The following is a 285,804-nucleotide window of genomic DNA, read 5'->3' on the forward strand; positions in this document are numbered from 1 at the left end:
CCAGCTTTCACAGGGGACACCAGGGGACTGCACTGACCAGAGAGGCAGCAAGAGGCGTGGGAGAGGAGGGCAAGGAGTTTGGTCCAGAGGATACATCAAGGGGCTGTTCAGCCTGGAGAAAATGAGTCTCAGGGGAGACCTTCACACTCTCTGCAACTCCCTGAGAGGAGGATGCAGCCAGGCCAGGGGCAGTCTCTGCTGCCAGGGAACAAGGGACAGGGCAAGAGGGAATGGTCTCAAGTTGCACCAGGTTAGGTTTAAATTGAATATTAGGAAAAATTTCATCCCTGACAGGGTGGTCAGGTACTGGCACAAGCTGCCCAGGGCAGTGGTGAGGTCACCATTCCTGAAATGTTCAAAAGGTGTGTGGGTGTGGCACGTTGGGACAAGGTTTGGTGATGAACATGCCAGTGCTGGGTTTTCAGCTGGACTTGATGGCCTTAGGGGTCTTTTCCAACCTTAAAAATTCCTTGATTCTATGAAAATGAACTTTCCTCTAAAGCAGCTCAGGGAATCCTGAGGATATTTCAAAAAACCCAATCTATATCCACCTTCTGCACAATGCAAAAATTCATTGAGGTTGATGCCCAAGAACACCTGGATTTTCTTGGCCCAGTAGGACTCTGCTGTCCATTCATTATCTCTTCCTTCCTTTGGTAGGTAGGATGAGCTGTAACCTGTACTTGATCTTCAGGAAACAGCTGCCTAACCTATACAAAATATTAAGAAACTGGATCCAAAAGCAAACCTGTGCTTGTGGGTTCCAGCAATAATTTTGCAAGTCTCTAATGCTGCAATTTCAAACAGCCATTTAGGCTAAAATCTCTTCCCCAGTCTTAATTATTTAACAAATACCATACAAAGACATGTAATATCTGCAATATTCATAGCCTTGGCAGCAAGCTGAAAACACTTGGATTTGCACGAGGTTATTCAAGGTTTTCCTTTGAAGACCAGTAGATTTCCGTTCTCTTCTGCCCCTGAACATTGCCATACAACATTAATAACACATAACTGATTATTCACAGGCCATTTGTGAGAAAATGATGGCTCAGAGGTGGTTGCAGTAAACAAAAGCATATCTTAAAAAGCTTACACAAGATGTGTGTGCAGGCTGACTTGTATGAGGCAGAGATTAACTGTGATTATTAGTAAATACAAGCCCCAAGCCAGGGAAGCACTTAAGCACAATCTTCTGCCCTGTTGGCTTCCCAGAGCAGCCTCTCAAAAAATGCCTGGGATACTTCAGGGTGTACCCAGGCTCAGTGCTGGCCCATGGTGTGCAGGATCTGGAATTGGGATGCCAGGGATGTAATGACCTTCTCACCTGAAAGCTGCTGTGCAGGTGGATGGCAGCAGTGTCTTCCTCGTGGGACAGGTATTGTCCTCCTCCATTGCTTGGAAAGCAAAGGAAGAGTTTGTCTGGCAATGTTCCTGGGAAATGTTGGGATAGAAAAGCTCACAGCCAGGCAGTTTTATCGCTGCTTGGCAGAGCCAGCTGCTTAGAGAGGCTTTGGGTCAGGCTATTTAAAGGTGCCATTGATCCCCAGCCTACTCCCTGCAGCTACCAATCTGTGGCTGGAGAGGAGTGAACCTCAGACCTGCTGAGGGTGGCAGGGACTAAAGAGGGCCAGGACACCCCCAGTCCAGGAAAGCATGAAGGTGTGGATGAAGATGGAAGATGTGTGTGGTGAGGGATGAGCATACTGTGTCGATGTCCCCACAGAGTATCAGGCTCAGGAGCTGTCTCGGTGTCAAGGCAGATTGCTGTCACCAATCATCTCTGCATGGATCAGCCACACAAACACTCCCCATGGCCATCTTGAGCTGCTCAAGGGCTGGGCCAGCTCAGGTGGGACAGGCAGCAGGAGCAGTGCATCCCTGTGCTCAGGGAGGGGAGCCCATGGCCATGGGGAGAGATGGAGAAGGAGATGGAACTGTCCGGATTTTTACAATTTATTTTTCCCTAGATAGTAATAGAATTATCATGGAAAGACAGATCAGTTTGGGTTGGAAAGTACCTTAAAGGTCATTCAGTTCCAGCCTCCCTGCCATGGGCAGGGACTCCTCCCAGTACCCCAGGTTGCTCCAAGACCTGTCCTGCCTGGCCTGGGACACTTCCAGGGATGGGACAACCACAGCTTCTCTGGGCAACCTGTGAAAGCACCTCACCACACTGTTAGTGAAGACTTCCTTCCTAATACCTAATCCAAATATCTTTTTGTTCTAATTCTCTTTTCATTTAAAACTGCTCCCCCTTGTCCTGCCACTATCTGCTTGTATAAAAAGTCATTCTCCCTCTTTATTATAAACTCCCTTTAGGTATCAGAAGGCTGCAAGGAGGTCCTTATTCCCTTCTCCAGGCTGAACATCCCAGCTCGCTCAGCCTGTCCCCACAGCAGAGCTGCTCCAGCCCTCTGAGCATCTTGGTGGCCTCTCTGGAGTCGCTCCAACAGCTCCAAGTAGACCAGAGGCAAAATTCTGGGTAAGGATCTGACCTCCAGTTCCCACCTCAGCCCCCCTCCGCCTGATTCAAGCCGCTCCCATTGACTCAGCCCCTGGGAACAAAAAACTTTAAATTTGGGTGGTGGTTTGGATGCACCCGTCCTTGCTGCCGTGCTGCACAGCCAAATCCATGTCTCTGAGAGAAAAGGAAGCTCTTGGCTGTCCGGCTGGGGGTCTGGCCGGGGCTCGGAGCTGCCGCGGAGCAAGAGCTCCACCGTGTGAGAGCCGAGCGCTGCTAGCCCTCGGAGCGGGGCAGCCACCAGCACCGACCGACAACTCCCACAGCCTCAGCTGTGCCGTTATTTAATGTTTCATTATCATTAGTAATTTTTTTTTGCAGCTTAAAAATATATTTAAAATATTTTAAAAATCAAACCCAGACCCCCTCCCCGGCTGATCCACTGGGCAGCTTCTTCCGGGCTCTCAGAGAAGGATGCACTGGTTATGGCAGTGTGGACAACATTTTGTTAAATATTGCCCGAAGTGCAGCCTGCTGCGCTGCATCTCAGAGCCTGCAGGAATCCCGCGTGGGCTCTGCTGTTTGCTTTACCCCGTGTCTGACCGACTGCCGTGGGACACAACCTCCCACTGATTCCCCTTCCCTGCCTCTGCCGACAGGAGGAGGTCACCAATTCGTCATTTTATTGGTTTGTCTTGTAATCTCTCAGAGGGCTGTGATGGTTTAATAGTCCCACTGGAGTTTGCCTCTTGCCGAAACAGTCCAAACACAGCAAACCACAGAGCCGTGCTTTGTGCTTACTCAAACACTCTTACTCAGGCTGATCCCGTCCTTCTGATGCGCTGCTCAGCCCAGTGCCAAGCCAAGCCAGGGCTCACCCAGGGCTGCCCCAGGGTGGGGTAGAACCGCGTGTCACATCCAAAATCCTTAGCCGGAGCTCGGGCACGCCCCAGGGATGATATCTGTGGGAGAAGGGCTGGCAAACCTCAGCTTCCAGCCTGGTGAATAACGCCATGGGGCTGTGCTAGAGCTGTGCAAAAACAAGGACATGTGGGGCCACGCAGGTTGTGTTTGGTGTTTCCTCCTCCCTGGGGTTTCTCTCTGACTTTGCTGCCCTGTAAAAACAAACCTGCCTAGTCTGGATGCACCAGTCCTGGCTCAAGCTAGGAGGTTATTCCTTTCCAGGGTTTTTGGTACTTGCTGCCATTCCCCATCGCTCACTACCTCTTTTCCCTCTCCCCAATCCCTTTGCTGCAGTTTTTTGCAGGGAGGGGAGGACGTGGCTTTCCTTAGTGATCCCCACAAGTGTTTGCTGTCTGTGCCTGCCCTGCCCTGGTGAGATTGGGTGTCAAACACCCCCGCAGCCCCAGGAAGGCAGTGATGTGGGTCAGAACCGGCTGACCCTTCCAGCACAAATCCCACAGCCTCCCCTATTCCCTCTCCCCAGAGAGACCGCAGCGGATGCCAAGCCATCCTACGAAAACCCTAAACCCTGTGGGATCCGAGCTCTGGGAGAGGAAGCCCAGGTCTTTTGATGCCACCTTGTGGAAACCTCGTTATCCTGCCGGCACCAGCGCCAGTGTCACCTCAGGGACAGCGCTGAGGGCGGCAGGGTGGAGTGCAGGTGGCTGGGGAATATTTTGGGGTGAGGCTGTGTGCAGATGATCTCACTGAGGTTCAGGTATGCCCACAAAAGATACTCTGGAGGGATGAGGATCCTCCCGCGTGAGGAGGGCAGCCCAGTCTGTCCCCTGGCCATCAGTGTCACTTGTGATGTCACCACAGCAGTGGCAAGAGGCGACACGAGGACCACGAGCCTTGTGTCACATCAATTTATACACAGAGAAAAACAGATCAGCTGGTGGCCATGTGAGTTCCTGCTCTGGCTTGTGCTCCTCGAACTCCTCCAGCCTCCCGTGGCAAGTGGTGCAGCAAGAAAAGCAGCTGCTCCCAGCAGGATGGAGAGAGCTGGAGCCAGCCTTGGATAAGGTTTAGGTGTGTAAATCCAAAATTGTGGGGAAAACTCGTGCCAGCTCAGCAGCCAGCCAGCCAGAATGGTCCAAATTCCTGCCCACACTGCCTGGAGCAGAAAATCCTCCATGCTTGCACTGCTGGCCAAGTCCTCTCCCATGAGAAGGGTAACCAGGCAATGCTCACATTTCCAGGTGTGCCCTCGGCATTTTCATATCTGGACAGGATCAAGGTCCTTATTAAATGCAATTACAAGTGTTTTGTGCTCATAAAAAAAACTTTTAAAAAGAGGATCTGTGCATACCCCATCCACCAGAGCTGTAAGAACTCCAAATACATCCCTCCCAGGAAAGCATCCTTGACAGCAGACTACAAACTGCAGGATAGAGGATTTGTTGGATGATAGCAGAGGAAACATCTCCCTTGTGTTGAATCTGGACAAAGTCAAGAATTTTCCTCTGTTCTTGGTTCATCAGGCTCATGTTTTACTGTCTCCAGCAGGAAAATCTTTTGGCTAATCTGACAGATAAATTAGTGCCTGAGTGGCACTTCTCTGAAAGACAGGCAGAGCTCTTCCCAGCCATCACACAGCACCAGTCATCCCACAGATTACAAGACTTGCACAATTCATGCCTTAAATCTTTCTGAATATCTTACTTTAAGCCTACATACCCTCATTTCAGCCCCATCAGTATTTTCTCATACCTGATCCAAGTACCTTTATGTTGTTTTTGATTTGGAAAGTGTGGACAATGAACAAGTATCTTTAAAATCTGAAAACAAATAGGAAGAGGATATATCTTAATGTGTTATTCTGTACTTAAATTTGTCTTCCCCTTGTGTTGGCATGGTCTGGCTTACAATTTAGAAATCACAGTAACTTCAGTTAGAGCAAAAGCTGCAATTTAAATGACCATAAATCAGGTACCCACATCAAACACAGTGAGTGGGACCTGGCTGATTTACATCCAAGCTTTATTTCAAGATATCAGCACTTTCAAGATGTTTTTGCAAACTTGTATTACCACCTGGGGTACTTTAGAGGAATAAAACTCACATAAGAGGTCAGCAGCAAAATAGAGCTTATTTTCCAGATGCAGAACTGGAAAACCCACAGCACCATTGCTGCTTTGGGAGAGGAGTCCTGGGGAGGCTGCTCTGCCATGTGTGTTGCTGGAAAAGGGATTTATTGAGAGGATGAGGAAATATTTGCCAAATTATATCCTGTACCATGAAACTGCTGTTTGGATACCAACAAGTGTGAAATCCCAGGCAAGAAGTCATAACCAACACTAAACCAAATGCTGTGAAAATGTGACCCTCTGAAAAATCAGGTTAGGAATTCTTTCCTAGCAGCAGTTTTCAGCTTGATAGAAACGCTGTCACTTGAACATTCCTTGGTTTGTACCATTGGGATTGCCTTAGAAAAGGCACTGCATGATCTCATGCTTTCCTTTCCTTTAAAAACCTTTAGGATTGAACCACAAATGGTGTTTTCCCGTGAAAATCCAGCTCCTCTGCCCAAGAGGCCACATAGATGGGCAGCAATACAACATTCCTTCCCAGGTCTGATGGAAACGTGTCTGCATTCATAAATTTAAACATCTGGCTCCACTGCAAAGTAGGTCAGAGCTCACCTGCCAGAGGAGGATTTGTCAGAGATACAGGGAATTGTGTTTTGTCCCTCCTGTGTCATTTATACAGCAGCAAAATCAGTGCAGCAGTTCCCTCCATAGGTGCTGGGAGGTGGTGGCTGTGCCTTGAGGGTGTAAACATTCCCCTGCAGGGGAGTTAAAGTGTGACTGATCCCTCTCCTCTGTGTCCTGCACGGGGGACATGTGGCAGATTGGTCTGTGATGCCACACCAGTCTGTCCCTGAGGCTCAGAATGCCAATGGGCAATGGGAAAGAGAAAATATGGGAGAAAGTCTGTATTTCAGCCATTGCTGTGGCTGCTGCTGGGTGTTTGCAAACGTGCTGCAGGCAAAGTTGTCACCCCAAGGTTTTGGTGCCACCAGGTATGAGTGTGGCCAGCTCTGTGCTGACCATCTGTGGGACTCCTTTCTCTTTAACTGGAGCATCATTCCAGCTAGGGGAAAAAAACTTTCCAAATATGTGTATATCTACAGAAAGGGACAAGAGCAGTTTTTTGAAACAACATCTGCTCTGCTGGAAAGTCTCTCTGTCAGCTGCTCTGAGGGCAAAACCCTCTGGTCTGGATGTCACCTCCACATCTCCTCGGTGTGGTCAGTGGCACCTGGTGAGCACTATGGCACCAGCCTGGCCACATCCAGCCCCACCAGCACCCACCCTGCCTCCTGCTGTCAGCAGAGCTCCTCTCCCCAAGCCACAGCCCTTGGGATTTCCTGCCAGAAAGCCTCAGAGGGAATGCTCCAGGCTGTGCCATGGGATGTTCCAGCCTCACTTTCACCTTCCAGCCGCTGCTCCTGCCCTGCACATCTGCACATCTGCACATCTTCACCCGTGCCCTGTGCTGGGAACAGCTCCCAGAAACCCTCCGGACACCTCCCAGCCTCGGGAAATGCCCGAAGCACATGCTCCAGCCCGGAGGTAGCACAGCAGGGCCGCTGTCGCCTCCCGGGCTTGCCAAAACCAGCGGTTATTAAAATCATTTTCCCGCAGTCAGCAAAGCACGCTGCGGTCCGGCAGCGGGAGCTGCTCCGGGGGAAGGCGAGAGCGCTGGGCTGAGCTGCTCGGGACAAAGCTGCTCACAAAGCACCGGGAAAGCAGCCCGGGCAGCCTCAGAGGTGACCCTGCTTCCCTCTGAACACAGCCAGCCGGGCTGGTCTCCGTCCCTGTCCGGGAAAAAGTCATCCCGCAAGAGCATCCAAGATAAAGCTATCAGCTCTGCACCCCCAGGCTGGAGCTGGGGCTGAGCTCGGGCAGGGCAGCAGGGGGGTTAGCAAGAATCTGAATCCAGAGTATGAGCCAGGAGTTTGGCCCTGGTTTGCTGGAGAGCTGAAGAAAATCGGCAGGAAACAGCCCCAGTCCCAGCTTTCCAGAAAGAGTTATCCAGGTAAAAGCAGAACAAGGTGTAAACAATCCCAGGATCTCAACAAAAAGTTAACGATGGAAGAAGAAATGAGGGAATGTTGAAAGGGGCAGGGAAAGCATAGGCTGTGAGATGGAAGAGACCGGCAAAGACTGATTTTATTTCTCTTTACAATTAAAAGGGGTCAAAAGCAAAACGTGGAGCTGAGCCTGGGCATAACACCATCCATCTCACCCGTATCACAAACAGGACGGGCTGCCAGGCCCATTCCCAGCACCATCACTCCTCTTAGAGACTTCATTTGCATTTTTTTGCAAGGATTCTGGCACTTCCTCCGTGCTCCTCGCCAGACCAGAGCCCTGCTGTGCCTGCAGGAAGAGACAGACCCTTCACTGCTGCTTCCCCAGCCTCCACAAACACGGCTGGCACAAGGCTCCAGGAATTGCTTCCTTGGGTTTATTTCCATTTAGTGAAACAGCCTGGGAGGAGAATGGCTGGCTCTGCCCTCAGCCCTGCCCTGGCTCTCTCTCTCCTGTGCAGCACAGAGCAGGCAGGACATGAAAACTCCACAGAACATCTATAGGCAAGTGTGGATCTTGCTCAAGGATGGGAAGCAGCCACGGAAGAGCCTGGGTTGGATCAAAGTGTCCATGCAGCCAGCATGCAGGGATGCCCTTTTAGGGGCTGAACCCCTTAGTGATGGGTTGGAAATCAGAGGAAGAAAATATTAGAATGAAAAACATAAGAAGAATTCAGAGAAATGCCCCTGTGCAGGTGTGGCCACATCTTTGCAGCCCTCAGCTGCTGTGAGTGATGGAAGTCAACGCTTTCCCACCCAGGGATAAGGGAAAAGTCCTGTCCCTGCTATGTACATCTGCATGTGTGCCCATATGCCATTGAATCAAAAAAGATGGCAGAGAAACCAGGGAATTAGAAAAATGAGCCTTGTTTTGTCCTGAGGAAGGGCAGGGAAGGATGTCTGCGAGCACGTTGTAGAAGGTGTCCTTGCACTGTGTGTGATTTCCTGGAGGAGTTTTTTTCTGAATGCAAAAACCCCAAATTTCCCCACACTAAAACATGAATGAACTGTTTCCCATGATTTTCCAACACTTGCTTTCACCCCAGGCAGCAAGCAAGCTACAAAGAGTCAGCTCTGCCTGTAGAATCCAAAATCCAGGAAAGAAACCCTGTGTATGCAGGGAGCTCAGATTTATTGCCAAGTTTTGATGCAGGAGGGACAGGACTCAGTGCCTGAGTAGTGAAACATTTCCACTTCTTCTGCTGAATCAAATTCAGACTGGATGTGACCCTTGGGAGCCTCAGCCCTTGGGGACAGACCCACTGGGAAGGACTCTGCCCTCTCCAGCCCTCAGATGAAGCTCCCATCCCCTTGCACAGTCCAAGGGCAGCTGCTCAGTGTGCAGAGATGGGATCTGGTGTTGGCTCCAACTCAAGCAAGGAGTTGATGTCCACAGCACCCAGACTCCACCTCTCCTTCAGCCCTGCATGCTTTGGCCTCGAGCTGATCAAAAATTGCCTTGTTTTGGTTCCTTTCAGCCAACTGAGTGCTTTTCATTTGGATTTCCTTCCCTCACTCCCCCTGCCACAAAGCTGAAAGATCCTGACAGCTTGGGTCATTGTGTCAGCTGACTTCTCCTTCCAAAAATAATACTATTTTTGATGCAAAATCCTCAGCCTGGTCTGCTTTAACTCTCCCCAGAGCCCTGTAAGTCTGTGTGTGCAGGGATGCCTGTGTGTCCTCTGGCATGCTTTTGCACATGGAAAGAAAGAACTTTTCCCTACCTGAATGCTCGTTCCCATTATTGAACCTCTTTGAAGTCGAGCAATAAAAAGTCCCTCTACCCATGTGCAGAGCTCCAGACCAGCCCTTTAATGTCTCAGATGCAAATTTCACTGTTACTGTACCAAAAATGTGGAAGGCTGCTCCAGATTATTGCATTGGGCTCATGACTGAGTCATTCTTCAAATAAATACCTGCAGATCAGAGAATGTCCTCATCCCATCCACGAGGTGTGAGCATCTCCTTGCTGGGAGATCCCTTGACCCATGGCCAGGTGGTTCTGGATGGGAAGAGGAACATGGATGATCACCAAAAGTGTAAAATATATAATAATCAGTGCCCTAGCATTGGAATAAATAATTTAATAAGGGAAGCCAGGATACTTCTGGCAGAAAATGCAGCATGTGTTGTGTTTATCTGCAATTCAGCAGCAGTGGTGGGGATGTGAGATGTGCATGGGTGCAATAAAACACCCAGAGCCACCATGGCTCTTTGATGTGAGATACTGCAGAACCTTTTTCACACTGCATCACTTTCCCTCCCAGTCAGACACAAAATAAAGCAAAAGCCAGAGGTGGAGGGACTATTGTAACCCTGCTGGCAGTTAGGTGAGAGCAAAGCCTCATTTCCTCAAGGAATGTGCAGTGAGCACCCATCTGTCTGCCCAAAAGCACCCTCCAGTCCATGCTCCCAAAATGGGGGGCAATGACAGACCTCAGTCATTGGTGTTAGCCTATAGGCCCATGAAGCAACAGCTCATCCCACCTGCCCCATGGGGATGTGTCTTAGCTGGAGCCCCAAAAATCTTGAAAAGCACTTCTGGATGAGCAGAGGGAAAACACACAGAAAAATCCAAACATGGGAGAGTGGTGAGCATGGAAGAAACAGAGCCAGATTTGGGTGTATTTATCCTCAAAAGGAAAACTTTTTGAGCTTAGTAGGCAGAAGCACTGAGTGCCCAGCCTGGTTTTCAAGGTACCCCAATGCCCAACCTCACTGGCAACCAGGTCCTGTGGGGATGTGGGTAAAGCAGCTCCCAGGGCTGCTGGGGATCCTCTGAGTGACCTTGGCTACATCACTATTGTCCCCTGGAGCTCCTTAGAGATGGGATAACTCCTTTTTCCCCCACTTTCTTCACTCTGCTTCCAATTCTTCTGTTAGAGGAGCTGCCAATTCCTATACCAGCCACAATCCTACTCAGAGCAAACACAGCAAGCCCAAGGCTTCTCCTCTCCTGGACCAAGTTGGTGTCCCCAAATGATGGTCTGGTCCCAGCCCAGCTATGTGAGAGCCCTTGCCCAGTCCAAACACAGACCTCTGCCCAGCTACAGCCAGGAGGCACCTTGGGAAAGAAGAAAAACAAGCAGTGAGAATAAACATCCGGATGAGGGCTGAGGAGGGAAACCAAAACACTGAGGGGAGCCAGGAATAATAAGAACCAAAAACAAATAGAAAAGAGCTAACAGAAGCAATGGATCTAAAAATAAAATGAAAGCACAGCAGCAGGGTGGAGGGATATTTTGGGGTCTGGCAAAGCCTGTAGGGTTTGTGGGGCTCAGTTTAGCAGCTGTGGGGCTCAGCCCTGGGGCAGAGCCAGGTTCTGCTCTCATTGCCTTCTCTCCCTGATGTGGGGGAGGATGGAGAGCATAGGTTGGGACTCCCAGGAGCTGTTTGGGTGGCAGTGATGACAGCAGGCTGCTCTTCAGCCCTACCACATCTCCCCTGGGGACAAAAGTGTTTGCTGCAGATGCCACCCCAGCAGCAAATGCTCAATCCAAAACCTTCTCAGCTCCCAGCAGAAGTTGTTCATCCCTCCAACCTGCCTCACTGCTGTCCCATGGATCTCTGTGAGGCAGGGGCAACATCTGCTCAACCAAGGACTGGGGGGAGAAGATGAATCTCCTGGACACCCCAAATCAGGGATGTCCTTCCTGACAGGAACCAAACCCTGGTTATCCTGAGAACTGCCCCAGCATGGCTCTGCAAATCCTGTCAATCCGGAGCCATTCACTTACTCGAAAATTTATATCCACAGGTGAAACCACTGAAAATCAAACTGCTAAAAACCCACTTGTTGGTTCACATCCCCTGAAGCCCCTCAGGCCCTTGGTCATACAAAATCATATGAAAGAGGAAAATCTTTTTTTTTTCTTTTTCTTCCCTAAGGAATTAGCTCGCAGAAGGAAGGTTGTACAGGACAGACTCTGCACCTGGCTGTCCCAGGTGGACAGGGAGCATGGGGTGCACAAACCCTGTGCAGCTGGGAGATAGGCAGGAGGCCATCAGAGGTGGGTCTAAATCTCCCCTTAGGAATACACAGCTGGGCAGGGACTGTCCTTCACTTTCTCCAAGCTGGCCACAAGGTTCCTCTGCCTAAGAACCTTCTTTCACATTTCAGACATTTATTTTTTCCTTTGTGGTTGCCACCATTTTTCCTGTTTCTCAGGACTGGGAAGTTGCTCCCCACTCGTTTCTCTGCCACCAATGTTGTCCTCACCATGTCACCAGCACTGGCTCCTCCAGGTGGCATTTCCAAGGTGTGACCCAGGAGCTGCAGAGAGTCTGGGAGCACCTTGGAATAAAGGAAAACCCTTTGGCCACCTCTTGGCCCCTGACTCAGAGCAGTTCCTCTCTCTCAAAAGCAAGGTGAGCTGGGTCATTCCAAGCTGGGTTGTGGCACTGCTGCCACCAGAGCCACCACGTCAGACCTTCCCTTCCCTGTACTTGGAAACCCATGGCCACCTAATCAAAACCAACGGTGAATATTAAAGGTGGGGAAAAATAAAACCATAACATTAAAAGAAATCAGTCTGGATGGAAAGCCAAAGAGGCCACGTGCCAGGAAAGTGAGCTGCCTGCCAGTTTGGCATGGAGTGAATGCTTGGCCTGTTGAGATGAAATGCTGGAGCTGGGCATGCTGAAGAGGCACTCACCATCTTCAGGGGGAAAGGAGAGTCAGGGAAGAGGACAGGGATGAGGACCAGACAGAGCCTAAATGACAAATGAGTCCCAAACACACATTTGAGCATTAGGATGGGTGTGGGGGAGGACAGAGGCATGTCCCCACTGGGGACTTGGCTGGTGTTTGTCAGCACAGCCTCATAAATGACAATAGTGCAGCTGCTGTGGACAGGATCCCACTGAAAGCAGAGCTGGAGATGCACAGAGCAAGGGACAGTCCCCAGCAGGAGTGTTGAGGGCACTGGAGCTGTGGAGCAGAAGGAAAGAGCTCCCAGAAAGCACACAGTAATGGGGCAAGGAAGAGAGAGCTGCAGCCAAGAGCAACATGTGATGCACCAACCCTGAGAGTCAGATGTTCAACGGGCAGTGAAGGATCCAAACCTCTTTCTCTGTGCAGCACCAAGACACCCAAACCATCCCTGAGTGCTGAAATGGGGGGTCAGGGCACACCCCAGCAGGGCAGCAACGCCCAGGCTCCTCCCAGGCCACCCCTCACCATCAGCACAGGAGGTGGGGAGCCCAAGCACGACTTTCCCTGCTTCCCACCTCCGGCAGCATGTGCTGGCAGAGGGCACGGGCTGCTTTCCAGGATCCAGTCTCTCCCTGGCTCCTTTCCCTGGCTCCCCAGGACACAGCACAGCAGACAGCAGAGCAGCCCCTCTCCGCAGCCTGGCTTCTTCAGCCCCAGGAGCTTGTGAAAGGAGAGGCTGCAGCCAAGTTTCCCCTTGTTTTTACTTTCCCCGTTTCATTTCGTCTGGGTCCAAGTGGTTTCCAGCCCAGCCTCTCCCTCTCGCGGCTCTCCCCCGCTGCTCCCAGCAGCGCTGTAAGGAAAAGCAGAGTCCGAGGCAGTCGGCACCTCCCTGGCTCTGAAAGCTGCACCAGGCAGATTCCCGCTTGGATCCCGGGATGGGATTGCAGAGCACTGGTGGAAATGCGCTGCTGCTTTGTGTATTTGCTGAGAAAACAAGAAATTGGATTATTTGAATGAGCCTAATCTTTCAAAGATGGGGGTTTTCCTCCTGAAAGTCTCCTGTTTCTGACCACACACTGCTGGATATGTGGCAACACCAAGGCTGGACCTGCTGAGCTTTTCCAACAGGTTTCTCCTAAAAACCCCAGCAGGCTCCTCCACTGGCCTTTGCACATCCCAATCCCTGCTGCAGCTGCTCCTTGCTCAGGATCAGCCCCTTGCAGCCCTCCTTCCCAAAACCCAGTTGTCCACAAGAAATTAATGCATTTCATGCACTAACCCACACAGGTAAAAGAATAAAAGGCAAACATGGGCTCAGTGCTCTCTCCCAGATCTGCTGGGTCCCCTGGGCATTGCCTGCCCAGCTGCACAGCATCCCAGCTCAGGAGCTGACAGGACAAGCGACGGGTAAACAGAGCTTTTCCATGGAAACGTTTGTTCAACAAAGAATTGCAAATTTTCATGGTGGGTATCTGGTTTCCTCCAAACTTAATTGTTGTTGTTTCTGAAAGCTGCCTGGCCGGTCTGGATCTGGCTTTCATGAGCATTTTTTTCCCCCTAATGCTTAATTTTCAGCAGCTAGGGTCTCCCTGCTCTTTTTTTGTTGTTGTTGTTGTTGGTTTTTTTTTCCTTTTTTCTTTAGCTTTCCATCCTATTTTTCAACACAAATGAAGGCAATGGCAGCTCTTTTGGGCTTTTCTGCAAACTCTCCTCCTGTCTTGGTTTGAAAACAAACCAATGGGAGATCACAAGTCAAGATTGAAATTAAAAATAAGTGAAATAATACAAGGAAAAGCACTGACAAAGTCAGATACAACCTAACACCCTGTTAGGGTGGTAGTAGCAGTCCAACTGAAGTAGTCCAGTTGAAGCGGTGATCCTGTGAAGGTCTAGTCTCCAGCTGAAAATCCAGTAGTAGCTCTGGTCCTCTGGGAACCCAGTAGACAGGGCTAGCTCAGGCAGTTCCAAGGCCAGGTTATATCCAGGTGGGAACACCTGGCTCCTCCCTCCTGGGCAGAGCATCTCACAATGGGATGAGATAAGTCCATGAGTCACACGGTGGGTCCCTGATGGCCCATTGCCTGTCATGCGGGGTGGGCCATTAGCAAGTGATAATAGCTAACGGATGGCCCATTGTCTGTCATCCGGAGTGGGTGATAGCAGCTAATGGCCCACAGCTGGTGGTAATAGAATACTTAACTACATCAATATTGCAACCTAGGACACCTCCTCTCTGAGAGGTTAATGGTAATGATCATAGAATCACAGAAGGGTTTGGTTCGGAAGACTTTAAAGCCCATCCAGTTCCAACCCCCTGACATGGTCAGGGACACCTTCCACTGTCTCAGGTTGCTCCAAGCCCCATCCAGCCTGACCCTGAACATTTCCAGGAGTGGAACATCCACAGCTTCTCTGTGCAGCCTGTGCCAGGGCCTCACCACCCTCACAGTAAAGAATTTCTTTCAGCTATCCAACCTAAATCTCCCCCTGTCTGATGATGGGTGACCCAGATTTTTAGGCTAAGAGCTTGAACTGGAGAGGTTGGACTGAGCAGCTGCTCTGGGCCACCTCAGCACATGGACATGGCAGAAAATCCAGGTTTTTCACAGAGCCAGCAAGGAGTGGTGATAATTTGGGATAAACCTCCTAAAGGAGGTTTCTCTTAAGCACAGAAGGAAGCAAGAAATCACGTCCAGCTATCCAGAAGGAGACAAGAGATGATTCCAGCAGGGTGCTTTGGTCCACCTGAGGTGCTGCGACAGCGGGATGTCCCTGTGTCCCCAGAGACCCGCCGGCTCATCTCTCCCCACCCCTGTGACCCAGCGCTGCATTTTTCTTGCTTAACTTCATTTTTCCAAGCGCTGGGGAGGCTGAGGCGCGGTGTGTCCCTGGCGTGTCGCTCCCGGGGATGTCCCTGGCGCAGGGCTGCGGTGACAGCAGGTGGCACTGCAGCCCCAGGAACGAGCTGCGCCCTCCCTGCACGGACACTCTCCCGCTCCCGTTCCTGCTCCTGCACTCCCAATCCCGCTCCCATTCCCACATTCCCACTTCCACACACACCCTCCCGCTTCCCTACTGCCACTCTCACCCTCCCATATCCATATCCATGTCCATATCCATATCCATATCCATATCCATATCCATATCCATATCCATGTCCATGTCCATGTCCATGTCCATGTCCACATCCACATCCACATCCATATCTAATCCATATCCATATCCATATCCACATCCACATCCACATCCACATCCATATCTAATCCATATCCATATCCATATCCACATCCACATCCACATCCACATCCACATCCACATCCACATCCACATCCATATCTAATCCATATCTAATCCATATCCATATCCACATCCACATCCATATCCATATCCATATCCACATCCGCATCCATATCCATATCCATATCCACATCCACATCCACATCCACATCCACATCCACATCCACATCCACATCCATATCTAATCCATATCTAATCCATATCCATATCCACATCCACATCCATATCCATATCCATATCCACATCCATATCCATATCCATATCCATATCCATATCCATATCCATATCCATATCCATATCCATATCCATATCCATATCCAATCCCCACTCCTCCACTCCCACTGCCACTGCCACACTCCCTGATCAGCCTCCCTGAGTTCCACAGCTCATTTCCCACCTGGGACCTCACCAACCCTCATGGCTTCGTGCACCACCAAGCTGCAGGTTTTGGGATATTATTCCTAACCCAGGCCAGATCAGGGTGTCTGGGAAAATCCTGTGCACAGGGAGGGTAGGATCTGGAGCAGAGAGCTTCATCCTTGCTCCTGCAGCAGTGGGATTTGCCGCTGCCTTTTTGGGGTGCAGGAGGCTGAACGTGCCTGTTGCTTGTGGACAGGGAAAGCAGGAGGAGTAAGCAGCCCATGAAATTGAGGTAGCCTGGACAAAATGCAATCACAAGCCTCTGCAACCCTGGGGGATTTAGGTTTGCTGTAAATCCGTGAATGTGAACACAGAAATTAAAGAAAACCCGACATCCTTCCATGAACTGTACTGATTTATGCCAGTAAATTTATACCCATCTCTCCAGTTGTGCCTGCTAAGAATAAAACCAGGGATGCACCATAGGCTCTGTTCCCATCCTATAACTCCTCTGTGAGCTCAGGCTTTATTTTTAGCCCGGCTTCCTCGGGGCTCTGTCTGATCTAATTTCTCCAGAGAGAAGATTTTTTTCTGCTAGATGCCACCCTCCTGCTGGAAGCCCCCACTCTCCCCAGCACTGCTGAAGGGCTTGACCTTTTCACACAAATTGGAAATATAATTGAGTCAAATTTGGAAAAAAAAAATTGGCAGCCAAATAGAGCAACACCTTAAAGAGCATCAGGGGTGAGAAAGACAAGTGGGACACACATCAGAGTAGCCAGTCAGTGGCTCTAGAAAAGCCAGGATTGCTGGAGGAGGAAGGAAAGTGGGATATTTTCCTCCTTTCTTGCACTGATTTGGCTGGTGTATCATTGCCAAGCTCTTGGTGACAGACTCTCAAGCAGTTCTCTGCGAGGGCTCAGCGCTGGTTGCTGGTGTTTGGTGCTGGGATGTTGTTTCTGGCCGGCAGTGGGTTGAGCTCATGTCTTGTAATTAGTGGGTGGGCTTGAGGAGACCACTGCGGCTTCCGATCTCTCGGGGAAAGAGAGAAAATAAGCAGGATTAAGGAATTTCAGAAAATTATAGGCATTTTCGTTTCACATGAGCTTTGCCAGGAACACCAAGCCCTGGGGAAGGATGGCCACTGCAGGACACACTGCCCATGGGCAGGACTAAAGGACTTCCTTTCTCTTCAGTCACCCTAAAAGCTCTGATTTTGTGTCTCTGTGTGTTTTTGCAGCCTTCCCTGGGCTGGCAGTGGCCCTGGGAATACAACACCTCTGCAAGATTAAAGGGATATATTCCATCTGCAAGCACAGTTTTACACAGATTTCTCTTTTATAGCAGATTGCTGTGACTGGAGGGACTTGGGGGATGAGGAGGGATAGCAGAGCAGGGGGAGCACTGGCTCTTGCTCATTCTTAGCCAAGTCTATCTGTTGAGGTGGTAATGCCACATGTGCAGCCCAGCCCACCCTGGCTGTTGAGCTAATCCCCTCCTAGCTCACATGGTTTTTCCTGCAGCAGGGAGATACAGAAAACCAGCCACAAATTCCCCAGGAAAGTGCCAGTTGTGAGGCTGCAGCAACTGAGCAGGAGTTGTAGGAGCACACACAGCACTTGGAAGTGCTTTTCACCAGGATCTGTCTTTGTCCTTGGTGTAGGAACCTGGCAATGGGTTGGAAGCCCAACTGTCTCATCCACCACCCCAGTGAACATTTCCACTATTTGTATTCACTCAGGAGCATTTAAAACTCATGAACAGTCAGTACTTGGTGCTAAATGCATAAAATAAACACAAATCTTGTTTCAGGTGGTCGTGTATTGTCCTGCTTCTGCTTCAGGGTACAGGATGAGAGCATCCCACTCCCATCTGAGTGAAAGGAGGTTCCATGTCCCGCATCACCGAGCAATCCCTTGCTGACATTTTTCCCAAAAAACAAGTTTTGTCTGGAGAAAAGGGCTGACATTCAGAGCAGATGGGATCTGATCAGCTTGGTGTAGAGGCACATGCCCCGAAATATGGTTTTTGGAGTTACAATAGAGACAAAAAAACCCCATTATCTACTTTATAACTGCAAACATGGATCTAATCCTGCACATCTTGCTCCTGGGAATGGCTTATCAGGTGAGTTGCTCTACACAGTGGCTCTATCAGGTGCATTTATCTCTCTGTGTACATGTATATGTACAGGATATGTTTATGTATTCTGTCTCCCACTCAGTGCAGACATTAATCATGTGCTGCTCCACCCAAAAAACCTTAAAAGTGGCAAGGACTGCTTCCACCGTCACTCATGTGACTCTTATTTGAGGGTTTATTGCACCAGAGCTGCCAATCGCGAGTCCCTGGACCCTAAAAAACCCCAAAACTGTTCTCACTAAAAACCAGCGAGGTTTGGACAAGAGCCCATTGCTTTTTCTACAGTTGCTTCAGGCAACAATTGTCATGCCATGGGGACATCTCTCCCCTGGGCTGGTGGCCTTTGCTGGCATCCCTGCCATGCTGCACACATCCAGCCCCAATCTCCAAACCAGCCAGGAGCCTCTCTCTCCCCCCTCTCCTTATTGCAGCCAAATAACCACGCGATTATTTTTCCACATGAAAGTGCCCCGGTGTTCAGGTGGACAATCTGACTCCGGCTGAGCCGCCTGGAATCCCTGCGGTTTTGATTTCCAGCAGGGAACAATCTTATCAGCCCAGATTGTACACAGAGATAGGGAGCCCTCGGGTAGGGTTGCATAAGCACAGATTGCCTCAGCTGCGATGGGGAAGGCTCCTCTCGCTGTATTTATTTGTTTTCCCCACCGCGGGTTTCAGGTTCTCCTGGTGACCATCATTTCAGCTTTCCTTCCCCGCTCATTGTTTGAGCGCCCGAGCCTTCCTCATGGATCACTGGGCAGGAGGCTCAATTTAAATCCTGCCTCAGCCCCCGGCCGCTTGCATGCTGCCTTGAGAGATTTCTTGCAAATAAGGCTTTTTTTCCCGATCTCACTAGGGTCCTTCTCTGTGCGAGGATGGGATGGGCGCCTGTTGGGATGGATGTGATTCCCCCCTCCCTCGGCACACCCATCTTGGCCTCTTCCCCTCCTGCCAGCTCCTCTTTCCAATCTGGCAGCTGCGTGGGCACCTGGTCTCCGACTGCAAAGGCAGGATATTCGGTTTCCGTGGAGCCACCAGCAAATAGCTGTGGCTACGTAACCCTGGCAGAGCAGAGGGATGAGGACAGAGAGGCATCCTGAGCAGAGAAAAGCCCCAAAAACGTCATCCAGAGGAGCACAGGGGGTGCAGGCTCAGATCTTGGGGCATCCAAGGACAGCACATCCTGCAGTGCCACCCCATGCCATCCCTGCTGCCAGGACAGTCCCCAAGTGTGCTGCCCAAGGGCACGGAGTGGCTCAGGCTGAATGCACCCATGAGACATCCGTGCTGGGTTTCTGGGATGTTGCTGGGACGTGGCATGAAAAGTCACCATGCAAGTCAGAGTTTGTTTTTTAGGAAATGTTTTAGGTTTGAAGTTAACCCTGCAGCTGCTGGGGAGTCATCGTGGTGACTCATGGAACCTTGAAATCCCCTTTGCTGGGGGAAAAGGTTATGTCTCAGTCCTATTCACAGCTTTGGTTCCTTTTGCCTCTTTTCCTTCTGGTTTGGAGGATTTTAATAAATCCCCCTTGTACTGGCACTTTCAGATCAATCAACATCACCTCTTTTTCTTATCTAGGGTAGATTACCAAATTTGACACTTACATAAACTAGCAGAGAGCACTGTGATGAGCTGGCTGGACATCTGTTGTGCCATGAGCCTGGATCAAGCCTGCTAAAACCTACCAGAAAGTCATCATGGTTCTCCTCCCTGCTGAAACTTCCCTGTCAGGGTTGAATTCAGCCATGAGTGGGTGCAGACTGCAGTGGGATGGTGGCAGTGAGCAGCTGCTGACCATCCTCACAATGGTCATCACAATCTTTGGCCACACCAGTGTCCCCCACCACCCCAGCACCAAGTTCCCATGGGGTGGTGAGAGGCACAGTCCAGAAGCAGAGCTCCAAATCCATTCTCTTGAAGGTCTCCAGCCCAGGCCTGCCTGCTGGGGAGCTCAGAGGCAGACCAGAGGTTGGGCTCTCTGAGCAAGCTGCCTGCAGCTCCCCATCCCCAAGCCCTGCTTTGCCTTTGCCCTCCTGAGGGATTTTGGAACCCAGTCCAATTCACCTGGGGGGTTCAGCAGCAGATCCTGAGCACAGAGGTGACAGATGGGGCTGGTTCAGCCCCAGGTGACATCAGCCTCTTGGCCAACTTGTTGCACTGGGTATGTCTGTCACTCCATCAGGCACCATGTCTCCTGGGGCAGCACAGCTCCAACATCCCCATGTCCTTTCCCTGTGCTGTTCCCTCCATGAAATAATCCCACCTCCCTGTCGAGCACCTCCTTGGCTTTTGGAGATGTTGCCTCGAGGGGCACTTCTGACAGCAGAAATTCATAGAAATTCATAGAATTACAGAATCATAGAATGGCTTGGGTTGGAAGGGACCTTGGAGACCATCCCATGAGCAGGGACACCTTCCCCTAGACCAGGTGGCTCAGAGCCCCATCCAGCCTGGCCCTGAACACTTCCAGGGATGGGGAATTCCTCCTGGCTCAAGCTTCAGCCTCTCCCCCTCCCACAGGGCAGCAGTGATGTGTGTCACAGCCTGAGCTGTCCCAGCAGTGTAAAACCATGTGTTTCCCCCACTGCTCACCCAGCAGACACCCGGGGGAGGTTGGAACAGGTCAGAGCATCCCCATCCCAGATCCACCGAGAAGGGAAGTGCTGGAAACCACCAGTGGTCCTGTGTGCCCATAAGGCTGGAAGCCACCACAGCAGGGGACAGAATTGTCCCCTGTAATGAGCATTGCTGAGCCTGCACAGCATTCCCAGCTCCTGCTCACCTTGGTGCTGCTCCTGCAGAGAAGGGATGCAGCAGAAGGGCAGCCACTGGCTGTGGAGAGCCAAGCAGCCCTGGCAGGGTTCTTGGGTAAGTTGAGCCATTGCTTCCTGCCAGTGCCTCTGCCCAGCCCCAGAGAGCTCCCAGGAAGGGAACAGCAGTTTATAAACTGGTGTTCCTTCCCTCTTGAACTCATTCTTTTCCTGTTTCCCTGCCAGCTCTGGGAGATCAGGCATTCGAAGGTCTTAATTCCCTAAATACATCTCTGATTTGCTCTAGGATGATGCTCTTCTGTTGAATGAAGCACAAGCCAAGGCTATGCCTGCCTACAGCCCTGGCACTGCTGCAAAATCCCTGCTGTGCCCTCATGGACAGGGCTGCAGGTCCCTGTGACACCCACCATCCCACACAGGGCAGTGGGAGCAGGGCTGAGGGAACACAAGCTCCCTTTAGGACTCAGGAGAAGTGCCCTGATGGTTTGCAGATGCAAATTCATTTTTCAATTGTTTCTAATTTGCTTGGGGTTTAGTTTTGGGTTCTTTTTTTTTTCAGTTCTAGAAAAGAGACAATTTCTTTGGGGAGTGTTAGCCACAAGCCTCATTTGGCATTGTTTTTTAGTCAATTGTTTTTGTCTCTTATTATTAGGAATATTGTGTTACATAATGATAAGCTGAGGTGACTTGTTAGGGGACTATAAAGGGAGGCAGCGTGGGAGTGCAGAGCACCAGCAGCTCTCTCTGCCTCATCACCTGCCCTTGCTGTGACCTTCAGCAGGTCTGTCATCTCCCCAGGTCTCAGTTTCCCCTCCTGTAAAGCAGGGCTGCTATATGCTCCAGCTATTAGCTTAAAAGCTTTTCCACCCTTAAGTCGGGAAAAAACATAGTTATTCCCCTTTTTTCCATCCTGAGATGCTGGCATGAGGATTTTCCATACCTTTTCTACCATGGCTGAAATTCATCTGAGTCTGAACATCTGTGACATCATATCAAATCATCTCCATCCCTGCTGAACCAAGCTGTGGATGAGAAGCTAAGACAGGGATGAGAAGGAGTTTCTCTACCCACAGAGGCATTTTGCAAAAGCACTGGACAAGTGGAAACAGGAAACCGTAATTGAACCAAATCTGCCTCTTTAACCTCATTATTAGGATTGGGATTATATGCTTCAGAGAAAGTTCAACCTCTGTGTAAAATCTGAGGAGATGTGGATGAATGCTGTAAACCACAGGGAGAGAGGGAATGTTCCTGCAGTTGGTGAAAAGTCCAGCTGGAAGGAAAGACAGGGTGGCACAGGGTGGGGGTTCAGCCTGGTGCTCTCCTTCCAGGCAGCATGAGGCTGCTGCTGGGTGAGCCCTAAATATCTCTGGGGAGCCTGGTGATTTGCTCTCTCTGCCTGAAGATTAAAGCAAATTTTCCTTCGTTTCCATATTTAAAATTGTGTCCACATCCAGTTGGGAAAGGAGGCAGAGTCTCAGGTTACTTTGTACTCTGCACCCAAGCTCTGTACATCCAGCCTCTGCCACCCCTGCTCTCCCCACACAGCACCTGGAGCCCTCAGGAAACCTGGCAGCTTCTATCCCAACAGGAATGGCAAAATTCATCCTTGGAGATGGATTGCCACTTCCAGGATGTCCAAGCACTGTGTTCTGCTGCTGGTCATGCTGTGGGGCAGGTTGCTGACAGCAAAGCTCATTGGGGAGACAGACAGAGATATTTTTCACCTGTGCAGCCTTCATTAGCTGCACTGCAGAGAAAAGTAGGAGCAAGGGAGAAGCTCAGAGGTGAAGAGTTATCTCAGGGCTTGTGCTGTTTCCTTTACAGAGTCTGCAGATCCTGAAGCACTTGAAGAATAGTTAAACAATTGTTAAACAGGACTTTATCTTCAGGCTGGATAACAGCACAAGCAGCCACTGGCTGCCTAGTGACAGGCAGCTCCATAAAACCACCTAGCCAGGAGAGAGGCAGCTGGGCTGGCTTGGCCCAATCCTGACACTACTGCACACCTGGACTCATTCCAGCTGCTGATGTTCCCAAACCTGTGTGCTTAAAATGAAACTCTGACTTGCTGGCTGTTCAGGCCTTGTTCACAAAGACACAGAGCACAGATGTGCCACGTCTTGGCTCTGGGCTCCTGGAATTGCAGCTGGGGATGTGTGAGCTTTCAGGAGCCAGGCCTGGAAATGTTGGACTTAAATCCATGTGCTGAGTGAGCATCCACTCCTCACCACCAGCTTCTGTGGAGGATTTGCCCAGGATTGTGGGGGCAGAGAGTGGGACTCTACCTGTCCCCTGATGGGGAAGGGGAGTGGGCAGGAGCTGGCAGCAGGACAGGAGCAGAGCAGGCATGTGGCTTGAGCAGGGGACACTGCTGGCTCAGCGTGACCCAGGAAATTAAATGAGGAGAGAGAAGGGAGCTGGCTGTTCCTGGCTGTTTGTTTTTACACACTGAGCTTCCTGCTTGGGGAATCTAAGTGTCCCCCACAGCCCTCCCCAGGCTGTCCCCGAGGTGGAGGTGGGCTGGGGAGCAGCAGGCTGCCCGTCTGACTCTGATGGAGGAAGAAACCCTTACGGTAGAGGTGACCTTTCTAAATCCCTGCTTTGGACAGACATTTCCAATAAGTGCTGAAGAAAAGCCTGCCAGTTCCAGCTTTCTCAGCCTGCTCTCCATTTTCCTTCCATCCTCTCCAGGCTGAATTTAATCCGAGAAGGTTCCTTTGAGCTTTTGTGTGTTGCTGGGGGAGATGTGGGCGCGCAAGGGATCGCGTTACAACTTTCATTTCCTGAAATGTTTGAGGGAACATCCAGGGTTTTATCCACACATCAGGCAAAGTTGAGGGCTCGGATTTCAGGTCTTGTCACTCAGCTGTCACCAAACAAATGAGCCTCTCAGAGCTGGAGACGGGGAGAGCTACCTGCTATTCATGACCCCGAAAGCAGGTGATCACTCATGGGAAAAGCAGGTAGAATTAATCATTCTGCTGTTCTCCATTTCCTCCCCTTTTTTGGCTGACCTGGACACAGTGTGAGATCTGTCCTGGGGGGTGAAAGGGAGTGGGGGGGGGGCGAATTAACTCCTTCCTGCCTGTGGAAATACAAAGCAGAGTTAGGTGAGAAAGAGCCCCAGGCTGCCTCCCCAGGCTGCCTCTGCTGTGAAAAGCTTGCTGCGAGGTCAAACCTAATCGAGGAGAGCTCAGCAACCTGTGCCTGGCTCAGCTCCAGGGCCTCCCTGTTCCTACCTGACTCCTGGCCAGGGAATTATTTCCAGGGGGATGTTCTCAGCACCCTCCATCCCTTCTTTCCACCACCCGCCTGTTGCCAACCTCTCCCTCTCCCTTTTGGGGAAATTGAGGGCTGAAGGGTGGGCAGAGCTCTGAGGCCAGGGAGGCTGAGACTACCCCCTGTGTGCAGGTGTGCACGGGAAAGGGAGATTTGGGGAAGGGGGCATCCCATGGCATCTTCCCCCAACACTTCAACAGCCAACCCTGCTGCTGCCTGCACGCAGGAAGCGCCTCCGCGCTGTTTGCTTTGCAAATAACTCCTGGTTTGCGAGTCCTTGCTTGGCTTTCCCGCCGCGCAGGGCTGGAGCCCCGGGCAATATTTATCCTTCCTCTTCACCGAGCCCGTGGTTTGGGAAAAAAACGGAGCTGGAGCTTATCCATCCTCGGGGCGTAGAGCCCGCAGCTGCTAACCCTAAAAACCTCCTTCATTTCCCCGGGGGTTCCCCATTTCTGCCCGCGGGGATGGGAGAAGCTGCGCTGCTTTGTGACGGATCGCGGCGGAGCCGGATGAGACCCCGGGAAGGATGATGAAGGTCCCAGGGAAGGGCAAAGAGGGTGAGCCTGGGCCGGGGGTACGGACCGACCCGACCCGACCCGACCCGTAAGGTCCCAGCGGGTCGCACAGCCGGACCTGCCTCCTGTCCCCTTCCCCAACCGGACAGCCGAGGTGGGGGTCGCTGCACACCGAGAGAGAGGGGTCCATGCTCCCCCCACAACGTCGGGTCTTGCCCCGGCTCCTTCCGCGGCCGCAGGAGAGCGCAATAAGCTGCGCGACCCCCGCGCGGTTTGCGCGTCCTTGCGCGGGATTTTCGCCCTCCGCCCTTGCTCCCACGGAGCCACGCGGTGTCCTGGCAGGACGGGAGGTCCCCACTGCCCCGGCTATGTCCCTCCAGTGTCGTGGGCTCAGGAAGCCCGGCGGAATCTGGGCAGGGTCCCCCGAGGGGGCAGCCGGGACCCGTCCGGAGGGAGGAGGGAAAGCGTCCCAGTTTCCCGGGCCCAGCATCCCTGCAGTGGCAGCCGAGGGGGGCGAGGGGTGGGAACGGATCCGCTGCCCCATCCGGCCTCGGGTGGGAGTTCCGCGAGGGTTCTGGAGCGGGGCAGGGCCAGCGAGCCCGCTGGGGATCGAGTGGGAGGGACGCGCAGCGCTCCGGCCGGGCAAGACCCTCCTGCAGAGGGTGACATTTCTCCATGGCCCAAGACCCCGAGCACAAACACGGCAGCGACTTAAATAAACACGCACTTAATGATGCAAAACGCTAACGGCGAGGACCGGCCCCAGCGAGGCCCCGACGGGGCGGGCGGCGGGGGCAGGCGCTCCCTCTGCCCGGCTCCCTCGGGGCCACCCCGGCCAAGGTGGGTCCCCTCGCCCCGTCCTTGCTCGGTTACGAAGTCACCGGAGCCCCGAACCTCCGCTGGAGCCCGTGGGGAGGGGGTGAGGGCAGGCAGAGGGGCATGGGCTCGCCCCTGCAAAGAAAAGCGCAGCCTGGGTGTTCTGCCATCAGCGTTGTTTAATTTAGACTGTTTAGGTACAATAGAAAATAAACCCGAAAGCACATGCGATTTTTGGTAACAAATGCTCGAGAGAGGCAGCGTCGTCCGCGGGCTCTCTGCAAGGCGGAGGAGGGAGGCGGCGAGCGGGCACAGACGGGAGAAGGCAACGGGGAACTGGCGGGGAAGTTGAGGAGGAAATGGCCGTCGACTTTTATTATTACTACTATTATCCTAATTTTTAGCCACATTGATGCGTTTCACCACCGAAGAGGAGAAAGCTGGGGGACGCGGGTCCACGGGAGCCCACTCAGTATCTACCTCGCACGGCCGCGGTCAGACACAGGCACTTGGTAAAACTCTAATACTGCAGCTTTGGATATTTTTTTTTTCACTCTTTTTTCCTTTTTTTTCCCTTTTTTTTTTTCTTTTTGTAAAATTTAAACTACATCGAAATCTTTTTGGTAAGGCTAAATATGAAAAATGTAAACGTAACTTCCCCTCCCTCCTCCCACTCCGACCCAGGGCTCGGTACAGCGGTTCTCTCCCTCTCTCCCCGTCCCAGCTCCTCGGGGACCCGGCCAGGCAGCAGCAGGGATGCGCCGACCGACCCTGCCCCACCGCGCCCGCGGCGCTGGGATTTGTTTGGGTGGAATCGGATCCAGCTGGGGTTGGGGTTTCATTTTCTTTTTTTTTTTCCCCTTTCCACCCCCCCTTTTTTTTTTCTTTTTTTTTTTTTTTTTTTTTGTAATTCCCGTTGGGACCAACTCGCTTGAACTCGAAGGGCTGATGCGGGTTACTGCCGCTCTCTGCGTTTGGCTACGTGGAAAAAAAATAATTAAAAAAAATCGTAGTGATAGTGGGAGACGCTGAGGGGGGAACTGGAGCAAGAGCCGATGTGGGGTTGTGTGAAAAGAGCCGAGAGTCCCGTTAAGAATCAGAGGGTGAGCTGTAAAACCTGGTGCTGTCCTCTATGTACAACCCAGAGCTTCTGTCCCCGAGCAGAACCTCCTCTCCCGATCCTCCGGCCGCCCGCCGAGGGCCTTTAGGATCCCAGATCCACCAGGCTGGACGTGAGGGGTCCCAGCAGCGAGTCCTGGAGCTGGTGGCCTTGCAGGCTGTGAGGGGTCTGGGATGCGGCTAAGCCGCTCAGCGAATAGCCGGAGCTCCTGGCGTGGCTGAGGTTCCCCTGCAAGAGCAGGACCGAGTTCTGATCCGGGCTTTGGGGAGGAGAAAACTCTTCCTCGGAGCTGGACATGAGGGGTTTGCTCCCATCCAGAGGCGAGAGTTGGTTCGGTTTGTTGGTGGCCGCGTTGTTGTTTTCTGTGTTCTCTCTGCGGAAAGGCAAAAAAAAGAGAAAAAAAATAAATCCCACAACGGGGATGTTAGGGCGGGCATGAGGCGGCGGGGATGGGCATTGTGCTAATGCCCACCGTAAATCCTTCCCGTTTAGTTCCAGAGTGGGGAAGATGCTTCTCAAAGGGGGAAAATAACCTTAATAATTTCATAACGGATCGTCCCTATTTCTTTTACCCCTCCTATAAAAATTACACTGCAAAGCCCCGTAATTTAGGTGAGGAGAAAAAATTGGAGGGAGAGATTTTTTGAGGGGCGATGTTTCTTTCTTTTTAGTTAAAAATGAAAGTGCGGCCCGGCGACGAGCAGGGTGCGGGATTTTCTCTAGGAAGCTCGGTGAGGAGGTTGCTGAAGGAGATGCCCTCCGTGGCTCTCTGCCTCGCCGGGCCGAGCGGCTGTCTCGCACCGAGGCCACCCTGTCGCTTGCCGGGGTGGCCTCGGTACGGGGCGGCGGCGCGGCCCGGCCAGCGAGTCCTCATCTCGGTCTCCCTCTGGTTCCCCCCACCTCTCCATCCCGGAGCTGCATCTCTCTCCTCCGGGCTTCAGAGCCGCCCGATCCCCGGCAACACACGGCCCGGCATCCCGGCCGCTTCCCCGGAGGCTCCGGGTCCGCATCGCTCCCGGTTTACTCGGGAAGGCAGGCAGCAAACAAAGGCGGCGGAGCGGCCTGGAAGAGGACGGTGAGGGGCTCGTTTTTCCCCCAGGGCAGGTGAGGTCGAGTGGATCTCGGGTGGAAAACCCATTTGGGTTTCCACGGAAGGAGAAAACACAACGCGGTTTATGGCGGGGGGAAAAAAATAGGATTTGGAGGGAACGGTGTGTTTTCGTCTCTCTCGTATCCCATCCGGCTCCTGGTACGCGCCGCGCTCCCGGAGCAGCTCCCGGGGTTCCCAGCCGCCCCCGGCACGGTGGAGCAGGGAGAAAAGCGGGGGACGGAGGGGATGGGGGGGTGGCACCTACCTTTCCTTCGCCTCCGCCGCTCGGTCCCGTTGCCTCCTGTTCTTGAACCAGTTGCTGACCTGGGTGGTGGTGAGACCGGTGGCTTCCGCCAACTCCCGCTTCTCCCGGGGGGACGGGTAGGGGTTGTGGGCGTACCATTCCCGCAGCACGCCCCGGGATTTCTCCTTGAAGCAGTAACTGGTTTCCTCGCCGTCCCAGATGGTGCGGGGCAAAGGGAATTTTCGGCGGACGCGGTATTTGCCGACGGCGCCCAAGGGTCTGCCCCGCAGCTTCTCGGCTTCCACGTAGTGCGCCTTCAGCCAGAGCTGCTGCAGCTTGGGGTGGTTGTGGGGGGAGAACTGGTGGCTCTCCAGGATCTTGTAGAGCTCGCGGAAGTTGCCGCGGTGGAAGGCCACCACCGCCTTGGCCTTGAGGACGCTCTCGTTCTTGTGCAGGTGGTCGCAGGCCGGCAGCGACCAGAGGAAGCGGCCCAGCCTCTCCAGGTTCCCCCCTTGCTGCAGCACCTCGCAGACGCAGGCGACCTGCTCCTGCGTGAAGCCAAACGACGGCAGCATCGACATGGCCGAGCGCGGCGGCGGCCGCAGGAGGACGAGGAGAAGGAGGAGGAGGAGGACGACGAGGAGGAGGAGGAGGCGACGGGCACCCCGCGGGAGCGCGGCGGCGGAGGGGCGCGGGGTAGGCGCCCGCCGGGCCCGGGCCCGCTGCTGATCCCGGTGCCGGTCCCGCTGCCGGCCCCAGAGCGGGGAGGCGCTGCGGCAGCCGGGGGCGGCGTGTCGGGCGAGCGGGGATGCTCGTCGCGGCGCCGGGGGGACTTTGTCCCCTCTCCGCCGCCGCCGCGCTTAAAGCGCCCGAGCCCCCGCGCCGCGCTGATTGGGCACCCCCGGCCCGGCCCGGCCCAGCCCGGACAGCCCAGCCCAGCCCAGCCCGGCCCGGCGGGCAGAGCCTCGGCACGGGCGGGCGGGGCCTGGCGGCGGGGACACGGCCCCGGACACGGCCCCGGCCGCGGCTGCGCGTCCCGCCGCCGCCTCTGCGCGGGTGCGGCCCCGGCGGCTGGGGGGGAGCTCCGCCGCCCGCGCCCCCGGGCGCATCTCCGGGGAAGCCGCTGCCGGCGGGGCTCTTGTCTTTCTTTCTTCCTTCCATCTTTTTTCCGCCCCAAAACTCCTGCCCCCCGCCCGCTCACCGTCCCCTGCCAAGGCGGCCCGTATTTAATTACCTTCGAGCTGGGGATGAATAAATAATGATTTAGGGAAGAGCTGAACAAGGCGCGGGGCCCGTGCGCCCCTTCCTGCCCCTCGCTCTGCCCCGTTCCCCGCTGGGGGGGCGGCGGGTCGGGACAGCCCCGTGCAGACCTCGGGCAGCAGCGCTGCACCCACCGGCGGCGCTTTAATTAGCCTAATCCTCATTTGCACAGCCCCGCTCAAAAGCAATTATTTAAAAAATTAGAAAACAATTAGGCTCCCTAAGCAAAGATAATCTATTGTCAGCAGGGAGGTGAGGACAATGCGCTGAGATAAGGGCAGGGCGCGGGGGGCAGGGGGTGTCTTTATGGCCCTATTTATCTTTGATTAGATAAGTCGAAGCCCGTATTTTAAGCACACTCCAGAACGCTTTGGATTCAGGAATGAGTGCGTTCCGCGGGTGCTAAGAGCCATCGCGGGGCTCTTTAAAACCTGTTTGTCCTCACTAAGACGGTCGGATTTATTTGACCTACCAAGTCGGATTTATTTGAGTTTGCTGCTCCAAGTGCAGCGGAGCTCGCTGCCGGCCGAGGAGCCGCAGGGCTCGGAGCTGCTGCCCGCAGCCCCTGCCCGCTCCACGACGTGGGAAAGGCCGATATTTTCCTAATTCCGGACTGTTTTTCCCACGTACTTCGCGTCTCGGGGCTGTTTAAATTAAGCCCCTGCCACCCAGTCTGTACAGCGACTGTACTATGTCCGCTGGAGTCAGGGCGCTTCCATATCCCATGACCATGTGTCTGGTAATTTTCCCTTGCCATTTTATTTTAGTACTTATGATGTTGCAGATGAAGTCTTAAAGAGCTGCAATGTCCTCCCAGAAGGAATGTCTACTTGGAACAGATCCTTATTGACAAGGCAGCTGTGTGGGGACCGGAACGAAGCCTTAAACCCGGCTCTAAAATCAACTAATACCCTAAAGTCTGGAGCAAGTGCGCAGAATTATAAGGCATGGGCTCGCCCGCGGCCGCGTCCTGGAGGAGCAGCGCCCTGCCCAGCCTGGGGGTGGGTTCCCCCATCCCTCATTTCTATTGTTATTCATTTTTAATTTTATTTTCTTGTTCCTAATGAGGGGCTCAGCTCGGGAAGAGGACGGACCTGAGGGTTTGTAACTTCTGGTTGAGGAGGAGAGAAACGCAACGCGGGACTGGAGAAGCCCCTGGGCATTGTAGCGAGAGCGGGCTTCTTTTGCCCTCACATTTCTCCTTTTTTTAATCCTCTTTTTCTTTTTCCTTTTTTTTTTTTTTTCTTTTTTCCCTCCTGTAAAAGGCCGACCAAAACAAACACCGCTCTTGCTGGGAATAAGCAAATTATCCCGATGCGGCCGGAGGAAGAGCTGACAGACACGGGCGAGGGCTGAGCCGAGGCTTCCTCGCGATTCCTGAGCGGGACTTCATTCTTCATCAGAATTCACATAAGGAGGGGACAGACCCGCCGGGGTCTACCTGGGAGTTACTGCAGGCAAGGACCGCTGAGCATCAGTGTTCGTTAAGGTTTCGGGATTGGTTTTCCTAAAACCTGGGAACCTTTCATTTTAAACCACGGAAATAGGCAAACGTATTTGCAGAACACCCCATCCCATTTAGCCCTTGAAAAAAAAAAATCACAACAACAAAAAAGAGAGTTTCGAGCCTCTCAAAAAATTACAGATATAAGCAAGGCGGATGCAAATAAGCAAAAAGCTGCCGAACAACACAACGGCGAGAAGCAGCCGCCGGCCCCTCTCGGTGCTTCCTTTGCCGGCGGAGCAGGAGCAGCCCGGCAGCATCACCCCGGCAGCATCCCCCTGCTCCCAACCCGGCCGGAGCTCCCCGGGGCTGCCCCCCGCCGCCGGGGCCTGGACCCTCCGCGCCCGCGGAGAGGCGGCGGCAGAACGAGGGGGCTTCCGCTCCTCGCCCCCCGTGCCCGGGCACCCATCGGCTCTGTTGGTGCGGGAAATTCATTTGTGCTCTTGTTTATTCGATGTGTTTGTACAACGCAGGGCGGGGATGAAGATGGAGCCCATGCAACACGCCGCGGGTTTTTCCTCGATTTCGCCAGAAAATCAAAACAAAGCAGGAAAAAATTAACCCAAATACATTCCCCATCTTCTCCTGAGCTTAGAAATAAAGCTCTTTCCCAAGCAAAAGTAAAATTTAATTTTTTTTCTTTAAATGTGAGGGTCTGGAGGAAACAAATAGCACAACAAAATAAAACCAGCAGCGGTTTTTTGGTAGCCGCTTCTAGTCGGGATGAGAACCGGGGCTGGAAGCTGGCAGCCGGCGGGGCAGAAACACAACGCTGCCGTTCGCCGAACCTTTCGAAGGCGAAATCCAAAACCGACCCATTAAGTCAATGAGGTTTGTGTTGTAGAGGCTCCTTTCCCATCCACTTGCTGTTCTGAAAAATAGATCGCATTTCGTTATCTCGAGTGAGGATCTGCAACGTGATACCGGATCCGCGCCGCCTTCCCTGCCGAATGCGAGGCGCAGGGAGACAGCCAGCTTCCCGGCTTATTCCCCAACAATAAAGGATTTGTATTTTCTTCCCCCCCCCTCTCTCGCCCCCATCCTTTATTATTCTATTTTTTAATGAGGAAGAACAAACCCCTCTCCAGATGCACCGCTCCTCTCTCGCAGGAGCCTCTGGCCCGGCTCGCCTGCAAACCGGTGCGACCTTTAATTACTTGTTAGTAAATTGCCCTCCCGACACCTGTAAAAACAAAGCGGCTGTCCGCGGGGCGGGGGCACTGTCCCCTCCCGGCCCCCGGGGGTGCCCGGCCAGGGGGTCCCCCGCACCCAGCGGGGTCAGGCCGGGCCGGGGCTGCCGGAGGAGGGCCGGGCCGGGATGGTGGGGCAGGAGAAGGATGAGGATAAGGCCTTCCCGATGTGGCCGATCCCCAGGGCACAAAGGGCTCTTTCTTCGCGCACTTACCGGGACATTTTTCAAAGGATTAGAGGTGATCACGCGTTGATTTTTTCTCTCTCCGAGGGCCGATACGTCTTGCTGTCCCTGTCCCCCCGCCTCCACCCTTATTTCCTCCGGCTTTTGCCACGGAACCCCCAGATCCCTCCCGTCCCCCCCCCCCTTTCCTCTTCGCTAATGTACCTCCTGGATGCTGATTCTTTTAAGCTACGAAGAATTTCCTTTTGGGAGGTGAAACCCTCCAGCTCCTCCTGTTCAGAGGAAAGTGCTAGTGATGGTAATACGGGGTGACACTAAATAAACAGTTAAAGCAGGGCTGGAAAGATGGAGTTAATTATCCAGTGAGCTACATTTAAACCGAGACCAGGAGGGGCTGATTTGTTTTGGCGCAGGGAACTGAGAAGGAGAGGAGCCACCGAGGTCTCCTTGCTCCTCTTTGGTGGCTCTTTAACTTGTCCTCGCTGTCGCCAGCCTGGGGACTGCCGTTCCTTTAGCCCGGATGGGGGAGCCCCCGGCTGGGACCCCCGAACAGCAGCCCGCCCGGCCCCGGGGCCGCAGCTCTGGGAATTTCTGTGCGAGCCGTGCAAGGGAGTGAGCGGTTTCAGGGGGTCCAGAGGTGATTTTTTTCCATGTTTGTTTGCTTTTTTTCCCCCCCCCCAGAAGTTAGATAAATTCTCGTCCATGCGGCTCGCCGGTGCCTGCGCTCTCAGGTAAGTCTGCATCCCAGCAGCAGCCCCGCGATACGTTTTTTGTTTTTTAAATTTTCCCTCCTGCTTCTTCCCTCCTTTCCTCCGTTTTTTCCTTCCCTCTCTCTCTTTTTTTCCCCTTTTTTTTCTTTTCTTTTTTTTTTTTTTCTTTGAGAAGTCTGATATTAATAATCCCCGTATGCCCCGCTTTCCGGGTCATTACGGTACTGCTGGTCTCTAATCAATCCTAATGCGATGGCAATTGGAGTCTCTGATGAATGCATCTCAGGTTTCTTGTAATGGCTCTACCACATTTTCCTGGACCTCCTTCTTTAACCTGAGATGCCAGGGGGACGTCTCCGTTCTCAGCTGCTGATTACTTCAAGATGTTTCGGCTGGTGTGGGGAGAGAGGGAGCGAGCGAGGCAGCCTGCCCCTGAATAATCTGGAACTGAATTGGATGAGCCATTTCCTAAATCAAAGGACAACGGCGGGGTTTAACTCCTTTTCTGCACGGAAGCCTGCCGGCTCGCCTTCCAGCCGGCACTGGCCGGGCTGTGTGTCCCCCGCGCGTTCGTATCCGTGACACGGCGCTCGGGTACCGCGGGTGCGCAGCTCCCCCCACTAGCTGCAGTCCCCCCCGCGCAAAGGGGAGACCCCCACCCCTCCATCCCCGGCTGCTCACACCTCCCCAAAGCCCCTCAGTGATGCCGGGCGGGTCTGCAGCCCCCCACGGAGGGTGGGATGCCCACGCCGAGGGGAGAAGAGGTGATGGCATCCCTCCGCGGGCGCGCAGTGGCAGCGCGGTAGTAGCGCGGCGATTCGCGTTTTCGCGACGTTGTTTTCCTCCCGTTTCTCGGCTTGATGGCTTTTGCCGTAACACGAGACAATGTTAACTGCAGCTTCTGCAGCTTTAAAAATTTTAAAACGTTTTTTAAATAAGATGCTGCAGCAGGAATTAGGCTGCGGCCAAACCAGGCGCGGATCTGCCGCGCGTTCGAGAGCTGCTTCCCCGCAACTCTCAGCATGTTCCCTCGAGATGCAGCTCCTCCGTGGGAGAAAAACACGCCCCAGCTGCCCCTCTGCAGCCACTCCTCGGCCGGCAGAGGGATATGCACAGCGCAGCACAACACGCGTGGGGAACTTCGTCTGAGCCCCAGTGAGATGAGGATGTACCGGGGGCGAGGGGCGGAATAAGTTTGTGAAACGAATAATTGAATTTCTCAGCGCCGGATGGAATGTAAAAATGAATCCCCGGCAGGAGAGCAGCGAGGGGTAAATCCAGCGCCTTCCCCGCGAGGTCTGGCCCTGCGTGGGGAGGCAGCAGCACGGTCGCGGGTGGGGTATTCGTGCTGAGTGCGTGGGTGGATCCTCGCTGCACCTCGGCGGTGCCACATCTGCCAGGAGTGAGTCACCCGCGGAACCGAAACAAACCACGGGCGCCTTTTCCGCGCCGTGCGCTCGGGGCGGCGGCTGCAGCCCGGCCGATCCCCGCGGGTGGCACGGCTGAATTTGGGGTGGGGGGCACCGCAGCCCCCCCTGCACCAGGCTGTGCCCGCGCTGTGACAGCCACCCGTGTGTCACCTCGCAGCCGCCTGAGCGCTGCCCACCGACCTGCACAGCCCGCCCACTTGTGCCCTCCGTGAGCCCACACCCCAAAACCCACCCGTGTGTGCGACACTCCAGCCCCCGAATGCACACCCCGTGCAGCTCCCCGTGTGGCACAGACACCCCTGACATCACTCCCGTGGGCACAGACCCACTCAGCCGTGGGCAGACCCCGTGTGTGCTCACACCGAGCCGTGTGAATGCTCCCGCAGCCCTGGGTGCACGCAGCCACCCTCGTGCCCACCCGGCACCCACACCTGTGACAGCCACCCGCACACATGGACTGTCCCCACGTGTGTCTGCGGCAGGGAATTCAGGAGTGCCGTGCGGGCGGGTCACATCTGTCCCTGCCTTAGGTGATGGCTGGGACAGGGGGGCGCTGGACACCGGGAAAACTGCAAAAAAACCAAAAACCAAAACCAAAAAACCAAGCCCCAAATCCCTTATTTAAAAAAAAAAAAGGGGGGGGGGAAGGCAGTGAAGGTGATGGTTGATTTTTTTTCTTTTTTGTGCAATGCCTCATCGTAACGATTTTCATCCAAATGCTTGGAAGAAAATATAAATTATATTTGGAGTCTTCCCTGGGTCAAGGCAGGCACTTCGGGGGTTCTCCTCCGGCTGTGCCATCCCAAAGCCCAAGTCCATCTTCCCACCCAGCCGATGCCCAGCCAGGATCCACGCTCAGAGCAAGGTGCTCCCCGGGGGCTGGGAGGGTGGCGGCTGGAGTGGGGACAGGATTTACATCCCAGGCGCTGTTTGCCTACGTGCTTTGCATTCGGGTGCTGAACAAATATTTCCATTGCTGGGAGACTGTGCCAGTTTCGGCTGGGCCAAGGGAAGAGGCACCATCACCCTTTTGGATGGGTGTGTGTCCCTGTGGCCATCAGTGGGTGCCAAGATGTGGGAATATGGGGTTGTGGGGCAGTGGGGTTCAGTGTTGGGGGACATCCCAGCCGTCCCGGTGGCTTTCCGAGCTGGCTGCAAGGAGGGGACCTTTCACCTCTCATTAGTGATGCCATCAGTGGCTTGGCAGAGCCGAGCCGAGGTCATGTTACATATGGCACACAGTCTGTTCAGCGCCGGCAACGCCAGCTTTGAAATTTTAGAGAGGGGAAAGGTCGCCTTGCGTAAGCCGAGGTCTGGGGGTCCTCCGCTCTGTCTGCGCCCTGGGTGGGTCTCCATATGCCTCTGTCGTCGCCAGCCTTGCTCTGTCTGGCCCGGAGAGATGCTCAGCCCGTCTTCTCTTCCACCTCCCGAATTTGCAGGGGATGCTTTCACAGCGCCTTTCCTTTTCCCTTACGGAAAGTGTCTCCCCGTGCTACTTTTTTCTCCTTTCTCTTTCCAGCATAAACCTGTCTCTAACAACTGATTATTTTTTTCGAACAACATATAATGCAGCTTTCCAGGAGAAAATGAGTTGTCTGTGTTTATCAGCAGATCTGCCCAGACGGATAAGTTTACCCTCCTCAGCCCTGGGTGTATAATTTCATAGACCTTCAAAAGTGTCGTGCTTCCATGGTGATTAAAACTCGCTCCTGAATCTTGCTGGGGCATTTCAGGTTTCATGCCACTGGATCTTAGAAAAGCACATCTGTACAGCCGTATTTCTTTCATCTGAAGAGCCAAAAAAAAAAAACCAAAAAAAAAAAAAAAAAAAGCAAAGCAACCCAAATATATTTCGTTTGGAAAAATATGACACATTGCAACAAATTAATTCCTGATATAATTCGCTATGTTGAATTTAGGTAGGATCCTGTTGGAGCTTCATCCAGGATGATTCCAGAGGTGCTGACTGCAGGGAAGAAGTTACAAGTTTCCCACGTATCACGACTGACAGGTAAGTTCATGCTCCTTCTCAGCCCTGCTGTAGAATCCTGTTTTGCTCTTTATTATTTTTTTTTTAATATTTGGGGCCTGATCCTTCAGCTCTTCAAGTAACTTGGCCGGGAGTCTCTGGCATGCAGCTGTTGCAGGGAGATCTTCAAAAGGACATTTGCTTCTTCACAGGTCATGACTAAAAAGGCTCTAAATGAAATAGATGCTTATCTCGAGAATCCGGGAGAAGCTGGAGCTGAACCAACAGGCGGTGTGGATTCGGGATACACCTTTCTGTCTGCTCCAGCAAGGCATCCCAACAGCCAAATTAAAGGGAGCTCAGTCTGATTTCCTCCAAATAGGGCTAATAGCGTAGATTTTAATTTTTAAGGAGGAATATTTTTCTGCTGCCTGTCAGAAAGGGAGTTTGGGAGCAGAGGTATGAGAAGGCTTATTTTCAGAAATGGAGATGCTGCAATTTGTTTATGTTTTTTGTCATAAATTGTGTTTTTCTAGCATGGGGCTAAACTGTGTCCTTGGTTATTGAATGCAAATCTGCTGATTTAAATGGAGTTTGTCACAAGTGGGAACAGGACTTAGCCATCATTTTCCTCTGCTGTCTAATCACTGTAGTCTGAAGGAAAGCAACATATGTATAATGGTAGCTGAGATGCAGGAGGGGTGGAAGCTTTCTACCAATGAGAACCACATTAAATAATTAATTCCCAATTGCCTTTCTACATTAGTGCTTTCAGCTATAAAAGCTGGTCAGCTTTGTGAGGCCTCAGGCAATGAAACATTTGGTGCATTGTCAGTCCAAAAGTGGAGGTAATAGATACCCAGCGTGGCTGGAAAAGTGCTACTCTCCCTCCTGCCATTTACATATTCCAGCTGCACAGCCTCATTCCTCATCCTCTCCTTTGCCTTCCTGAAGTTTGACAGAACAGCATCTCTTCTGAGGTGGCTGCTGAAGAAGCCAAAAGTGTATTTATTTTATAAAGAAAGAGAAGAACTTAACTTTTTTTGAGTCTCAAAATGGAGTGTACAAAGTTGGTCTCCCTTATCAGCAGACACATCTGACAGGTTAATGAGGAAAAGACTGAATTTCCCCCTCCTTTCCCATTTGCCCCCCTTGCCCCATCTGCTGGTCCCCCAAGCCCAGCCTGTCACCCCAGGTCACGATGGGATCTTTTTGGGCTCATACGTCATTCACAAGAGAGGTCTTGTCATAAGAAATGACTTCACAAAGCCTTTTGATGTGCAAGTCATTCACCTTCTGAGATGAAGATACCTGTGTGTGTGTGTATGAAGCTGGAGAAGAAAAGGAAGTGCTGGAATAAATTGCCTGGGGAGGTGGGAGATTCTCTGTTTAAAAGCAGGTCTAGACAAACATCTGTCAGAAAATACCGACGTCTATTTGATCTTGTCTTGGAGCTGGGGAGAAACTGAATGGTGTTGTCAAGTCCTTTTCAGCCCTGAGAGAGCAGTGATACACATATTTATATATGCTCACGTGTGTGTATATAAATGTATATATTTCCACACTTTCAGGGACAAGATTTTGGCCTCTGTGATACTTTGTGTCTGTAAATCTTGTAGGTTAATTACACCCGGGTTTGCTCTCTCTTGGCTTCATCACATTTGGGTTTCAGTTTCATTTAATGTCCTTTGTGCCCCGAGTGGATCAGATCATAGTGCCTAATCTACTGACTGTGTTTTTATCACATTCCCTTTTTTTCTCATGTTCAAGTGAAGTTCCTTCAGTTCTGGGAGATTTCCAGCAATTTCACAGACGCCCAAAGCACAGCTGTGAACACACGTGGGGTTGCACCTCTTGAGGTAAGGCTGTGGTAATAGAAACTTATCTTTGTTATCAGTTGTAATAGATGGGTGCTTGGAGAAGTTGTTAGGCTGAGCATGAGGAAGGCATGAAAAATTTGGGGGTTTTTACGATTATTTTTGTGCACAATCACTTTCCAAAGAACTCCTCTGCTTTCAAGACAACGTGGTCACGGCTGCTGCTGGCACCCCTATATTTATAATTTCTTCCCAAGCATGCAGACCTCAGTGGGACCACTGAGCTGCAGGATACAGCTTTGAGGAGTGTGTTGGCAGCTTTTGTGTGTTTGTGCCTGGAAGACAGGGAGACACCAAGGGCCAGGACTTGTGATCCTTTACGCAGCAGCCAATATTAATTATGAAGACTTCTATCAAAATCCATTTGAAAGCAAGTTTTATCACTGTGACACACGGAGGCTTCCCTAAAAATGGGGTCCTGTGCAACTCAGCATTGGAGATAAAGGAGAGTGACAGAAAACTTACATTCCATGTAGGTGGAAAAGGGTTTTGCAGGGCTGATGTGGAGGAAACTGCTTAGCAATTCTTCTATCACTGCCCCCAGAGCACAACTACACCAGGCAATGCCAGTATTCCCTTGGCATCCTGGCGAGTGCTGGGTGGAAGCAGGAGATGCTGCAGCAAGCTCCAGAGATCAGCACCAGACTTGGTAGCAGAAAAACTGAACCCTGAATTTCTGAAGCCAAAAGCTGGGATGAGCCAGGCTGCAAAGGCTGAACTAGGATTTTAGCCTTCATGAGTTTTCAGAGGTGATTTCTCTTGCTTATCCACCTTATCCTTCCAAGAGGTCTTTGTTCCCCACAGCAAAACTTTGTCCCACATCTGTAACCTGACATGCTGGCTGCAGTCACCTGCTCCTGCAGAATGCATTGGTGCAGCCTAAACCCCGCAATGACCATGGAGGGGACACAGCACTGTTTCTGCCAAGACCACAGAGAGGCAGGAACCTCCATCCTGGGGACAGGCAGGGGCAGAAAGCCCTGATAGTGCCTGAGAATAAGCAGCCAGAGCTCATGAGTCTGTCCTTGGGCAGGGTTTGATGAGCAGCTGTGAATTATATTCACCTTTTGGATGTACCTTCCTGGCAGAGCTGAACTCTCCTGCATGCTCCTTTAAGGACTGTGAGCAGCAGGGAGAAGAAGGTTAATTATGAGTTCCTCGGGTGCAGGAAACCAGAGAGGCTCTTCCAGGGCGTGCTGTGTCCCAGCTGCTGATGGGTGTGACACAGGTTTTGCCATCAGGACAAGGAACCCTTTGCAAGCCAACCTCGGGCAGAGCTTGGTCAGGCTGTGCTGTACAGGCAGGGTGAGAGAGGGACTGTGGCTGAACACATCCAGGAGGAAAGAGCTGTTTCAGGGTGGAAAACGAGCCCAGGCTGGCTGTGAGCACACGAGCTGGACGTTGGGACAAAGGTCTCCAGCCATGGGATGCTGGGCAGCAAGGGCGGTAGAAATCCCACTCATTTCACAGAGGAGCTCGGTGGATGCACAAAAGGCTGTTCTCCTGCTCTTATCTCACCCTTTAGTATCTTAAGCACCACTTTTCCTAAGGCCTGCCTGCCCAGGGTGGGGCAGGCAGGACACCAAAGGCAAAATTCCTGTCCAGCAAGTGCCTCTTTGCCCTTCCCAAGTGTCACATTTGCATGCACCTGGTGGCATCAGCCGTGTCAGATGGGCTTTTGGGGGTAAGGCAGGGGAGGAAGGGGGGATCTTCCCCCCATTTTGTTTTGTACATTCCTTTTGCTGGTGAACCCTTCCTGCTGTGGCTGGGGTGGTTTGTCTGATGCCTCTTGGGTTTGTTGTGCAGCCAGAGCTGCTGATTCTGTCTGGCCACATGTTGTGTTTGGCTGGTTGTCTCTCTCACTCTAAAAATTCCTCTATTTTTTTCTCTTTTTAGTTTTTTTTTTCTCTGTGGCATTTTAATATCTCACAACTGGCACCTTTACCAAGAGATTAAAGGTCTGTAAACAAACAGCTGTTTTACAGGCAAGCTTTAACACAAGTAACTAGTAATTACCCCTTGTAAAAGAGAATTTGGGGAAAATATCTTGAGCATGGGTAATGCTTTTAAAACATTTCTTCCACAAAACTAAGATATTAGAAGCAATTCCTGACCTAACACTCAAGTAAACCACCAGGAATTATTCAGGTAATTAAAACTTTAAAATCATTTTAGGGGAAACTAGGAGAGAATGAAGCTGTATTGACCTTGAAAAGTTTCTACAGCAATGAGAGAAAATCCATGTGCTTTTGAATGGGGAGTGGATGCTGTTCAGCTGTAGGGAATGAAAGAGAAGAGACACAAATCTTCTATGATCCTAACATTTTTCACACTCAGGTGGAAAAACCATTGGAAATATATCCAGGGTTGTGTTTGACCTATCTTGGCACTGTAGGTCTGACCTTTTTATTGAGGTTAGTGAAAATGCTTCAGAGCCTTGCTTGGCCTGGGAATTGAGGAGAGCTGGATGGTGGGGATCACACAGCCAAGAGGTTCATGCAAGGAGCAGGGATCCCTTGGCAGGGAGATCAGGAGTGGGTTTGTCCTCCTGTGGACTTGGGTAAATGCAGTTTTAACTCAAACCCCTTCCTTTCAATGATCTAGAGCAGATCTTTTCCCCTTCATCATCTAAGAGATTCCATGTTCTTCTGCTCTCCATTAAAACTTTCCATCTAATAAGTCTGTGGAGCTTCTTGGCAGGACATCTTCTTTTCCCACATCCAGCCTCTCCTGCCTGGCACACAGTGTGGGATGCATCAGCAGGTGCTGGAGGGCTGCAAGGGCACAGGTGGGCAGTGACAGCAGCTCAGAGCTCTTCCCAAGGGCTGGTTTTGGGAAATTCCAGCTGGCCCAAGGGCAAGGACTCCTCACACCAAGGGAACAGGGTGGCCCTGGCTCTGCATGGGGCTGGGGAGCTCTGGGATAGGCTGAGGCTGGAAGGTGCAAGGTGCTCGGTTACAAGGACTCCAGGAGGGTGAAATGAAGCACAAGGGACACCAGTGAGGAGGCGGATTAGCTCATTAACACACAGCTTGATTAGGAAGCTGGAGTCAGGCATGCAAGCCCTGCTCTCCTCCTCCCTTGTTCTGACCCCTGTCACTATCACTGTCACACAGGGAACCACTGGAGTCCACTTTGGGAAAAGTAAATGGTGTTTCAAACAGAGAATGGTTTATTCTCCAGCAGAACACAAGGTGCCTTCTCTTTGAGAGTCTGCACTGAGCTTGGGGGGATTGTAGCCCACTCAGCTGCCAGTGAGGCTACTCTCTCTGGCAGTGACAAGCCCAGGTGTCAGGTGTGCCACCCTAAACCCACGGGTGACAGGGGTGTGTGTGTGGGGTTGGTGTGAACTTATCCAGTGGCTCTAGGGATGCTTCATTACCTCCTTGCTGCAAGCAGGTCCTTTGCTGGTGTTTGGGCTCAGTTTTGGGCTGGTGCCCAGGTTAGGATGGAGGCACTGGGGTGCCAGAGGGGCTGTGAGGGGCAGGATGCAGCAGGAGCAGGCACAGAAGCCAGAGATGCTGGGGGAGAGGAGAGAGCAAGCTCTGCCCTTCCCCACTGGAGCTGAGTGATCCCTTGTTTAATCCCTTTAGCTTCGATGGCACCATGGTGATTTACAGCACTAATGCTTTGATCCACAACACGATGGACCATGGGACACGAATTAAAATATGAGCAAAGACTGCAAAGTGCAAGTTTCCATTTGTGGGCAGCTATTTTGTGAAGACGTGACTGCAGCCAGGTGTGAAGATCTTGCAGGAGATGAGGGGAAACCAAGCCAGTCTGAGCAGATTTGTTAGAATGTGAATGGGAGCACAGCAGCGTAAGTGCTATTAATAGGATTTACACAGATTAGTAAACTAATCTGTGCATTTCAGATTGGATTTCATATTATGGAAAAGAAAATTAAGCCACATACCATGCAGACTTTCCAGGCAGTGATTTGTGAGTGTGATCTATCTGCTGTAGAAGTGGCTGCTCAGAGGAGTTGTGGCAGCTCCTTTGGGTGGGCCAGTGACACCCACTGTGAGCCCAGGAGCAGGGACAGTGCTGTAGGATGTAGAGCTGTGCAGCTGGATTTGGGAGACAGGCAGTGAAAGGAGCAGCTTGTTTAAGGAATGGCTGTTAAAATGCATTACCAGGATGTAAAGTGGTGTTCATCCTTGGCTGCATCACCACTGGTGGAAAACTCACCTCCTGACTTGACTAAAATGAGAAGCTGTGGCTGCCTCATCTCTGGAATTGTTCCAGGCCAGGTTGGAGTGACCTGGGATAGTGGAAGGTGTCCCTGCCCATGGGATGAGATGAGTTTTAAGGTCCCTTCCAACCCAAACCACCCTATGCTGCCCTGAAAAATAACTTTCCCTTCTTTATACATGGACTGAAGAGGAGCAGAATTGGTCAAATGTCACCGAAGCTGGGAGGTAAAAGTCTCCTAAAAGGGAAGGACAGAGTCCTGTTGCTGTGCCCTGCTCACTCTGCTCCTGGTGCCAGTGTGCAGGAGGTGGTTGGAATGGGAGGTGAGAGGCATTAGCACAAATTTGGGAGAGATTGAGCACCCAGGCAATTCTGAGCAGTCATCTTTGTAAGGGGTAAGTTTCACAGCATCCAACAATCCATTCTATATATCTACTATATATATATAATATATATAATATATATAATATATATATTATATATTATATATTATATATTATATATTATATATTATATATTATATATTATATATTATTATATATTATATTATAAGCTTTAAAAGTTAGAGTAAGCTGAGCAGACTAGCAATTTTTCTTCTTGCAACAAAGAAAAATCTCAAAATTGATTTGGTTTTTCTGGGAGAACAAATATTTTGGATTTTTCCTGAGCCAGGGCTGAGGGTGGCAGCTAACACAAGGCACATCAGGAAGGTTTCTCTCCCTTTTCTGCCTCCTTTCCCACAGCCCTTGAAGGTTTGTCCTGTCCCTGCTATGGGTGATAACTCAGCTGAAAACCATTTGTTACAACTGGGAGCCATTTGCCTGTGATAACTGTGGATACACCAAAATGCAATTTGTATGCAGACATGTATTTAGGTGTGGTGTTGAGTGGGGGTCTAGAGTAATCCAGAATGGGATGGTCTGTACTGTCAGTCTTGAGAGCTGCCAGGAGCAGGATGCTCTGGAAATCCAGCCTGTGTCATAGAGGGATGCAGAATGAATTTGCTTCGATTCCTTAGAAACAGAACTGCTTTTGCAAGTGCTGATTCTAGGAAGTGCTAGTGATTCTAGTGAATTTTGCAAGTGCTGTAAGCTGTTTTTGGGGGGTGGTTTATAGGTCAGCAAAATGTTCCAGTGTTAAACTGAAGTTTAAAAAGAAATCAGCTACTACCTTTACTAATTATCCTGCAACAGTCTAGAAAATAAATTCAGAAGCCTAATTGTAAGTTTATGGAAATTTGGATCCAGAGGCAGCTTTGAAAAATATTCTCTTGAATTTGTCAACCATTTATTAATTTTCTTTCCAGAACGGCCCCTTTTTTATACCCTTGTTTATTTTCCTGAAGTGTCTTGTTCACACAGTGCTGTCAGACCCAAAGGCTTGGAGAGCATGAGGCAGGTTTGAGATAAAATGCTGATAGATAGATTAGATAGATAGATGTGATAAACCCAAATTTACATATATTCTGGCTTGGAGACCTTCAGTATCTCCAAATTCTTTCTGTATTTTGAAATCAGGAACTTAAGAATGAGGTTGAGCAGGAAGCTGTGGCCATAACCCCCATCTACTTCCCCTCTCTCACCATCTACTAAATATTGCAAAGGCCATAAATTGTGTAAGTTGACAAATCAGAGCATTGCTTAAGCACAAGACTGAGACTTGAGGCCAGGAGATTTCAATCCTGCATCACCTGGAATATATCATTACTGACAGACTTGTTGGGATTCGATTTCTACTGGCTATAAAGTGGGATTCTCAAATTATGTCATGCCAGCCTTGTTGCCTTTGATGACCTGATATGCTGCTTGGAAAGGGAAGAGCCATCAGATGTGACACAGCTTGGCATCTGTCAGCCTTTTGGTGCTGTTCCATGCCCTGGTGAACTGGGGAAATGTGATCTGGGAGAAGTCTCTCTAGGATGGGTGGGAAATTGTTCTGAAACAGTCATTATCTTGTGGTTCCAGGTCAAAATACCACGATCTCTTGATCCAGTGTTTCTACTCAGCACTGTGTTAAGCAGTGTTTTCAGGAACCTCTTGGAGGTTAGAAGAGGATGTGCTTATGAAATACAGATTAACTGATGATTCTGCACAAGTTTCACAGGGTGGAGACCTGGACCCTGAAACACAGGATCCTGTGGTGCTGTAATGGAAGTAGAGCTTGCAGGGCAGAAGGCACTTTTTCCACTGGACTTGGGTCTGGTAAAACATAAGCAGGAATGTTGTCTAATTTTGGGCTTGGCTATAGCTCTCCCACTGCCTTCCACTATTAGGAGTATGTTAAAAACAGCTGCTTGTTTCACATTCATTTATTATGGCTTCTAAAAAGATCCTAATCACTGAGAATAGTTAAGAAATGAACAGAAATAGGCTGTATTCTGTACTTTAATCTGAGGGGCTGGTCCTTCATTCCACCAGCACATGACTATTCCTGGTTTGCCATGAGCACCATTCACCTGAAACAAGTCTTGCTTTCGTAACCCAAACTGATCAAAATGTAAGTGAAAAAGATTGAGATCTTGGTGAAGAAACCTGGGAGGAGCAGGAGCACTTCTCACCATGCTTGGGTGAGCCACACTTGCTGCCATTACTGGGTAACAAAATAAACCACAGTCAAGGTGTCTCATTTGCTGGGACTGACTTCTCCAAAGGAATGGGATGAAGAACTCCTAGCTTGAGCCTCAGCTTTACTCTGCCTTTGGTTGCACAAGAGAAAAACCCCACAATAGCTACAAGAAACTGAGGCCAGAGGGGTTTATTGAGACCTGCTGAGTGTAGCAGGAGGTGCCAAATGTCCTCCTGGCACCTCTGTGCTGGGCCAGTGAGTTGTCCTGGAGCTGGGGAGGCTGGCTGGTGCTGTCTGATCTCTGCCCTGGGATCAGGCATCCTGCAGCACTGCTGGTCAGTGCAAGATGACTGTGCCTGGTATGTGCAGCATGCCCTGTGCTCCTGGGAGAGCTTCCAGGCTCTCCCTGATAAAGCCAGACCTCGAAATAGGCTGCTATCAACAGCCTGCTGCCAGGTACTGCTGTTTTTGGAAGTCCTGGGTCCCACCTCTCTCATATCACAGAGCTCTGCAGGGCTGAGGGCAAGATGGCAAATGAGGGCAGCCCCTAAATGCCCCCCTTGGAATTTATCTGGGGCATCCTGGAGAGGTCACAAGCAAAAAATAAATGTGGGGAAGATGCCATGGGGGCTCAGCTGAAACACCTCAGTGCTCACTGACCTGCTGTGGTTTTGCACCCAATCCTTATCCTTGTGGACAGATGTAGAAAAGTATATCTTACTTTTCTGGCCTGGAGTTCATTGCTGTGTTGGCAAATCTGGGGGACACCAAACCCTGAGGGTGATGTAAGAAGTAAAAACAGCTCAATGTTTTGCAGCTCTGGGAAGAACACCACTACATTTATAGGGAGGAGAAGGAGAAGGGCTACAGCAGCCTTCAGAAGCTGATGTGACTCCCCATACTGGGGTGTGATGTGCCTAAATCCCTCCACATGCAGTTGGTATCACTTCCCTAGAGTTTGCAGCAGTAAACAGCAAAATCCCCAGCATCTCCCTAGGACATGAGTAAGATCTAAATTGTCATTTGTTCTCAATTTATTCTTTTAAGAAACCACTGCCTTGGGACATGCAAGAGCATGCACAGCTCAGGCTCTGGACTAACTCTTCCTCATTCCCCTGAGCATTTCTCCCCCTCAGCTCCTTGGACTTGGTGGGAGATGAGTCAAACCTCTCAGATTGCCTTGATCTGGAAGTGGGTGGCTTTGGACTCCTCCAGGGCCTGCATGTGTATCACCTTGGTGTGATGCTCCTGGCAGGAGCAGTTTTCTGCAGGCTGAGTGCTTGGAGGCTCAGGGATGCTGGTCCAGGGCCAGTCTAGCTATCAACAGGGCTGCTGGTCAGCATCAGAAGGTGGCTGTAAGCACAGCAAATAAATGAGAGAAGCAAGCTCAGCCTCGGTGTCAGCAGCAGGAGGATTTGGGGTACAAGGGACATTACACCCAAGCGGTTTGGGCTCCCGAGGAGGTGGCGTGAGCCAGTGGGCAAAGCAACAGGGGGAGGCAGAGACCTGGCTTTGCAACCTGCCTGTGCCACCCACTGCCTGCATCGCCCCGGGCACACCACCTCCTTCTCCCTCCCCTTCTCTCCTCCCAGCCTGCTATTCTTTCTGTGCTGTAAGCGCCTCAGGGGAGGGGCTGCATTTCCAGCTGCAGGCAATGTGAGGAATACCACGAGCACTGACATCTCTGGCTGTCAGCTTGCAGAGCGGGAGAGAAAATGATGCTGTGTAACATTCTGGGAGTCCTTTCATAACACAAGGTCTATCACAAAGCACTTTGGCTGCCACAACAAAGCTTATTGATCAGCCTCAAGTGTTCCAAACGGTGTCTTTCTGCCCGAGAAGTAGCAGGATGAAGAATTAAAGCACTTACACAGGAGAATATGGTGCATGAGTTATTGAGTAACCACCAGCACTGCTGCAGGGCTGCTCCATTCCTCTGGACTGCGTGCAACTTCTGAACATTTTATCTCTTTGCTCAGCTTTTGCAGGCCTGTGCCAGCTTCTGTAGCATATAAACTAGGTGCTATTTTTATTGAATCTGGCTTTAAGGCTGTAGATTTTTTCACACGTGTGTTGGTTTTTTATTGTTGGTCTCATTCCTGAACTTTCTGGCACCTCTAAGTGTGAAGTTGGTTATATGCACGTTGCTTGGCAAATGAATTCCTATTTCTGGGAATCATTTTCCTTCTAAAATGTATTTTTATATTAAAAATGTGATCTGTATCCATACACTGGCCTGAGATTCCAGCCCAGAGATTTCTGCAGCCACAGATCACCACAACAGGGGATGCAGCCTGGAAGGAGACCTCTGCTTTCCAAGCTGTGAGTATTCACATTAAAATCTTGTTTTACTGACCCAACCTCTGCCTCTTGGAGCAGCAAAATCCCCTTCTGATCTGGCACCAGGGAAAAATCAAGACAAATATAGAGGATAGTAAGTGGTGCATTCCAACACTGTCTCCCTTCCCAGTTTGTCTTCCTGCTAGATCAAGAGAAAACCACCCATCTCCCCGAGCCTTCCTACAATCAGCTCCATCGCAGCTACTGCCTTGGCAGCCCCCCATCCTCCCTCCAGCATCCCCAGGCCGTGTGAAAGGCAGCACCTCGGGGAGCCAGCTGCCCACCCTTCCAAAGGTGCTGTCCTCCTTTCCTCCATCTGTGCTCAGGCTGCCAGGGAAGAAGGAACCGTGGCTGTGTGTGGTTTTTCTCGCCCAGGGTGACCTGGAACACATCTGCAAAGCCCTCCAAAGAAGCAGGAATGCGCTCCGTTAGGACATGATTCATCCTGCATACCGCATGGGTGGCTGCTCAGGGAGAATTTGGGCATTTGCATACGCTGCTGAGACTTTCCGCTTCTCGGCGCTCTCAAAGCCCTGCACTTTGGAGTGTGGGGTCTGCACAGCCAGAAATCCCTTCCCAGGGGGCTGGCTGGAGCCAGCCAGCAGTGGTGGTCCTGGTGCTCCTTCCCCTGGCTGTGCTGCGAGGCAGAAAGGAGACAAGCTACTCCCAGCCAGGTTGAAGGATGGCTGTAGATCCTCAGCTCCTGCCGCAAGCCAAGCTGGGACAGAGCTGCTGCCTGGGGATCAATCAGGAATTTGGCATCTGCAGGGCAGGAAATCACCATCACAGACCTGCTGCTCAGGCAGAACCAAAGCATGGCAAAGGGAAGCACCATGAACTGAGTCACACGCTCTGCTGCTGGGAAGGAAGCAGGAATTGGGCACCGAGGCAGTTGGCTCTACCTTAGGGCTTCTCCTGGGTAAGTGGATTTTCTTTGGCAGCTGCAGAGTGGGATCAGCCTCAGGAGGAGAGGGGAGATGCTCCCTGGGCTGGGAGGTGACTCCCAGTGCTTTCCCAGTGGAGCTGTGTGGAGCAACTGGGATGCAGCTGTGATGAATGGGAAAGGTGGAGGAATGGTGAATAACACCCAGGAAAGGTAATGTTTTAGTGAATAAGAACAGCATGTATTTTATGTTTTTACCTATATCTATTAAAAAAAAAAAAAGTCTCTCATACTTCACCTTACTTCCCGTGGCCTAAACACAATTTAATGGGTGGAAGGGTGTTTTCCTGCTGGCATGTGCAGGCTGCTAATTATCTCTAATGTATATATAGCTTCAGTGAGGGAAACTATTTCACCTGCACAGATTAGTCTATTTGGATTTACTGTCGTTCATTTTGGCATCAAAATCGTAACCAGGCAATCCTGGTGCTTGGAACGCAGATCTGAAGTAATATGGTAATGTGTTTAAATCCTTTAATATCAGGGGAACATAACATTTCAAGCTGTTCTCAAAAGGCTGCCAAAACCAAGCCCGACACTATGTGAAACATTTTAAAGAAAAATTTCAACAAACACGAATTTAGCAAATAGGAATTTACCTACCCCAAAAAAGCCCCTGACACAGAAAGCATGCCAGTGTCATGGGAGCCCCAAGTAAATACTGACTAGTCCTAACTAGCAGGTGGAAGCAGATTTTAATAGTATCCAACTAATTATGGTATAAATTTGGTTTGAGACACAAATAAGTTCAATATGAGGTATAAGATTTATGTTTTTTAATTTAGTATTTTAGAATTGCGACAAAACCCCCTCAAGTCAACAGAAAGTCTCATTCTTGCTTAAATAGGGTTTAGATCAAATCCCTGGCAAGCACAGGCGTTCCTAGTTGCCATCACCTTCATGATGCGTCATTAGAAGCCAAGTTTCTACTTCAGATGGCTTTTCTGACTCAAAATTCAAAGGCCTCACACCACATCCAAACAGAAATATTTACACAAGATGTGTATAAATATAAAGTTTATTCAGTATAGTGTTTAGAAAAATAAGTTCACATCATCTCAGAATACAAATAAAACACTTAATTGTCCAGGCACAAACCCCTATTACAGTACAACAAACATACATACTTTAGATCTCTTTGGTTGGGTAATTAAGCACAGATATGTTTGATGATACACTCTGGGGCAGCATCACCTAACAGTGCAGTAAAGTCTTCTTGATTATTCCCTCCTCTAATGCTTACATTCCGCTTAAATTTCATATTTGTTGTAAGGCACAATAAAACCCATATTGGAGAAATAACTGGTTAGTTCTGGACAAACAGTACATGCAGCAAAAGAACAAACATCCTCTGAATGTGAATCCTGAAAGCCAGAAGATTCACCCCCTCCTTGAGTTCAGAAATTTAAGAAGCAAGTTTTAAATTAAATGAAACATACAACTAAGGTATAAAATATCCTTCAAGATAATCACTACTAGGAGATACAGGAAGACTTCAGGTATCCTTGCTTTAAAAAATACCATTATTTTTGTTTTCAGAATTATAAAATCAGTATTCATTTTCATGATTTGACATTCTTCTGGAGCACAAGCACTGGGCAGCTCATGCCCCCAGAGCCCTGCACACATATTTCACATGATTCTGGAGGGATGCACCCTCTTGTTCATCTGCCCTTGCTAAGGAAAGTGCACAGACACTGGAAACCTATGTACATGAAAAGCTCCTGTGCACACAGGGCCAAATTCCACCTTGATTTATTGAACTGAAAATCACTACTGAGGTGATTTCACAGGATTTCTGAAGTCAGAACCTGTCCATTATTGTCATCAATCTCAGTCTGAGAGCAATAACGACAGTTCCAACCTCACTTCTGGGTAAAGTCAATTTCTGAGTGAGTCTTCCTGAATCCACAGGTAGGGAAAAGCAGTAAATGGGAAGAGGTATATGCTTTGATAGACTGTGACTGTTTGGTTCTACCCAAGTGTCAGCCTTGTGCTCTGCTTTGTGCTGCCACTGTGTGCCGAGCCAAATCCATCCCTGACCTAACACCAGTGAAATGAATGGACCATATTCCCAGCTGGCATGAAAGGACATTAAAGTCAATGGAAATGTGCTAGTTTAGCCCAGCTGAGGACCTGGCCAATAGATGTCTGTGATTTGCGTTGCTGAAATGTCCTTGCAGGTAAGACCACAGGGATAATGCTGCAAATAGTCCACACAGAGCATTCAATGTAACATGTTTGTGGTTTTCTGCAAAACTCTGGGTGAAACAGAGGCAGCTTTAATCAAAAGTAGTAAAGAAGAGAGGGGTTTTTAACATCGTGCTTTGTAAGAATTTGCTTAAACTTTAGGCATATTTTTCAAAGCTGAGTCTGGGACCAGAAAAGTAGTAGAATTTGGCAATGTTTTCTGTAAGATTTCCAGTGGACTTAGAAGTTGCAAACATATGTGAAGTTGAAATGATCCTTTATTCTCATCCATAACAGAGAGGGAGGGAAGAGAAGGAATGTGTATGCCAGGTAGACATACCTTCCATTTAAACAACAGAATGTGATAATAAGGGCTGTCTGTGGGGCTTGGACACTCACTGCCTTCCCATGTGTGGGAGAGCAGATCCAAATCCCCTAAACACCATGTAAAAATCCTTGGTTTGGGAATCAGTGGAGCAATGCCTTATTTACAGCAGCCAAAGATCTGGCCCTGGACATTTTTCGGGGCTTTGAGTACTGTCTGTTCAGAGCAGTGAGCCTGCCTGCCTTAGGGCCACAAAATAAAAACTTACCCTTGTAAGGAGTAAAACTACTTATTTAAATTTCTATTTTAAACACACTGTACCGTGCAATGAGTCTTTATATTGTGCATATGTACCTGCAGAAAACATGAGGTTATAACTACGTTATCTGGAGGGAATGACACTTATTCTCAATGGGAGAAAGAAAGAAAGAGTAAAAGATAGTAAGAAGTTACTCAATATCTGGAAGACTAGAATAGATTAATCTTACTTTGTCCCAAAACACTGCTTTTATGTACATCCTCCACTCCCACTGAAGAGTGGGAAGTCTCCTATTAGAAGTACCAGACACTCCAAGAAATGTGCCACTGTAACAACACACAGTTTTCACATCAACTGTGCTGCAAAGCCATGGAGTTCAGAGCCTCAGTAACAACGAATGCAAAGAAGGAAAAATTAAAAATAAAGTAACAGGTACTGTTGTAACACCACAGTCTTTTCAGTTATGAGACATGATCACACCAACAACTGCTCTGAAAGATTCCCTAGCTTGCCTCCAAATACAGTCTGAGCTTGGCAGACCAAATGTTAATCCACCATCGACTCCTTCAGAGCCAAGTACACATTAAAATGACAGCAATACAGGGTATTTCTAATTTTCCAAACGGCTGAATGATTTCATGCAAAGCATATACAGCTACTGTCATCACCATCTTAGTTACACGGGTGAAGAAGAGGTGGGAAACAGATTGCTCATGCTGGGGCCCAGCAAACAGATAAACAAGCAGAGCGGATAGAAAAACTCTGGACTATCCGATTCCCTGCTCACGCGGAGCTCCTGGGAACGTCAGGGAAAGTTGTGCCAGGGGAACATAGAGCTCCATGTCCTGCTTGTGATAATCTCTGCTTTAAAGCGCTTGCCTCGAACACCCTGTTTGCCTGGGAGCACATGGGGACAGCCAAGTGCTGACGGGCTGCTTCTGCCTGCAGAGCGTCAGAGACTCCATACAGCTGCAAGGGCACTCCTTGCACACTTGTTCTTCCCTCTCCCTGCACTTTTCCCTGCAGCCCTGGAGACTCTGGCTCACAGCATGGACTCCAGAGCTCGCTGACAGAGCTCAGCCTCAAGGTTCCACGGAATACCTTGCAAAATACGCAATATAGTGCAAAACTACAACGAGAATGCCAATGCCGCGCTCACGGCGCATGGAAAAACCTTCATTCCCCAAAAGCTTTCCAAGGAACCAGTTAAAACCAAGACAAACACACTGGGATATGCCACCTCAATTATCTTTCCATTTTTTTTTGTCCTGAGCCTGATTTCAGAGCCCACAGAAGCTTATGGAAACATTTCCCGTTGCCTCCCAAAGGCTTTGGACCAGGGCCCTGATGGGGATGAGCACATGCTTTAGTTACTGTATATATTCACATTAGGATAAAATACAACAAAACCAAACCACGAGGATTAACAGCATGTCATTTTTTGTACATCTGAATTCTTATTATTATTTTAAAGCTTAAAAGGATGTGCTTTTCCATGCTACAAAAACCCCTCTGGAGGAAAGGTTAAGATCTGTTCCACCTGCTTCTGCTGTCCCCAGGGAGAAAGGTGTGGAGACCCATCCTCAGCCAGGCAGGGACCACGGCTGCTCTCATGAGCCCTTCAGGCAGCTGCAATTCCCACCATCAGCCCCCAGGCTGCTTATCCTGGGAGGATATATATAAATACACCCTCAACTGCACTCCTGGATGGGGACCTAGCAGCTGAATCCCTCCCACACGGGCAGTTTGGCCAATGGGGTCGTGTAAATATGGAATTCCCTTCCCTGGCCTGCCCATCCAACCCTTCCTGCTCCCCTGCCAAAGCCAAGAGCTTTCCCTCATCACAATGCCACTGCCCGTGGTCCCTCTGTGGGTTCCTCCTGTCCCGCTGACCTGGTGCAGAAGGACCCATCCTTGGCTCTCTGCACTGCCAGCAAATGTCACCCACCATGTCCAAAAGACTTAAAACTCATCTTACTCGTGCAAGCAGGGGCACCCAAGTCGGCGGGGTCTACTTGCAGAAGTAAGGCATCAGGATTTGGCCCTGAGGACGGATATTTGCAAATCAGTGTTTTGATTCCTCCTGCCACTGTGCTTTAGTAACAAAGATAAGGCCACTAGGAAGAAAGGCACGTGGAATTCTGTAAAAAATACACAAAAAAGGTTCAACTAATTCACAAATTACTAACAAAACAAACAAAAAAACCCCTGAACGCAAAGACAGAGGGGGTAGAAACAGTGACCTCCTGGGTTTGTGAGACTGGGAATTAATTTTCTAGTTTCAGTGTGATTAACATTTTACTTTTACAGTCTATTGCTTGAAAAAAAAACTACAAAAAAGTAAAACCTTGTCAGAAATAACTACGCTTACTTCCTGCTCAAACAATAAAAATAAATTAAACAGCCAGAAAACGTTTTCCTTTTCAATGCATTGTGTCTAAAGTGAAAGGGAACATAAACCATAAATAAAATCCATTGTACTAATTAAAAAAAAAAGTCTCCTTTATAAGAACTGAAACAGTATTTACATTCATACTGGATAGAAAGCTTCTGAATTGCATAATTAGAGTTTCAAATGATGCTTTTTCTGGTGCACTGACAAAATGCTAGCTGTAGCATTTAGAAACCTGTACATGATTAAAGTGAGATTTTTGGTTTGAATGCAAGTCTGCTGGAAAAAAAGCAAACATACCAGTAACAATATTACGATTTTGTTTGTTTCTTAACCTCAAACAACATAAAAGTATCTGGAGAGGTATCGTCTAGAGTTCCTTAGAAATTTCTCAATGCCCATGGACTGGAAGTAAACAGAAAAAAAATGACTGCATTGTCTCTACCATTTTGGAGTGAGATTTTTGTTTTCTATCTGGAGTTAGGAGTGTATACTTACTGTTAAGAGTATGTTGTACTATGGAGAGTCTAGTTAAATTTTCAGGGTAGTATCTGGTAGCCAAACCTGTACCTATTCCTCAGTACTTGCCCTGGCCATTTCCTTTCTCCTTTAATCTGCATAAAAGAGAATACTGCATGCAAACCAAGTGTGGCAACCTAATTCCATTGCTGGAGATTCCTCTGTACATCATTTCAGACCATCTAAATGTTCTTCTGGTTTCTTAAAATTAAAAAAAACCACCAAACAACCAACAACAACAAAAGAAAAAAAACCCCAAACACCCCATTCGGTGTTTGTTAGGGCCTCAACAGGAGACTTATCTATTAAAACAGAAAGCAAGAAAAAAAAGTTACAAGTCTTGCATAACTTCATCCATCTGAACTGTCTGCAGTTTGGCAAGTTCTTTTTTGTCCGTTTCCAGTTCTTCACATACCGTGTCAACCATATTACTCATAACATACTTAGATTTGGAATCCAGCATCATTAAATTGCCAGTTGACTTACTCTCAGAATTGGGCAAGAAATTCTCTTTGACATCGGGTACGGCTTGCAGAACTAACCTGTGCTCTCTGCCAAAATCCTGGTGCACCTGTGCAGGGGGGTGGCTGACACGATCTCCACTCGTAGAAACTATTTCTCCAAGCACGGGCTGTGCTGTGGAAATGGACAACAGATCCTGACTGGTGATGAGGGGACAGTTCTGAAGGGTTGCATAGTTAGTGTTGCTGATAGATATCACTGTAGAGGTACTGGTCACGGGTGAAGACATGGACTGGCTCTCTGAGATACCAGAGCTCAGTTCTGCAGCATTTAAAAGAGTTGGTGGTGTGAGGGAAAAATTATGTGAGGGCGTTACATTCACTAAGGAGGAGGCCAGGGACTGGAGTCCAGCGCTGGATATATTTTCAGAAGACATGTTGACGTTCAGTTGTGTGTTCTGAGTGACTGGCATCAACTGAGAAAACACCAGGCTTCTTTCCAGTCCTTCTTGCTTGACAGATCCTACTGCCTGGCCCGAATTGGGAACTGTATAAACCACTGCACTCGGAGCGAGGGGGCTGAAGAAAACCTTTCCTTGCTGCACTGTTGAAGATTCAGTTGTAAAAGTTCCTCCATCAGACGTGCTGGGATTTACTGAAACATTACCTAGGGAAAGGCAAGTAAGAGAAAGGAAAACAGAGATTACAGTTGGCAGAGAGTTGTGCAGTCCTGGTCTTTTTTATGTTTGCAGGATACACATACACTAATATTTTGTGCAACACTGAACAGCAGTTTTTTTTAACAGGTGAGAAAAAACTCGGTATAAGGAAATCAATGCTGTGAATAGAAATTGCTTCTAGAAAGTTAAAACCAAAAGGTTTCTGGTGTACTAGATTAGGTATCTTTCAGACTCTCATTAAGGGGCAAACAGTCCCCAGCCATGTGACTGAAATGAATGTGCTTTGGCCTTCACTAGCTGCCACCACTCAATTTCTAAGAATAGAAGCATGAAAAGCTATTAAAGATAGTTCAGTGACAGACTACAGCTTGTGTGTGGGAGCTGGAGACACGTCACATGAAATCCACTACTGCTGGGCAGAACCTGCCTGAGCCAACCCGCACAGAAAACATGAAAAACCGGTAATTTCTATCGGTTTAACTGCGCAGTCCTCAAGCACTCAGATCTATTCCCTTTCACCTTGCTTTATCATGTTTTTCTAAAATCCTAACCCTACCACATCCACCATGCTGAGAAAAGTCACCCAGCACTGCCTGCCCTTGCTGAAAGCCATGGCACTGCTCGTGTGATGTTGTAGTGAGCCAAAGCAAGAAGAGGTGGCCAGAGATGACCTGAAGTTGCTCTCACTGGACATGACATGGCAGTTGTCATTATGGTAATTCCTAAAATAAGAAATACTGGCTCTTGGAACTGAGTTCTACTTGGAACACCTCTCTTTCTCAAAAGCAGTTTAATTACAATTTGAAGAGACTACAGTTGGACACAGCTGAATTTTTCAGAACAGTACCGAAGATGAATTTCTCACATGGGGAATATTTCAGCTTCCTACTAATTTCAGTTAGTCAATTATGATTTTTTTTTTTTTTGGAAGATGCTATGCATATGGGTAAACTCAAAGAATAAAGCTAGGCAACTTGAAGTTACCTGACAATATTATTTACTGTGGCTTACTCAAAATAGCCTGCAGCATGCATCACTTGGAATAGGCAGCCAGCTACCCAGAACTTTTCTCTGCACCAGAGGTATGGTGGATCCCTCTCCAGTGGGGAATCAGTACTTTTAATAATGGGGGAAAATGGTCAGAGAAAAGCTTATTATGACTCTTAGGACTTTTAAACACAATAGTCCTACAATACTTCAAGGACTGAACTTTCTCACCTGTGCTGGCTGTTAGTTTATGCCTTGGAGCATGTGGATTAAGTGGCTTTAGTAATCACAGGTGGCATTCAGACTAAATGTCTTCTCTCTTTAATCTTGGTTAAACTATGTATCAACAACTTCCAGTGCCTGTGAGTGCCACATTTTTGAACCTAATAATTGTGCACCCATTTAAATTGTGGTTGTACACTGCTTCAGTGTTCCTCCCTGTGCTTCAGCAAGAATAATTCACAGCCTAATCAAGAGTAATACAAAGAAGCACATAAGCACAATTTGATTTTCATTACAGCTCCTGAAACTAGAGAGAATCATTCCAATGTAATCATTTTTATAATCAAAGATACAGTGGCCAATGAGTAACAAAGATGTTCAACTGTGCTTTTTAACTGACCTGCTTCAAAAAAGGGATCCAAAACAAGGTTTGTGCTCCCTGGGATTCTTCCTGGCCAGCTGCAAGATTCAGACTATGGTATGTTAAGACCAACTCTAAAGCAAACTTGGGGAGGAGCCTGCACACTTGGCACATGAACCTGTGATGACATATTTCCATTGAACTGAGGGCAGTTTTATCCAAATAGCCTCACATTTTGTATCTACAAGCTAGTGCTTACTTCTGTTGTTTCCCTCAAGTTTAATATTTCTTAATTATGGAACAGAAAATGTACAAGCAACTGTTTGGTCTTGTTGTGTCTACAGTAATTCAAAATGTATTTTTGCAAAATGCCTTTGTTAAGAAAACAGAAAACCAAAACAACCACCACAAGAACAACAACGGTAACAATTTCCAGCTGCCATAATTTTCATTTTTATGAACCTTCTCATTAAAAGAACTCAATGGCAAATGGGTAATATTTTGAATTACTGAAACATGTAAAATTTACAGATATTTGTGAAGACTGGTATCACAGACTTCTGTGAACAGCATGAGATGAAAGGGGTGTAAATTACCAGACCTCCTTCCCTGCTCTTAACTGTGGAGCTCAGCTCCATCTAACAGTCTGCCCACGAGCATAACCCACTAAAAAGAGAGGCAAACAGTATTATTTGATGTTCTGTGTGTGGTCATGGCTAAGAAACAATGTTTATACCTTGGAAGAAAAGTACCACAGCTTCTAAAATGCTAAGCGTGCCTGATTCCAACTTTTTCCCATACCTCTTACTGCAAGAGGCAAAGCTTTTACCTTGTGAAGCTGCCACAGAAACAGGAGGCAGCTGCAGAGAAGAAAAACCAATGCTTCCGTTCAGCAGCTGGCCATTTGTTCCTGAATTGGGGATCTGGACAATGCCATACTGGTTTATTTGGACAGGAGCAGTAAAAGTAACTACGGAGCCTCCATCCTGGGAAGCAGCAGTTTCTACGCCTTCCCTTTTCACCTCTGAGCTCGGTATCAATCCTGGGAAAGTGACGGGGATGTTGCTAGGGCTGAAGGCTGCTGTGGCATTGGGGACCGAAGCCTGAAGGAGTTTGAAGTCTTTAACATCTTCAGGCGATGATGATGACAGTATGTCAGTGATGGACACCCCGTTGCTCACAACGCTCGACGCGGTTTTGGGCGAATTTAAGGTAACAGTCTGCGAAGTGCCCACGCTGAGTCCATTGAGTATGACACCGTTGGGTCCCTGAAGAAACGAGCTACCATTGAGGAAGACAGGAGAGGTACTGGCAGGCATGAGGTTCCCATTCAACAAGACACCAGACGAGCTCAAGGCTATTTTAGTGTTTCCAAGCTGCTGCATGTAGACAGGCTCCATGTGGCCGGGAAGGCTGAGGCTGGTAACGCCATCGGATGAGCTGGAGAGTGGATGGGGAGATAAATCCTCCCGCCCCTTGCTGGATTCATCTTCTGTGCTAGGGTTGCCATCTGACTCGCTATGGGAAAAGATGGAGATGACATTGCATTACCACGGCGTGCCAGGATCTCTGCACCAAGGGGGACTCCTTGCTTTAACACAAGTACGTGAGAGCTTCCATGAATAATTTTTTCTGAGTTTCGCCTTTACAAGGCACTTTAAACGAATATTCAAGCCAAGGGAGGAGGTTTCTTAGAAAAGAGCACATCAAACCGAACACTCGCCGAGGAGAAACTTTACAGACTGGGTTATGGAGTCGTAAATAAATTCCTCCACCCCGGCGACCGAAGTGGGCTGCCCGGGCCCCCCTCCGCCGGCCCGGGGTGTCCACACGTGTGAGACCGGCCGCGGCCATTTGGCAAAGCGCTGGGAGGTGAGGCAGGGCCGGGAAGCGCCGCCGGACGCTCCGGGCTCTGCCTGCCGCCCCCGGCCCGGGGAAGGGGGAGACCCCGACCCGCGCCGCCCCGGTGCCGGCCGAGGCAGCTCCGGCAGAGCCCGGCGGCCGGGGGGAGGGACGGGGGGCGGCCTTTGTGCCTCCGCCCGGGGCTGCGCCGGGTTTTTTCGCTGACTGGTCCGCCCTCGGCTGCATTTTTCGGTCGCTCTCCCCTCCCTCCCCCCTCGCCCTTTGATGTGTCCCGCGGAGAGGGGCCGCGGCGGCACAATCGCGCCCTTGGTTGAGAAATGCCTTGGGGCCCCCTCCGCCGGCCGCTTTCCCTCCTTCTCTCCCCGCTCCCTTCCTCCCCCTCCTCCCCGCGCTTTCTGCCCCCTTCCCGTCCCTTCCCGGAGGAAGGCGGGGGGCGGGAGCGGGGAGGTCACCTCCACCTGCCCGCGCCCCCGCCGGGGAGAGCCGAGCCCGAGCCGCGGGCGGAACGGGAACGGGGCCGGGGCCGCTGGCTCTCCCGCCCCGCGGCGCGGCCGGGAGCCCCGGGATCCAGCTCCGGGAACCGGCCCCGCTCCCCCGCTGAAACCCGAGCCCGGCCCGCTCCCGAGTCAGGTTTCAAAACAGAGGGAGCGCCGGGACCCCGCGCGTCCTCCGGCCGTCAATGATTAACTCTGTCAGGCGCGACAATTGAATAAAAACAAGGAGCGGGGGGAACGAGCACCCCCGTCCCGTCCCCTCCCGGGAGTCCGACCGGCGGCTCCCCCGTGCCGGGAGCTCCCCCGGGAGCGCGGGGCGGCGGGGCCGGGAAGTTTCCCCGCGCCGCTTCGCACGCCCGGGCCGGGTGGGTGTGTTGGGAGCGAGGGAGCGGGGAGGAGGAAGGAGGGGAGGACGAGGCGCACCGAAGGTAAGCGCCATGTTTGCAAGGGAAGAAAGAGCCGGGAGAGGGAAAGGCAGGCGGGAGAGGGGGCGGGGAGGAAAAGTTTTCCCTCACCTTTTGGACTGGGTCTCGGAAGGGTTGCGGTCCCGCTGCCTGCGGTTCTTGAACCAGTTGCTGACCTGGGTGAGGGACAGCCCGGTGATCTTGGCCAGGTTGCGCTTCTCGGCGGGCGAGGGGTATCGGTTCTGCTTGTAGAGCTCCTTCAGCGCGTTGCGGGACTTCTCCTTGAAGCAGTACACCGTCTCCTCGCCGTCCCAGATGGTCCTGGGCAGGGGGTATTTCCTCCGCAACCTGTACTTGTCCACCGCCCCCAAGGGTCTGCCCCGGGCTCGCTCCGCCTCGGTGTAGCGAGCCTTGTACCAGAGCTCCTGCAGCAGCGGGTGGTTGGAGGAGTCGAAGTTGTGGCTCTCCAGGATGCTGTAGAGCTCGGCGTAGATGCCCTGGTGGAAAGCCACCAGCGCCCGGGCTTTCATCAGGCTCTCGTTGCCACGTAGCAGATCGCTCGGGGGCAAAGACCACAGGAACCTGGCCAGGCGGTCCAGGTTCCCACCTTGCTGCAGCGCCTCGCACACGCAGGCGACGTGGTCCGGGGAGAAAGCCAGGGGGGTCTGCGAGGAGGAGGAGGAGGAGGAGGAAGAAGATGAAGAGGAGGGAGAGGAGGCAGCGTGGTGATTCCTGGCCAGGAGTTCCGTATGGAGCAGTACCTGTTCCGCGGCTCCCTCCTCGCCGGCGGCGGCAGAGGCTGCGTGCTCCATGGGGAACGGGGCAGCGGCGGGAGGGGGCGGCGGCGCGGGCCCGTCGGGGGCTTCGGAGAGCATTTCCATCACATTTTCCTCCTTGATCTCTACCGCGATCACGATGTCGTCCGTGGCGGGGGAGGCAGAAGACATGTTTCGGTTTGTTTTCCTTTTTTTCTTTTCTTTTTTTTTTTTTTTGGTGAGTTTTTCTTTTCTTCCTTTTCCCCCCCCCACCCCCCCTCGTTCCCTTCTCCTCCTCTCCCCCCTTCCTATCTCTCTCCTCCTCCTGCTCTAGCCGATCAGGTTTCCCCCGGCCCCGCAGTGACCATCCGGGATCGCTGCTGTATCCCGGCCGCGCTCCGCCGCTCCCCCCGCCGCGACTCCCGCACCCGCCGCAAGACTATGTGGCCCCGCCCACCGCTGCCCCGGCCGCGCCCGCCCATTGGCCGCGCCGCGCCGGGAGGGGCGGGGCTACAGCGTCTCCATGGCAACCGTCAATCAAGCGGCCGCGCCGCTCTCTCCGCTGCCCCCCTCCCCACCTCCACCTGGAGCCCCCGGGAAGCGGCGGCTGCCGTTCACCTGCGGCTGTGCCCGGGACGGGAAGGGTTAAACCGCTCCCGGTGCTGCCCTGACCGGGGGTGAGGTGTCCGGGTCGGGATGGCTGTGGGCTGAGGGAGCTCCGCTGTGTCCAGTGCTGGGCCCCTCGCTTCAAGAGTGTCATTGAAGTGCTGGAGCGAGTCCAGGGAAGGGTAGCGGAGCTGGGGAAGGGTCTGGAGCGCAAGACCTGAGGAGGGGCTGAGGGAGATGGGAGCGTTTCGCCTGGAGAAAAGGAGACTCAGGGGTGACTTTATCACTGTGCAACTCCCTGGAAGGAGGCTGTAGCCAGGTCGGGCTCTGCTCCCGGGCTACCAGCGACAGGATGAGAGATCACAGCCTTAAGCTGCGCCAGTGAAGCTTTAGGTTGGACATCAGGAGGAATGTCTTCACAGCAAGGATGATTAAACACTGGGATGGGCTGTCCAGGGAGGAGATGAAGTTACCATCCCTGGAAGTGTTTAAGGAAAGACTGGACGTGGCACTCAGTGCCATGGTCCGGTTGACAAGGTGGTCTTTTCCAAAGTAATTGACTCTGTGTTTCCTGTTGTTTAATCACGGGCAAGCGTCCCCCCTCTCCCCCTATTACCACCGGGGCTCTGGGGCCGGCCAGCCCCCAGCCCCACCGGGGCAGGCGCTGCTTCCCGGCTCGCTGCCGCTCGGGCCGGCGGTGCGGGCGGTGTCGGGCCGGGCCGGGCTCGGAACGCTTGGGGCGGCGCTGGGCGGCGGCGGGGCCGTTTGGCGGCGGCACCGGAAGGCGGAAGGCGCGGCGGGCGGAGGGAGGGAGCGGCAGCGGCCATGGACGACCTGGGCTGCCCGCGGTGCAAGACCACCAAGTACCGCAACCCCTCGCTGAAGCTGATGGTGAACGTCTGCGGGCACACGCTGTGAGTGGCGCCGGGCCGCGGGGGGAGAGGCGCGGTGCGGAGTCCCGGCTGCTCGGCGGGGCCTGGGGAAGGGTCTGTCCCGGCCGCTCCGGGGCCATCCCGGCTCCGCCAGACCCCAGCGGCGCTCGCCAGGCGGCTCGGGCCGTTCGTGCCGTTCGCCGTTTGCTCCCCGGAGGGTCCGTGCCAGCCCGGGCTGCTCTGGTGCGGGTTTGACTGCTGCCCTCGGGGGTTTCTCTGCGGTGGAATCCCCGTGGGGAAGCGGGGAGGAACCCACGGGACACGGCGTGGGGTAGGGACAAGCTCCTGTCCCGCAGGGCTGCGGGGCTTCGCAGGGAACTCCGGGAAAAATGCATTTCCCATTGAGTTAACCATTTCTTGTTTGTGTTTAATGCTGTGCTCAAGTAGTAAAGATGGAAAAAAAGGTGTTTTGTTGTATGCTTTTAATGTGTTAATTCTGCTGAATGAAGAATACTTTGCTGAAGGTTTGATGCTGGTTTAAATGTTGGAAAATCCGAAAATCCTCTCGCAAACCTGTGCTGATGGTAGTCTTAACTCATTCGGATTTTTTTCTTTTTTTCCCCAAGAACAGTCATGACTTTTCTTTTTTTTTTTTTTTTTTTTTTCTTTTTCCCCAAAACTCAACCCTTAGGTAGTTCCCAGCACGGGCTCTTGCTGATTTAAGTGACAAATAGTCTGAACTCATTCTCTTTCAGATCTGGATATCATTCGTGGTTAGTGTGGAAGTTTAAAAGGCTGTACTTTCAATTCTTTCTGGACGTACACCACAGAAGCCTCATACTGCAGTAGCAGCCCTTTCTGTATTTTTTATAATTATTATTGTTTGTTTGGGGTTTTTGCATCTTTTCATCTTCCCTGTAATGTGTATATTTTTAAACAACATGTCAGTTTTTGCTTGCCTTGGTACAGTATTGTAAGTGGACAGAATGAGGGAAATGAATTACAAGAGAAGATTTATCTTATTGTATTAGGAAAAAAGTGTTCCTTCTTATTCTGCTCCCTGCTCCTGCTCTCTGTGGTCACACAAGCACTTTTTTTGCCATGAAGGTGTAGGAGAGGTGGTCTCAGGAGTGTCCCTTTGATGACAGCAGTGCTGTCTGTCCAAGGGCAGCGTTAGCTGGAGTTCAAAAGGCAACAGCCCCGTTTAGGCAAAGCTGTGCAGGTTTGAAATGATGGCTCGATCTTGTATTCAGCCAAGATCAAAGGGCTTGATCAAAGTGGTCCTGATGTGCTTTCAGGCTCCTCCAGAGCCGCTTCCAGCAGAGGACAGCATGTCTCAGTTTGCTCTCCTGTTTTGGTTCTTAGTTGTTTTGGGGCTTTTTTTAATAGCTGAGCTTTGCCTGAGAAAATGAATGGTGTTTTGTGCTTTACTGGGTGCAGTTGCTGACACCATGTTTGGGGTTGATGTTCTTGTCTTGCCTCTCGTACCTGCACAAGGACTGCCTCTGCTTCCCCCACCTCTTCTTGTTTACATCTCTGTTGCAGAGTAGAATCTCTGGATTTCCTTGTTTTTGTTGTAATTAAGGACTCTCATCTCCATGTGGTTCAAGTGTGTCACTTTTCCTCTGTATTTCCCCTCCAAGAACTCTTTCAGGGTTCTGTGTTTATTATTGTTTCCATACAGTGTTACAAAGCTTTCACGAGGAAGTTGTTTCTTAGTAATGGTTAATAAATTCTCATAATAACTCATCTAGAAGCTGGAAGCTTACATGACGCACCTGTGAATAAAGGGAGATAATTGACATTTGTTCTCTCATAAATTCACCATGTTTCAGTCACAAGGAAGGAATGTTTAATTAGCTCCCAAAGCAAATGAGCTTAACATAAGTTTCTGGTGGAAATTTATCCTTAGGCAATCTATTCTGTTATTTTGCAGTTCTTACCGTTGAAAGTACTATTCCTAATGTCCAATTTGAATTTATTTGCTATAATTGAAGCATTTAAGAACTCTACCATGAATTTTATACACTTGTGAGCTCTTTATTACTTCTCTTCTGGAGGAATCTGCTGAATATTTTGAGGGCTTTCTCTTTGGTGTTTATCACTCTAAAGAAATCCCGTTGCTTCAGTCTCCTCTCATCACTGATTTTTTTTTTCATTTTTAATTACAATAGGGGACTATTCTCACTGTTTTTCTTCAGGCCTTTTCCACTTGGTTTGCATTTTATTGGAGCTGGACGTGGTGTTCCATCTGAGTCCTTATTACAACAGCCAGAGTCAAAATTCTTTCATGTTCTTTTCATACCTGCATTTCATACAGGCAGGATGATGAGTCTTCATGTATTTTTTTTTTTGCAGTGATACCTTTGGTGTATGTTGAGCACAAGCCCCAGATTCTTTAGCGCATTACCACTCAGCATATCTGTGGGCAGAACAGAATTTAACCTTGCCTTCCATGTTGTGTTTGGCTGATTATTATTACCTTTTGCTCTGTTAAGCAACATATTATTTCAGGTGACTTTTGCACTGATTTTGGATTCTGAGTCCCTCCATCCAAGCTTGTGAAACTGTCCCAGATTATTCTCTGTTAACATCCCAATATTTTCTGATGTGTAGTTTGTGGACAATGTTGTCAGGGAGATGCTGGAAATTGTTACTTGTGACCATAAGAAATAAAACTGAGGCAGAGCAAAATAGGGAATTACCTGCAGTAACTTGATTGCTAAATAATCCTCTTCCCCTGGTTACTTTGTGTAACAGTGGAGAATGCAAAAAGGTTAGAGCCATGTGAATGGGCTTCTGACCAAGTTTGTCTCTGACTGAAATAATGATAGCATATCTCTGACTACTTCAGTATGTTCTGCTTTTGTTTAGATGATGTGACTGTCAATTTGAGTGTCAAAAATCCAGTTAAACCAAAACTATATTGCCTGTAGTTGCTGTTTTGCTATCTACATTGTTACTGTGTCATTGGAGGGAATTATATTTCTTTGATACAATTTGTTCCTAAGAAATTGTGTGTTGAATCCCAACTGTTTTGTTATCTGAAATATGCAGGAGAAAGGTTGTTTCTTAGATTATTTTGGCATCTTCCCAGGATCTGATGCTAAGCCTGACTCTGCTCTGTATTTCCCTACATATTTATCTCCTGCTCATTAGAGGCAGGTGCTTTAGCTCTTCTTTAGGTTGTCGGAACTTAATGCAGAGAGCAGAGATGATCCTTGATAAAACCGCTTTTGTCAGTTTCCAAGGGGTAAATATTCCATCTACCAGATTTGAAAACCTTGAAGTACTCCTAATGCTGTAACCCCTGGATGTAGTCCACAGGTTTATGGACTACACGTCCATCGGTTTATGGAAGCTCATTAAGCTGTCTGCAGAAGCACATTGCCTTTATCGTGCGTTTTGTTTGAAGTGTGCCGATAAATCTGCATGGAAAATTCAGAGCCGTGGCTTTGCTGGCTCGGGAGGTTTGGAGCAGTTGCAGTAATGTGTTTCCCAGCTCTAGCCTGGGCTCCTGCTCCTTCTGCTGTGCTATGAGTTACATTAGCCAGCTAATCCATCTTACTGAGTGGAGATTGAGGCAGAAAATGCCCCAAGTGCTTTGGCATCATCTGTTAGAGATTTTCCCTCTCATTGAATAGTGGGTTAATGTGCTCCTGCTTCAACTGTGCTTTCTTGCATTGCAGGCATTCTGAAGGAATATTTTCATGTTACTTCAGTGTTGCCTCCTGGGAGTTTTTTTCCTAAAGCTTTGACCTGTCCTATTCTGTCACCCTGTGCTACTTACTTAATTAAGTGACCTCCAGTGATGTGATTTGCACCTGTGCAAAATACCTTGAATTTTAAAATATTGTCCTTAGCTGAGGTGATTTATCAGTAAGCTTCAGATCTTTCTTTCATCTGGTTTTCAGAAAGCTTGTGGTTTTACCACAAGTTCATTTCCTTCATTTTGTGACTGTTTTCCCTTCTGAAGAACTGTGAGAGTTATCTTCTTACACCTTCTGTCAGCCAGGTTGTTTCCACTTCCATGTTCTTAGGCAGTTCTTCCCTTCTCATTAGAATGAAATTAGAAGAGCCATTCCTTTTATCATGGTTTATGTATCCCCTTTTTTTTTTCTTCTCACCTCTTATGTATATTAAAAAAAAGTAAATCTCAGATTGTCTGAGACTATCTGTTGTTGGGCAACAGGTGTCCCGTTTTTTCTTTCTTTTTTGATGGGTGCCTGCAGTGAAAGTTCCTCTTGCTATGAAATCCTGTGGTTTGGAGGTTTGGCCGTTCATTTTTCTCCTCTTCCTCACTTCATTAATTTAAATTTCATCTGAGGTAGATGCTCTGTGTGAGTGCCTGTGTTGGCCTCTTATGTCTTTCTTATCATGAGTTTGACCCGGCCATCAGATTGGCTCTGGGTTTTGGCAGAAACATGCAGGTAGCATTTCTCCTCCCTCATCCTTTGTGTCTCTTCCTGTGTCAGTAGGCTTGACCCTGTGGTGGAAAACTCTCAGTGGCTTTCTCCTAGTGCTGCATGTGTGTCATGGTCAGTCCTGCCATGGTCAGTGGGGTCTGGAATGTGCTCCTGGCAGAGTGGGATCAGAGTGCTGATAAGCACAGCAGTGCTGCGGTGGAGATAAGGAATAGGCAGGTGGCTGCAAGAGGGTGAAATTGGACATTTGGTCTTTTGTAAACAGCCTTCAAGCTGGGACTCTGTTGCAGTTTATTCCACTAGAACCTTGCCAAGCCTTACAATTGTGGGAATGGTTTTTTGGGGGGGTTATTTCTTTGTTTGTTTTCTTTGGTTATTGCTTCTTGACCAATATTGCCAAAAGTGTAATACCATGTGTTTTTGGCATCAGAATAATGTTAAATAAGCCTTTTCCACTATAAATCTTCCCTGTCACTGGAAGGGAGGATGATAAATTAGCAGTTAAAAGTTGTTCTAGGAAGGGACTTAGTAAGAAAATGCTTAGTTCAAGAATAATGAATATCCTTTAAATTTATTTTCTTAAGTATAACAGAGGTTTGAGGCATCAGATACTTGGCTTTAAGAAACTTTTGTGCAGGGAAAGGTGTGTCTAATTATGGAGCAATGCTTGATTAAAGTCCCATAATGCATTAGTTTCTAAGGTGCACTGATAGCTTTGCTTTCTTTTGGAAGTTCACTCAAGAATTTCATTCAAAATCCGTTGTGCATGCATGACAATTTTTGGTTATTCAGACGATTCCTAGAGTCTTTTCTAAGCATGCAGATGCTGGGTGCATGCTTGCCAATGGAGTTGTAATCCACCTGGCTTCACTTGAGACCATGAATTATCTTTTACTCTGCCTGCTTGGATTTCATGGCCTGTGTTGAGTTTTAGGAGGCAGGTGAAGCATATCCCACTGATTTACTTACATAAAGAGGAAAGGAAATGCATCCTCCCAAACCTGCATTAAAAGAACGTTAAGGTTGTTACTGCAAACAGGAGTGGGTAAAGAGATTTATTCTTGGCTGTAAACTTGGACCATATGGTCTCCAACAAGGAGATACAAAAATGTAAGGTAAAAAAGGTGGTTAATTGGGACTGCTGGTTCACCTTTGTTATCCCACTGCCTTTTATAGGGAACAGGAAGGAAACTGGTATGTAAAGCTGTTGTTTAGGAGTTTGTTTAGGTCTTGGTACTCCAGCTACCTGTGACCCATCCTGGCCCTTAGAGAGAGAGAAAATGTGGGTGTCTGTAGACCAGCGAAAGCAAAGAAACCCCTTTTCTTCCCCAGTGTCATGCCAGCTGTTGTGCTGTCTCGGCAAAGTGTCTTTTCCAAGCTTGACATCTCTGGGAGACAAGAGCACAGGGACCAGGGCAGCCTCCAGAGAAAACTGGGAAGCTTAATTTCAGCTGCTGCCAGTGTGGTGTTTTTGAGTTTGTTCACATACTGCCACAATCTTAGATGATAGTCAGTGAACTTGCTCTGTTATGAAGCTTTTTTGGTCTCTTTCCCATCTGCAAGAGACTTACAGAAAGGTGTCTGGGCTCCTTATTAAAATGTAATTTTTTTCTCTCCTATGCCCAGAGGGAGATGTATTTATTTCTCATTTAATTTGTTAATAAGGCTTCAAAACGAAGACAGTGTAAAAAAGCTCACTGTCTCCAGGCCCAGCTTTGTGTTGCTCAGGGGAGACATCAATTCACCAAGTTGTGTAGTGGGGATTCTCTAATCTGCCTTGCACCCTGTTAGGGCTGTTCCAGGGATTCATTAGGGGGGAAGTGCATCCTTGGAGAGTTCTAATTGCAATGTTAACTGCTGCGAAGATGAAGAAACATTATTTGTGTATTTATTTTAATGTCAGAAGCTTTTGGAGTTTTATGGCTGTCAAATTCTCTGGGAGGTGGAAGTAGGAACATCCCTGGTGAATTCAGGGGAATGGGGTCTCATGCCAGTGCGTGGGGCTGGAGTTGTTGGAAGAAAGTTTGGAATCTTCTTGTTTAAACCCCTTCCAAGTGAAAGGGTGGCTTGGCTTCCTGCTGCATTCTTCTCTGCAGTGTGGTTCAAGAAAATGCCTTTCTTCTAGGATGAGGGGGGGGAAACCCTGGAGACTGTGGAAAATAACATAAAACTGTCTTTCAGCCAAGTGAGTTTGAGTGAAGAAGTTTAAACTGGAGGTAGGCAGTGAAGATCTGTCAGACGCTTTTAACTTGAGCGTGTGGGAATTAGAGAGGCTCATATATGCATTTGAATTTTATTTGGCAAGCTTTTTTTCTAAAGAAAATACCTTGAATGCAAGATATACAAGGACAATGATTCAGGGCTGTCATTTGTAAACATAAAGGTTGGCTGTGATACATATGATTTTTAGGCCAAAAAAACTGGTGTGTGGGCTTTGGAGTGCAAACAGTAGAGGTGTGCTGGTTCTGCCATGGAAGTGTAGATTAAGGATTTGTGAACAACCAGCAGGGACAAGGAAAAGAGCCACCAGACTGATACTTACTGGACCCTTGCAGGAGCTGATCTAGTTTCCTAACCTAGCAGAAAATGAGCTTTTTTGGTCAGTTAATGCTGTTTGTACAGAACTAGCAAGTTGAAGTGGCTTGTGAATGGTTGGTCAGACATCAGAGGTGGGGCAAGGGCATCTGTAGGAATCTCCATTTACAAATAAGGTAGGAATTGGGTGGAAGGAAGAACCTTTTATGGCACAATGTTAATTTAGCTTTTTTCTTCATTTTGTGAGGCTGCATGCTTTAAAAGTTGGTTTATCTGGGAGAGCAAGTGTTCTGTCTCTTTGGCTTGTTTTTTTCTTTTTTTCCCTGTTATTACCATATCACACCTCAAATTAGATTCCTGGGTAGTAGATCCTTACTTGTATGAAAAGTGTGAATAATCTTGGTGGATTAAAGAAGATTAGAACTACATACAGTTGAAAATCTCAACCAGAACAGGGACTTGGTGTGGTCCTGAAAATGCCTACTTTGCTCTGGGGAGATAAGTATTGAAAGCTGTATAATATATTTCATTCCTAACAATTTCCACCTCAGAGAGAATTCTCTTGGTTTTTTCTGTGTGACTTGGGAGACACATCAGGGAGGTTTTTACTCATTTTGTCAGATCTGCTATGAGAAGTTGACTGGTGCTTGATTGAAATAGTTGCACAATTAAAGCTTGTCTGCTTCCTCAAGGGAAGAAGCAAAATTATTATTTTTTATTGTTAAGTGGGATGTATTCCCTCAGAAGGAAAGCTTTTTCCTGACTTCTTCGGGAATAAAAATCTAGGTCATCTTTCTTCTTTGTCTTTTTGGAGTTATTCCTGGTTTTATTAATTGGGATTAGATGCTCTTTGGATCATGTTCCATCCCATTAGTCTTCCAAAGTCTCTACAAGTTAGTCATGGGAGGTGATTAAATCGTTGCTGAAATACCCAAGAGGTTATTTCCTTCTGCCATCCAGTTTTGACAGCGAATATTTGCTTTTACATTTGGCTCTGAGTCATGGTCTTAATACTTCTGATGAAGTGGTGTTAATGCCTCAGTTTAATTCTTTTGTTTTAAAACTGGCATATTTGGAAAATCTTCTCTTTTCTTTGTTGAGCTATCAATTGGCATGTCTGCTTGGTAATACTTCTAGTCTGCTTAGCTAAGCTCACAGAGCTCTACTCTTCATTCCCTGTAAGTACTTTTTGGAAATTTAGGTTATGATTCTGCTCCTTGTGACCTTGGCAAAAGGAAAGCTGTTGTTTATATCCTCCAGTCAGTAAATGGAAAAGTAAATTCTTTTTCCTTGGTTCTGAAAATTCAGTCTGCTTAAATCTGCAGCCTGGATTGGAGCCTTTACAAGAACATGTAGTGACAGGACAGGGGGGAATGGCTTCACACTGAAAGAGAGCAGGTTTAGGTGAGTTATTAGAAAAAAATTCTTTACTGTGGTGGTGGTGAGGCTCTGGCACAGGTTTCCCAGAGAAGTTGTGGCTGCCCCATCCCTGGGAGTGTTCAAAGCCAGGCTGGATGGAGCTCTGTGCAGTCTGTTCTAGTGGAAGGTATCCCTGCCCATGGCTGGAGACTGGAAGGTCCCTTCCAACCCAAACCATTCCGTGATTCTGTGGTCCTGGAAATGGATTTGGGTGCCTAGCTTGAGGAGGCTTCCAACCTCTTGGCCTCTTTTGGGTTGAGTAAATGCTTATCCTGTTAGGGTTGAATGTGGAAATGGTCTGACAAGGTGTGGTAAATCTCTGTAGTGAAAACCAGTGCTTCTCAAAAAGAAGGCAGACACAAGAGTTATTTAAACACTTTCATATTAGGCAGGTTTTTCTTTTCTCTTTCTTTTAATTGCATCTACTTAATTTTAATTGAAGCCAATAATTCTGCGGGTTTGTGAGGAAAAATGACAATAGACTTGCTTCTGTGTGGTTGCATTATCTGTCAGATGTTAATAAGCCATATACATAAGTTTAATATTTATGAAATTAAGCAAATAGATTCCTGAATCATTTTAGAAAGCATATATGTCTTGGTAACTGTAAATTCATAGCAGGGCAGATCCAAAAGTGCCTTCTTGGAGTACTCAGAATTTCCATTTGTGTGAATACTCTTTGTGTGGGGCTTTGGTTGGTTGTTCCTCCCCCCTGGACAACTGAAGGAGATGTTTGAAGAAAAGCCAAGTTAACATTTTGGAAGTTGAATTGAGTACTCTGTTCACATTTGGTTAAGAAATAAGGAAAAAAATTTCCTTACAGTAACAGACCATGGGACAGGCACCGTGCTGAGCTAGCACTGGGGACACTTAAGTTTCATGTTGCTGGTTCCCTCTTTGGTTTGATGATGTGCAGGAAAGAGTGGATGTTTCCTCAGTGAAAGGCCACTTTGGCTGTAATAAAAGTCACAAGTAGTAGTCCTAACAGTGAACTGAATTTTGTAATGACATTTACCTGGTTTCTCTTTTCTAAAAAATATTTTGCAAGAATTAATTTTGACAAGACCAGATCTGAGAAAAGAACTTGCTGTGAACTGCTGCTATGTATGACAGCAGTAAACTTTCTCATAGCTAAGAGTATTTTTGATGCTCTGAAAATAACATTAAGTTGTTGTTTTGAATATAACCTGTGTGGGGAGAAAATGTATTAGGAAATTCTTGCAGGTTTTTTTGGTGTGGAATGTGGGTGAGCTCAGATCACTGAGAACAAGATGCCTCTGCCACATAGGAACAATGAGGAAGTCATCTGGTCTGATAAATATTTTGGCTTCAAATTGAGAAACGAGGTGGTGATTTTTGCTGCACCCACACAGTCCTGCCTCAAAGACTGGCACTAAGGTTAGATTGTGTCTAAGCATTTGCAGAATCCAGGGCTTAACATGAGCATGGCAATTGCTTTAATGTTACAGAGAAGATAAGTGGCTCTGCTGAGAGTTAGGAAATAGTGGGATGGAACTGAGTGGGGAAAAAAGGTATTTCATTGGTTTTAATTTAAGAAGGAGTGTTGAGGTGAAAGTTCCCAAGAATGTTGTGCTCTTCAGTTTTTTATTAGTTCCAAGAAGTGTGGCCAGACTGGCAGTCTCTCTGCCAGGGTGGCAGAGGAGGACTGATGTTCCTAGACAGCAAAAGGCAAGGGAGTGGTTTGGCCAATGTTGACACCTTCAGACTGCTGAACTGGAATGGGAAGTGTTGGGTCTAACTGGGCAGGAAAGTCTGGCACTGGGATTAGCTGTATTGCAAGAGCTGCCTTCAGAGCCTGGGTGAAGGAGGCAGATCTCTGTTCCCAGACAAGTACAGGCAGACAAATGTTTAACTTCTTTGTCATCCTTACTTGGAGGGTGTCACGTGTTTATCTGTAAAAAAAATGATATCTTTGTGGGGATTAGGAGTTGAACAATTTGTAGGTGCAACTAGCGACTGGTTAATCTTCACTGTGAGTATGTGACTAGCCCTGTGTAAACAGAAGAGTTCAGATTATTCTGGGAGTAGTGTCTGTAGGCTTTAAAAGACTGAAAAAATAGTCCTTACACACCCTGGACGGCGTCAGGAAAGACTGTCAGTGGCAATTGTGTAGCTTGATAAGCTTGTGACTGATGGGCTGTGAACTGGAGGTGGGAGGCTGCCTTTAAATCCCCAAAATCCCTTGTTCTAGGAAAAAAAAATGGAAAGTTATCTTTAGTTTTGGGATATGCTTGTGTTCTGTAAAGGGAAAGAGGGAGGTTAACTGGGCTGAGGACAATGCCAGGGTGATGTGATGTTGCTGAACATTGTCAGCTGAGCACGCTTGGAGGAATTAAAAAGCTGGAGAGATACTTGTCTGTTGAGCTTAGTCTAGAATTGCTGTATTTCTTTTAATTTTTTTTTCTACTCTTGCAACGAAATTTTGCAAAACACATTTTGATTTCTATTCTCTCTGTTTGTGCTAAGGTAATACAGGAGCTGTGTCCAGAATTAGCTGCCTTCACATGGGAAGGAAGGATCTCAAAGATGAATGAGTGATAGAAGCTAGGGAATTCAAATTACATGGGGTCTGTGTGGGAACCTTTGCTGCCAGCTGCCAGATTTTGAAGGGGAGTCTTCTCTTCTGCAAAGAATGTGTGAATGGGGAACACCTTGTGGTTTTGGGGAAACTGAAATGCTGTAGTGGTTCAAAGGTTAGGCTAACTCCCAGTCTTACTGTAGGGCAGTAAAGGAAGCTGCAGAGATCATGAGGGAGACTTGCTTGGAGAAAGGGACATGACTACATGAGAAGTTGAGAGAAGGAGTGATGACTGGGCTAGGGAAGGGTTTAGGACACTCTCAGAAGACTGAGGGAAAACAGAAGCTATAGAACCATGTAGGAAGATGTGAGGTTCTTGGGAATGAAGGCATGGGGAGATGGTGGCTGTGGGAAGGTCAGAAGTGAGGACAGTGAGTGTGTGTGTGCTTGGATGTTGTGGTGAAGGGCTGTAGGTGTCTAAATGGACATCAGCCAAGCCTAGATCCAAAAGTCTTGACCAGAAGAAGGAAGGGTGCAGAAGAGCACTCAGCTCTTGTGTTCCCTTCCTGGGCTGGAGCATTACCCAGGTGTTTGAGGTTTTTTTTACAGAGTCCTAGGGTGGAGTTGGCCAAGTTCCTGGAGTGCAGTGTTTTGCAGAGGCTCTGCTGTGCCCATGGGATGCCCCTCTGGAAATGCAGGCTGTGTGCAACTTCTCCCTGGGAGCTGGGCTTTGAGCAGAGGAAATCCTCTAGAGTGCTAATGCTAATCACTCTCAAATCAGGAATGTGAAATTTGGGCATGCTTCAAGCATTAATTATAGTGGCTTAATTTCCTTATCTGGTAATGTGGGGATAATGCTTCCTCATGGTGGTTTTGAGAAGGTCAGTTATTTAATGCTGACTGTGCAAGCCAAAGAAAACTGGAGAGGGGGAGAAAAACAGTAAACGTGTCGAAGCAGGATTTGAGCAGAGCAGAATAAACAAGGTCTGAGGATAAACCAGCATTGCCTGTGTTGCCTATCCAGAGGGCTGGAAGAGGTGGGAATCCTAACAAGCTGGAAAGGGCAACCCCTCATCCTGCTTCCTGGCAGGCCATGCACATTAACTGTAAGGAAAACATGTAGTGCCCAGGCCATATATCGTGCAGGTTGTTAGAGGAATAACATGACATTGAGGCCTCTGCCCTGCTGCCTGGCTTAGTTGACATAAGGTAATGGATATTGAGGGGAGGAGCTGAGTAGCAGCCTGGTTGCATAAGCCTTTTTTCCAAAGGAAACTGGCTAGCACGATGTGGAGATACAATGAATTTATATTGTGGTGCATGACCACAAGAGGGATCAGGCCGCTTGAATTTTCACTTTTGCGTTTTCGATTCTGCGTTCTTTCATGTAGCTTGTTTTTAATTTTGATTGTCTGACTTGCCAATGGTAATATTAGAAATCTGACTGAGTAGTGGGCTTGTGTCTAGTTTGCTTTCTGTCACAGGTCTGTTTCTTGGCTTCAATCTCTGCAGTAAAAACAAAGCTGCATTACTGCATGACTGTGATAAATAGGTTTACATTTCTGCTTGCACAAGGAGTTATCTCTTACTGTTTGCTACGTAAGGCTTCATTTCTAATAGTCTGGTTTTTTTTTTAAGTGAATATCTTATAAAGTTACTGTGCCATTGAGTTCAGAGCCCATACAGAGCCTGTACTTAATATGAGCTTGATCATTCAAACCTGATTTCTCTCTCTCCCCCTATTTTTTTCTTCTGGAACATCACTAGTATAAGTGACAAATGTATAGAAGACAAATGCTGACCTGAAAGTAATAATTCTTTGAATATGATGGATCACAATCGCTTTCTCTTACACCTAATTAGTCCAACGTTTTATTTTAAAATCCATTTGTTTTCTAGGGAGAGTAGAAAGATGCAAAGTTGCTTGAAGGAGAATTGCCCCAACTTCTTTCTACTCTGTGTCCTTCCTCCACAAATATAGAAGCAGCTCTATCATTGAAAATTTAATGAAGCTTTCATCAATATAATGCTGTGCCTCTGCATTCTCTGAAATGTATTCATATTTAATGAGCTTCTAATTCTAATTTCAGGTAACAGGAATAACTGAATATAACCATAAATCTGATTTGTTTGTGAACAGTGTGTCCCACGTAATTTACAATTCCTTAATGACTTTTGGTTGCTTTTGGTAGTTTGGTAAAAATGTTTTGTTTCAGACCTTTTTTTAAATAAAAACCAGCCTTGCAAACAGAAGTAATGACCTTAAAACAACGAGGTGGTTGTCCCACTGTCATATTGGAGTGTTTGCATTTTTTTTCTAATTTATTAGCAAGCCTGGAGTTAGTTCCTTAGTTAAAAAGTGCAAGAGTGGGAAAATATTTTGGGTGTGTGTGGGAGCTAGTAATACTGAACAAAAGATAGAATTGTGGATAATTAATTACAGAAGATGGAAGTAGTCTAGCAATAGCTGTGAAAATATCCTACTGCATTCTGGACAGTCTCAGATTGGAGATAATCTGTGAAGCATCCAATAATATTGCACTGCTGGAAGAAGCAACCAGGCTTGTTTGGCTTTTTCTTACTGGGAGTGAATCATAATGCTGAAAAGATGGTATTGTTTACCAAATTTTATGCAATAACGACACCTATGAGTACATAATTACATTTTCAATTAGAATAAAAAAGTATTAACACTGAAACATTGTTTTGATCATGTGAAAATACTTTATCATTCTCTCTGCATTATTTAATTTATGGTCCTTTTATTCTTTCTCATAATCATAATTGACATTTATTCATAAATATTTAATTTGTGTTTTGGATGTTAATTGCAGAAAAAGGCCACATATAATGTGATGCCATTGAACAGAGAAACATAAAATTTAATAACCAGAAACATTCTCTACTGCACGTAGTATTGCCTTTGTGATAACACAAAGAGTAATGTAGAGAAAGGGGATGCAATGAATACCGTTCTTGGGAATGTGCAATTTTTTGTTTCATCTATTAACTTTCTTGAAAAGAAATCTAAGTATAATACCAGGAGGAAGCTACACTTGCACAGCACATGTTTATATCCTGGTTTCTTTTGACAGTTCTTATTTTCTTGCATTGATTTCCTTGAAACATAACACTAGCATGATGTTTTTCCATATATTTTTTTAATCCCACTTTTCAAGCACTTTTTAGTAGCTTTACAAATGTAAACAGTATGTTGAGCATATATGGACATCCTTAACTGTTTCAGTGATGTGAAGCAACCTCCCCAATTGTATTCAACCTTTAGTGAGACTTAGCCCTTGACCTTGGTGATCTCAGAGCAGAGCAAGAGAAGGTGTTGGGCTGGCATCTCCTGGAAGGAGCAGCTCTGCAGTAGTGCCCTTGGCAGTGCCACCATCAGCACAGGCTGGTGGGCACTCCCTGAGAGCACAGCCAGCCAGGGTGGGGCAGGGATGGTGCCTTTCCTGCCCTCAGCTCTGCCCTGCTGCCACAGGAGCTCTTGCCCAGGGGAAGGAAGCTGTGGGAAATGCGGCACAGCCTGCGGTCCCTGCGGCACGCTGCGTTGGAATCCCTGCTCTGGGTTGTTCCCTAGTGCATGGCCCTGCAAGAACACTGCTTCTTTACCTTTTGCGTGCTTTCCTACCTGATTGTCAAGGCTTTCAGAGACTCCTTCCATGAAAGATCAGATCTGGACAGGTCCTGAAGTAGGAAAGTGAATGTTTGCTGTTCTAGGGGCTTCACCCTGGGCAGTGTCAGCTCTGTGTCAGTGATAGACACTTGCACTGATTTCCATATTTACCGAATTTATGATGGCTAATTAAAGAAATGAATTTTCTAAGTAGAATTCTTGTTTCCTAGACGTTTGGAATGCAGAACAGTACAACAGAGGATGTACAGGTGGATGAAGGAACTGTTTTAAGAAGGCTGTTTTTCCAAAAGACTGGCTCAGTTTATCAGATGCCTGAGTGCCAACATAGCCTCACTCATGCAGGAGCCCACAGAAATAGTGAAAATCTGCATGTGATGATTACTTTCAGGATCAAACCCCTACTATTCATTTTTACTCCTTAAAGATGTACATCAATTTTTCTGACAGTTGTTTTTCTGTTAAATAGTTTACGTAGCACAGACAAACAGTTTATTTTAGATGAGTTGATAGCACCAGACTTGGAGTTTGTCCTAATGGAGTCACTTTTTGTATTTGGCTTGGACTATTTACAGTAGAAGCTGAAGGTAAATGAGATGAGGGGGAGGTGTAGGTTTGTATCATTTACCCCTTTAAATATGATCAATTCAAAGGTCTTAAATGGCTGTCCCTCATCTTCTTCTGAGTGATACCAGACCTTTTACTTGCCAGTTTTTAGTTTGACTAGGTCAACTTTTGACTGGGGATTGTAATAAATGCACCCCAAATTCATTTGGGGATGAGAGAGCATTTTTTTGTGCAAGTTTGGTGCAACTACATTAATAAAATTCTGTTTATTTTTCGTTCCTAATACCTGCAGATTTTTTTTCCAGAGTCTTTAAGGGTAATTTGAGTATTATTACCTGGAGTCTTTTAAAGAATGTATAGATTGCACATAAAAGCTACATTCCAAGGTTTGCTTTAGAGTTTAGCACCCAGAAATTAGAAAATGGCAAAATAAAGACTCAGGCTTAGTGTGGTTCCTTTGTATATATAGTAGGGTACTATTACTGACATAGAATGGTATTCTTCATCTTCAGGTCCTATTTTAGGCTATAATCAGAATATTTTAGTAAATTTTTGGACATAAGCTTATGTAATAAGAGGAAAAAGAGGATCTATGGTTTATTTTTTTCTATAGCATTCTGGATATAAAACTTTTTCTGCCTGTGTATTTCTCCTGGGACATTATAACAGTGCTGCGTCATCTTACTGGTGAGAAAAGTCATGGTTTTAGGGTGTCTCTACATTTTTATGTGTGCTGAAAGGGGAATGTAGAACTTCTTTTTCATCTGCACTTCATCTTCAAATACACAGCCTTCTTCCCCAGCAAACAAAACCAGCCTTTTGAGAGCCTCAGAATGTAAAGTGTTAAACTTAGACTGTGCCAATCCTGTGAGTAGCTGTTGGGCATTCCAGAAAAGAGTATTTGCATTAGTTAAGGTAATTATACTTCAGCTTTTCTCTGCAGTATAATTTGCTAGTTTTTAGAAGTTTTCTTTTATCATAGAATGTTAAGGGGTTAGAATGGATCCTTAAAGGTCATCTAGTACCAACCCCCCACTGCCATGTGCAGGGATACCTCTCACTAGACCAGGTTGTCCAAGGTCTTAGATTTTGTGTTACAACATTTACCTTTGCCAAGCATCTGTGGTCGTGCCCTTTCTGTGGTGTTGTTACTGCTTGTGCCCAAAACGTTACGGCTCTCCCCACACCCTGCTTCCAGCAAAAATGAGCTTTGTGACTGGGCTCGGTGGCCCAGGAAGACAACAGGAAGAGAAGTGATGTGGTTAAGAAAAAAAACCAAAAATTACTGGCTGCACGTGTGTGTTGACTTCCACTTGAGCCTCCCTGGTTACTCCAGCTAATTAAAATCCAGGTGTTCCCTGTGTCACATGCCTGTCCCATCGTTGTGTTCCAACCCTTTTTTTGGCACTGAGTGGTGAATCAATTCAGGAAGGTGATCCCTTTTAGAGTTTTAGACTAGTTAACAGCTGAATTAGCTCCTTGCACTGCTCCTGGGCAGTGTGCTGTTGTGGAGGTTGCAAGGCAGATCTAAAAGCAGGATAAGCTACTGTAGGACTAGACTGACCTTGCACTGGTAGCAGCCATATTTGGTGCCAGTAAAAATAAGTATATAAATCTGTATGAGGTACCTGCATGTGTCTTTGTTGAAAACTTCAGTGCTGTGCCAGGAGAGCTCTGTCCTGGTAACATTTCTGCAGCCTAAAGTGGCCATGTAGGTGTGTGGCAGCCATGCAGAAAAAACTTTGATCTCAAATGATCCCACGCAAGCTCCCCAGTACATACTGTGGGAGTTAAGATGTTTGTTTTAGTTGACAACCTGAGCTTGCAGAGGCTCCATTTGTCTTTTGCTCAAACACTGTGTAGCTTGGATTTGGATTTAGCTTAAACAAATTGCAAGGAGCTGCCTCTTCATGTTATGTAAAGTTTGTTCTTGAAAATAAAAGGATCACTTGTGGATTATTGAAAGTGTTGCAATTTGAAAAGAGCTGTGATGGGGAGGAGACAACTTTCTTCTTGAAGTGGGGGAAGAGTTTCCGATCTCTTCTCATTCACATCTTCTCATGGTACTTTCAAAGCCTGGGCAGGGTGTTTGGTTCACAGTGGACTTCCAACACTGTCACCAGTGTGAGTGACAAGCTGGTACAGGAGGTTACTCAGGACGGTGCACAATATAGTCCTTCATAAGAGTGGTGGGTTTTGTTTGGCTTATTTTTCTTCTCTACATAAATGAAAGTGAAGGTAATAAAAAGCAAAATGTATTTGGGAGGTAACAGGAATGGCAGTGAAGCAAGTTTGATATTTGATGCATCACGACTGTTGTCACCAAGCTGCTTTTTCTCTTCTCTCTTTTTTTTTTAACGTTGTTTACCTTGGTAGTAGCCAGAAGACCTTTCATGAGTCCCAGTTTCGAGTTCTCTGCAGGGAAAGAAAAGATCCTTGAACGAGCTTTAGTCTAAAAAGTAAGCAGATTTAAGGAGGGAGGGTGAAGCTGTAGTAGGAACAAGATACAATTTCCTCCTGAGTTAGTTGATACAATGTCTTATGCTAAAGTGCTCTCTCGGTTTCATGCACTAGTTTTCAGTAGAGCTCCAGGATGTCATGGGAAAATAACGCTGGAGTTAGAACTCCATGGAGCATAGATTTTTTTCTGTTTGTGGCTCTTAATCTCTCTGGTGTTTTTCTTTTCCCCCTTGGAGCAGAGGAGGTGATCTGGTGTCGGGGAGTGTTTGTGCAGTGTCAGAGAGATCACATGTATGCTAGTCATCTTTGTCCCCATCTTGCTTGTCCCCTGGCCTGGGAAGCCATCCCACAACTTCTGTCTGCAGTGGTGTGTGCAGGGGTAGAGGAGGACAGGAAAAGTCACACTCCCATCAGCCTCCTGAAAGTACTTTGTGTCCCCGGGGGTGTTAAACTTGGGGTCTTTTCAAAGCCATAGATGCTGTACAGGTGAGTCAGCCTTTTGTGCTAAGGGCCAGGTGCTTGACTTATTTTCAAGCTGGCATGCTAGGACACACTGGCATTCATCACATTTGTAAACACTCCTCAGAGCTGAGGAAGGCTTTTGTCTTGTAACCGGTTTTCCTGAATGCTCTGGGAGTGACTGGCTTGACGCATTTTCCCCAGGTGGCATCAGCAGCCTGTGAAACACAGAGGAAGCATTTCTGCTCTGTGACCTTTGCAGCAAGGTGATCTTCAGGGAGGACAACCAGGAGTGAATGTCTGCACTTTTGGTACTGTGCCCAAATATGTATACTTTTGACTCCAGAACAGGGAATGAAGAGCTCCATGGCTTGGACCAGTCCTTTGGGCAATACAGTTCTTGTCCTTGCTTTTCTGACGGATGTGAATTTGATGGTTGACAAGTCGTTCCTGCAGAGCAGGAAGAGATAATTTTTGATTTTAGCGGTGGAAAGATTGTTGCTGCTATTGGGAGTGTAACAGAGCAGTTTGTGGTCTGTTGTGATGAGTTTTATGTCAAGTTTAGGCTCTCACTTTTCTGGAAGAGTGTTCAGGTTTCCTTTTAATAATCTAAATCTAAGTAGTAGTCTAAAAACTAATATTAGTTTTTATAGCCTTTGTTTTTGAACAAAGACTGGGGAGTATTTGTCTGTAGCAAAGAGCAAGTGAAAAGTAGTTCCTGGTGAGTTTTCCACAATATTTGGTGTATGGCCTCACTGCTGGGGCTGCTTGCAGAGGGGAATGTTGGGCAGTCCTCGACCCACACATTGTTGCTAGGGAAAGCAAAAACTCCGGTTATATGAATTTATCCAGTGCATGTAATAAGTGTTTTCTCAAGTGTCTGTATCTGCTTTTTTTTCTTTTCTCTTTCTGTGTAGTGGATTTTTTGTTTGCATTCAGTAGACCATTGTCTTGAGGGGCCTGGTACTGCAAACAGTAATGAACAGGCTTTTTATTTACTGGTGATACCTGTGAGACTGTTCAAATAAGTATATGGAGCTGAATCTAGGACCTTCTTGAAGCCCACCAAATATTGAGGTTTTGTTTCCCCTTCTTCCTTGAAACCTCAATTCCCAGAGGACTGTGAAGCCTCTTCACCTCTCCCAGTAGTAACTGACTGAAGGAGTAGGGCAGGTCTTTTTTACTATGAAGGAAGGTTTAGGATTAGGCCAGGTCTTCTTTTCATAGTAAAAAAAGACCTTGAACATATGCACATTTTGACATGTTATGTCTGAGAATGTACAAGCTGTGAGCTGTTGTTCAGCCACACATTTTTAGCTTATCAACGATGAAGCCTTGAGTGTTAACACGCCTGTTAAATGGATATTTTGGGCATGTGAAAAGCGACTTAATTGTATGTTGTCAAACCCAAAGAACCTCTTTTGGCCTGGTCACTTCATGGACCCTTTAGCCTCACTTGAATCTGGTTTTGATAAAAGCTGCTGAGCAGAATTCACACATATTTGTCTTTCACTGTTCACTGCTGTGTAGGTGGAGGTACAAGGCAGGTGCTGGTGACAGTTTGAACTGTCAGACTTTGTGCCCAGAGTGACAATTGCTGCTTCTCTAGCAGAACCTAAACATACATTATCTTATTAGTGCATTCACATCTTTATGCAATTAAACCCTATTATGTTTAAGCTGCCTCCACTGCACACGTTCCCACAGTTTTAACAGTTTATCATTTAAAGCCTATGAGAATTTGACTGAGATTTAATTCCACCTGTACAGCCTGGGCAGCAGAGGAGTGTGATTGTATCTGTGTGGTTTAAGTGCAGCTGCCCTGAGAAGTGAGAGTGCTCCAGTCAGTATTGTCAGGTCTTCAGCAACCAGATAAGAGGGAATGACCAGCAGGAAATACTCCTTTGTAGGGGAGAGAGTCTTTGTTCCATGAGAACACTTTCAGATAAAAGGTGAAAATTGATCATCTTGGCATTCACTTGCCTTAAAATTATTGCCTTAAAATTACATAAGGGCTGGTCAGCAAGGAAGTTTCCTTCCAGTGTTTAATAATCTGATTTCTGCAGAAACTCCAGTATTTCACAGGTGCCTCAGTTCTATTGCTTGAAAGTTTTGCTGACAACCACTTGTCAGTTCTGGAAGCTTTAATATATATTGCTATTAAGGTGATATTTTGGGGTGGAGTATTTTTTTTTTGAGTAAGCATCTATGTCTTAAAACCCTCTGAGTCATGTATTCTATTTTTTAATACCAAAAGGTTTTGAAGGCTCAGCATGTTGGAGTGGTCAAGATATGGCAGTAAGCTTAAAGAGCCATAGAAATGCCTCGTGAAATGAGGGAGAAGAATCTTGTGTACGACCCTAGGATCACTGAATTAATTTACACATTTATTTATTCTAATGACCTAGGCAACCCTTGACTGCAAACTAATTAAGGTAGGGTGATGGTTCCAGTTTTGGGGCTGCCATCCCCCTGCCCCAGCTAGCTGAGGGCAGGTGGTGGTGGCAGGGCAGCAGATAATGCTTGTGCTTCATCTCTACAGGTGAAGACAGAGCTGTTATTTCTCTGTTGGGTTCAGTCATCTTGGGAATGTGGCCTGATCTTTCTGATTTCCATGACCAACTGAAGCATGTTTTTTCACCGGGGAATTTTGTAAAACTGGTTAACTTTGTGAATTGGATTCAGGTGGTGCTGCAGTGAGCGTCACCCAACTCGTTTTACAGGGTTTTCCAAGGAAAACACCCACTATGGTGTTTTCTGCCCTGGGTAGGCAGGTGGGCTGTAAATGGCTTTTTCAGTTGAGCTGTAGTTGCCTTTCAGATACCTGAGTTGCACAATGGCATCGTGACTCATGAACCACAGCCTGTGTTCCTAACTGGATTCTTTTGAGGCTTTAATTGTTGGGTGCAATAGCCAGGGTGCAGTCTTCAGTATCTATGAACAACTCATCTTTTCCTTATCTTTAGATCCCTTTTGTTTTATTTTTACTAGTAAACTTGGCTTGTGTCCTTTCTGGGACTAGGGAAAGTGAGCACTTTTCTATAACATCCTGGCGTTTCTTGGAGAAAATGCTGTTAAACTACCAGTAGGACACCTTACACATCTCTCCAAATTGTTGCATGTGGTTTTAGGGGGTGGAAGCAGCATGGATTGCCCTTTAAAAACTGAAAGTTAAAGAAGTAGCTGAAGTTCACTGGGGATCTGATGGCTTTAGAGAAATTAACAGAAATGTGTTATAAATAGTAGGAATGTAAAATAGTGTCATAAAATGATGAGAGTAGATAATTCAGTCTGGTATCTCCTTAGAGATTCATTTTTGGGTAGAGAGAATTAAATATTTTGCACACAGGCAGCTTGCTTTGGTCAAGAAGGTTAAAGGCCGTCAGTGTTATTTGGCCACCCCAAAAAAGTCAGGCATTGGAGGGGTCATTGCTTTCTGAAAAACTTACCTTTGCTTTTTTGTATTTCTTCATTGAATCTCCCAGTCGTTGGTCATCATGGAATTTGCTAGTGGCTATTGCTTTCTGGCAGGATCTGCAAAATCAAAAAATCATGTGTAAAATAGATATGTTGATTTTTTTTTTTTTTTTTTGAGTGGGTCATTGTGAAAAAGTCCTTTTCATTATTGTGTTCAAGCTTACAATTTGAATGAGACTAGGATCATTTAAAAAGCATAAAATTCTGTGTTTCAAACTTCCTAGAGTTGTGTGCTCGAGGGTGTTCTCTCCTGATTTGTTTTAATTTGACTGCTTTAGTGACACTAGATAATATCAAGCATTTATTGTGTGTGATTTATATGGATAGGGAAAAATACTATTCACTGTTTCTCAGGCCAGGAACAATGTTCTTTACACATGGCTTTTAATACAGTTGTGAGCCTAAATAAATGCTGCTTTTGAATACGTGCACAGATCCCACATAATTATGGAGCAGTGTGGTGTTTATTGTGAGAGAACCTGCAGCACTGTGGAATGCTCCTCAGCTGATGCTTAGATAAAACAAATCAGCTCAAATGTTGTCTGGAACTGATCATCTGAATCTGGGGCCAGATTTCCTTTTCCTTACTTGTTTTCAATGGTTTTTTACTTAATCAGGGGGAGTAGTGGGCTGTGGTGTCACCCAGCATGTGGATGTAGCCATGGGTAATGGTGGGGTTTGATGTCTGTGTGATATTTATGGCTGAAGTAGTGAATGGAAATGGTGAACTCTTCCTGTCCCATTAACATTACACAGAGATAGGAATGAAGAAAAATTCTGCCAAATGAGTAAGAGCAGTCACACAGAGGGTGGCAGGTAGGGTTTATTCCAAAACAGGCAAATGCTATTTCCACACATAAAAATGAGCCACACGCAAATTCCCAACGATCTGTACTCTGAATTAGCTGTACATGGGAGGAACTTCACGTAATGAAGAACAGATTTGTGGCTATTTAACTGACTTCAAATCACTTGACAGCAATTTGACCGTGAGCATCTCACCACTGTGGGGAGGCAGCTGTGTCCTCCTCCCTCTTGTCCCAGGGTCTGCATCCACTGCTGAGTAACTTCACTGGGGTGTTCTGCTTTGTGTGGTTTGTGGCAGAATGGGTACTGAGACAAATACTAACAAGAACAGAATGTATTTTATGAAAACTTTTTTGCTTTCGTCTTTTTGATCCTCCATGAATCCAAGTTGTCTCACTTCTTGCTCCCTCTGTGCAACTGATTCTCCTCATGGCTTCTCCTGCTAACAAATACTAAAAGGTTGAATGCACCTCCCAAATTTTCATCGTGATAAAATTCTTTGAAATGTGCTGTAACTTGGATAGAACAGCTTGTGTTATGTCTTCGGAATTGTGAGTAATGTGTTTGCTTACTTTGTCCTTTGTGTTTGATAACCTGTGAAGTTCCCTCCAACTTCACTGGACTAGGGCTGGGTTTTTATTCCCTACAATCTGTAGGAAATGGTTGAGATGCCAGCATAGCTAATGAAGGTCTGACATGCCCTCCTTATTTTTAATACCTAAAAGTTGTTGCATTGAATATGACCTTGCAGTTTAACTTCAAAACGTTTGTGTGACATTCACCGAATGGTTTGATGCACTAGAATAGCAGTTGCCATTTATTTTTGAGCTTGAGGAAAAAGCATTTTTTGGAATGATTAAATTTAAAATGCAAAAAAAAAAAAAGTTCCCCACTAGGCTTCAAGTAGGTCAGGATTTCTGCCACCCTTAAAAAGGAAATTGAAATCTGACCTGCTCAATGACCAGGGTGGGATGGAAAAGGAGGTTTTGGTGTATTTTTCCTCTTTTTTTTTTAGTAAGTCAAAACATACTTGTTTTTTGAGATTTGTTTCACTGGCCACACATTGTATATTGTAGGGTATTTCAAGACATCCCTGAAATATTTATCATGCTGTGTCCCACCAAGAATGTAATCTTAAGGTCTCCACTGTTTATGAAGCACAGTCTATATTTTATCTCATGCTGAGAAAAGATGTGATAATGGTTGTTTGGGGATTATGTGAAAATGAAGTGAGGAATGACCCTTAAAAATTGGTCGGAAGTGAGAGATTCCCAAATGAGACCAGGGAGGTGGGGAAACTGAAATTGCTACTGTTGGGCTTTTCTAATGAATATCTTCTTTGCACTCCTAATGGGGGAAATTAAGATTGGAGAGAGAAAGAAGCATTTAAAGAGAGTGCAATAAAAATCTGTTGGGTTACAGAAATAAAAGCTAAACCTGTAACTTGAGGAGCCTGCCTTTGTCAGTGCTGCAGTTTCAGGGAGTGCAGGCACAGAGCCTGAGAAGGTGCCTGTGATGCCAAAGATCATCAGTGGATCAAAAGTGCTGGGAACTGAAAGGATGAAAATGAGCTTCAGGCACAAGGTAGCACAGCCACTCCTAAATAAGTGACCCATTGCAACAGGAGATGCTTTACTTGGTTTTGGGTTCATTCTATAAATCTCCTTTAACTTCTTTAGGTTGAAAAAGAAAGTAGATTTGCCAGAACATTTCTTTTTAAAACATACTTGCCTAGGCTTATTTCTTGAAGGATTAAGTCTGAATTTGGATGAAAGATGGCAATAAAATGTTACTGAATTGCATTTTTTTTTGTTTTTCTTCTGATGAGATTTTCTGCAATAATTTAGGCTCTGCTCTGTAAGGTATTGAAGGAGTTCAAAGAGATCATTCTTCCTTCTCTGACGTCCAGCTATTCAAATTGCAATAGTAAAGCCAACAGCGATTTAGCAAGTCATTCTAAATGGTGCTTTAGGGCAGGGAATAAATAATGCTCCAATCAATTGAAATTTCAGTAGGGAATTGTAACATGATGTAAAATTACCTACATTAGTCTTGAAAACCCACGTGCTCTCAGCAGCAGAAATACTACTGAGTCCTTAGTATTCAAAGGCTACTGGTGCTTTTGGTCTGTCTCACTGAAAAGGCAGCAGACTTGAAAAGCACTTTGTTCCCCGAGGCTGTATTGCACTAGAAAAGAGGGAATATGATTTGTTGAGTCATGACCACCGCCTTTCGCTGCAGAAAAGATTTTTTTCATGCTGGTAGAATATATCTCCATATTAAATTGTGTGTTCTCGCTGAAGTGAAACAAGCTGAGGATTCTTACTCTAGTTTTCTTGTGTGTGTTGTATCAGCTGTTAAAGACAAGCAGAATGGTGTGATCTTACCTTCTCTCTTTTCCCACAATGTAAAAAAACTGATCCAAGTGAATCAAGTTTGGGTGTCAGAAATATGTATTATGGTTTATGCCAGATAGGATAAACGAATTGCTTTTTGATAGAGGAATAGTGATCTGTATTTAATTTGTGAAAACTGCTTTAGACTGATGGCTAAGAGTGACTCCAGTTATGAGCAGAAGGAGCAGATGATAGAACATCTGGCCATGCTTGTCATCCTTTAATTTTTTTCTTTTTCACTATTCAAAGATGTACATAATACTAGCTTCTCTCTCCCTTTTAAGTTTTTCTTCCTAAGCTATTGTTGTTTCAGGATTTCAATTGTTAGAGCACATAACAAGGACCACAGATAAGACTGAAAACATCTTTTTTACCAAATCTGGTTACCTGTTGAAGACAGTCAGGTCATCAAATCCTCCCTGTAAACTTACAAAATGTTTTAAAACTAAGTAGTATTTATTTTTTTTAAGCTATTTTTTGGTCTTGTTACTCCTGTTGATTCTGATTCCAGACCCCCACTATTGCGACTGGTGAGAAGTACAATTTCCAGTATAAAGTTTCACTCTATTGGTTGAGCTTGTTTTAGTTTCAGTAGCTTTTTCTGCTGCCTTTCCTGAAAAGCCAATTTTCCTAATCTTGTGGTCATCTAGCTGCGTTTTTGTGCCTTCATAGGATGAGCTCATCTGTTTTGAACATGCTTGACCAGAGCCACACTGGTCACTTCAGATGACCACATCCTGCTGGTAACTCTTTCAAACATCAGCAGCTTTTCTGCTGCCACCTTGGGTTCCATGTGCCTTTTCCCTCCTGCACCACAAGGCAGGGGGGACCACGAGGTGCTGTTTAATTGATGTAGGGCTGTCACTTTCTCTACTTGATGCTCTTTAAATGCTGAGCTTCTGTAACTTGTTTCAAATGCATGAATTCATTTTTTGTTTCAGTTGTGTTGCCTTCTGCTTTATTGTGGAAGGACTTGGCAGTAAAGTAATCTTGTGTGCTTTGTGTAAAATATTCTGAAATAATTTGTCATGCTCTTTTGGCTTTCTTGTTTTTAGGAATTCTAAAGATAGTATTTACCTTTTATCTGCTATCCCACGTGTTATAGCATTGCTTGTGTTTTAACTGCTCATTGACTCTGCTTTTTAGAGGTGTGTTGATCAAGCAACTTGTAGGGTACCCTGAAATAATGATGGGCACTTTTTGGGTCTTTTTTCTCTCCTTGTACTTTCGGATCAAGATGAACTAGCTGGGTGTGCCACAAAAGCTTTGGAGGAGGGAAGGGAGGGAGAAATTTTAATAAGCAGCGTTGGGTGCTGTGGATTCAGAGATTAGTAAGAGAACAACAGCTTTTTATGCCCTCCCACCCAGTGGCTATCCCTGGGATCTTAGTTCAGGGATCTTGTTCAAACTGTGACCTGCCTATGTGGTGCACCCAGTGGGAGAGTTTATCTGGCTGAAAAATAACCCAAAAAAATAACTGTGTGGCTGCACAAATGTTATTCTGGCCTAGGGGAGAGGATAGCAGGGGAAGGACAGTGCACAGCAGTGCAAGTTTACAGCAACCTGCATTGGTGCTGACTTAACACGTAGGGATACACTTCTGGTGTTTCCAAGCTGAATATATAAACTCAGGATTGTTGGGACTTTTGCTGTTTATCAGAATGGCAGATGATGTCTTAACCTTTAAGTTGGCCACTCAGTTGTAATTACATAAAAAGAAACAGTTGATTTTATTGTATCATAAACCAAGATTTATGCAGGAGCTCCCACTTGGTCATGGCAACTTCTTCTTTCAGTCCTTTCAAACCAAGCAAGTTCAGTGGTGGGGAGGACATCACTTTGTTACACTTTGCTTTTTGAGCACTGATAGGGGTTTTAGAGCTATCCAGGACATGGCTGGTGCAGTTCTTGCTCCAGCAGGCTGTTTCTTTCAGTTGTTTTTAGTGGTGTGTGCAAACACCCACACTGTCTCTGTATTTGAATAGCTTAAGGAAACGGGACTGTGTACTTTTCATGCTTCGAGTCAAACCCAAGTCTGTGCTCTTGGCAGGAATTTGGCTTGGTTCCTCCCAATAGCTGGGAGAGATGAGCCAACATTCGTAGATCACTCAACGGTATCTTTGCAAAAGATGGGTCAAGATTTTGATTTTTGAGAGAGTTTTAAAGCCTTGCATGTTTTCCACTGAGACCCCAAACCGCTGTTGTTTTTTGGAAAACCTTGGTCGTATGCCTGGCTCTCTGACAGATGTGTCTTATCAACTTTATCTCCTTACTCTGAGATTAGACGTGAAATACGGGAGTGTCTCGTGACAAGCCCTCAGCAATGTGGTCAGGATATCCCATCATGCCACAAATACCTTTTAATGTTTTTTCCCTTTTACCGTAAAGCTGCATTTCCTTGTCTTGTTCCCACATGCTGCTGTTGCACTGTAAAATGCATTGAAAATACAGGGCAGAAGGTAGAAATCTTGTTTTGGATCAAGTAAAAGATTTGTCATGACTATCTTGGGTCCCCCAAGTGTTTTATTTTTTGTTGTCTGTGTTTTAGTTTTTTTCTATGGGATTTCTGGCTTATGTAGGTGTTTGGTGTGATGAAGTAAGTGAATGCTCAGAGTACCTGAGTAAGACCTGTGAGCTCTGGGGTCAGTTCAGCCCACACCATGGTGTAGGCCTTTCTCACGAGGTAACAAAGGGATAGGGAAGGAGAAAGGAGCAATGTGTCTGGTGTGGAGTCTGGTGAGAGATCTCACACTTGTTCATGATAAGTATGTTTGTCTTGTGAGACAGTGGGTGATGTTGGGCTGGATTGTGTCTAAAAAAGTGCACTTTCTGCAATTTAGACAGACATGGAAAATTTTGTAATTGTGACTTAAGTTCAGGTGTGCTGTGGGCAACTGTTGATCCTGATAACTACTTAATTTGATATTTGCAGAGAACTCTGAAGACTTGCGAAGTTCTCATTGAAAGAGAATAAAGCATGATAAAAAAGGTTATTGACACAATTGAATTATTATTTTAGTGCATGTGTTTGCCCAGTAGACCATAATGGATTTGGAGTAGTTGTTCTGGTACACTGAGCAAATTCTGAGTCGGTTTTGGTGTGCCTAGTCATTGTGAAAGCACTTATTTCTCAATGCCACACAGCTGCTCTTGGAGTGTCAAGGATTGGCCTGTCAAGTACTGGCCTGTTGATTGACCAAACTGGCAGAATGGTGCAGTAAGACATTTTTTATGATTGTGTCCTTAATTGACTAGGCAGCAGTATGTCAGAAAGAACAACTTTTATTTCAATAGCCATAAAAATATTTCCTCTATACTATCCAGAGTTAATAACATAAAAGCTCCTTTAATTTTTTTTTACCCTAGGAAAAAAAGAAAGGCTCATCTGTACTGGATAAAAATGAGTTAAGTTTTAACTTGCTGCAAACTCTCTTGTCAGGTCCAAGCCCCTTGAAATCGTTTTGTGGTAGAGATGTTGAAACACAATGGGTGGTGAAAATGTTTGTTTATTATTAATGGACTCAGTATGTTTTTTTTTTTTTTAATTTTTTTTTTTTAACTTGAAATGCCAGTCAGTCAAGGCTGTTGCTCAGCCACTACCTGGTCTGCCTTCTTTCTGGTGCAGTTGGGGTGCACTGGTCTGTATAGCAGAGTATGTATGCAGGAGGTTGGAAAATAGGGTTAACTGTGGCTGAACGTCTCTTAAATTTTTTGAGATGTCTGGGCTCATTTAACCTCCTCCTTTCTGCAATACAGAGCAGGACTTGTCTGACAAAACAAAAACGAAACAGAAGTGGTGTGCGTGCATCTTTTTCCCAAAAGATATAAATAGTCAGGAAGGAGGATTGTGTTCTCAGCAGCTTGGCAGATGACGCTGAGAATTGACATAACACAGATATAGGCAGAGCACCGGAGTCTCTTTTTGCTTTTGCTTTGTTGCTTAAAGGAGAGAGTTCAGATCAGCTCTCTGGAGTCTCGATACTTCTGAATAAAAATGAAATGTTAGTGAAGCAATCTCTGAGATTTTGTGTCACAGTGTATGTGACTGGGCTGAAGAGAAGGGAGCTGCAGACAACTGCAGATAGTTTATCAACAGTGTTTAAAACCCCAACATTTTCATCTGAATTAAGCAATTTTCATCTGAATCTGATAGAGTTGTGATTCCTGCCTGAAGGCTGAGATGTGTTCTATTGCCATAATGAACTGTAGTCTCTGCATGGTATGTGGGCTGCCTGTGGGACCTGTTTATTTACTAGTTGAAGACAAGACCCATTGTGGGGTTTTTTTTGCCAAATAAAGTTTTGAGAGCATTCTGAAGTCTCCTTACAAGGTGAGAACAGCAAAATCCACATTGGTAGAACTTCACGGAATCTGAACAGGAATGAGAGAAACAGTAATTGGTTGGTATCACCTTCTCCCAGCTCCCTCTTGTATTTGGCAGTCAGGGAAGAGATGGCCCAAAACTCATAGGCAGCAGCTACTGTGAGTACTTGAATAAGGGTTTATGGATTCCTGAAGCTGAGGTGTGAAAAGGAAAAGGCTGATTTTTATCCCTAGCTCCCTACTGATCTCTTAAGCTCCTTTATTCTGAGGTTCTCAGAAGCACTTGATGTCATGGGAGTCACGCTTCTCTTTCCTCTGCTTTTGGTCCCTGTCCTGTAACATGGGAAAAAATGCCTTTAGCTTGGTTCTTTTGACTCTTTTGGATCACAGAGGTCATGGTTGCTGCAGACTCCAGGAAGAACCTGCCTTCTAGGCTGTGTCTATTAGTCCATCAGCCTGGAAAATAAAGCTGCAGTGGCCAACTGCAAATAGTTGATGAACTCTTGGCTATGTAGCAGAAACCACTGTGACTTGTTAAATGTGCTGAAGGTTGTGAAATAAACAGGTTTGACAGCTACTCCCTCCAAATTGGGCTGTTCTTGTCTCAGTTCAAGAATCACTGCTTGAGAAAATCAAGTTGTCTAACCCAAGCTAAGCAAGAAGCCCAGGAATGTTTCTAGAAGCATCCTTGATTTAAAGATCTAGATGTCATTCTGTAAGCTTTCTCATGTGTGTGTTTTCTGTTGTTTTTTAACATTCCTTTGCCATAAATCAAGTCATTCCATTTCTGTAAGTAAATTTCCCTCTGACATCAAAATTGAGGAACAAGTGAAAACACATCGTTTTTACTGATTCTTTCCACTCCTCTTGTTTGTGGTTCAGGTCTCGGCTATGTATTGAGGACTGTGTTATTACTTTTTAATCAAAACTGTTTTTTCCATGGTAGAGAGGATCACTTGTTTTGTGAATTACTTTAAATAACAGAAACATCTTGAATATAAAAGCTGAAGAAAGAATGGCTTAGGAATTTTAAGTATTTAATCCTGTTTAAGGAGTATATCTACCAAAAATAGGCTTTGTAAAGAAGGGTAGTAACTCATTCTGTAATATTCCTAGTCAACATCAAAAGCCATAAAGATTTTTTTTTCTGAAATGATTAAAGGCTGCATATCTGAAGTCCTGCAAATTTTTTGTAATGCACAGCAGAATCTAAAATTTTGAGAGAATATCTTGTGCTGCTGCTTGTGAAAATAGTTGTTCCTTTAATCTGTTTTGTTTGCTTCCTTGCCAACCAAGCTAAAAAAGTAAGCAGCACCATCAAGCTATGCCAATGTTGTGAGCTGTTTTCATCCATTCAGTGTCCCAGAGAGTTGATTCCTTATCTGCCACCATCCCTGCATGAAGTGAGTGTGTGCATGTGTGGGGAATGCAGGATTGGGCACAAATCTTGTACCCTTTGAAGACACTCAGTCCAAAACAAACACTTAGTTCCCAGTAAGTGTAATTTAGTTGATAAATATCTTAACAGTTTTCTCGGGAGGAAGCTCTGCTTGTTTTCTCCAATGTACCAAAAGCATTTTTAGTGCAATCCCAAAGTCCTTGAACATGAGGGCTTGTAGTGCTCTTTGTGCATTGATGGTGCCAAACCATGGAGATGCTTTATTGTTTGCTTTTCTCAAAAATGTGCTAGACTGCTCAGAGACCGGGCTTTTTGTTTAATATTTCATGGGGATGAAAGAGAGGAACAAGAGAGATTCAACCACTAAATCAAAATGTGCATTCTAATGTTTACTGGTGTTGAAGGCCAGGAGACTTTATTGTTCCTGGTTGGCATTACTGATAGTTGTCCCTGTTGTCTGTCCATGCTTAAGTCAGTCCTTGGACATTTTCTATGGATATCTTCATCCTGATTACCTGTTCTCAAGATACAAACTCAAATCCAAAAGGTAATGAAATGTTTTAGTGTGTGAAGTAGAATACAGATTGCAAAGGCTGTGCAACCTCAGTGTGAAGAAGAGAATCAGCAACATCACACCCTGAGGGCTTCTTTAGATCTCATGTGTGAAGCTGTTGTCTTCAGACATACTCAGTATTGAACAAATGTATGGATGTGATTTTTAGGTGTGAACATTTGTCATAATTAGTTTATACATGTAGCATATCTGCACACATAATACACATGCAAATGAAAAATCACCTAATTAAAGCTCCTAATTTAAGAAAACACAGGGCCATCTGTTTTGGCCCTGATTTGAAGGTGAGATAAGCAGGTGTTTTGGTGCTTTACTCATTTGGGGAAAGCCATGTATGATGTGTTGGCCAGTGAAAGATGTACAGAATGATGTCTTGCTTCCACAGGCAACTGTCTTTGCAGTAAGGCCAGTGGGGACAGTGGACTTGGAAAGAAATGGAAGGATCTCCTGAATTGGTGTGGTCTGTGTGCCATGAGGAGCTCTGCAATACCAGCTGTGGTGTTGGGGTGTCTCTCTGTGCCATTGAATGGGTTGGGTACCTTTGGTGAAGTCACAGAAATTGCTACGTATCTTTAATAACTAAGTAACTCAATAATCCATATGAAAAGAAAACTTATTTTTAAATTTTCAGTGCAAGGTAATTTTTTTTCAAGTCACATTTTGAAATCTTTATTTCAAGACATGAAAGAATTAATTAAATCCACCTTTATAGTAATCTGCCTTCCTGGTGATGACATATGCTCTGACATTAGTGGTGTGCAGCAAAACCAAAAGGAAGTCCTTTGAGTGGGATTTGGGAAATGGCTTTTTTCCTTCCTCAAGAATCAGATGGAAATGTGTGACCAAACATCACCACTGGTGGCAGAGTAGCTGCTGTTTGTGGGGGCAGGGATGACAAATCTGCTTGGAAAGAAGCTTGGGATCTAACTATGTCTATTAAATCTGTCCGGAGATGGGAGAGGAGGCAGGATGTGGACACAGTCCAGGTCTGCCCTTGACTTGTCCCATAAAGCCCCCTTTGAATTCAGAAGGAATTATCTCCGAATAAATATAAGGGTGGATGTGCATGAGTGAGTGAGAATGCGATCACCTGATGTGGGATTCCCATAGTGAGGTGTTGACTCATCTTTTTATGTATGGAAAGCTATTTTGCAGCCTTAGAAACAGTGGTTTCAGTTTGGGAAGGCATTGAAGCACTTGTATGAAGTGCTTTTCCAAGGAGGGGTTTTTTCCATAGTCAAGTCCTGTGCAAACTTGAAGTGTCTTTGATTTAAGGAAGGGGGGAGTGAAGTAGTTTCAGGTGCTACTGTCTGTGAATAATATCCTGCCCCTGTTCTGTTGGTCCTTAGGCAATACCATGATAAAAAAAACCAATACAAACACCTGTGCTTGGATCCACCTGCTGAGTTCTGTAGCTTTACAACTCCCTATTCTATAACTTAGGAAAAAGGAGGCAGGGATTTTCCTATGCTTTGGCTGCTGGGTGGAGAGAGACACATGAGCAGCACAAGCTGCCAAAATGAAGGAGACAGTGAAGCTGTCCTTATGTCAGACTCCTGCATGCATGGACAGGTTGGGGGAGGAAGGAGAAAACCCTTTCCCTGCCTTACCTGATACCTTGCATTTACTATTCCTTCTCCTGTAGGGGGGACCTAAATTGCTTTCATTATGTACATTATACTAATTTCTCATTGGTTTCTTGAGTCCATGTTCCAGTAACTTCTGAATTTCAGGCTTAGTTTAGCTAATAAAGTTTGAACTTTCCCTTCCCAGATAATTTGTATTTATAAATACACTTGTTTTCTAACTAAAGGAATTCTGGAGCAGGAAAATACCCAAGTAAATTCAAGGTTTTGCTCTTTAACATTGGCAGCTGCTGTGCAAGATGCAGGCTGAAGCTGTAGTTCTCCATGTGTCAAAAACAACAAAAAAAATTGCCTTTTTTTTTTTTTTGTAATTGTGAGATACAATTGTGTTTGTTTTGCACTTTCTAATCTCGAAAACAGAAGCTGGGTAAAACTAGTTGGCTCTCCTCAGCTCTGCCTCTGTAAGAACTGGAACCAGTTCAGTTCGGGGTAGGTCAGCAGTGCAAAAGTTTTGTTTAAGATCTTTCTCAACCACGTCAGTTGTTTCTCTTAACTTGTTTAGCTTTTGTGCTGGGTTTGTGAAGGTAAAACACAGCTTAGCCCTTAATGTACAACTGTTTTGGCTTCAATAGTGCAAAGCTATAAATAGGCACCCCTTTGCCTCCCCAACAGTAGGAAGTGACTGCAGCAGGTGTTGTCCTCTGCTAGAAATTTGCACATTATTACTGCCCAAGTGCTTTTTTTTAAAATCAGCTTTCTTGTTACATGTTCTTCCTTTATTAAATGCCAGCTGACTGGTCAGCAAGTATCTTCTTAAAATCGGAAATCTTCATTAGGTCAAAAGAAATAGAAGCAGAAAGGTATTTTTGGTTTATTTCTGTGCAGCCTCAGTGTAAAGTTTACTTTATGAGCAATTTAAAAAGTATTAGCAGAAGGCACAGGAGAGCTGCATAGAGCTGGTTGCTGACTGAAATTGTGTTTTGATTCTTTTAGCTTTGCTCGGTTGGAGTTTAGCTCAGGTTTGTTGTAGCAGTTCTTCCATGATAGGACTGGCAGGTGCTTGGAAGTCTGCAGGCAAGATTTGTATTTATGCTTGGACTGAATTCTCCTTGCACTGCAGCATCAAGAAAATAAACAGGTTTTTTTTGTGCAGGGAGGTGGTACTTGGAGTAAATAAGGATATTGCAGTCTGGTCCAGGTGAAATGGGTTTGATGGTGTCAATTAACAAGCTTCCTCTTGATACAGATCCCAATGTTTTGTTTGGATTAACTTTTGGTCCCAGCAAAGAGCTGGAGTTGTTTGGGCAGGGAGAATCAATGTGTTGGTGCTGCTGAGGCTGTTGCTGTTCAGCCAGGGTGGAGAGCCCTGGCCTCCTGCCACTGGTGGGTGCTGTAGAAATAGTGAAATCCAGGGGAGATGTGCTGTGCAAACAGCAAAAAAAGGGGGACAGTGCTGTGTTTCAGTTCCTCTTTAACATGTGTGCCTTTGCACCTCTTCCTTTGTCCCACAGATGTGAGAGCTGTGTGGAGCTGCTGTTTGTGAGAGGGGCTGGGAACTGCCATGAGTGTGATACCCCCCTGAGGAAGAGTAACTTCAGGGTACAGCTCTTTGAGGATCCTGCTGTCGACAAGGAAGTGGAAATCCGGAAGAAAGTGCTGAAAATGTGAGTGTTATCATTTAAAAGAGCAGAAGGTGGATGTATTTCATGGATCACAATTTTAAAAAATTGACTTATTCACTAGTACAGAGGAGATTTTTCTTTTTTTTTTGAAGTGGCAAGCCATAAAACTTGACTCCATTTATCATGGAGGGATTTCAGAGAATCTGATTTTGTGCAACAATTGAGAGCTGAATTCTCAATTTAGCCTTGAGGGATTCCTGCTTAGCATTAGAAAATGTTGGGTGTTTCTCTGTGGCCTTCTTTGGCAAAGGCTTGACTCCTAAATGGAGATGATTAGATATTGAGGGGGTGAACATGGCAGCAGAGCAAGAAACAGGACCTTGATTGTTTAGATCCCTGGAGACCAGTTCTGAGAGTTGAAGGCCAGCTCCCTTCAAAATCAAAATGGGCAAAAGAGAGTTCACATTGTTTTTTGCTTCACACAGCAATTGTTAGTGGAAATGGTTCCTTACAAGCCTGGTGTTACCAGCCTGTCATGCAGTTTTGAAAGTTCTTGGAATTAAGATAAATGAGGTCTAAAATTGCGTCTTGCTCCTTGTGGCCAAGAAACAGCATTTTATAAAGAAAATAAGCAAGCCATTTGGTGTTTTGATAGAAGAAAATCTGATAAGTGTAACAAACACAGAGTTGTGTGTGCAAACATGAATGTACAGGTAAATGATAAGCTTGGTAGCCTTTATCTAAGATTTGGTACAATAGTAAATGAGTCATATGATGTTGGTGAGATGTGGGGAAACTGTGCCACTGAAACCAAGATGCTGATGTGGAAAGCAGTAATAATTTTGATGTTGGCTTTTAAAGTCTACTAAAGTTAACAGAAGTCAAACTGGAATATGTCAACTGACTTCACAAAACATGGAATAGTGTTCAGTTAGAAGAGAAGACATTGGACAACGCTTGGCCCACTTGGGTTTGCCAGACTAGTTTTTAGGAGGCAGAAAAAATGCCCCCAAATTGGAATTGGGCCTGAGTTCTTGGGATTAGATTTTTATATTCCTGGGTGTCATGATTTACAGATCAGGCGGAATCTCAGCTTTATATTTTCTTGGGAAGAAAGTCTGCATGTCTTGACCTTCAAAGGCTGTGCATGTTCTAAGCCAGTTGTCCCTTCAGCTTTTGACTTTCCTCCAGCTCTGAAGAGGTGAATATGAGTCCTGGGATGGTCTATTGATACAAAATGAGATAATTGTGTAGCATTTTCAGTTTGCTGCTGACATATGCTTTCTGTTGTTGGCACAAAGCCAGACTCCCTTTTCCAATACTTCTAGAAAAGTTTTTTTTTTTTTTCTGTGGGTGTTACTGTTGTCTCTGCCTTTGTTATGAGGCTGTCTGGGAGTTACTCTATCTTGGCCTCTGTGCTCATGTTTACCTGTAACCCTGGAAAAGGAATTGGCAAACAATAGGCAAAGATAGCTCTGATTTCTTCCAGGCTGCCTCCTTTCCTTTGGAACTGGCACTTCTGCCTCCTGTTAGTTTGGGAGTCACAAAGCTCATAGTTGATAAAACTAGATCAATGCTTAATCAGCTTGCAGCAAAAGCCTTGTTGAATGGAAATTGCATCTTTCTGTGTTGTGTAAACACTACTTTCTCTTGTCTTAAAGATACAATAAAAGAGAGGAAGACTTTCCCACTCTAGATGAATATAATGATTTTTTGGAAGAAATAGAAGAAATTGGTAAGTCTTAATGCTTTCATTTTTAATGTGCTGTGCTTATGAGACCATAGGCTTTTATTTTCTGACTCAGCTCTCTGTGAGAATGTCTAAGTTGAGTTTCTCTAATATGATTTATCATAGTATCAGATTTTAATCTAATTATTTATTTCTGTATTTTAATCATATTTGCTGAACTGTGGGACATTGTTAAATAAACATTAAATAGACATTGTTTATCTGCCAGAGGAAAAAAACACAATCCAAAGAGGAAGCAGTGCTTTATAGCTGGGAAAGAAAGGCTTGCAGGGGACTGTCAATGCTGCACTGCCAAAGATTAAACAAAGAGAGGAGAAATTGAAATTTTCATTATATGCCTACATTAGCTTTATCTACCATGACAGAAGCCATATGGTGTCTTTCATCATTTTTGCTTCTGCAAGTACAGTAGTTGAAGCTGCTTTGAAGCTGCTGACCTTACATACCACTGTGGTAGCATTTTATGTTGCTGTGCAGAAGGAGAAGGTTTAGGAACAGACGTTGATTTCTTTCTCTTTGGATTAGCTGAAGCAGAACTTTGCCCTTTGGGGAAAGGACAATGTTATCAACAGAGTTTATTTTCTTCTTAGTTAGGGTGACTTGTGATTTATGGTGGAGTGATGGGTTTTGCTTAGAAAAACAAGGATGTGTTCAAAGGAGTGACTCTTAAATGGTTTGTTTCTTGGTTTTTTATGAGCTTCTGAGGCTTTTCTTTTTTTTTGACCTGGAGGAAGAAGAGGTGGCTTAGAGCAAGCATGAGGGGCAGTGAATGTGATTTGAAGGAAGCCATGGAGATGCCACTTTTCCTTCATTTTCTCAAAGGAGCCCTTGCTCATTTTTGCACTGTGGTGTTTTGTAGAAATGTATCCAATACACTTACTGCTGTGAGCAATGTATCATGTTTTTGTTGGCATCAGAAGGCTGAGGCTGGAAAGCCAAATCGTGTGGCTGGGAAACACCAGTCACACTCACATGGGCCAAAATATCTGGAGGAGATGATGTGTGGGTGTAGCTCTGTTTGTATATTTTTTTGAATGGTATGGGGGAAGGAGGGAATGAATAGAAAAGAATGGCCAGAGGATCCTAGAAGAATCTGTATGCTCAGGGCAAGCAAAACTGCTTTTATTCATGTAGCATTAAATACAGTTTCCCACTGAACTGCTGTTGCAGGGCTTTTCAACATCTATAACAAAGGAGTTGAAGTTTTGCCTGAAATTGCCTGAACCTCATGAATAATGTGTGCAGGATGTTATGATTCTACAGCTCTTGGGACTAGGTGGTTACATTTCAAATGGTTCCAGAGCCTGTACTGGGAACTTGGTTTAGAAGCAGCAGAAATCTGGCTGGTCTTGGCAACCTTATGAAAAAGAGTGACTTTGCCAATAATTGTGTTTGCCCCACAAAAGCATAATGAGGGAGCTTGATAGAGTTGTGAGGAATTGGAGTTAGTTACCTGTAGGGGACACCTAAAATACTAGAAGGAACTGAAAGTCCAACTTCATCCCAGTTCCTTCATGTAGCAGCCCGGGTGATGAGAGGAAAGAAGGGGGGCAGTCAGATGGCTCTTAATTTTCACTGTCAGTGGGTTCATTTATGATCCACCAACTCCAGACAGATCCCAGAGGACAGGTTAGATTCAACACCACCACTTGAGACAAGACTTCAAGCCCTGTTCTCTCTCCCTGGTGACAAAGCCCCTTGCACATTTCTCCCCAGGCTCATCCCTGCTGTGGTCCAGGGCAGAATTCCCCACCTGGCAGTTGTCTGGTGGGACAGTGTGACTTTTTCCAGTGCATGTTGTGAATGGTGTGACTGAACAATGTGTTAAAAGTGTCTTTGACTCTGTATGATAATTTCACATTTTACTGCTGAGAGGAGTTATTTCTGTGTCTCTGAATTCCCTGCTTTCTTGATTACGTGAAAACCTGGGCTGCAAGATGGAAAAGAGGATGTTCAGGGCAGTTTTGCCTTGTGGAGCCAACATTCAGCAGGCTTGGTTGTTCAAGCTACCAGGTTGGGAAGGTAGGGAGCCAGAGAACTGGACTTTCCCTTTCTCTCCCTGGCCTAAACTTTCAGTTTTTCTGTGAGAGGGTCAAAGTGCAGCTTTGCCTTTTTTTTCCTCTTTGCTGGAAGGTTTTGTTTCTGGAGTTATGGGGGCTTAAATGAAGTAGCTGCTTAGCAGAGACGAAATGTAAACATCCTGTATAGGTATATTTCATGTGACCCTGGCACTATTCTGATAGATATCCCAAATATTCCAGGTAGGTCAGCTCCAAAATTTGCAGTGGAATGAGGCAGTGCAATTGCTGATGTGATATATGACCTCACTTGAAACACATTTTCCCCCTTCATATCTTTTGTACCTACAGACCTTTTGTATTGAAATAGAAGATTTGGGTGGTGCAGCAGCAGCATGTGTGTGTGGGAAGGTCAAACAAACATTAGGGTAGTCACCTTTTAAGATTTCTATTATAAAAAACACATTTTTTGAAGTGGTTTAGAGTGTAGCCACTGAATAATGCTTTGGGCTAAAACGTGTTAAACAAGGCTTTAAATAAAAACCACATTTTAAAGCAAGTTTTCCCCAGAAGAAAAATCAGTCAGACAATTTGAGAACATTGTAAACACAGTTTGTTGTCGTTAGCACTAGGAATAAAAACAAAGTGAAAGGGTTAAAACCTGCTTTTGGTAAAGGTGTGGACAACATATATTTGAAGGAGGCAGGTCTGTGCCCACAGGGTGAGAGGGACAATGTTAAATCCCCGAGTGTTGCTACAAGTTTCAGTTTGTGGATACAATGCGAATTTGTAGAATACAAAGTTTTCTTCTTCCCCAGGGTATCTCTGTAGCCATTTTTCTAAACCCTGTGTGAAAGCTCTCTGGAGCAGGACCTGCCTCCCAGTCTGTGCCTGGCACCTTCTCCTGGTACCTGAGTGAGCCCCCAGGCACTACCACAATGCAATTATTAGCAGTAATTGCTGCTTTTAAAAGCATTCACTGCATTCTGCTTGGAAGGAGGCTGCTGGTATTTCTGTGTTCCTGTATCTCCCTACTTCTCCAAGCCTTTATGCAATACTGGCTGCCTCATGACTTGTCTTGCTCAGAACGCTTATCTCGCAAGTGATCCTTGTTGGGGAGAAAGGGTTTTGCTATCTGTGATCACTTGTGGGTTGTGTTGTTTATTGTTTTGTGGTTTGGTTTTTTTCCCCTGTGTGTGTGTGTTCTTGAGGATGGTGTTGCTGGTCTTGACAAAAGGAATAACCCCACTGGAAAGGGCAGCTTTATCAGTCATCTCATGTGAACCAAGATTTCATACTGTTCCAGCCAGAATGATCTTAGACTGATGGGGTTGAGGGGTTTCTATCATTCATTACTATGCAATTTTTCTGGAAAAATTACTGACTCCATAAAAGACCTATGAGGATAAACAGCAACAATTATTAACACCTAGCTAGACTTTTCTGGCTTAATCGTGGGGTTTCTTTTGTTCCTGATAATTATTTTTTTGTAATTGTGGAAACATTGGCCAGAAGGGACCTGTTAAATTCTATTCCATTTTTTGTCCCCCCCACCCCACTCCTAGCCCTTTTAAAATCAGGGGATCAGGCATCAAAAGCACCAAGGGAAGGTGCCACAGTACCTTGGGAAATCCCAGGGAGGCTGGGGATGAGGTTGTGTCTCCCTCTGTAGCATTCTGCCATTCCCAGTCTGGGGTTTTATGAAGATGATAATTAAGGAGTTGCTTATAGGAGAATGGGAGGAATATTGTTTATAACAAACTAGCACTAATAATTTTTAGTCTTAGTCTAAAACAGGGAGATCTTGATGGGCTTAGTCCTGCAGTGCAGTGATATTAATTCATATTGCTACGTTGCTGGACAAATTCATGTGCCATTTAATTAAAATTTTTTTGTCTCATTTTTTTTCTTATAACTAGGAAAATATTTTTCCAGTTGTTGTAGAATTGTATAATGAATGTTGTTGTTTTGAAAAGCAGCAAAAGTCTCCCTGTAGAGGCTGAATTTCAGAAGTTGGAAGTTTTACCTAAATAGAATGAAATGTTTCACAAAAACACAATAGTCTTCCTGTTATACTTAACAGATGTCTCAAGGCAAGTCATTTTATAAACCAACCAATGTGAGATGGATAAGTAGATAAATAATTGTTGCATACAAAACAGCTTCTGTTTCTTTTCCCTGAAGGGCTTCAGGCCTCTTATATCGGCTTATGCTATATTTCAACATGGACAAAAATAAGTCTGTCTTCTCTTTGAAACCTTTTCAAACCAGCCATCTGCTTTGCCACTCATATTCAGATCTACACCAATATTTTTTCAGGGTAGGTGTAGCATATGAGTTGGGATTTTTAACTCTTTCTAGTTCTTCTATATTTTCTTTGTTGTGTTGTTGGGTTTTTTTTTGTTGGGGTTTTTTTTTAAGTTAAGAATTATATTTAAAATAAATTTCTGGCAAAACTCAAATCAGGCCAAATAAAAAAAGTGCTGCATAGTCCCAGCTATGTAAAAGTTAGTATGCTGAGTATTAGCAGTTGAGTTCTTTGGTTTGGTAATTGTTGGTTTTTAAATGCCAAGTAACTTGTGGAGGGGATGAGGGACAAGAGAGGGAAATAATATCTTAATTATTTTTTGTGCCCTAGTGCCCCTTGCAAAACAGACTTGTCAGCTGTAATTGTTAGGATACAATGGCAAGAATTTGTATTCTATAAATATTGATGAAAAGACGTTTGAAGCTCATGAAAAATTTATTAGAAAATATGTTGAAAGATGTTTTGGCTGGCTGGTTGGCCACTGGTAACCAAGCAGTGTCAAAGAGCAGCTTGTTCTGCTGGTAGGTGTTTATTGTAGGAGGGAAGATGCTGTTTTCATGTACTAAAGAGCAACTGTTGAGGCTAATGTTGATGGAAGAGCTTTAGGTTACACTGTTACACTTTCTACTATTTTACTTTTTTACACTTTTTTACACTGTTTCCACTGGTACAACAAAATGTAGCTCTTAAATATTTCCACTCTTGAAATGTGGACAAGTTAGTGTTGAGGAGCAGATGCTTAGTACCAGGATAATATTCCCACTCAATAACTGTTGATATAACAACATTCACTGTGACCAATTTGCTCTGTCTTTTGAGGGTGCTGGAAGTGTGAATGTGATTGCTGGTGTCCTACAATATCCTTGAGTGCCAAAGCAGAATAAGATGGGCAGAGCAGAGGCAGTGTGGTGTGAGCAGATCTGACTGCTCAGAAGATTGTAGCTGTGGTTTGGTTCCAGCCACAGCTGGAATACAAGGGGAGATAAACACTTTCACCTTGCTGTCAGCAGAGCAGTGAGCTTTTAGGGTGACTGTGCAAGTGGCTGCTGAAAATTTCTGAAACATTGATGCAGAAATTGATTTTTAAATAGAAATGTTACTTTCTATGAAGTACCAACATGCACTCACTTTTGTAAGTAGTTCTTAATAAAAGCAGGCATCTGCACAGGTTTAAAATATGCCTACTTTCTCCAGTAAGAGTTTTAAATCTTAAACTTTTTGTTTTACTGACCAAATTGCGACTAGTTGAACCTATTAAAGATAACTGAGAAAACAGTAAAAAAACAAACCCTGAAGGTTCCAAGCAGCAATAGTTGCAAAAGAGGGATCATCAGCTTATTGCTAGGTTTATTTTTAGAGAAGTATTCACGATGTTGAGGAGCCTAAAGGCAATTTGGCATCTCCTCCTGCACCTGAAGGTGGCATCTGGGCATCCTGCTAGCACAGCATGGCTCATATGCTATTTCTTTCTTGTGTCGTCATTGAAGAGTTTAGAGAGCTGCTGTGTGGATTTAAGTTGTAGGAAGTGCTGACATTCCCATGCAGCTGCTGTCATTGCAGAGCCCTGGGCTGGTTGTATGCCAGCATTTTCACATGACACTTCTTCTCTGCCCTAATACTCAAATATTAAAACTTCTCATCAGTGGGGAACTGGAAATCTGGAGGTCAGATCTCCATTAAAATGCTAAAAATTTACACTAAAGTAATATATTTTACTAAGAAGTACTATTTTGCTATGAACAGAAAGTGTATGTTTGTCACAATATGAAATAGGAAAATGTTATGCTTTTTGGAGAGGAAAAAAAAACCCAAAACATTTGAAATAGGTAACTTGCTTCCAAAAACCAAGGAGCTGAACTTTGAATTGCTTGTTTGGGTTATGGCAGTGCCCAGAGGTTCTGCCTAAGAGGAGATCAAGAAGGGAGAAGTGCTGCCTGTAGCTATATGGAGATACAGCAGGTGGTGTATGGGAGAAAGGAACCTTTATTCCCCTTCTCCTGGTTCCTGCCAGTGGGAAACCTCCAGTACAGAGATGCAGTGATCTGCCCAGGAACAGAAGCAAAGTTCAAAAATTCAACTCAAGTGTTGATTCTGAAATTCTTAAAGCACAAACTGAGTCTCCATCTTAGGTCTTCCCTCTGAACTGACAATGCTGGGGTGGGGCTAGAAGAGTTCAGCTGATTTGGGAGCCAGACTGAATTGCAATGTGAGTCCTCTTGATATTGCTTCTTAATTGGAAAGGGGGAAAAATAAATGCAGCATTTTGGGTTTTTTGCTTAAGGCTAGGAAGTTCTTCAGCTGTGTCTTGCTGAGCCCTTTTTTGTTGCAGTTTGAGAAAACGGAATTTTGGTAAGGGTAAGATGATATGGTGGTTGGGTACTCCTGGAAAGAGAGTATTTCTATTCCCATCTGTACCCTTTTATAACTTCCCTGGTACCCTCTCTGGCACTTGCCTGACCCCTGTGTTGAGGCAGTTCAGGTTGCTGGAGGATTTCTGTTGATCCTGCAAAGCATCCAGGGGAGTTCTGGAATCAGAGCAGGGGAAAGGGTGAGGTTTGTGCCTTGGGAGAGAGGCATAAGAGCAGGAATGCATCTCTTGGCTGTACTGAGCTGGGCTTGCAGAACTGAGCTGTGTCCCACAGCTCTACCATTTTGGGCCTTCCTGTTTCTTCTCCTTATCTCCATTTGCTCCTGGCTTTGATTTCTTGATGTTTCCTTTGCTGCATTTAACTGGTTTGCCAGTCTGGGCTACCCATGGTTTGGTTTGCCTAGAATCCTCCTAAATACTCATTTCTGCTGTGTTACCTGTGGAGAGGATGAAAGAAGGGATATGATCTTCCCCAAACTGAGATGTGTGTTATCCTGATGAGTAACAGCAGACTTCATGCTGCTTCCTTCTGTTCCTCTCTAGCAGCCTCACTGGTACAAATGACTTGGCAGTGATGACTATGCCCAGGGTTAGTTTGGCCCTGGTTGCCTAAAAGCCTGGGGAGAGAGAACTGAACCAAAATCTGCCAAGTCCCATGCTGGTGTTTCCACAAGAACCTCCTTCCCTTCCTCAGGGTCTGACGTAGCACAATCACTGCATGGGTGTTCCTTGTGAAGGATTTATCAATGGCAGTGCAAATTTCTCTGCTGCTCTTGAAGCCATGTGCCAAAGCTCTTGGAGGCTTTGAGTGCTGCATGTTGGCACTGCTCAGGAGCTTTAAGGCCATGGGCATGAGCCCAGCATCCACTCTGCATGGGGATCACCAAGCAACTTCCCAGTGATAACGGCTTCCAGTTGGAATTCACTTGACCCACAAGTGAACCAGTGACCTAGAGGTGAAGGGCTCAGGCGTTGTATCAAATTACTAATCATCCAAACCATCTACATCTTTCAAGCTGTTGATTATAGAAACTGTTCAATTTCTTGAGATACCGTCTGTGCCATGTGTAGATAATTGGGAATGTTGGGCTAAACTGTGGAGGTTGCTGGCCGACCCTGCTTGCTCATAATTACATGAGATATAGTCTGTCACCATTGAGAGACATCAAAAGAATGTCAGCTGACCTATTAATCAGGAAGCATCTGCAGATTCCTCATAATAAAGGTAATTGTACGTTGGTGCCTTTTAAGTTATCAAGAAATGTGAATTTTTTTTTTGTGTACCTGAGAATTCTAACAGGCACTGTAGTCTTTGTGCATTAGGTGGTTCCTGTGAAATTGAATGACTTAATTTCTAACCTTTTCTTAATTTCTATGTGTTTGGTCTAATTTAATTTTACAGGAATCACTGTGTCCTTAGCTGTAACTGCTACTTGAAAATGTTCTGTGAATACTATGATGATTATTCATGTGTATCATTACCAGTGTCACAAAATGGGATGCAAGATTCAAATTTTTATGTCCTACAGATGTGTAAACCTACAGAAACTCTGCTGGCTTTTGTTGAAGTGCAGTGACTTAGCAGATTGTCTCTGTCTTTATGGAGCATGTTTAAATAACTTCTGTTACTGCAATGTTTATATCTGGCTAGAAGGGATAGAGAGCATAAGAATAGTGTTTCTTTGTCATAGTCATGCATGCTGACCTAATACTTTTGCTTTCCCTCTTTATAATATTTATGCAGTATTTAACTTGACCAACAATGTGGACTTGGAGAACACCAAAAAGAAAATGGAGCTGTATCAAAAGGATAACAAAGAAGTCATTCAGAAGAATAAGTTAAAACTGGTTAGTTAACTTCTCTCCCCTACAATTTTGTTCATTTGTTAAAGAATTAAAGGATTTGTGGAGTACTTTCTGTAATGTCCTAAACCAAATCAGAGCTCAAAGCACTACGCAGATTTCTCTTTGTATTTAAAAATTTAGGTTTATATTTGGAATGCAGTTATGCTTTATGTTGGGAAGGGCTTGAAGAGAGGGGCAGGCAGTGGAGTCTGTGTCTAATACATCACCACGGCATGCGTGCTGGCAGTGTCGTTGGACAATATCCAGGAGAGATGAAGTTCATTCCTACAGCAGGACAATCGTTCCTTTCTCATCTGAAGGAAAAAAGGAATCCAGACTCAGACATTATGAAGCTCCCAGGAGAGAGCTGTAAAATTGAGGGAAAGCACAGGTCTGGTTTATGCAAAATTCAAAATGAAAGATGTTGAAACAAACATTAAAACTTTCGTTCAAGAGCTGATAACAGTAACATCAGGGATATTGTATATATGATGTGTATGCAAAACATACAGTTCTTTGAAGATCCATTCGTTAAATTATGGCTCACATATAATTTTGTTCTTTAAAAATAAACTTGCATGCATTTATTCCTGTAAGAAAAGTTTAATCTGTTAAATATTTTTTCAGCATAAAAATACACATTGTTATCAGTTCTTGAAGGAAAATGTCTGCCCAGAGTGTGACATAACAAGGTTTTATGTTTGTAATCCAGTTGCACTGAGGACTTGCTTTCAAATCAGTAGGGGTGAAATCCTCACTCCCCTGAAGTCTGTGGCAAAACTCCGAGTGATTTCTTTAGCTCTAGGATTTCACAGGAGGAGATTGGAATCTGAAAAATGTTTGTTTGAACCTCTTCCTTTTAAAGGCAAGGAAATTTCCCTAGGGGTCCATCTCTGATCTGTTATCCTGTCTCTGACACTGTGCAATATCCTCTGCTTCAGAGCTTGAAGAGACCTGCCAAAGCTTTGGCTGCATGTCTTATTTTACAATGTACTTGCAACCTCTGGGGTCACAGTGAGAACACTCTGCTCTGCCTGCAGCCCACCTTCCCTTCAAGGAAGTGACTCTGACAGCCTGTGCAGGGGCTGTGTGATCCTGTCAAGCAGCTCTGTAATACCCTCTACCCACTCAAGCCCCCAGGACTTCTGTTTGCAGTGCTCTACAGTCCTGCTGTGCTGGAGGTTGGGCAAGTCTGTGTGAATCCAGACTCACTGGAGAGCTGGAGACATTTCTCTTTTTCTTTTTAATATTTGAAACATTCATAATTTCTTTTTCAACAATTGAAACAGAATAATAGACTTTACGCATTACAAAAACTGCATGATCTTGTCCATAAATTTACCCCTCCTAAAAGCTGAAGGGTTGCTTTCCCTCTCTAGCTCTTAGCAAGTTTTGGAATGTCTTTACTCCATGCATGGTAAAAAGTGTCCTGCTTTCATGCCTGAACTTCCTATAGCCATTGTCCCTACATTCTTGACTTAAATTTTTCTGTCCACTGTAATAGGTTACTTCTGAGGAATATAGCTATTTTCTGTCCCTCTTGTTGTTTTTGTTCCTCTTTGCCTGCTCCAGTTTGAATTTGTGTTTGGCAAGCAGAAGGGGCCAGAATTGAATTTGGAGGTCTTAATGCCTCTCATAAAGGAACTCTCTTTTCCCATCTCTGCTGGAAATACTTTGATCCTAAGACTGTTCTTCTCTTGTAGGACTGTCATAGGGGAGGTTCACAGTCAGTAGTTGTCAAACAGGGCATCATGTTTTCCACTCTTTGGTTTCTAACTCAGAAGTTAATGTGCCTAGGTCTGGTCTTACAGGTTGTTTTGATCTCAGTTCTGCTGCTTCTGTCCTCCTGAGTTTTTCTACATTTCTACAAATCAAAATATAAAGTTACTGAGTAAGTCACCTCAGCATTTGAATAACTGCTTGCTTTCCTGTCAATACAAGTCATATTTTTCATTTCTGTAGCCAGTTCCTAATGACTTTGCTACTCTAGTACTTAACCCATCTTTCAGACCTGTACATTTGATGCAGGACCATGCAGAGAGAAAAAGTTTAAATGAAAGGTTTAGGTTTAGAAAAAAAAGTGAAGATCTGGTAATTATAAGTTGATTTTTATATATAGATATTTTTATACTCTTTTTATTTATAAAGCCTTGCACTCTGAGTGGACTACAGCTTTTCCAGTGTTTCTCCCTTAAATATTTGCCATTCTCTAGTCATAGGGTAACTTGTTGCTTCCTACTTTATCACTTGATGTTTAATTTCACTTGCTGGTTTGTGCAATTTTGAAATAGTTTTGTCTGACTTCTGTGATGTGAATGTGCATGTTTTCTTGATTATCCTTTCCTGAATGTGGTGAAACATTATTTTACTTTCTACTTACTTCTTCACTTGTAGGCTTGAGTTTATTCCAGGCTTCACTGTCATCATCTTTTCCTTAACATATTAGGACTGTGTTTAGATTATCTTTAGGCTGGACACAATCCTTACTGCCTATTGAACTCATCTCTCTTCTATTTCACTGTTCTGTTTGGTCTTCCTTTCAGAAAGAATTTGATCTGACGTGATAATTCTTCCATTCTGCTGTAATCTGCTCTGGTTTAGGTTTGTATGTCAGTTTACTTATTTCTGACTATAATTTTTCTGGGCTGTTTCTTCAGACTAGGTCTGTCAGCACTTCCCTACAAGTTTTCTTTTGTTTCACTGCAAATTCCAGGCAGTCTTTAGAGATAAATGTGGAAGAGCCTTGGAATGTCTCAAAGACACTGAGCTCTTCAGTCCTGTTGACCAAACTAACTAAATCCCTTAATTCTCAGACAAAACTTCAGTTAGCAGTTTAGGGGATTTCTTGTTTGCTTTTTTTCCTTTCATTAAATGCAAAGAGAACCCCGTTGCAGGTGGTTTCTGGTTGGTGACAGCTTTTTACCAGTGTCACTGCACCAGTCACAAAATGGAAGCAACTTTAGTTGATTTGGTGGCAGGGGATGGCATCTGTCAGGAGTAATTGAGCCTCCCTGGGACCTACTGGCTTGATCTGTCTGGTAAAGGGATATTTTTTACATGTGCTGGCTTATATCAGGTAGCTGTGCTTTATGATATAACTTTATGATTAGAACAAACTTTACTCTGCTCTTGGCCTCAATGGTCATGGAATCATAGAATATGTTGAGCTGGGAGGAACCCACCAGGATCACTGAGTCCAGCTGCTGGCCCTGCACTGCACCATCCCCAAGAGTCCCACCCTGTGCCTTAGAGCTTTGCCCAAACACTCCTTGAGCTCTGCCAGGCTTGGTGCTGTGACCACTGCCCTGGGGAGCTGTTCAGTGCCCAGCCACCCTCTGGGTGAAGAACCTTTTTCTAATATCCAACCTAAACCTCCCCTGACACAACATCAGGCCATTCCCTTGGGTTCTGTCTCTGGTCACCACAGAGAAAAGATCAGTGTCTTCTCCTATGATCTTTCGCTGAAACTGCTTTCATCAATAAATCATCCATTTAAGTTTATAAAATTTTAATTATCTCTCCATTTTTACTGCATCTCCCTTTGCTCTAGTATTTTTGATGGGGAAGATTTGGAAAATGTTTTCCTTTTATCGTCTTGCAACCAATCTGACATTCTTTTGATCCCTCTTCTTTATAAAATTGTTTATTCCTCTTATTTTCCCCTGTCTCTGAGCCCTCTTTTTGTTTTTTTTCTTTCACTGTGAATTTCAAATACAGGTTACTAGATAGTTTACAGGTTAAAAAAAGACTCGTCAAGAAACAGATCTATAATAAAAGCTAGTTATTTTGTACTAGTAATCTCTTTTTCATCTCATGCCACATGACTACTATCCAGGTTATAGGAAAAAATCTGTATTTTCTGAGAATATTAATTCATGCTTAAATGCTTTACCTTAGAGGCTTCTCTATTAATAGTCACATATTTGTAATGTCTCATTTTTCTTCTACACCACTGATAAGCAAACAGTGTGCTTTGCAAAGATGAGTGGGATGATCAGGAACAGTATTGTGGGATTATGTTTTTATTCACCCTAACTACATCATTGAGTTGTAGGATGTGTGGGAGCCAAGAAAGGCTCACTTTAGAGTGAAAGTATAGGGAAAACCCATTCTCTACCATTTATGGGGTCAGATCCAGACTACAGCGAGCAGCAAGTTAAAAATACTAACTTTACACCGGGCAATAAGGAGATAGAATATCATCCATAATCACCTTTAAATTTTACTTTAAAAGATAGAATGTGTCTGCTTTCCCCTTGCATGGCCTGCCCTGGGTCCCTTGGTGGGCAGGGGAGCTGTGGGGCTGCTGTGAGCTGATTCCTGATTTCCCTTTCAGACGCGGGAGCAGGAAGAGCTGGAGGAGGCTCTGGAGGTAGAGCGGCAGGAAAGCGAGCAGAGGAGACTGTTCATACAGAAGGAAGAACAGCTACAACAGATGATAAAAAGGAAGAATAAACAGGCACTCCTGGATGATCTGGTGAGTAACAAAACCAGAGGGTTTGAATGCTTAGTAGCAGTGCATTGACATTCATCTCTATCACTGCTAACTGTGTGGAATTGACACATCTGTGTCTGTTTCCTGATTTCACGTGTTTTGTTTCCATTCTCTCACCTGTTACTCATTTCAGTGTTGCAAACCACTCTGGTTTTGGTCAGCTAAGGGCTGGATGAAGAGTGATTCTGGGATTTGTAGACTTAATTGTACTCTGTCACTGTTGGCTTGTTAAGTAGGTCTGAGTACTGGTTGACAGTCAGGTGTGTGGAAGCAAAATGGTCATCAGGAGGTACTTTTTGACTCAGCCGGTTCTGCAATGGAGATGTTGGAGAGGACAGGATAACATGAGCTATCCAAGCATTGGTCAACCCTTTCTCAGTCAGAGGAACACCTAAATGATAGGTGGTCTTTTTATATTCAAGAACTATTAAAAAGAAAACTTTTCTTGCTTTGAGTGTGTCATGTTCTCTTAATGCAACTTCTCCTGTACAACTTGCTCCTTTTGAAGTGAATGAAGCTTGTATAGACAAACAGAGGAAAACTCAGACTGTTCCTGGAAATCATGGTAATCTTGGCTAATTTACTACTGATGCTGCATCTGAAATGCAATAATGTGTGGGCATGGAGAAAATATGTGTTACTTAAACAAGAGTCACATCCCAATTTTCTCAATACAAGTGTGTGTGTACAAACGTGCATGCACACACATTGACAGGCTCTAACACCCATGAAGACAGTCTGTGTGTAACCTTGAAAGAAATCAGAAAAAAGAAATATGTATGCATACATACATGTGCTCATCTGTGTCAGTGTGGTTTAAAACTGCTTGTCATATCTAAATGATATTTTCTCCCTTATATCACTGCATCTCACACTAATACAGTGTTAATTCCTGCTCTGTACTCTCAGTTCTTATTCAAGGTACAGATGGCTTTTCTACTGTTCCTGAAAAAGTCGAGTTCCTCTTGGAGCCAGTGCGGAAGGCACTGACATAAAGAGAGGATCTAAGTGTAATTTAGGAGTTTCAGGGCCTCCCAAAGAGATGCCTTTCTCCAAGCCAGGATTCCTGGCAACCTGGAACTGGTTTTCCTTTTGTAGACAAAAGCAGAGATGAGCAGAAAGGTTCTTTAAAAACCCTCAAGCCTGTATCTTCACATCCAGCAGTCTATTTTCAATTTAAATGTGTTTACAGTCCACAAAATTAGGAATAGTGGATCAATTAACAAAAACTTGACTATGAATTTGAACTTAATTTCTTAGAATATGGATTTTGAGTTTCTGATTTTTGAAACCCTGTTCCAAAACACACTCCTAACTGACTAGAGACCAGTGGTGATGTGTATTTGGTTGGGTTTTTTCCTTTTTTTTTTTTTTTTTTTTTTTAACACAGCAGTTGGTTTTGCTGGAAACCTTCACCAGATGGCTTGCAGAAAGAATAGTTATAAATAACCCTTAAAACATTACTAAAATAGGTAGTTTTAACTGTGATTGCATATGTATTGCTATTAAAACGTATCTTAATATTCTAAAAACAACACAAAGGTGATTTTTAAAGGCTGAGGGAGGGAACTGGACAGTTTCAAGTTGTGTCTCTGTTTCTGAAGGGGCAGTGTCAACTTAAATTTGAGCCAAAACTTGTTTTGTAATATTATTAAGGTTTATAAAACCAGCACTGAAGTGTTTGTGTAATGACTTACAAAGTCTCTGGAAAACCAGCAGTTGTTAAAAAAAAATAAACATTTCCTATGGTCTCTGAAATCCCTCTAATGCTGTGCTGCAAATCTGAAAATGAAACTGATCATAAGTAAAAGTTAATTGAGAAATGCAGCAAAAGCCAAGCATAAGCAGCAGCAGCGTAAAGAATTAACTTTAAAGAAATAATTTTATATCTGTGGTTGCTGGTTCTGTGCTAAACCAAGAAGGACTAATTTTTGGCTACAGAGATACCAATGGTAAAACCAAGTAGAGATGTCCTGTATTTTCTTTATCAATAAATTAATTTGGCGCTGAAATCTTAAGAAGCTGCAGATCCCACAGAATCATAGAAATGCTTGGGTTGGAAGGGTACTTGAAGACCATCCAGTTCTAAACCCCTGCCATGGTTATGTATCACTGGAAGAGTTACGAGTGTTTTATTTTGTGGTGTTTGTTTGTTTTTGTTTTGTTTTTTTTTTAAACCTTGCATATTCTTGGATAATGTGGGCTGAGTAAAATATTAAAACACTTTCTTTATGTGCTGTACAAACTCTCTCACATGTATACAGAGGATTCCAAGATGATCTCTTAGATGTGTGTTAAGGGATTTGCACTCTCCTCTTCAACAGCCCCTTTTCCCCAGGCATGGGCAAAATGGGATTGCAGCACAGGGCAGAGGATCAGGTTTTCCCTGGACTGTGGCATAGCTTGGAGTCAAGCAAAGGCATTAAAGACCTCATATCCACACTTTTACCAGAACCTCAAGGGTTTTGAGAGAAACCTTTCAGAAATTGTTGCGTATAACCAGCTTTGTTCATAGTGTAGACAGCTTGTTTTCCCATACAGAAAATTGCTGGTGTGGATAAACACAGGGCTGGAACTTCCACGTGTGTTAATAGTTAACAGAAGGGCTCCGTGCATACTCAGAAGGACAAACAATCAGGATGTGGTGCCTTGCTGGCACAGTGTGGGTTTCCCACAGTTGTGTAATCTGGTTATTGGTCATTGTGAGAACTCTTGAGAAGTTGGTTAAAAATTGGCTTCCTTGAGTCACTGTATTAGGATTGCAGTGAGCATTTAAGGAATATGAGAGGGCAAAATGAACAAGAGAATGTTTTTTGCTCTTCCCTTTTCCCCCAACATGTTAAATCTGGTGATTGAAAGAATTCAACATCCTTAACCTCTGCTGACAGCTGGCAGCACATGCTGCTACATGGTGGTTAGAGATGTACAGCACTTAAAAGAAGCAGACTCTAAACTAGTGCATTTGTGGTCCAATTTTTCTCCCACTTGTACAGAAATTAGTTGTCTCTTACTACAATTTAATTTTCTAGCATCTTTCATTCCTTTCTCCTTCTGTTAATCACAGAAATGCAAGTAGGAACCTGTGCTATAGTTGTTGTATTTGTGATTCTGGACCAGGTCTTGTCATGTGAGATTCTTCTGCTTTTAACTTGCATTCTAGCAATAAGACAAAGGGAGTGTAACAAAAAATAGAGAGGAAAAAGGTCTCTGGAGAGTGATGTGAAAAGTCAGTGTACAATGTGACTTCTTCATGATCACTTCAGAAGATTTCTCTAGGTACTGTGAAAGCAGCAAGGCCTCTCGTGGCATTAAAAACATCCAATTTCTTACCATGAACTGAATAATTAAAAAATCACAGTCCTGTTAATAAAATCTGTTTTGTTTTGTGAGTAACAAATATGGTTCATAGTTCAGTATTTGCTTGGTTCTTTGAAACAGAATTATATGTGATGTGTGAGGGCCTTAGGAATAAAATACTGTGCTAGAGCAGTTCAGGAAGAATCTGTCTGAACTTCTTCCCTGCTCTCAACTTCATGGTAATTCTGGCCAGGAATTCTCAAGGATTTCTGTGTGTATGTAGATAGTCACATTAGTCTCTTAGAAAATTACTTGGCCAATAATTTCCTGACTTTTTTAGGAATACACTTACATATATGTATGTTAATAATCATTCTGTCCTGAGAGTTTAAGTAATTCATTTGCTTAACTGTTCATTTTACTTCTATATATATATATATTTATATTTTTTTTTTTTTTAAATTGGCTGGCTTCCCTAAAAATAAGTTGCTGAAGGAGAAAATAAATATGCTGTTGGTTGCACTTACAATAGTGCCATTGTGCAGAGCAGAGCAAGGATCATTTCCAAACGGCCTCAGGTGAAATCTAATGGGAAACAATTTCAAACTGGTCTGAGTTCATTGGTAGAAAGAATGTGTCTTAGATAAACATCTGATCCAAGTTATACTACTCAGTATTATTCCTTCTCTGATTAAGTTCTAATTTTTTTAAAATTTTAATAAATCCAGTTGCATTGGCCAGTTGGAATAAGGAGCCTGTTATATTGTCTTTAATGTGGATTCTATAAAAATGGTTGTTTGCAGGTTATTCTGATTTATGGGGTTGCTGCAGCTTTTTCTTATTACTGAAAATGATTGTTTTGTGTAAACTGTTTCTGAGAGAGAGGATACTTGGCATTCTGCTGTTCTCCTAGTGATGGCCTTGCAGTCACAGCTTGCAGTTTTGAAGAAAATGCAGTGTTAATTAATATTTGTTTTGGTTTAGGACTCAAATTTTTTCCTCATATGTTTACAGGAGAGCTCTGATCTTCCTGCCTCTCTGCTCTTAGCTCAGCATAAGGACAGATCTACTCAGCTAGAAATGCAACTGGAAAAACCCAAACCTGTCAAACCAGTCACGTTTTCCACTGGCATCAAAATGGTAAGATTTGCTTGTTTGTTTTTTTAAATGCCTTTCAGAATACCAAGGATTTCCTCAGATGAAATTCAGAGGTAATTTAAACCTGAGTTGCTTGTTACATGAAATACTGCGCTCTTCCAATTAAATAAGTAATTAGGAATTAATTGAAGAATTCCATCAATCTGCTAGTTGGAATATTGTGTTGTCCCACCCAGAAGAGACATCACAAATACATGGAATATTTTCATTATAGTCAAAAAACCAAGCTCTATCTCTCTCCCTGTGAAGTTGTGGTGTCTTTGAATTATTTTTCTCATTTGTGTACCAATTTTGGAAGTTGAAATTTTGGAAGTTCAAGAATCGGCTGCACTTTCGTCAGATTTCCTTTAAGCACTGGAGTGATCTGTGAGTATGAGACTGACAATCTAGAAAATATGCCAAGGTTAAGGGTGCTGTTTCCATTGTTCTTTGGCTCTAGGAAGCAACAGGTATTTTTGCAAATGTGTCACTGTCAGGGTGGCAGCTAAAGATCTCTCAACATTCCTGCTCTGTGTCATGACATGGGATGAGTACTCATCAGCCTGTGTACATAAATGTAGAGCTGGGGGTGGCAGCACGAGGTACTGGTCTTTTCTGCACCTTACTGGTTTTCTGCTTTCTGTTGTTTTAAATCTCCACACTTTTTTTAGACTTTGTGTTTTCAATTTGATAGTGGTAAACTGAATGCCTTGAAAATAACCAACACTCTCTACTGTCTTCAACAAACCCAGAAGTCAGCAAAGCAAAAACCTGTGCGTCAAACTAATTTCCCATCAGTAATCAATTTATTCTTGCCGTTGAATATTTGTGCTGTTCATTATCTGTCAAAGTGTTCGCAGTGTAGAAGCATTTGCAGCTTGTTTTTCCAAAAACAGTGTCAGTTTTTGCAAAGCTGTGCAGATTGTTTTCTTGTTTTCCTCTGGGGTAAATTGATCTTCCGATTTCTTTTAAATTCTAACAGTCTGGGGGAGGTTGATATGCTTTGTTAGATATTTTCTGTCTGTGTAGAAAAGCCTGTGGACAGAAAATTCCTGTTGTTCTGTTTAAAAAATACTCTGAATGACTGTACTTTTTCTTGCTATTAAAACATATTGTCAGAATTTCTTAAAGCTGGGGCTTTCTTCTGGGAAAAGGAAGAAGATAAGCTTATGTTACATGATGAGGACAGTGGAAGTATTTTCTAATTCATTTAAAAATGAATATTAAATGCAGTATGTGGTAGTGGACATTTGAGATCTGCAGCCCTAAGTAAACTTCATCCAGGAATGGTGAAAGACTTGGATGAAGAGATTTCCAGCAGCATGACATTTAAATCTTAACGCTTGAAATAACAAAGGATATGCCAGAAAACTAGTTGTTAATTTATCATTGTTCAGAAAATGTGAATAGATAAATAATTTAATTTGTTCAATCCCAGGAAACAAAAAATACCTCACCCTGACTGATCTTAGTCCTGAAATGAAAAATAACGATTTAACTGTACTTATTTCTATTAAGTACATTTTATTAAACATTCTATTAAATATTCTTTAACAATAAAGTTAAGGATAGGAGCATTTGAAATCGGTGACTACTATTTATGGAAAATGGATTGCATCAAAAAATTTACACCAGTAAAATTACAGGGTTTCTTTAGAAAGGTGAATGTTTCCTTATTTTCTTTACAGGGTGTTTGATTTAGTTATTACATGACATTATTCTAAAAATATATAGAAATTATATTGTACAATAATAACAATGTTGATATTCTGCACAATGAATGAATGAATGAACTGGCTAACTTGAAATTTTTAAAGAAGTTGGTTCCACAGCCTGGGAATGTTTCTGTGGGTGTTCTGCTAGGAGGCAGCTCAGTGCTTGGAAGCAGATGTTGGATTTCTGTGGATGACGTGCAAATTGGCAGTTTACAGGGTCGCTTTGACAAGCTGGCCTCATTTGAATGAAATGTCTTTTAATATGGCTAAATGCAAAATGAGAAATAGAACAGTAAATAACAGGCTCTGGGAAGAGGATTTGGAAGTTCAGCTAGGCAAGTAAACCAGTTGGACCCTCAGCCACAGCATGTGTGGGGCTTTGGGTATGTGAAAAGTCCAGCAAGAAATAGGAAAGGACTTCTCTTTCTGAATGCAATGTCGGGAAGTGTTGTGGAATGGAGAGTTCTGGTGACTGCATTTTGAGTGCAGAAATCAGGGAGAACACAAAGGGAAGCCACGAAAGTCCATTCAAAGGCAGAAAGATTTGTTTTGTGTGCTGCATTCTGCCTCTGCTTTAGGAGAAGGTTAAGATATGACTCAATTTACAGTAAGTACCTCCTTAGCACAGAACATGCCAAACCTGAGCAGTGCAGCAGTAGATGGAGCAAGAACCAGTAACCTTAGTTAAACAAATGTCATCTAAATGGGAACTGAAGGAACGAGTGAGACCTAAAGTTCACACAATGTTCTGCTGGTTAATTGGCCTCCCTGTCAAAATTGACTCTGGAATGCAATGAAATCTCAAATTCTTGATGTTTTCAGGTTAGGATTGGGATGCATCTTGGAAAGTTACTGTAGTCAAATGCAGATTGCTGGGCTTGGAGCTGAGTTAGCTTTGTGAAAAGCAGTTCTGCTCACTGCACATGATCCATGAAGGTGTGTTCTAGTGACTGTAAGGTGAATTCCCACCTGGCATTCACCTTAGGACATGCTTGTTTTCCAGGCTGAGTGTTTTTCTAAGAACCTGAGATGCTCAGTCCAATCGTTGTGCGTAGGTGTACACGTGAAGGGGGTGGAGATTTTGTTGTGCTCTTTGTAGTTTCTTTGGCTTTGTTCCTCTGCAAACCGTGGGGTTCGCACCACTCCTGTTGGTGGGAGCAGCTCTAGGGGAGTACTGAGAATTTCTTAAAAAATACAACTCTAATTAATGCTCTGTTTGGCTCAACAGTTCTCTGCAAATTCAGTATATTTCTGTGAAAAGTCTGGTTTTTGCTCACTGTCAGAGGTTTAGCAGTGCACATTTAATGAATCACTATGTATGTCCTTCCCCTGTGCTTTTATTTTTTCGTAATGGTTTGGCCACTGACCTTTTCTGATGGGTGTTTTCCTCTAATTTTGTTTCAAAAGTAGGGAAGCCAGAGCTAGCTGAGATGCTGGCTAATCCAGAGCTGGTGTTTACACAAGGGCTATAAAAATATGCCAGTTGTGGCAATCCACTGTTTTTTTTTTTTTGTTGTTGTTGTTTTTTTTTTCTGCTTGAACCTGAGTGTTTTTCCTTGGTCAGAGATGTTCTTCTGCCTGACTGCTAATCAGACATGTTTCTTGGTGTCTGAGTTAGGAGCATGTCCATTCTAGTCTCCTGGGCAATGCTCAAGGAAGTTGGCTCATTTAAGGTGTCATATTAGTGCTGTGAGTTCCTCTGCTTGCAGGGGGAGGAGGGAATGTCTTTCACTTGTAAGCTAAGCAAGAGCATCCCCTATAGCATGAGACAGACAATTAGCTCATGGGGACAGGGTTCACTTTTTCTTCTGTGAGATAACTTTTTTCTTTTCCTCCTTTCAAGTGGAAGCAGTTTTTTCTCTGTAGTCTGCTCTTTTAACTTTTTCAGTAAATTCTACCTCTGTGCACAAAGTTTGTGGTCCAAATCAATCAGGTTGATTCCCCTCTGTGAGTGCCAGGCTTTTCTCCTTATCATGCTCATCATATTAAGAAATACACTGTTGGCACATCTGAATATTTAAAGCAGTTTTATTAAATCGAATCTCAAATCAGTGTGAAGCTATAAAAGAAACTGTAGCAATCTTAATTGTTGCAGCAGTGCTAAAAATGCTATTTCCTGTCAATTGTGGTACTTCAGACTTTAGTAGCTGTCAAAGAGAGCAACGTTTGTCAGAAATAAATGATGTTTCCAGCATTTCTAGGGCTTGTCAGGGGGTACAAAACAAATATAAGGTCTGGTAAGAGAACCGTTCTTCTGTTTCTTAGTGAATGTAGTGACCATTTCTGGCTGTGAGGTAGCTGAAATGTGAAGCTCATTTTAAGGTGTAAAAGGGATGCTCATGTATTGCAGACGAATGGCAGTTTGCAAATAAAACAAGAATTAATTGTGTTACGTGAATTTAGTTTCTTTTTTATGTCTCTGTTGTTTACAGAAGTGTAGAAGACTTCTCTAGGTCTGTGCTTTACCTCACCATTGTGGTTAAAAATGCATAGAAGTGTGGATGTATTTAACTCCTCTTTAATTCATCAAACTGGGAACATGGAACCTTTGAGTCTGTGGCCCAACTATTTCCATGTTAGTAGAAAATCTGGGTGCCTTGGACTGGCTCAGCTCATGCCACTTCAGACTGTGTTCCTGTCCCTTTTCTGTTCCTTCCAGTTCTGTAATGTCTCTTTTCTTCCTTCCCCCAGCCTCCCAGGACACTTAGCCTCCAGTGATGGTATTCTTGGAGTAATCTCATGTAATTAAAAACTTAATTACCTCTAATTGGATCGCCCAAAAATTCAGGAAAACAACATAGGTGTCCCCTGGCCTACTCCTGCTTGGGAGGAGTTTGCTTTCTTACATTTTATACCCAAATACCTCAGAATTAATCTAATGCATCATTGACCTTTCAATTCCTATAGTCGTTTCTGTTTTATTACTTAATAGCAGTGGGAATATTTATTAATAGAACTATTAGTGCAGAGTGCTGTACGTGCTTTGTCATTACCAAGATGGTCCCTAGCCCAGTGAATTTGCAGTTTAAATAGATGTGTCAGGGAGGGAGGGGAACCAGATGCCCGGAGGGGATGTTCTCACCCAGGATTAGACAGCAGAGCAGGAAGGAGGAATAGGATCCAGCCCTACTAAATTCCTAACCTCGTGGCTCTTCCGCTGAGCTGGGCTCCATCTCCTGTCAACAGCACCCCTGAATGGCAGCGAATTAAGAGTGAAATATCTGCTTCAGCTACTGCTTCCCTGTCCAAATCACAGCAGTGGTGTTATATTTAACTTTGTGGGTCTGAATATTGCCCAGATTTATTCCAGTTCTTGCAGATTCAGGTTATTAGGAGCTGGATGCTGGGGATAGCAGTGTGCAGCCTGGAGCAGCCAGAGCTTGCAGGAGGGAGCAGTTGTAGAACCAATATTTCAGAGAAATGGATTTGTGTCAGACACAGGATGTCTAGGACACCTCAGGAATGTGTGTTACCACTAAGCTGCACATAACAAGTGTTAGGGAGAGATTTTGTTCAGCGTTACACTTGCAGTATTATTCTGGTGGGAAATAACGTTCTTATTTTACATTATGTCGAGCTATTTTTTTTTAGACATTGACCTCATCAGCTCAGGTCAAATTAACTGTTCTTTATTATTGCCTTTTCCTGCAATATTGCTTCCTGTGCAAACAACTGCTCAGCGGCTGCTCCTGTTTTTCAGTCTGTTTCTTTTATAGCTCATGGAGCAATTATCCAAAATCCTGTTCCAAACTCAAAAAAGTCTGTCAAAATACCTTTTTAATCAATTGTGCTCCTTCAAAGTTGCTTAGACATACGCCAGGTACTGGGAGGTAAGTGAGGTGCATGTCACACTGTGGTTTAGGCTACAACTATTCTGCAGCTCCTGAGGGGGCCTTACTTTGCCAATTCTTACTGCTCTGGTTTGCTTGGTTGGTTTGTTGGTTTTGGTGCAGTGTGTTTTAGTGTGTGTGTGTGTGGGGAGGGTTGTGGTGGTTTTTATTTTTTTAAAATTTTTTAATTTTTTTTTTTTGAGTGCTTTTTGTTTTTGCCTGAAGTTAAAAGATAAATCAATGAAGGCTTCCTCCACTGTTAGCTCAGCTGGTCTATCTTCAGACTGAAACTCTTCAGATGGAATTGATTTCGAGATGAATGCCAGTTTGAGTTTAATTGGTATTTTGTTTTTAATCTTCATTTGGCTCATACCACACACATTTGTCTTTTACAGCTGGGTGGAATATTTCCCTCTTTGCAGCTCTTGCTAGTTTAGAATCACAGCAAAATCACACCACTTATTTTCAAGAGTAACTAGTGTGCTTAGGCATGTAGATCCTTTTGGAAAAGATGTATTTGTTTAGAGAATGTGCAGGTAGAGCTAAAACTTCCAGTGCCCTGAGGATTCTGTGTCTCTGTGCCTGTGTGGTGGCTGTGTCCAGCTCTGACATGCTGGGCTTGGTGTCATTGCCATGGAGCAGAGTCCCTTTCCAGAGAAAACTCAAATCCCCAGTCATGGGGAATCACAGAACTTTCCAGCAGGTCTTTGGATGAAGGTGCTCAGGGAACCAGCATTCCTGCCAAGCAGCTTTCCTGGAGAGGAGAGTCACAGGATGTAGCCCAGGGATAATTGGGATTCTGCAGTTGCTAAGCACCATTTCCTGATTCCTAGTCAGAGTATATGTTGCATATTGCTTTAGCATTGAATTTTTGTCATCAATAACAGTGTCTTGTTTTTAACAATGAGCATTGATTTGCTAAGAAGGATACTATTTCTGAAGGGAAGAAAGGAAAATGAAATTGTTGCTGCTGAATCTCCACCATCTCTGACAATACATGGATACAGAATTAAATACATAACCTGAGGAGCACCAAATATGCTGGGTGATATAACTCAGATTAGAGCTAACATGCTGGATTTAAAAAGTGATCCAGAGTCCTGTGATCGACTTGCTGCTTCCTTAAATCTCATAGGTTTATAAATACAATGTGACTGCAACTTCCGAGTAGCATGATGGAGAATGATTAGCAGTAGTAAATACATTTGTCATGCTAAATCTCTAGCCCTCTGTTTAAATAAAGATGTTTTGTTAAGAGTCAAGCACATACATGCCGAACTGTGCTTTAAGTTTCTGAACTCTGGTTTTGAAGTGTGTGCCAGATAAACTTTATTTAAGTGATCTATCATCAGAACACTTCCTGTGCAGTCCAGGCCAGGGACTGAAGTCTAAAATGTTAATTGGGTTCTGGCCTTACTGAGTAATTACTGTTATATCAAAGTGCATAAACATTCAGCACGATGTTGACTTAATGAATTTTGTTCCTTATGTTGGTAAGAAATGTTTCTGGAGCGAAAAAGGCAAAGTAAATGACAGTATTTGTCATTTCCCCTCCCCTCATTTACAGTGATGGTTTTGGAAAAGGAGACTGGATTTTGAAGATGCAGTGCTACGTTTCCCCATACCGCTCTGCAGGATTTTTGTTTGGAATGCCTTAGGAAATATGCTGAAGTTGAAATGAAGCTGTTTGGTGGACAGACATAATCAGAATGGCTTGACTTGATTCTGTTTTATGGTTGGGCTCTCTCTGATACTGCTCTGTTTAAATAATATTTGTTCATTTGCTTTAAGGCTCCTTTACATGGCTAAAGCAACACATGCTTATGTACACATATTAGTATAAATACAAATTGGGCCCATAAGTTTGCACAGCTGTAATGGCTGGAATTTAGTAAATGAAATAGTGCCAATGGTGTTAATTGTACAGGAGTGAATGGCATGGCCAATGTGCTTGTTAGTTAAAGTGTCTGTAGCCAGCAGTGGAGCAGATCTGTGCTTTAGCTGTCACTTTTTGGAATGGAGATGTTCTTAGGGTTTGGGGATTTTTTAGGGGTTTTTTTTGCTATGTTTTTTTGTTCTGTTTGTTTGAGGAGGGCTTGTTTTGTTTTGTGTCCTGTTTGATTTTTGGAGTTGCCCAAGAGCTCACTTGCACGCCTGACTCTTCACCATCAGTTTTCAGAGGCACATCTCTGTGACATGCAGCATGTTTTGGTCCCATGAAAAGGCTTGTAGGGAGAAGGCTGCTGGAAGAGTTCAGCCAGGTTGTCATCTGCTTCCTTGCCTGTACAGGAGCAGGCACTGGCACAGAGCAGCAGGAATGGGCTTCAGGCTCTAATGCAGGATGCCCAAATTCCATCCCAAGCAGCAGCCAGACCTGCCACTAGCTAAGATAGCACAAAGACACGTTGTAGAGTGATCTGAGGAAAATGCCATTTAAATCAGCTTGAAATCCTCCTGTTTCTGAGTCTTATAGCTCTGAATATACCACTGCTTGAGTAGGTGTTACTGTGAGCAATAAGGAGAGATCTGACTGAAAGAAAGAAGGTGGCTGAGAGGAGAGTCCAAAAAAACAGCTGGCAGGGAAATAAAGAATAATAAAAAATTTCTCAATCATTGTTTGTTTTGGAAAGATCGTGCCTTAAGCACATGGAAATACTTTACACATTTGAGAAGTGCTGACTTCCTACATGCCTTGTGAAGGAACAGCAAATCATTCATATAATGTAAACACATTTATAGATTGTTCCAATATAACTTTTTTCAGTGCTGCTGTTCTTTTTAACAAGATACAATTCAGTGCATACATGCTCTTTTGATGCTATGCTTTGGCCAAGAGTTGCAAACATCATAAATGTTGAATATTAGAGCTCGTGCTAAATGAACAGTGCAAAGTTATTGAACCACACTTGTAATGCAGAAAGTTGTTAAATAGTGCTATTTGATGCACTGTTTAAAAGTAAACATATGAGAAAGTAATTCTGGAGTGAAACAGAAAAAGCTTGTCCAAAATTGTGAGTATAAGCAGTCTCATTATATCTTGGTAGAGATGATAACAAAAAATGGGAGCAGACAAAGTTCCTCTCTGAGGGTGGAATTCTAAGTCAGGGAAGACAGATTGATAAAATGAGAAGCTTTGGTGCCAAAATTGCAATGAGTACTTGTGAAATTGTATAATCATGGTGCTGGCTGGGGGTCTTGAGAGGTCATGGGGTGCTTTCCCCTGCAGTGAGGCAGAGCAAGGGGTACTTCATGGCAGCTACCTGTCTAACCTGTTCTTAAAGACCTTTGGAGATGGGGGCTCTGCAGTCTGCCTGGCAGCCTCTGGTAGCACTTACTGCCCTTGCTTTTACATTTTAGAGGAAATTCAGTAACTCTGTTTCCTTGACCTGATATAAGTTCATTTTCTGTCGAGGTAGGTGCCAAAAGTAAGTTGTTCTCTCCCTGATTTGTAGGCACTTCTTATGTCCTTGAAGATGACTATGTAAAGAGGACTTGACAGAACTAAATATTGTAGAATTTAGACCTTAAAAAGATAGTTCAGGCGCCTTAATTGTCATTTAACATTAAAAAACATTGATTTCTTCTGCAAATGGTTGGTAGACTGTCTCCAATCTTACAGACTGGATGTGAAATGACATTCATCAGCTGAGGAGAGGACTTTTTAGAGAGGAAAATTCTTTTAAAGAGAGTAGCAAGAACACTTAAAAACTGTAGTAAGATCAATGAAGTATTTGAAGCCATTTAGGGAAGTTACAGTACATTTGTATATGTGCATAGAAGTATGTGTGACCTTTCTGCCATGATCTCTTTTTTCCTAGCAGTTGTCTGCCTTTGAGAGAGCATCACGTTTTCTTCTAATCCTTTCTTCTGTTGCTGCTGATCAAAGCAGTTCTGTGTCATTCCTTCATCTTCTCTGTTGTGTACCTGGAGGAGCTCTGGTGACCTGGAATGGCAGTGCTGGGATGATGGCTTTGCAGATTCCTCTGAGTCAGCACTCAGTTGGGCTGTGTCTGTTTGTCTTGCTTTGAGAGACTTGCCTATTAAGGCATGTGTGTGCAGACTTACTTCACAGCCTGGTTTTGCTCCTGGTTATTACATTTTTCAATGAACTAGGATCTGCTTGGTGATGTAGAATATATTGATGTCACAGCTCAATTAAAAGATCTTCTATATGCCTATATTTTCTTTCTTCCCTGTTCTCAGGGCCACCTTCAGACAAATCTGGGATAAGACCAGCCTACATCTGGCTTTTCTGAAATTCTTGCCAGAGCTGGTCATGCAAGGAGAGCCAAGAGGAGGATGAGAGATGGCCATAGTGGGAGGCTGAAGAAACAAGGCAGGGGAATCAGTAACAAGTGCTGGCAGCAGCAGCAGTGGTGCTGTGGTGGAGCATGGGATCAGGGCTGATGGGGATGGGGAAGCACAGGGCAGCAGAGGAGACAGATGGAGGAGGAGGAGGAGGATGTGGGACTTGGATGTGAGGTGCTTTGGAGAGAACATGGGGGGACAGGAGGGGGAAGATTTGGGACAGAGTTGGCAGAAAGGTGGGAGTGAGTGGGATGGGAGTTTCTAGGGAGAAGGACTGAGTGTTTTCTGCATGAGGTTGAGAATTAGAGGGGACAGAAGGATTTGGGGACCTGGGGATTCTGGTACTCATCCATCACCATCAGTTCCTGTGTAAGAAGCCCTTCTCCGAGGGCAGCTGGGGTGGTGTTTGTGCACTTGGGAGCTTTCAAATGTGACACCAATGGACAGACTTGTTCACCAGGGTTCTGGCTGTAGGCCAGGGTGAACAGGCAGGACTTCTTTCTTGCAGCATCTTCTGTTTTGTCCAAGGTACACCAGCTTTAGTAACATTTTAGTTACTAATATATTAATTTCCTACAAAGAAAAAAATCATCAGCGTGTTGGTTGAGGCTGTGCTGCAGGTTTGTGCATGTACCACCTTTCTGCACCTTAATTCCTGCATAAGTGCACACAGCAAATAAATTAATGTTTCCTACAGTGTCTCAGAGAAGTCAAATTTTGAGTTTTCAAAGGGTACATTTGTAAATCAGAAATTCCTTTCAAAATTAAGATGTATTTCAAAGGAGCTCTTGGGGGCCTTAGCTTTCAATAGTCATTATTGCTATCTAAGGTGCATCTGTATCGTACTAGGCTGCTTGCAGAAAGAGATATTTGGATCAAAGAGACAATGTTTTGTAAGGAGACTTCAAAAGTAGTTTTCCTTAAAAATGTTTGTTCAGGTGCAGAGGCTGGGAGAAGGGAATATTTTGTGAGACAATCGCTGGTGGACATCAAAAGGGGAATGTCCCCATATATATGTAGTGATTGTCAGTCAAGGTGTCTCTGGAAAGGAATATTGACAGCATTGACTAGAAAGGAAACAAATTATCTTCGTGAAGAAGTGCCTTGGTCTAAAATTTTGGCTTATTATCTTTATTCCTCTTAATATTTTGGGTTTGTTGAGGTTTTTATTTTAAGGGTGAAAAACACGGATAATGGGATTGAAGTGAAGAATTGACTAGTTTAGTTTATTGTTTTGCTTTGCCTGAACATAGATGCTACACAGGTAACTTGTGTATTTGGGGGAAATGTGAGGCTGGGGTGTAGCTTGTGACACGTTATAGTTCAGCAGAATGTGTGGCAAAGCAGTAAAATCCTCTGCCACTTGCAAAGTCAATAATAGCATGGTAACAGGCTGTGTTTTATACAGGTTTCTTTTTTAAAATATAAAGTACTAAAGAATATTGTGACTACAGAGAAACCTGCTTTGACTCACTTAGACAAATGTGTGCCGTGATATGGGCAGGAAATGGAAGGACAGAGAGCACATGTGGAACCATCTATCTAAATTAGCTGGATGGGGGCCAGGAGACTGGAACTTGCAACATTTGCCATGATTAGTAGAAAATGAAATGGTGGTTTTGTGTAAGAATAATGATTCTTGTATTATTCTGGGCCAGTGAGGTAGATCCTGCAGGACACAGGTTGAAAGGTACATTGAAAGGTGGTGCATGTGGAATTGGAGGACTTTGGAAAGGTAAGTCTTTTGCAGGGGGGAACAAACTAAAAGTGAGGGCTGTGCACAGGAGAAAAGCAGCATATATATATTTAGGCCTCAAGCCCATTGTCCTGTTTCATTTCTTGAACAAGAGGCATGAATAAATAGAGCATCACTCCCTTCTCCAAGGCATAGAGAGAGATCACAGAAATATGATCCTCTGAAGTCAGTCAGAGGCAGTGCTGCAGTAACCAGGAGCTCGTGGGGATGTGCTGGCAGATCCAAGGGGTGCATTGAGGCACCTGATCCTCACCATCCTTAGGTGCTCTGTGGCACCAGGGCTGGGGCTGCCTGTGTTTGGTACCTGTGCTACATGGCTGCCATAAAGAAAAAAAGCCACATGTTCCAGTTCATAATGCATCCCTGTGATAGCCCTTTGGGTTCAGACTAGCAAAGTTTGAATAATTGATTAGTAAATATTTGAAGAATTTTCTGCCTTTCCAAAGGGGTGGCACTATCTTGGCCTTGCCTACATACCAAGCATTCCCCTTCGAGGTTGTTTACAAGAAAACATGATTAGGATTTTCCTTTGTTATGGGGGAGAGAAAGAGGGCTTAGCTTGAGAGCTAATGGGAGGACATAGAGGGGATTGCAGTGGGAACTTCATGCTTTCTTTGACTTCACCCTTTCAGTTTCACTTGTGTGTCTCAATCTGCCACTTGGTGGAATGATGCCGCATTGAATTCCTGTTTAGACAGAATCTGAAGCCTAGACAGAGTTAGACCAAGAATATGTCTCATATCAGGCACTTCTAAAATTTGTTTGGAATATGGGGTAAAAGCCCCCATCCCAATCCTTAAGGTGCAATTTATATTAAAGGTTAATGTTGTGTCAGTTCAGTTTCATTGATAGTGTTGTGTGCAGCATTTGCTTTGTACTAATTTTTAACCTGTTTTGTGTCTGGTTAATTAAGTGGATTTGAAATACAAAATTAAACAGATTTGTCACTTTTAAAGTAATAAAAAAATTCTTGAAGAGTATTGTACACATTTAGCTGTTGGTTGCTTTTAAATTGTAGCGAATTTGAGCAGTAGGTGCCAGGTATAGCTATGGCATTGTCTCTCTATCATCTAATTGAAAAATCCTTGGATTTTTTTTTTTTTTTAAAGAATCCTGAATAAAGCATTGGTAGGATCAGGGCTATTTTGCTTGTCACGAAGACTAAAGTATAAATGTAGCTGCATTTTAGTTTTTATTTGGTTTATTTATGAAGAGGCAAAATACATAGCAACTGCAGCTTTTCAAAATAGGAAATTTCTACTGTAGGAAGAAATCTCCTTTAGAACTGTGGATACTTTATCTTGGTTGTTGAATACAGCACTCTATGACCATGCTGGTTCACCTTTTGTTCTCTTCAGTCCACCTCTGCTCCACACTAGTAGTGTCAGGCTCAGAAATTAAGGAGTGGGCTGTGCTGGAGCTGGCAGAGTTGGACATGCAGGGGAGAAGTGAATTTAGACAGTAAAAACCACTGCTGCATATTCTGTTTGGAGAAACTTCTGCTTGCAGCTCTGGAGCTGTGAAAGTGGAGTCTGGACCTTGGAAAGGTGGGAGAAGAGTGTGTTATCTTGTATCTTTTACACAGGGAAATTTTTGCTATTGTGCATTCTGCTGTCTTTGATTTTGCTGGCAGGGAAGGAGCAGTGAAGCTGAGAAATGGCCAGCTGAGACTTTTGGGAAGGGGAGAGAGAACCCCTACCTGCCATGGCCTCTGGGTGACTGGGAGAGACACACACAGCAGGTCTTTCTTTTTGCAGTGGGAGGTATGTGTGTGTGCATTATTGTCCGTGACAGCTGACGCTGGGGGAGGGAGCTTTTGAGGGGAACTCGGAGATTTAGATCAGGGAATGTTGCTTCAGTCAAAATGCTTCAGTTGCAATTAATACCAAGTGACTGCAGCTAGTTTGAACATGATTTTTGGGTTGGAATATCAATGCAACTTAGATTGGGTGGGTTTTTTTTTTTGTTTCCCCACCTTCCCTAGCAGGGCACGTTTTGCTGAAGGATCAGTTGGGAAACCTGAAGGAATGGGAATGATGTGAATGACAGGGTTACTCTAACCACTTTGGCAGAGTCATTGAATTTATAAAATCTCTCCCTTTCACTATTCTTTTATGCTTTTATAGTTTCTGATTAATGGAATCTTGAATATTTTTTTAATTGTTTGCATAAGGTCACACAAAGTGTTAAGCTAAGGCCTTATGGAGAATAACTCTGTAAATTCTTACTGCTCTGAAATCTAATTAAAAACCTGCAAACCTCATCATTCATCATTTCACCATAGGAGTGTATTTCTTATGGAGACAGTCTAATATCCTGCAGCAACTTCATGGCATTAAAAAAATAATTAATGGACCCTTTTAGGGCAATGTGTGTTGCTACCATGTGGAATAATACTTCAGTGTTGTAAGTGAATGGTGTGCTAGGAAACACTAATCCCTTGTGTATAGTAACAGGAAGTATGAATATTACTTATTAATAATAATGTAAAACACCTTCACACAAATGCTTTTTTCTGGGCATATCTACCTTTTTGCAAACAACAGCAAGTTTTAATTACAGAAAATTGGTGAGAAGCAAGAAGGATTTGTGTAATTAAGATGATCTGTTTATTTAAAAGTCTTCAGAAGTTGTAAGGGATGGAACTTAGCTGTGTGTGAGGGATGAATGTTGTGCAATAATGCCCCTTCATTCCCCTTTCATAATAAATCTCCTCAGCGTATTCATCTAAAGGGCTGGATGCCAAAAAGAACAGGTTCGACTTGTCTGTGAGGATTTACACCACAGTAAAATGCACAACTGCTTTTGTAGAGGTCATTGTGAAGGTCACGGAGCCAGCATGCACTGCTGAATGGGAGCAGCCTGGAACAATGGTGTGAGAGGTTGGACTGCTTGAAATCACTGTTTAAAACCTCATCTGAAATGTAGCAATGAGCTGGAATCCTTAAAACACACGATTCAAAGCATGGAGGCTGTTTTGCAAGAAATAAACGATCTCTTTTCCAGTAGTTTGCATCTCATACCCTCTGCTGAATGTGGCTCTGAGCTCAGAAAGCAAGAGTGTGCCCATTTCCTGACAATTAACATTGAAATAACTGAGTGTGTCTAATATAAACACCCTCAAACCGTTAATAATTGCCTCTGTCCAGTTTAAAAAAAACCCACAATGATACTGGATTTAATTACCTGAAATTTGGCAGACCTGTTTTTTACAAATAAGGTCTGAGTTTGGCCATACGGTCGCTATGTCTTTAAATAAAAGATGATGATCATTTCAAATGGCAACCAGCCATCAGTGGGGTTTAGTGCAGAGATTAATTAGTAAACTTTGGAATGCGCTACAGCAAATGCAGCTGATTGGCAATAGCATGTGGAGCAGCAACTGGTGGAAAGCTGGTGCTGCTGAGCAGCAGAGGTATTTCCAAAAAGACTTAAGGGTGCTGTGATGTGCTGTGCTTTAAATGGAACTGTGCTGATTGCATCAAACCACCGGTTCTCTGTTTATGCAGTTTGGTAAATGCACAGATTAAAAGAAATCTGATGTGCATTTGGAAAGAAAGCAAATTTTCTTGTGTTGATTTGATAAGATGAGGTGCACCCCATGAATAAAGTGATGCCCCTGAACATCAGTTTACAGGGATTGTGGTTTGTCTGCAGTGCATTTTATAATTTTTTTTTTTAACTAGGAAGACAAATGTTAAATGCCAAGATAAGAATTAATCAAAAAGACAGGGAAGTGAATATGGACAATTTAATAGGTATTGCAGTAAGCTGTTTCTTAGAATTCTGATCTACTTTTTAAAATTATACAGACTTCAAAGTATGTGTGTCTGCATGATTTGTAATTGCTTACTCTCTTCTTTTTAAAGTTTTAAATACATGATTAGAGAAATCTGGAGACTTTCTCTGTAAGTTAGGTTTCTAAGAGGTTTGATCTATTTGGTATGAGTAATGCATCCCATTATAGTCCCAAGTGAGACTGTTCTCTCAACTTTTTTTAGCCATGGGATTGGGGTCCAGATAATGAAATTAAGATTATTTATATAATAAATAACTACTCTTGAGATACTACTTGGAAGCCTACTACTTTTACTTCTTAAAATTTATCTTAATATAATACTATATTAGTCTCCTGATGTCCACCTTCACTTAGAGAGGGATGGTCAAACATCCATTGAAATTGGTAAGAAAACTCACTGGTAGGTTTTTGCTTTGGAAATGGCTCATGCATGTGGATTAGCCTGGTAAAATTCATCTGGCTGCACATACCCTGAGTACTGAGCTAAAGTCTGCCCTTGTGGGCTAATGGTATCACTGCAATAGTCACATACATTTTTGATCTAAACCTGGCGGAGGTGCTTGATCTCGTAAGATATGGATCACCCTGGCTTTGACCCAGAAAGCCCTTAAGCATGTGCTTTGAAATGAAGCAAGCATGTATTCCTCTTGACTTAACTCTCAGCTCTGTGACTTGGTCCTCGTTGCAGTTCAGTCCCCATGGCACATCCGTGTTTCCTGATGGATCTGTCCACCCAGCAATGTCACCCGTTGGTGTCCAACCCCTGGGTACAGCCTGCTGCACTGCTGAGCTGCTGGAGCAGCCCATGCAAGGACAAGGAGTGGAGCCTGCAGTTGTGAGGGTGCTGCTTGTTCCTCTGGAGGCCTGTTAGTGCAAGCCTCTGCTTCCTAGAGCGTGGTGTTTATTGCCATAGGTAATTGCAGCGCAGCGGATGGGCTCAGTTTACGCCATCAGGTTTAGGCTTGCTTGGCTTTGTTGCACTGGACTTGCAGGCCACCATCCAGGTGAAGGAATTGGAATGCAACTGCTCCTTTGACTTTGTGGGGCTTTTTGTGTGCTTAGAGTTGGGCTTTTTCCTAAGCTGAATCTGGGTCTAAGCCCCAGGTAAGCGTACGATGAAATTTTCTGATGGCAAATAATTTTTTTTAGCTTGACATGCCTCTAAATAATTCCTGTCTGCAAATGTGCACATGATTGGGGCATTACAGGGTTGTGCAAACATTCTATGATAGTCTTTGTTTGAAACTGTTTAGCTCATGTCCTGGATTATTTGTGTCTAGGTGTATCTGTGTGTACACACAGAGCAGAAACCTCCACGCACACAAAGAGCATCTCATTAAAAACTGCACTATTTGAGCACTGCAATCAGCTAATTACTGAGGTGTGTTTATTTTATTCAAACTGCTGTGTGTATGTACAGAATACACATCCAAGTACATTGCAGAGCATTATGAATAATTAAAAGCAAACTGTAGCCCTTTACAGAAGCAAATGCAGTAGGTACATCCAGTGAAGCATTATCCTGGCCAGGCTGCTGGTTTGCTGTGACTCAACTATTGTATGAATTATAGAATGCTCTTTGTAGCACTTGAGGGTTGTCTCTTCGTATTGGTCTAAATTTGAGATAGAAAAGGTTAAACAAAGTCTGAATTTCCTTGACTTGATAGCAAACAGTCGCTGTATCTCCCTGCTTGTGCTAAGGCCCTGGAATGGATCAGTGCAGCTGCTGGAGTAGCTGAGCTAGGGGTTAGGTGATTTTGTAAGGTGAGCTGCTTTAGGCTCTGGCAGGCTGTTGTTCCTTGTAGGTCTCTTGGTCAGTGCACTCTGTCCTGACAATAAATGTTTCAGCCAACACAGCAACGGCTGTGAATAGGAGATGGGGGAGAAAAAAGTTGATGAAGTGTCATGTTTTAGCTGTGCCCTGAGATTAATGTGAAACTGAAGGAGAAAACATGGTTTTCTCAGTCAACTACCAATTGATAAAAGTTTATGTCCAGTGCTAGGGCCGGGTTATTTAGGCTGCTGGTGATTTAAATGGTGATTTAAATTTGTTTGTTAAAGCTCCTTTTAAAGCTTGCCATCTTTTGCTGAAAATATAATTTTCCACAGAGTTATATATCTTAAACTTCATTTTCTTTTTCTCGTCAAATCTTGGACAATGGAAAACAAACCCCCAAAACCCCACCCTGGCTTATTAAGCCAAATGTGCCGTGAAAGCTTCTTGAACAGCTTGCCTTAGCACGCTGAAATTAATGTGGTTATAGTCCAGCCATGGTGGTGGTGGGGAAAACAACCTTCCAAACTGTCAGCACTTGGGAAAGGAAACACAAAAACCCATTATTATTCATATGTAGTGTAGAGTTTCTGATTTGCTCCCATTGACTTGAGTGATACGGTATCAGTTACTGCCATGGCTGCAGCGACGGGTTTGTGTTTCATGTAACGAAGTGGAGCAGCGATGCAGATGCACAGTAGCCCAGTGTGGCTGGATGGATTGGCTTCCAGGTAGATGGACACTGGGGCTGGCCGGCTTAGGAGGCAGTTTGCTGTGCTCAGCCAAAAAATCAGCTCTTGCTGGTGAGTCTGGAAGTGTTTGTGCGCGCTGAGTCAGTCTCTTTATATATGGGGGTGATTCTAGCACTGATTAGGCTGAAAGAGCTTGGCAAATCCTCGTTGTGTGGGAAGCTCGAGTGCAAAAACTTGCCTAATTTTCTTTATTTAAATCAGTATCGTCCTGCTTGAGGCCATTTGGAAAGCACATCTAAGTGAACGGTGTTTTAAGTTAACACTGTTCACAATAAAGGGCAGTTTCATTGGAAAAGGGGGTGCTCAGGGTTACCTTCCTCAGCCTTTTGCTGTGTTACATGTGGAAGGACTTAATTCTCCTGCACACACACATTGTCTTTGGTGAAATATGTACTTGAAAGATTTAATATCTTGAAATTTGCTTTATGATCAGCAATTCCTTGAACTTGCAAACAAGAAAGTGTGGATAACTTCAAATACCCATTTGAAGTCTGATTCTGAGGAATGCTTATGTTGATTCTGACCTTAGAATGTAAAGTTTGATCTCTGTCTCAAAACTGCAGTTTTCTAGCGGAAATGCAAATACAGCCTGAACTTTTTTTAGATACCTTTAAAGTGTGCTCTGTCACTGAAAGATGAGGACTTTATTCCAGAGATCCTGGATATTCAAACAGTGCAAACCTATTTCTCTTCATAAGGCCCCAGATTCAGAAACTGATCTCTGATCAGCAAAGCTCACTTGCATGTGCTTTGTGTTCAGGGGACACCAATCTGTGGTGGTTTAGACTTGAATATAACATTTTTGGTAATGGTGAAGCTTCATAGACTAGAGAAGGGTGAAGGGTGGAAGCCGACTGAAATGATTTAGAGTTTTATATAAGCACGTAAAGCTGTAAGTTGTCTTGTGTTTGGGTTTGAAAAGCACTTTTTAACTACTTTGACATCTCGCTTTTATTCTCGAACATCTGCTTTAGATTGTTTGTCATAAAAGTGTAAGAATTAATCTTGCCCTCATTTTTGTTATTGCTACCAGAAACCAAACTATTTTTATTACTTCTTGTATAGGGATTTGGATACTGAACTATTTTCAGAGTTTAGGCGAAAAGGAGTTTGTATTTTATTTTCTTCTCCCCCACCCCTGCCATGCACCCTTCTCCTCTCCAAGCTTACAGGTACAGTTAATTATAGTTTTTAAGTGCACAAAGATGTTTGGCGTGGCTTGTAAAACTGTATAGTAAGTTCTACTGTGCTTTATTTGGTCCAATATTAAGAGTTTTAAGGGGATTGAAATGATCAGCTTATGTTGGTTTGTTTCTCAGAGTAAGCAGCTGCCCTGAGCCAGGGTGTAAGGCATTTGCATCATCTGTGGAGAGCCTGGTACATATTTTACTAATTGGAAATAATATGTGAAATTCAAAGAAATGAAGACCTTCCTATATGTTTAATCCTTTGATTAACAAATGTTCTTAATGCTTGTTCTTGGGGCTTCCTTTCTCTGGGATTGGAGCTTGTTTGTGCTGTTTCTCAAGCAGCAGCCATGGCATGGGATGTCGGTGCAATCCCTGATCTCCAGCTCTCTGCCTTTGAGCCATGGCTTTCCCCTGGCTGGGTATTATTAAACATCAGTGCATTCTGCCTATGTGGGTTCATTCAGTACTTGAGCCAGAGCATACAGGAATCTTCCCTTCTACAATGGAAGTGTTGTTTTTAAGGCAAAACTGTCTGTTGTAAGCCTATAGCAGGGAATACTCAGGCAGCCTCTCCAACTTGCTCGAAATGCGATGTTTGTGCTGCAGTTGCTTTCACAGCAGTCTCCTCTTTCAGAATCTGTGGCAACACTTGCTTTATTTTATTTGAGTACAAGTGTTTTAGCAAAAGGGTTCACAAAGGAACCAGTGAACAAGATAAAAACAAATGAGGCATCTTTTTATTTTGCAAACAGATAAATAAGATTTTTCAGGCACTGAATGAAATTGCGCTGTGATTTTATCACTTTTTTTGCTGCTAGCTTCTGTTTTCTCTGAGATTGTAGATTTTTCATGGCAGGAACCATTCCTTTTTCTTTGTGTTAAGGATGCCTTGATATTTCTGGTTGTGCTTCGAGGAGTTAGGAAGCTGTAGCCACTGAAACCAGGGCAATGCAGTAAGCCACGGTCGTTCTGGAGGGAATTTTTACAACTCTCTCAGGATCAGACAAGGCTTACAAATAGGCTTCTTTATTCTGTGAAGTTCTGTGAATCCTGTCCAAAGGACTGCTAAAATTCAGGTGCCATGGGAAGTAAGTATACACATCCTGAAAAGCTGTCATGTGTCTGTGGTCCAGATTTAAGCATCATTTTGATAGACCAACTTAAAGCATAGATGGAAACTTGCACGGAAAGAAACAAAGCCTCTCTGGAAGGACAAAAGAGTGTATTTTGTGCAGATTAAAAATGCAGTTTCTTCTGCCCCAGGGAGTTTTTTTGTTTAGTTTGAGAGAATTAATGTGCATTTTCAAAGTAGTGCCATGAAGTGTGTGTAACATTTGCAGTGGGTCCCTTCCTGTCCCAGAATACTCGCTTCATGTTTATTTGTGCTCTCTGCATGCAAATGAAAGAAGGCTAGAAAGAAACTACTTCTGCTTTAAGTAATAATTTCTAAATATATTGCTAACAGGTTTCGGTTTTCTTTTAAAATGTTGTAGTAAATACAGCCCACAAATATCATGAAAATGTATCACATACTGCTAATATCTGATACTTTCTTAGTTTTTTAACTTTGGACTTCAGTTTTTCTAAATTCCTTTTTTTTAGATCTTTTTGCCTGTTTCTAATAATTCACTCTTCCTGTTTTTCTATTCTACTCATGATTTTCCTTTCATCTGCTTTTATTGTCCGTTTCTTAACATTTTATTCTTTTTTTGGTCTCTTTTGCTATAAAAACTTCCTTGCTTTCTCTTGCCAGACGGTGATGAAGCTTTAGCAGTCCCTCCTTAAAATCTAGCTATTCAAGGAATCTCACTTTATTTCTTCCCTTTATCGGGCAGACATAAGCCATAGTGAATGTGATGTTCTGCATCTTTATCAATGTTTATCTGGGTTTAGGCTGGATGCTCAGTGAAACAGGGAATATATCTCTGACTTCCATACACTCACATACACACAGAGTTTCTCGTCTTCTACAGTCTGAGGTCAGCTTTCTGTTTGGCTTTGTTATTTTAAGCAGTCTTCCTTTTTAAATCATCCATCAGACTTTGCATTCCTCAAAAACGATATTGTGGAGCTGTGGCTGTTTGAATGGGGAGAAAGTGCTTTAGAGGATCCCAGGAAAGAGCAGATAGTGGAGTACAGTGATGTATGATTCTCCATGAGCTGCTGTTCTTCCAACACAGCAGCTGGTTTTTACAGGTTCCACTGTTCTCCAGGAAATCCTAGATAATTTTCTTGCACAATGGGGGGATCATATCAGTGTAACACACAGCCTTACTTCAGCAAAGTAGGAGAGCCACTAGATTCACCTGTGCAAAGACTCAGGCAATTGTTGCTGGTTGGTGAGCAATGCCTTGTGCTCTGACCTCCACTGTGCGTCTGTCTCTCTCTGCCTGGTGATACACAAAGTAGCATTTGTCGTTTATTTCTACTTCATGTCCCTTGAAAAATTAGGTCCTTAATGTGTGTATTTAAAACACTGTTATATTAAAGCCTTAAATCCTGTAATTAGACTGGCTATTGTTGATAGTTGATACTGTGCTTTGTTGATAGCCAAACCAAAATGACCAAGGCTCCAGAAGTCTGACGGCAGAGATGCAACAAAAGTTTGTTTAGTTCTGCTTATTGCTGTATTACCAACATAGCACACTGAGGATTGGCAAAACAAACTGAACAGAACGTGGACTTTAAGTCATCTGTAATGAAACACTTCTCTGAAAGTGGGAAGAACCTGCAGCTCTACCCTGAGAAGGGCTGTGTTGAGCCCCTGAAAGCTGCTGTAGCAAAAACAAATGTGTGTGCTGATAGCGAGGTTTGCAAATGCAACTGGCATTCTTAGAGTGTCCGAATGCCCCCCAGCAGCCAGCTCATGGCATGGCTCTTCAGTGGAGCTGCAAGTGGCCAAGCAGGCACTGTGTACAGGGTAGAGGCCCTGGGGACAGAGCAAAAGGAGCAGAAGCAGTTGAGCCACATAGCTTGCACAGAAGTAAGTGTTTAGGAGCTGAGACAGGGTTGGGAGCAAGATCGAGAAACCAGTGCTGGAAACGAGGAGTGTGACCTGTGGGCTTACTAGCGACATGAAAATGATGTTGTATTTTACTTCTTAGTTCCCAAAAATAACGCTGTCTTGTGCACTGGGCTATCCTTTGAACAGTGGTGGGGATTTTGAGGAAAGCTTGGCAGTTCCTGCCAGAACTCTGGGGTCTCCGCTGAAAACAAGAGAGTGACTTGTTGCAGCAAACATCCAGACTATCCCCTGAATCCTGCCTGGGCTTCAGCAGGCAGTGCTGGAGAGGACAGTCCCATGCAGGCACTGCAATCCATGGACATGAGGAAAGGGCACAGGCACTAAATCCTGCTCTGGCTCTGACCCAGCAGAATTGTATTTCGGCTTGTTAGATGGGCACAGGCTTTCTTCTGGGAGATTAGAGAAATGGGGCTTTTTGGCAGGAGCTTAAAGTCTGGTCAGGTAATTAGTTATGTCAGAAAGTTGTAAAGGAAAATTTTGGAGGCAAGAAGAATTAATTTAACCCGTGTTACTCCATGGTTAATTTCCCAGGTACCTGTTTGTGTAATAAATCACATCTATCTGACTGTCTTTGTTAATAGCTTCTTCAGTGCTGTTGATCTCTGGGCTTATTTCTGCCATTCCTAAAGAAAGCACATCTTTTAAATCTGTTTTGGCATTTGAAAATCAAATTAAGTTACTGTGAAGGAGAAAAAAAAAGTCTAAATTTAGTGACATTGTTATTAGGCATGTGAAATAATCTACCATACAGAGAAGGAGGGGTGACCATTTTGTATCTCTGATCTTGCCATTTGTTGTCAGATTTTGGTTTTGAGATCAACAGAAAATCTTAGCATTGGTTCTGTTGCTTTCTGTCAGATCATCTGTTCTCTTTCAGTTTCGCTTCTGAGATATCCTCATAGCACTTCTCATAATCAAGTACATAAATTAGAATTATTGTTGATTTTTCAAGAGCAGAAGAGAGAACAGTTGGTTTCAGATATTTAAGTCTTTGAAAAAGCTTCACTGGCACAGGAATTTTAGGCCAAGGAATAGAATTATACATTTTAGTTAGACATACTTTGTGTTTATTTAAAAAGGCTGTGGAAGACAGAGAGGGTAAAGGTTAAAATAATATTAACGGAGACCTCCAAATCCATCAGTTTCGTTCTATTTTTCCTGAGTATTACTATAGTCAAAGTAGTTAATCAGAATCAGAAAGCCACATTAGCATTGCTGTCATGGATTTGTCAATAGTGAATTGAGTGGGTGGAAACTGGAGGGGGAAAATAAACCCACAACAAGCCAGCTTCTGGCTCACACCACATTACCAAAGATATTTGCATTTATATCTGTAAGAAATTGTGTTAACATGAAGTCTTTCCAAAACCTGAATTCTGTTATGAGCTTAACAGTAAAATAGTTTCCTAAGACTGCTTATACTGAAAAATTCAAGGAATTTCTAGTTTTGTTTTAACGTTCACTTGAAAGCATTTGGATAATTGTACACTCAGATGCTGGTGTGTTTAAAAAGGTCTTTGTCAACCTCTCTGTCCTGCCAGGTACAATGGAAGCAGTGCTGGGGATGTTTTTTGGCAGCATCATGTCCTGGCATCCCACAGCTCTTGGTTCCTCCTCGTCTCCTTTTGTGAGGCTCAGCAGAGTGACCTTACAGTGAAAAGGGTTAAATAAAAACAACATTGCTGCAAACTGACTTAATGAGACGTAGCATGAATGTCACTATTTCTGTTCTCTGATGTGTGCTGTGGAAGTGGGCTGATAGAGCTGGGTAAGTTCCTGAGCAGAGAGAAATTAAAACAGCAGAAAGATTGGCGACAGCAACTAGTCCAGCTGCTGCTAGTACAGAAACTTGCCTTGTCTGGACAAGTTTTACTGACCCCAGTCTCTGGCTTCTGTCTCTTGCCTGGGGGTGTTTTTGTGGCCTAGCTGTTCCTCCTCTTTCCCCTACTAGTGCATTTTTGGTGTCAGTCTCCTTTCTCCTCCTTAGCACTCGAAAGATTTCTGGGAAGGCTGTCAGTTGTTTCTGTTTGCTGCCGAGGGAAGGAGGTGAAGGAAGGCAATGTCATTTTGGAGACAGGGATAGGGAGAGAGGGCAGGATGGGAAGAAGTGTGAACGCTGCAACTTGGGCTGATATTTCTGTACCCTGTGTGTAAAATAACCACTTTCTGCTAGCAGGCAAATACTGATGTACCTGGCATCTGCCAAGAATCCTTCCCCAAAAGTGTGTGAAAGGTGCACTGATATACTATAGCTTTTGTTTGATGGCAAATAGCCATGATTCTTCCTGAAACAGTGTTGTTTTTTTTTATGTAAGCTCCTTGTTACTGCAAGGGCACTTCTTTGTATACAATTCATGGCTTTTCTTTTATTAATGCCATATTGTGTCACAATCTGAAACCAAAACTGGCCACTGCTTTTGTTTTTTTCGGCTGAGAGTTGTCTCAAACAGTATATCAGCCAGTCAGTTTTACTTCTCATGCAAAGACATTATTCAACCCTCCTCCCAATTTAATCCTGTATTTCTCTCATCAGAAACCATACAGCACATGAATAGAAAGTCAGTTGCTCACAAATCCATTGCTGTGCAGGCTTTTATATAAACAAAGTCCCAAGGATAAGCAAATGCCTTCCTTCTAATTAGCAGCATGTTTTGTGGTTCCATACATTCCAATATGTAATAGACAGCTCCGGTGCCTAAAATAATCCAGGGAAAACACTTGTATGCTGTGAAGATTGGGCTGGGAGGGAGAGGGGGCAGGAAAAAGTGTTGTCTGTGTTCTTGGAAGCCTCTTCTGTCTTCATTTGGATGCTGTCAGCTTCTTTTACACAAACATTACAGCATCCAAGGGGAATTAGAAGTACTTACCCATGACCACAACATCAGATTTTAGGTTTGTCAGGAGAAAGCAATGCAGAAGCAGGACCTTGGCCCCACTGCTTTCATTTTGCTTTCAGCATGCTGATAAATGCCTCCTAATGCTGGAAAGAGGTAAGGCTGACTGTCTAGGTGGAATACAGGAAATTTAAAAGTCTTACCTCATAGATTAGAAATGGGTTTTGGATCTGTAAAAGTGCTGTGTAAGTCCAAAGTAACAGTTACTGTCTGTTGTGGTGTCTCTGGAGTTACACAGCAGCTTCCCTTTTCTACCAGTCTGTTATGAAGTGGTTAGAGACCACTTGGGACAGAGAGACAAAAGTGGGATGCTTCTGGTCAAATGGCTTTTAACTGAGATAATAGTGGTCAAATTTAGCCTTTTAACTTCAACAAGTTTTTTTTTTTTGTGAATCATCTTATCCCAACATCAGCTGAAATAGGAAAGGCAATGGTTTTGGTTTGCATCCCGGCCTTTTGCACTGACCTGTGCCATACCCAGTTCTGGGACTTCACTAACCTGTGCAGGGCTAAACAATTTGGAAGTCTGTGAGCTCAGGAGCCTAAAGGCCAGACAGCTATAGGACAGGAACAATAGCTGATCAAGGGGCTTTTTACCCATTGCTAAGTGAAATGTAATCCACATTGCCAAAGCCCATCAGCTAAAGTTGTGATTTTGGGAAACGAAAACAAATGAGCTGTCTTATACAGCTGCATAATCTCCTGGAGGTGCAGCTCTGCTGGCTGCTCACAGACCAGTGCAGTCATTTTGCCATGCAAAAGTACACCCTGGTTCCTAATACTTGCATCTTGGCCCAGGGTGGAGGTGAAAAAGTCATAGGAGGGAGTCAATCTGATGAACCAGAAATAAATTGCCATAATTTAATGGTGAAGATGATTAACTATTGCAGTTTACCCAAGGGATGTGCCTGTACCTTTATGATCTGAAATCTGTAAGTCTAGATTGGACGCCTTTCAAAAGAAGGTGTTTTGGCTGAACTGCCAGTCCTTGGGCTTCATGCAGGAACACAGAATGTCCTGGCCTGTGCTGGACATGAGGCCAGACCAGCTCAAGGGTGGACAGTTTGTATAATGAGCTCATCTTTCGACGTTCTGCTGCTCTCCAGGCCACCACAGTGAATTGGTGATGCAATTCCACACCTCACAGAGAGGTCCTTCCCCATGACCCATACACTGGTGCCCCTGGTAGCCCTGGCCTGCTGACTGGTCAGCCTTTCCACCATTCCCTTACAGTTACTGCTCAGTCATCTGATGGATAATGATCACCATGAATCCCTTCTGACCCCAGGCACCTTGGGAAACCCACAAAGAGGGGAAGACAAATGAAACGTTTTCATCCTGTCCTCCCAGGAGCTACCAGAGGTGGACATCTGTAGCAGCACAAATGGTGGTGGGGAAAGAGGCCAGTGATGAGCCCAGTCCATGTGTCAGGACCCTTCCCATGTCTCTTGGCCAATGCTGGTAAAAGTCTCTCGTTAGCAAAGTGTCAGGAAGGCACCAGGGGCAGCTCTGCTGACAGTGAGCAGCTGTGCTGGTGGTGTCCTCAAGGGATGGGGCTCCTGCAATCTGAGCTGCTCCCTTTTTCCATACGCAAGTAATTTCCCAAAATATTTACCACGGTTTTGATCTTTGCCCAAAACTACAGTTTCTTTCCTATGGCTGAAACAAAATTTGGATTTGGAGTGAGGCTCTTCACTCACTAGATGAGGTTGTACATATGTATAATGTTGGTATGACTTTCCATTTGGTTTGGTTAGAGACAAAAATGTTGCTAAAAACTCAAATTTAAGAGTCTTATTTAAGCATTAACCTCTTGCAATGGGGTGTAAGAAGCCCATGTCAATGTAGTTACAAAGTATTATATTTTCATGAACTTGAATAGATTCTAAATTGACAACTTCTAGGAAAATAGCAAGCCCTGCATTTATGTCTTAAAATATCTTGAAGTGGGATTAAAGCTGAATTTTTAATCTTCCTTTTCCTACTTTTTAAAAATGTGTGGTAGTCTGCTTTTAATATTGCAGCAGTAGTTTGCAGCACAGAAATAAGCATGCTGACCATGAGAGTTGGAGTGGTGCATGGCTGAGTGGAGAACTTCCTTCACATCTCATCTCCAGGACACTGTCCCCATAGCAGTGTTAGCAGCAGCCTCTCCAGTCCCCCAGGTAGTGCAGAAAAAAGGCTAAAACTCTCTGTTTTCATCACACACACAGGGCTGTTTCAATGGAAAACTTGAGCCGCTGATATTTCCGTAGAGATCGTCTCAGATCCACGATAACACTTCTCAAGGACTTACGTCTTCAGTTTTCTTAGCTATTTTCTGCAACTCCCTGAGCAAAAATATCTCTGCTCCAAATTCAGAAAGGTCACTCTCTTCAACCACAAATTTAATTAGCAGCTTTCCCCCTTCTCCAGACTTTTTTGTTCCCTTCTTTAGTTAATTTTAACCCAGTGTCCCGTATCAGGAGCCTGTATTTTCCACTTGAGGGAGTAGATGCTCACAGGAGTGGCCCCAGGGAAGCTCAGCTCACTCAGTAAGTGATCACCAGTGGGAGCCAGGGTTATACACGGCATTACACCGTGGAAAGCTTCCCATCTCCTGTTTCAGACAAAATGTCTACAAAAACAATACTACTACTTTGCTAAATTCCTGCATTCTGCAGATGGGAAGCTCAGTTTCTTACAGGGAAAGCCAGGCTGTTTTGGGGCAGCTCACAGTGCTCTCTCTTTTTGCTGCTGCTGCTAATTTTTGTGAGCACCGTAGAATACAGTAGAAAATTGAAACTGTGTGAAAGATCAACAAATCAGTGTAGAATGTCACGCAGCAACATCTGTTAACTTTGGCTCTATCTCGTATACTCCTGACCCCCTTCCTTCCCAGCCACAAGTCTCCTGTTTTGTGAGAGCTCCGAGTGATAGGGACTTGGAGGGGAGGGGTGTGGAAATGTCTCCCTGTTTCTCAGTGGTCTGAAGGGCTTGCAAAAGTGCCATCTGGTGTGAGAGCTTAATGTTTGTGTGTTTCTGTATTTTTAGTTATGGAACAAATGGGAATTTGCTGAATGAATTAATTGTATTGCTCTGTAAAAGTCTGTCTTGAGAGCCATTATGTATGGGAGCTTACAAAGCCTGTGGAGAGAAAGGGAAAGTGGCTTCCCTTTCTAATTATGGCTTTCAGGAAATCATTGATTACAGAGTCAAGTAGGGTTGCTCAGAGATGTTTGTTTGATAGTACTTCAGATAAACGAAATTTGTGCCTAATAGTAATTTTATTAGTGACACTGGAAGCAGCTGTACTCTCTAATGGTAAACTTGCCCTGAGTAAAACTTCCCCCCTTCCTTCTTGTCCAAACAATTATAGCTAATGAAACATCACTTCCAATCTATAGGTCCTAGTAAAAAATGTAAATAATGAAGGAGTGAGTGAACAGTATGTTCTTAAGGGGATGGTGTTTGTCTGGACCAAGTTAATGCTTGTTCTTGCATTGCATTTTGAAAAAGTCAAAACAAAACCTTGACCCACTCTGTAGAAATTTTTTACACTTTTTTTTTTCCCCCAACAGGGTCAGCATATTTCATTAGCTCCCATTCAAAAGTTGGAGGAAACTTTGTATGAGTATCAGCCTCTGCAAGTGGAGACATATGGACCACAAGTTCCAGAGCCTGAAATGCTGGGAAGGCTGGGGTAAGTAAAACAGTGCATTTTAATTCCCATTTCATGGCATTATAGCTGGGACTGTTACCATCTTCAGATTGCCTGGGATCTTTTTTTTCTTTCTTTCTTTTTTTTTTTTTTTAAGGATCTTAATGAAATATTAGACTTCCTGCCCAACCAGCATTTTGTTTGGGTGGATAAGCTGAAATTTTTGGTCCTTTTGCCTTTATAGATCTATTGAGAGCTGGACTGGATTGCATTAGTGTTTTTAAGGTTGTCCTTGGCAGTCGTAGTGAAGTAGCTGTTCATTTTCAGTTGCACGGTATTAAAAAATAAATAAATAAAAATCTGGGGCTTAATTTACCCAGCTGTAAGCCAGTAAAAATATTAAAGTTGGGCTGTTTGCCATGGAAAAGGGTAGATTTACTTGTCGGCTGCTGTCTACAGTCAAACTGTGTTTGTGAGAAATGTAGCACAGAGCTTAACTTTGTCAAAAAATATAATGCAGGGCTGGTCCAGCAGCTTGGAGGCATTGTGGTGTGCAGCCATGCTTGGAGGGGAATTTGGGAACCTTCTGTGCCTGAGTAAGGAAGGTTTGGAAGTCCAAAAGTGATGTGTCTGCTCTCTAGAGACATGTTCATAGCTGAAATGCCACCTGAAAATGTGTAGCTGCTGGGGTGGTGTCACTCAGCTTGTCATGGCCTGGCTCTCAAGGTCATCAGTGCTTTCAATGCTTGGAAAACTGCATGGCAGAACGAATGTGCAGGCTGGCAAGGCAAGAAAGAGTTTAAAAAATAACAGTTTATGTTTGGCTGTGCAGTATGGGAAAACTGAAGCCACAAAGTACTGAACAAAGTTGAGGCAATTTAGTGTGCAGTTTTGGAGACCACTGAAATCCAAACAGGAATCCCATCTAGCTCACTGGCATGGGAGAAATGGTATCTCATCCAGGAAATGACAGAGGTAGATAGACTTAAGAAGGTAAACAAACAATCTAATGGTGCTTCAGAAAACTGGAGGCTGTCTGAAATGGAGGTTGTCTCCATTTTTTACTATTCCTGTGTTCTCCTAATGCCTGTAATTTTATTATCTGGTATCAAGCTTCTGCGACCAAGTATTAATTAGCAGTTCAAACTTGGGCAGGGCTTGGTTCAGCCTTCACCACCTGTTTGGATGGAGCACAGCTGTGAGGGACCTCCAGTGGGAGGGGAGCTTGGAGGCCCCTGAGGCTCATCACAAACGAGAAAAAGATGACTGGTGCAGGCAGAATTCCCTTTGCCAGTGCCCCATGAGTGCTGGTGTCCAAATCCATCAGGAACAGTGTAATCTATGTCATTGCATTTAATGGCACTGGTTCTGAGGCAGCCCAACTCTCTGCAGAACAAAATCCTTTAAATCCAGCAGTTGCGCCGCAGCATCCGCGTGGGAGTGTATTGAGAGCAGGGTTTGCAAACAATGCCAGTCTTTTCTTGGAGACACTTTTAAATGTCATTTTCCTCCTGCAAGCAGGAACAGCCAGGCTTGTTGGGCTTGGCTCTGGAGGTGATGAAGGAATTGAGGGCTGCAGGGTGGCTGTGGCAGCGAGGGGAGGCTCACGGGTGGGTGGGTGGGTTGGTGGTGCCCACCAGAAGAGTTCCTCTGAGTCCCGAGGCTATTTGCCATTCCAAAACAAATACATCAATGCTGTGAGTTCCCAGCCAGTACAGCTCTAACCCTATTCCATGGGGTGTCTGAAATACCTTAAACTGTGCAGGGCTGTTGGTTTATATATTTGTGTTTCTGTGTTTATATGAACTCATGCGCATTTCCTGTTGATGATGAATGCTTAACTAATGTGCCTCTGTCCCTGCTTTGGGGCTTTTCAGGCAGCTGCTTACAGCTGCCTGGGTGAGGCAGAAGAGCTGGGCACAATGTAAACCTCTCCAGCTAAAGATTTTTAGTTTCCTGTTCATTTGCACTTCGAAAAGGCCAGGCTGGATGGGGCTTTGAGCCACCTGGCCTAGTGGGTGGCATCCCTACCCATAGCAGGGGGGTTGGAACTAGATGGTCTTTAAGGTCCCTTCCAACTCAAACCATTCTATGGTTCTGAATGATTTGTTTTTTTTTTTTAATTTAAGTTTCTGCCTCTTTTCATTTTCCTGTTAACAACTTGGCAGACGGGTTATTTCTTGCTGCTAAATAGTTCCCTCAAATGTTCAGGCTGTTATCTGAGTTTCTGGAGCCAGAATTATTGCAGAGACACTGTCAACCTGGTGACTTTGAATTCACTTCTGGTAGCATAATTTATTGACTTCTTTTTTCTAAAGATAGAGTTTTTTATCTTGAAAACGCTCAGTAGAACGAGGTTTCTGAATATTCCTGAACTCTTACCTTCTGCAAGACTTGCTTTAGGTTTCAGCAATTTTTCTTAGTGAATTGCTGTAATGAAGGACACAGCTGGCAAGAAGTTTTTAGCAAAGAACAAGAAAAAGGGTGAATCCTTAAGGGTCATGTAGAACATTTGTGAGGAATCGTTTATAATTTAAAAAAAATGCTTTTTAAGATGGCTTGTATTATTTGCTTATTAGGCTTTTCAAAAAACTTTGTGAGCAGACCATAAACTTGATTCTGCATTTTTCCACTGGTCTTCTCCGTGGAGTTTGCATATTTTGCAAAAAAGGAAATTTATGTTCAAATTGTTCTTAGAAATTTGTTCTCAGTTTCCCCTGGGGATGTAAATTTTCTTTAATTTTTTTTAAGTACTGCAGAAGAGCGTTAACATCCTTATGCAATCTTTACTTATGATGTTGGAAATCTGAGAATAACAAAGAATTAGATTTTTTTTTTTCTCCCCCAACACAAATGATTGGTATAGTGTGTAGGGGTATGTGTCCTTCAGCTCCCTGTAAAGGTCACTTTGGTTGTTGAGACTCGAGGACCAGCTCATGCCTGTCTCAGCTGTCAGATGGAAACGTGACTTGGAAAAGAGGAGAGGATGTGTGAGAGCATCTCCCAAACATGTGGTGCAGCCCTTGGAGGAGAGTGGGGTCTTGGATCACTGTAACATGCCCATCCTGGGGGCAACTTCTGCAGCTGCCTGTCCCTCCACAGTGACAAACAGCCCTGGGTCTGTGTGGCTTTGTCACTGCTCTGAATTACTCAAGTGCTCAGGGACGTGCGTTGGAAAATGGTTTCTGCATGGAGCTGAGGGCAACCTATTGATGTGTTTGGAGAGAGAGAGAGCCCTGTCTTATCAAGGCTGGCACTTCTGCTGTCACCACAGACTGACATGGGAAGTGTCATCTTTTGGTTCAAATTGGTGCAAATCTGTTGAGTTGCCTTTTGGGGAGCAGAGGTGTGTGGCTGCAAGAGAACATGAGGAGCACCTGGATGCTTGAGCACTTGATGCCTTTACTTTACTTGGAGGTTTTCTTAGATGAGCAAAAAAGGCCTCTCTCTCTTTATTTTATTTTTTTTTTCTTCCTGATGTTTTAGCTGAGCATGCTGAATTTGTGTGGTTGGAGGTCTGCATTTTTCTTACTGGAAAACAAAAGAAATGAAAAATATAACAAGCTGGCATGCCAAGTAGCAAAAGAATAACCCAGGAAGAGGATGGAAAGTGGTGTGTTGATTTAAAAATGTATGTTTGATATGCAGTTTTGGTTCTAAAGAAAACAAAACAAAACAAAAAACCCCTTGAGGATCCACATGATGTTTTTCTGGAGGTCCTGAAGAATGTAAAGACATTCTTGGCAGTAATTGTAAGTCTCTCTGTCTAACAGGAGTGGCCACACAGAGGCCACCAAGTTTTACAGCTGTGAAGAGCCATACACAAGCAACTTAAAACCAGACTATAAATTGAAAATCTGCTTATGTGATCAACATTTTGGGTAACGACACATGAACTTCATGACTCAAAGTTTAGAAAGTCTCTTGTAATCCAAAGTGGATCATACTCAACACAGTGCCAGTCGTATCCTCACCGTTCTCATGAAATAGAAGTAATTTACAAGTCAGGTTAAAAAGTTCTGTTTGCAGCAGACCTTGTAATCATGTCAAGCCTGGACTCCTTAAAATAAATTTGTGTTTGCCTACTTAACTTTGGAGACATACAACCTGAATATATATATGTGTGTATATAAAAAATCAGGTTTGCTCCAAAAATCTTTTCTGTGGAGAAAAATATGCCTTCCCTTTGATCTATCAACTTGTTTTCATATGTAACCACATTGTTAGGAAGGAGCACTCCAGTTAATTTTTGTTTAAATAAGATGCAGAAAATGAAGTTCAATAGTGAACACTAATCTAATGAGGATAGGTAATATACTTTGATAAATTAGAAGTTAAATCTAAACAGAATGTCGTTTTGAGAGTTGAGGGGATAAGTACTGAAGCAGAGTGGGAGTGCTGTGAAAATCTGTGCATACAATGAACATATTTTAACCCACTGTGATTTTTCTTATGAACAACTGGATTGATTCATTCCTTTTTTCCTAGTGTAGGACAGCTCAGGCATTTTAAATTTTGCATTAAGATGAGGTTGGGTTTCATATCTGTTAGAGCTTTGTTAGTGTTTAATTTTTAACCTTCACTTCAAGTGGAAAATTTCTGCATATTTCTTTGTTGTACAGTGTTGTAGTGTAATTTGAAACACATGTAGAGTTCTGGCACTTAATCTAGAAATGACTCGTCTGACTTCTTTGCTGTCAATCATTGTGATTTTTTTTTTTTTTTTTTAAGTGAGGCAACAGTCAGGATGCTCTCCAAACTATTCTTACAGCATAGCTGAGCTGGTCTTTGGCTGGATTAGCTTCTGCTAGAACCCTCTCAGTGTCTGTGTAGGGTTCAAGACAGTGAAATAACTGAGAATTGATTTGGAATGGGTGACAGGACCGCTGGGCTTTAAAAGTCATAGCAGGTGATTTTTCACATCTGCTCTGTCACTGGGGTATGCAGATATTTCTTGAGTCTTGGAAAAGGAGAAAAGCCACAAATGAAGGGCTGATTTGATCTGCTTTGGCCCATTGGTTTTGAACACTGGATTCATTCTGCTCCTTTTAACGGAATCTAGTCTCTCAATAAGCTCAGTAGTCAGAGTCAAAAGATTGAGTAAGAGCAAGGAAAGCTTGTCTTGTTTTGGAGAGCACATAGAGAGCTGCACTCCTTGCAGGAATTCTCTTGGCTACCAAGGCATATGGTCTGAATTTCCCAGAGTCTCCTGTTGCAGGGCCTGATCCTCAGCAGAGAGATTTCTGTCTGCTGCAAAGCATTTTGCATTGGGTGCCTAATGAATGAGAATTGGCAGGTAAGGAGTGATTATTGCTTTAAAGACACAGCTACGTTTTCATACACCCTTTTATTTTTTGTTTATTTTGTCATGAATAATTGAATAAAAACCTGTGAATGGCAAAACAAGTATTGTGTGGGTGCCCTTTTTTGGAATAGTGAGTATGGCCAAGTGTTCTGTCTCTTTCAAGACAGGAGGGAACAAAGCAACAGAACTGCTTGTAAACCATCTTAATCTGGGTTGATATAGAAACTGTCTGGTATTGCTTTAACATTCCACAGAAATCTACAGGCTTCGTTTTAGGATTTTGGAAGGATGCAAATTTAATATAGGGGAGGTAGATTAGCACCAATTTTTCCAGCTGAATGGAAATCAAGGAGTGCAGCCTTCAGTAAGTCTGAAATCTTACTGTTTAAGAAATCAGCTTTCTGGCAAAAACGTCTATGAACATTTCAAACGACACCCCGTAGAATATGGTGTTTTGCATGGAGCTCTTCTGTCAAGGTCATTAGCAATTGAATATATTAAAAGTGGACTGCTTATGAAATGGAGAGTCTTGCTTCCTGCCCGCCCACCTGTGGGTATAGTGTGGGTTCTGTAACTGTAAAAGGTCTCAGGAGGGTTATAAAAGCAGAGAATATGGAAAATATATAAAGAAACAAAGAAGGAAGCCTGCATACACCACAGAGTTTCTTATATGTAAAGCTGGCTGTAGCTGTACGTGTACCACTAAATTAACCTCAAAGCTGGCTGTGACAGCAGAATGTCCATGGTGCTTGTTTTTGTTGGCCTTTGGCTTCCAAATTAACTCATCGATCTAACATGAGGCTCTGTGCTCGCCATACCGGTCTGGTAATGTTTTTTTACTTTTTCATGCAATCATGGAAAAAATATGTTTCTGCTCGAAGCAGTTGTCAAACAAGCTTCTTTCATCGACAATCAGACACAGGGCAGCTGAGTAAGGCTGTTTAGTCTAGAATAAATACTCGGGAGATTACAAGGTCGCTGTAGGAAATGTAATTATACCATTTATTCCAGAATAGTCTTTCTGTAGTGTGGGCTTGCCGAGTACTAAATCATACATTTATTAAAATACTTAAAATATGAAGAGGAAAAAGAATTTCAGAGCCTTAACGGAACGGAGATTTGTCTGTAAACTGTGCTACAGGATGAAGAAGTAAATATTTAAAATTACTTCCAAAAATCAGGATGGTAACACTGGCTTTTTTATTGACAATTTGTAGGAGGCAAAGCCTGAGTTGTCAGTGCAGGTGTGGAGGCAGTGCTGCTAAGTGGGCAGCTGAAAGGTGTCAGGCAAAGCTGTCTGCTGATGGATTATAATGTGTCAGGAGGCATCCAGCAACTGTGTGGGCCAAATGCCCTATTTTCTGTGCTCTTTGTGTCTCACCAAATCAAAGCCTTGTTACTACCAGCCACTTAAAAAGACATGATTGTCTGTGACAGTTCTTATCTGTTACTGAAAGACCTTCTTTGCTTTCATCCTTCCCTCTATCCCCTGTATTGATATTGCTATTGATGTCTGGTTCTCCTGTGATTTTGTCCACAGACTATCCTCCTTAGGTGCTGTATTTGGGTAGAAGTTAAGTTTTAGAACTGTTACATCTCTGGAATTATGTGGTAAATTTGAGATCAGTGGTTTTTGTGCTCAGTATTTTTTTTTTTTTTTTTTACATTTTTCCTTCCTTGCTTCTCCTGCAGACCATCACTTCTTGAGTCTTTCTCTGGCTCCTCAGCCAGATGGATAATTGCATTGGGAATTGTGTGGTTGCTGCAAGAAAAACAATACATTTTGCACATGCAGGAGTGATCTGTCCTGATTATCTCTCACTTCAACAACAGCAGGGCCTCAGTGTCCTCTGGCTGTTGTAGCTCTTCCTGGAGCAGAGCCCCCAGATGCTTTCTTTAAGCCCAGTGTTAGCATACAGAGGCAGGAACACCTTTGTCATGAGGAGCAAAATGTGGCTGATGGAGAATGTGGGAGTTCATGGAAGCGAGTTGCTGAGCTCCTCTTCTTCATCAGCATGTGAGCATCACTCTTGCTCTGTGCTTGGCTGTCAGGAGAGATGGCACGACAAGGATTCGCTCTGGGGCAGCCTAAGAAAACCCTGGCATGTTTTCCTGAAAGGCCTGATTTGGTGCACTAATCTTAAACTAAGTATTTAGTCTCAGATGTAGTTGAAGGGTGGTGAGAATCCTATTTGAATTTGCTCTCTGAAGCATTTGTAAAAATCCATTGCAATGAAAATTCAAGGAGGCTGTGTGAAGAGAGGGAGAGAGATAGAGGTTTCCTAAGCCCTTCAACACTGGTGTTTTAAGAAGGGGGGTTGTGTAAAATGAAAATATTTCGCCAGAGACAGCCAGAAAAATAGACCCCTAAAGAGGAAAATAAAGCCAGAAATGATGCATCATCTTGTCTCTGACACTGATAAATACAGTTGTATAGCAGCCTTATGAATGAAAATTTTGTTCAGGTATCAAATGGCTGAAAAGTTTAGTAATGAGTTTCCTTAAATGGCAGAGGGAAGTGTGGAAGGTGTCCTGCTTGAAGCTTTCTGCAGCTTTTGAAGCAGTAGTTTGTGATTCCTTAACCCCCTTCAGATAGCTTTGTTGCAGGAGTCAATGATGACTCTGAAGGGTGCTTAGTGGTAGGATGTTCCTGGAGGAGCATGTCAGTTGCTCAAGTCAGTAATTACATTGATAAATTTAAATTTAATCCTATGTACCTAACTGCTCTCAATCCTGGTAATGATGGGTGACAAGATTTTTAAGGGTTGGGCTGGTAGTCTCTTGTTTTGATACTGACCCTGTGGTCCCTCAGATTAGGTCACACTGGAGGAAATTTTAGAAAAAATGGACCCAGAGAACTTTTCTAAAGAGTTAATGGCATCCCATCACGTGTGGGTTCATTTGTTTATTTAAAAAAAAAAAAAAAAAGAAAAAGAAAATACATCCAAGTCTTCCACACCTAAAAGAATTTGGAGGTTCTGGCTCCTTCCATTCCAGCAGTTGGTGCATTGGATATGGAGGGGGGACCCTAAAAGTACCTTGACTGAAGCTCTTTGGATGCTGGAAATTGGAGGATGTCCAAGGACAGGTTAAAGGTTATTAGCTCAGGTGCCTTCTGTAGTTACAGACTCATGTGTGTTGGGTCAAGGGGGCAAAATACATAATATGTTTCCCATCATGTATTATAGCTATTCTTGAATTTTTTTTTAGTGGTGCTGCTTACAGGGATTTGAGGAAAGTGCCCACAATTAAAATGGTTGGCTGGAGATTATGTACACACATTTAGGAGCCAATTTCATGGCTTTGGTTTTAAAGCCTTGCTAGTACTTAGTTGAAAACTGTTCTAGGTAAACAAGCCATGTAGTGCCAGGCTTTCAGAAAGAATTGAGTTGTTCACTTCTCCCTCTTCCAAATGGAAGCATTTGAGTTAGGCTATGTTTCTAATAACAAAGCAGAGGTTTGAACATAATGGAACTTCACAGCTGAACTATTGCTCAGGCTTGAAGGTAACGCCACCATATTTTTGTTTCTTTAACTGGTATTAAATGTAAAAACATAAATCCTTTTCAGTGGGAGAGGAGAAGGGGAGATGGTTTTCATTTGGCATAATTTCCTGTGAGACATGGGTCTAAACAAGGCCCATATTTACACAAGACAATACAGTTTTACATGGTTTGGTATATCCAGCACGTTTTAAAATTGTTTAGCCAGCCCCAGGTATTAAATACCTTCACAATAAATGTGTTTAATAAAAGTAGATGAAGTTTGAAATAATTTTTTAATAATTTTACAGTAGAAACACCAGTTAAATCAACCCCACTGCAGTAATAAATGTCACAAAAACAATTAATTATAGTTGCTTGCCACTGCAAAATCAATTGTGTAACTGTTCTTCTAAAACGGACTTTTACATTGCTAAATCCTAAACACTACACTTCTGTAACTTGTCAGAATCAGGTTTTGGTTAATAGATATTTTCAGTGATGTAATGGGAACTTCTGGCGTGGAGTCAGAATATAATGGACTGTGATTAATGTTTTAATAAGCACTTTTCTTCTACTTATGATGCAGCAGTGAAATGGTTTCCTGCTTAGATTGATAGAAAAGCAGGTGTGCGTACATACTTTTTTCTTTCAGTAAGAATAAGTTTTTCAGTGCTTCTGCTTGAAAACATTTAATGTTTTTCTTCAAGTCAAACGCTGGTGATTTGGGGGTTTCAGTTTGTTTGTTTTAAGTCCAGCTATTGCTGATATTTGTCAGTTGAAAGTGGAGGGTGCCGTGGAAACCTTTTCAGTACTTAAAGTAATTGCTTTGCAAGAAAGGAAACTCATTACTGTAAAAAATAGTTTTGATATATTGACATTTTCTTCAGTGAAAGGGTTTGTTTAAAATAGTGTTGGAGTAATTCGAAAGTGTGCAAGAACAAATACAGTGTTGAAAATATTAGCAGGTTAGATTTATTATGGAGGTTGATGTAATACACTTGCTACAGGCTTGATTGCTTTTGTCCTGGAAGTGGTTGTGTTTTTCTGTATTTTAAAGATTTCTTAAAAAAAAAAAAAATAAAGGAAAAGGTATTTTAGTCAGTGCTTTTAATGACCCATCAATCCAGATTTGTTGCTGTGATAGCCTTTTTTGCTGAGGGATCAAGTCAGCTGTTGTCCTGGTGGTGTTTCTTCTGAGATGATGCTTAAGGTGAGCAAATTCTTTATGTTCCTAACACCCTACTGATACCAGGTGGTGGTTGTGCACTCGGTCTCCACTGTTCCTCTGTGGAGGAATATAAATATGTAGAAGAATAATATATATGTGTAACCACAGAGCATGAGGACTGCCTTCTGTGGAAAACAAAGTAGTGTCCTTTCTTTCCTTCTCCTCTGTCCTTGTAGACTCGATAGGAACAATGCATATACCTGAGATGAGGAGAGAGAAGAGGGTGAAACCTGTAGAAACAGGAGGTCCCATGTCTTGCTGGCATCATTCCACCAGACTGGATTCCAGGCACCTCTGCTCTCCCACTTCTGAGAGCTGGGTGAGCCTTTCTGGGAGGTGGAAAAGGTGCTGTGCTCCTGGCTCCAGTGCAGGCGCTTCTCTCTCATCTCCGGAATCTGTCGACACTAATTGAGATTCAAGATAATAGTTTCTCCATCTCTTTGTTCTTTCCCCTAAACCTGGGAATCTTACTGACTCCTCTGTTCTCAGGAGCATCGACCCATGCTTTAATTTTTCCATCAACTTTGGGAAAAATGCAGATATCAGCATACTTGTGTTTTTAATATTTATTGAGAATTTACCAAGCAGCCTCTATGCCTTGGTTTTGTGCCAGCTTTCTCTACTGGGGTATTGTCTGCCTTGCACAGAGAAGGTTACTTATGGTTTCCTTTATTTGCTACTGCTGCATTTGTCTAGTTCTCCCTTAAAAAGATGCAGGAGGTGAATGCTGGCTGCTATCTTTATTTCCTGACTCTCTTCCAGAATTCATGAGGAAATGCTCCTGAAGAAAGCCAAAAAAATTCTACACCTCTTCTCCCCTTCCTGTCATTAGAAGGTTCTCTCTCTCTTCCCTCTCTTTTCACATTTAGGCCTTGATGGATTGGGCAGACTTCTTGCTCTGTGGTCATTCATTCTACTAATTGTCAAAAACTATTCCAGAAATGAGAGAGGAGATTTTGCACTCTGAGGCCATCTCAAAAGTTGGAAGCATAAAAGCTCTGCTGTTCCAGACTCTCTTCAGCACACAGTTAATTTTGGAATGAAAAGTCCCACAGATACAGAGTCTGCAAACAATCTGAAATATGGAAACCATATCTTGCCTTTTTTTCCCCCCTTATTCCATGATGTAGGTGCATCCTGCTCTTTTTCTCACCAGAGGCAAGGCAAGTATTGTTGTGAAGGTGTGAGTTCAAAAGGGAGTTTGCTTTCAGGAGTCTGCTGTGGCTGAGCAGTCCCTTGCCTTGAGCAGTCCAGGCTATAGGATCCTTCTTGATATTTTGGCTTTTGTCTAAGAGCAGTCACAGAATTTGTTATTTTTGCATTTTGCATTTATTACTTTTCTCTCTCTTTTGCTCATCCGGAAATAATCTATAGATTTTTTAGGTCTGCTGTATTTATTCAATTTATCCATGCCTTAAATGTGCTTGGGAAAGCTTGGACTAGCAGAAGAACATACAAAATTGGTGTTGTCCAATTCTACAAACACCTGAGCAATTGACAATGTCATAAGAGACCCTGGAGATGACAGCAAGGATAGCTCAGTGCAGCTCCCTCCTCACCATTTTCATGAATCCTCACACTTAACACCTCTAGACTCCTTCCCTGCCTTCTCCAAAGAGCTGTAGGAAGTTCACATGTTCCCTGATTTGTTTTTGGCTCAGGTGTCAAAACACTATTCTGAAAAATTCCCATTGAAATTGTTTGGGTGCTGAGGGGTTTAAAAATAAATAAAAGCTCCACACAGGTCCAGTTCTGCTCCCAGCCCTGGCAGAGGAATTTGTAGTGGCTTCACTGGGAACAGGATTAGACCTTACAGAAGTGCCTTTAATGTTGCTGCCCTTGGGCAGCCTGGGTGGATTCTGCTTTCTTTTGGTGGATGAGCTGTGTGTGCTCACATGGCTCAGGGATGTTTACAAATGGAGAAAAGAATGCAGCTACCTGTGGGACAGAGTGGGCAGTGGAGCCCTGTGCTGGTGCTGCAGGCTGTTCATCCCTGAGCTTGTAGGTATTTGGATTTTCTGGGAGCTGTTGGCTGCTGGTTGATTTTCCTGTATTTTGAAACAAATGCTGAAAACTTGCCTGGAGCTCTCTGCTTAGATCAGCTGCCTATATGTACTACAACAGCAGGTTTTACAGACTGTTTGCCCTGGGAATTAAAGATCAGAAAAAGGAAAAAAAAAATCAATGTATTTTCTTTTAATGCTATTTTTATCTCCTTAGAAAAAGACTTTATGAATGGGGTTAGCCAATATATGAGACTTCAGTACTCATACATGGGTCCATTTCATGCCTTCCTCATGCACCTGTGTATTGTTTCTTTTTTTTTTTTTTTTGTTTCTTTCTTCCATTGGTTCTTTGGTTCATTTTCTGAAAAATGGAAATATCTGATTTGAAATATCAGCATTAGGTTCTGGGAAGTGCTTGCTACTTCCAGTAGGGAAAACCACATAAGCTGGAATGGCTGGGTGGAGGTGATAATACAGACTCCTGGTGTTTGCAAAGAGCAGTGCATCCTCTATTTTGGGCTGCTTTGAAGGATGTTATTTGCAACAAATCCCAGAGTTTTTGTTGACTCATGACTTATATTTTGGTTTTATTCAGCATTTTTTGTCCTTTGAGGGCTCCAGCAGCTGAAACAGCATCGTCTTACCACACGGCAGTTTCAGCTGAGCCTGGTGTTTGAAATGGCAACACCGCTAAATGTTTGTGACTTGTTTTTAGAACACCATTTCAGCTGCCAGTTTCCTTGAGAAAGCAAAAACAATATGAAAAGCAAGAAATACAAATAAAGAAGAGGCTTTAAAATACTTCTGAGGAAAAAAACATGAAAAACAAAACAAAAAACATTCAGAAGATATGCTAAATTTAGCAGAATTTCTTGAATAGGAAAGTGACATCTAAATAAGCATGCATGGTCCTTGATTCCCTCACCTTTTCTCCAGCCTACACATAAACTCATTGATGGCATTCTCTCTTAATGAGCTGTTTCCAAAAATTTTGCTTTTCCTCTTGTAAAAGGTTTGGATGCTCCCAGAATATCTGCCACATGGTGGGGATAAATGTAGGGGAGGATGAGAATTCCCCAAAACTCTGCTTCCTGCCTAAGTGGTGAAGAAACTGCAGTGGTACCATTAATTTTTCCAAGCAGGGTATAGGATTTAGGGCACCAGGAATAACTGCTTTGAGGAGATGATCTGTGCACTCAGGGAAGCTGTAATTTCTGCTGGAATTATTTTATTGATACATATGTTTATGCATGCCTACGTGTGTATGCAGATATTGTTATGGATCATTTTACATTTACAACGTGATAACTCCTTGTAGTTATTGCTGTTGTATTATTAGGTGTTTTGTAGGTCTGGCAATGCAGTGATTGTTTGAGCAATTGAGCAGCTGAAGCTCAGTGTTTTGCCCCAGAAGAGAGAGGGTCACACTCAGAGAACTCATTGCAGAAAACCAGGGGGAATTCTGAATTGCCCTACTCGATACTACTTTGTGTCTGTAATCCACCTTCTTACCTCCAGAACTAACCAGAGCTCAGGTTTTGTAGATCAGCCACCATTATCTATGCTGTTTCCAGTATTAATTAATTTGTGGTGCTGTGTTTGTCTGACCTGTTCTTAGCTCCTGGCTGTGTGACCTTTGCTATTAAGCCGTCTCTAGCTGAAAAAAGTCCATGTTAGTAAGTGCTACAGATTAGCCTGAATAGTTTATTCATTTTCCCAGCCCCCTCAGATTTTTTGACAGATGTACATTCTGCAATGGGTGACTTTTATATTTTCTTTCAAATCACAGATGAAAGTTATTGAGTATCCCTGGGATAAAATGAGATCCCTGCAGGGAAAATACCTCTTTGGATGATGAATCCTCATTTACACTTACTTCTTAAGATCTATCATTGTAAATCAGGCTTAAATTTTTTTTTTTTTGCATAGCACCTATGAAAACTAATTTGAATGTGGTATTTTAAAAAAACCCAATCTGCTGCCTGCTTTTGTTGTAAACCTAAAGGTGAGCTTGAGCTTTTCCTAGGGCTGTGTCACTGAGGGGTGTGTTAGCTCTTGGGATGAAACAATTTTAGTTCTTGGGGTAAAGAAAGCTGAGATCAATATTGGTTAAACAAATCCATAGGTCAGTGTAGTATATTTTCAGTGGCAGTGCATTAAATGGACAGAGCATATAGTGGGAATTTTGTGCTCTAGGGGGATTGAGGGATAATAGTTGTGATGCAGAAGGATAGCTAACTGAGAAGGAAGACCCATAGTTTTCCTCTGGAAACATTACCAGATTATTTTCTTTGAAAAAACCAGAATATTTTCTATACAAAAAAACGAGTTTGCATTGATACAGATTTCACTTCCATAAAGAGTCATTGGAAAATCATATAAAACTTGTGGTAAAGTGTGTGTGGGGCTGCATGGGTTTTAGGGCAGCCCAGGCTCACGTGTGCTCCAGCCTGTGTCAGAATTGCACAGAGGTGGTCTGGGAAGAGCCAGCTCTGCTTCCCCTGTGGTTTTTGCTCTTCCATGGCTCCAACTGATAGAACCTTTGTAGTACAAGAAGTTCTCACTCACAAAGGGCATCAGGTTAGCCCTCAGCAGATTTATGTGCAGTAATATTATTTAAGCCTTTGAAAACCTGCGCGGCGCTCGTGCAGCAGATAATGCAATGCTTGTATGGGGCTACTTCAAAGTGAGCTCAGGGGAGTGCTGGCCCTGCTGCTGAGGGATCAATACAGTCCTGAGCAAATCACATCAGCAGCCTGTCAGACATGATGCACTGCTCCACCAGCTCAGTGCACACATCAGCTTGATTCTGGGGGAAAAGGGATTTTATTGGACCAAACCCCCTTTCTCGACAGAAGGTCCGAGTGCCTTTGGTGTTTTACTTCAGAAGAGCTCTGTGCCCAAATAAAAGTGACTTTTTCTTCTGTGATATGCTCTTCAGTGCTGCTCAGGGACTTAAAATCTGTGGAGTGTAGTTCCACAGAGACCCTGGTGTTGTTTCCCAGTTATGCATCCAGTGAGTGCTCCTAGTTCTGGCTGCCACTTGGGAGAGCTGCATTTCTGGTCTAGCTGCTTTTAGCAGTCGATTACAAGGAAAAGCATTTCAATAGAGACGTTTTTTCACTCCTGCATTACCCACCATGCAGCTTTGTGTTCATGTTTTAACTGCAGAACTGCATTAAGCACATTGTGGTGTTACCCTTCTCTCCTCTGCTGCCTTCAATCAGGAGGTTTATACATTGATGTACAACAAACATTAAATTGGAGCTAATGGGAGATGGGTTTGGGCCTGAGTTATAATGATTATGAAATGTGATGAGATCTGGCAATTGACTTATGATGCCAAAGAATGGCATGACATGCAATCTAGTGACATCACATTGAATAGTGTTTCACAGAACACTAATATTTTAGGTAGCCTTAAGGTAAAAATCTTGGTTATAACACTCAGTGCATAAACATGCATGTACCAGCTCATGGCAGTATGTTAAAGCAGTGACCCACAGTGTTTCTTACATTTCTTGTACAGCAAGGAGCTTTTACATCTTAATAATATGAGAAATTAAGCACTTCAAGAATACAGAGCAGGGAAAAGACCAGCTTTAATTTTCTACAGATGTTTCTGATGATTGAAGACCAAAGGAGTTTCATAATGAAATAGCAAATTGCATGAAAGAGGTTAAACTTCAGTACAAAGTTGGTCTGTATTTTAATATTCCAGGGGAGTGTATCATGTACTAATAGAATAATCACTCACCTCTTGTCTTGCAGCTTTTGACTTGACATAGCTATGGAACTTCCCTTTAAAGCACAGTAATTTCTATATAATGTGTTTGATCTGTCAAGTAGGTGTAGGAGCTTGTGTCAGACTTGAAGAAGGGAGCAGATTTGGCTCTGACAGATGATACAAATACAGTGAAGTTAATTGACTTTGCCAGGGGAGAAAATTCTTCCTCCCAATTATGTCAAATGCCAGACAACTTTCCTGAGGTGTGGAGGGAAACATGCCTAAAGGACAATACTGACATTATGCTTTTTTAGTAGGTCCTTGCTCTGCTTTATTTTTATTTTTAACTTTTTTTATTATTTAAGCTTTCAGGGATAAAATAATAAAACAACTAGCTCAACTACCTCTTTGTTTGAGGATTCTCAGACCTCATAAATCCATTGCCCCTCTGTGGTGCTTTAGGATTTTCTGCCTGGTTTTGTGAAGATAAAAATTTCAGGAGACTTTCTGAAGCAGGGAAGTCCTGGGCTTCTTATTTTTCTGCCAATGTTAGGTGTTCTGCTTCTTTGGCTTCATATTGGCATAATTTAAACTCTATCAAAGCCAGGTTTCTGTCACATTCTAAGATTTTAGTATTTGGAAGGCATAGGAGAGGACTGGGCTTTTGACTTTATTTGCTAGTCCCATGTCAGACCTATAGCCTGTCTCATATATGAACCTCTACAGTTTTGTGTTCCAGCACCACATGATTCTTTTACAGAAATTTCCTGTCAGTGGAGAAGGAGCCAGCGAGGCTGTCATGGTAGGGGATATTGTTTGGAGAAATAAAACTCCCCTTTTCTCCACTCTGACACCTTTTCCCCTCTCAGCCCCATTTTTGTTTTTAGTTCATGAGTTTTTCCACCGCAACTTGTGATGTTACTGCCAAGAGATGATAAATAAAATAAATAATAAAAAGGGATTGATGTCGGCAACTTTTTATTCTCTGTCACCTTCTGAGGTTGTGATGGGTGACAGAGCACTGGTGGGCAAGTCATACACGTTTGTGCTTGCACACATTATCCAAACCCTTGCCCAACAGGGTGTCTGTACTGCAGTTCCAAGGCTCTGTGTCTCTGGGATACATGGAAGTTCATCCCTGCTGACTCTGGGTAACCAGACTGCATTCCCTCTCTCCACCAGTCACATGTTGCAGCAGGACAAAGATAAACTGCTACAGGAGTTGTTTTTTACAGGCTGGGAAGTCCTGCCTGACTGGTCATTGTGAGGTTTCTCCATGGGTGGATTTGTTTTTCACTGGGTTGAGCCCTTTAAGTCCTCAAGGCTGAGGGTGGTCGCCCTTAATTGATGCTGCAAGGTGCTCAGCATTTTTCCTTTGGGACAAAACCAAGCAAACCAAAAGAAATCACAATCCTTCAGTTTTGTTTCACAGTGAAGGTGGAATCTGTTTCAGATGTTCTTTTCTTTTGTGACCCAACTCTATTATATATAACTGGTCTTTTTGTGTCTCACTGTTCAGTAACTGTTACAACTTTTTCGAGAATAAGTTATTAAATCTCTGACGGTGTTTATATATTATGTGATTGGGTTTTTTGGTTGTTTATTGCTGGGTTTTGCCCTACAAAAGTGCCTAGGAACATCATTGCAAATCCATCCCTAAACACTGTACAGCAATTTGGAGGTGTGGGGAACATTCTGTGCCTCAAGCTGCCTAAAACTGGAGGATGCCATCTTTAAAAGAAACAAGTTAAGTAACATGCAATGGTAGCAAACTATCTTCCTTTTATTCCTCCTGCACTTGACTCTCTTCCTTCTAAATGTGGCAATACTGTCAAAACTTCTCATTCTTTTGGCTTCTCCCTGTCAGTATAACTGTTCCAGACCTTTCAGTAGCCAAGAACTTCATTCAGTTTGCGGGTTCCAAATTTTTGCTCATCCTTGCATCTGGTTTTGTTGCCTTAAACCCCAGATACTTTCAGATTGACACAATATTGATCACAGTTGCATTTGGTTAAATTTGAGGTTAGTTTACATGAGTCAGTGATGAAATTGCATGTGACACTTTTTTGGACATCGGGAGTTCATTATCTTTGAAATTATTTTTGAGAGACTTTATTCAGCCACTAAATATACTTTTATTAAAACAAGCCCTTAGTATGCATAATTGAGATTTGGAATCATGGTGTTTGTTTTTTCACATTTCTTGGAGTGTGCTTTCAGTTTAGCTAAACTAAACACCATTCTATTTAGGGCATAATTTTAAGAATATTTTTTGTAATTTTGGCAGCAAACACTGTGACATTATAATTATGCCATAAGCATTCAATGTTTATCCATCATAAACTGGCTGTAATCCCAGTTCTGGAATACAGCTTTCTTGTTGCTCTGGATTCTTCAAGTGAAGGGGCAATTTTGTCTGCAGAAATGATTTCTTAAGAAAATCCACCATTTGGGTTAGTTACATTCTAAAGCAGCTCAAAAAAAGAAGTCTGTCTCTCCCTCTAAAGTCTTAAATGATTTTTGAAGTTTTCTTGAAGAAAGTTCACTTTTAAGGATGAGTTGAACCAGCAGATTAAGTTCAGAAACAGACTCAATTCTTGCAAATGTAAAAATATTGCACTCATTTAACCATCTAAATTTAAAAATGGGAACTGGTTAAACCAATGCAATCTAGTGTTGTTAACATACCTGTTAATTTGTGGGTTTGAAAGCAAGGCAGGACTCAGTGTACACCCCAGGGGTCAATCCTGGGACCAGCACTGCCTACCCTCTTGTTCCTTGCCTGGCTGTGGAAGGAGTGCTCCCTCAGCAGCTTTGCAGGTGCTGCAAAGTCCAGAGGAGCTGCCTGTGCACCAGATGGCTGTGCTGCCCTTCAGAGGGACCTCGGCAGGCTGGAGAAATGGTGTCACAGTGATCTTGTAGGTTCAGCAAAGAGAAAGGCAGGGTGCTGCACCTGGGCAGCAGTGACCCCATGGGGCAGCCCAGGCTGGGGGCTGACCTGCTGGGAAAGCAGCTCTGTGGAGAAGCACCTGGAGCACCCCAGGAGCCAGCAGTGTGTCCTTGTGGGGAAGAAAAGCCACCAGCTTCCCGGGCTGTGTCAGGCACAGTGTCACCAGGAGGTCAGGGGAGGTGGTGATCCTTGCCCTCTGCTCAGCACTGCTGAGGGACACCTCTTCTCCTGGCAGCCCTGGTGTGAGAGGTATGGGCATGCTGGGTGAGTAAGGATGGGATGTTTCTCCTGTGAGGTGAAACTGAGGGAACTCTTCAATCCAGAGAAGGAAAGGCTTGGAAGGACCTTGTCAATGTGTGTAAATATCTGATGGAGGGCAGGGAGTGAAGGGAACACAGGCAGACTCTTGTCAGTGACTCGCAGTGAGAGGATGGGGACACAAATTGAAATATGTGGAATTCCATTAGAATGCATTTACTGCAGGGGAGGTCAAACGCTGGGACAGATTGTCAGAGAGTTTGTGGAGTGTTCCTCCTTGGGGATACAAAAAACTTGACTGGACACAGCCCTGAGCAACCTGCCTGAGGCAGGGAGGCTGGATGGAATGGTCTCCCTGGACAGTATGGTCTTCCTGGGTGCCTTTCAGCTTCAACCTTCTCAATGTCACAGCCTTTATGTCCTTCTGCTCTGACTCTGCATGGCAAGGTGAGAAAATTCCATGAAATAATCTCAGCAACAAGATACATAAAATAAAGAGATTTTATACTCCCTTTTCTGCTCCTGGAGAGGGATGGCTGGGGTGGAGGGAGTCTGACCCAGTACAGCTTTCCTTAGCTGTACTGTTAAACACCTTTTACTAGCTCTTACTCAGGCTACAATACTGAGCTTGGATAATGCCAACCAGATAAAAATCCAATTGTCTGTAGCAAACACAGCAAATGGCATCACTTTGTTGTAGCAAAGAGCAAAGTGTTTGTTGTGCCTTTGATCTCTAAAGTGCTCTGATGTGGTGAGGTCATCTTGAGGAAGCACTAACAGGCCTTTCCTTGAATTTTGTATTTAACTCAATGTAAAAGGAGGGAGAAATGGAATTGAACATGTGCTTATTGTGATAATTAATTTTTTAACAATTAGCTTGCTTTTCAAAGTTTCTGCACTGGACTTGGTATTGGAATGGGACATTGGCAAATGACTTTATTAGTTTTCACTGAAAATTAGTATGTCTGCCAACTTTTCACTGTGGGGCTTGTTTTGCTCTCCAGATCAGTAAGACTGCTGGCTTCCCTTTCGAAACTAATTTTCTTTGTCGGTATATTTGCTTATGTGTCTTTAATCCTTCCAGTTACTGCTTTAGAAGATGTGGGAAGAGGAAGAATACTTGGGTCCCTGAAGGTTGCTGTGAGCCAGTCACTGCTCGTATGAATGAAATATTTTCATACACCATAAAACTTTATCTCAAAGAAAGTCTTGAGAAGTTAAAATAATGGTAAATATTCTCTAGACTAACTCTTGCAAGGGCTAAATAGCCTGGCCTTGGTCCAGGAAGGCACTTAACAATGTGCTTAACTTTAAGCGCATTGAATATTCTTCCTGGCATGAGTGAAAAATCAATGAGGCTGCTCACATGCTTAAAATAAGACATGTGCTTAAGTGTCTTTCTGGACCTCAGCCAGACTGCTCAGCCTGTGAGATGGGCTGAATTCTAACTGTGGGCAAAAGCCAGTAGTGTTTCATTTTGCTTGTCTTGTGCCTTTCTGAAGAATTCATTGATATTGTCTGTGTTTATTTTAATTGGCCTCCATTTCCCATCTAAGCCCTACCAACTCCAAAAATCTGGGAGTAAAATAGATGTGCAACTTAGGGCTGTCAAACAGCTTGTCAGGGGTAGTACTTAGACTGTATATATTGCTCTAGAGCAGGAACTGAACTTCAGAAAAGCTGGGAAAAGATGAGGTGAAACATGATTGTTTTCTTTGGTAGCCAAGATTTTAATATAGAGAGAAAATGAAGAGGAGAGAAGAGAAGGGCTGGTGACACGTCGCACCTTTTCAGTTAACATAGTTGCTTCTTAGGAAACATTAAAGAATGCAGACAGATGCATTAATAATCTGCTGGCAGTGGCTGTAGCCTTGGCAAGCCGGCTTTCCTACCTACTATTGATTTTTCTGACTCTCAGGCAGCAATTTGCAATGGGTGGCGTGATCCCTTACCCTCAAAATGGGCAGTGAGAGGACTTATCACAGCCAAAATAATTTTTACTTTCTAACCAACCCCTCCTGTTTCTTCAACAGCATCTTTTCCTGCTTAGATGACAATTTCCACTGCTGACAACTGTGAATGATAAAATATTCTATATTTAAACACAAACTGCCTCCATGGCTAGAGGTGCAAAATAAGCCTCCACAATGCGCTGAGCTCTGTGCTGGCAGCAGCTACACTGGGGGAAGCACCCACCCCTCAAGTGCTGCAAGGCTGGGGTGTTGCTGCTTGGAAAGTGCAAAAGCAGTGCAGCCATGAGCATCTCGGAGAAATCTTCGCTGTCAACTCAAATGTACATGTGTAAGGAAACAGCGTTGTCGTTCTTCCCCTGCTGCCTTTTCTTTTTCAGCATCTAGGCAGTGCTTGGCTTCCACTTTCCCTCTTCGTGTTTACAGCTTCCTCCTAGCATCACCAGGGCAGGGACACCTCTATATTTCCTTATCTATTTGACTTATACAGGATGAGAGCGAAACTTGGAGGAATTGAAAAGAGAGTGGCCAGAATAAAGGAAAATGGAGCATAAATGTTTTTTAGAGGGTTAAATATGTAAAACTAGAAACAACCAGTTGACACCATGGAATTTTATATGTAATTACTAAAGTATTCCTGAAAATGCTTCTCCATGGAAGAGCAGCTGCCATTTTTAGCAGGTCTTTCCCACACTGAGTATTGAGCAGTTTTGAATGAGTTTGTTTGTAGGTTGTTGATTTTCTTTCGGCTGCAGAGGTGTTTGCTGTAGCACTCCAGGCTGGGTTTCAAGTTTGCTTCGAGATAACTCAGTGTATGTTTTTACTGAGTACTTGCCCTAGTGGCCATTAATTTCTTTAAACAGTGAATTTCTCTTTTGATTGAGTAAAAGCTTAATAGAATCACCTGTCGTGTACAAAAATTCATCTGAATTGAGTAAGATGTGATGGAAGGTTCAGTTTTAGAAGGTGTATTTACATTCTATAGCTTAAACAGTGAACAAATATGCACTAGGGATATCAGAGCCAGAGTTAGAACTGGAGGAGTGGATGGAAAATGGGATTTTAGAAGTGTTTTGCTTTCAACTGTTTTCCCCTTAGCTTTTCTAAAATCAAGCTCAAGTAGTTCTGTGAGTGTGTCTGTCTGCAGGTGTCTTCAATGTGACAGAGCCTTCTGCCACCTAGTGTTACTCAGAGCTCTCCTCAGCAGGAGAATTTATTAAATATCATTTTTATTAGAAATCCCCACCAATTTCTGGGCACACTCTAGGAATGTTTAAAAGGGCACTTTCTGCACCAGTTTCAGAATCAGTTCAGTCAGTAGGCACAACTTCTTTGGAGATGGATTTTGGGGATGCAGTTTGCAAGTTGAGTCAAGTTAACAATCCATGGAGAATTCCCGCAGTTGTGGATGTCACAGCTCTGTAAAAACTCTGTTGGTATTTTCTCTTCCAGGTGAAATTGAGGGATTCTGCCTCACTCAGCACACTCCTGTTTGATATCTGTGCTTCTGCTGTTTCAGGATTTTGGGTTAGATTGAAAGCAGCAGAAAATTAAAATTAATTCAACAGAAATCATATAAAGAATGATTCAATTTAGACACTTAACTCATTGTCTTTTTAGAAGAGTAAAATGAGCATCTCCTATCATCACTGCATTTTCCCCTCTAGAAATTCCACCAGGGCACAATGGAGAAGGACAATAAAATCCAGAGAATTTCACCCAGATTTCACAATAGAATTGTCAAGCTGTTAAAGCAGAAAAATAGTCTTAATGACACTTTATATTGAAGCCAAATAATAATAGCTCCTACCATATGCTGACAGATAGGAGGAAACTGCCTGGGATTGAAGGAGTGGTTTTTTTCCTTCATTCCCCTGTGAAAAATATTTTCAGGAGAACAGGGCAACTGTTTTCCCTCCTCCTCACCTCTGTGAGCTGTGACTGCCCTGTGCCACAGTGAGGCTGTGCAGCTCCTTTGCAGCCAGGGTTGCAGAGCTCAGCCCCTGGCTGGGGCAGGAGTTCTCATCCTTCACCATCCGTGGTTTTGAGGAGAAGCCTCACTCCCAGCTCCTGCCCTCTCTGCTCCTGAGGAGCAAACGCCAGCATGGCTGAGAGCTGTAAACCTGATCCTCAGCAGCAGCCTGAAATGCTGACCTGATCAGCAGCAACCAGAACCTGAGGCAGCTGAGGGGCTGCTGCATTAGAGGACAAGTCAGCTGCAATACTGATTTTCACCTTCTTTTGACCTGGACAATCTCATCTCCTTTAAATGCTGTCATTCAAACTGCAGTATTTGCTTTCAACAATTGCACTTTTCACATTCTGCCTAAAGAAAATAACTTTGGGTTCTTATTATCTGAAATGAATAACTAAGAGTTCACAGTTATTCATTTGAGATAATTATTAGGTTTGGCAGCTTACTTATCTGATCAGTGTCAGCAGCTAAAAACCCTCTAGAAATTCTTGTGCTATTTTGTTTGAATCATATTAAACTGGAATTACCATATGATGTGAATTCCTTACTACTCAGTCAGAACAGAGGATGCTGTGTCACAGTGAAAACAGAACTGACTTTCTGACTGGGGAAACTATTTCAAAGCTGAGGTTGTAACCAGGTTTTTCTGTGTTCAGATGATTTTTTTACATCACCAGTGATTTGGGGGCAAAACATGTGGCTGTGCCTGACACGAGTCAGCCAGGGGCTCTGTCCTTCCCTGCTGGCACTAAAGCACAGTCCTTCAATGCAAGAAAAACTTCAGAAGCATTCTGGCCACTTTATTTTCCATCCTTGGGCCCAAAATCAAGGTCCTTACCAGAGCTCCTGGGCAAAAATGCCTCCTGTCTGCCTGGAGCCATCCTGGACCCTGCAGTTGTGTCCTGAGCTAATGAGTGGCATCCCTGTCCATGGCAGGGGGTTAGAACCAGATGATCTTTAATGTCCTTTCCTTCCCGAATCAGTCTATGATTCTGTGATACAATCATGAATGTCCTCACGGTCTGTTGCCTCAGAACTGTGCATCAAGCAAAATGTACTGAAAAGGGGGGAAAAAAGGTGTCTATGCATCTCCATCCTCCTTCTGTGGGTGTTCCTGGCTGAGTGCTCTGTTCAGAAAGGGCTCCCTTTGCCTCACAAATGCATAATTTACATGGAAGCTGGTGCTGGCAGTATCTCTTTCATGTAGCTCTCCCAAAGCCCCAGTTCATCAATATGGATTTCTGGCTGTGCTCTGGGGGATTCACGGTGCACAGTGGGGTGTGCAGAACACTGAGAAAAAGGCAGAGCGGTAGGAGCAGTAGGGAATTTTTATCCTAAAAGAAGAGTTTGTGTGTCCAGAAGAACTGTCTTTCAGAATAAAAGTTGTGTTCTCCCTTCTTGCCTGCAGAAGGGATGCTGTATTCCCAGAGTCCAGCTTGGGGAAGTGTTCCCCTGCCCTGGGGAAAGACACAGTGGTGTCTTTAAAACTGAACTTGCCCTATTCTTATGTTAAAAAGATAAGCCTATGAAAACAGTTCTGACTTAGGTAGAAAGTTACAAAACAGTGGCTAACTTCCTCAGAGTTATAATAATTATTTAAACACATCCATGTTCTTCTGGTGACCTTTGTCCTGAACACAGTGTGTGGGAGGAAGAGTGGAGTTGGAGGACAGAGGGAAAGATGAAGAATTTGGAGATCAGCCTATGCCAAAACATTTCCACAACATGTTAAAAAGAGAACTGCTCTGCAATTACAGAAATAGCGGCTTACTCGTTGTTTCAGCCATTGAAAAAGAAGAAAAACCCCAACATCACAGCTGAGAAAAGGCCCTTGTGTTCAATGACATTCCTCTCGGGGTCAAGGATGAGCAGAGCCTGATTGAGGCTGTGGCTAAATGTAGCTGCAGTTGTGCAGTGCTGCCGAGTGAAATCCATCGCAGCCCTGCAGAGCTCCCGGCGTCACCGCAGTGTCCTTGCCACGCAGCCAGGCAGCCCAAGGGTGTGCAAATGCTTCACTTGCAGTTGTTGGAGCACTTTCCGTGGGGGCTGATTGATTTACTGGATCTGGAAGTGCAGAGCTGGAAACCCGAGCGAGGGGGAATGCCTCCAGCACGGTGCCTGGGCCGGGTGTTGAGAGGACAGACAGCTGGCGGGTGACCTCGGGGAGATGACAAATGGGGGACCAGGTGCCCCTGCTCATCCCAGGGTGCTCAGCCCCGCTGAGGTACGGAAGTCACTCGTGCTGAAGGAAGGCTTCCTGTGAGCGAGGCTTCTAGAAATAAACACTAACCTCTCGTTGCAGAGGAGGACGTGGGGGTAAGGAATCCGAGCGGCTGTTTGGGAAAGAGGCGAAGCAGAAATCCTTGCAGTGTGAAGGGAAAAAAAAAATAAAATTAATCCAAACGGTAGTGGCTGTGCGTATTTCGGAGCTGGTGGGGAAATGTGTGGTGGGCAGCAAGAAGCAAACTGGTTACACTGCATAGTCAGTGATGGCTCTTCTCTGAATGTGTGGAGCCATCCAAATAACTAAACATTTTACTGGGAGGAAAGTGGGGTGTGAAGAAGCCCCCCAACAACTGAAGGAAGGAAAGTCATCCTAGAACTTGTACAAAATATCCTTTATAGAGTTGAAACACACAAGCTATAAGAACTTCTATAGCCTCCAGTTTTCCTCTGCTTGCAAAGGATTTGTGTGTTTGCAGGTTCTGCTTTCCATTTCCTGTTTTTATTTTAAAACAGGCAGTCGCGTGCTAAAATGAGGAGAACTTTCAGAGAATCATTGTCTTGAATCCTCCCTGCTGCAGCACAGAAACCTATAACCCATGCTGGTTGCCTTAGACCAGCTAAAGATATGCCTCCCTTCTCTAACAGTTCCTTAGTGGGGTTGTGATGTACTTTAGCAGCTTCAGGGCTGTTTGTTTTTCTTTTCAACTAAAATAAAACTCAACAAAACAAGATGACCTCTGTCATCACTTTAACTTTTGAAACTGTGCTCAAGATTTCCCACATTAGCTCAGAATCACTGAGTGCTCCAAAGGCAGCAGTGGCTACTCTCTTGCACTGGTATTCACATTTTCTAAGGTTGGAACTCTTACACCTTGTCTGTAGTGATGCTGCCTGATCAAATGTTAAGAGAAGCTGATTAAATGTAGCATTTGATTATTATCAAAAGGAACATGCAGACACTCACTGTGAATTGTGGGCTCGTGGGGGGCAGAATGTGTTTCTCAAACATACACTGGGTTTACACATAGGAATTCTTGTTGAATGTAAATCTCTAGCTTGGATAACTCCTCAGTGAAAAGAGGAGGTTTATTTAACTTGTTAACATTTTTAACATCTCCAAGTATAATTGGATTTACAGTTCCTTTTGAAGATAGGTCAGCTTGCACCATTTAAGGGGTTTATGTCCCATTTCAAAGTAATCTTTGGTGTCTACAATGCTTTGATAGACTCAAAGTCTGTAGTTCCTAGTACTTGGACATTATAGACTTTTCTACATTAAAAGGCTGTATCAAGGTGGTGCCTTCTAGTCCCACAGCCCTGCAGTGGGACTGGAATTGTCCAAAACTCTTTTTTTTGGCAGTGCCTGCAGGTCCTGTCCCAGGGCTGCATGCAGCCTGCAGCAGAGGAAATGTGCAAAATGCATATCAGGGCAGAGGAGTACAAAGCTTCCTTTATTCTTTAAAACCTTTTTCATCGTTAGTTTCCTGTCTTTACACTTTAAAACATCCACTTCTTTTAAAATTATATCAGTTTCTGGGGGGCAGAAGGCGTTTCTCCTTTTCCTTTGATCTCAATTTCTCTGTAGCTTTTCATCTTACCTCAAGGCAACAACACTGGCTTCTCAGTTACTCCAAAAGCAAATGTTTATGTGTTAAATAAATGCAAGTACCTGAGTCTGGTCTCACTTCTATTTAAAAAACAGAGCAGCAGTAGTATTGCAGTGCTAGGAAAATGCTAGAGAACCAGGTGCTCTCTAAAACTTTTCTTCCTTTAATTTTTTTTTTTTTTTGCCAGTAGGAGAGTTGGGTTTTTTATGAGGAGCATTAAAGGTGTATTTTGAGATAGCTGTTAAAAGGAATTTTCCCTCCATTCCACTCCCCAATGTATTAGCTTTTCAGTGGAAATGTTTGGTCTCTGGACTTCATCACAAAAAGAGGAAGTTTTCAGGGAAAGTAATATGGGAAAATCTGATTCTGTTTGCCCATTGAGGAGGGTTTCTGTGACTTCATGCCTTTGCATTTAAAGGTTTTTCTACTCCAGGTTCACAACTGTGCTCACCAGTTCACAGGTAATTTGTAATAAGCTCTCTGAAATGGGTCATTAGGTATATCTTACAGGTCATGTATGTGTTTCACCATTAAAAGAGGAAACAGTTTATGTGAAACATCAAATAAAAGTGCTTTAGTTTTTACATTAAACCCTAAGAAATTCCTTTATTGGTCACTGCAGTAGGTGACTGGGAGGGAGCACTGAGCCCCAGGGTGCTGCTGGGTCACTGTGGCTTTGGGCTTCCAGGATCCAAAATGTTTGCCCTTTACATAAAGGACATTATGAGGGAGAAATGGATGAGGGAAAAGAGGGGGGAATAACTCATCACTAATTCCCACCTTTGGAGTCAGAACTGGCTTAATCAGCGACTGCTGTTTCATGGCTAATATCACTTTTCTAGGCTTTTTTTTGCCTCTTTCAGTGTCTGGTAGTAAAGCTCTGTGTGCTGCTCCATCTTAGCTGAGGTGTGCTGTGGCAGAGCTGTTTTGTTTTAATTTTAAAGTACTTTGTTTCACCACACGAAGTTGACACACACTCCTGCCCTGAGACACTCTTACAGTGCTTGAAACAAATTGCTGTTTAGAAAAAGCTGATGGAAGAGGTTAAAAAGAATCACTAGAAGTCCTATAGCTCTTGTATTGATCTGCTGGGGGGGGACGTTTCCTGGCTTTTCTACTGGGAAAGTTTATTTCTGGTAGAACAGAGTTCTTCACTTAGAAAACCTGAAGTAGAGAAATGGGAAATAAAAGTTCTAGGAGCTCAAACTCTCTATTATGTTTTTTTGTTAATTCTTAACTATAACAAAAAGAGATCCATTAGAGTCAGAAGGCATCTGCTTTTGCAGAATTTGCAGAATTTATTGCAAGATGAAGGCATTAACTTTTCCTTGTTGGAAATTGGAATTGGATGAGTAAGCGATGGTTCTGTGGCAGGTTCCTGGGGCATGGGTGAGTGAAATGGGCTGAGCAAGTTTGTGGCATGGAAAAGGCTCTGGCACTCATCTGATACCTCAGTGAGCAATTTCTGCTCACTAAGCCCTCAGAAAGCAGCACAGCTAAACAGGGTTATTAATAATAACAAAACAGCTTGGCTTACTAAGCTGAATCTGCACAGCACTGCTGTCTGCAGGTGGGACTGCTGGGGCTGCAGGGTAGTGTCTGTGCTGGATCACTTGTCTTTGGCAGGACTTTTTAGTAGCCAAAACTGCATTGTGGTATTTAGAGTGACTTTTCCTTGTAACCCTGCACTATGGGATGTGTTCAGTCCATAGGGTGCTATAATCTGGGTGAAAATGTATTCTTTTCCTTTCTGCCTTGGGATGGGTCATGTTTGGCCCTTGTCCTGTTTTGACATCCCCTTGTTCTGTTTTGATTGCTGCAATTGTGTACAGAGAAGCATTGAAAAAAAACCCCAAACAAATAGCAGAACTCCTTCAGTGATTGCAGCTATTAAGTAGATTTTCCCCATGTTGTCTGTGTTGTCTGGAGGAGGGGAGAGGAGTGGCTGGTGGCAGGTGCCTGGCAAGGAGGGATTGGGTTGGGCTTGTGAGGAGCTCAGGGCTGTGTTAAACGGGAATTCTGTGTGGGAACAGGCTGTGTTGGCTGGGGTTCAGCAGGAATTTCTGACATCAGTCATAGCTGGTGGGTTTGTTAAGATCTAAATACAAGCATAGTGCCCAAATAGTGTCTGCTAGAATGGATGAAAGGCTGTTGCTTTTTTGTTTTTTTTTAATTTGAGGATCAGGCTTGTAGCTACTCCTAGGAAGGATGAATTGCTGTTCTGGATTTCTTTGAGTACCAGCTTTGTGCCTTGTGTTTTTGCCCTGCTTTAGACATATTAATCTCTGAGAAAGGGAGAACCACACCATATTTGACTAACACCCAGGGAAGGCCTGTTCCCAAATGCATTTCCTGGGGCTATTTAATGGAGAGCAGCAATGAACTCGGCTCATTTTATAAACAAATTCTGTTTGGCTGCACAGACCGACTGTGGTAGAGCTGAGTGGTGCAAAGGAGAACAGAGCTGAGCAGAGGAGCTCAGTCTGTACCTGCTCAGGGACCACAGAGTAACCCAGGCCACACATTCCTCAGCAAAACCAGGCCAGACAGTCCAGTTTCTTCTGTGTCTCTCTCCTCTGACAAGACCCAGTCTCTGCAAGCTCACTCTGAGTAGTGCAGCAATAGCTCATCCTAGGGATTGGTAAATCTCAGGAAAATGCTGTCTCCAGAAAGGCTCAGGAGCACAGCAGCCTGTGCTGCTGCCTTGCTAATGCTTCACACAGGTTTCCAGACTGGAGTATTTTGCTTGCTTTCATGCAACCACTATTTATTATTTAAATTATGAATCTGGAAAATTTCCCACAGCTAATGTCTGCCCCATTACTTTCTGTCTTGGATACTGCAGATAATCAGATGAGCCCTAAATCTATTCTGTGGAATAGAATTATTTTTTTCCCCCCATCAAACAACTTGTGAATGATTTTTCTTTTCTTGACTCCCATAAAATACCTAATAGGTAAAAAAAAATAAATCTGTGTGCCAAATACACAATTATTGCATATGTACCTCCAAGTGGTGCATCTGCAGAAACACCCCTGGTGATGTGTTTATCTTGGGTAGCAGGGAAAATTGTGTGAAATAATCCCCAGCACTGGTATTTCAGTTGGATGGGTGAAGGGATGTACTGTGGGGCATTTTTTTTCTTCTTGGTTGGATGTTTGCTTCTTTTTGTTAGCTTCTTTAGGTGGGGGGGTTTAGGTTTGTTTGGGTTTTGGTGGGTTTTTATTTCAGCCAGGTTTGATTGTGCCATTTCTCCATCCTTTCTGTTTCTGAAGTCTTTGCTGAACTTCTGTGAAACAAGACCACCCTGCTGAGCAGGGAGGGGATGTTTGCCAGTGGCCCTGGGTGTTGCTGAGCTGCTGTTGTGTTCTCTGGCTCTCAGCAGCAGCAGTGCCAAGGGGGCTGAGGCTCCTGGGCTGTGGTGGGAAGGCACAGGGAGATCACATCCACTGCCACACTGAGCCAGCCGTGGAGTTCTCCAGCAAGTCTGGCCACTCCTGATGAACTGATGGCGACACAGCCTTGGGAAAAGAGAAAACATGAAGAAAATCCCTTCCCAGGAATGACCAGCTTCATTCTGAGCCTCCACACCGAGTGTGAATTACACCTCTTTCCTTGAAAACAGGAGGCTTTTTTTTTTTCCTCCCACCCCCTCCACAGTGATGAGAAGCTGAAGGTCAGGAATGAGCCCCCCAAGGCTCACAAAGAACAAAATACGACGTGTTTGAACTGACGTGAAAGGTTAATGGGGAAGATCAACATCCAAAGGCTGCAGCCAAGGAAAGGGGGCTTGTTTGGGCAGAGCCTGAAGCAAAGCATAGGCATTGCTGGGAATGGGAAGTGTGAAATGGCAGGGAACACACAGCCCTTCAGCCCTGCTGAAAAATAATAGAGCAGGCTTTTTTTAACTTCAGAGTTTAGTCTGCCCTCAGTAAAAACAAGTGACATTAAAAAACTGCGCACCAGAAAAAGCAAACCTCTTTTTCCTGGTTTCTGCTTATAAGATTTACAGGTACTTAAAATAAACCTATGAAAAACAGACCCAGTGTGCTGGAATTTGCTAACTAGTGAGAGCAATTACCTCCAGGTCCCAAGACCTAACGGAGCTCGGCTTTTTGGAAATAAAACTTGGCAAGCTCTTCTTCCTGCTGCTGTTGTAAAGGTGTACATGAAAAGATGTGCTGACCTCTGCCAGAAACCCCAGGAATCCAGTTCAGAGAGATTCTCCTGTGGAGGGGATGGCTGGATTCAGGCAGCACAGATGGGGAACGGTGTGGAAAAGCCGGCAAAGCATTCGCTTCTCATTGTGTGGCTTCAGCGTGGCAGATTCTTTGCAATTGCCTGGTGTACCACAGTAATTAAATGGGTCAGGAGCAGTAAGTTCAGATACTTAACAAGAAAATAAAGACCTCACTTGACAGCCAGCAGCCGGCCGTGCTCGTTTCACAGGAGTAAGGAGAATTAGGGCAGGTTGTGCAGTAAAAGTCGATGGGAGCCTTTTTGGCAATGATTTTGTATTGCTTCAGAGATCACCTCCCAATTAAGTACAAGTGCTGCAGTGGCTGGAAGTCAGGTTGTCTTATGAAACTAACGCTCCAATTTCAGATGTCCTAGAAAAAGGGAAACAATAGACTCTGTTTTTCTCCTTTCAGTGATATATAAGTAAGAGAAGATAAGAAAAGTAATGAGAAAGACACAACCAACCTTTGTTAATATTGAAATGTAAAATAATCCCGTTTTCACTGGACTGTTTCATGCATGAGGGGAAAATGAAGTTGTGCAATGAAATAAATATGATAGAAGTGAAATCCAAGATGGGAATCGATTTTTATAAGACTCTGGTTTGGAGGGTAGAGGTAGTTTCACACCAGCATTTTGAAGGAAATTATTTGCTGTTGTCCGTGCCCATCGTTCCTGGCTGGGGGAAGGAGCTCCTGTTTCCCACAGCAGTTTTAAAAGTCCTTGGGGAAGGATGAGATCTTCCTCTTAAAATATTAAGGGACAAGTAACAATGTTAAAAAAAAATTAAATCCCATAAAATGTGTTCTGCCACAAACCAGGAGCTCTCTGCAGACCACCACCCCTTGCAAATTAAGAGATGGGACCAACTTGGTTGCTGTGTTTGTAGATTCTTCTGGACTGAACACTATTTAAAGGTTTTATTTTATTATTATTTTGTGCCTTTCTGCCTGTTTCTGTGCTGATGAGAACCAGTGTCTGGCAGTGAGGGCCAGACTCTGTCACAACTTGGTACAAAACACCTCAACTCAGTCACAGGAGGCAAATTCAATCTCAGCTTCAGCATCTCACCAAGAATCCCTCAGAAACATTGCTCATGTCTGTGCATTGTGGTTATTAGGTGCAAGAAATACAGTTTTTAAAACTGTAATTAATCATTTCTCAGTAATCTCTTTTTCTACGCTTTTATGGCATCAATGGGTATGACTGTTTATTATGTCTTACCTATAAAATCTGACCTGTTTTATATACTCTTTATGGAAACAGTGTACAGTCATAAATTAAAAGATGCAACTGTTTTGGATATTTTACTGGTGGTCCTGTATTTTCCTGCCAAAAGTGCAGCTGTTTTAGGTTTCTCGGGATAACATTATAAAAGGCTGTGTGCGTTTTGCAAGTTTATGCTTGGATTGCCAAGCCAGAGGTGGAATGACTCAACCTTCCCAGGAGCAACATGTACCAAGTGAGGAATCAAAACAGCGGCTGAAGCGCGGCGCGCATGGCCCCTGTGGAAAGCATTTCTTGTTTATGGGGTTGTGTCTGGTGGTCAGGATTGGAGATGTTCATCCTGCTGCTCCTGCTGGGCTGTGGATCTGTTTGATGGAGTTTTGGTGCAAAACTAGTGGAGAATAATCTGGTTTTGTGCTTGTCTCATGGGGTGCAAGAGCTGCAGGGTGGAATGGAGCCATCCTTTACCAGGAGCTCTCAGCGTGTGTGGCTGGGTGGGAGCGCTTGGAAGGAGCCAAGGGGAGCCAAGAGCTTGTGGCAGTGCCAGGGCAGGCAGTGTTTGTGTTTCCATGTCAGCTCCTGCTTCCATGTCAACTCTTGTTTTCATGTCAACTCAGTGGTCTGGGGTAGAATTAGATGGATCTGCAAATGGGGAAGTTTGGAGTAGCCAAAATGATGATGGCTTCCTACAGATCTGATTCCCAGGGTCAATGGGCTCCAGGCACAGAAAGGCTGAGAGCAGGAAGCTCAGCCCTGTGGTCCTCAGGCACAGTAGGCTTGGGGGAGTCTCTGACATTAAGTGACAGAGCTGAAATCCCCCTGCTCCTGTGGGAGTGCAGGAAAGCTTCTGGTGGTGTCCTTGTCTTGGCAGGACCTATGGAAGTGGGGAAATAAACCATTCCCCAGAGCAAGCACAAAGAACACAAACCCCTCAGTGTCCTCAGCTCTGTGCCACCTCTTGCTGGGGCAGCCTGGCTGCAGGTGCCTCATTGCTTTAACTCATGGAAGTGTTATCCTGCTGTGTTCAGCTGGCAGTGGGCAGCTCCATCTCCTTGCTTTCTGCTAAAAGTAGCCTCAACCTCACTGTCCTGTGAGCTGCAGGAGTGTTTGATGTGTTTCTCCCTGCTCTGAAGTAACTCTGCTCTTTGCTGCAGGTACCTCACCCACGTCCGAGCTGCCTCTCCGCAGGACCTCGCTGGGGGCTACACATCCTCCCTGGCTTGTCACCGAGCCCTGCAGGACGCTTTCAGTGGGCTCTTCTGGCACCCCAGCTAGCCAGGGAGCACCAGCCTGTGACCAAGGGACACCCAGCGGGGCGAGAAGCAAACCAAGCCAGCAAAGGTGGGGCAGAATCGCTGCCACGTGCCTCAGCCGGGCTGCACTCACTGCTCTGTGCCCTCCTCGTGTGCAAAACCAGCTGTGCTCAAGTGTTAAAGGGGAAAAACAAAACCCGTCTGCAGCAGAGCTTTGTAAAATGGTAGATACATTCTTGTGGAGGGGGAAACTCGTTAGTCATGTGGCACTTTGCTGAGGGAGGCTGAAGCAATAAGCCACATCTAATGGAAGATGTGAATAACTCAGCTGTGTATGTTTGAGGCTTAAAGACATACACTTGTAAATTTTTTTAAATAAAGCCAGACTTTATTAAAGTTTGTGGTTTTACTCTTATTGCAGGGTTTTATTTGCACAAGCATTTAAATGCCATTTTGATTATAACATTTAGTGTCAATATTCAAGCCTACATTTTCTTCCCATAAAACTAGTTTCCCCAGTTTAGACAAGTGGGTTTTTCCTCCTGCCAGCTGGATGAGATGAGAAACTCTGGAAATATGCTGACACAACTCTTGTGTGGGATCCTTCCTCTGTGTGTCACTTGGTCCTTACCTTTGCCTGGAAAACCAATCTTTAGCTCTAAGTCTTTCAGCTGAGGTGCTCTAGAAACAATCTAAGAAGCCTGGATAGAAGTTGAAGCCACTGAAGTACTCAAGACTGTGGGGTTCCTTTGTAGAGTTTGTTTGTTTTGCTTTTATGTTTGTTTTCTTGTGTTTAGCTCAATTTGCAACTTTACTGTCATAAACTCAGGAGGTTCTTTAGGCAGGAACACCCCTTTGGCTTCAGGGATGATCCCTGGCACTTGATCTGCTACTTTTTGTATTCCTTCCCCACTCCTTGTAATGGAATGTTGACCACAGCAAGAGATGGACTTCCTGTGGCAGGACAGGACTCTGCCATGAGCTGTATGAACTGCAGGAGATGGGAAGCTGCTCAGGACAGTGACCTTGGACCACATTTTATAGGCCACCTGCTCTTAGCTGTTGAATCCTGCTCTGAGGAGTATTTTTTCTATACTGTAATAAGAATGAGATCTACTCCAGACTTGGTGCTTTCTTACTAAAGAAAATGTGAGGAAGTGGCAAAATTTCCATTGCCCTTTGAAATCCTATTGGTTGTGTCCAGAACAGCTGGTGACAAGGAATGTTACACAAGGCAGAGGTGAGGAAAAGATCAGATCCTTCCCTCCCCTCCTCTCTCCCTTTTCTGCTCTCCCCTCTCCCAGACTGGCAAAGATGCACCTCACCAATTATCTATTTATATTCAGTTTGTGAAGCCCCAGGTCATGCCCTAATGAATGCAGAACTGCACATGCATATTAATATGTATCATTTAAATACCCTTGTTAACTTGTGTGTAGCTTGGCTGTTATTTATTATTTCATTTCTTGTACACAGAACTGGTAACTGCACAGAAATCTGGGAAACCCCCTGGTTATGACTGTAGTGACATATCTGCTATACTTACATCTAAACTGAAGTTATGCTGCTGGAATACATTGGCATTCAATCCTTAAGGGAACAAAACTTCTACCAGTTCAAATCCTTCCCTACCCTGGGATGCTGAAAATCAGAGTTATATATTTTATAGGCTTGACCCAGAAATGATGATCAAAGCCTTGTTTCTGTTGCTGCAGTGGTGCCAAAGCCCTAAATTTGGGCTGTGAGGCAATGTGGAGTCACAGGGACCTGCAGAGATCCCAGGGTGAATGCATCGTCCCAGAGTGGTCAAGGGCCTTATCGCTGCAGCAGTGTTTGTGGAGCTTTCCAGAGAACTTCAGATGTTTATGGAAAGCCAGAGGGCAGCAGCTGGAGAGCAGCAGTGGTGTCAGGAAACATGACAGGCAGCAGAGCAGCAGCGAGCCCAGGGCAGGATCCCAGCCCAGCAGTGCCTGGGAGCAGAGCACACGCAGGTTGGAGCTGCTGTGAGTTAGAGGCTGTGCAGGAATGCTGGGGCTGCACTGCAGGCCAGGGAGGAATGAGGATACACGGGTGAGTCACAATGGGCTCTCCCTGGGGATTGATAAATGTGATCCTGCAGTAACCAGGCTGCGAGGGATTGCTCCAAACACGGGCTGGGTAGCCAAGGGAAGGAAAGGCTGTCACACGGAGCCACAAGCAAAACAAATCCCCGGCCCTTGGCGGTGTTTGGGTGAGAACCAAACATCCAGCGGGCTGCAGGCTCAGGGATGGAGCCACAGCAGCAGGGCCAGCAGGGTGACACACATCTGATTGCTGGGCGTGAGCTCCGAGCTTGGGCTGAGGGAAAATATCTGAAACTGAGAGGGCGAGCCGAGTTCTCTGGCCAAATAAACTATTTGTGGTTGACATTGCCCAACAATAGTTTGGATGGGTAAGAAAAGGAAATCAAAGGCAGAGGCTTTTCAAATCCCTGCAGAATACAAGCAGCCAGCCAGAAAGATCATCCAGGGACTGCAGCAGGGGAGCAGGCAGAGGTGGGGAGAGCTGGGAGAGGGTGGAGGCACAAAAGCCACGGGAGGACACAGTTTCAGGAGGACAGAACTGTTTTTCATGTGCTGGTTTAGCCTGACCCTGCAATGCAAGCAAGAACTTCATCTGCAAAGGTGCAAAAGGCATTAGAGTCTTTCTGGCTCTAACCACGGGCAAACACAAAGTTAGGAGTCAACTAATCCCTAACTAAATCTTGGTGTTAAAAAGCATTTTTTACTCAAAACCTCAGGATATTGGGCTATTTGGCCTTTTTGGTATATCAGGTGAAACTTTTGAAAGGTTACCTTGAAAGGAACCTTGAAAGGTTACCTCTTGCTTACACAAGAGCTGTTTGTGCATCTGCTAACCATAACCCAATATTCTGGAACCAAAACATCTGTCAGGGAGAATCCAAGGCAGGGGTTATGTAAGTCACCTTCCTAGACCCGACAAGACATAAAAATCTCTTCTCCCCACAAACTGCACATTATCAAAATGGCACAGCAGGAAATTACCCCAGGCCATGCCACTGAATTAGGACAGGGCGTGAAACAATAGAGAGCAGGGAAGTACCAAAACACATTGATTATAAAAGAGCAAAGTTTTAATTTTTTTGTAGTAACAACAATTTCCATCTGGTTATCAATCCCACAGTGAAAAGAAGAGGTGACTGCAGTTAGCAAGGCTCCCAAAGGAAAGCTGCAACTCGATGGGAACACAGGCCTGCTCCCAATAACTCAAAGGGTAAACCAGAGACACCCTAAATATCCTTTACACAAACTAAGGTAGTCACCATAGCTCTGGTCTTCAACTCAGTAACTTCTCTTCAGAGGAATCTTGGCTGGTACACAGACGTTTCGAGGCTGGTTTTGCTGGGAAAAGGTTAGAAGTAGTAAATTTAATGTACAGTAAACAGACTGACCTAACCACAAGCTCTGGAACAGGGAGCTCTGTTAAGGGATTTAACAGGAAGAGATGAGAGTTAAAATCAGGATTAACAGTCACAAACGAAAACTGTTAGTGCAATAATGGGGGGTCTTTACTGAATGCCAAAAAAGCCTTTCAAAAAACTTGTATGGAGCTACATTTTGACCTACATTTCAGTGCTATCTAGTAACAGCATAAAAATGAAGTTTCATGTCATTAAAGCTTTATAAAAACCTCCTTTCCTCCAGTTCATGAGACTGAGAGCCTCTCTCTGTTCCCTTTGTCATGTACTGCAAAGCCCAAGATCACTGAAACCAAGCAATTTCTACAACTACTTCAAGAAAAAATGAACAATTATAAACAAAACAACCAAATCAAAGGGTATCTATGTTTCAGTTAAATTGCATCAGGTACAGAACCTGATTCTGCTGATGTGGTGACTCCAGACCTCACTGAATCCATGTCAGCATAAGGAGAAGGTGAGAGCTGGGACCAGTCCCTTGGAAGTGCACTGATCTGGGCAAAAATGCAGCTCCAGTTCTGAAGTACCGAGCTAACAAAAACGTGTGCTTGGCATTAGATCACAGAGCCACTGAACATCCTGCACTGGAAGGGCTCACAAAGACCACTGAGTCCCCATCCTCCCCCAGAGCACAACCTGAGGCATAACGGTCTGGTTTATGGCCTGTGGGGTGATCCTAAGCAGTCCCCATTTTTCTGGGGAGGCTCATGCTGGGATCAGAGGAGCAGGCTGCTGTTACCAAGGGCGAGGCAGCCCTGCAGCTGCTGCACACATGCAGGCACTCTGTCCTGCTGGCCACCTCTGCACTCAGTGCCACATCTGGCACCATTGTCACATGCCCAGAGTGGCCCACGGGGCTGACAAGGTGGGACCAGTCTAAGGCAGCAAAAGGTGCAGCCTGAAATCCCAATGCCATGTGGGAGGTTTGCTCCTTACCTTCATCAGGGCATGGCCTCTTGTAGAGCACATCTGCTGGGAGCTGGAAACTGAGGCACAGCATCTCCTTGTTGGGCGCCACGTTCCTGACCAGGAAAGCGGAACAGCGTCCAGCCAAGGAGGTTCCCAGCGAAGTTTCCGCTCGCTCCTGAATGTCTCTGGCTGGGTTGCTGTGTTTGGAGAACCCATAGCAGTGCACAGTGGGAAGGCCAGCAGGGCTGCAAGGCTCCCCGACCAAGAGATGCCTGAAAACATCCAGAAACTCCACAGCCAAAGCTGGCAAATTCATCACTATGTGGAAGGCGGTTTTCTGCCCTTCTTTCAGGAGTGGGAGCTCTTTGCTGAGCTCTTCCCTCACCGGCCCTCGCAGGAAGTCCCTGCCATCCATGTTGAAGGCTTTTACCTTGGTGTCCACTTTGTTGAGCTTGCAGTTGTGCAGCAGCCAGGTGTAGGAGTCGGGGTTGAGGTCGTTGGCAAACACGCGGCACTTTCTCCTGGCTGCTGGAATGGCGAAAGGTCCAATCCCAGCAAATACATCGAACAGAACATCGCCAGGCTTGAGCAGCTCCACTATGCGGCTGTGCTCTGTGGACAGGCGTGGGTTCCAGTAGACTTTGGAAAAGTCCAACTCGTAGGCAATATTATTTTCTTTGACCTGGAAGTCCAAAACATTTGCTTAGACTTCTGTGTTCAAAAGCCAGGCAGATTTGAGCATTATCAGTACAGGTAATGAACAGGTACATCGGTATTGTCCCACTGGTAGCACACATGAATCTTAAATAAACAGATCAACTAAGCAATCAAATAAACAGATCTTAAATCAATAAATCAACTCATCAGACAGCCTTGTCCCCAGTGGCAGTCCCAATGGCTGGCTTTACACAGGCCTCAAGCACCAGGCTGAAATGAAGCAGCAACTTAAAATGGCCCTAAAAAAACCTGAGGGTTTTCAAGAGCTTTGTGGATGGCTGACAACTCCTTTATTGAAAGCAGACCTTGGAAAGATGCCTCAAGCCCTCCTTTGTGGAGTGCACACAGTAAATAAGCGTCTGAGAATGATAGGCCCAAGAACAGGAGCCGTCAGCCAAATTCAAAGCCACTGGGAGCCAGTTCTGCAGCCTGAAAAATACTGTACTTCATCTCCCAAGGTGACAGAGTCTGGAAACTGATCCAAACCCAAGCTTTGGGATGACCACTATCTTAAGAACAGACCTGAAAAGGAACAGTATTTATTCAGACGAGAATGGGATGCAAGATAATACTCTCTTTGCAGCAGCATGTGGAATTGTCTGATTGCAAAGCACAGTAACCTGGGATCCAAATCACCACATCGTTTGCTTTGCCAGCAAGAAACATTCTGAAGTGTCTCTGCACTTCTGGATGCAGCTCCATGATGTGCCAGGTGTGTGTGGTGACACCCATCTGCATAATATTTGGTTGCCACTGCTGCATTAACAATTCAGCTGCCTTCTCTCTGCATGAACAGGATGTTCCCCCAAGCTACTCAGCCTTTTTATTTGGTAATCTCATGCTTTCTCTTTTGAAAGTATAAAACTGCTAACAGGTAGAAGGTGTTTTGTGGAAGCAGTGGCCAAGTTTCCAGCCACAGACAAGAAACCCTATATGAAGAATACTTGGCAGTTACACAGTGATTTCACCTGATAAATGTCAGAGCAGAGGAGACCGGAGGTTTGTCTTGCTGCTGACAAGAAAGGAAAATGGCAAAGGCAAAATGCTGCTGAAATTGCTAAATTGGTGAGATTGAAAATCAGACTCTTACTTTCTCTACCAGTCACTGTACAAAGCTTGGTGAAATTAAGCAAACTGTGTTTTCTTTCAACAAATCAAGTTTGTAATTAGTATCTCTAAGAAACCTTTACTGCAGCTGCTTTTACACATCTTTAAATCTAGGCTGTGAATTAGAAAGAATACATATCTTCCTGATCTCTACAGCTGAGTTGGCCCTTGGCAGACCAAGACAAAGGAATGCAGCACTAAAAGCCAACCCTTAGGCTCAGACAGGTGTCAGGAAAGGCACTGTGCAAAGGAATGGTCTCAGCAGCATCTCTGCATCACATCTCTCCAGAAGATGCCTTTGGGTTTTAGCACATTAAATTTAAAATACCAGGGGGAAAAGGCCTGTACCTTGGTCACAAGGTTGTTCTCTCCAGCAAGCACTTCCATTTCAAAATTCCTGTATGTGCTGTCGATGATATTGGTTTTATTCACTACACAGGTGATTCCTGGATTCTTGTCCATTATAACCTGGCCTGAAAGAGAGGGTAAAAGATATTCTGGTTAAGGGACCATGACCTTTTAATGCTCTACAACAGCCACAACAAACCTGCTATTTGCAGCTAAATTAACAAGTTAAGTGTGTGTTGGAACAACCTCCCCCTAATGACTCAGGGCTGCAGCTGTGACCTTTCTAAGGCTCACACTTCACCCTGGCCTAGTGCTCAGTGCAGTGAGAGCACCACAGTGAGAGCGCAGAGAACTGTGCCCCTCCATACAGCAGCTTTGTAACAACACACAAACGACACAAACACCTTCCTGAGAGGAGCTGTTTTACCCACCAATCAAATGTCTGTAGGGCAGCTGGTGATCCCTGAGATTCAAATGAGCAATGTGGCCAACACGGCTGAATCCAGAGGTGACCTCCTGACCTTCGGGAAGCACAGCTCGCAGGATCTCCTCTGACTTGAAGTTCTCATAAGTCAGCTCCAGGTTGTACTTGGACACCTCAGCATGGACATTGAGCTCTTTCAGGACCTGTTGCTCTGACTCTCCCAATGAGAATTCTGGGATTTTATGAGGATCCAGGATAACAAATCGACTGTCCTCATCCTCTGGATCCTCCACCACCCGCTTGAGGCCGGGACGCTGCAGTACTGACTGTTTAAGGGACTTCAGCACACAATTCACAATTTCTTTCTTGACTTTAAGAGCTGGAACAACCACTGTCCTTTTGAAAGCTTCTCTGTTGAGCAGTGTCATCCCACGCACTCCAGGATGTGGCAAATACAGTTCTGGATTAGCTTTATCCTCCACTGTTTCAGGCATTGTAAAGAATGTGTTTTTTTTAACTACTACAAAGAGCCCAGGTATTCTGCCAGAATATTGTGCCAATAGCATCCAAACTGCTGGAAATGATGTATTTGATGCAGCTGTCCTAAAATGATTAGTTTTCAGTAGTCTGGCACAGTATCCCAATCTCCACAAAGTCCTAGAAGAGAAATTATTCATTTTATAGACATTATGTAATCATTCCATTTAAAAGGCTGCAAATCACATGGATTTGCTATTCTCTTAAACCAGAATTTCCATCCGCACCAAACAATCCACAGTAGTTTAGTAAAGCTCTTTATTATGAAATATATACTGCAAATTTCTGTTATTTTGCAAATGTACTTTCAGACTCAAACGTTAACTGACTTCAAGCGGCGAGATAATCCCCTCCTGCCAAAAAGCAATGACCTCTCTGTGTTCTAATAAATGTGATATTAATCCCAGTAAGCTAAATGGAAAGATTTCTACTGTCTTGATCCTACTGTTGGATTTCCCCTATGTCTGGTAAAATTCATTAGCAAGCAGTGGTTGCTAGAAAACAATTAGCAACAGTGGTCATGATCACCCTTTGGTGATTTCTGCCTCCCATGCCCCAGTGTAAGGGGTTACATGCTCTGTGAGATCTTTGCTCCACCAGCTGCATGCCAGAAAGGTCATTAATGAAATGCAATATCCCCCATACAGTCCACAGGAGCATTAGTAATGCCTGTTCCTGCCACTGTTCATCCCTGGGATGGGAACTTGAAAAGTGGCTTTACACTTCTCTAAATGGTTTCCTTCACTAAAGACAGACCAAAAGGGCCCAATTTTCTGCTTTGGCACTGGCTGATCCAAGGCAGGAATCAATGGCTCAGGCGGTGCTGGAGGCTGGCATTTCTCCTTGATTTCTTGGGAAGCTTGTGGTGAGATGGAAGGTTGATAAGGAAGCTCTGAAAAGAAATTGGTTCTCTTGCTTTCCTCAGCTGCTGCACCCCAGCCATCCAGGCTGGGTGTTCTCTCCTTCACAAACCCGCTGGGCTCAAACCCTGGCAGAGCTGCTCCCACTCCCACCCTCCCTCCCTGCAAACCCCAGCTAGCTCCTCGCTGGACTCCCTTCATCTCCCAGCCAGCCTAAGCCAGGATTTTGGCAGAGCGCACCTCCTTCTGAGAGACACGCTGCATTCCTCACGTCTGCTGCACAGCAGAAACCCCTCAGCCGGAGGCCTGAGCACCCCCGTGCTCTTCCCGGGGCATTCCCGGGGGATGGAAGCGGCTGGCGTGGCGCTCAGAATCGCTCAGGCTGGAAAAGCCCTCAGCGATCACCGAACCGAGCTGTGCCGAACAGCACTGAGTGCCTCACCCAGCCTGTCCCCAAACACCGCCACGACAGGGACTCCACCGCTTTCCTGGACACCGTGCAGTGTCTAACCATGCTTTCCGTGAACAAATTCCTGCTAATGTCCAAACTAAAGCTCCTCAGGCGCAGCTAGGGGCCATGTCCTCTCATCTCTCGGTACCGCATTAAACCCACACGCTAGAGCCGCCCGCAGCGCTGGATCGGGCCGGAGACCACTGCAGCCACATCCCAAGGTGCCTATGGACACAGCATCGCTCCCCTCATCCCCGCGACGCCCTTTTATCCCGCGATGCCCTTCTATCCCGCTCTCCCCTCACGGAACGCGCTCCCCCCTCAGCCCTCCCGCCCCTCCCTCACCTCATGCCGGGCGCCGCGCGCCGCGCGTGACGCCATCCCCTCGCGCCGAGGTGGGCGGAGCTGAGCGTTGGCCACGCCCCATAGTGACCACGCCCCCTGACTTGCCCTCAGCGGGGCGGGCACGGGCTCGGTGGCCACGCCCCTCAGCCATTGCCCCGCCCCCTCGGCTATTGCCCCGCCCCCGTATTTGAGCACGCCCCTCGGCCCCGCCCCCGGCGCTCCCCTCAGCGGCGCTCGGCGGGCGCGGGGGGCGATGGCGCTGCCGCCGCCTTGGGGGTCCGGGCGGGTCCGGCCGCTGTCCGCCCGCGGCTGCTACCTGTCCGCCCGCCAGGAGGACGACGAGGAGGAGGAGGACGGGGAGACGGCCCCGCTGCTGCCGCCGCCGCCGGGCAGCGTGCGTGTGAGGGGCGGCGGGGAGGGAGCGCCCCGAGGGGCTGCGCCGGGTGCTGAGGGGAAGCTCGGGCAGCGCGGGCTCAAAGGTCGGGGGGACGGCGCTGTGAGGGGCGGTGAGGGGCTGACAGCACGGGGAGTCACCTGGAGGGGGAAAATGAGCCTCTGCTCGCAGCGCTGCTCCTGATCCCTTCGATTCGCTGCTTGCTGAGCGCTGGAAGTGCTGCCATGTGCCCTCGGCGCTGCTGGGAGCACAGGGAGAGCTGCTCCGAACCGTACATCTCGCTGTGCTCGTTCTGCGCTCTGCCTTCACTGTGCTCACAGCTTGTGGGCGTACTGAGGTTCTTACGGGGCGGCATCGTGTTGCTGCGTGTGCACAAGGGCTTGTCTGCTCTTGGAATGAGAAATGGCATTTTCTGATTTAGATTGAGGAGGGAAAAGTTGACTGTTGCCCCCTTCCTTGAATATCCTTATATGAACGATCAAAACGTCTCTCACCCTAATTGTATTTTTTTTTTCTCCTGGCCTTTTCACAGAGTTCTTCAAGTCATGGTTCTTCCTTTGTTTTTTCGGTGTTTAACTTGATGAATGCAATCATGGGCAGTGGGATACTTGGCTTGTCCTATGCCATGGCCAACACAGGGATTGTGGGGTTTAGGTAAGTTTTCATTTTAAAATTAATCTTGTAGTTTTAAATGGAACAAAACTTGGATTACTAAGACTCCTGTGCAAATCTGAGGAAGAAATAAATAGCTTGTGCTTTTCAGAGTTGTTGATTAAGATTTTCCCTTCTTTGATTTAGTCATCCAGATCTGGCCTAATAGAAGTCCTGCCCAGATGTTTCAATAAATTGCCACATGGTGGCAATTTCTTGGCCATTACTCCTGATAGATTGATATTTGCCTTTCAAAACTGTTATCTCCTTTAGTTCCAGGGCTGGGCCTGGTGGAATAGGATGGATACACGGCTGAAAACTCTGAATTAGTGCTTTTGTTTGCACTTTTGCTTGTTGCAAATGCTAACCTGTTGCTAATGAGGCCAAAGTCACTGGAATTGTCACTTTGACCATTTCCTAAGCATTGGTTTCACTTCACTGGAAGATGTCTGTTTGTGTACATGTGCACACACAAATTCCCATGGTTATGTCCATTTTGTAATCCATAAATCAGGATTCACCCTGTATAGTATGGGATATTCTTGGTGAAAAATGTAAGAATCAGGGCAACTTGGCCAGTACTGGGAAGAAGAGAGACCACGTGAACCATAGTCAGCAGATAGAAGCCATAAAATGAGGAAATCTTGTCTTGTGGTAGCTTAATTCTTGCAAAAGTAGCATTCTTAAGGCTTGAAAGTGCATTGTACTGTAAAAGTGCTTCAATTGTGAATATCTTGTGGTTTTTAGTATCTTGCTGCTGATTGTTGCCAGCCTTGCCTCCTACTCTGTGTTTCTTCTGCTGAGTATGTGCACTCAGACTGGTAAGTGAAAAGGATTTATCTAAGAGTGAGCTCTGAAATATTTCTCAGCTTTATCTAAGACCCAGTATACAGATTGCAGTTAACAGCATGTTGTGTCTGGTTCACTGACCTTGAAATATTTAATGTGTTTAACAATTAATATCTGCCATTTAAAAATATGATTTTGAGACTTCTTATGCAAAGCCGTTGCCAAACTGTCTGGTTTCTAGGTTTTTAATTTTTTTTTTTTCAAAATGCCTCTCTTGTCTTTCCTGAGAGATCCTGTATTTCTGCTGCAAAATTATTTTGGTGCTGTCTGAACCTCACTACTTCAGTGTAGCCTTTGCTTTCAGTGCAAAGAGCAATAAAATAAGAGCAATAATTTTAAGAGCAATAAAATAGCAGTCTTTCATTCTCTTACAAGTAGTATATATATTTTGTCCATAGTTTGAAATGGATACCTTCTTGCTTTTTTAATAGTATTGTATTATCATTATTCTCGTGGTGCTTTATAGATGGAGATTATAGAGCTTTTTTGATGCTGAATGAGAAGTCATGTTGCAGTCCTTGGAAACTGCACTGCTTTGAGACAGTTCAACCAGTACATTCTAATACCTGCAATTAAATCTGCTCATGGTTTAATTCCTGCTTCTTTGAAGTGTTACTGAAACAACTAAGTTATTCCTTGACTTCTCATACACAAAGATCATGTTACAGCAGGAAGTCTCCCTGCTTATTGTTTCCTTCTCATCTGTTCTCCTCTCTTTTCAGAGGTGGTGGGAGAAAGCTTCTGCCTCTTTCCTCCTTGGCTCTGTTTTCTTTAGCTGCCTTTGGTCTCTCAGATGATTGCTTCCTGATTCTTCTTAGATCTGCTGCTCCTGTCCCCACCTGTTGAGTGATCTTCTTCATACATTCTTAAAAAACACCCCTCAGAGGTAGGGTTACTTTTATTGTTGATATTGTTGGCTGCTTGATGATTTGGGATTAAGTCTTTGGTAATTTTTTTCTCCTTTTGGAGTGCTGCTTATTAGAAAGGAATCAGAACCTGAAACATGTAGCTAGAGAGATACATGAGAAGCAAAAAAGGTACACTTGGGGTAGTTTTAATGTATAACTGTTTAACCTCTTACTTCAGACTGAAAAGTTCTGCATTTTAGGAGCACTAAGTGGTATTAAGTTGTTGTCTAATAAAAAAAAATTAAAAATTATTTTAAAAGAATTATGATGAGGGGGAAAACTAAGGATTAAAGTTTATTGAAGTAAGAAGAGTTTTGATGTTATGAACTTAAGAGGCCTAAGATGCAAGAATGGTTTAATTCCTCAGTTCTTGTCCAAAGGCAACAGTCCACTCCAGAAAGCATTTTTGAAATGCAGATAGCTGAAAGCAAGGAACACTGAAGTGACAGAACAAAGTATTTCTCTTGTTTGAAACTAATAATCAGTTATCACCTAATGCTGACAGGCAGGACTTGCACCACAGCTGTGTCTGGATAAGTTTGCTGGTTTATCACCTTCAGTGTTTTGATTTTTTTTTTTTTTAATAAGATTGATTTGAGATTATATTTCCTATAATTCCCATCAGCTATTGAAGTAATTCAATGTTAGATAGCATTCCAAGTTTTTCCTTGGAACACTGTCTTTAAAGTGGGAAATACAAGCTGTTGTACCTTGACAAAGTAAAATCTCTGTACGTGTTTGATTCCAAAGTAGGTGATTAAACTTTTTCTTTAAAACAATCTATATTCATTTGTAAGCAGTGTTACAGTATTAAACTTAATCCATGGCAACAAATTGGAAGGAAATCTTAGTATCCTTATATTAAAGATGAGCTAGAAAAACTTAAAGGGTGGTGAAGAGAAGCTGTTGAAAGTGTTTGTAAACTTTTATTTAGGAAAGAGCTGACCTATAAAACACCTTCTGAAAAGGAAGCTCTTATACTAATTCTTTTTTAAGGAGAGGCCAGGATTTATTAAGCACAGGCATTTTAGTTGCAGTTCAAAAATAAAGAATTGTTTTCATTTACTCAGTTATGTTGGTCTGGACTTTGACAAAATCAAGTGATTTGTGTAGATGAAAAGGCTTAGCAAAAAAAATATTCCCGAGTGCCAAGTGTTGGGTTGGGATTAGTTCAGTCAGTGTTTTCTCCTGGTGTTAATTCTGTATGAACTGTGTTGTTTTGGGCTGATAAAAGCTAAGTTTACTCTGTAAAGCAGAGGAATTGGGAATTTAAGTGGGATGTGCTTTGAAATTTTGTGGCTTTCTTTTTGTTTTCATTTTAGGATTTAGTCAGAGATATTGCTAGGACTATACTTGCCAATTTCACTTCACATTTAAAGGGATAATTTCCATGGAGTGTTAATAATATTATAAAAATCAACCCAATCAGGCAGAACTTATTTTACTTTATATAAATTGCACTAAATATCTTGCTCCATATATCCTTGAAATTACAGAAGTAATATGATCGAATAATAGGGTGTCCCAGTGTTCACAGGATGAAATGGATTACAAAAACAGTTACTACAGAAAATACTCTAAGGTTTCATACTGCTCTTTTAGAACTTTGTGGAAAATTTGTTCTCTTTGCTGATAGCTCCTCATACATGTGTACTGAATGTTTGTTACCCTGTGGTAAAAACAACTTGCTCTGAAATAGGTTTAACATTTTCCTGATTTTATTTTTATGCTATTGAAGATGGCCACCTAAAATATATTTTTTTCTTCTGATCAACTACCTTATAAATAGAAATTAGGAAAATAAAGGGTAAAATCTAGTAAGGCATAGTTTTTATTTAATTGTATCTGTTAGAGATACTCCAGGTTTACGCTGAAAGCTGACTCTTGGTCATTTAATACTGTTACTTCATTTATATTGCCATAGTCTGCTGATGTCAATAGCAGAGCAGAATCTGAAACAGAGCCCTTGAGAAAATCATTTGAGAAAATTAATTAAGTTTTGTTGGTTTCAGTTTTGGTTTTGTTTTGTTTTTTCCCCGTCTCTGCAGTATCGATCATTGATTGTGTGCAGAACTTCAATGAAATAAAACCACCTAAGCTTGGGCAAGTCTGAGGCTCCAATGCTGTCACCTGATCTCTGTGAAGTGCCTGTGTCTGCCATGTCCTGTGTCATTTATTTCAGCAAATGGGGCTTCACTCAGGTGTGAAAGGCTGCCTCAGCAGCTCAGCTTGCAAGGCTGGGCCCTAAATTAAGATGTGACAGGAGCAGGAGCAGTGTTGTACCAGACAGAACCAAGGAAGAGAAACCAAGAGTTGTGACAATAAAATTGTGTGGGCTTGAGATTGATTTTACACTCTGAGGCATTCACAACTGGTTTATTATATACCAAGAAAGTGAGTGGTATTTCTCAGAAAACTTTCATTTTTTTGGATATTGCTTGACTTTCTAATAACAAAATACAGAGTAACAATGAAAGGCTTTAATATAACTTTTCTCTGAGAAGGGATTGTTTTGAGTTACCAGCAATAACAGAAATGAGCTTCAGCTAAAACCCAGCAAAATTACACAGGAAACCACAGACTGTTTTAATGTAATTATGTAAGTCAGGTGCAGGTAAGGGCAGGATTTGTGTTTTGCTTTGGGTTTTGTTTTGGGTTTTTTAATAATAGATTTCAACCAGGGAAGGTGTTTACCTTCAGCTCTCTTGAAAATAGATAGTGCCTAGTTTTTAAAAGCTGGAAAGATTGTGATGTTTTTATTTGTAGAAAGATGAAAATTTATCCTCTGTTGTCATTTTAACTTAGTAAAAACCAGCTGTTTTAAGAAATAACATACAGAAATATCTTAAATCTAATTGTTGATGCTAATTTCATAATTTACCTACGGAGAAAATCTTTAGGAGAAGGCAATTTGCCATTAGTTTATTACTATTAATTTTAAAATATTCCTGCTGTAAATATTAAATTGAGTTGCTGCAGAGTCTTTGAATGTTTGAGCATAGAGCTGTGTTTTGTAGCAGGAGTACAGGTGTATATAAAAGCTATTTTGTAAATAAAAAAAGAAAAACCTATGAAATATCTTTTAATTCTGCATTATTAATTTAAAAAGGAGAAAAAAGCACCAAATGTAGAATTTTCAAACCTTTCAAGTTAGAAATATTTTAGCTCTTTTTTTTACCCCTTACCAACAGCTGTCACTTCTTATGAAGACCTTGGCCTGTTTGCATTTGGATCAACTGGAAAAGTGAGTATTCATTTTTACCTCTGTTTTTCTTCTTGGTCTGGTATGCAACTGTTCTTTGCATAGTAAAGAGACATAAATGAAATAAGTAGTATAATTGCTGACACCCTAGTATGCTGAAAAAGCCTGTTACAGCCTGAAGCTTTTCCCTAGGTTTCAGTTCATATGGCTGCTTTGTGGAAGCTCAACTTTTAGTTAAATGTCAAATGGATGCCCCTTAAATGTAAGATTTTGTGCTGCTTTCCTGTCAGATTGTTCATTTTGAGTTGTCAGTACAAATCTGCTCACTGGCATTGCAGTCCTGTTGGCTCAGCACTCAGGTTCAGGTTTGATTCAGTCTTACCTCTGCTGTAAAGTGCTAAGAGACAGGAAAGTGATTTACTGCTGCTGTTTCAGCATTGAGTAGGGATCTAAGATCAGGGATGGCCTTGCATGTTGTTTCCACAATAGGAACAACTGAGAGTATATTTCATGCATGTTACTTGTTTCCTTTTTGTTTAATAATCTGTTCACATCAATGTTTCTTACTTGTTGTTTTATCTCATGATAAAAAAAACCCCCAAAATAGAAAAAAGCAAACAAAACCCAACAAAGAAAGAAAACCAACAAACAAAACCCAACCAAACCACCATCAAACTAACCACTTCTGATATGACAGTAATCACAATATTAATTATGATTTTTTTGTAGTGTGTACTGAATCTCTTTTTCCTAATAGTTCATGTTATCCAGTAATAGTGGGTACACAGGAAGTACTGCCTGTGAATACTACACATTTAATGTTAGGAATTCTATGCTCTGTGTTCTAGTTACACCATACTGAAAGCAGGTTTTACCACACAAAAATGTGATTTTAATGTTTTACTGAAACAATGCAAATCTTTAGAAATGAGTTGGCCCCAACAGGCTAAAGTCTGCTTTCTTATGTCTTAATGTCACAGAATGAAACCTGAGCTATCAGGTGTTTGTCAGACTTCCATTAGCATTAATAGGCAGATGAGTGTAGTCTGAGGATCAATATTTATTGATCAAATTAAGAAGTGATCAACCTCAAGAGATAATAAACCTTGATAATAGCAAGGCGTAAGATACAGCTAATTTTTACAGGAGCTGTTCTGTTCACATTAACCATAAGCCATTACTTGAAAAAGTGATAGAAATTTAGAGCCTAAGGAGGAACTAAAATGTGACTTAACTCTTCCTTTGCCCTGAAGCAGGGCTGAACATACATAAACCATTCTTGGAAGATGTTTGTCTAATCTGTTATTTAAAAGCTTAAGGAGATTTCACAGCTTCACATTGTAGTCAACGTGGGGTTTTTTTCTAAGTTTTCTTAATATACTTTTTCATAATTTTCAATTTAAGTAATTTGTGCTGAAAATTATCTGGCTTTTTATTTTCAGTGTGCATGAAGAACACTGGAGTATTTCTAGGTTGGGAAGCTGTTTTTTCAATATAATAATTAATCAAAGTTCACCAAACTTTCCCAGTCAACCAATGTTTTCTGGAACAGTTATCTTTGTTTCTTGAAGGATCTTTGATATTTATGCACTTTGCTTAAAACTTGCCTGCAAAACAGGCTTTGCTGCTTCTGATTGTGTTATCTCACACTGTTTTCTCTCTGCAATCCAGTAACTCTTAGTCATGTATTTGAGATCTGCTTCCTGAATGCCTTGCTTTTAACTGATCTTGTTGATTTTAGGCTTTACTACTTCACAACCATTCTGAATTCTCACCTGTTCCTAAACACTTCTCACTTCAGTCAGGCACAAATAACTTCTTTTTTTTTCTTTTTTTCTCTGTAATAATGCTTACGTCTTCCTCACACACAGGGGATGATACAGCCAGGCCAGGGTAGAACCTTGTTTGAACTGGCAGCTTAGTTTGACAGTAAACCACTGGTTAACCACTCTTGAAGAAAAGCAGTTACTCAACCTTATGGTGATTTCCTTTCAAATGTATTTTTCTGAGATTTGTAAGAATGGAAATTTTCTGCTGTTGGAAGATTGCTGATTCTTGCTTTCCAAAGGTGTGAACTGTTTGTTTCCATCTATGGCAAATTCCAAGATACCATATTTTTTTTTCTTCCTTCCTTGATGACTTTTGAACTGACTTTGAATTAATTTGAAATCTAAAATTATTTTTTTCCCAAAAACCAAATCTGTAGTATTTCTCATTACTGTAGCTTAATTTTTTTCCAAGTTGACTTAATAGCAGCACTCATTTAGGAATGTCCTACATCAAGTAGAGCTGTGGATAAAAAGAAAAACTGTCCTAGATGATCATGGTATCTTAGAATTGAACTCTAAAGAAAACACTGGGAAAACTTTGTAGTGACTTCCAGGTTTTTTTTAGTTGGAAGTTAATTCTTTTGGATTCAGACAAGTATTTTAATAGCCTGTGGTCATTTCTGCTTCCATGTCAGTCCAGTATGAATAATCACAAATGCTAAAGAAAAGTCTATCTAGTTTACAAGTTTAAAAAAACAGTGACTCCTGACAGTTAAAAATATTTAAAAGTAAGGAAGTACACTTGAGCTTGTACAAATACCTGCTGTCTGTCTTTTCAGATGCAGATGATAATTTTCATTTGTATTCACCTGATACCACTTATAATGCACTTATGTTTTCAGTGATTTAAAAACCTTATCTTCTGCAGAACAGGCTTTACTGTAGAACTACTCTTGCTTTGTCTCAGAATGAAAATGTGATATTTTCAGGGAGATTTTTTTGCTCCCATGTTCATTTTAGATGGTGCTGGTTTCCATGTGTTAAACTCTTCACCATGAAGAAGATGCCCTTCCTTTCAGGACTAGTTATCACTGCTACATCTGGTCTATTTAAGATAATACACATGTGGTTTATGCCTGCTATACACATATGGTTTTAGTTATCCTTACCCTTTCTAAAGAAATCAATTTTTTTATAGGTCCTTGTTGCAACTACAATAATTATCCAGAATATTGGAGGTAAGAGACTTCATATGCTCAATATTAACTGTGTGGAATATAACCTCTACAGGCTTCAAAGCTCCATGAACACCAAAGGCAATAATTAAAGTGTTTTTAAGAAACTGATTAAAAGGACAGAAAACTTAAGGGAAAGGCTTTTGTAATCGTGCTGAGCAGAAGGGCTGTAGTTGTGGGAGAGATGGGGGAATTCTAATTGGAAGGGGCTGAGGAAACAGCATCTCCTCTCTGCCTTTCTGTACATTTGTATCTGGTAGCTGCATTTTATCAGATCATGTGTTTTGGGTTTTGCTGTTGGAACCTGCTTATGCATTTTAGTGATTTCTGCAGCCAGTGAATGTTTACTTAGCTGTGATGTTTCACATGTTCTGCATTAATGGGAGCTTTCGTTAGCTAAATAACTTGTTTTTTGGGAGAGTTATCTTCTTGACTTACATCATGTGAGCTGTCCACTTCCACTGTTCTTATTTTATCTTCCTTGGTGCATGGCATAATAAAATAACACTCCCTGTCTTTGTACTTGAACTCTTACTCAGGTATGCTCACATGCTTGACAGTCACTAAGTATTTAGAAATTATTTGTCTGAAAATAGACAGAACAATTCTAAGTCAAACAAAACAATTTTAATTTTTTTTGTCTGTTAGTGGATACTTTCTCTTAAATGAGGGAATTCTCTGAAAGCTCCTTTCTCTGTTCTCTACCACCCAGAAGATACCCATATTCACGTGCATCAACAGAAGGAAACAGCAATCCAGTGCTGTTCTTTCCTTTAGGATCTCCTGTCAAATCCAGACAATTCAATGATTGCTGGGTTTTGTCACTGTGTAGACACCTGGATTAGACAAATAGCTATGCTTTCATGATAAACTTGGAATATTTTCTTACACTAAAAGTTCCAATATAATAAAAGCTGCCCAGTTGAAATGGCTATAAAAATTCAAGCATTAATTTTAGGCAGGAGTGACCATAGCAATTCCAAATTAAGGACTATTTGTTCATACAGGTTTTAGAGGATGTTCTGTAGCAATGGACAAATCTTTTAATTTCCTTTCCCGTTTAAGTGGACCTCTAAATAAACAGTAGAAAAGGAGGAGGGATACACAGCGCAGGTTCTGGAGATTCTGGGATCACAGACAAGACTCTGTGGTCAAAGGAAATATGACTCATTTCTTCCTCATCACAGTTCATAACCTTCTCTGTGTCATTTTTAATAAAATTCAGCTCAGTAACTCTGGAGCCCCAAACCAGTGCATGCTGGATGCTGCAGTCCAAGTCAGCCCCATGTCAGGAACCAGCTCTGAAGGTGACTCTACTGCAGGCTGATAGGCTCCAAAAAAATGAAAAAAAAAGGGATGAAGGGTTTGAAGGCTTCCCTTGACTTCTTGGGACACAGCCTTGACTCTTAAAGAACTGCATGGGAGGAAAAGAATTTTTCTTGTCTTTCTGCTCCTGCTGCAGATTTTAAATGGGAATGGTGCAACTGAGGAGTGTAGTTTGTCCTGAATGGGATCTGTGCTGGGATTAAGTGTTCAACCTGGGCTCTGCTGTTTGTAGTGTTCTTTTTGTTTTTCTGCCTGGCTGAAGGAACCAGCAGCACAGTGCCTGTTGGGCAGACATCCAGACTCTGTCAACATCTTTGATTTCAGAGGAAGGCTAAAAATAAAATTGTTTTCTGTTACCTCTTCCATCATCAGACCTGGGCACGTTGCATCATAAAGTATCTTATTTCAGAAGTGATTAGAGAGCATGAGATAACGAAAGATGGCTTGTGATTAAGCAACTTTACCAGGGTTATTGTCACTATCTGCATTGAGTCTGGGCTTTTTTAAAAGTTTGTTCTGATCCCTTCTAAAAATAGTCTAAGTGCAGAAGTGATTTACATTAATTTGTGGTGGAGAGAGCATTTTAGTAATAATTTTAATAGCTATGCTTTCCAATTTGTCATCTTTGGGTTTTGTTTTTTTTTTTTTAAAGAAGGCTTAATATGCAAATTTGAATTTGATGTTCTAATTGCACCCGCTTAGGGATTTGTGTAGATAGGGGAATTGAATTTTTCTATTAACAGGATACCCAAGGAAAAAAAGAACCATTTTTGTATAGCTGCAGGAAAGCACTGATGGGTCAAATTTAGAATTGAAAAGATTAAAAAAAATTCCAAGTACATTGTTTGAAATTTTAACATGCATCTCTAACGTGACTGTTTAACTTTTCCTGTGGATTTTTAATCGTCTCCTGAAAGACTTTGTGTTCAATTAATCCAGGTAACACAAATCAGATACCAAAATCCATTAAAGTATCAAGATTACCTAAGGATGCACCAGGATAGTGAACTAACTTTTCAATATCCAAATGTAAATTAAAGTAATTTTAATGCCATAATTCAAAAGACTTTATAGAATATGTAGAGCTTAGAGTGACTAAACTTGGAGAACATTTGCCTTGCTTTCCTTATAATCAATATGTTCTTGTTCTTGCATTATAGGTACTTTTTAATGAGAAAAAACCAAAGGTTGAATAGGATGGCCAGTGCTACTAATTTTTATTTTCCATTTCTCAGGTTTTTGACCCAATCTGGCATCTCTTTAATGTAACCAGCCAGTGCTTAGTTTCATGTGAACTGCCTTGTTCCTGAAAGGGCTGGTTTTTGTGTGTGGATGCAAAGTGCACAAGAGAAAGGGAACTGTCAAATTGCACCTCCCTGGCTGTTAAAGTTTGTTCATCTCCTCCCAGCCCTTTCCTGACCCCTTTCTGTGATCTTCCCAATGTCCATTTCCCAGGTGCTGTGCAGAAGAGGATCTTGAATGGTTCTAGATCACATCAGGTGCTCTTGGGGAATTGTAGGCCTGGAGGCACACAAGGAGAGAGGGAGGCTGCCATCGGAAATGCTGAGCTCCACGGCTCTGCTGGCTCTTCATGTCATCCTTCCCAGGAGCAATTGGAGTTGGATGGATTCCCTGCTATTGTTTTAATAGTGTTGTGCTTCTAGGAAGTGATGGATGAGGGACAGTGGGCCAAAGCCACGGCTGGGAATCACACAGCCCTTCCCCCTCCCCTGCCAGGAAAGTTCTGTGAGCTTCCTAGGTGCTTTCTCAAGCAGGGGAGGAAGAAAGGAGGAACAAGGACAGCAATTTCTCCTTCTAGGATTGTCCTCTCTGTGAATGTGACTGAAAAGGAGGACAGTCCACAGCTGTGTGCCTGAGAGAAAATCTTTAGGACTCCTAAAGCATTTGTAATAAAGTTAGAGAAGGACAGATTTTTAGCAAGGCTGGTGGAAAAATGGAGACAAACACAATAAAGTATTGCACAAGAGCAGCTCTCAGCCCGTTGCCAACACTAACAAATCCCCAGCACTGAGGTCTAGCAGGAAGCATGCGGAGTTTTCCAGCGTGCTTCCCAGGGCTGGGGCTGCCATCAGCTGAGGGTCACTGCTGGCTGAGATATGGCTGGGCTCAGAGGGCCTGGGGGTTGTGATGCACATAAACATCACAAGCTGCTGAGAACAGGAGTTTAATTGTTTAAAATTTATTAGTAGTGGGCTTAAGTGCTGCAGTAGAACTGGCAGTATGACCGTGTAGCTTAGGTGGTCTCTGTGAGGTGTTTTTGCAATATCATTTTTTTTTAAAATTTCTTCAGATAACCTGCCTTGGCTTGCACCCAGGTGGCCATTACAGTCACTCGTTGGAACTAAGCTTTCCAGACAGCTATCTTAATTTTATAAAGAATTAATTGTTTTCTCATATAAATGCAGTTTAATTCAGTGTAATTTCTGTAACTGGTTCTTTTTGATTTGGTTCCCATGTTCTGCAGTTAACGTGTCCTCAAAGGTGCACGTTTTTCTTCTTTCTAAGAGTCAGTAGTGAGGAAAAAAGCTCGTTCCGTATCCCAGGAACGCTCTGTTATCCTCGGCGCTGCCTCAGTGCCGTCGGCAGTGACTGCAAGCCACAGAATTCGTTCCAGTGGGTGATGCTGTTCTGGAGCTGCATTTTATGGCCTGTTAATATAGTCAGGGTGACAGACAATACACAGAGACCCTGCTGTGAGTGTAAGACACCCTAAAATATGTATTTACGATCGCGTGGTTCGTATTTTTCAAACTTCCCGAAGTCAATCGAGAGACGTAGCCACTGTGAAAAGCAGCTATTTTAAAAAAGCAGCACCACCCTCTGCTGGCCTGGCCCGGCCCCGCACACCCTGGGCTGCCTTCCCGGGAGAGCTGCCGGCAGCCCGGCGCCTCGGGAACCTCCAGCCTTCTGCCCTCTTCCACATCCCCTCCCCTTTGTTTTTCTGCGAGGTAAACAATGAGATATTTAACTTACTTCCCCCCGATATGAATTCATATATGTGTGCTTTGTGTGAGTCCCTGCTTAGAGGTGCTGTTCAGAGCCTAAAAAAATAAAACTCTTTTATCAAGTTAATTGGGCATTTTTTAATTGCAGATTATTTTCTTTTGTGTTCTCCTTTTTTTTTCTTCCCCCCCAAGTTCATCCATTCTGCAACTTAGTTCAAAACGTATTTGCAAAATTTGTTTCAAATTTAAATAAAGCAAATATTTTTTTAGACTGAGAGCGTGGATGGGAATAACCTTTGTGTGATCAGTGAGAACAATACTCCAGAAACTTTTAAAGTAAATGAATGGTGCAAATACTGGAGGAATAAAATAAAATAAAGCTTGTTACATGCTGAAACCTGCATCCTTAATACTTTAAGAAATTGCTGAGCTTCCTTTAAGTATGGGAAATCTAATTCTGTTTTCAAACAAGCTCAAATGTTTGTTTTCACAGCACGGTTTACTTTTGACCTGAAAGCCTAATTATCCTGACTGATTCAAAGTGAGGATTTCCAGTGCAGAGCTGCCTTAATTAAGGGCAGGTTTGTCAGCTTCTGTACTAATTTAACAATTGATGACCCATGCTCCCGTGCTTTCCTATTGCAGTGAGTGGTTCTTGGAAGGTTTGATATTGTAAAGAATATTAAACTTGCTTTAAGTAATCATAAAAAACCCCAAAACAACAATAATCCCAACCTGCAGCTGTACTACAGAATGGAATATGTGATGAGCTATTATGTAGGAAACTTGTATATTCTTTTAGCATAAATGTGCACTTACAATTATGAGTAATGAAGTTTTACCTAAATAAATCTACTGCCTCTGTGTTCCCTGTAAAATAAGAAGGATTTTTTGGTTTATTTTTTAAGCTTGCCAGAGGTATGTTCCAGAGTAATTCAGGTAAAAGCTAAAGATAGAAGGAAAAGGGAGTCAGAGGAACAGAAGTTCATCAGGACGAGTGTCCATAATATGAAGAGAAGCAAAAACATTGACAACCTGTTTAAATTCTTGGAAATTTTCCATATGAACAAGGATTACATCTTCTGTCATGGACTCCATTCTACATCTGTATTTAAAACCAAATAAATTATCCCAACAAAATTTTTTAAGCTTCCACTAAGAGGAAATACTAAAAACTCTACTTGACCCGTCTTCTCCTGTGGGGAGTTTGGAGGGGAACTTGTTTCCATCTTTGCAGAGTGCTTAAAAATGGAAGACATTTTTATAGGGCTCTAATATGATCATCTAGAGTGGTAGATGAGGAAAAACTAACCAGAAGAGTTAGTCAGTCCCTTCTGTTAAACGATTTGAAGGGATTTATCACCATAAATTCTACATTTACGTGTAAGTTTATTGTACATTCTCTGGCATCTTTGCTGTGGACTTCAGCACTTGGTCCCTTTAAAAACATAACCTTTATCAACTGTTTTTTCAGGTAGGGGCACATCTGCTCAGTGTTAAACAATACTGTAGCACAGCAAGGACATTCTGAATAATGTATGCATGGTATGTGTATTTATAGAGAATCACAGCTCATGGTGGCAGTGCAGGCTGTGGTAATAGAAGTGTAAAGCAAGTACTCTGTTTTATATTTTAACAAACTTTTTTTTTTGTCTGTCAAAGAGCTAATAGCAAGTTTTCAGATCATGGCAAAGTATTTTAAGAGTATAATCTCTTGCTGCTTTCAACACAGCGTAAGTCTCCTGCATAATAAACTATTAATATAATTTTGATTTCTGTAGGATACTGGTGTGCCAAGGTCTGTTGGGAAGTTCAGAACTGCCTAGTTCTCCATCAAGTAGTTGGTGCATATTGAAAAATATCTAAAACTAACATAATAAAAGCAAATTCAGGACCTGAAAATTAGGAAGTGACTCTATGAAGGTTGCTCACATAGTTCCAGTTCAGCACTTGTGGCATCCCCATATTGCTGCAGCCTCAGCTGGAATAGGTATCTCGTGTCAGTATTTCCAAGTGGGATAAATGAGAGCACAAGGGTGTGCTCTTTGTTGTGTTCCCTTGTGTCACAGTTCAGTCTCGTGGCTCTGTAATCTCTTCCTTCCGCTGCACATTAAGGCTGCCAAGGAGAGCTGACATTTCATTTGCACCATGCAACCTGATGTGGCTTCAGTCATGGTGGGCATCAGGGAAGTAAGTGAGGTACAAATTGTTACTTGGAGCAGAGGATACATGACTTTTTGTCTGTCCCATTCTATGCTCTTGATTCCTCAAGTAGAAAAAGACTTGTCATATTGTTTTAGTTTCTCTTGTTTTAGTTTCATCTTTCAAACAAACAAACAAACGAAACGTTCATTGCTCACTGCAGTGAGTTGCAGAGTTACACAGTTGTTGGAGTCTTCATGCCAAGTAAAGCTACAAGGAGTGGTTTCTCCTGAGGAGAATTAAAACAGTGTCTGCAAATGAACTAAAAGCAGGATTTGGCTTTTTAAACTCTGTTAAGCATGGGCGTCCTGCTCAGATTAATGTACAAGATTCAGGTCTTGTTTAAGCATCAGGATATAAATAAAATTATTTACTATTCCTTATTTATCTTGTAGAACAAACAGAATATAAACAGGAGAAAAAAATCCTGCTATGTGAGATTGTTTCCCATATGCCCAGAGAAAAGAAGAAAGATGCATACAAATGTTCAGAATGCACAAGTTTCTTGGTGCAGGGCTGGCTCCCTCCTTAGGAGTGGAATTCAGTGAAATAGGACTCCTCTGAAAAACAAAGAGTAAGCAACAAAGGATAAGTGATCAAGTGATTAGCCAGAGGCTAATAGGAATGCAAGGGCAGAGTGACAGATTGCATATTGGAGGAAATCTGATCTGGAAATTAATTTGAAAGTTTCTGCAGTGGACACTGCAAAAGAACTAGTTTCCAAATCTTTCTGAAGGACATAAATATATGAAAATTCTGACTTGCTTGTCTATAAAGTATCATCCAGGAGAGAAGGCTAATGGATAAATAAGGTTGAATTGCAATTAAGAGGAATTTTGCTTTCCCTCCCCCCCACTTTGTTTTTTTAAAAATTAGAGTGAAATATGCATCTGCCTGCAGCTGAGCGTGAGAAATTGGGTTAATTTGGTTACAGATTCATTCAGAAATATGCATGCTGTGATTTTCTCTGGTTGAACCTACATTCTGTTGGAGACTAAATCAGGACAGCAGATAAATACCTCAGCACACACAATCAACAGCTACATGGCACTAAATATACATGAATATTGGAAAAAACAGAGCTTCTAATTATGAAGAAGTGAGTATTCTTTATTTAGCAACTTACCAAATGGTTTTAATTTAACCTTGTGGTAGGTAGATGTCACTTTGTATTAATAGAATTCTCTTTCTTTATAGAGACCACATTACCTTTCTTCAAAATTTAACAGTAACTGCTGTAGTACAGCAGTGTCTGAGTCCACACATCTTTTCTTTTAAGATTCAAAACATTCCTTAAATTAAAAAACCCTGAACAAATGTATTCAAATACCAGCTTATGAAAGTTTGCTGGTTTACCATTTCAAAATATGTGTTTTAATTTTAAACTATGAATAAATAGACAGTGGTAAAATTCTAAAGAATTGCTAAATACAGAACAGTAAAATTTGAATACTACAGGTGAGTTTTGTTAGGGATTGAATGTAATTAAGCTTTTTATGACATGTTACTAAAATTGCTTGCTGCTGCAGGATGGAAATTAGCTCATGTAGGCTTTGATGCTTGTTGAAGCTGTTTGTAAAGCTTGATTTTTCTGAGTAATTCTTTTCTGGTTACATAAAAAAGTGACATGAACACTATGTGAAGGTATCAGACAAATTGGGATTTAAAAAACCCTCTTATCCATGCCTTTGATCACTTTATTTAGTAAAGGAGAAAAGTGATGCTGTGAAGGAGCTTTTGGATTTCTGTGTGTTCATCATTGCTTTCTGCTGAATAGAATTAAAAACACTTAATTTCATGTCAACACTCCTGTAAGAGCAGCTAATAATTTCTCTTCTGTTTCACAGTTCCTGTACTTTATTGTTATTGTTGGGATCTTCTTGATGATGGATTTATCATGAGAAGCAGGGATCTGTCACTCTTAGCTCTGAGGACCAAACCTTGCAGTATATTAAAAACCCTTTCAAGCCCCATTCTTGTGTTTAAATTTATTTAGTACAACAGCAGTTGAACAACTATAAAAATGGAGTCTTTAAAAAACCCTATTGTATTGATAGAAACATATATTATTTACTCTCATCATGAATAATGTCTCATAAAGAGGAAGGAGGAGTGCTGCAGCCTTGTAGTCTGTTTCTAGCCTGTAGGTCTGTATTCTCAGGTAGAAGGTCAGGCCTATATATTATATTGTTTTGCCTTTTAGTCCTTTGGATTATGTTTTCCTTGTTTCAAGACTCACATTGTAAGTCTCTTTGGAGGCATTAGCTGACATCAGTGCAATACTTGCAGCTATTTTTAAAGGAAGTATATGAGAAAATAAATTCTGGTTCTGGTGCCGCTGTGTCTCACGCGGAGCTGAGATGTTCCAGGCGTAACCATGCAGGTCCAGCCATGCTGGCTGAGATGCTGCTATTCCTCTGCTAAATCTGTCCTGCTTCTGTTTGCAGCCATGTCATCTTATCTGTTAATTGTGAAGTCTGAACTTCCTGGGGCTGTTGCGGGGCTTTTGAGTGGAGCCGAGAGCGGGTAAGGAAAAATGCTTTGTGCGTTCTGTATTTGTCTTGAAGAAAAGAGGGTTCCAGGACTGCTGAAGGACATGGGTACTGACACATCTCTGATCTCACATGTGAAAATAAATAGTCATTTACATGAGTTGTTGGAATATGAAATGTATTTGGCAAGTGCAAGTCTTCTGCAGCACACACACGCCGAGCGTGATTCTTTCCTCATGGCGATTTCCCATCTGACGACCTTAAAGTCAGTGGCAAAACTCCATCTACAGGAATCTCCCTTCTGTAAAATTTTAAAGGGGGAAACAGGAAGAATACTGTAGGGAGAAGAGAAAAATCATTTCCACTGCTGTCATGTTATCCCTTCACATACTTCAAAATCACAGTACAAAAAACGGCAGACATTTATATTGAAATATTTTGTTGTCTTGCACTAGTAATTGGACTTGTCTTGGGAAAAATGCCAGGCTTCCAGATTTGGTTTATAATTCTTTAACTTGACTCCAAGTAAAGAAATTATTTTTTGCAGTGGAGCTGTAAAGCTTTTTGTAAGGAGTGTGTCCCTCCCTCACATTTCTATCAAGAAATCTGTGCCTCTGCTAAGGCAAACACTGCAGCTTCAGCACTGAAATATCTTGTTTGAGTTGTCCCAGTGCTGCTGTCACTCACAACAGTGTATCTTGGATTGCGTTGCGGCTGTTTTTCCAGACTGCTATTTTCAGATGTTTTGAGCTCAAAACTTTCTCTGGATTGAAGTGTGGTGAAATTTTCTCAAGGCTGTGTGATGCTTGTATTATTCCTGAGTGTTGTGGGTGAATTTTAAGTGTGAAATCAGTTTGTTAAAAGGTACTTCAGTTCATTTGCTCCTTTGTCGATAACAACTTTTAGATTTTATAATGAGTTTGAGAAATGAATGGTAGTTGTAATCTTGCTTTCTGTCTTTCTGCCCTCCTCACAGTTTTAGTAAGTTTTTTGTCAGTTTTCTCCATTTTTCTAAACCATTGCATTTTATGTATAACTGTTATTTTTAGTCTGCTAATGTATCTCTTCCAGCTGTGGTAGTCATCAGCTTTTCATTTGGGTGCTGTAACCTTCTCCTTCAAGCTCATACTTCAACCCCACCATGCTGTTGAGCTGCTGCTGTACCTGCTGCATGTATTCCAATCTGTCCAGCCCCAAATTTAGCACCTAACATCTCTTACTACTGGTTTTAATCTTACGTCAGCTCCGTTTTTGCTAAGTGACTATTCTTTCAGGAAAGATACACTTTGAAACAAAGGGCTTAAGAAAACTCCTTGTAGGCAGAACCTGGAGGTCCCACGTGCTGCTCAAAGGGTTGTTCAGTCTGAAAAAAGCACTGTGGAAAGCTTCTTCATTAAAGTGCCTGTGGGATAATGCTCTCAACAGCTTTGTCTGTCCAGGTCCTACCTTAGATCTCCTCATTGTGAACAGACAGGTTACAGTGTTGAACTTTTTTTATTACGTATCACCTGAGCTGTTGTAATCCTCAGTGATCTGTCAGCTCTGCCAGCACCCACGCTTCTTCCTTAGCTGAAATTACAGTTTGAGATGGGAATGAAGTTCAACTTTGCATTTAGAAAGAGCTGAGGTTGTCCGTAGGAATCCTAACCACAGCTCCAGTGGTAAGATGATTGGCAGCCTGGTCTCATCCAGTTTCTGCCTTTGTTAACTGGAGTTCTTGCATCAATCAATGTTTATTTAACACAATGTTCCTCCTCTAGAATTTGTCCAAGCAAATTGTTCAGGTGCATTGGTCAAGCAGTATTCCAGGAGCAGGCACACATGCATGCCCACATCGATATTTAATTTCTTTTGCCATATTAATGGCCATGGAAGATCATAATCTCTTGTTTCTGTGTATTTTTTTGCAGATGTTAAGTGTACATTTTTGCTAGTAGACATTTTAAATTGCAGGAAATTGTTCAACAAAAATAGGTAATCAAATACCAAGCCTAAACAGCAACTTATTTATGCAAAGGGCATAAATATTGAATAGTTTGATTCAACTTCTTTACCTGGACCACTTGTTTCCAGATGTGTTTGCACAACTGTTCTGTTTTTGTTAAGTCATTATAGGATCTGATACGCTTTCATTTGGTGCAGAATTTATCTTAACTGTAGTTAGGATGTATCAAAAGTGTCAGTTAAACTATCTGTGAAAGTATTTTATATGCATAAACCCTCCTGAGCTGTACATTTAAAGAATGTTTTGTGCATTAAATTATTTTTATAGATAAAGGTTAGCAGGTGTGCGTGTGTTTGAAAGGCTCAGAGCCAGTCTAACACATCCTCATGTCTTTTTAAAAAACAAAACCATACTGTATGAACACTTATTAATACTGAGTGGAGATGTTTCTGTCTGCATAACAAGAATTCCACATAGTTTTGATGACATGAACATAGTTTCAAATGAGGATTGCGTTAAAAAGTTGTAATTTGTGAGCCCTCTGTTAACATTTAATGACCCTGTCAGAGGATGTGATTGATGCAATTAAGTTGTCTTGCTTGTGTGTTGTATAATTGATATGGACTGAGAGTAAGATCCTAATTTAGAACATATGAATATCTTGTTCTGTTGAATTCAGGAATGAAATTAAAGCAATTTATAAATGTCTGCTTTTAGTTAAAATACGGGGGAGGGAGCAGAAACATCTGCATGCCAAAGCTTTTTCAGCAGAGTCAAGGATTTATATTCTGTATTTCGTACTTTGAATGCTTTTATCATGCAGGATTAAATTTACAGATCAGATCGATTTTAAAGGCACTATCAAAACATTCTGCCTTTGGAAAATAAGTGTATTTTTACAACAGTACTTTGAGGAGCAAATGGACACATTTTTTGATAGCCAGTAAATACTCCACTATGCAGTTTTTCGGAGGTCTTTTTAAATATAAGAGTTGGTATTCCAAAATGAAGCAGTGAACAAAATTACTATTTCTCCTCCATTTGCACACTTCTGTTTCCCTCTCTGTTCCCCCCTCACCCACACATGTTTCTTCATTTACCATAAAATAATCAAAATAATTTTCTGTCTGTTCTGCTGAGCTTGTGAACCTTGGTGGCAGCTGTGGTTTTGCTGCACATTTAAACAGAGGTCCCACATCTACACACAGTGCATTATCCTTTTGCCTTGTGCCATGATGCTGTTCCTCCTAATCTGAACATCCACCAGACTGGAAAACAGAAAAAGTTTAAAAATATAAGAATGTTAAATGATAACAACATAAAGAGTGAATGCTGCAGCAAGAAGCTGATCCTGGCAAAGTTGCTTCTTCACTGTAGCAGTAACAAAGCTAGACTAATAATACACTTTTTGAAGAATGATGTATTTTGACTTGTTTGTAATGTTGTTGTCACTTAATGGTTACTTTGGGTTTGATACAGTGAAGATGCCCTCAACCTCTGTTCTCTTACATCACATTGTTTTTTCAAGCAAATGCCACAAGAGGCTGTCAATGTTGTGTAACAGTAGTGAATATACCTGTATGGCAATTCTTCTTTAACACGGGTGTTACAGTACTTTCCTTATGATAACTTGAGGTGCTGCCTGTTTATTAGGTGCTAACCATATCCTGGACTAAATAAACTGGAAGGTCAAAAGTCAAGGTGTTTATAGGTGGTAAAGTCGGAGGTTGATGTGCAAGATGTTTATCAGTACAGGATATGGTTATTGCCAAGTCGGGGCAGCCACCCTCAAGATGTTTCTGTTACTTAACAACTTATCCATCTGTGCTTTCCTCAGTTCAGAGATGGGATTTTGATACTTCAAATAGATTTTAAATGTGTGAGGACTTCACATGCCTCTACAATGCTTTTTTAATATGTGTGGGTTTATGTATAAACATTCTACCAGATTTCATCAGCATAATTTCCATGCCTTCTGCCCTTTACTTCTTTCATGGATGTATGCAAAGAAGGGAATCTCAGCAGTGAGTGGGAATTGATGTTGCCTTTTCTTCAGGTGTGTAAATACACAACTCATTGTAATCCAGCTTTAGATACACAGTGTTCTATATAAGTACTTCTGTTGGAAATCTGTAGAATATGAAATACCCTTCCCTCTGATCATTGCTGTGAATCAAGGCAGGGATTTGCATATTGTGCTGCTGAGAAATAAATTGGCACACATCAGACCCCTGATCCATGCAGACATTTGCCTGTGGAACATTGCTGCAATGCTGGTTTCTTACAGAATGATACTCTCCTCCCTCATTATCTGGGAGTTCTGTTTTATATCATAGTATAGAAACTAGGAGTACAAATTCATGTAAATAGCATGTGAGACAGGAAATTATTATTTTTCTTGTCCTAGTGGTTGCTTTGTCTAAGATCACTGTTCTAAATTAAACATAATTTTAGGACTCCTGAGCTTTGTATCAGTCCTAAATACCTTTTCCAACAGGTCTTGGTACCTCGATGGGAGACTGCTGCTGCTGCTCACTTCAGTCTGCATTGTTTTTCCTCTTGCCCTTCTTCCTAAAATTGGTGAGTAATTAAAGGAGAGCAGCGAATATTATTCTACTTTAGTAGCAATTACAGTTGAAGACTTTAAAACCTTAATGGGTTATTTATTTATTTAAACTAGCAGGGGGCTGCTGGTGGTGGTTATTACTTAAGTTGTTGTAGTGTGTTCTGCCTTCCAGCCCTGCCTAGTTAACCTATTACTTGGGTTGCAGTAGTATTTTGTCTGCAATACTAAAATAAAATCTTTACAGCAGAACATTAAAGAGCTGCATTTACTTACAGCATGCCATTAGTGGTAAGCCAGTTCTAATTCTGCCCTACAAAACTACATAAATGATCTGTGACAGGCAGTTGGAATGTTGTTATTCTGAGTCCTAAGCCCCAGATACCAAGCACTGTAATAGAAAACATGCCTAAAATGTAAAGCTTTAGCTGTACATTAGGATCACTTTCCTTATAAATTCTCTTTTATTTTTACTGTTATTTTACAGGCTTTCTTGGCTACACAAGTAGTTTATCATTTTTCTTTACGGTGTACTTTACTCTTGTGGTAAGTTAAAAATCTCTGCACAGCTTATCTTTTTTTTTCCCCCTTATTGTTTGAATGTTTTCATAAGCCTGTATTGAAATTAATTGTCTTCCCCTCCCCCCCCCCTTAAATTTTTATGTGAAATTTAGCGTTTTCCTTAAGTTCAGTATGTGCTTGCTTGGACAGATTACATTTGTTTTTCTGAGGTTTGGAAATGTGTATGAACTTCCAAGTATGTGAAAAGATTTAAAATAATTACATTTTGGGCTGGTAAATATAACAATTCTTTTTTTTTCTTTTTCTTTTTTTTTTTTTCTGCTGATGGTGCAGCAAAGGGAGCTGGCACATATATTTTTGTTTCCCTACTAGCAGAGGAATGGAATTCTGTTTTCTTAACTTCTATTACTTACTGCAACCAGTGCAGAAGAGAATTTAATATACTCCAAATAAATTAAATTTACATGTATAATGGAGTGACAGAGTTCAGAAAAAGGCAAAGAAAACTAGAACTTCATTAAGGCAGTTTACAAGATTCATTAATACGTCAATGACCTTATTCTCCTTTCCAGCTGAAAGGAAAAGTTCTTTTCTCTGAGCCATATGGGGGTTTTTGACCCTGATGTTCACCCTCTCAAGGCCCCTGTGAGGTAGATGTTTCCAAATATCAAAAGTGAGACCTGCTAGGCAGATCTGAGAGGGAAAATGTGCCTTTAAGTTGCACTTTTTTCTTTCTGCAGGGAAAAAGTATGTTAATGCACATGTGTAATATGTGGTACAACTGAGCAACTCTCACTCTGTCATCTATTTGAATCTTATTTGGGAGCCTGGCAAAAATGTTCCCCCTCTGCCCTGTCATTCTGGCTTGCATTGACTTGCATTTAATACCTATTTTACAAAGGGATAAACAGAGTTGAAGGCAAGTTGAACAAACATGCCATCCAAGAGACCAAGGCAATCCATTAGGAGCTAAACCATGTGATAAAACCAAACTTCAAAGCTGTCAAAACATCTCCCTAGGGTATCCCTGGAGAGTTGCAGTGTTTGTAGGACCTTGGGAAGTTTTCTACTTAAGCTGAACATCGAGAAGCAGCCACAGCCTCTCCAGAGTTAATGGAAATTCATTTGTAATATTTATAAATTACCTTAACTTTTGACCTCTCTCCTAAAATTTATCTTTAAAAGAAAAAAAAAATTGGAAAAAAAAAGGTAAGAAAAAGCACTAACTATAATGCTGACATAGGCCTTTGGCTGAAGCAAGTTGCAAGGGTTTTAAAACCAGTTCAGCTCCTGGATTTCCAACGGAATGCGTATGGATCTCTGAGGAAAGCTCTTGTAATGGGTGGATGCATTTGAAAACAACTTTAGTCCCTGAAAAAGCAAATGTATAAGCAAGACTTGTGTGCAGCCATGCCAAGCTGGGACGATTTAACTAGATTTTAGGTTCGATTCTCTATCAAAAAAGTGAGTAGAAAGTGCTAATGAAGGAGTGCAGACTGCTGGATTTTTTATGAAATGGTTAAATTTGTGTGCTTACTCTTTCTTGTTAAATGGCAAAACAGCAGCCACAGTAAATCTAACTGAGGTCAAAATTTTTAAAAGCCGTTACGGGTATTTCCAGAAAACCAATACTCTTGACAGAATATTCCCTCTGACTTGTTCAGGCCCTGAAAGTCAAAGGCATTAAATGTGGTTTAGTTTTCATATCTAATTGCTTTGAAGTGGGTGATATGTGCTGTTGAAATGGTGTTTTAGTTTGCACACTGTTAATTTCTGTGTGGCAGATATGTTTTAATTTGTTCCAGAAGAGAACTGTGTTAGTCATATGGAAGTGATAGAATTATATTTTGCATATACAGTAATTCTGTGCCTTTTCAAGTGCACACCATCTGTTCAGCTTTTTGCCAGCAAGCCACAATTTTACTGCAGCCTGCAGAAAAGAGACTTCTTGGTCAGTCTGGTCAGGGAGTGCACTGAGCAAAGGGCTGGAGACTTCTTTGTTCTGGGCTTTGCTCTGGGGCCTGGGCAGGTCACAAATGTCCTCTCTGTGCCTTGATGTGTCTTCCTAAAAGCCAATGTACTGGTTCTAGTCTTCACTTGCAGAAATATTGCAAACACTGAGATGAGCTGATCTAGGAGAAGAACAAGTATTAATTAAAAGAATTAAAAACTATTAATTCAAAGCCAGATTCTGTGAGGTCCCTGAGCACTTTTGTTTCTGATCGTTGAATAGTTCCCTGACTTGAATCCTCAGGGAGAAGAAGTAGTGATTGTTAGACTTTTTTGTTATTGCCACCCCTCTTGCTGTATTGAATATTGGTGAAGCGTAAAGACAGATTTTTAATTTTTTTTTTGTGTGTGGAGACAGCATTGTTGGTAGCTTGTTCAGCAAAGGTGTTAATGATTGCTGATGGTGTTTTTCTAAATCTCTTGTTTATGTTCCTAGAACAAAACATGTTGCAGATTGGGAACTTGCCATATGTAATGAATGTTATGCACAAACAGCCCTTTAGCTGAGTGCTGTCAGTACTGCTGGAATAAAGGGATTCCTGTTTCCCCTCTGCAGGGTACAAAAAAATCACTAAGAATATTAGAACACTTTGAGCCTCTAACTTTATTCCTTAGCAATGTTTTTGGTGTGTGCTTAAAATACCCCTTTTTCCACTAGAATCTCTTTTTATTTTTAAGGTTTTTTTTCACTTCAAACCAAATGTTTGTTATACTCAAAAGAATGTTTATATGAAAATAGGCTAAAAGTTCCAGAAGAAAGTTGTGGTGCCTGCATGACTGCTCAGCTAACTGGGCTGTGCTGCCAGCTTAAAAATCCTTTCCCTTTGGGGAACCTCATTAGACTACAATTGGAAACCCAAACACATTTGAATAATTAAGCAGGTGGACAAATATAAATACAGATTTTTAAATGCACCTAGTGCATTTTATTTTGTCTTCTTTTATTTCCATTTCAGTCTGTTCTGAATCTGTATTACATTTATTTTAGAAAAAATGTTCTCCAGCCTTTTAGGTTGGGTTTGTCTGGTCCTCCCTCTGCAATGTTCATATATATCTTTGCTCTTTAGCTTGCAGGAAACCTTCCCTCACCACTGCCAGGCACATTTTACTTTCCCCAAACCTTGCCCTTCAGCTCCATGTCCCTTTGCAGTGCCCAGGGATCCTGTTCCAGCTTTAGACTGGAGTTGGGGAGTTCCCACAAAGCTGACTACTTTGGAACCTTCAAAGTCTTCTCCTGTCTGGGTGCCTTTAAATACAACACAGGCCTAAATTATATTTTAGTGGTGTTTGCAGGCTACCACCCAGTTCCATACCTTGAGTTGTTGTGCAGTCTAAAACGTGTTACTGCCACAATGCACTCAGCCTGCTGTGTACCCACAGTTTTCTTCCCCCACATTTTGGCCAGAGGTAACATTTGTTTGCCTCTCCTGGCACTGGTGACAAGAGGGACCATGTAATCCTCTGGGAAACACCACTTGGCAGCAAGCAAAACACAGTTCTCTGAGCCAGGAGAAGAGCTCCCTTCTATGTTATTTTTCTCATGAATCTGAGTCTTTCATTAAGTTTTTAATTATTTGCTCTAGGCTTCAAAAGAATTATAACCTCTAAAGCCAGGCAACTACAATAGGAAATTAATTAGGGTGAGGAGAGCAATGCGACTATCATTTTAAACTGGGCTCCTGAAAAAGGAGGTAACATTTCTTATTTTAATTTCCCTTTGATTTTCAGCCCTGTTACTTGGCAGTCCCTAAACCAGCAGGGTGTAGCTGAAGGCCCAATGACATTCTGGGACAATAATTGCATTTATTGTTTTTCCTTTGCTTTCTAGTCCAAACCATATGTTTCTGCCTTTTAAGATTAGCCCTAGGCTCTGCTCTATCTCTGTTAAGGGTTTGTGTGCTCCGGGCGCGAGCCTGGGATCGCTAACGCCGCGGCAATTCCGGACGGGAGGCCCTTGGTGTGGAGCCCAGGGAGAGTGACTGGGGAGTGCTGCTTGTATTTCAGCTCCTGTCACAGCCCATTGCAGTGCCCCACCTCCAGATCCCTGCACCATAAGGCTGCCAGCTGTGCAGGGTGAGCAGCTGGGTGGAATGGCACTGACAAGCTTTTCTTGTCAAGTCTCCTTCTGGTGGCCTGTCTGCCAGGCAGGCCTGGTAATTTACTGGGGGTGTAGCTCCCTGCTGTGTGTTCCAGCAGGCTGATGCTTTAGCTATGTGTATCTAAATTGAAAACTGATTTTTAGGATATCATTCATACATGAAATATGGTGTCTTTGCAGGTTATGATTAAAAAATGGTCGATCCCTTGTCCTCTACCTCTGAGTAGTGCCATAGAGACTTTACAGGTAAAGTGCATGCTGGTTTGAAGTTCTAATTTTACTAGTAAACTGTATTGCTTTTTTTACATTAACACTTTGAGAATGGCTTGCAATTTAAATTCCTTCTTTTATTAATCATCCCAGAAACTGAAAAGTTTCATGTCTGTGGTTTGGGCTTATTCTTTCATTTTTTTTTTTTTTTTTTTTTTTTTTTTTGCATTTATGTTTTACAGGTTTCAAATTCTACTGGGGATTGTAAAGCAAAGCTCTTTCATCTTTCAAAAGAGGTAATCTCTATTAACAATACACAAACTTAAAGGGGGGTGGTGGTTTTTAAAAAATTGGGGTTTAAACCTTACCCAGGGTAAGCTGTCCTTGTGTAAAACTCGTTATGGGCTGCTGAAATATTTTCTGTACCTACTGCCAAGTGTTACCCAGCCTCATTTCTTTTTTAATATGAAGGCTGACTGTCCAAGTTAGCATTTATGAAAATATTTTGGAAATGTGACTAAAGAAGAAAGTGTAACAGATGAAGCAGTGGTTAGCCTCATCATGCAATCAGATCAGGCCAGCTAAAAATGCCCTCAGCTGGAAGTTGGTGCTACTTGGCTGTGTGCTCTTAGCTCCTGGCAGGGTAGAACAGGATTCTTGACACTACCTAGACCTAACCTTAGCTTTTCCTTACCTGAAGCTAATTCTTCAGGCCTAATGCAATCTTGTGCTTCTCACTGGGTGCCAGCTCTGGTATTTGTTAATTAATGTGACATTTAAATCATGTCACCACCCATCAGGGCTTGCAGGAGAGGAAATATCATGTAGGACCCTGGTCTCTGTGGGGTGAAGAGGAAGGGAAGAAGGTAAGGTTAAATCTGGGATAGCTCTGTAGTAGGATTTAGGAGGAATGTAGTTGATTTCTCTGAAACAACAAAGTCCACCCTTACCCTCCCAAGAAAAAGGGAAGGGGAAGGGAAAACGAAAAAAAAAAAAAAGCTTGGGCAGTGCAAACATCTGACAAATGTTATCTGTAGATCAAAGAACACATGGTGCTTTGACCAGAAACATCTATGGTGAGATCCTAGCCTTTTGTGCTTTGAAGAATCCTGTGATTCACCTCTACTTCTTTTTTTATAATTAATTTTATCAATAGAAAGAGGCATATCTTTGCCAGTACAGGCCTGATTATTTCAGCACATAAGTGTTTGTTATAGTTCAGCTTATTCTGCTTGGCAATTGCAGTAAGCTATATTAGATGATTCATCTCTTTTATTACAACTTTTTGGAATAATACACCACTAATAGTGTGGTTGCATCTTTAATTACATAACTGTCTTAAAACTTCAGATGCCAAAGCATGTTATATTTCCTGTTAATATTTAGTGTTATATTTTCTGTTGTATTCAAATTTTTCTGAAGGAGTCTTAAGAAAACAGTGAGGTCAGGGGGAAGGAATCAGTAATTTGACAGGTAGCCATGGGGAATAGAATTTGGAAAACTTCTTAGAGAATTTCATAAATGATGCACTGACTCTGGGACACACCCTGCTCTTTCTACATAAGTACTTGGCTTCAGTATAGTCAAAAAAAAGAATCTTCCAGTTTTTGGCTTATAGGCATCATGACTTCTCCTGATGATGAAACTGAGCTATGACCACTTGAATTTACATGACTTGAAAAGAGTGAATTTTTGTGGACTGACTTAGAGACATTGTTTTTGTGTTGTGAAGATTTATCTCAAAGCGTTAATCTGGAAATATTTCCACTGACTTCCAAAACTTGAACTGAATTCTGAGTTCATCCAGATATTTTTCCAACCAACATTAATAGCAAACAACTTACAAGATGTTTTCTTTCTATTTTAGAGTGCTTATGCAATACCAACTATGGCCTTCTCTTTTCTTTGCCATACATCAGTCTTGCCAATCTATTGTGAGCTGCAAAGGTAATGTATGAGAGCACATGTAATATTAAAATACAATTATAACTTTTTTTGTAATATTTTCCCTAAATTCATCCCAAGTAACTTTTAAGTCAGTGCCATCAAACACTGCAAACTAAGGAGCTTTTGTGGTTTTGGGAAATGTACAGTTTTAGTCTGTACTGGCTTTTTCTCTCTTAGAGGAGAAAAAAGTAGCAAATATTGTTCCATTATTAATGTCAGCATATTGTTCTGCCCTGGACAGTCAGGAGAAAAAAAAAGGTCATTTGCTAAGGTACTTTAATAGTTAATTTTTATGGCTGTAACTGAATCTGCATTTGGCCATATCTGATCCAGTGAGGGGTTTTCACAGAGATTTTTTTCCTGGCTTTGAATAGATACCAACCTGTGTAAATCCCAATTTTCATTTAAAAGAGACACTGAGATGTCTAAATTCCTTACTAGATGGGGATAATATTAGTCATCTGCTTGAAAAATGCCCTTTTAATTGCCACATGAAAAATACTTTTAAACCCACTAAATACTAGGGACAACACAGACCTCAGCAAATACTCAGTGGACTTAAATTTGTCCAATACTTCCTGATGAAAGGCAAGGTACTATATGGATTGTGCTGTATTTAAGCATCCTCAATACTGATGAAGCAACACTAATTTCATTTTTTTTTTCCATTTTAGTCCATCCAAAAGGAGAATGCAGATGGTAACTGTCACAGGAATTGGTCTGAGTTTCCTAATTTACTTTATGTCTGCTCTCTTTGGGTACCTGACATTTTATGGTAAGTGTATGCTTCAAGAGCAAAGGTTAATGATAAATTATAAATGTCTTCTGCCTGGAATGCTTCAGGCATTGGTACACTTCAACCCTCAGATTTTAAAAATTCTAAAGCTTTGAGCTGGGCTTTCCAAGCACATGCTTCTGGTCTTGCCTGCAGTTCCTGAGCCAGAAATGTGTCTGTTTGATACATGAACTGAACCAAGAAGTGCACATTTCTTAGAAATGTTGTTGGCATAGTGCTTGATGAAGTAAATGTACCTTTTTATTACCAATCAGAAGAGTGGGTGGGGTATCACACTTGCACCACCAAATTCTACAGGCATCTTTCATTTGCTGGAGAGGTTAGGTGACACTCTGCTTCAGGACCAATTTAATTACTCTACATTTGGACTTCTAAATACTTCTGGGTACAGTATTTTTAATAGAGTTTAAACATAGATGACTTATCCTGTCAGGCACTCTTGTTCTTCCCAAGTGCACAGAAAGATTTCAGACCCCTTATCTACACAGTGGCCTTTTTTAAAGGTCCATCCCAACCCTGGCAGAAGTAGGTGAATGTCTTTTTCATACAGCAATGATAACACACCTGATCTGATTGAATTGCCTCTATTTGCTGATTCTGGAGTGATTTCATACCAGTGCAGTCACATAAATGCATCACAGTCATCTATGAGGATCCTTTTAATGTCTTCTACAAACTCTTTATGAGATGATCACATGCTAATCTTGATTGATTGGAATGAATAAAAATTCTTACAGGAGACTGTAAGGCAGTAAGATGAAAGTTCTGATTAGGATTTCCTCTCCTTCCAGAGTGTTTTGTAATTCTTAATTGTGGGGATGAAATGGTGTCTGACAAAGGACCAAGAATATTGACTTTCAGCATCTAATAATTCCAGATTTTTAGAGAATTTTGTATCTTCTGCCCCCAAGTGTGAGCATATGTCTGAAAATACTCCCTAGATATTCAGAAACCTTAGAAAAATTGTATGGGGAGTCTTGAAGGCCCTAATAGCATATTGGCCACTATTGCTGTTTCCTGACTGTCTCCATGAGGTTTGTTGGAAAATACAAATTTAAGTGCAACTCTGAGAAGTTCAGCAGACAGTGCAGGATAACCATCTATCTCCAGATAAAATCTCAGTAAGAAGGAAAAAAAAAAAAAGAGGAAAAAAAGAATAGTCCTGGAAGCCACCCCAGTTCCTGTTACCTTTACTGCCATGATTTCTGTGGGACAAGATCCTGTCATGACCATAGCCTTTCAGTCTGTTTCACTGGGTATGCTTTTGGTTTTCTGCAGACTTGATTTTTTTTTTAGTAACTTTAAGACTCAGGAGCCTGAAATGCTGGAATGAACAGCGGATGTCTGTAAGAGACTTATTTTGTTTATTTGGTTTGGTTTTTTTCCCCTTGCAAGCTTCTTCTCCTTTTCACATTTTGGTTGTCTTGTTTAATTAACTTACTTCTTTAAACAGAGAAAGTCTGTTCCCTGTTCCTAAAACTCCAGTCTGAGAAAATGTAAAACATTTTAGTTTAAATTGAAAACAAAAGAAGAGATCCCTCTTTGAAAGGAGGCATGTTTCATCTCTCTGTGGCTCAGATGGTTTCTTCTGTTTTCTGTGAATTTGAAACTTCACAGGGTGGCTGGACTTAGAAAATTTTGGTCCATTGTGTGAAGTCCAAAAAAACAGAGTTAAGGTATTAAAAAAAAAAAAAAATCAGGGTAGCAGACTATTCTCAGTGCTCTGCCTTTTCTGTTAAATTTTCTCATCTTTCTTTTTTATGCTGTCTCCTTCATATTTGTATCTTCTCTTCAGGCATCTCTGGCTTCAGCAGAGGCTCTGCCTGGATTTGCCTCCTGAAGTTTTTTCATTTTTCTGAAGATTTTGCATCCTAGTGTATCAGCAATGCCAGAGTGTATCTGCATCCCCAAGATGGATCCATTTGAATGTCACCTTAATATGCCTTGCTAATTACCTTAGCTCTCCAGTGATTAACAGAGCAATTAATTTGTGTTGTTTTCAGACAAAGTGGACTCTGAATTGCTGCAGGGTTACTCCAGGTACCTCCCCCATGATACCATCATCATGACTGTGAGAGCAGCCATTCTGTTTGCTGTGCTCCTGACAGTCCCTCTGATCCATTTCCCAGTGAGTATCCCTGAGTGCTCTGGAGCTGGCAGGGAGCACTGGACACTAATGCTTTGCAGACTGCAATACTTGAGTCACATCTAGTCTTGTGTATCTTATTCACTTGTCAAGTGATTGATCAAAGACCACATATTTGCATATGTTCCATGAAAGCTCCAAAATAACAACTAACCACTAAGCTAATTTGTGCTCTAGAGACAGATTTCAGATTAAAACTAGCCCACAGCATTGTTTTTAATTTAGAGAATTCAGAACTTCTAAAGTTTATTTAGTTTGATTTTTTTTTCTCTTAAATTGAGTTTTGCTGACTTGGTTTTTCCTTTCTACATGCACGCACCCACACACAAACACACTTATACTTGAAACTCAATTTAATTGTAAATGAAAAACACATATAGACCTATTTCACCAAAAAAACCCCCTACTTTAGCTTATCAATACTGTGGTAGAACTGAAAATTTATTCAGTTAGGACCAAAAAAAAACTGTGCAGGCAAAACTCTGTGTATGGAAGCACTGTATAGATTATGTATCAGTTGGCAACATGCTGACATTTGCTACCAAGCATGTTGAAAGACACAAAGCACTATCCCCCAGGCCTTCTTTTGTCTCTCCAAAAAAGGGTGGGGCCAGAAATTTCTTAAGACTAATGGCCATGTGATAAATCTTGCTTTAAAAAAGTAATAAATTACATTCTACACTACAGAGAGACAAAGCATTAAACTGTTGCTAAGCTTTTGGCACTTCGATTTTTAAAACGATTTCTCACATCTGGAATGATGTAATTCTTAAGGTTATGAAATTGAGATAAGATCAAAAAATATGTGTATGTATGTATTTACCCACACAATGTTTGTCTTTGTATTGTGTAGGCAAGGAAAGCTGTGTTGATGGTATTTTTCTCTCATCTTCCTGTGTCGTGGATTTGCCATATCCTTGTCACCTTAACACTGAATACAGTTGTTGTTCTGTTTGCAATGTATGTGCCAGACATTAAAAATGTATTTGGAGTAGTTGGTAAGTTCTTGTGGTGGTTGGTTTTCTTGGGTTTTATTTTAACTTCAAGAAATTCAGGATGTGATTCTATAATGTACTTCAGTCTTCTCTAAACAAAATCTTACTTTCTGTTTTTTTAAAGGTTCGACCACATCAACATGTTTGCTTTTTGTTTATCCTGGGCTATTTTATCTTAAACTTAACAGAGAGGACTTTATATCACCACAGAAACTTGGGGTATGTTTTCTTTTTTTCATGTGCACTAATAATATTTAAACAGGCTCATTTAAAATGCATTATAATACACAGTGGAGCACACAATCTGAGGGGCAAAGCTCTTGTTTTCATTGCAGCTCACAAAATGTCTGAGCATTTTCTTTTATCCTTCATGGTAGCTCTGGTCTTTCTGAAACTCCTTCTTCACCAGAGGTTTTTGGCAAGCAGTGCAAGCAGTGTGTCCATGAGCTGGACCACTGATCTGAATGTGTGCTTTCCCCTACAGTTTTCAGATGTTGACTTTTAATCCAGTTTCTTCTCAGTTTTTACATGTTACTCTGATGGTGTCTGGGAAACTGGCACAAAGCTAAACTGCATTTAAGTGAAACAGTTTTTGTGCTTGTTTTCAGGGCAAGCCTTCTCAAAAGTCGTCTTCTTTTTGGTTCTTTTTTTTTCCCCTCCTCTTTGTGGTTTCTCTTTTGGTGGAGTAGGTTAAGTTCTGGTTGAAATTTGTGCAGGAGCCTGCTTTTTGCACTGCAACTTCATTTTAACCACTGCTCAGCAGAGCAACTTTGTGGCAGTGGCCAAATGCTGACAAACTGTTTATAGATAGTCTTTCTGCCATTCTTATGATTCCTGGGGCTGCTCTCCTATTGACAAAACAGGGAATCCGAAAGAAAATCTAATAATGATGCCCTCTGACCATTTAAAGTCATGATTAGTTCCAGCAGGTTTGGGGCCTTGTTATAAATCAGCAAGCTGCTGTCTCTTGAACTGTGGTTTTATTGTCATCTGGCTATTCAAAAATGTAAAAATTCCATTGTAATTTTAATTGCATTTTGAATAAAATACAAATTCAGTTTCTTGATTTGTTTAGAGTTGTAAAGGGCAAATTATTTTTTGTGCAGCTGGACAGTGTGAGCAGGGAAATCAGAATGCTCCAAGAGTTCCCAGTGAAACTATCCCAGGCTTAGTTTAGTTTCCCACTAAGCAGATACCTTGTGTTTGAAGACTGAGTAATTTGAAACATTGCAGATTATTTTAAAAGACATTATTTATACCTGTTCTTATGGACTTTTGTCATCATTATTCATAAGCCTTGGACATGTAAAATACTTCCTTCACCAAAACATTAATTTTTGCTTTTCTTTCTTTACAGGCATGTGCCTTGGTTATTTTTGGCATTTGTGTTGGCCTTCTCAGTTTGGTTCTAATACTTTTCAATTGGGTTGATCAGTAACAGCCAACTGACACTGTCTGAACTGAACTTCAGGAGGACAGCAAGAGCCAGAGAGGTGCCAACACTAGTGCAGTGAGTGCTGGACATCCTAAAGAAACACTGACTAAAGCTGCCAGTGGAAGAAGTAATGCTCTTTTCCACTCCATTAGTGATGGTCCTTCTTTAACCTTGAGTCACTCTCTTCAGTTATTGGACAATTCGTCTTTGCCATTCTAAAATATGAGGTTTTGATGATGTAATAATGACAGGTAAAAAGGTCTCTTGAGAATTTCTGCAATGGAAAAATGGTTTAGGGCACATGGTGAACAAAAGTGGAAACCTGACATATCTTATGCTTTCAAGACAACAAGGGGAATAGACATGACATCAGTTCTTATGGGTGTATTGTGATATATGCACTTAGGATATTGCACATTGTCCTAATCCTTGAAAGACTTCTATTGCTTGAATAATTTCCAAAATTTCAGCCAGTTCACATTAAGAACTCGTTGGTTCCAAGTGTTTACCCTAATTTATCCTAAAATGGATCCAGAAACCAACTGCCTTAGCTCAGTTTAATGGGCATGTCATGATAGTATTTGTTAATTGGTTTTTAAAATACAGTTTTTCTGTGTCAGCACACTTGAATCATCCTGATGTAATTTTTAAATTAGCACTCTTTGCCTATCAAGCACAATAGCCTTTAGTAGCATTTAATTTTGTATTTTCATTTTGTAGTTAATAATAGACATTTTTCACGTAATACCTGCTTTTGAATACTACTCAGTGTACCTCAGTATCCCTCCCCATGAAAGACTTTTTTTCTTTCTTATTCCTCTTTTTACAAGTGTTTCCGGTTTGAACTAAAGTGTTTCTATATTTTATGTTCTGTTGTGAGTAAGAGAAGATTTGGGCTTACAAAATGAAAATCTGCCTCTGTTGAAGACAAAGGGAAATTTTACTATTATGAAACCCTAATTTTACCTCAGATGTCTATAAACTTCCATGTAGTCTTTTATAATTCTATTTTTTTTAGCCGCCTGAATGTGAATTCAATTTTCAACACCAACTGGGCTTTGTTGGAAATGGTATTGGGTACCCACAAGAAAAATTCCTCGTTTTAGTAGATTGAAAGCAGTGGCTGATACCATGGTAAGGTTTTTAGCATTTGTTTCTATCAGGTGGGATCTGATGGCCTTCAAGTGGCCTTATCTCTTCAGAGACTTCATGCCCTAAGGAAGCCTGATGGAATGTGCTTGATCCTCTCCTGTCTCATAGGGAGGAACAGCAAATAGCAGAGTTGGAACCACCTTCTCTCTTCCTGAGCTGACAAACTAGGATTTCTCATGCCAGCAGATCACTTGGCTCTCTCAGGATCCAGAAGACACTTTTCATTTTTGATAGATGGTCTGGAGGCACCCAGGTGGTGCAGGTTAGTACTGCTTCAGAAATGCTTTTTGCTTGGAAGTATCCTTCTGCTTAGGAGTTCAGTGTAGAAATAGACACATGTGGTGAGGCTAGGGAGCTAACTCAGAAGTTCTGGTAGGATCTCAAAGAAAAAGATCCCTGGAAAAGACTGCAGTTATTTTTATAAAAAAGTTTCTAACAGGTTTCCTGACTCCAGATGAGCCATGTGATAGCTTGGCAGTACCAGAAACAGCACATCCACTCTTGGCCAGGAGTTCCCAGCTCCCCCTGTGGCACTGCCAGTGCTCCTGTCACTGTGTTTAATCAGCAGAAAACCAAGGTGACCATGGGATGTGACATGTTATCAGGCTAAAAAATGAACTCCCCTTTATTCTTCCAATTTAAACTTCAACTCCTTCTAACCAGGCCTTCCTGCCTGTGGCAGCCCTCTGATAGCTGTGTCTCATGGCCTTTGTTACACTGCAGGGATTCAGATGCTCAGGGAATCTCTGGCACTACTGTAGAAAACTAAAAATATACCTTGTAAAAGTGTACCTTGAGTAAGCAGTGACAGCTGTACATCAGGAAGTGATTTTCTGTCTGACTGAACCTAAACTTTAGAAAGCAGGAGACCTTACCTTGATGAGAATTAACTCAGGGATTTTTGTCAGACACTACAATCTAGAGGGTATATTTATTAGAAATTTTATGGAAATTGTTTCTCATTTGTTATCTGCTCTTGTAGCATACTGTTGAGTAGTGCTGGTAGGTCATCACTGCAGTCACTTTATTTTAAACTCTAACCAATAATGCTTAAGTCTGAATACACAGATTATCTGTGAAGGGACAGAAAGTTGGCAAAGCTTTGATAAGCATTTGCTCTTCCCTCCTCTCCCTGAAAAAGCTGAGTCTTGCCATGCACTGTAATGCTCTATTGCACTCAGGCAGTTTGAACTGTGTGTATCATCTTGAAAATGTGACTGAGCAAATACCTGAAACACAGTGTTAATTTTACAGTGGATTCCTGTAGTGCTGCAGAAATCACTTCAGTATTGTTTTTAATCCTTGGGTATTATCCTAACTAGCCTGGCTATTGGCTGACTATCCTGAGAGGTAGACTTTGGAATGATGAATTCCAGTGTATGAAGTTAATACTTGATGAGGATGAATGGAAGCAATTCACAGCTCTGCTGAGCTCTATTATTACATTTTGGCTATGATGCAGAAAGGATAGCACAGGGGGTTAGAGAATGCCTGTTACCTTTCATCTGAAAAAGAATTAGAAATGCTGCTACTTCTGACTTTCTGTAATTCATAACTTAAAATATGGAGGGAGGGAGAGAGAGGGGCAGAAAAAGAGCTTCTGTTGCCAAATTTAGAAGGTATGAGTGTTGTCCATTGTGAAAAACCAGAGTAAGGACACTATTTTTATCCTTCTCATCTCCCGTGGCTGTTCTGTGCATTGTGCCTCAAGGGTTTGCCTAGAATTATGCACTTGGATGAGGTTTTTGAGCAAAAAAGGCCTCCATCTGGAACTCTCCATTCACTCAAATGCTGACAAATATTTTCTTCATTATTCTTGCATACAGATATTTTCTCTTTCAAATTTCCAGATTTATAAATTTCAGTGATTCTGCTTTATTGCCTGTCATTAGCATTTTATTTTCTGAAGACTTGACAGGCATGGATGAAGGGGACCCACAGCATTTCTGAACTCACTTGGAAAGGTTCCCTTTCCCCAGTTGAGCGGGAAGAACAATGTAAGAGATGAAAATTAATTGGCTGCCTTTGATTTATTTTCTCTTTTTCTCCTCTTTCCATTCCTTGTCCATTTGGAGGCTGCTCAAATTTCAGCTGGACTGTGGTAAGCTGGGTGTGAAGAGTACTTTTTGTAACCAGCGTGGCAGGAAGGAGACTGCCAAACAACAGTGCTCAAAGCTAGGATTGTTGTAGAACTCCTTTTCTAGTTAGATTTAACACTTAAACTGAAAATGTGTTTTCCAGTTCATCTTGGTGTTTAAACTGTTCATTGTAGCTGCTCTGCGTATGGAGAAACCTTTGGACATGTTTACTCTTCCTGTCAGTGGGACAGAATTTTCAGTATTATAAAAGTGCTGTGTCATTTCTGCAGTTTGTGGTGGTGGTCTTGATATTTGTGTGCTTCAGCAGTGTTCATGCAGCCACATTTCATGTGGAAGTGGAATTCCCAAATGAAATCAGTAATGATGTGGATGTAAAAATCGCCCAGCTCGTGTCAAACCTGTGTGTTGTACAACAGATTTTCTGTTTTGAGTTCTTCTTGCCTCAGGTTCACTGTGGAACAGCCAGGGCATGTTCCAAAAAATGACCAGCCAAAAATAAAGAACAGTTTACAGTCTACACAGTTGTGTGTGATCCCCACTCTGTTCTGCAGGTGGTATTTTGCAGCACCCAGCTTGAAATGTTCCAAACAGCCCCTCCTGCGGCAATCTGCTCCCAGTGATGGATTTTACCCTTTGGACTGTGCTCTCCAAAACACCAGGGCACAAAAAAGGAATTGTCCAACGAGAACTGCAGTTATTGTCCTCCCAGGGATTGGTTCATGGACGGCAGACCTGCCTCTTCTGTGCTGATGTGGTTCCCCCATAAACACGAGGCGGCAGAAGTGATCTCAGAGGCTGTGGCTGTGCAGCTCCATGCCAGCACTGCCTCTGGGATGTGGGGAGAGGGTGACCAGCTGGCCTGGCAGTGCAGAACAGGGTGAAAAACTGCTCATGGAGACCCCTTTGGGATCAGCCTGCTTGTGCAGCAAGGTGACAGTCAGTCAGGGGGGACAGGCTGTTTTGTTAGGGGGTAGCAGCAAGAAGAACAGTGGCTGACCAGGAGAGGCTCTGGAGCATGGATGTCTCTTTAGCTGTAAATCACAGTGCTCTCCAATAGATGTGTCCTGTGAGCACAGCTCCAAGCACTTTGCAAGGTCTGAGGGAGTCCTGAGTATAAGCAAACATGGATAAAACCCTCATTATTGTGCTGCTGGCTTGATTCCAGAGCTGTGGGAATGCTCACACACGTGGAAATGAGTATCAACAACCCTGTTTACTTAATGGCGTTTGCTCCAAGTGGAACTGGCAGCAAAGAGCACACAAACCCTGATGTTTTCAAGTGCAGTGCAGAATTCTCTCCTGTGCTGAAGTGGCTGTTTTGTTGCTGAGTGTGTCCTGTCTGTGCTCAGCCTTTCTCCTGCCCTCAGCATCCCTGCTCACACATCAGTGGTTTGCACCGCAGCCACAGGACGCCAGGCAGCTCCCAGCACCTGGTTTGAATTTAGAGCTCGTTTGCACATGATGTCACACTTTTATTGTCAGCCCAGTGAAGGTCGGGACAGTTCATTTTGGGAAGGTTTGCACTGAGCCTTTACATTGCTGCCATTAATGCCTTCCCCACCTGATTTACATTTCAGATTTCAGGCACGATTTAATCGAAGTCACTGGGTATCTGCTATGAACAGGGAGGTTGGTGCAGTGGCTGATCAGCCTGGGATGCAGGACTACTTTTCTGGAGACAGGGTGGAAATTCCTTCTCCACGCATCATGTAGCAAATCACAGATCTGGCCAAGGAGAGTTAATGAGCCCTGGAAGCTCGGGGCAGTTGTTCCAGTCTGTTGCCTTTCAGGAGCCCATCTCGCCGCTCCAGAGACCAAAGTGAGACAGTGATCCTGGGAGCCCATTCTCTCTGCCCTCCCAGGTAGCTCCACTTGATAGTGGGATTTACATGCAGGGATGGAGAAGAGATTTGGGATGTGGTCATGATGGTGCAGAACTCGTCAAGCTGGAGTTGAGTGCCAAGGAAATCTCAGGTCTTATTCTCACCCCTGGTCATGCTCTGTTTCACTGTGCTTTGGGCTGAAAGTGGGGCTTTAGTGTAGCATTTCCCCAGCTGGGTTTGGGCAGCTTGTGGCTGTGAATCCCTTGTAGGAAGGGTTTAAGGAGCCTCTGTTTTATAGCTTCCCACAGGTCTGGCACTGGGATGGCTCATGGAACGCATGTTTAGTGTTTGCTCCAGGTTTTTATGAAGAACTTCTATCCTTGCTAAAGGGAAAGAGGAGTTAATGCATGGGGTTTATTCACTTCTCAGTTCACACATCTACAATACCCTTCTCTTTCTCCAAATATATAAGTCAATATTTGATCCTTTGGGCCAAAGCTTTGAAGAGCCTGAGCAGTGAGGCAGAATCAGCTGTATCATGGGTGCCAGATGAGGGTGCAGAGGCAGCCTGGGCAGAAGCTGTGCCAAGGGGATCTCTGCTCACCCACGTGTGTGTGGCACTGTGGCAAACTTATGGAATCAAACCAACCTCCTCCTCTTGATCCATTTCAATTGCTGGTCATTATGTGGTCACAGGAGGCTCCTCATCCTGAGCCTTGAGTAGGGGTGCAGGGGAATTTCCACTGTTGCTCACTGACCAGGTGCTGACCAAGTCCTTCAGCACTTAGAGTGCAGAGGTGCAGAGAGCTTTGGTGAAATCCTGTGTGGTGGGTGAGGGGTGCAGATGGAAGGTCTGTCTGCAGGTGGCTTTGCTCCAACAGGGAGAGCTGAGGTCACTAGGAAACATCTGAGAATCAACACTGCCACACTCCCTTCCTCTGCCCAGGTCCAGCAAGGGGTTATGGTCTTCACTGCCCTTTTGGTGTAGTTGACGTGTTTGACTACAGGATCACTGTGCACATTTATCCCAATCTGTGGGATTTATGCCCTCAGTTTGCTGCATCTTCAGAATGTTGGTTCTTTGACCCCTCCTGGATGTGTGCTCTTCTCAGGAGTGGTGCAGCACAGTGAGGTCCTGCTTGCAGACAACAACTTGCCAGGCACTAGTGGGATGGAAAAGTAGAGTGAAGAGCTAAGAGCCCTTTCCTTATGTGATTTGATATTTATTCATCAACCTTGTCACATGAAATTGGCCTGCTTTGGGTTTGGTGGGCACAGAGACCAGGGAAGTGCAACCAGAGCCATTCCCATAGCACTTTGGGGTTGCCAGCTGTCACCCCAAAGAATCAGAAAGGGCTTGAGGTGGGGGTGAGCATGAACAGTCTCAGCTGTTACACAAGTGAAATCATTACCAGGCTTTGCGCAGGTAATCACCAGATGGAATTAGAGAGAAAGGCCAATGTCTCACACCATCCCACAGCAAGGTGCACCTCATGAGGTCTGGGATGCTCCCTGGCAGCCACAGTGGGACAGAGAGCTGCATGCATAGAGTCATTTTTAGTGCTCGTCAGAGTGTCACTTGCTGGAGCCAGCTCAAAAATTGTTGTTGAAATGGTAGTTTTCCTTTCAGTATTTTCTGGAACAGTTTCCATTGCTGTTTACAGGTTGGATCTTTGGAATCATCTGAGCAAAGGGAACATTCATCTGGTTATTTTCCAAGGGGAGATTACTCGAATGATGGTGGAGAGACATTGTCTTAGCCTGGTTAGCCAAACACATCTGTCTCGCCATTCCTTAATCTGACAGTTCAGTTTGGTGGGTTGGAAGCCAAGGAATGACATTTCCCCAGGGGATGCAAAACTTCAGGCTGAAACTGCATGGAAACCATGGAGAGATTTTTTTTTTTTTCCATCCACAAATTCTGAAAGTCTATATTCCACCTTCTTCCAGCCCCTGAAGCTGTTTCTCCAGGGCCTGTGCCTCATGTTTGCCATGGCTTGTCTAAACAAGGCTGTTCCCTTTGAGCAGAGGTGTCGCTGCACATTCTCCAGCGTGCTGCAAAGGGGGAAACTTTTGGCTTTAGCACTTCCCTGCCACCCCTTGCTCCTGCTGCAGGGGTGGAATACAAACACAAGGGTTTTAGGGGCCCCAGGAGAGGCCAAGCAAAATTCCTTGCTTTGAAATGAAGGTTAATGCTGCGAAATTGAGTCATAATGCTGAGAATAAAGAAACTCCACGTATGTTCATGTTTTGATAGCTCAGCATTATCCATTAGGCTCTAGCATCTGGGATTCAGGGAGCTGTGGAACAGTCTATTGAATAGTGATTTTGAGTGGTTTGAGGGTTTTGTGCACATTTTAGCCCCAGCTTTGACTTGCACAGTTTGCCTCTCCTAGTTTCAAGGAGAGTTGGATCAGTCCTTTGAAGGTGTTTTCTTAAGGGACTTTTCCACTGTGCAAGTGTAGTGGAGCAGCCTTGGCTATATAAATCAGTGTGGAAGTAACTTGTAAAGAGCCTAATTTGCCTTCTATTAAAATTCCTTGTCATCTCTCTGCTCCCTCCAGCTTGCTGTTAAATGACCTCATGGGAAGCAGAGGACTGAAGTCCCTTTTTGTGCCACAGAGGGAACTTGCTTGACTGAAAAGTTTGAGAAAAGCAGGGTCCAGTGGATGTTACCTGAAAAAACACGAGGTTTTGTTTGTAATTTGGTGAATTTAAAAGCTTTGTTGTCCTGTTCCAGCCTAGGGGCTTTGTGTGATGATAAAGAGCATGAGCAGGTCAGGGTCAGTCCCCTTTCCTGGTGGCATCCTGTGGCTCAGGAAGTGTTTAAGAGCCCAAATGGCAGAAGTTTTCAATGATACTGGAATCTTCAGGATCCAGGCCCTAAAGAGGGGCTTCTTCTGGTCAGGCTGGGCCCTGACACAGCCAAGCTGGTTCTGGAGCAGCCACAGAACTGCTGTAGGTTGCTGCAGCTGCAGGGAGGCCAAGTCTACAGATCACTAAGGCACAGAAATTTCCCAGCCCTTCTGTTCCCCAGGGAAGGAGGAAGGTTGCTGAGTGGAGAGGAGGAGGGAGAAAAGTGAGGAAGGATTTGTTGGGTTGTCTCTTGAAATTGTGCTGTTTTACCAACGTGGAGCAAAGTGTCTGTTCAAAAGCATGTGGCACCATCCCTGCTGTGCAGGGGCTCTGTGGGGTTGGGAGTGTGACACTCTGCTCTGTCACCCTTGTCACCCTCCGTTTCTCAGCTGCCTGTGCCTCCCTGTGATCATTGCTGGGCTTGCCCTCACCCCCCACAACGGTCCCTTTGTGGTGAACCATCTTGGAGCCTCATCCTCCTGCTTCAAGGAAACCAGAGGAGAGCCTGAGGTCAAAGCCTGTCACTCAGCCCCTTCTGAACTGGCCAGAAACACACTCCCCTGTCCCCAAGGATCTAAAAAAGCCACAAGGGGTGGCTCAGTGGGTGGGAGAGACTCCCAGTGCCAGCATGGCCCTTCCCAGGCTGGAGGAGCATCACTGAAATGACTCCACCAGCATTAATTTTGGGATTGTTTAATCACTGTCACTTCTCTGGGGACCAAAGCTGGCCATCACAACCCTCTGTGACACATTGCTTGGGCAGAGCAGCCATGGGGCTTTTGATGCATCCCAGGAGCTCCCACTGGTTTGGTCTCTACTGAACTTCACTGAGCCAAAAAAGCTTTGGCAAGCAGCTGTGGGAGCTTCTTCCCACCCAGCCTTGATGGGGGGACACATGTGGGGCTTAGGGATGGTTCTCCAGAAGGAGATCTTGGAGCAAAGCAAACCTTACTTCCAGCTTTCTTCACCATGTGGTGAATGTTTTTTGCTGCCAAGTGATGAGCAAAACTGAGCTTCACCTGAAGCTGTTTCATCAAGTTTTTGACCTTTCCCACCCAGGCTGGTCTGGTTAAAGACTTTCTGGTTTAATTGACACCACAGAGACACCCAGGTTGCTGGAAGAATTTCTAAAACGAGCCTGGAAAGCAGCAAGTGTCATTGTCAGGAGCTGCTGAGCAAGCAGAGAGTTTTACAGGGTGGCACAACTGTTTTTCCTTCTATTCTCTGCAAAACAAGGTGGAATCACAAGGAGTGAAATAGCCATATGCTGAACCTGCATATCTATTTTTACTCCCCTGCTCCATAATGTTCCAAGAATAATTTTTTTAGTGCGCAGCAGGGTAGGAAAAAACTCGTGCTGATGGCATCTCTGCTATCCCCATTGTGCTGGGAGGAAAAAGGCAGCTGCTTTGCTGACCTGTCATTTCCATGAACCCGCATTCCAGGTACAGAGGCCATTTGCTCATCAGGGTTTGTTTGACGAAATGGCCACCAGGGTTTATATTTAGATCCTGCCTGTCCTGCCAAGTTCTCTTAAATTCTTGTAAGCTGAATGAAGTTGGAGGGGGTGGGGGAGGATCAGCTTGAAAAATAGAGCTGCTAATCTGCCGGTGCCTCTGGGAGAGCCTGTGGGATGCCCCGTCACCCCTGGGGCTTTGAGCATCCGCGGGCATCCCGCTGGGAGGGGGAAGCAGCTGGTGCCCCCATGCTGGCCCAGGGCTGTGGGCTGATCCACAGAGGCTGTGACCACTGCTGGGGTGCCAGGGGATTGAGTGATGGGGGAAGGTTGGGAGGAATATTTATAGCTTGTCTCAGTGCTGGACCTGGGGCGATCACCATCCCGAGGATGTGAAGGGCACAAGTGTTCAGAGCAGCTCCCCAAGGACAGCAGGATGCAGGGATCAGGAGCACAAATGTCCCAACGGTGAGGGCAAGGGCTCTGCAGTGCCATCTCTTGCTGGGGGGAGTCTGCAGCTCCTCCATAATTTAAAACAGAGCAGGAGAAAACACCCAGGGCTGGGAGGGCAGCTCATGCCCAGGGATGCCCAGTGGGTGACCCCAGCCCACATCAAAGCCGTCCCTTGGCTTGGACTGGGCTCACCAGGCACCCATGGAGCTCTCTGCTCCTGGCTGGCACCACAGTGACACACTCAGCACCTGCCCTCTTCTTTATCCAAGCTGTTCTTGAGGATTGCACCGTTTCCCTTGGATTGTGCTTCTTTGGTTATGCTGGACAACCTCACCAAAACAAAGGTTTTAAGGTAGGAAAACATTGCTCTGGCTGCCAGCACCATCACAATGGGAAAAGCCCAGAGCAGCTCCAGCCCTGCAGCCAGACCCTCATCTGTCCCTGAGTATCTGCTCCTTTCCCCTGGAGATTTTGGGAAGTGACCAACAGGGACTGGATTTGATGTTCTTGTGTCTGCCTTGTCTGAATTCTTTCTTTCTGAAAGCATTTAGGGTATTTTTCACCTTTCCAGAACAGATTAGCTTCTTCAGAATTCAAGTGTCTGCTTGATACTGATGTATTCTTTGGTTGGCTTTCTTTTATGACTACTTGTCAGTTCCAAAATCTGACTCCAGACTCCCAGGGTAAGCAGCAGAACTGTGCCACATTGCCGATTTTCACCACTCTGACAGAGGAAAGATACCAAGGCTGCTTCCCCACGGTGATGCCAGAGGATTTGGGAGGGTTGGCTTTGGGTTTGGGGGAGATGAACACCAGATGACTCTCCAGAGGCTGATTCTGTGCCCTCAGCAGGCACCACCTGCCAGCCGTCAGGTTTCATTCCTCAAACCTGACTTTGTTTGCTGCACGAGGATTATTTGACTCTCCAGTGATCCATGCCTTGCTCACTTTGTTTTTTTGGCCAGCTCTGCTGGCAACTCTTCTTTCCTCCCAAGGGAATGGGTACAGGAGACATTTGGCTGACAAACTTCCCGTCTGTCCCTGTGTGCCAGGCACCTGTCTGTCCCAAGATTCCCCCGGTGTACGCGCGTCCGGAGCCACGGCTTTGTTCTTTGGGGATGTCTGGCTTTGATTTCAGCTCAAATTCCTCCCTTTCTCATCCTCCTCAGGCTGCCAGGCCCAGCACCAGGACCTGGGAGCCCTGGGCAGATGTATCTGAGCTGTCAAATCCACGCCAAGCTGTGAGTCCTGTTGCCTTTGCTTCTTTCTGCAGTGAAATTTATTGGTATCTGTGTGCACCAATGGGCCATGTCAATGCTCCCTTGCAATGGAGGTGTAGCACCTGCTGGAGTGGGCACACAGCTCCCTTGAGTTTGGCCATGCTCATTCTCCATCCAGGAAATGGTAGGTTGCCACACTGTGGACACACCTTGCTTTTCTCCAACCTGCTGGTAGCCCAGCCTTTTCATAAACTCTGATATTGTTAAAAATGTGGGTAAAGTGTTCTTTTTTTCTCTCTCTTTTTTTTTCTTCTTCTTAAAATCTCATCACTTGCTCAGCTTCCTGCAATGTTTTCTGAGTTACTTGTCTGTGCTCTTTTCCTGTTGATCCAAGCCAAGCAACAACAGATCTCTGTAAGATCTGCTTGGTTGTGGGGAGAGTCCTCTGCTGTTCTGCTTGCACCCCAAGATTCAGGGAAATGTTACCGAGAACTTTCTGAAAGGTTTGGCTACTTGTAAATACTTGCATCAAAATATTTCAAACCCAGAAGCAAAAATTTCTCAAATATCCCAGGGAACTGGCATCCATGGGAAATTATGGAAGTTTATCTTGAACCAGTGCATTATCACTCAGATATTGCTGCTCCTGCAATGCCAAGGGTAGCTGGTTACTGTTGCTGGAACAGTAAGACTAGGGTGTCCTTGATATGTCTGCTTTGTCCAAATTCCTTAGCTGTCTGCCCTGGTGCCTGTGACATAAATTATTTTGAGGAATTTCCAGTTAATTTCTTCGAAATTGCCACTTCATTAGTTAAAATACAACTAAGTAATGAGCTTTCATAAGGTTGCCTTAGGTGAAACCACTGCTGCAGTTTGCCTGTCTAAGCCAATGCATCTATAAGAAACACCTTGGTTTAAATTTCATTTTTAGATTTTTTTTCTATCAGCCAATATTTTGAGGTCAGGAGCACCAATTCCCTAAGTGTCTGCTCACAGCTCAAGTGAGTCTTGCTGGGAAATAGGATTTCAAGAATGACTTTGAGGCACGTTTCACTCTTTGGTAACCATGATTAAAGTTGTGCTCTGACCATTCCATCCTGATGTAGCTCATGCAGAGCACAGCTCATATCACAGAATTGTTTGGGTTAGAAGCGACATTAAAGCTCCTCTCAATCCAAACCCTTTGTCATTGGCAGGAACACCTTCCACTAGACCAGGCTGCTCCAAGCCCATCCAAACTGATCTGGAACACTTCCAGGGACAGGACATCTAATGCTTCTCTGGGCAACCTGTGTCAGTGTCACACCACTCTCAGAGTCATGAATTTCTTCCCAGTATCTACTCTAAGGCCCACCTCTTTTGTTTCAAAGCCATTCCTCCTTGTCCTATCACTATCTGCCCATGTAAAAAGCTCTCCCATATCATCTCAGCTTGGTCAATTCTGCCTCTTGGCCTGACATGGGAGGTTGGGCACCAAAACCCTTGGAAACCCCTATACCTACATCTCTTTGTACACCTAGGATGGAGTATGGCTGTGCCTTTATATTCCCATGGATAACATGGGAGTGAGAGTTGATCTCCCTCTCATGGGGACCCTTTGCTGGAAGGAGGGTTTGCTCTTGGGTTGCAGCAGCCTTCAGAGCTCTGGGAAGAGACTCCCTCTTCAGGGTCCTCCTTCGTGGAGGGTGGGGAAGGTTTGCCACTGAGAAACACTGCAAATGCTATTGAATGCTGCCAGGGCTTGTTTTGGGGTGGTTCTGCTAATGGTTCCACCATTAGCTTTGGCTTAAAAATGCACATCTTTGCCTCTGTGTCTCCTGGTTCAAACATCACTCTCTGAACTGTCCACCCAGAAAAAATCTGGTTCGTTCATTGGTGCTCTTGCCTTGCCCAGCCATGAGCAGCAGCACATCCCATGGATTTGCTGCTGGGGCAAAAAGGCTGAGGTTTGCTTTTATTCCAGGTCAGGCACATTTGCCATGGAACCTTGACAGGGCAATAGCTCCCCTGGAATCGCTGAACTTGCTAATACACGAGGCTTTTGTACATAGGTGGTGTGGTGAGGTTGGTGCCCTGTGACTGGCTTGTTCAGCACAACAAAAATATATTGGGTTCTTAAGATGTTGACCAATGGGTTTGGGAAACAGATGATTGATTCCCACAGCTGAGAACCATGGATTGTAATATGTTTTGCCAGAGGAGACCAGTTTGACGGATGAGTTCATTTAAGGATTATGCTATAGATAGAGCTGTTGACAGAATGAATTTGTTTTTATTTTTCATCAGTAGGTATAACACAAAGCAGAACTAATTGAAAGTAGTTTCCTTGCGGCATCTGGTTGTGTTTCTTGCTTTAAGTCTTTCACACTCTGTAAAATTACACCAAGAGCTTTTCTTCACTTCCATTTGCTTTCCAAGTTTTCCATCACTGTTGCGCGTGGGTTCCCAGTGTGTCAGACACGTTGGGAAGTTGCAGACTGCACAAGAAATGGAGCTGGGCCATCATTCATTATTGCATGAACGTTCTGCTGCGCATCACAAATCCACACCAGGGTGTTCTCACCTTAGGGCTGATGGCAAAGCTGAAACATGAACGCCCTTGCAGATATTGCTGATGGTGTTTTAAACCATGACCTGTGCTAAATATGATTCCTATGTGGAGTGATCTCGTTCTGAGCAAGGCCCAAACCTGGAAGGTGATTATGTTTACCCAAGGAGGTGTTCTGAGGCTGAAGGAAGGTGTTGACTTAAGTTCTGGAAACAGCTTTTCCAATCAGCCAGAGAGAACAAATCCCAGCGTTTCTTCAGGGATTTGGCTCGCTGCATTCATTGCTCTCTTGGTCAGACTGTTATCGCCTGCTGGCTCAGGCTGGGTGATGGAAGCAGGGGCTCAGCTCCCCGAGTGCTTCCTTTGGCTGTTTGTGGTTATGTCTGTGCTGAGATCATGCAGGCTGTCAGGGTAAAAAACTGGGCTCTGCGGTTCAAACCCGTCCTACAGATTTGATCTGTGGGTTTTGGCTTGGGGTTTTTTTTCTCTCTTTCTTTTCCAGTTGTGGTCAAATTAGAGTTTTCCAGAACTGACTCACACAGGGCCAAAGAACAGGAATGCAGTGAGCACAGCAGCGCCTGCCAAACCAACAGACTCACCAGCACAAGGCAGAAAACACCCTCTGGTCTCTGCCACCGAGTCCAATACCTGAGGAGAAGAGCTCATGTGATTTCAGGATTACATTGCAAGCTAAATCCTAGCCTCCACTTGGCCTCAGACCTGAACTTTAAGCCCTAGCCAAAACATAATCTGAATTTGAGCACTGGCTATTGGTCTGTCTCATCTCCTGCTCCTCATATGTGCAGTCATTCAACAGAAGCTGAAATGTGTTTTCTCTGCCAAGAGCCGTTGGTTTCCAAACAACTACATCAGTGTGGTGAGTGATGGAGTTTCCATCAACTGCTGTAGGCCAAATGCAGTCATCTGAATTCAGGTCTTGGCAGGTATAGAAACTTGGAGTTGTCAATGATTTTTATATTAAATGGTACTTAATTACGGTTTCTCATCCCGGGGTTTAGTTCTGTGAAAACTCTTGGAACTGCAGATGAATGGGAGCTTTTTTATCTCTTAGCTAGTGAGATTTTCTGTTCTTTAACTGACCTTTGAAATAATTTAGTCTGAGCTTGGATCTGGGTTAAATATAGCTGGTTATTTTCACTCTGAGTGTGTAATACATGAAAGAACCTAGGTATCTTCTGAATGTGTTTTGACAAGTGCCCTGTCTGTGTGCAGGTACGTATTTATAAACATTTGTGCTGCGTGCACTAAAAATGACACTTCCAAAAGCAAGTACTTTCTCTCCTGTAGCAAAATATTTGTCCAAAATGTAGTGTTAGGCTTCCAAGAAATGGGCAGTTCAAAGAGAGTAAGATACTCGGAGGCAAGTGAGCAAGGAGGGGATGTGGATTGATCCCTCAGTAGTTAAGAAGTGAACATGGAGCTGTTACCCACTTTATCCCATAAAACCAGGCCTAGATGGTGCCTAAAGCACCTGCCCCACAGCAAAGTTAAGGGCAGCAAAAGGAACTATCACAGAATCATAGATACATCCTGGCCTGGAAGTCGCTTACAAGGATCATGGAATCATAGATACATCCTGGGCTGGAAGTGGCTTACAAGGATCATGGAGTCCAACTCTTGGCCCTGTACAGGATGCCCCAAAAATCACACCATGTGCCTGAGAGTGTTGTCCAAGCACTTCTTAAACTCTGTCAGGCTTGGGGCTGTGACCACTTGCCTGGGGAGCCTGTTTCAGTGCCCAGCCACCCTCTGGCTGAAGAACCTTTTCCTATTATCCAACATAAACCTCCTCTGACACATCTCCAGCCATTCCCTTGGGTCCTGTCACTGGTGACCAGAGAGAAGAGATCTGTACTTGCCCCACTGCTTTTTTTTCTAACAGGTTTCATGGCCTTGCAGAGCACCTCACTAGTGGTGGTGTGGTGGGTAAAGCTTTCCAAGGATAGGATTACACAGGTTTATGGAAAACAGCACAAACAGTGCCTGTTCAGACCCTAAACTACTGTGGGCTGGCTGGGTGGGACCACTGCTTTTCCCTTTCTGATACTTGTTTGCAAAGCATTTATTACTGTCTCCTGTCAGAGATGAGGTGCTGATGTGGTCCTTTTCTTTTTAAAAATGATAATTGTTATCTCCCTAATTTATACAAATCCATGAATTCTAAGGAGCTACTACCTGCAAAACAGAAGTGAGATCCCAACAGTTTCTTGCTGCCAATCTCTTGCCTAAAGCTGATTTCAGTTCAAAGAATAGAACAGAAAAAAATTTCAAAGTTCCTGGTTTTCACCACTTCTGATGTTTTAGGAGACACCAGGAAACCACCTGTGCAGCAGCACATCAATACTTGGCCAGTGCACATTTGTATATTGTGTAAATACAATTATTTGGAAACAATTCTTCCCTTGCGGGGCTCCACTCCCTGGAGAGAAAAAATATTTAACTGTTGAATCTAACAAAAAAAAGAAAAACTGTTAATGGAAACTGAGTCCATAGTGGAGGAATCTTCTGGGTCTGAAACAGGCAATGGATTTGAGTGGTGACAGTGAAGATACTAGTATCTCCTGGTGACAGAGGAGATACTCACCACAGGAGCTCGTCCTTGAGAGCTGGCCCACTTATCTCCTTGAGCAGAGAAAGCACTTGAGACTCTGAGCTGGATCAGGTTGAATGGAATTTCACATACATACACTCCTCCTTCCTGTCCTTCACCTGCCAGTCATCACATCTCATATTTGATACAGGAACAAGGTCCCATCTTTGCTTGTTGAAGGATAATGCCCAAAGCTGCAGCCTCCCTGAGGAGCTGGCTCTGGTTCATCATTACCCTGCAGTTTATGTAGCCATTTACACCCAGATTCCTACTCAGTGTAAATGAGTGTCTGAAGTAGACCAGCATCATGTCTGCTCTGCTTCCTACTGCCTGCTCTTCTCCAGGATGAAAGACTTGGCAGGCATTGCTCCAGGGGACTTCCACTGCTCTTACCTTTTCCCTTGCCATCAGGGTGGGATAGTGCAAAAAGATCAACCCAAGTCCAGAAAGTGTGGCTGCAGTAGCGGGAGTGAGGATAGGAGCATCCCATGCATTCTTTGGGAGGGAAAAGGTAAAAATGACCCATCCTCAGAGGGTAGAACAACCTCTGGCCTTCTGTCCTCACACTCTGTGATCTGAGTCATTAAATTCCCTTCTCCTGTAACTGCTGCCACTTTTCTGGGTGTGGAAAGCTGTGCTAGCTCAGACCTACTAGGGCCACTTGGCAGCTGTGGTAATTTACAGCACAAAAGACGCATCTGCAACCTGTCAAGGCATGATCTCCAACTTCATTTGAGATACCTCTGCTCCTCCAGATGATTTACTGCTTAAGCACAAGGTGGTCATTCTATCTCTTTTCTCTTCCCCCTTGGCCCACGACAGACTGGATCCCACGCACAACCCCTTTCCAGGGTGTTGTGGCATGAGGGAGATAAAAGCTACTCCATTTTTCACTCGCCCTCCAGAGCGGTTCTGCTGGAAGACAACCGTGTAGCCGATTGCCGTGTCCATTTTGCTGGCACCTCCAGCATTTTACGCTGTGTCTGAGTCTCAGCAGGCTCCCCACGCCTGCTAATGGCTTTGCAGCCCAGCCAATCAATTGGTTATTTACGGCAGGCACGTCTCAAAACTGTCGGGTCAAGTGTTCCTACCCTGATGTATTTTGTTCAGAGGAACACATAAATCCTCTCCTGCCATTTGCAGCTTAAACCTCCTGAGTGTGAAGCCGGCGGGTTAAAGTTTCCAGCAATAGTAACAAACTGTATTTTAAAGGGTTGTTCTCCTGACTCTTAGGGGCTTGGGCACTTTGTTTGAGTCATGAATCAGTTCACACTGCAAGATTTATAGGCATTCAACTCTCTTCGGTGTCCTTTAGCTCAGGAGTTTGAAGTCATAACCGAGGAAATTGAGACTTCTCCACTGTTCCAGTGCTTTTCTGTTTAAGGTGCTCTTCTGAAGGGTCACGATGGCATCTTCATTAGGTACTCTAAAGTGAGATGCAGAATTCCTGCACTTTCAGAGTCTGGACCTGTTGCACCAAAATTCATAAACTCATGAATGGGAGGATGAAGGACTTGTGTAAAGTGGACTCTGGATTTTATTATCAAGTCTCTAAAGACCAAAACACTGCCATTACTTGGAGCTGTGTAAATCTTGGTGCCAACGCAATATGGGTCAAAGTCAACCAAAAGATTTCCCAGCCTTCAAAACCCTCCAATCTGGAAGACTTCCCAATTTTGAAGACTTAAACACCAACCACCAAAGCACAACTGTCTATAGCAGCAGCCACTATGCACGAAGGGCATCTCAGTCAGTTGAAAAACACGGGGTAATTCCTGGGCACACTCTTTAGAAGTGGATGAGACAGGATCACAGTCAACTTTCTGTTCAGCCTATGTCTTTACAATACATCCAGAAGTGACTGGACCTGCTGAGCACTGATGAACCAGTTGTAGGTGAGGACATACATGAACATTAATCCAACCTTGGAGTTAATGTTCCTTCTTTCAGCTTTTCATGGGAATAAACTCAGTACCTGGCAGAGGTCCTTGAACTTTTTCACTCTTACAGCCCACTCAAGGCAGCCTTTCACACTCTCAGACCCCACTGATTGTCTCAGCCCATCCCAGCCACCCAAGGTACAGATTTATGGACTTTGTCTCCCAAGGGGTAAGTTCAAATCTTGACACTGAGTCTTCCAGCCCACACAGGACTATTTGGGTGACAACAGCACACAAGAACAGGTCTAAGGCCCTCAGGGAGTGTCACCCCACCCTCTGCATGCAGCCTGTTCCTGAAGGCACCACTGAATCTGGGTTTTCTCTGGAGGAAATGAGGACCCCTGACTTTTCTGAGCTAGCTTTAAATATACTGAATTTGTGTGGACTACCAATTGCCACATGATAGTCTTACTTGTGTTCATTTAGGAAAGATGAAGGCCCATGTCCTTCTTGGCCTTGATAATGACTTCTGCTCACAAGAAGAACAATTTCCACCCGAGACGACTCAGTATTTGCAAGGTTTTGTGGCATTTCTCTGTTTACAAGTGGATACCACTTAAGCTCAGCAAATTTTTAAGGCATGGGCATTTGTGAGCACAAACAGAAACTAATAAGAAGATATAAACACCGAAGTGTTAACCCTTGAGTGACCTCTGAAACAGCTGCACGGGGAATGTGGAGCTTAAAAAAAAATCCTTTTGTGGCACTTCAGTGGGTGATTTGAGGAGTATTGTCAAAGATGAAGGGGCCCTTGTTAGAGGGTGGCACAATGCATGCACACATTTGTAAGTCCTTGGTGAAAGTCAAGGCAGGCACCTGGAGAGGTTGTGTAAAACGGAGGTGCTTTGGCTGTGCTGTTGTGTTATCAGCCCCACGGCTGCCGGGGAACGGCGCTGTGGGTGGTGGAAGTTTTTAAAACGATTTTCATCAACATGATTAAATACTTATTACATGAGTCAGCCATACGGGCTTCATTAAAGCACTGAACTCAGAGGAGCCTCCTCATCTGCTTATGAAATCCATCTGGAATCACGGATGGCTCAGGAGAAGGAGGATGAATGCAGCTCAGTGTGGCAGAAGCCCATTCCCCTCCCAGAAGCCTGCCTGCACCAACACACGCTGCACTCCTCGCCCCACACTCAGGGAAAAGGGCTTTTATTTTTCTTTCTGCACATTCCTGGGCAAAGAACCAAGGCCTGCCATGACTTTGACAGTGAGACTTTAAATATACCCTGTCGGGATGTGACACAGGCACCTTTTTCTGGTGGCAGGATATAACACAGCTTTAAAGAAAAAAAATTGATGCAAGCTTTTGCACTGGAGGGAAGTATACCTTGAAAGGAAAGGCTTAATGAACTTTAACCAGCCTTCCAAGATCTTTATTAGTTGCCCCTTCATCAAATTAAATTCACACTGTGCTAGGCAGCTTAAGTACTGCAAGTTGATGTCATGTGCTAAGTGCCAAAGTAGCCTTTAATTGGCTGTTTAAATGAGAAAAGGGGTCCTGCTGTGCAGCACATGCACGTACACACATGAGCTCAGCTTGCACTAAACAAGGTACCAGATTTTTCTTGAACCAGTTGGAAAGGTTTTGCTCCATGTCAGCTTGAGCCTCTTCTCTACCAGGCCAAATAACTGAGGGAAAAGTTGCACAAAGGTACCTAAGCTCTGTCCCCAGGGTCATAGGTGACACAAGGTGTCTTGTCCATGGCTGATGTGCTTCCAGGTGAGCTGGGATGAGATGCTCCTTCCAGAAATTTTGTCCCATGGAAGGACTCAGTGCTGACTCTTCCTGAGCAGCATTCCTGGGGAACACCTGCTGATTAACCTTGCAGCATTTTAATAAAGATTTTTTGTATTGGTCACAGTTCTGTTCCATCGATCACAAATTAGTCACAGATGTCAACAGGAGTCGCCAGAACAGTAAAGGCCAGATGGAGACGAGCAGGTCACCTGTCCTGCAGAAGGATTTTCATCCTAAAAGCATTTTACAGCCGCAGCAGTGGTGACTGCAGAGTTATATTACAGAAACTGGGGGGTCCTTTACCTTCCCAATGGGAAGCTCTGGCCTCCCAGGAGGAGCAGTTAGTCACACATGGAGAAATCCTGCTGGCATTGCTTGTGTGGGATCGTCCAAGGCAACCACTTGCATGACTAACAGCTCTACCCCTTTGTGAGAGAGATGAAAAATGAAGTGGCGGTGGCGTTTCGTACTCCTGCGGCCCAGACGGAACAAGGGTGAAAGTGCTGCTGGAACTTGCTAAATTTGAACAGTTGTTTTCTGTTAACACATGGCCTTAAAAATGTGATTTGAGAAGCTTGTTAGAGAGTTAGTGTTAACATCTAGTCCCAGTGCAATTGGGCCCAGCTGGGCGACAAGCCTCCGGAGCATCCTGCTTTCCCCATCCAGCTGCGTCCTCCTGTCCTGCTCATCATTCTTTGCTTGATCTGCCGTGGTGGAAAGCTCCAGTGCTGCCTGGGAACATTCTCCCTGCCCATCCAGCCCCACGGGGTGAGCAGCTGAACCCTCATCTTGCTTTCCACAAGACCTGGGACTGGGGAGCAATGGTGCTTGAGCATCCTTGGCTGCTGCTTTGCTGCTCTCCTGGGCAGCGATGCTGGTGGTGCCTGAGGGGCTTTGCAGCAGCAGCATGGACCACATAGCTCTTTCCCTTCCTCCTTTGTTAAGCATGCAAAAAGCAGTTTTCCACTGGTAGAAAGCCTTGCAGTAGGTCTGTCCTACTCCCTTCCTCTCCCTCTTTTCCTGCCTTCCCTTCCAGCCCTTCTCTGGTTTCCTCCCAGTCGCTCTCACGTCCCTGTCCCTGAGTTTACCTTCTCCCTCTCTCTTTCCTACTGCTTCCCCCATTAAGCTGGACACTTTGGGGAACTCCTGTCTCCTCTCTGCAGCTTGCAGCTGATTTTATCTGCCCCCCCAGGGATGGTTTTCACAGGGCAGCAGCCAGCAGGGAGGTGCAGAGGCTTCCGGCACTCGCACTAGCCTGCGTTCCAGCATTAAAGATAATGGATACAATGGAAAATCAATGGAGGATATGTAACTTTATCCCATTCATAGCTTCATATTGCATTACCCCATGGCCTTCAGATACATAAAAGTGATATATGGCTGAACTTGGCTGCAGAAGAGAACACAGGAAACAAATATCTTTGGTAAGAATCACAGTCTAGGTATAACTTATACAGCAAATAGGCCTGAATATCTTCTGTTTTTCATGAAATTTTACTTTGTAATTATTTTCCAGTAATATGCCAGAGCGTAAAAAATAAATCAAGGCTTTGTGCATATTACAGATTTCCCTTGAGTGAGATAAGAGAGAGAAAGAAAACGACTGCTTGACTTTCCAACCTCAGCCATATGCCAAATCTGTCAGAAATACTGCTTTTTTTATATTATATCAGTGGAGGAAATTATAGCTGCTGTTATCTGCCCTTTGGTCAGGAGCACATTCTGCACCTTGACTAATGTGCCTTTGTGGTGCAGCCACCTGCACTTTTTTGGGGAGTTCATCTAATTACAGGGTAGATGAGTCAGTCTGCATTTCCTATGGGCTGTCTACAAACATAGGAAGTTATTAATACCCACGAGCTGAAAAAGTCCAGGTCTTCTCCACGACGTTTCCTGGCTAATATTAGACACACCTTCTGTGCTTGAAGGTGTGATGGCTGATAAGAACCAGTAGTGTGGCCGCTGAGGTTTTATGGCTGTGGGTGCAGCATGGGACAGACTGTCCCAAGAGGGTTTTTTTCATACACCTTTGAATGCATTCAAGCAGACAGGCTGGAATGAGAATAGGAAACTAAACGCAGAGGGTAGAGCCCTGAGTAAAGTGATGCACAAGTCCCTTAGGAAATGATGAGGGAGTGGAGCTTGATGCTGCCTTGTGTTGGTGCCTGGCAGCAGAAGAAAGTTATTGGGAAATTTTCCTTTCAGTAGAAAGAAATTTGTCCCCAAAGAAGAGCAGAAAATTTCTAGGAGACGTTGTTGTAAGACTTGAGCTCCTTGTTTTGGAAGAAGATTAAAAGAAATTTGACTATTTAATGAGAATTAAGCAGCTGTAGCCAAGATCTAGCAAGAGGCACAACAGAGACCTGCTGAGGCAGAGGTTCCTGCATGACCCCTGGGATAACCAGGGTTTGGAGACAGAGAGGAGGCCATGTGGCACTGAATAAAGAGATGCTGCAAGGTCTATTTTCAGGTCTTCTGCCAATCTGCAAATCCCTGCTGGGCTGTTTGCTGACCCCACCTTCACCCTGGGTCTGTCTCCTCTGTGTGACCCCCCAGGGCCAGGGGCTGGTGGAGTCCCAGTGTCACACTGGGCTTGTGAGGGATCCCCAGGACTCCCACACTGACCTGAGCCATGCTCCTTGTCATCATTCTGTGTGAAGAGATGGAAAAGGGGATGTCCTGTGGCCCAATGGGTGGAGGGACAGGACTGTGGTGGCAATGGGAAGCTCAGCTCATGCCTGTCCCTGCCTGAGAAGTGACTGTGGCTCAGAGACACCCTGAGAGCTCTGAGAGGAAGCTAAGGGGTGGAAATAACCAGGTAGCACAGCTGGCCCTGCTGTTGACAATGGGAACTTCACTGATGTCATGTGGAAGATTTTCAGATGATAAACCAGAAGGCAGAAAATGGGACAGATGTGTGGCGTTAGGGAGATTTATCCAAGTCATGCAAAGGGGAATACTGAACACTGCCAGAAAATTCTTGAGATGTAAGTGATTATACCTTACAAAATAGGTAAAAGAATAATGTCCCAGCAACCAAGACTGGGAGCCAGAAGAACAGAGATTAAATGCTTTAAACATTCACAAAACAAATCTTGTATCACAGATGTCTTGCTGTTTTATCTCTTGATTTATTTCACTTTTGCAAGCCACAGAAAAATGGTACGTGATGGTTTTTCCTTTTCAGTTCCCACTACTGAGTTTGCAAAGCTTGCCAAGTGTGGAGAACTTCACAGAAATCAAGAAGAAAAAGCTTCCTGGCTGGCTGGATTTTTCATTGCTTTCTCAGCTGTACCACTGAGAAATTTATTCTGCAACCGGAGGGGACAACTGGCACAGCATGGGCACATGGGATGGGAGAGAGTGGCTGGCACACAGCACCATAGCTTCCCTGGAATCTAAGCAAAATTGATTTTAGGTGGAAGAACTGCATTCTCTCTACTCCCTGGGTAAAGGAGGAATGTCTTTGCTGAGGACCATGGCATTGCATGGGTGTAATGGTGAAAGGGGGAGAAGCAGACTGCAAAAACCTTTCCTCCCAAGGTCCCTCAGATTTATATCCCTAGTTAGAGTACATCATACTGACAGGAAATTGTGCTTCCTTTCTCCCTCACTTTCCTGGGTTCAATTTCAACTCCTTCTGTGTGGCACAGCTAGTACAGGTAAAGTTATTTTACAGCATAAAGTCAGTACTTCTCCAAATAATTAAACTAATGTTTATAACATTATCCCCTGTAAAAGGGATAAGTGTTATCCCCATTTTACAGGTGTGAAAATCAAGACAATTTGGCCATGGTGTTGAAAGGAAATTATGTTGAGCTCGTGGCATTGAATTCATGTAACTCATCCCACTCCTTGACTGTGGATCAAAGTTCATACAGTCATGCTCTATAAATATCTGCCAGCCAGTATATGTGGGATATAAAAAGCCTACCCTTCCCTCAAACTTTGATTCAGTCTAAATGTATCCTTCTCATACCTGGTTTTACAATATTTGGTCTAAAAGCCCATAAATTGAGTCACGCACAGAAACTTTGGGAAGAGGATTGCCAGAAATAGGGCTTGTGCTGTTGGATGCTGCTGCCCAGTCCTAACCTGAGCTTTTCATGTCTCAGTTGCAGATGAGATGGAAAATCTGAGCTGCTTTGGCCATCAGCTTATCCTGGATTTGGATTTTCTCCTTTCCCCCCCCCCCCCCCTTTTTTTTTTCCCCCTCAAACAGTTTGCAATACAGAAAAGCAAGATTCAGGAGTTGGATTTTGATGACCCTTGTGGATCCCTTCCAGATCAGGATATCCTATGATTCTATGAAGATATTCCCATGTTTTATTGATGGAACTGGGATGGATCTGATTTAGAAAGTCAAATGAAATGTACAGAAGTCGGCAAAAAAAGGCGGGGGGGAGGAAATCAGTGAAAAGCTACATTAAAAACCAGAGGGTAGAGTTTCTTCCTTATTGAATTGTTTTTGCCCAGGAACATTTTAGTCCTAGAGCAAATCCAGAAACTGTTGTTAGTTTGTGACATATGACTTGTATCTTGAGAGTTTACAGCAGATTGCAACAGACTGAGATGACATTTAGGCAGCTGAAGCCACATCCACTAAGTCATGTTTCACTGACTATCCTGCCTGGTGGGAATGTTGTGCTGTTGGGTAGCAGGACACATTATTATTATTATTATTATTATTATTATTATTATTATTATTATTAGAGATGGCAATGATCTATGTGGCTTTTGTACTCGAAATAAGAAATTTGCAGTTTGCAGATACAGGCTGGGCACTCCTCTGTTTGCTGGCTCTTGTATTGCCTGGGTTTCTGTGTGTGCATATTTCTGCTAATGCAAAAATAGAGCCTCTTTTATTGCAACATTTCACAGAATTTTTCCAGCTCAAATGAGCCAGTTTCCATATCAAAAGGATAAACCCTGATGAAAAGTTGGCTTCTAAATGTGAAATTGTTCATTGTCCACATTCCGCTGGCTTTTAAAGGAATAAGAAAGTATTTCTATAATGAAGAGAACTCATAATTTAAGGGGGTTGTAACCATTCTCTAGCAAATGGTAAAAAATTGTGTCAAATTGAGGAGGGTGTTTTTTTCCACCACTTTTCCACCCCTTCTGGTTGCCTTATTCTTGCAGAATGCAATCGAAGACCCCCAGTGGGTAGGATGGAAATGCTCAGGAATGAAAAATATCTTTAATTTCCAAACTTCTGCTCATCTTTGAGGAGCTGCCAGGTCTTGTGTTAGTGGTGGCTTTGAGAGTGTGAGTGGCATCTTCTGATCTTCTGGAGGGAGAGCCACTGCTCACACACTGATGGCTCTTGTGGGCACAGCCAGCTCCCATCTTCTAGCCCTGCCAGTCCAGGGTGACATTCCTGCTGTCACAGCACAGCCACAGGGTCTGTCCTGTCCCATAGACCCAGCAGCACCAAAACCCTGCTGGGGGCCACTGAGGTTTGGGCTCCCCAGAAAAGAGCAGGGTGGTGGCACTGTGCTTTTGGAGACAATGAAGTTGTGCCACCAACAAATCCCTGATGATCAAAGGTGTCCCAGGAGAAGATCCACTCTCCCTCTCCAGCCCTGTCCCTGCTGGGAGACCCAAAGTGTCCTTTATCCCAGCATGTGACCTGATGGTGTGGCTCTCATCCCTGCAGATATCACTGATTATCATAGGTGAAAGAGAGTTTCAGCTCTTGGGGAAGTGGCCTGGGATGTTGTGGGTGTCTGGAATCAGGTATGGAATATCTGAGGTGCCAGCAGCCCCACAGGGTGCCACAGAGACATGACAGGGCTTAATCTGGAGGGCAAAGGTGCTTAGGATCCTCCTCTCCTCCCAGTAAATCGAGGTCTTGGTTATCACAGCAAATTTCCTTGTTCCAAATAAGACCAACAGTTTTCCAGAGTATTTCAAAGGCAGATAATATCTCTGCAGGTTTGAACACTGATTCCTCCCAGCTTGAGCCAGGGTGACTCAGATTTTGTAAAATGGAGCCAGGAAAACTATTTAATGGGTATCAATTCTAAAGTGCTCATCTGCCTTTGCACTGATTTTATATATATTTTTGATGGTTTGTAATAGGTCATCTGTGGCCGGAACAGGGAGACCCCCAACACCCTGCAATGCTTCTACAGAGTCATTTGCTCCCAAAATGAAAAGACCAAAATGAACAAGGTAAGCAGTGCTTGGATTGTGCCTCCAAGGAGGAAAAGACATGAAAGATTTTCAAACAAGGTGCTCCATGGGAAAAAATGGCTCTAACACAGAAAATCCTTAACTCAGCATGAACAGAGGAACTGAAGTCCAGCCTCTTTACCTTTACAATATCTGCTTTACCTTATTGTGACCTTTCAGTACCTGAAGGGGCCCTGCAAGAGAGCTGGAGAGGGACTTGGGACAAGGGCATGGAATGGCAGGGCAAGGGGGAATGGCTTCAAACTGACAGAGGGGAGGATTGGATTGGGTATTGGGAAGAAATTCCTGACTGTGTGGGGAGCCAAACACTGGTACAAGTTGCCCAGAGAAGCTGTGAAGCTCTTTCCTCTCCCTTCCCTAGAAGTGTTCCAGGCCAGGCTGGATGGGGTTTGGAGCAGCCTGGGATAGTGAAAGGTGTCCCTGCCTTCCACTTCAGCTCAAAGAGTCCTGGCAGCTGGGATGGAGGATGAGAGCTGCACTCACTTCCCAGCCCAGACTGCATCCATCTCCTTCAACAGTGCTCCTGCTGTCAGGGCTGACCAGCAGAAGGTCAGTGAAATTAGTTATTTAGTTCTAAAAATAGATTGATGTAACCTGCGAAAAGCTAAAAATATAACCTAAAAAAAGAGACTGATGTCTTTTCTTATATTCCTCCAGTGCTGGATGAATGAAGAAGATGATGATGCAGCAAATTAATTCCTGATTCTGCAAGTGCTTCTGAGGAGCTGAAAAATTGCTTGGCTATGGTGACAGAAGGGTCACAGAGGACAGTGAAGTCAACTTTCTTGATGTAGGAGGTAGAAAATTTGGCTAAACCAAGACATTTGTAGCATTTTTCTGTACCCACCAGTAACTCAGAGCAGTGTGAATAAGGGAGGGGTTTGGGTTTTTTTCCCTCAAATAATGCAAAGTTGCACTGGGAGGGGAAGACTTCTCAAAGGTCTTTCTGCTGAGCTCAACATTACAGTCTAAAAGGCTGACTGGGGAGATGGACACAGATGGGTTTGTAAATATGGACCTGAATAGCCCAGCTTTGATGCTGCTGCAAGATTTACTGCCAGATTGAGGGGAAGAAAAAAAAAAAGCTGAATTATCTAGAGTTTGTACAAGTCCTTGATAAATAGTTGGGCACCAGCCACTAACCTAAGCTGTTCTGGGAAGAGTCAAAACCTGAAGTGGAGGAAAGGGAAATGCCCTACTTGAAAGAATAGAGAAGCAGGGGAAATGTGTGTTCCTGGCACAGTGAAGCCTTCCAGGATGAACTGACAATGGATCTACTTATAAATTCACAAGTAGGCTTTGACATTCGGTATCAACAAAAGAAAAGCCACTCCAAGGGGCTGTGGAAAGGATTTATAGAACAGGCTCTGGTCTTTGCAGCTGTTCATGAGAAGGAGCAGTGGCTTTTACAGAGGAATATGAAAGAGGAGCATTAGTACAAGTAAATGAATATGCAAGTAAACAGCAGAGCTGCTGAGAGGAGATACTTGGTGGCCAGTGGCTCCAAATATTGTTCAAACCCGTGAAACAAGAAAAGTTGAGCTGGCATACAAAGGACGAGAAAAGAATTCTCTTGCAGTCTTTCACTTTGCAAGTTAAGAAAGGAAAATTAATCCTGGCTGCAGGAAAAGCCTTTAACCACACAAAATAATCTGGAATAGAATTTCAGAAGTGCCCAGTAGAAGCTTCTCCCCCAACAGATGCTAGGAGAGGTGAAGAGTCAGATCATGGAGAAAAGTGCAGCATGGTTGAGATCTGCACACAGGTTCAGGGAATTTGGGCTTTTGTGGAGCAAGTATGGATTCCCACTCATCTATTGAGCATTTCAGATAAACAGCAGGATATTATAAAACAAGGAATGACTGCAAAACATGGCTTTTAGAGATATGTGTGTGGAGGGGCAAAGGGCTGCAGAGAAAGTGCATAAGTTCTCAAAATTGTCCTTGGACTAGACCCAGCACAGGGCAGTACCTCTAAATGGGGAAAACAGCAGTGTAGGACAATTTCTGAAATGGAACCAGGATGTGTTTTTCAGACCTCACAGAGGCACAGGTGTTAAAACTGATCCAGGTACTGGCAGAAAGAGGCTCATTAAGCAATCACTCCACTCACTAGGAGCAGAAGAAGAGGCTTTATGTACTACTGAGAAAATGGATTAACTAAGCATAATTAAACCTGAAGTCATAGAACGATTTGGGTTGGAAGGGACCTTAAAGGTCAGCTAGTTCCTACCCCCCTGTCATGGGCAGGGACACCTTGGATAAAGGTCAGTCAAGCCCTGACCCTCATCCAATTCATACTATGAAACAGGTTGTCAGCACCAGTTTCTGACTGAATGCTGGAAAATTAAATTCAATCAGTTTAAATGCTGGATATTGCATGCATAGAGATGGTGTCAAGAATGCTGTAGTGGATTCAGATGGGCTTTTCTTACTAGATCTGGGGAAATGATGGATACAAAAGGCAGGAAGATAAAAGCTTTGCCCTTAGAGCAAGAAAAGGCTTGTGCTCATTTAAAGAGATGGCTTTCAGCTTGAAAATGCACCATCCACTGATAAAGAGGGTCTGGTGGTATGTGTCATTTGTCCAGTGTGTTGTATCTACCTGATATCCTGATGCATCCAAAGTCTTTGAAGGGGAACTCATAAACTGTTTGTTTAAAAGTGGTCTGTGATAAGCTCAAGGCAGCCCATCTGAAACTAAAAGAAATGTGAGGAGCCCTGAAAAAAAATTGCCTTTCACACATTGTGGGGGAGAACACCAGGGATGGGAAAGAGTTACTCAAGTTGAGGAATAGCCACAGCATGGAAACAACTGGGTATAAACTGCTCAGGAATAAAATTAAATTGGAAACTGGAAGGAGTTCTGTTCTGGATATGTTTTTATAGGAGAAGTGAGAAAGGGTTTATGAAAGAGACAGCAGATTCCAAAGGAAGAATAAATATTCCTCAGGGACTCTCTCAAAAGACAGATGTAACAAAAACAGGCAGGAAGATTGAAATTCCCCCAGGAGGTTTGTACAGGAGAGAGCTCAGACTGAGCTCATGGTATGAAAACATCATGACACAAAATAGTTCCTGATAGCTCCTGATTATGGTTGTGCCATTTGTAACTTGCCCATGGTCCTTTTCTCTGCTGGGTGTGGACCCAGCGAGAGGCAGGAGAAGATGGGATGCTGCTCCCCTGGAAAACAACCTCCCACAGAGTATTTCTGGTCTCAGATTAGTGGTGGTGTCACTGCTGCCTTCCCTTCTCTGGTGAAACAGCTCCTTTATTTAGTGGCTGCCAAAAAGAAAAAAAAACCCAAAACAACAGAGCAGAGCACAGGACAAATGATTAAAAACCAAGTTGTGAGGCTAGAGGGATATGGAGACATTCCCAGGACTTTTCTATTTCCTATGATAAAGAGGCTGATGCTATTTGATAGAGCAGAGTGGGCAAGAACAGCGAGGGATAAAGCAAACACAAGGCACATCCTGCAGAAGAACAAAGAACAAAAGGTTTGGGGCAGCGTGGGGGTGAGCAAAGAAGCAGCCTCCTGCTGTTTGATCCCATCATGTCCTGGCACATGGGGATCGCTTTGCATTTCCTAAAAATAAACAGAATGGCAATGAAATGGCATCTGACCACAGCTCAGCATAGGCATCCTCCTCGTGGAAACACCCCAAAAACTAGCCAGATGGATGGAGGTGACAAGACACCCACGTGTGCTCACACAGCAGCTACAGCTCTCCACATATTTATTATACAAAAATTACATGCTACAGAATTGTCCTGTACTGCAGCAAAAGCAAAACCCATTTGCTTTCAGCTCTTCTCCAAAGAACTTTAAAGTCCATCACCTCCAGTGTGCACATGGTTCCCCTGGCATCACAAAAAAGGTGCTAAAATAAGGGTTTCTTTTAGGGTACAACAGGTTCCTGGCTGTAAAGCAGGAATATTAATTTTAGATATGCCGAGCAGCCTGGAATTCCTTTGGTTTCAATATTCCTGCTCTCTCCTTCTTTGAACAGTCATTTCCTTTGATCCTTTTCTGTACCTCTTTGTTGCATTTCAGCTTTTGATACCAGAGGACAACTTCTGTGTAAAAAGTGAATTTTGAAGTAGTCTTGGGATACTTTGAATTTCTTTACCCTAAAATTCACGGGGGGTAATTCATGTCCTCAGTCCATGCTGGGATTAAGGGAATCTTCTGCATTCTGACTGATAACTTCCCAGGAAGTATTTTTCTAACTCCCCACCCTGAAGCTTGGCCCTGAGCACGTGAGGGAAGCCTTTAAACTCTTGGTAAATTTGGGATCAGCCTATATTGAGTCTTAGCCAACATGTTTCCTGGGTGTGGGAAGGATTATAATTGTTTTTTGGGATAAACCCAAGCACTGCACATGCAACATTAAGAAATGTGTGCATTGATCACAGACTTGTGTCTGATTTTAGAAACCACTAGAGCATGTAGCATAAACCAGTAACCTTATTTCATAGCATATTCCTGAATGTCAAAGCACAGAATGGTGTCATAGCTTTTTTAATTTATTTCCAGAAATTAAATTTTCCTGATAATTCAAGATATAAATAGGTGCTTCTCCTTAGAAGTCATTGTGACTCACAAGATTCACAGATCTTCAGAACTGCACTTAAAGAGCTGGTAAACCTTAATGCAGTCACAATAACCCTCAAGTCAGTGATCTGGAGAAGAAGAATTTGGGCACATTTCACATTTCATTTTAGTTAGTCACTGGCTAACTAAAATCCCAGAATACCTTAAAACATCAGAGGGCAGTTGTTCAGGAGGGGGTGACTCCCACTGGCTGCCTGGCCAGCCTCAGGAAAGAATGTTTGTGTTTTGGTTTGGTTTTGAAATGCCTACAAGGTTTAGCTGATGAATTCTCATCTGTGAGTTCTCCACTTATTTTGAAGTTGACAAGGAGCAAGCTGCTAAAACGAACAGAATAAACTTTACAATGAAACTTTACAACTCTAAACTGATAACTGTGGATTAGGATGTGGAATCTGGATATTTTTTCAGCATCCCAGAGCTGCAGCTCAGATGGGAGCAGTGGCAGACAAAGGATTCCCATGGCTTTTCCCAGGTCAATGCCCAAGGGCTCAGACCACCTGCACAGCACCTGCAGGCAAATTATTTAAGGTAATTAGCCCCAAGATCTCCACTTGCTGTCAGCCTTACTCCTCATTCATATCAAATGCTGACCTGTCAGCAGAGGGACAGTGACAAGCATTCTCTGTGGATGTGAGAGCCTCTTCTTTTCTCTGGATCTGTACTGGGGGATTTACCCTGTTTCCAAGATGGGAATACCACCAGCAACTACAAATTAAATATCTCAGGTAACAGCAAAAAGTGCAGATATTTTGAATTTATTTCTATTGTGTCCTGCAGGACAACCCCAAATTTTGGTCTGTTCCCATCTGTGACACCATTCCCACTCATGGGACATACAGGCATTGAAAATGATGTTTTTTTCTTTTTTTTCAAGAAAAAGAAATGGTTAGAAACACACCCAAGCCACAGATTTCAGATCGGGATACATATTTTTTTTAAAAATACTCTAAAGTTGGGAAGTGCTTGCCCTAGAGCAACAGTTGGACTGTCTTCAGCCTTCTAAAATAGCCCTGCCCAAAATCCAGACTCTGACCCCACCCTTCAGTCTCATGCCTCTTTCTTTAGCAGAAGTGGAAATAGAAATTAAATCTCATTGTATCTGATTTTTTTCACTTCAAAACAATTTTCCTTTTTTCAGTTTTACTTTCTTAATAATTCCTGTCTGCTAAAAAACTAGGTCTTTTGACCTCTTTGCCCTCTCAACCAGCAGTTTTCCAAGCCTTGTCTGTCAGGGGTTAAGGAAAGGAGGCTTGAGAGGAACTGCCACTAATTAACTGTAACAGCTGAAATCCTTGAAATTACTATTGAACTTGGAACCTTGTGTGCTATTGTTCTTCCCTCCTCTGCTGGAGTCTTGCATGATGGTGGTTTGGATGGAAACATTTTTGGGCAGGTCCTTGGAAAAACAATGGGAAAAAGCCCTTTTAACAGCCCTGTGAAAGCCAGCAATGGCAACACTGACCAGAACTCACAGATTTCATTTTGTGCAGCTGGAATTGAAGGGAAGCTTTCTCCCAGGTTGGTGGCAGAAGTCCACCTGTTTGTCAAGGCTCAGAGACAAAACTTTCCAGGCATAAGGACTAACTGAAGTTGCAGTACCTCTTTCCAGGTGACAGGATTGAAAGTAAGTTTTGGGAAACCATGTGGTTGTTTTTAGTTTTCAGCCTAGCAGTCAACTGCTGCTTAGGATTGTGAAAACATCACTTACTACAAGGTGTCTGGAGACACTTCTCAAAGTGTCAAAAGTTTCTTGAGGTACTTCTCCACCATTTTTTCTGGTACATGTAGTGAGCACAGTGGATGTGGGAAAATCTGCCTGAACCAGAATCAGCCTGAGCACTGAAATCTTCTGCTGGATGGCTACCTGTAATTGCTCTGAAGAGGGCACAGAGAGGGAAAGAGAAGAGAAAATTAGTCAAAACTGTATTTTCCCCAGTTCTTGGCATTGGCAAGCAATACTGGGTTTGCCTGTGTATTTCTTCCCTATCTGCATAGAGTGGGGCAAACTGTGAAAGTGCTTTGCCACATTATTTCAGCTTTGCTAAGGTATGCAGCTTGTGATCCCTCGACAGAACTCTACTCTGTGGAATATTTTTGGGCAAAAAGAATTTTTGGACTTGGCTCAGTATTTTTCTTCCAGTCGGTTATGTTTGTCTGGCCCTTCCAAAAGAGAATACCATACCCATGTGGGTACTAGTTGCACACAATTCCTGTTTTAATTGAGATGATCACCAGATTCATGTGAATCCAAGCAAAAATGTGGGACAACATCCACAAGCTGCCCTCTGGCTTACACAGCCTTGTTTTCTGTCAGCACAGAGTTGTGTCTCAGGAACCAAGCAGGATGTACCTGCCCAAGAGGGTTTCATGCTGCTGAAAAAACCTCTTTTTGGGCAACCTCAAAATCCTCCTGTTGGAACCCTTGAAGGCTGCTGTGCTCTAGAGAAGCTATCCCCAGCCCTGCCTGGCTACTGCACAGTGCCATACCCTGTTCCCTAAAAAAATCCAGCAGAAATGTATTCCCAGGCATGGAATAGATGGAAATGACTTCCCTTCCTCAGTATTCAGCTTCATATCAGCCACTGCAACAGGCACAGCTCAGCTACAGGGAACTCTGGAATCCCAACTGACCCCGGATGAACCTTGTCATAAAATAATAATAATAAAAACAATACAGGAATATGAATCCTGTAAATCACTGGCCTCTTCTGAAAGTAAACTGGATCTCTTTTAACGTTTTTAAGATGCATTTAGCACTGTCTTTATGGCTGGCTTGTATGTCATCGTGGCATGGCCAGGTCCTCAGCTGAAATAAATCCCAGAGCCTCCACTAAAACTGTCATTTCACTTTTGATTTACAGTTGCCTGAGTGAGACAGTCCCTGTGCTATTTCTATTCGGATAAGGAACTTGAGAAAGTTGTTATCAGAGCATATAACATTCTAATTATTCTGACTTTGGAGACAGATTAGAAAGCAGATCTTTGGAAGCTGCTTGCATTGGACTGATGCTCTTTAAATTTTAAATATCTTCTGATTTGCAACTGTGATTGCACTTGCAAATTTATCAGGCCCTTGATGTTATTTCAGCATGCCTGAGTAGCTGATTTTATTTGCTTGCTTTGTGATTAAAACTAATGGGAGCAGACCACAACTTCATGCTGTGTTTCCATATAGCAGAGTAATTACAGAACAGGCTTTGAAAATACATCTGCAATGCAGGTATTTCTCAGTCAGGATTTTACTAGGGGATATGGCCACTTTTTTGCATGTATACTTACTTTCCATGTGTTTAGAGCATTTAGAGAGTTTGATTATCCTTTAAAGCATGGCAAGAACACCTGTCAAAATACCACTTCTGTTCTTGGAGATTAAGAAGTAATTTATTTCTTGCCATTTGCTAACTTATTCTTAGATTGATATCCCTGTCTTGTATTTGATATGGACATATCTGTTGCTGACAAATTCAATTTCAGGATAAACCTGACAGAAAAGCATTTCTGAGAGAGTAGAGCTCTGGCTCAATTGTGTGTCTGGACATAAGAGGAGCACTAAGAGGGGGCAAGGCAGCAAATAGAGAAGAAACCAACAGAGCTGAGCTGCAGCCAGAGATGTGCTTAGAGCCCAGCCTGGAGAGAATAACACAGAAAGGGAGAGAAAATATGGGCAGCTGATTGCAGGTGTTGTCCCCACATGTTATTTGATTTCTGCTCTGGTCAGAGAAACTAGATTTGGTTAATAAAGAGGAATTGAATGAATAAAGAGGATTTGAGTTCATAAAGAGGTTTTGATAATTAACTTTGAAAAATAACTAAAGTGAGTTAATGGAAACAGCTAGTGAGACCCCCAAAAGCCACTAATCTGCTGGAAGTCAGCACTGCAAAGGCTCCTCAGTGCTTCAGCAGCACAGAGCAAGAGTGTAATTTCCACAGCATGCAATGACTTCACCCCTGTTCTCTTGGCCCTCTCTGGGAAGAGCAGAATGGCTGAGGGGAGGCTGAGGAAAAGCAGCCACTTCCCTGAGTGTGCAGCCCCTGCCTGGAGCATCAGAGAGCAGCAGATGGAATGGGGAGGTGAGCCAGAGAGCAGCTGAGCCTGCCGAGGGGTTACACAGCTCCTCGAGTGAGAGGTGCCTGGCCAGCATCACCCAGGACATGTGTCCCACCACCAAACCAGCTGGGACATAAATCCTTCACAGACTGGACAGAGAGCTGTCTGAACACATGGAAAAGGAGCATCAGCCCTGGGTCTGGGGTTGTTGATAATGGCTAGAAATGCTCATTTTAGAAAATGAGGTAAGTGTAATGTTACTAGAAAGTGGAAAGCTTCCAAGCCTGATCCTGCCTCATGCCCCTGCTGCTCTCAGGCTGGGGACCAGACTTGAGGGGCATGCTTTACCCTGCAGCAAATATTTACTGTGGTGTTGTGGTCCCTCAAGGGAAAGGAGGGTTTGTGATGGAAATGATGATGGAGTATTAAGTGCCATGGTGCCTCGTGAGCAGCACAGCTACAAAAACAACCCCCAAACCAGCAAACAGCAAAAAGGTCCTCTCTGTCCAGGTGGGGAGGCAGGAGATATAACCCTACTGTATGTAACACCAGAGACTTTCCAAATCCTACTCCAAAGCTTTTAATCCCTTCAGTCCTTAACGGTTCAAAATTACATCACCATTTCCTCCATTTCAGACAGAGCTTTACCCCTTCTGCTTCTTAGCTGCAGTGCAGCCTAATAGGGCTCATACTTCTTCATCCTAAATGGAAAAATGTATGTCAAGGCAAAACAAAGCACAGCTTCTAGATCTCCACAGGGGGCAAGGGGGGTGTCTCATAAATCTGGGTGTGATTAAAGGCAGCTGCAGATTGACATGGACAGTTTGAGCTTGTCAGTCCCTCGTGTGATGGATGGCTGTTGGAGCAAGCCAGCAGTGGCAAGCTCAAGACAATGAATTTCCTGCACTTCCTAATCTCATTGCAAGGACCAGGAAATAGATGCCTAATCAGCCCTCTATTGGTAAGGGCCTGAACCCAAACCCCAGCACAAGCACTGCAAGTTTTCAGCCTGGCCATTTATTCTCAAATCTTTCAATCTCTTGTTTCAATGGCAGCCAATGTGGAGAAGTACAACGAATTCCTTTCTGGTAACCTGAGAATATCAGCTAATGGAAAAAACAAAAAGTGCTCTGCAACTATATTAAATTTTCAGGGATTTTTCCTGCTTGCCCCCAACTGGCTGATGTTAACACTTTTCCAGTGTCCTTGAGATTGCAGCAAACAGCTTGCAGGGAAAGGCAAAACCAAACAGCTTGAACCACATCCTCAGCTGGCACAAACTGATGCAGCTCTCCTTTTTACACCAGCTGAGAAGCCAGGGTACTGCTGCTTTTATTTCAGCCTCACAACACAGTTACCATCATAAAAGTAAGATGCTGAGATGAGTTTTGCTCCAAGTGACATCATAAATTAGTGGGGAGCAAGAAATGTCTTGGCAGAGCTGAATGGGGTGCTGTGCACAGAGCCCATTTGGCAGCAGCAGCTAAACCCAGGATCCATGGGGATGCATCCAAGGACACAGTCTTGCATTTTTTCTCCTGGTTTTATGAATATCAGACTGATCTGTGTGGTTACAAATGGAGGTAGGAAAAATAATGATGAAAACACACATCCATATCGTGGTTGCAATTCTGGTTATCTAGCATGTTTCACTATAAAAACTGAGTGATTTAAGAGTCATTTCACTCTCTGTGAAGTCCTATCCATGCTGGTATTTCTAGGCAAGCAGCTGCCCACTGATGTTAGAGACAAGTAACAGGTACATGAGGAAAGTAAAAAGATGGAGCTGATGGGAATGATCATGTTAGACCTACAGGGTCAGCCCAGCTCTAGTGTCCACATATTCAACTTTGGGCTTAGGCATGAGCAGTTCAGATGTCTTCAGTCCCCTGTGGACATTTGAGCAGCTGAAAATTTGGATAAATGCAAATTGTCCCTGGCAGTCAATGTCATGACTGAAAGCTGCCTCAGGACATCATCTTTCACCCCTCAAGGAGAAATCTTCCATCTGGGCAGATTTGGCCAGCTCCTGGCAACTTGGACCTTTCACTGCAGCATAAAGAAGAAAATATCTGGATTACACCCATTTTTAGTTTTCCATGCTTTTGGGAAAGTCACAGTACTAGCTCACACTCTTCTATACTTTTGCAGAATAATTCCATATCAAAGATGTCTTAATAGAGGAATGGTTTGCTTTGGTCTTTATCAACATTGTATTAATATTTGAAAGATGGAATGGAATGGAATGGAATGGGATGGGATGGGATAGGAGAGAATAGAATAGAATAGAATAGAATAGAATAGAATAGAATAGAATAGAATAGAATAGAATGGAATATTTCAGTTGGAATGTACCTACAATGCTCACCAGGTCCAACTGTCTGACCCCTTCAGGGCTGACCAGCACATTCAGGACAAATGCCTCCTAAACAGTGACAGATCTGGGGCATCAACCACTTCTCTAGGAAGTCTGTTCCACTGTCTGACCATCCTCTTGGTAAAGAAATGCTTCCTAATGTTCAGTCTAAACCTCTCCTGGTGCAGCTGTGAACAATTCCCAAGTGTCCTGTCACTGGATACCAGGGAGATGAATCAACATTTGTCACAAAAGGAATCACAGAATGGTTTATGTTGGTGACATTTGTAGTGTCCAACAGCATCTGGAAGGAGGAGGAGGCACCTAATCTGAGGTGTGAATTTAGGGAACTTTGCTGCTGGGCACTAGGGATCCTACATAGTTTCAGGGTGTGAAGTTTATGGACAGGAGTTTGGGGATTTCAAGTCTGGATTTAGATATGACTCCCACATCTCTCAAAGGTACTGTAAATACTCATATTTTGTCTGGGAGAAAAAATATTTGGAGAACTGCAAGTCTCTGCAAATATGCAGAGATCCCAAGTTACCAGGGATATACTGATGGCAATAAAGGCTAAAACAAAAGAGCCTATTTAAAAAAAGGACTCTAATGTGCTCCAGAAAATCTTTCGGAAAAGCTGCCTCCAGAAATCAGTATTTGCAAACTGGAAGACCTCACAGTTTGCATTTGGGGGACTGAAAATTACTGCTTTGAATTTGGAAGCCACGTTTTCAGAGGTGAATTTTAAAGACAAAACAAAGGTAAAGAACCTGAAGCCACTGCTGTTTTGTCTATACTGGATAGTAATTTCTTTTTGGGCAGTCTTCCTGCATTTTAACAGAACTGCAATACATATTCCAAATGGCTGGATTATAAAAAACTTTGCCTGGCAAAAAAATCAGGCTTGGCAGCAACTTGTTTCAGAATTTTGAATATGAGATTAATGAGGAAGAAGGTGTTGAAAATGAGGATCAGAGAAGATGGGGATTGATGTTTTTCTAGCACAGGCATCCTTGCACCACTTATCAGAATTTCCTGGTTTTAATTTGTTTTTGCTTTTTTCACCTGGAAAGGAAGAAACCCTTCACCTGGAAAGGAAGAAACCCTTAAGTTCATGCACTTCCTTGGAACACACTGCTCTCAAAGAGATAGGTTTGCTCTTTTCACATGGGAATGGTTACTATCTGGCATCTATTCTAAATCCAAAACGCATTGGGTCAAACTCATCTGTGTTGTAGCCTTCTCAAATTGCAGGATTTCCAGTCAGGATGCATTTGGCCCACTGTGCTCTGCCTGTTTTGGCTTCAATACATTATAAGATTGTTAGTTTCATATCCCCTGAAGGATTATATTCTTCCTTGGGCACAGAGCCCACTCAGGTCTCTGTGTTTCACTAAACCAGGCTATAAAGAATAGGTGCAAACCCTGCACAGGAGCTTCACTCATCATCTCAATACCATTTCAAGTCACCCTCTGAAATGACATATTTAGTGATGAGCTTGATGTGCTCTTCCCAGTCATAAAAGCTCTGAGGATTGAGTCCTTCTACACAGCTACCCTGAATTTGGGGGATAACATCCTGCCAACCCTTCAGCAGTGCCAATTCACCAGGGTAGTTACAGCACCTGCACTGTTCTGCTGTCTGGGAAACATCCTGCTTGTCAGCACCTCCAGCCTTCAGCTCCTGTTGGGAATCCTCCAAAGCAAACTCCTCCATTCCCCTTTCCAGGTGCCACACATTCCTTGTTCCTGAGCTGCTCAGGGCTCAGGCAGTTCTCCCCCCATGGACAGATGGGCAGAGGTGAGGAGCTTTGGGCAATGGGAATTTTGGGTAATGTGGGGTGGATCTCTTGGCAGGTTCAGACACCACCACATCACCATGGAATTCTTTCTGCAGCACAACACTGCAGATTCCTGAGGTACAGTCCTTGCCAAGGAGGAGAAAGGGACCCCAAGGCAGGGCTGTGTGCTGTGGACTTAGTGTACACCACTTGTCTGAGCTCAGCCTGTAGGGTACAGCCCAGAAATTCTGAAATGACCCTCTACACTGAACTCCCCCCAAATCTCCCTCAGTCACGCAAGTCTGGAATGGCTCCAAACAGGTGGGAAAGGAGGAGTAACAAATAAGAGTTTTGCTGTCATATTTTGTTGCTGTTTGATGGGAAGTCTTCATCAGGAACAGGAACTCTGCTTGCTATGATTGGGGTTCTAGGTTGGGATGCAAAAGAAGCATGTATGAGGTCTCCAGGCATAGTTTTCCTACAGCCTTGAGTAAATCACTCATTTCTCCTTTGCAGGAAGTGTTTAGGGGTTTTTTCCATCTGTGCTACCCTGGCAGAATCCAAGGTGCTTGATCAAGGCCATGGTTTGGAAAGTGTTAAGCAAATTTGGCCAAGGCCCATAGGTGCTCCTGTAACACAAGGCAGGAAGAGCAGCGAAATTTAATTAGATTCTCCCTCAGGAATGACAGAGGAATAGAGAACCTTTCTAGAGCTGAACACTGCCACAGTCTGTGTTACTACAAAACTAAACTGAAGTTCAGGGTAAATCCAGTTTCTTTTGTTGCCTTTATTAAAGGCAAAAATCTGATAACTTCTAATAAGCATAAAATGTAAATCTAAATTACTTAAGCTTCATAAGAAGAGTGGTCTCCCACCTGGGAGTAGCCTGTGCAGTTTTCAGTGTAAGAAACAAGCCATAACCCCTCCATAGGCAATGCAATTAATCAAATAATACAATTATGCTAAGCCAGTGCTGACGATCATTTCAAGGGATAAGTATAGTTATTCTGGCTTGCAAATAAAAAACAAAAGTAGTTGAAAGTTAGAACACAGAGCAAATGGACGACTCTGAATCCTCCCTCTATTGTTAAACTGTACAAATCCATTGCTTTTCTAATAAATATTCCCAACGCAGAGCATTTTCTTGCCAATATTTTCAGCAGTGGAAGCCAAGCCAGAAGGTTCTGAAACCAACATATTGGCATGGGTGGTTTTTTTTTTCTCCTTCTTCTAATATACCATGGAATCTAGTTAAATATTTTTCCACTTCTTACTTCTCTCTGCGTCTTCTGGAGAAAATGTGAGTCCTATTTCCTCATAAAAATATCTTAGCAGTTGACAGGTTGGGTGTCTTTGATCCTGAAATGTTTTTGGATGATTTTTCTCCCCCACTTTGACTTTGTAATATAACGCTCCATAAAAAGTATATGCATATATGCAACTTTAAAAGGGGATCCTTATTTGAAATTAAACTTTTACACCAATTAACCTCCTCCCAGTGCTCTATAAAATGCAGTAAAAACAGTGCTCTTACAGAGACCCTTGCAATTCTCAGATTGATGCCTCCCTGGCTGTGGAACCCAGAACATCTGCTTTAAATTAGCTCTGATGGAAGGTCTACTTGTAAATGCATGACTTAATCAGCCTTACTAAAGTAAATGGCACATACTGTAGCAGAGGGTGCTTCAGAGTCAGACTCAAACCTGTCTTTCTTTTGAAGCAGAGAGGGGAAAAAAGGGAGGGGGCGCAGAGGGGGCAAACTTTAAACCAAAGGCGATTTCTTTTTTTTTTTTGGTCTTTTATGAGCTGACATTAGCAGACGTGTGGCTGTACCATAGCCAGTCTAACTCCCCAGCACCATGTGCAGCTGTGCAGGGCAAGCCTGCCTTGCTCCTCCCCATCCTCACGTCCCCAGGCTTTCATGCTGGCCCCGTTTAGGTGGAGGCTGCAGAGAATTCCGTGCTGGGAAATCTCCTCCTTTGCCTGAAGGCTCTGAGCATCCCTGAGTGTGCCCAGTTTGTCTTGAGGGGAGTCTAAGGGCAGCCAATCCAGCCAAATTTGCCCAAGGATGAGTCTCCCTGCATTGCTCAGTCCCTGTTAACCTTCCCTGAGCAAAAGGAGGCACAGGCTTCCTGTTGGCTTTTAACAGTGGGGATTGTGAAGGGTGAAGAGTTGCAGAAGGTCCTTATGAGGCTGAGTGACTGGGCAATAAAATGACAGATGAAATTCAGTGTATATAAACAGAAAGTGATGCATGTGGGGGAAAACAACCCCTAGATTCATTAGAAAACGATGGGCTCTGAGCTGACTATTACAACTAAGAAGTGAACCTTGAATGAAAACATCAGCTCAGGGCTCAGAAGCCACCAGAAAAAAAAAAGTAAATCGAATGTTAGAAAGGATTAGGAAAGGAATAGAAAGCAAAACAAAAATCATATCATCACTTTCTATAGCCATGGGTCATCCACACCTCGAATAATGTATGTTGTTCTGTCCCCTCAGCTGAAAAAAAGCATGTAGTAAACTGGAATAGGTTCTAAAAAGGGTGCAAAAGATGATCAAAGGCTTGGAATGACTTCTATACAAGAAATTACTGATTCTGGAAAAGGGACAGATTGGGAGTGGGAGTGTGACAGAGATCTAGAGTACCACAAATGATGAGGACAGGTTGAGCAGGGATCAACTGTTCGCTGTCTTTTCCCTGGAGTTGTTCAAGGCAAGGTTGGCTGGGGCTCTGAGCAGCCTGCTCTGGTGGAAGGAGGCTCTGCTCATGGCAGGGGGTTGGAAATTGATGATATTTAAAGTTCCTTCCAACCTAAACCATTCTGTGGTTTTTCCAGTACAAGAACAAGCAGCCATGACACAGAGTTTGTAAAATCCAGGTTACAAGCAACAGGAAGTTGTTTTCACACAAAGGTAACAGAGCTGTGAAATCCTTATCAGAAGAGGTTATTGATGCAAGAAGTTTAGTGGTTTCAGGAGAGGATGGATGAGAATTTAGAAGAGATCAATAGGGTAGGGAATCAGTAAATAGGACCTAGAGAAAATGCTGCCTGAGAAGAGAAAAATCAGAACAATTAGATCAAATAGACCCAATTAGAATAATCTAGAGAATAACAAAGGAAAAGGGCAAGTGAAATGAGCAAAGGCACTGGGGAGGGAGAAGAGCTGATCTGGAAAGGGATTACTCTCACTTGCAAGCTAGGTAATAATGATTGTAAAATACACATGTAAGGTACAAGGACACAGACCAAAGGTGTAGAGAAAAATGGGAAAGTCACAAAGGTACAGGGAGGTGGGGATGAGCAATCAGGATTGGAAACTGCTGGGGAGGGAAAAGTCAAGTAGAATGAGAGGGAAGAATACTCAGGGAAGTAAATTCTGCTGTTTGTCAAGAAGAGAGAGCTCTATGTTGGGAACAGCAGATTGTCACCACCTCAGGACAGCTCATTACTGCACACTGGCCATGCTGAGGCATTATTATCCATCTCATTTGAAAATAAAGTGGAGGAACAACATCACAGATGCAAAATGGGGTCCACAAAACTCAGAAACCACCCAAACCAGGGCAGTTGTGCAATCTTAATCTGACCCCATTGTTCTTTACAGGCTAATTACTCGAGTACATGATTTTCTAAACATTAACCCACACATCTCCTTTCCTCTGCCCTTGCCCAGAGCAGTTTCATCCCCTCCACATTTGCATCAGGCTGCTCTCTGCTTTGTGCTGGCTGGCTGAACAAGAGGGAAGAAGACACAGAGGAGGAGAGGAGCTGTTTTCAGTGCCCATGGAACGATGGGAATGTCAACACAGTAATTACAGACACAGTCCTGATCCCCATGTGCATCCACAATCGTCCCCTTGGCAGATCCCAGTCCAGTCTGAGCAGCACTAGGAGCTCTAAGGTAGTTGAAAATGCTCAGTAAAAGTGAGTTTTCGTTGGTTTTGATTGTTGGTTTTTGGGGTTTTTCTTTAGCAGATGTATAAAGTGTATTCTGAGCATGTGGGACCTGTAAGTTCCCACAAGAGCTCAAAACTGATAACTGAGTTCAGAAGCTTCTTGCTTGGGCTGTATGGGGAGATTTGAGCAACAGTCATAGAATCATAGAATCATACAATATTTAGAGTTGGAAGAGACCTTAAAAATCACAGTTCCAGCCCTCCTGCCATGGGCAGAGGCACCTTCACCAGATCAGGGTGGTAAACCTGCTCTCTGGGAGTTTAAAGCCATTCCCCTTGACCTATCCAGGCACCTTCCAACAACAGCTCTTGAGTTCTTCACTCAGAAGGTTAGAAGCACAACAGTCATTCATAGAAAAGGCACTAGAATTGCTTTAACATAGATAAAGCAATAGATTTCTCCCAACCTTCTCTCTCTCTCTCTTTTTTTTTTTTTTTTTAAGAGACAACTTCTTTGTTTTGAGCAAACAAATCTTCTAAAAAGCCCCAAACATTCAACCTGAGACTTCTGAAATATGTGCGAAATCTTGGTGCATGCAATTGCATTTTCATAAAATGTAAGCAGTCAAAATCAGGACATTGCAATGGGAAATGCTGAGAAATTGCAATAAAAGGCAGCTCAGCTGGTCCCACATGTACCACAATGAACATCTACACCATTTTGCCTTTTATTTTTTTTTCTTATTTTGGAATCAAATGGGCTTGGAGAGAGAGAAGTTTTAAAATAAAAGTAGCCTACAAGTTTAAAAATATTATTTTTATTAAATATTAAAAAGTTACATTTTTAAAATACTAAGAACACTGAAAAAGTGGAAAACATGGATGCTGTGTTATCAAATGTTATGCATTTCACTTTACATGGATACCTTTCTTTTCCACAGTATGCTTCAGAAATGCACATTAGGACTTGAGATTGGATCCTGGTGGATTCAGTGGAATTTTAATGGATTTTTAAGTGCTCCCTTAAACTTTTTAATCCAGAGGACTTTTTAATCCAGAAATCATATGCTAATACAAATCTCAATAGGCATGTTAATTTAAGATTAATGTTTGTACCCAGTCATTGAAGGGGGTACATAATGAGTTATAGACTGAGATAATTTAGGGTCAGAGTGGACCATTAGATTATCTAGTCTAGTTTAGCAGAATAATCCATTTAGTAATGCTAACTGTCTCCTGAGATCAGTAATTTGAATTTGACACCAGGCTGAACTGAGTTTGGCTGAAACTTCTCTTCCAGAAAGGCACCACATCCTGACCTGAACACACAAATTGCCAGAAAGCCTTTAGCTGTCCTTGGTGATGAGTCCCTGCAACTCTGTTCAATATTTCCTTCCAGGCCTTCAAGCTCTGTGTTTCACCTGTTTTTTGGTGGCACCATTGCTTTTCACAGAGTCACAGAATTGTTAAGGTTGGCAAAGACCTCTAAGATCAAGTCCAACCATCAATCCAACACCACCACCATGTTCACCACTAAACCATGTCCTCAAGTGCCATCTCCACACATTTTTAAAATGACTCCACCACTTCCCTGGGAAGCCTGTTCCAGTGCTTGACAACCCTTTCTGTGAAGAAATTTTTCCTGATACTCAACCTGAACCTCTCCTGGTACGACTTGAAGCCTTTTCTCTCATCCTGAAAAAGTTAGAGGAAAAAAGGTCAGAGAGCCTTCAGTAAATGTCATTTTGATGGAGTCACTAAACCACTTCTCAGTCTTCTATTTCTTTGTTTTTGATGAGCAGAGCAGCCTGAGTTGTTCAAGTGCCTGCCCATCATTTCCTCCAGCCTTTGATCAGCATTTTTGGTGCACAAAAACTCAACATCCAAGACATGGAGTGGCTGCTCCCATTCATGTGGCTTTCTGCACTACAGAAACATCACACCTCCCACCCCACAGATGGATTCAGAAATCCTTCTGATACACCGTGCTACCAAAAGGCTTGGATTTTATTTCTTCTAAAAGGAAAGCCCTGAAAGTGTAGCTTGTGCATGTTTGGCAAAGCAGCTTTGTCTTCCCTTTCCTCTGTTGAGATGCTTGGGACTCTTTGTGTGAATTACTCTGCACATTGCAATATAAAAATATGGTTTCTGTGAAAAGCCTCTTCTCCCTCTGCTGGCTTCACTGAAACCAGGATTAAACCAGAGTTAGATGGGAACTTTCAAACCCCAGCATTTCCTGGGGGCCTGAGCTCTGCTATCATCCATCATTTCTTCCCAGCTCATTTTTAGATGCATTTGTTAGAAGTTACACTCTGGCTACACCCTTTTTAATGTCATAAATCTGTTGCCTCTGGCCTGCCTGGACATTGCCCAGTCCTGCCAGTGCCATTCCCACTAGCCTTCCAAAAATGCAGCAGACTGAGTCATACCTCAGGAAAAGGTCTGTAATTGCCCAATTTCATGTTATTTCTTTTCCATCAGAAAGCCAAGCTAGAGGTGACAATTTACATTTTTGGGGTAATACATATTCTAAATAAGGCCTTGTTGCTGTTTTCTTTTCTTCCTCTTTCACTTCCTTTTTGGTTTGTTCATTACATGTGATTCTAAAAACCCATTTATTTAGCATTGGTCTTTCAGTGTTAGAGAATGGGAGACATATTGATTGGTAGTTGCTCATGTGAAGTTGTTTAAATAGTACTTTAAAAGACATTAAGCAGCATTTCAAATCAAAAACCACTCAGACACATGTATTTGGAAAGATACTGACTAGACTCGTATTTCCTGTATTAAAATACTTGTATAAAAATGTGTTCTTTTCTGATTTATCAAACAAGCAAATGACCCTCTGGAGAGTTTCTGGTTCAGACATGAATACCTAAGCAAAATCTTGGTGAATCATTTGAACTAGCTAGAATTTTTCCATATGAAGACTATTATAAATGTATCAATATTATGGTGTGATCTTATTCAATACATGCCTGAAATCTGTATCACTACAGTGTTAGCTCTTGAGATTTAGAAGTAAAAATGCACATAAGAACATCAAGATGTATGGAGAATATCAATTGCTTATACAAATTTGGTTTGTTACACTCTGACAAAATGTTTACCTGAACTTACCTCCTTGGCCCAGCACCATAAAATTTAAGCTTTAATTGTAATTTAATTATAATTTAAGCTTTTTTTTTCCATTTCACATCCTTGTTTTGCACATTTAGGGACAAGAAAACACCAGGGTGAGACCCACTGAGCAGATCTTAGCAGATAATTTGACCCATCTGTAGGATTTAGGAGTTGGTTGGGAGATGTCAAAATATTTTAAGTTATTTAAAAGTCATGTGTCTAATTGAGCCCTCAGATATAGATGCATTAAAAAACTCTACCAGATGTTGTAAGAAAGGCAGGGAATTGTGGCAGACATGGGAAAATCAGAGGGAAAAGGGAGAGGAGGACAACATGGAGATTTTGGCTTAGACCAAGAATTCAGCTCCTGGTCAGAGACCCAAGGGGATGACAGAAAGATTCCTGTTGTTCTCAAAGACTTTTGGATAGTATTTCCTAATATTACCTAAAAAACCTCAGAGGCAGGGAGGCACTGAAACATCACAGTTACAGTGCCTGATGCAGATTAGAAGGATTTTTGCTTAAGCCTGAATAAAGCCGAGAGAGAGACATATGGATGATAAATGTGTGTGTATGTGTGTGCATATATGTATACACATATTTATACTGGCTTTTATGGAATTACTGTCTTGCTCTGAAGCCAGAGAGGAGTTTGCTGCAGCCCCAGAAGTGGCCAGCCCAGAGGAAGGAGCTTTGTGTACTTCTGGTCTCTAGCTTGTTCAGAAGGAGGTCAAAATTATTCCAATACCAAGCTTACAATAAGACTGGGAAAGGAAGGAAAAATCCCCAAAAATATGTGTGTTCCTTGTGTTTAATTTTTTACACTGTTAAAATTTTTCCATAATCCTAGCATTTGAATACCAGTTGATTTTGGACCCTTTAACAAAATACCTCTTTTGAAAGCGATTTGTTTTAGAACAGTGAACCAGACAGCACAGGAAACAGCTCAGAGAGCAGCTGGAGGAGCAAAGTCAGAAGCATTTGCAGTGCTACCTTTGCAGCAGAGGGAATTTCTGAATTCAGGCTGCTGTGTCCCACCATGGATGGAGAGAACTTGTTCCTCCTGTGGGGAGGATTGAGACATGAGATGAGAGGCTGCACATCCCACTTGGGTCCTGCTCAGGGATTTACATCATGGTCTGGGCAGCTCTCTTGAAGTCAGCATTGCAAGTTCAGCTGTGTGGTGATGGGGAGAAGGGCTGTGCTTGCCAGGATTTCACAGTTTTTGCTCTCCAGGTAAAGGTTTAACATAAGGTAGCACAATTACTTTTAGCAGGCACAGAGGAATCGCAGCTAACCTCACACAGAAGTCAAATGGGATCATTATTTCTCTCCCCTCAGGTTTTTGGGGCAGCCAGGTCCTCCCTAGAAGTGTCAGAGCTGCAGTAAACTCAGGGCAATTTGTGGCTGTTAACAGCAGCAGAGCAGCATCACCTCCATCACTACCCCCACCATCCACAGGGGTCTCTTCTCATGGGATTCACATCTCCAGCTTGTCCATCACAACAGCCCTAAACACACTGATTGTTCCAGGGTGGCTTCCTGGGTAGGGACACTGGTGATGCTTTTTCAGGTCTCTAGTTCATATCCGTGTCCACCATGGGCTAGTCAGAAAAACAGTGCAAGGGATTACTGATATTTTTCTAGCCAGCTGTGAAAAATATTCCTTTATGGATCTTTCTAGACCTCTGTGAAGGCAAGGCTGATCAGCCACTTCTGGAATGATTGTTAACCACAGGATTTCACTCAGACTGTTCATAATGGGAAGCCATTGTAGGCCAAATATGAAGTGCCTCCCTACAAAAGAGGGTCTTTAGTAGTTGTTAGCACCAGCATGTGAGAGCTTAGCTGAAATATTCTGTGGTTCTGCATGTGACATGGGTGTTCCTGGATATCCCCCATGAACTGATACCTGGTCACACTCATCAGCACAGGGATCTTTTACTGTGTTACTGAAACGTGGGCACATCTAAGTCCACGTGGGTGTGTGTCTGTCTATCCACGTATTTCTGCAAGTACAGGAATTAACTCCATTTCTGTATTTCCCTTCATAGGAAGGGCTGATTTCCTGCACTAAATGTCCATCAGGAGTTTATCTGACTCTGCAGCATGAAAACTCTGGAGTTATGAGATGTAATTCGTGAACTTCAAGATCTGTAAACTGCCAAATATTTAACAACTTTGTTGTTCTGTATTTGCCTTCCCTCATATAACTCCCTGCTTTCTCTTCCTGAAAATCCATGCTGTGGTGGCCTGGGATAAAGCATGTCAACTGTCCCTGTGTATGGAAGCTACTCCAGAGTTCCCCTTGCAGTGAGAGGGCTTGGAGACAGCAGCATAAATCTTTGAAGTATGTGTTGAGCCAGCTGCTGCATCATTTAAAAATAGTCAGGTTGGTGCCAACAAGACAGATCACTCCACTTGGGGGCCATAAACAGAAATCAAAGGCATGCATTAGCAATGCCCCAGTGTTTGTGTGGTTCCATGAGGAGCCCTCTGCCCCTTCCAGCACGTATGTGATGGTGTCAGACAAGAGCCTGCTGTCACTTCTACCACGGATCAATGTCACCCAGCCTGGGAAGGTGCCGTATGTTGAGGGCTGTGAGAAGGGGGGGAAGATATTTTCCGACTTTTTGTGTTAGATTGCGGCCAGTTTTCTCAACTCCACCATAAAGGAGAGGTTTTTAAGGGTTCTAATAGCCCCAGCAGCTCTGGTGACCTGCCATTTGGGTATTAAATACTTGAAAAGGGTGAAAACCTATGAAGTGGTCAAAGGGAACAGAAACAAGGTCAAAAGTTTAAGCCATGATACATGGTAGGCAGGGAGAACTCATATTTTAAGGAGTCTAGACAGCATATTAGCAGAGAAAGCTTACTGTGTTGTACTCTGTTTATGGGAGTTTTCCATAAACTGCAAAAATTATTAGGAATGCAGCATAACCAAAGCTTTGCCTTTCCCTGTTGAGAAAAAGCTGCTGTGCAGTTTTATGTTCAAAGAGCATTGCACCTATACCCACTTAATTCAGGTACAAGGGACACAGGGCCTTAGGGAAAAAGCTGGGAAAAAAAAAGTTTATTTAAGATTATTTTTTCCTGCTAAAAAAACCCCCAGAATTAATTTATGTATCTGTCTGGAGATAGGTATAACCTAGCTGTTGGTGCTTTATAGCAGATTTAGGAGGTCACTGCAGCACTTGGGCACCTGTGTTTTTTATGTTCATACATATATATTTTCTTGTTTTCAGAATGAAAAATATGCAGTCCTGATTCATGTACTTTGCTCGGCTTGTTTCAAGCTTTTCTCTTTCTTTTTCCCTCACTGAATAAAAAAGCAAAGTTTGTGGCATTTTCAGTCCATAAATCTTTCCTTCTGTGGGCTAAGTTCTGCCCACAGCTCTTATTCAGGGTAAGTTAATGAGGCCAACAAGTACCCCAGGGCAGCATTTGGACCTCTGAGGCTACCTGGCTTAGTGGAAGGATGGATAAAGCACTGGCTTGGGACTTGGGTTCAGCTCAGGGAGTTCAGCTCTGTGATGTGACCTTTGAGATATCAGGGGAAGTTTCTTAGGGTCTCCCAGGTTCCATGGCTGTGCTCCATGATATCCTGGATTGCAACCCTTTATTTCCTTCAATTTTGTGCTAAAATTTCATACCCTTATCTGCCCCTTTGCATCACTACAGAAGTGGAAACAATCATTATTTTTGTCTGACATGACTGACAGTTCTTTAGGGCAGAGAGCACTCATGTTCCTTTGATTCATTTCTACAAGAAAGTAAAATTGTCTCAAATATTCTGTTGAAAGCAGTGGCACCAACAAATTGATTATGGTGTACTATACAGTTTACATTTATTAGCTCTAATCAAGGAGCTCTTCCTAAAAGCCACTTGAGACCTTGAATCCTTACCCTCTGTGGTTACCTGCAGATACTGAAAGAAAAGAAAAAGCAAAGAGAGCACTGAAACAGCTGCCCACAGGGATGCACATCTAACACACAACTGTCAAGGCAGTTTTATGCAAAACACCTCAGCTATTCCAGTTCTGTCTCACTTGGACAGACTAAAGTGTCTAAATGGTGAATTCATTGTCCTCATGAAGTGGAACCTCTTTTCTGGACTCTGGCCTAGAAACCACCAGCATCAATCACATATTTCAAGAAGAACAGCATTCTTTAGGAATAATTTCTGAACTTTGGATCAGGATTTTAAGACATTGCAGTGGGATTTGCAAAAGCCTTTTTTGGAAGCTGTGCTGGGCCAGAGCAGAGCAGTTTTGTCAAGCCCAGGGCACATTCTGAGCCATGCTGCCCTTCTGCCTGCAGGTGTTTACTGAGGTTATGCTGAGCATTTTGCCTGATCTTGAATGTGTGCAAACACTGTAAGGTTATCAGGTTCACTCTGATTGTGGCTGAGTATGTATTCTGTAGAAATGAGGCCATGAGGAGAGAGATCAAGGGGAAAAATTGATTGAGAAAGAGGAAGGCAGGAAGATTGGGAAAAAACAAAGATGTGGGAGCTATGTGAAAGAGCAAAGCAAGGACAGAGAAAAACTATTAATTAATAATATTATGTATATGAAGTATAAAAGAGTCCAGCCAGCAGCAGCATTATGAGATACACTGGATCTTACACAAATGTTATGATACAGCAAAAGATTCTTTTTGCTGTAATGCAAAATATAAATTTGTATGATATTGCTTGTATGCATGTGGAGTCTTCAAACATCACTGAACAAGGACCCAGCTGCTCTCTGCCAGGAACATAGCTGGGATTTGAATCCCAAATAGGATTATAGTTTACAGTGACCCTTGCAACTAAGCCAAGGTGCTGCAGGTCTGGTCACTGGGATGGAAGGCTGAGTAGCTGCCAGCTCAGAAAGAAAAGTGAATTTTCTTCCCAGAAGAGTAAGGATGTGTGAACTTCTAGCAAGGTAAACTGAGGAAATTCACATGGAGCAGAAATCTCCCTGTGAAGATGAGATGAGATGAGGGAGGATTTTTAGCAATGTGCACTGATGAGTCATTGCAACTTCTATTAATATAATTGGCACATATGTAAATAAATTCACATGTGCTCCTCTGAAAAGTTAGCTCATGAGATCAGGCAGCAATAATAAACCAAGAAGAAACGCAGTTTCATAGAAACAGTGACCCATGGCATTATTTTCCAGGTATTTCAGAAAGAAAAGGAACTGCCAGGTCATTTGCAGTGGAACAAATGACCACAAATCTCAGGAATTCTCTTTTAGCTCTTCACAAGGTTTTCATGTGGTTCCACAGAAAATTTTGCTGAAGAAATTTGTGCATTCTCTGACTGCTTAAAGACAAAATATGGTGTGCAGATACATGGCCAGATCTGGGAGAGTAAATCAGCACAGCACCCTGGAGGTCAGTGGAGCTTCAATACCTGTTGAGGACCTGTCCATGTACACCAGGATGAAATCCTTCACATTCCAGCCATTGTTAAACATCAGCACCACAACTCAGGTCTGCCTTTCCCCCCCTCCTCATAAAAGTCTGAAACCTGCTGAAAACCTATTTCGCCCTTAGCCACACATTCATAGTTCAGACACCCTTGAGTCCAACACTGTACAAGAAGAAACTTGTATTTTCTGAACAAAAGCTGCTGCTGCTCTTAGGGTGGGACTTTCCAGACTTATGGGTTATCCTAATAAAACCCAGGAATGTTTTAAAGGCAGTAGCATTAGAGACCACCAACTATTTTATTGTCGAAGCCTAAAAGAAAAATCTATTATACCTGAGATTGACCCTGTAGCTGTTTCTTTTAGCAGGCTCCTTAGAAAAGTAGAAGGGCTGAATTTTTACAAGGGCATTAATGCATTATTTTAGATTGCATGAGTCTGGATATTTACACACAGCTATATAGTAAGCATGTGAGAAAATCAACTGGAGTTGGCCCCACCACATCTCCTTTCTGACACAGAATGCAGAGGAAGCAATATAAACAAAAAGGACCAAATCTTGCCTGTTCAGCATGGCTATTTTTACTTTTCTAGATGTTTGTCTGTCCTGTTTTCATCAGTGCAACATGTGAGCAAAACATATATAAAACATGTTAAAACATACATCCTTCCTCACAATCTACCCATGAAACAGACCACAGTAAATAAACAAACAGGAATTTTTAACCTAAAATTGAAAACCTGAAACAACTCAAGGTGGCTCAGAGACAATTTCCATTGACCTAAATGGACTGAGTGTATCTCGTGGATCTGGGTTTCCCATGTCCAAGGCTGCATAAGAAGGTCTCTGGTAATGAGTTTTCTTGAGAGCCAAATCACATCATTTATTTCAACCCTTGCCCTGCTGAAGGTAACAAAAAAAGTGATGTGACAGCAACCTGTGCTCCATGGTCGAGTGGCTGGTGGCTCTTTGTCCTGAGCATTTTGGTTTTTAATTTTTGGAAACATTGATGGCAGGTTTGTGTATTTTACCTCAAATGAGATTCAATGATCCAAATATCTCCTCTGGATTCCTAGATGGTCACATGGCTATGCAGAACCTCCTTCACCAGCCACACCTTTTGCCATGGATTATAGTTTGGTGGTCACTGTGTTAATATTTCCACCACGAAGCACTGCCTGTGGAGGATTTGAACACATAATGCAGGTTTGCAGGGGAGAGGATTTAATTACCCAAGCTCTTCTCAAAAGAGCAATGCCCACTGTCTCTCAGTGCAGGGTGAATATGTAATGGAGAAGATCTGAGCCTTGCCAAAAAACTCATGTAGCCCTGACACTCGAGATGCAGGGCCAGGGTGTCAAACTCCCAGACAAAGAACAGTTGTTCAGAACACACAGAGGGAACCTGGATCTCCACATGGAACGTCCGCCGTGGCAGATGAGGTAACCTCATTTACACCTACAATCCCTGTTGGTATTTGCACTGTCTGCTGATAGGGAAGGCTACAGGAACTGCTCTGAAAGGAGGCCTACAGAGCTGGCTCCTTGCCTTGCTAGTTTAGAGGGAAATTCCTGCCAATTTGGCTGTTTTAAAGTTATACTTCAAATAACAGCAAAAAAAAAAAACCTGAAAGTGTTGAATAGATTTTGGCTTTATCTGAAGTCTGACTTAAATTTAAATGCAATGCTTGACATGGGATTACTTCTTAAAACATCCTTGCTTGATTCCACCTCTACCTAAGAGGGAAGAAAATCAGACACAAAGAAACAGCAACTGAGATCCAGAGATTTAAAAATCAGATGGAGTGCTTAGTCCAATATATTCCCTGACCTACCCATACGTTTATACTCTTGCTCACACACAGACAGAATTAATTCATCCCAAGATGCAACTGTGCATCTGTTTTATATATTTGACCAGTCACTCCAGAAATATTTTTAACTTGTGGGGAGCATTTACAAGTGTAAGTGCAGGAAAGGTGACAAATAAAGGTGAGACTATACATTTGCCAGACAAGAATAAGGAGACATAACAACTATGGACAAAAATCTACTTCTCTGTGATCCGTCCTGTGTGTAATCCCCAGCAGGGATTCAGTGATTTCACCTGGAAAGTATTGAGAGGTTATAAGGAAATCCTGCCTGTTACTAGGCATGGGTAGCAGTCAGGTCATCTGCATCCACAGCTACAGTAGCACAAATTTCTGCTCTTGGATTGAAGGTAATCTCCAATTGTTGTGTAAGTCAGGCCACCTGCTATTAGCTGCCCATCCAAACCAGCACATGACAATGTGAAGCAGTAGACAGGAATGTACAGGGCAGGATAAATTCTAAATAAAGGACCCTGTCACCTTCCAGACAAACTTTCTGTTTCCCGAGGTGAACCTTTGCCTTCATTCCTACTAATGAATTCTTAATCTTCCCACTAAAAATCAAAGATGTTGTCCTCCCTCTGACAGCAATTGGGTCTTAAACAAGTTTCCTGACTTTATCTTCCCTCACATAAATGCAAGTTGAAAGTCTGTGTCTGATCTGAGCCCCTGCTTTTTCCTGCTTTCTTAAGCTGACAGGGATTTCTCTTTCCTTCTAATCGGAGGATCCCCCTGTCAGGGCTGCAGGAGAGGAAAGGAAGCTGGCCACAAAAGGCTGGGAAGTGAACTACTTCCAGCTTCCTCCAAATCCTTTCCCTAGTCCCAGAGCAATGCATTCAGGAGGCCAAATGCCTCAAGAAGCAGCTGCCACACTGAATACTTCTAGTTGGTGACCAGCCTGAGATGGTGGGAAAGTTGGTTTGGAAAATGTTGGTGAAAGCCTTCAAAACCAGCTCAGCAGAGAGCTGCCCCCCAGCTCGTGTTTCAGTGGCACAGAGGAGATAAGAACCTCCCTCACAGTGCAGAGGCAAGGGGCTTTTAGCACTTGATATGTCAAATCTTGTTTGGGCAGATAAGCAAAACCACAATGCTCCATTGCTTTGGAGCTGGGATTTTTCTTCCTCCTCCTGAAGGATGGCAGCCCATTTTATGCAGTGTGTCTGGGGGTGCAATGTCAGGAAAAGATGCCTGCAGTCATACATTTGAGAATTGTGGCGTTTCAGGGGGATTTAGAGCATGGAGATTGTGTTCTGGTTCTGCTGCAGGAGCAAGGCTGCATCCCAACGTGGACAATGTCTGTTACAAGGGAAGAAAAGCTGATTGCATCTGTGGCTTGCTATACGTCATATTTTATGTCCTTGCTTAGTGCAAGTGCAAATGTTGGGCTGAAAAATGCAACAAAAAGCCTTGATTCAGCAGATTTATACCAAAACTAGCTTATGCTCCAGTTACCAGAATTTTATTTGGAAATAAGATTCATCCTTTGCTTTTTACATTTCTTTGGATAGATGATATGACTTGGGAGGATCATCATCACTTTTATTTTTTTGGAACATAAACTCTTGTTTTAAAAACCGAATCTCTGTTTTAAAGAGAAACCTCAACAAACCTTTTTTTTGAGGAGGGGATGAAGTCTTCCCAAATTCTAATTCTCCTAATCCCAGAAGTGTTTTAGGAGGAGCAGACCTGCTGTTTGCAGTGTGTCGCAGGCAAGACCGACCTCTGCAGGACAAAGTAGGGCAGGTCTTGAGAAAATTGGGCTGAATGTAACTGTGACTTGTGGTAGTACCACTAAAAAGTAAGTGTTCTCCCATTTTTGGAGAATGACTTTCCTATTTTCTTGAGTCAAACTCATAGTGTGCAGGGGAAATTTGTGTGTGAGCTCCAGCCCTCCTCAAAGAGTGTTTCCTTTGCTCCCACTGATGCACAGAGTGGTTGTGAGGTGTAGTAAACTCTTGCCACTAGTTTTATTCAGGGTGAGAAGCTCCCTGCAAAGGGGTTGTCAGGGTCTAGGACAACTTGTTATGAATTTTAAAAGTTACACAGTGGTGAAGCTCAGCCTAACACTCAAAGGGGGATTAACATTTTTCCAAGACCCCTAGGACCAAACTGAGATGGGGGAGACAGGATGTGTGTGATGTGTGTGGCAGATTGGGAAGTGTTTCTCCTCCTACATGCTGAAATTGAGTTAAAGGTGGTGGTTTTTTTGGTTTTTTTTTTTTTTTTTTTTTTTTTAGATGCTCTGGATGAATATTTTACCTTTACTGTTTTAATGGCTGTTCTGGTTCTTTTCCTCCCAATTATTTGCCAGCACCAGAGCGTGTTGTTCCTGTACAGTCATCCCTGCAGATTCTTTGGAGACCCAAAACAGCTGAATAAAAGCTGCTAAACCTAACAAGTCGCTCTGTGAGCAGTGAAACTTGGGAATCCAGGCTTCCCAAGCCCCTGCAGTGTGGATGCTTTGGTGGCCAATAACAGCAGTGTCTCTGAAGGTGGCTGCACTGGGGGTTCTCTGATGGCTGATAAAAGCTGAGCTCACACCCTGCTTCTCCTCCCCGGAGGAGTCTCTGACTTGGATCTCTCCCCTTTCCTGGTGGCTAATGTGAGAAGCAGGAATTTGGTGTGTTTGAGTCCTCAGCCCTGCTGTGAGGTTGGGTGGAGATGGCCAGACAGATTTAAGAGCTACTCAGGGAGAGAAAAGCAAATCCTGATGAACACATGTGCACTCATGGAGTGATCTGGTGGCTCTTTAAGGCATCCCCTGGAAACACAACTCTCCTCACCCTCTCTGCTCCCTGCAGGAGCATTGCTGCTCTGGGGGTTGGTGGCACAGGTAATTACACAGCTGCATGGTGAACTGATCACATCTAAAAATGTGTGAAGGATTGGGTTTGGCTGTTAAGGTTAATAAGACATCATGGCTTATCTTTTTTCCAGCCAGCACCATTCCCTCCTCTGCTTTGCTGCAGGGCTGAACAAACATTTCTTGCACAGGCAAGAGTGAGGTGAGGGGTGCAAGTATTTTCTCTTTACATTGGCAGCACCTGCTTTAAATGCACACTGAACTACAGCCACAGACACCATGAGAGCAGAACTCTGCTTTCTTAAGAAAATAAACCTAAGATTATCTATTAAAAAAAAAAAAAAGATGTGTTTGATACCTAGCAGAGGAAGAATAAATATAAAACCAATGGTCAAAACATGAAGATTTGTTTTTCCAGCAGCTCTGACTTACACAGATATTTCTTTTTGCAAGAATAACAAATGGAGCAGACAGAGCTAAGAGGTTTTGCAACTTCATCAAAAACTCCCAAATATCGATCTCAAATATAGGCATGAGAATTTTAACAAAAAATTCAAATTAGCATGTAAAAATAGCAGTGGGGAAGTCGTGGCAAGGATACAATAGCCCTGAGGAGATAATCACACCAAAAGCATTGCCTAAGGATGCTTAAACCCCATCAGCTAGAGTCTCAGAGTTAGCATTGGATGAAGTTCCATGGAGCAGGTAGGGTTTCTATGAACACTCAGCAGCTTTACTGTGTGTCCAAGTAGCTTTTCATTGGACTTTTGTGCCCTTCTCCCTTTTTAAAATGACATAATAGCATAACTGAAATTCCATCAGAGATCTAGGTGGATCACATGCTCTGGCTATGGGAGTGTCAGGGAAAAGTTCTGTGCTTGTGTGATGCAGGAGATCTAATTTGGTTATAACAATGGTTCCTTATGGCCTAAAAAATCTGTAAATGAATCTCTGCCTGGGCTTTGGATGCTGAAAAAACCCAGGTTGCTGTTGAAATTGAGCTTTTGAGACTTGTCTTCTAAGTGCTGGAAAATTTTTGATTTTCAGATGTATTTTGTATGTGGAAGAGCCTTGCTTGCTGCTTCTGTTCTGGTCGACTGTTAATGTTCATTTCTGTTCCATGTGCTTGTTTTTCAGAGCCACACCTGGCAACAAAGGCAGACTGATTCTGGTTTGGATGTCCTGTTTCTGGAACTATGCAGAGTTTCAGGACTTGCATCTCGAATGGTCAGGAAGATCTTAAATCTCTGCTGTTATTTCTTTATTTCTTGTTCACTATCCCTCTCGCTGTCTGTTATTGTCCTTGTTCTTATCATTGCTGAAGCTGCATGATTTAATCATGACCTGGAAGAGGAAGGTAAGATCTCTCCCCCAAAGATCTAGTTGCTTCCACTTCTCATTATATTCATGTTATAGCCATGAGCACACTGCATTCCTGCACCTCACTCTGCATGATGCCATGGGAGGTAGCTAAGAAAGAACTTATGTGCAAAATACTATTTTGGGAAGAATTTTTAATTCGGGTAGAACAAAAATTACAAACTCTGAGCACACATATTTCCCCTTCCACAAGCATTATTCTGGAGCTGGAAATCAGGAAAGCCAACAGGGTTTTGGTTGGTGTTCATCTGACACCTGCTCTGCCATAAATAGAAGAACACAGCAGGGCAATGTCCACCATTATCTACTTTATTCCTCATATTCCTGCTTTTTCCTTTCACTGAAAAAAATCATTATGGTCTTAGTTACTCTTCTGTAGTTTCCAGGCTGCAGAAACACACTGGAATTGATAAAAATACATATATTTTTTGACTGAGGCAAAGTACTTAGGTAATTGATTTGAAGCAGGATTTTGTTTGATCATACCCCAGTCACTGCACTCTTGAGCTGCTTCAGCTCCCTGCTTGCTTCCAGGAGGCTTTCATTTTGAATAAGCTCAGTCTCTGCTCTCCAGCCATCTGGCTTCAAGCTCCTCAGCATTTTCCTCCTAATCCCCTTCTCATACAAGCCCAGAATAAAGGAGTTCCTTCCAGCTCCAGATAAGTAGTAGCTGAATTTTTCTCTTCTGGTTGCCAAATCTGCCACAGTCCATCACAGGAAACAGCCCAGCTATGCTTCATGACCTAAAGGACCTCAATTGAGGTACTTGGCCTGCAGCTCCTACTTTGTTGAGTTGTGTGTGGGGAAAATGAAAGTGTGTCTGAAAAGTTGATCACAGAAATGGAAGTTTTCTTTGCTGAAGACACAGCATTTTTGTTATTTCACCAGAAAGTTTAAACAAGCACTAGTGAAACAGGTCCAGGTGGAAGCATAGCATTAGCAAGTGATAATATTCTGCATTTCTTTACAGTCCATGGAGGGAGAGGCAGATGGAGTTTGTGAATTACCTCATTCAAGACATCTGAGGTAATTCAGATGAACTAGACCTGGAAGTGATGTAGCTCATCTTCATTTTCTCCAGTGATTAAAGGGAGCTTTAAATGATTACAAAACAGACCTCTAAGTGAAAAATCCATTCCAAGTCCTTGGAGAAATAAGATGTCTGAAAGTCTGCAACTTTGTTGATTTCAGGATTGCTTTTCTTTCACCAGGTTCAGGTTCAGCTCTACTTGTTATGAGCATCTTAGGGTGATTCTAAAAGTCAGTTGCTGTAGCTGTGACATTATTACCATTAGCTGTAGCTCAGAAATGCCTCCAGATCAGCTAAAATGTGCTTTCCATCAACACCAGGTTGGAACAAGTCTCCTTCCCTTCCTTTTCGTTTGCAGGGAGGGCAAAGGGGAGCAAACCATGTCTTTTGCAGCTCAAAACTGAACAGTCTCAGTGTTCCCACATGACTTTCTTGTAGTACAGTGGGATCTCATGGAAGGGAGGATATTGTTTCACACACATCTGTCTTTTTCAAACTCACATCACCACAACAGCAAACACTTGGTTTTAGTGACCTCCCGTGCCAGTATTTGGGTCTCATTGGGGAGGGAAAGGGTTTTCCTCCCTTGGCAGGTGAACATCTAGGTGGTGTCTCAGATTCCATCTCCTCAGAGGCAAAGTCTGCAGAACATGCATTAAGAAGGCAGCAGACTTAAGGCCTCAGGAGAATGAGACAATGGTATTAAACCTGTGATTTTTTTCCCCTTTGCAACACTATTTTTCAGCCTGTGGTCTGTGTACCTCTGGGAGTCTGCAGAATACTCCAAGAGGTCCATGAAAAACAGCTAACAGGAGCAAGCCTATTGTCAGTAGGTTTAAATTCCCTATACAAGGATACAGACCTCTATGAGGAAAAAAAAAAAAAGATAAAATAGGCAGCTTGTAAATTGAAAACTGTTGAAAACTGTAGCTCTGCAGTGTTCCAAGGATTAATTTCTCTAAACACTTAGATGCATGAAGGGTCAGAGGGTGAATTATTCTAGCTAGGTGGTTAGCAGTTGTTTAATAAGCATTTAATTATTTTGTACAAACAGGAGAGACTGAAAATTTCCTACCTCTGAATATCCTGTAGTGCAGGAATTAGGAAAATCTCTCAGAAGGTGAGAGGCTTGAATTGGGCAGGAAAAAATGTTAAAAGCTTAGCACATGTGTGGGGAAAGCTGCCTCCTCCTCTATACTGGATATAAAAGCAACACCTTTCTACACATCTCTCTTCTCAGTTTTTCATGCTGTGTGGACTCTGGTAAATGTCTCCTTGTGGCTGAGCTGTTGGAGAAGCTGAACATGTGCTCAGGGTTGGAGTGATGTCCTGGGAGAAGAGGCTGGGAGGGTGGAAGTCTTGAGGTGCAGCTCCACTGGCACTGCAGGGTGCTGCCAGTCTGTGTTTGTGGGCTGAGCACCAAAAGATGCTTTAGGATTAAGCCTTCTGTGGTTCTCTCAAGGCTACAAAGAAGGTCCTTGGTAAAAAAAGGATGTGAGCTCAAGTTTACCAAATATGAACCCAGATCCTTTGCCACAGGGCTGTGATCTCTGTATTAACACAAAAGTAGCTGTGACCGGATTAAGGGCAAGCAAGAGATGCTTTTTTCTCCCAGAGAATTTTAAAAATCAGCTGTATTAACTTGAAAACAAACCAGTGGGAGATCGCAAGTCAGGATTATAATTTAATAGGAAAATTTAAAAAAAAAGAAAAAAGTACAGTGATACAAGAAAAAAAACCCCACTGACAAAGTCAGATACAACCTGGCACCCTGCTGGGGAGGTGGTAGCAGTCCAAGTGAAGCAGTTCAGTTAAAGCAGTGATCCTGTGAAGATCTGGTCTCCACCTGAAGGTCCAGTGGTAGCTCTTGTCCTCTGGGAACCCAGCAGACAGGGCTGACTTGGGCAGTTCCAAGGCCAGGTTATATCCAGGTGGGAATGCTTGGCTCCTCCCTCCTGGGTGGAGCATCTCACAATGGGATGAGATAATTCCATTAGTCACATGGTGGGTCCTTGATGGCCCATTGACTGTTATCAGGGGTGAGTCACAGCAGGAGATAACAGCTAATGCCCCACAGCTGGTGGTAATAGAATACTAAATACACCTATATTGTAACCTAGGACATCAGCACATGGCAGTGCTACCACCAAAGGAGTTGTGAGAGGGGGAGGACAAAGATGTGTTGGATGTGGAAAGGACAGAGGTGGTGCAGAAAGAAAGGTAAGGTCAGATTTACAAATCAGAGGGGTGACAAAGAGGGTCACTGCTGCTCCATGATGGGCTTGCTGTTGGATTTCCACACACAGTTCATACCATCCCACTGAGAGGCAGAGATGGGTTCATGCTTCTCATAGAATTGACGTTTGGATAAAAAAATAGATCAGCTTAAAGGGATGAAGAGCTTCATTCTCCTCGAAAGAGCTGTAACTGAAATCAAGACAATCTACTACTTCCTGAGGGCTTTGTCATATCCTTCAGATATCCTGAGGACACATAACTGGTGTTTTACCATAAACAAGCATTGAGAAACATGTTTCTTATTTAGTTGTCCATGTGTTCATGGGCTTTTTTCCTTCCCTCTTAGCCAACAGAATTTCTGAGGACACGAATGGGAACAGGAAGGGAATTTGTCGTGTGGGGAAGGGCAAACCTCCCAAAGTCCACAGAACTCAAAACTATTAAAGTATTTTGGGTATTTAGAAAACAAAATGTTTACCCTCACAAACTTGTTTTGCCTGTAATTTAAACTCATTTTCTCAACCCTGCCATTTAAGCAGATTTCATTTCAAAACCAAACATATTTTCTAGGGAGCCCGCTTATGTATTAAAGAAGTCTGACAAAAGCAAAGCAGCCACAGATCACTCCTATGGAAAAGATTCCTGTATGTTCTGCCTTCACACTTTTGAATGTTTTTTCTGTTGGAAAGTATTTTAGGTTTTTATATTACATTAAATATGAAATTATATATTATATATTAAATATTATATATTATATATTATATAAATGCAAAAATACACCTTAAATAATGATAGCTCTGTGCTCATTATATTTATTGCTTATTTGTATTTTTGTTTGTATTTATTACATCTACTGAAGTTTCTGTTTGTTTCTCTCCCTTCCAGTTTGTTGTGTCTCTGTCAACTTCTCCCAGCAGTGCATGTGTTAGTGGGAGGTTATGCTCTGTTTAGAAAACATGAATCCAATAATGTGGAGAATCACTTTCAAACCTAATTTATTGACATTGTCAAAGAATTTGGAAAATTTCAAACTTTAAGGTCAAACCAGCTGAGAAAGCAAATGTTTAAATATGCTAAATCTTGGAAGATTGTGGATTATTCTTCAAACTCCCCTTTCTTGTTGGTTTCACTTTGATGCTTAAAACTGAGTCAGTTTTGCAGGCAGGGTACTGTGAATGGGAGTAAAATTCTTGTTTGTATTACAATGACATCCAAACAACTGGGAATGATAAGGGGATTTTCTGTCACAAGTCAAGAGGTGCTGGAGGGAAGAGCCAAAGCTGAGCTTTCAGACTTTTCAGCTTTCTAACTTTTCATGTTCTGACAGTTGTGTATTTGATTTCTCAACATCATGGTTTTCTGCTAACCCAGAAAGACTGTAATGAGGGTTTAGAAGCACAGTGATAAAATTGGTTTGCACTGTGGTCCCTGAAAGTAAATACTGTGAAAACAATTTGGCTACAGTATTTTAAACAATGGCTTGAATTGAAATACTTTATTTTTTACAGAACAGCAACAATTCTGAATCTTCTAATTTTTTAACCCACATGCTGTATTTTTGTGTTTGTTGTGGCTTCTAGGGAGTTACAGTTTATTCCTTTATCTATTCAGAAAGTTTTTTAACATAACACTCACTAAAAATGCAGGGTGAGTGGTTCTGAATGCCATGCTGAAGAACAAGTCCCATGGAAATCTGTGGATATATTCTCACCCCATCGACATGAAAAGCAGGTCTGGATTCCCAGTGAGTCTGAGTCAAAAGCTCACAAAATCATTCTGAGCTTTCCCTGTGCCTCCAGTTATCTTTGGCTCAAGTTCAGTGAATGGGGAGTCAGTTGACTTGTAATTCTGACCCCAACTTATTTTTATTTATTATGAGTGGACACCAGCTGCTTCTTTGTTGTCTGAAATATACTGTGTGCCCTTGAACTTTGACATCTCCCTTCCAAGAGGATGATTTAGGCTTTGTCCAGGGTTTGCCAAACCAGCAGGCTACCCCATGCTTTTGGACTTCCGACAGACCATGAGGGACTAATCCCCCACCTGCCTTTGGAGTGATACATAAAGTAAAATAATAAAACCATAAATGAGATCTTATGAAATGGAAGCATTGATAGACAGGGCCACAGTTTGTGTGCTGCCTTTGCTGATATGTTCAATTAACAGCCTTGTCAAGGAGAACCTGGCTTTGGTCACTCAACCTTACTTCATTTAAGTTGATAGTCCTCAACATCCAACAGTGGGATAAACCAGATTCCTCAGCTTTGTTTGCTTTGGCCTACCGTGTCTCTTTATGAGGAAAATGGTCAAAGTAAAGTGCTTCCTCTGTGTATTTTGACAGGAAACAGTACTAATATGCTTTCCTTTTGTCGTATGCCTTGCTCTTTTCTCCCGGTGTTGTTTAAATATTTTCAGTCCAATGACATATTTATTAACCCACCACTCTCTGCATGGGGTAAGACTTTGATTGGCCCATCTGTAAAGACTCTCGGTTAAGGTGGCTTTTTCAGCGAGAGTTAATAATATTACTACTATTCACGTAAAACTCTGAGACAATCTCTTTAAAAATGGAGCACATTTATCTAAAACAGCTGGTTAAGAGAGCATGAGGGCTCAGCTAGAGTCAGCAAGGTCGGGGGTCAGGGTTAACACCAATCTCTGTGGAACTTTGAAGCTGACATTTTACAGATTATATGTGTCTCAGTGCACAGTGGGCATGGCATATAAATTGGTCTTAGAGGCCCCTATTTGTTCTCTGCATTTTTATGAGCCCACAGAGTTGTTCTTTGAAGCAGCACACACAGAAAATAAAAACTCATTTTAATGTTGTGGAACTATTTGCAGTAAATCATGTTAACATCCTGGCTTTACTTTAGAGAGATGCTGTGTGTTTTTCCGTGTTCTTGGGTGCTGTGATTGCCTCTGATTTAATCCTGTATTTTTCCTTCTAATCTCACTTCATACGTCTTGTCTTCTCTCCTGTCCTCAGTTTGGTGTTTGCACAGCTCTCCTGTGTGCCTGGCTGATTTTAAGCTCCAAGGACACCTTCACTTTGCTCCATGCAGTGACTTACTTATTTTAAGTGCTTACTCTCTCCTCTATCAAAAATCCCCTGGCACTATAAACCCCTTGCTATTGTATGGCACTGCAGCCTTAGAAGAAAGCATCTGATTTCAAAGAGTCCAAGTTCCATTCTGGAACTAATTATATCATTTATTTTATGATTTTTTTTTTAATTGCTAGGTGTTTTAACTGGAAAATGCTGAATTCTGGAGAGCCACAAGGAACAGACACTGTTAACAGAATCTGCTGGAGGTATTTTAGCCACCTAATTAATTTTCAATAAATGCTTCCAATAGGTAATTTGCTTCTGGCCAAATGTAAATCAACTGGAGACAAATAGGGTTAAAATTAGAAATGTGTGATGGGGACAATGTTTATGGACAAAATAACCTGGCACTCCTAGAAATAACTTGCTGACAGTAATAGAAAATTGGACCACACAGATGTTAACAAAACCTGAACATTGTGTGTCACATGGCAGAGTTTCTCCATCTGGACACACAAGTGGGTCTCACCACACAAAGCCTGCTTATCCTAACCTTCCTTAGGAATGGATTGGGCATGACATGCCTCAGTCCTCTTCTAGCATTCTCCCTAAGGTGCCTTTTCTCCATTCTCTTTTGCAAAAATTGACTTTATTGTCCTCTTCAACCTCCACAAAGCCTCAAAGAGACTCCAGACAGTAGAAATAATCTCTGCAGAGCTCCAAGCTTCTGTGTTCTCAAGGCTTAGAGGTCATATTTTTGGAGGTACCAAACAGGTGAAACACAGACAAGTGATGAATAAAGTTTCCTAGTTTTGTTAATTAATAGTGGTACTAATCTACACCAGCTTCTGAGAGAAATTTAAAATTGGATTTAAAAAATATAAACATTTCCTGCATATTTGCTTTTTTAAAGTTTCCTCACCCCTTTTCCATATTTTTTGCTCCTTCTAATTCCATGATAAATCCCATTGTCTTCTCCTCCCGAAAATTAAGTCAGCATCTGTCCCTTCCCAAAAGGGCTGGTAGAAGATTAATTTTGTACCTCCCAGTTTCCCAACAAGACGTGGTGGAGCTGCAGTGACATTGTCACCCTGAAAAACAGGGCACAGACTCTGGGCAAAAGGCAAAACCAGGGCAAAAACTCTGTGGCACGAGGCATGACAAACATAGGCTGCTGCTAAATAAACATAAGTGATTTCTGGAGGCATTTGATTGCCCTTCTACAAGGAACCTTGCTTAAATCTTTAGCATTTTCTGAAGGCAAAAATCGACAATGCAAGC

The 285,804-nt window shown here is 43.7% G+C and overlaps 5 protein-coding genes and 3 long non-coding RNA genes across 13 annotated transcripts; 4 read left to right on the forward strand and 4 right to left on the reverse strand.

Moving 5' to 3' along the window:
* Positions 1-25,525: 25,525 nt before the first annotated feature.
* On the reverse strand, positions 25,526-28,794 carry SIX1 (SIX homeobox 1). The gene is made up of 2 exons (XM_085061110.1): positions 27,840-28,794; positions 25,526-26,857 (listed from the first exon to the last, which is right to left on the reverse strand). Exons 1-2 carry the CDS (start codon positions 28,397-28,399, stop codon positions 26,569-26,571), a joined length of 849 nt encoding a protein of 282 aa, XP_084917236.1. The 5' UTR covers positions 28,400-28,794; the 3' UTR covers positions 25,526-26,568.
* Positions 28,795-31,188: 2,394 nt separating this feature from the next.
* On the reverse strand, positions 31,189-32,075 carry LOC146435841 (uncharacterized). Its single transcript, XR_014852399.1, has 3 exons — positions 31,988-32,075; positions 31,661-31,765; positions 31,189-31,453 (listed from the first exon to the last, which is right to left on the reverse strand). It is a non-coding gene; the product is annotated as an uncharacterized LOC146435841 (long non-coding RNA).
* On the forward strand, positions 32,045-38,089 carry LOC146435842 (uncharacterized). Its single transcript, XR_014852400.1, has 3 exons — positions 32,045-32,688; positions 36,017-36,108; positions 37,837-38,089. It is a non-coding gene; the product is annotated as an uncharacterized LOC146435842 (long non-coding RNA).
* A 14,038-nt stretch (positions 38,090-52,127) lies between these two features.
* SIX4 (SIX homeobox 4) lies at positions 52,128-60,320 on the reverse strand. 2 transcript variants are annotated; one of them, XM_085061112.1, is made up of 4 exons: positions 59,907-60,320; positions 59,257-59,810; positions 57,214-57,902; positions 52,128-54,801 (listed from the first exon to the last, which is right to left on the reverse strand). In XM_085061112.1, the coding sequence occupies exons 1-4, from the start codon at positions 60,090-60,092 to the stop codon at positions 54,005-54,007; spliced, it is 2,226 nt and encodes a 741-aa protein (XP_084917238.1). In that variant the 5' UTR covers positions 60,093-60,320; the 3' UTR covers positions 52,128-54,004. The 2 variants fall into 2 exon arrangements, with proteins under 2 accessions (XP_084917238.1, XP_084917237.1); XM_085061111.1 differs by having other exon boundaries at positions 59,257-60,320.
* Positions 60,321-61,289: 969 nt separating this feature from the next.
* MNAT1 (MNAT1 component of CDK activating kinase) lies at positions 61,290-177,364 on the forward strand. The gene is made up of 8 exons (XM_085061119.1): positions 61,290-61,420; positions 95,501-95,653; positions 97,273-97,346; positions 105,800-105,903; positions 110,237-110,377; positions 114,707-114,832; positions 143,433-143,554; positions 176,870-177,364. The coding sequence occupies exons 1-8, from the start codon at positions 61,332-61,334 to the stop codon at positions 176,988-176,990; spliced, it is 930 nt and encodes a 309-aa protein (XP_084917245.1). The 5' UTR covers positions 61,290-61,331; the 3' UTR covers positions 176,991-177,364.
* LOC146435845 (uncharacterized) lies at positions 146,176-175,279 on the forward strand. Its single transcript, XR_014852403.1, has 2 exons — positions 146,176-153,512; positions 153,707-175,279. It is a non-coding gene; the product is annotated as an uncharacterized LOC146435845 (long non-coding RNA).
* Positions 177,365-180,083: 2,719 nt separating the features above from the next.
* On the reverse strand, positions 180,084-186,830 carry TRMT5 (tRNA methyltransferase 5). 3 transcript variants are annotated; one of them, XM_085061113.1, is made up of 5 exons: positions 186,679-186,830; positions 183,959-184,608; positions 183,528-183,652; positions 181,383-182,037; positions 180,084-180,369 (listed from the first exon to the last, which is right to left on the reverse strand). In XM_085061113.1, exons 1-5 carry the CDS (start codon positions 186,813-186,815, stop codon positions 180,305-180,307), a joined length of 1,632 nt encoding a protein of 543 aa, XP_084917239.1. In that variant the 5' UTR covers positions 186,816-186,830; the 3' UTR covers positions 180,084-180,304. The 3 variants fall into 3 exon arrangements, with proteins under 3 accessions (XP_084917239.1, XP_084917240.1, XP_084917241.1); XM_085061114.1 differs by lacking the exon at positions 186,679-186,830 and adding an exon at positions 186,145-186,227; XM_085061115.1 differs by lacking the exon at positions 186,679-186,830 and adding an exon at positions 185,589-186,095.
* SLC38A6 (solute carrier family 38 member 6) lies at positions 186,353-224,573 on the forward strand. 3 transcript variants are annotated; one of them, XM_085061116.1, is made up of 16 exons: positions 186,353-186,544; positions 187,071-187,192; positions 187,937-188,010; positions 192,138-192,190; positions 195,116-195,155; positions 204,094-204,172; positions 208,581-208,663; positions 209,134-209,192; positions 213,457-213,522; positions 213,729-213,782; positions 215,354-215,433; positions 216,108-216,208; positions 218,233-218,357; positions 219,229-219,373; positions 219,495-219,589; positions 220,728-224,573. In XM_085061116.1, the coding sequence occupies exons 1-16, from the start codon at positions 186,398-186,400 to the stop codon at positions 220,806-220,808; spliced, it is 1,404 nt and encodes a 467-aa protein (XP_084917242.1). In that variant the 5' UTR covers positions 186,353-186,397; the 3' UTR covers positions 220,809-224,573. The 3 variants fall into 3 exon arrangements, with proteins under 3 accessions (XP_084917242.1, XP_084917243.1, XP_084917244.1); XM_085061117.1 differs by having other exon boundaries at positions 186,353-186,538; XM_085061118.1 differs by lacking the exon at positions 219,229-219,373.
* Positions 224,574-285,804: the final 61,231 nt, after the last annotated feature.

The sequence above is a fragment of the Lichenostomus cassidix genome, chromosome 5 (genome assembly GCF_008360975.1).
Source record: "Lichenostomus cassidix isolate B80296 chromosome 5, HeHo_3.0, whole genome shotgun sequence".
Taxonomy (NCBI): domain Eukaryota; kingdom Metazoa; phylum Chordata; class Aves; order Passeriformes; family Meliphagidae; genus Lichenostomus; species Lichenostomus cassidix.

Bases quoted from the DNA above. Each gene is read 5' to 3' on its own strand.
- SLC38A6 (XM_085061116.1), top strand. From the start codon at position 186,398: ATGGCGCTGCCGCCGCCTTGGGGGTCCGGGCGGGTCCGGCCGCTGTCC. The intron at 192,191-195,115 runs GTGAGTATTCAT...ATTTTTTTATAG, and splicing joins CATTTGGATCAACTGGAAAA to GTCCTTGTTGCAACTACAAT. The intron at 219,590-220,727 runs GTATGTTTTCTT...CTTTCTTTACAG, and splicing joins TATCACCACAGAAACTTGGG to GCATGTGCCTTGGTTATTTT.
- SIX4 (XM_085061111.1), bottom strand. From the start codon at position 60,092: ATGTCTTCTGCCTCCCCCGCCACGGACGACATCGTGATCGCGGTAGAG. The intron at 57,903-59,256 runs GTGAGGGAAAAC...CTTTTCCCATAG, and splicing joins TCCGAGACCCAGTCCAAAAG to CGAGTCAGATGGCAACCCTA. The intron at 54,802-57,213 runs GTAAAAGCTTTG...GCCTTTCCCTAG, and splicing joins TTCTGTGGCAGCTTCACAAG to GTAATGTTTCAGTAAATCCC.
- TRMT5 (XM_085061113.1), bottom strand. From the start codon at position 186,815: ATGTACGGTTCGGAGCAGCTCTCCCTGTGCTCCCAGCAGCGCCGAGGG. The intron at 184,609-186,678 runs GTGACTCCCCGT...TTTCTCTTCTAG, and splicing joins GGCTCATTTTCCCCCTCCAG to GACTTTGTGGAGATTGGGAT. The intron at 183,653-183,958 runs GTGGGTAAAACA...CCTCTCTTTCAG, and splicing joins GCCCTACAGACATTTGATTG to GCCAGGTTATAATGGACAAG.
- MNAT1 (XM_085061119.1), top strand. From the start codon at position 61,332: ATGGACGACCTGGGCTGCCCGCGGTGCAAGACCACCAAGTACCGCAAC. The intron at 97,347-105,799 runs GTAAGTCTTAAT...ATATTTATGCAG, and splicing joins GGAAGAAATAGAAGAAATTG to TATTTAACTTGACCAACAAT. The intron at 105,904-110,236 runs GTTAGTTAACTT...TTTCCCTTTCAG, and splicing joins AGAAGAATAAGTTAAAACTG to ACGCGGGAGCAGGAAGAGCT.
- SIX1 (XM_085061110.1), bottom strand. From the start codon at position 28,399: ATGTCGATGCTGCCGTCGTTTGGCTTCACGCAGGAGCAGGTCGCCTGC. The intron at 26,858-27,839 runs GTAGGTGCCACC...GCCTTTCCGCAG, and splicing joins GCGGCGGAGGCGAAGGAAAG to AGAGAACACAGAAAACAACA.